This window comes from Mobula hypostoma, chromosome 27 (assembly GCF_963921235.1).
Source record: "Mobula hypostoma chromosome 27, sMobHyp1.1, whole genome shotgun sequence".
Taxonomy (NCBI): domain Eukaryota; kingdom Metazoa; phylum Chordata; class Chondrichthyes; order Myliobatiformes; family Myliobatidae; genus Mobula; species Mobula hypostoma.
In genome coordinates, this window is record NC_086123.1 from 10,235,988 (window position 1) to 10,524,345 (window position 288,358).

At 38.8% G+C, this 288,358-nt stretch overlaps 1 protein-coding gene across 2 annotated transcripts; it reads left to right on the plus strand.

Moving 5' to 3' along the window:
- Positions 1–29,172: 29,172 nt before the first annotated feature.
- On the plus strand, positions 29,173–208,526 carry LOC134338564 (mediator of RNA polymerase II transcription subunit 13-like). Of its 2 annotated transcripts, none has more exons than XM_063034480.1 (31): positions 29,173–29,736; positions 30,777–31,014; positions 122,403–122,487; positions 132,699–132,782; positions 156,073–156,218; positions 157,134–157,325; positions 159,546–159,731; positions 165,159–165,321; positions 167,023–167,124; positions 169,477–170,208; positions 175,025–175,262; positions 176,928–177,030; positions 178,614–178,735; positions 180,234–180,327; positions 180,578–180,798; positions 180,989–181,194; positions 181,770–182,704; positions 188,928–189,104; positions 191,092–191,315; positions 191,510–191,702; positions 191,995–192,454; positions 193,123–193,342; positions 193,571–193,759; positions 194,402–194,625; positions 196,510–196,652; positions 200,348–200,506; positions 200,638–200,805; positions 201,893–202,041; positions 205,867–206,040; positions 207,322–207,428; positions 207,513–208,526. In XM_063034480.1, the coding sequence occupies exons 1-31, from the start codon at positions 29,668–29,670 to the stop codon at positions 207,643–207,645; spliced, it is 6,636 nt and encodes a 2,211-aa protein (XP_062890550.1). In that variant the 5' UTR covers positions 29,173–29,667; the 3' UTR covers positions 207,646–208,526. The 2 variants fall into 2 exon arrangements, with proteins under 2 accessions (XP_062890550.1, XP_062890551.1); XM_063034481.1 differs by having other exon boundaries at positions 165,162–165,321.
- The last annotated feature ends 79,832 nt before the right edge of the window (positions 208,527–288,358 follow it).

Below are 288,358 nucleotides of genomic sequence, written 5' to 3' on the forward strand. Positions count from 1 at the left end.
TCCTCCTGTGCAGAGAGAAGTTCTCCCAGAGGAGGGCAAGTTTGTTCTCTTGGCTAAGGACAGCTGGAACTTGAGCCCATGTGAGCTTTGAAACCTTGTTAAATAATTGGTTCCACCCCAAGACAGATTGCGGACCTATTCTTCAGCTGAACACTGGCAAAATCTATGCAAGTCAAGATAAAATTTCACCAAAGATTTGATAACACCTGTCGAAAAGGTGCAGTTTGACTAGACAGTTTTCGGAAACTGCCTGCATTTGGTGAAATTTTATTTACAGTATTCTTTATATTCATCAAAAAGTGCTGCTTAAAACTCAAAGAGGGTTTTGTTTTATCATGGAAAGGAAACACCGGTGTGTGTATCACAGTTTGAAATCTCAGTTAAGTGGAAGAAAAGGTTTTATTTTAAACTTGACAGCTCGATTGTAAACATGGAATAAATCCACATGACATTCTTCAGTGGCAGCAATAGACAAACTGCTATAAAAACTCTTCTTTGTGGATACCCAAGTCCATGCAGTGATTAATCACACAGTCATGAAGCTAGCCTTACTAATCATGTTGCACTGGTAGCTGTGTAAGATAAAAGAACAATAAAACAGGTAGTCAAGAAGTAATACATATTTTGCTGCTAGATTCATGCATAATACTCTTATGCCTTGAAAGTGATCAGAATCAGAATCAGGTTTATTATTACTGGCATGTGATGTGAAATTTGCTAACTTAGCAGCACCAGTTCAATGCAATACATAAGCTAGAAAAGAAAAAAATAAATAATAATAATAATAAACAAGTAAATCAATTATGGTATACATATACGGCATAGATTTTTAAAAAGTGCAAAAAAACAGAAATACTGTATATTAAAAAAGTGAGGTAGTGTCCAAGGATTCAACGTCCATTTAGGAATCAGATGGCAGAGGGGAAGAAGCTGTTCCTGAATCGCTGAGTGTGTGCCTTCAGGCTTCTGTATCTCCTACCTGCTGGTAACAGTGAGAAAAGGACATGCCCTGGGTGCTGGAGGTCCTTAATAATGGACGCTGCCTTCCTGAGACACCACTCCCTGAAGATGTCCTGGGTACTTTGTAGGCTAGTACCCAAGATGGAGCTGACTAGATTCACAACCTTCTGCAGCTTCTTTCGGTCCTGTGCAGTAGCCTCCCCCCAGTATGAGACAGTGATGCAGCCTGTCAGAATGCTCTCCATGGTACATCTATAGAAGTTTATGAGTGTATTTGTTGACATGCCAAATCTCTTCAAACTCATAATAAAGTATAGCTGCTGTCTTGCCTTCTTTATAACTACATCAATATGTTGGGACCAGGTTAGATCCTCAGAGATCTTGATACCCAGGAACTTGAAACTGCTCACTCTCTCCACTTCTGATCCCTCTATGAGGATTGGTATGTGTTCCTTTGTTTTACCCTCCCTGAAGTCCACATCAGCTATCACCATCTTACTGACGTTGAGTGCCAGGTTGCTGCAGCACCATTCCACTAGTTGGCATATCTCACTCCTGTACGCCCTCCCGTCACCACCTGAGATTCTACCAACAATGGTTGAATCGTCAGCAAACTTATAGATGGTATTTGAGCTGTGCTTAGCCATACAGTCATGTGTACATAGAGAGTAGAGCGGTGGGCTACGCACATGCCCCTGAGGTGCACCAGTGTTGATTGTCAGCGAGGAGGAGATGTTATCACCAATCTGCACAGATCAATTACAGTATAAGTTTTGTGAAATCATCTTCACTAACAGTTTCTGTAAAAATGCACCTCTAGAAATTGGATCATCCTGCACACATATTACAGGCATAGGAGATGTCCAGCATGGTAGATGGCACATAACCAAACATGAACAAGCAGGAGTTGGTTCACAGGTTCATTTTATTATCAAGGTATGCACCCAGAATACAACTCTGAGATTCACCTTCTCCAAGTAGTCACGAAATACAGAAATATCATGGAAGGAGTTGAAAGAAAAGACCGTCCCTTGAACAAAAGCTACCAGATTGCCCACCCAGACATGGCAGCTAAAATATCAAACCCTTAACCCCCAAGCCTCTCCCCTTCCAACTCAGACCACTCAGCTCAGTGATCCTTCTCTGCCTTTCAATAAGTTCAAGGGTGCTCTGACTGTGACCTCAGTAGTGCATTTTGTCTTCGTCCTGCCCTTGTTATCAGCAATAGATTTCCTTCTGCCTGAAGAAAAGTCAAAGGTTCAGCTTGCACACCTCTTCGAGGAAGAGAGTTCCCAAGACTCATCAACTTCTAAAAAAAAATGCTTCACCTCATCTCTGCCTTAAACGGGTGTCTCTTTAGTTTTAAACTGTGATCCCCAATTCAAGGTTCCCCTTTTATAGAAAACATTCCTCTCCACATCCACCTTGCAGAGGCTCCACTGCATCTTATATGCTTCAACTAAACACACACTGGATAGATAGAGTTCCAGTTTGGAAAAGGGATCCACACAGGTGTCCAAGATCCCTGGCATAGAAGGGCCCGCAAACCTGTTTGAGATTTACATTGTAAAATGTATTTTTTGCAACTGTTTACTGGCTGAGATTTGTAGTCTGGTGGTTGGTATTGTTAGGTGCTTGGCAGACAAACTGCTGGTGCTCAAGGCTCCCATCCAAAAGCTCTAATTATTTGAATATGAAGCCAAGTGGAGTTCCTGGCCAAATATCATCCTCATCCTGGTTACCTCCCTTCCCCCAGACTTTCCACACCCATAATAGACCCAAGTCAATGCTTCCCAACACAGGGAAGCTGCTCCTGAGACCACAGCTGACACCTGCAAATTGACAATAACCAATAGACAAGAAAGCCAAATAATTTCCAGCAATACTGTTACAATGCATCAGGCTCTCAACTGGACTTAAGCAATATCCTGATCATAAACCACAGCATACAATGCACAATAGCCTAATAATTACCTTCATGGTTATATTTTCATAGAATCAGAATCAGATTTATTATCACTGGCATGTGACGTGAAATTTGTTAACTTAGCAGCAGCGGTTTAATGCAATACACAGTATAAAAGGAAAAATAATAATAATAATAATAATAAATAATTACGTTTGTAAGTAAATCAATTGCAGTATTTGTATATTGAATAGATTTTAAAAATGTGCAAAAAACAGAAATACTGTATATTAAAAAAAGTGAGGTAGTGTCCAGGGGTTCAATGTCCACTTAGAAATTGGGCAGCAGAGGGCAAGAGTCCTGAGTCACTGAGTGTGTGCCTTCAGGTTTCTGTACCTCCTACCTGATGGTAACAGTGAGAAAAGGGCATGCCCTGGGTGCTGGAGGTCCTTAATAATGGATGCTGCCTTTCTGAGACACCGGTCCCTGTGAAGATGTCCTGGGGACTTTGCAGGCTAGTGCCCAAGATGGAGCTGACTAGATTTACAACTTTCTGCAGCTTCTTTCGGTCCTGTGCAGTAGCCCTTCCGTACCAGGCGGTGATGCAACCTGTCAGAATGCACATCTATAGAAGATTTTGAGTGTATTTGTTGACATGCCAAATCTCTTCAAACTCCTAATGAAGTATAGCCACTGTCTTGCCTTCTTTATAACTGCATCGATATGTTGGGACCAGGTTAGATCCTCAGAGATCTTGACTCACAGGAACTTGAAACTGCTCGCTCTCTCCACTTCTGATCCCTCTATGAGGATTGGTATGTGTTCCTTCGTCTTACCCTTCCTGAAGTCCACAATCAGCTATCACCGTCTTACTGACGTCGAGTGCCAGATTGTTGCTGCAGCACCATTCCACTAGTTGGCATATCTCACTCCTGTACGCCCTCTCGTCACCACCTGAGATTCTACCAACAATGGTTACATCGTCAGCAAATTTGTAGATGGAATTTGAGCTATGCCTAGCCGCACAGTCATGTGTATATAGCACATGGAAAGCATAAATCCATACGTATTTAAAACAAATTGTAATTTATCTTTGTCAAATATTTTAAACCACCGTGCATCTGTTTGAATTTAAATACCTCAGATTTATTTTAAAGTTATGTTCATTTTTCTAGTAATTATATATTATGATGGAGAACAACATGAAGAAAATTAAATACTAAAAGGAAACTGAAATTTAAATTCCTTACTCTGATTATGGTTCAGCTGTAATTTTGTTTAACAAAATTCGAACACTTGGCTCTTGGAGATGTTATTATTTCGAAGAGTTACATTAACAAAGCAAGGAACATTGCTGAACTTGGATAACGACTGCTGAATGACGTTGGTGGTTAAGTCCAAATTTGTATGCTCTAAAAATAGAGAACAACAATTCAAAACTATATCATCTAACATGTCAGGTGACAATGCTTAATCAAAATGAGACTCAAATTTGGAACGACTGAGTTGTGATCTCTTGGATATGTGTTGTGGGAAATGGATCACAGGATCAATGATGTATGGAGGGGAAGATGAAGGCTGATATCAAGCAGTTGGTCCTAGTCCAGAACCAACTTCCTGCTGTAGAAAAAAAAGAGAAAATTAATTAAAGACCTCTCTTGTTCAGTTCCATTTTTATTACTTTTAACCTTGTGAGATAAAAATGGAGGTGGCCTAGAGACTAGAGAGAAAAGTTGATTGCTGGAGTTAGTAACATCTTTTAGAAATTTCCTGGCTCAATGAATTTGAGGAAGCTTACAGCTCAGATCAATGCTGGTCAAAACAGCCCAGATCTCTGCAAATCATGGCCCTTCAAGTGTTGGTCCATGCTGAGGGCTTCTGCCCCACTACCCCTCAGATTGTGATTTCCAAATGTTCACCACACTTTGAATGAAGAAAGTTTTCCACAAATTTCTTTTAATTCTTCTATGATCTACTTTAAATTTATGCTCCATCACCAATTGTCTTACCTGATAAGGCATGTTTCCCTTACCTCCCACCTCTTCATAATTTTTATATTTGAGTTAAATCTCCCCTCAACCTCCAATGTTCCAATGAAAAGAATCCGATTTTATACTGTATCTCCACATCATTATCCAGCCCACTTATAAACCTTGTCAGCATCCTCCCCAGTTATATTACATCCTGTATTTGGTTATCAGAAGTCTACACAATATTGTTATATATATTGTGGTATAAAGTCCTAGCATAACCCCACTGTTGCTATATTCCATGTCTCGATCGCTAAAGTCAAGTACACTAAACACCTTTCATTCACTTTCCTTCTGTGTCCTGCAATTTACAGGGATTTATGTTCATGCACACAAAAAGTCCTTTTAGTTCTTCAATCCTGCTCAGCATTGTGTATAGTCTTACACTTTGGGTAGGAGGGTAGCTTAGCGGTTAGCACAATGCTTCACAGTACAGGCGAATTGGGTTCAATTCCCACCACTGCCTATGAGGAGTTTGTACGTTTCCTCTCACAGTCTGAAGACCAATCGGTTGGAAGGTTAATTGGTCATTGTTAATCTGATTAGGCTCAGATTAAATCAGGGTGGGTAGTGTGGTTTGAAGGGCCGGAGGGGCCTATTTCTTGCTGTATCTCAATAAATAAATAAATAAATAAATATACCAAACTTCACTGAATTTTATTCTACTTTCCATTTCCTGCCACTTAATCAGTCAATTGATATTTTACTACAGTCTGACACTATGTCCTTGACATCAATAATTTATTTTTTAACCAATTTTGGCATCTTTATATGTTTCCCTTGCATGCAGGAGGAAATAGCGGAAGGATTTACAGATTGATTAACTGACGGACGATTATTTTAAGAAGTCCTTATGTGCTGCTGTTATCCTAACATTAATAGTGTGGTTAGTTCTTTAACAGCTGCTACAACAATTTGGATAAAAAATTGGCAGTGGGGGCAGAAGAGCCGACACTACTCCCACTTTCATTCCCGACTCCATTAGCTAGATGTCATTCCCAAATCATAAGCACAAGAGATTCTGCAGATGCTGGAAATCTGGAGTAACACATATAAAGTGCTGGAGGAACTCAGCAGGTCAGGAATGAACAGTCGATGTTTCCGGCCATGACTGGAAAGGAAGGGGGACAAAGCCAGAATAAGAAAATGGAGTTGGGGAAGGAGTACAAGCTAGAAGGTGATAGGTGATGCTCTTCCTACCTATCAATTCCCAGGTTCTCACTTCATCCTCTCTCCCCCATCCACCTGGCTTCACCTCTCATCTTCTAGCCTGTACTCGTTCTCCTCCCCCATCTCCTTACTCTGGCTTCTTCCCCCTTGATTTTCACCCGTGATGAAAAGTCTCCACCCAAAACATCAACTACTTATTTCTTTCTATAGATGCTGCCTGGTCGTAAGGTACATTAGATTATTCAAGTGATCATTTCCTAGCTTATTTGTGACCATGAGGAAATTGGTCTGGACGTGATTCACTTCAGCGCGTCTAATGTTTACTCTTCACCAGACAAGAATCTAATGACTTTGCTCAGTGCATGGCAGCTTTGTCTGGGTTTACCAACAGAAACTGTCTAATAAAGATATAATCCGCACCCTTGTTTTTTCTTAAACACGGTAAAACAAAGAGCAATCTGACAATACAGATATAAACTCAAGCATTGGTGTTTCTCCCACAACCTCTGTCAGACATCGACTGGCTCACATTTATATATCCTGTTTGTTACGTTCTCAAAGAACTGTAGCAAATTTGTCATACATAATTCCTCTTTCATATAAACAGGTGACACTGCAAAATTGTCTTATGATTTGTATGTGTGTCATTCTACTACTGCTTTTCTAATTGATTCTAGTATTTTCTAAATGGCTACCATTAGGCTAACTGACCTACAGCTTCCCCTCTTACTTAAACAATGGCAGTACATTTGCACTTTTTCAATCCTCTGGAACCCTCCTGGATAGAATATAGGAAATTTTGCAGATTACGATCAATGCATCCATTATCTCTTCATTAATCTCTTCACTTTATCTCCTCACTTTAAAACTCTAGGAGGTACCTATGTCTCATGGTCTTATAAGACATAGGAGCAGAATTAGGCCATTTGGCCCACTGAGTCTGCTCCGCCATTCCCTCTCAAACTCATTCTCCTGTCTTCTCCCTCTAACCTTTGATGCTCTAACTAATCAAGAACCTATCAACTTGTGCTGTAAATATGCCCAATGATGTGACATACACAGCTGTCTATGGCAATGAATTCTGCATATTCAACTGCTTCTGGCTAAAGAGATACTTCCTCAACGCTGTTGAAAAAAGACATCCTTGTATTCTGAAGCTGTGCCCTTTGGTTCTAGACTCTCCTACTTTTGGAAACATCCTCTCCACATCCACTCTATCCAGGCCTTTCAGTATCTGGTAAGGTCAATGAGATCCCCCTCATTCTTTTAAACTCCAACGAGTTCAAGCTCAGAGACATCAAACACGTCTCATACATTAACATTCTATTCCCTGGGTCATTCTCATAAACCTCCACTGGACTTTCTCCAGTGCCACCAGATTTTTTTTTTAAGACAGAGGGCCAAAAACTGTTTATAATCAAATGCAGTCCGAACAATGCCTTTTTAAAGCCTCTCAGTATTACATCTTTGCTTTTATATTCTAGTCTTCTGGAAATAAATGCTAACATTGTATTTGCCTTCCTTACTACTGATTCAACTTCCAAGTTAACCTTTAGGGAATCCTCCACTAAGACTCCTGAGTCACTTTTCACATCCATTTTAAAAGTTGGCTCCCCATTTATCCTTTATCTTCTCCCTCTTCATAAATTTTCTAGTTTTCATTTGCTAGTTTCTAAATATTCTTAATCCTCTGGCCTACCACTAATTTTTCTGTACTTTTTCTTTACCATCCTTCGCTTCTTGAGTTGAGCATGAATGGGTTATTCTCAGAGCAGCATCTTTGTTTATCATCAGAATATACACTTCCTGAGCTTAATGAAAATAGCTTTGCTGATATACTGCTTCACCTTATTTTCTTGGTCCACTTTAAGCTAATTCAGTCCTTATACTATTGTTGTGAAGGAGAGAATAAAGGGGAAAGTAGGAAGGATCAGGTCTACATTTAGAGTAGGAGATTGGGCGACATCGGAGAAAGGGCATCCAGTGTCTGGATTTTAAGGGAGGGAAGACAGTGAATTATGACATTGAAGAGTATGGAAATTGGACAAGTGATCAGTTTTTCAGAGGATGAATTTGGAGACACAATTAGCTATTGGGGGAAAGAATGGAGAGATATAATCAGTGGTGCAAGTGGCCTTGGCAGTGACAGTGTGGTGGATTGGTGGGAGCAAATGCCAAAAAATTTTCTTAAGGGACTCTATCACAAAACTCTAATATTTTGACCAACACAAAAGGCACTGGAGGAGCTCATACAGTACTGAAGGAGGGAAGTGGACAGTTGATGTTTCAGGTTGAGAACTTTCATCTGGATATGAAACACTGACTGTCCATTTCCCTCCATAGATGCTGCCTGATCTGCTGGGTTTCCTCCAGTGCCTTTGGTCTTGCTCCAGATTCCAGCATCTGCAAACTTTTGCGTCTCCTAAACCTTGGATCCTGGCCACAAATCCGGTAAAAGTATTTTTTTTTTACTAAAGCAGAAGTGGGTCTCAGACACAACAAATGAATATTTTTCAAGTAGTGTCAACACATGAACTGAAGACGATGTGTGTGGAGGACCAGGAATAAATTTTGGAAAGGACGTGACTCATGAGCAAAGGACCCGATTGCATATAACAGTCAGGCTTTAAATTGAATTCTTTCTCTTTGTGCATTGAAATATTATCCTTTGCATAAAAATTTCTAGCCATTGATATTTTCTTTCCCCTAGCAAGCTTTGGGAACATTATTATCAAAATATACATTTCCCTCCCTTAGATCTTGATTTGAGTGATTATTCACTTATGCACAGACATTTGACTGAAGTTGATCTCATAGCAGCTTCAGAAGTATATTCTGTGCTTTACATACAACTGCTGTCTATATTATTCATTCTTCCAAATATTTGTAGTTACTGTGCAGGCTTTGATGCTTTCCAGCTATGGGTAAAGTTATAATTTTAATGTCACTCACAGGTTGCCTATTGCCTGATATCTTACTGCAGAATAAAAAAAAATGTCTTAAATTGATAGTTTTGTTGCAGTAGTTCTGCATGCTATCTTTTATCTTGATGAAATAGCCCCTATGATCTATAAAATGTAGTCTGGTGAAAGACGCCACAGTTTCTACTATTTCCAAATTTATCGTATCAGCAGCAGAAATCACCAATGCAAATCTACCATGCTGAAGTCATTTAAATACCAGAGAGCACAAGCCATTTTAGACATCAGGAAATCAAACCACATTTCTCAATTAAAATTGTTTATTCTCAGGATAAGTAAAAAGATTTAGATTTGATCTACAACCCTGAAGGGTGATGGTAGGGCATTCTAACAAATGTTTGTTGATTCGTTTTTCTTCCAAAGTGAGAGATTGTGTTATATTCACACAGGCATTAAAGTTCTCTTTTGGAATGAAGTGGTAAATATAAGAATCATCTTCTCTTTGATTTTCACAGGAAGTATGGCTTTCTAGCCGTTACACCATCAACTGCATATTTACAAGAAAATCATGCTTAATGCATACAATCTTTACGCATAATCCACTTTTAAATGCAACTATCAAAGTGAAAGCAAAATATGTATTATATATTCAACTACTATCAAATAGAATAGCTTGTTTTAACTAAGCAGTCAGGCGATATTATGTACCAAGTGAATAACTGGTTAATGGGCATCATCTACATACAAATCTGATCTTATTTTTGGTGTTTAGTTTTGACATACAGTACTGTTGTGCAATCTTAATAAAATGGAAGTATCCTTAGTGAGAATTTAGAAAATGTGCTGACGTTAAGAGTGAATTAAGACTGTAAGAGACTATTGTCATGGCACCATGACAGAATAATATGATGGGTCACACAAGATGGCATTACAGAGGATAGTCAGGAGTAAGAACTAGGTCCATAATTTATCTGAGAATGTCAGATGAAATCAAAAACCACACCCTTTGTTTTGTTTATGGGTATTATCTCCTCTAAGAGATTAAAGTAGATTTAAGTCACATTCAACTAAGCAGACAGAGGGAAACTTCTTTTTTGCAAAAAGCTTGTGGATGATAAATATTGGAAGCTGATTCAATTAATTTTACTGCTGTAATAAAAGAAAGTGCATAGTTTACTTCAGGTACCTGAGAAACAATCGGCCCAATGTAGAAATCGCTGCAGTTCTCCATTTTGTTTCAATGGTTCTCATGCAAAAAAAAAGGTGTTGTGTTCATTATTCCTTCAGACTGTGAGCCTGTAGGCTTGACCTGAAGCTGGCTGCAAGTTGCACAGAAAGGACTGGGATCCTGAGACTGACTGTTTCCTGTAGCTGAACTCAGATGAATGTTTTGAAAGTGCAATTAAGAGAAACAATCTGTGTGCTGACAGGGATTAAGTGCTCTGTGACTGGAGGCATTGGTTTGCATTGATCTGTGAGGAACATTCCAATGCTCTTATGCCTGCACAATGGAAGAATTGATGAGCATTCACTTTTTTCACTATAAGCAGATACTAATTTCGCTATAAGAAGAGAACTGTTCTATTCATTTCATTCAAAATGATTAGAGAAATCTGAAATATTTCACTAATGGCATTTCACCATATTGCATCTCACCATTTTTAGTTACAATGAAAGTGGCAATTCCAGTTAATTGATTCAGTTGCTTCAATTAAGTGATAATTTATCCTTCCAGGTTTTGTCAGTTCAGTGACCATGGTGACATTCTTTGATATACTATGCCTCTGTTTGAGAGCAGAAACACTACTTTTATTAAGCACATTTTACGACAAGTTTAAAGACTTTATTATTTGGGTATTGCTGCAGATCAGATATGAAATAAGGTTTCACCCTCAATATTAAAAGAAAATTAATTATTGAAAATTTACCCACATCTTTTGCTGACACTTTAGGTTTGCACATGAACTGGAACAGAAGTTCTAAGGAGATCTGAACTATAGTAAGTTTAAGGGACATGCTAGTGGATCGTAAACAGGGATTTCAGGATGACCCTGTGCTTTTGAACGTAAGTGGCAAGATCAAAGGTTCAAAGGTGTAACACACCCAAAATAAACTTGAATGTATATTTATTATAACTTGCCTGGAGAAGATTAATCTGACAAACACAGGCAACACTCTAGTTGGCAAGTTTCATGAAATACATTTTCAGCGGTGCATATTAAAACCATTAAAACATTTCCAGAAGGCTGAAATCAAGAAAATAAACTGGACTGTATAATGCAGTTACATTGTTAATATGGCAACAAAACATATTCTTTTACAAATGCTTCTTTTAATATAAACTCACCACATCTCTATTGAAAAATAAGCCAACATTTGAAAATGGCTATAAAATAAGATTAAATCTGGATCTGATATATTTCTCTAGCACGAAGGACAAACTATATAGGATTTTTTCAGCAAACTCAATAGCAAATCAATGCTGCCTTTAGTGAGCTTCTGAAAACGAATAATACTTCGTGCCTTATCTTGCACCTACAAGGTATTTACTTTATCATGGCACTTAAAGACAAACTTGCCCATGTTTTCTAAAGACTCAGAAGATAATTATGAAAAAGGTGGTACTGCAAAATGCTCTCATACAATCTCACCATACAAATGGAGGGAGATCTTCAGTTGAGCTTTGATCTAAACTCAATTTAGATGATCTTGAGTTGAGAGTAGATGGGGGGGCAGCGGGGGAAGAGGGGAAGAAATGGCTACAGTTGGAAGTGGTTCAGATCTGCATTTCAGGCTGATGTAGGTCAGAATTAGAAACAGGTTTATTATCACTAACATATGCTGTGAAACTTGTTGTTTTGTGGAACCAGCGCAGTGCAATGCATTAAACAAATCCTCTAAGTTACAAAAAGGAAAAAAGGCAAAAAGAAAGCAAGCTAGTGAGGAAGTGAAATCTGATGGCAGAGGGGAAGAAGTTATTCCTAAAACTTTGAGTGTGGGTCTTCAGGTTCCTGTACCTCCTTCCTGATGGTAGTAATGAGAAGGGGGTATGGTGAGGGTCCTTCATGATAGATGTCACTTCCTTGAGGCATGCCTTTTGAAGATTTATTTATTTATTAAGATACAACATGGAGTAGGCCCTTCCGGTTCTTTGGGCTGCACTGCCCAGTAATCCCCTGATTTAATCCTAGCTTAATCATGGGACAATTTACAATGGACAATTAACCGACCAACCGGTATGTCTTTAGACTGTGGGAGGGAACTGAAGTGTCTGGAGGAAACCCGTGTGGTCACGGGGAGAACGTACAAACTCTTTACAGTTAGCGGTGGGAATTGAACCCGAGTCGCCTGTTCTGTAAAGCGTTGTGCTAACCACTACACTACCGTGCTGCCCCAAGGTGTCCTCGATGGTGGGGAAGCTGGTGCCCATGGTGGAGCTCGCCGAGTTTACAAACCCTCTGATGCTTTTTCCGATCCTGTGCATTGACACACCCATACCAGGAAGCAATGGTGCTCCCGATGTGGCCTTTTATATATTGGCGAGACCCGACGCAGACTGGGAGATCGTTTCGCTGAACACCTACGCTCTGTCCGCCAGAAAAAGCAGGATCTCCCAGTGGTCACACATTTTAATTCCACATCCCATTCCCATTCTGATATGTCTATCCACGGCCTCCTCTACTGTAAAGATGAAGCCACACTCAGGTTGGAGGAACAACACCTTATATTCCGTCTGGGTAGCCTCCAACCTGATGGTATGAACGCTGACTTCTCAAACTTCCGCTAATGCCCCACCTCCCCCTCATACCCCATCCGTTATTTATTTATATACACACATTCTTTCTCTCGCTCTCCTTTTTCTCCCTCTGTCCCTCTCACTATACCTCTTGCCTATCCTCTGGGTTTTTCCCCCCTCCCCCTTTTCCTTCTCCCTGGGCCTCCTGTCCCATGATCCTCTCATATCCCTTTTGCCAATCACCTGTCCAGTTCTTGGCTCCATCCCTCCCCCTCCTGTCTTCTCCTATCATTTTGGATCTCCCACCCCCCCTCCCACTTTCAAATCTCTTACTAGCTCTTCTTTCAGTTAGTCCTGACAAAGGGTCTCGGCCCAAAACGTCGACTGTCCCTCTTCCTAGAGATGCTGCCTGGCCAGCTGCGTTCACCAGCAACTTTGATGTGTGTAGCAATGTAACCGGTCAGAATGCTCTCCACGGTATATCTGTAGAAATTTGCTAGAGCCTGTAGTGACATACCAAAACCCCTCAAACTCCTAACTCCTACCTGTTAGCAGGGAAGGCTTCTGTACCTGTATACCGTACCTATAAACTAGTCTATATGAGCCAGTATTTGCCTTTCTAGCATATAACGGTAAGTTCAGAGAGTTCCAAGAAATACTACAGGCTGCCTCCGCTTTGCACAGGGTTGTAATTAAACAGCTAAATTAATTTGAATAGGTGATGATTGACAGTTTCATGGAGTAACTTCATGGAACTTTGGTTTAGTACATGTGACCAGCAGGAAGGTTGGGTTCAGCCTCCCAAGTAATGTAGCCGCTACCTTGCCACAACCAAGTGGCATCAGTACCCAGTACTGTATTGCAAAAGTAGGCACAGCTGCAATCGACAGTGATCTACACCATGCACCAACATTGCCAGGGCTAAGAGTAAGTACTGATCCACGGGTAAATGACTGGACATATTTAGGTTGACTGGAAAGCATCTGGGCTGGATTTATGCTTTGAAACAGAATTAATTTAAAGCAGAGTGTGACTTGCAATGAGTGAGTAATCCCACTGCATACACTCTTATTTCTAATATACGTAGATTTGTTTGCCTGATTTATACATGAGAAGGAGAAACTTTCATGGAAATATTGGATGATGTCTCTATTATAACCAAGGGGGAGTAACAATCACCATTGAATAACCTTTCTTCTAGTTCTATTCAGTCTGCTTAGATCAACAGTCCCAAGACAGATTAATGTGCTGATTAAAAACAAAGATGAATTAAAAAGTTTTTGGAAAACAAGTTCTTACATACTTGATTAATACAGTAATAAATATATACAAACAAAATTATACATTTGTTTTCAGAAAGATGTTGAAATATATGCACAAGTCAATATACCACAACTATTTTTGTACAGTTTCAGTGTGGCTGATTCCCATTATATTTTGTCTTTCAATAGTTTTAAAAGTATGGTTAGGTTGTATTGTTCTCCGATCTTGGCAATTTACCTGCAAACATTTTGTCACCACACGAGGAGACGTCAGCCGTGCACTCTTAATTGAGCTGTGTCCTCCGAATGCTAGGCCTTTATATACAGCACTTATCAATCAGCTGATCGGCCGTCAGTTGTGATGTAGGGAGGAATTCTCATCGTTGATTGACCATGTGGTGAACTTTGTGCTTCGTGGTCTGGAGTCCGGAGTTCTGTTCCAGCACTGTCTGTAAAGAGTTTGTACCTCCTCCCCATGGACGTGTGGTATTCCTCCAGATGTTCCGGCTTCCTCACACATTCCAAAGATGTACCACTTTGTAGATGACTTGGTCAATATAAATTGTCCTGTGGTTAGGCAAGGGTTAAATAGATGGGATGCTGGGCGGTGCCATTGGGCCAGAAGCCTCTGTTCCATTCTGTACCTCTAAATAAATAAACAAAGCACTGAGCATTATTTTAGCCACAAAACATCTGAACATTCTTAACTTAAGTATGTGCCCAAGCCATCATAAAACTCCATTCACTTCAGTCTTACTTCTTTCCTTACAACACAGAAAGAGGCCATCAGCCCATTGGGTCTGTGCTGGCTCTTGGACCAATCCCATGCCCACACTTTTCCCTGTAGCCTACTCTTTCTCACAGGCTCAAACTCTATTTTGATTGTTCTACCTCCAAATAAGATTGGGAGTAACAATAAACAATCAACCCACCGTAATGTCTGTGGAATGTGGGAGGAAACCAACGTACCCATGGAACTCCATATAGTTACACAAGAAAATGCAGATTTCACACAGAGAGCACCTGAGACCAGGGTTAATTGAACCACCACCATTATGCAACCATAACCATATCTTCAGCTGAGCCGGATTTGTCAGATCAGTAACTTTCTTAAAACTTTTCCCTTGCAAGTCAATGCCCGAGGGGCTCGGAGGCTGTGGATGTGAAACTGAAGTACTTGAAAGACAAAGTGAGATTTATTTACCTGATTTTATCACTGAAGTTATAAGAAGCAAATATCAATGTCAGAGGTTGAAACTTGCCAAAAATTTGAGCAGATAAGCAAAACTTCCAATTGTTATCAAGAAAGGGACTGAAGGAAGACAGGAAACATAATCTGAAAATAGAAATTTATCTAAAATGAACAAATGGAATTTGCTATAATATTGAACAAATCTGTTTGACTACTTCCATAACAGAATTTGAGCAGATTAATGTCACTAATGATGATAGATGATAGTACTGATTGTAATTACCTTCTGCTACACATGGGTTCTGCTGACATTTCATTACTTCATCTTTCCAAAATTATGATTATATCTCCAAAATATTTATCTGCTGATAAATATTAGAAGTTTTTAAGATGAAACAAATTCATTAGCAGGTAACAATGTGAAAAATACTTTCTAAATTTCCTGCCATTCATTCCAATACCGATGGTGCACATATCAAAGAAACAAAACCACTTGAAAGATTCAGCTGGTCAAGCAGCATCTGTGGAGAAAGAGGCAAAGTTAATGGTTCAAGTCAAAGAATCTTAATCAAAATTGGGAAAGAGGGAAAACCAATTGAAATTCTGCTCTTCTTTTTCAGACCATTGCAAGTGCAGTTATCCAAGTGGGTTCCAAACTGATTGCTGTGTTGGAAGGAGTGCAATCAGAACTGAGTGTATTTAAAGCGGCAAAGAAAAATATCAAGAAGATTAACCTATTTGAAGTATTCAAGATTTTAAAGTACAATATGAAGACAAGAACAGCATCATACATTCAATCCAGCCACAGAATCAACACAAGTTCAGCATTTGGTATGTAGATATAAATCATACACAAAATATATTGGTGTCTTTGTGCATATTTTTAAACTAGTTTGAAATTTTATCTAACAAGTTGCAGAAGAAAAAAAATCCGTGAGCAGAGTATGTAGTAACAGTGCAGTGAACTAATAGGATATTGGGCTGAATAGTGAGAGGATTCACGTAAAAATTTCCAGATGTGATGTTTAATTTTAGCTGCTTGGGTTGTTGGAAGTGATAGCAGAAGCAGACAGTACTTACATTGAAGAAAAGATTTATAACAGATGGTCTTTGTGAAAAATCCAAAATTCTGAAGTGTAGATAAGATAAGCATTGATATGTTTGATAATGTCACATGTGATGAAGTAAGCCTTAGCTTCAAACTTTCATGGAAATTGCCTATGCAGTTTAGATGTAGTGAGTTACTTGATGTGGAAGGTGCTGAACATATAGAATGGATGCCATGACTACTGTGGGGTTCATTAACTAAACAGACAAATTCAAAGTAAGTGGAGAATAACTTCAACCTGGTGCAAGAAATATTATATGATAGGATATTTCCTGGAAACTTGTATCTGAACAATAAATTGGTGTTCTTTTCAAGTCCTGCAAACTATGTTAAATCCTGAAAACGTAAATGATTGTAATTTTACACCCAATCTTCGAAGTGAAAAACTGTTAGCTTCTGACCAATGACCAATGACTCTTGTAAATTTTACATTTTAATTTCTTTTGTTAATTTTAAGGTACATTTGCAGATGTTACGATGAATCAGAGCATAAGAGTTACATGGCTAGTGCACTGCAAAAGACACTCTCTGGATTAAGTAGCTTTTAGTTTAATAGTGGTCAGGGGACGAAAGATTTGATGACGAATCAAGAAGGCTTGCGAACCTGAGATTTTGTGATGGAAGAGCCTTAGTCCTCAGTAGCTGGGGTCATAGTTTTTCCAGAAGCTGTGTCACTAGCCTAGCCAAGTGGCAACTGAGAATTTCTCACTCGAGGATGGAGTCAATGCTTAAGATGCTGGACAGAGTTTCAATTGAGCAGGTTGCTATGTTCCTGATAGTGCTGTGTTTGTTCAGTGTTGATGGAGCTGCCCAGATCCAACCAAATGGAGAATATATCACCACATTCCTGATCTCAACAATGTGATGGTGGAGAGGCATTAGTCTATCAGCTGGGTCTGGTGGAGTTGGTCTTTGCCTGACACTTGTTCTGGCTTGCCAGTTAACAACCCATGAATCAATGCCAGCTAAGAGTTGTTTCTTCACCTTCTGAGAAGTTGTCCGTGGAATGAACAACGAGCAATCACCAACAACCATACCCTACTGTAACCTTGTGATAGAAAAAAACTGGTCATTGGTGAAGCAGGTGAAGAGCTTTGGGTTAAGGAGGTTGCTTCAAAGAACTCCAGGTTAATGTCCGCTGGTTCAGCCAATGGCTCAGGAATTGTGGTCAGTGGTGAGACACACACGTCAACTGTTGAAAACTGCACAAAGTTCAAACTTACCTAATGCAGGTACTTGAAACCTGGAACCTGTTCAAACTCTTATATTAAGTCTTTGTATGTCTATTGGGTTTTTTACATAATAAAGAGATTGCAGGAGGAAGTGGGAGTAACATGCACAATCAGCCTTGGTCAAGAAACATGTAAGAAAATCTTCGAAGGCTAGTTTAACCACATTGCCTTGATTAAATGGATATCAAAACTGTTAAGATCTTAGAATGTCTTTAATACTCCCACATTCATAAACTATTAAAATATTCCAAAGCTAAAACAATCAGAATTATTAACTTATTTTACATTAAACATTTAATTTTAAAAATAAGTTGGAGAAAATTTTAAGATGCTTTGTAAATCTGTCTCATAGCCAGTTCCCTCCAATGAAATCAACACTGGATCCAACTTACTGCACAATGTTCTAATGGGTACACCACCATAAATGTTGGGCGCTTGCTGCAATTTCAGGGTCCGCTTTCTGGATTCCTTTGAATTAAGATCTAACTCCTGATCGAAATAAAACTAGAAAAACTTCTGCAGAAACCCCGAGTCTTTAACTTCAGCTTCTACATAGTTGAAACTGGTTAGCATCGACATTCCAGCTGCACTGTTAATGCATTTGGGAATAGCCTGTACTGCTGAGAGACCTTTTCCATTCGCTTTCCTTCATTAATCTAATTCTTGATAAATAAATGTTAACAGTGGGCCAATATTCCAGGATATGAAAATAAGTCACTACATTATGGTATTTAAAGATCTAATCACTTGAATTTCTACAATTATGTTCTTTTCATTGCAGTCCTGCATTCTCTTAATAAATTATACCAAGCTACAGCCTCAAAATAGTGCTGTGTGGGAGTTTCAAGCCAGATTTGTTCAAAACCAGAAAAAAAACAGTGCATTAGGACAAGGGGTGAAAGTAATTTATATTTCTTACTGATTTGTTGGCATTATTAACATTATTGATTATTGACTGGATTAACCACTTTCTTACTAGTACACCATGCTGTCAACACTGGCACACAAACACCACTGCATGAGGCTCAAGGCTGAGGGATGGGCTGTTAAGAATGGGAGAGAATTAGAATGGATGGAGATAATCAGACCCAAGTGGGCATGGTGTCCGTGGACTGGTCTGTAATAGAATAGGGGCAGAGTTCCTTGACATGTTATCAGCTCAGGCATAAGGGGAAATCAGTCAGAGTGGGAGTTAGGTAGTCATAGAGTTGCCCTACCCAAATCACTCCTGCTCCAAACATACCTCATACAGTTCTGGTTGAGTGCCATCACTGACAGGGATGGTATACCGATAAGTGATTGACTCAATCAGTACAAGCCGGTTAATTCAGCAATGTTAGTGATGGAGTCATAGAGGCATCCAGCATAGAGAAAAGACCTTTTACCCACTGTGATGACCATCAAGCCAACTATCAAGCACCCATTTGTATTAGTTCCATGGACTAGCACATGGTCCATAGACTTCTGTGCATTGGTAATTTAAGTGTCTCCAGCACTCCCTCAGGAGTCGGGAATCCTGATGCCATCAGGAGTTTCTTTACCCCATTGGTGGGGAATCTGTGGAATTCAGTACCACGGATGGCTGTGGGGGCCAAGTCATTGGGTATATTTAAAGCAGAGGTTGATATGTTCTTGATTAGTATGGGCGTGAAAGGTGATGGGGAGAATGGAGTTGAGAGGGATAATAAATCAGCCATGATGGAATGGCGGAGCAGACTTGATGGGCCAAACAGCCTAATTCTGCTCCTATGTCTTATGGTCTTTAGTCTTATGATTGGAAATTAGATGAGAACACCATGAAAAGCACCCAAAGGAAGAACTACCTGGAAGGCAATGTGCCCCCAGGTTGCAGGTCCTTGTTAATATGGGCAAAGCTAGCTTTGGCTCCCTAGTTCATGCCTGCGTTGGTGTGTTTGGCCTGCATCATTTGCAGGCTTTTAAAGAGTTTCATGCAGTGGTCATGGCCAAGAGGCTAAGGTGTTGGACTAGAAATCATTAGGGTTTCCTTGCACAAGTTCAAATCCTGCCAACTACAGAAACAGCAGGTCTGTCAAGATAAGTGGCGTGTGTGTAATTTTGAGGACTATTGGTTGTTGATGGAAGAAAGAAAAATGGAGACATATCAGAGGTCAGTAAGTTGAAGCCCAAAGGCCTACTGTCAATCAGAAGTTCGGAAGTCGAAGCCCAATGGCTGAAGGCTGAAGACTGGAGCATAGTGGGCATGCTCTTTTGGTGACACTTGCTGGCTGTCCCCAGCATATCCTTGGGTATGTTGGCTGCTGATGCAAATGCGTATTTTACTGTATGTATGATGTACTGTACATGTGATAAGTAAATCTGAATCTGAACTTGAATCTGAGTGAGGGAGGGAAGAGTAATATTGACATTGGAGTTGGTTTAAAGGTCGGCACAACATCGTAGGTGAAGGGCCTGTGCTGTTCTAGGTTCTACATTCTAAGCGATGACTAAACATGGCTTGTACACCACTTGAAATTGGTATGCATTCCTGATTATCTCTACATCTGTGCTGCATACACAGAGGGCCCAGAACAAATGTGCAGCCATATTCTACCCATAACCTGAGGACTGAATTATGTTCAGTGGTTGAGATTTTGGTAAACTTTAAGCTTTGTGGCACATAGAGTTGTTGTGCTATTCAACAGAATATCTAGTTCACAACGATTACAATATATACGTTTGCATTTGCGGTGGGTAATACATAACTAGGGCACGAGTTTCCAGTTTTACCACAAAAAAGTTTTAAAAAATCATCAAAGTCTATGTGCACATTGGGCTTTCATTTTTTAAAATCCCACCATTGAAACCTAGTGCCTGCAGTAAAGGTTGACAATACAGAACGTACATTTTCATTCATTTTGCTTCAAGAATATGGTTTGTGGCTTTCAAATCTTCCTACTGAGTATGAACAATCTCATTTGCTTATGGTCAGCAGTGAATAATGCCAAAGAAATAAAACTGTAAGCAGAACAGGGACAACAAGCCTGAAGAAGGGTCATGGCCTGAAACGTCAACTCTTTGCCCATTTCCATAGATGTTACCTAACTGGCTGAATTCCTCCAGCATTTTGTGTGCTCCACAAGCAAAAGGGGTTCACAATTACATGAAAGAGAATGAACATTTTCCCCCCAAAAAATTAAGTTACATTTTGAATGAGTCTGTAATTTTTTACTGGCCCTTTTGATTTTCTTGTGCTTTATGGAGGCTGACAATTGCTGTATCTTTTTATTGAGCATAGTTTTTCAAACCATTCTGGATTTTTCTGAACACTTTCAGAACCCAACAAAACTCCCACAAATGAACTAAGCGTAACATTAAAAAAAAATCAAGTCATTTGATCCGACATAATGTCAACCTTCATTCATAACAGCATCTCGCTATGAAAACATCAGGCAAAGAACAGTTAGCATTGAATCTGTTCCACTCAATCTTGCGTCAAGTATGCAAAGTGAGTCTCAATTCGCCCAAGCTCCCTGCAAACCTATAATTTTCCCATATGGAAGAGCCAACAAAAAATCTTGAAGGATTTTAAAAACAAAATCCTGGAAGTGGTCAAAAAACAGGTTCCAGGAAGTAACAGTGACGATGTAGTACATACCCAATAACTCATCATACTTTTGCTTACACCACTCTGAGCCACTTCTGGCAACTTATACAAACTCCTTTAATGTTTGTAGTGAGCCGCACTTGACGTCTGATCTGACAACGGTTAGTGATTCGTGGTGAAAAGAGAAACCTCTTGACATCTAACCTAGATCCATGCTTCTGTAACTTAAAACATAAATATTGTATTCACACAGCACATCATTTACATTAGATATCTGTAGCATGATGTCTGAATTTGATCAAATCAGAACTACACAAACCACAGAGACTGTAATAAAATGATTGAACTCAAAACCTCATCTTCAGCAAGTGATAATTTTGTAGGCTTTACTATTAGGTTTCCCTGATGAATATATGAAAATTTATGGTTGAAATGACCATACAAAAAGCATCAAAGTTTATCCCACTGGTACTTTACAATCACTCCAATATCATTGTTTCAGCCTTTATTTCCAAAATGATCACCTCTTTTTATCCTCTCCATTTACCACAATAGTCACTCTGGCCTCTCCATCTTTACCCTCCTACACTATTCCAAGGAAGCCGAACAGCACCTTGAGGAAAAGCATTTTACTTTCCAAACAGGCGCACCACAGCCTTCCAGATTTAACACAGAGGTTCAACAATTTCTGATGGTGATCTTGCTGCCCCAGTTTACACATCCCTTGGTTCCAAAGTTTGTCTGTAGACTTGAATCATCATCTCCATCTTCACCATGCATCATCTTCAGTGTAATCATTTAACCTCTACTCTTCCTGTTCACAATCTATAAAATACTAGTCCATTCCAAAAATGCCAATTCTTTTGGAAACTTGGGCGGTCCCAACAATTCTCGCAGAGTACCGAGTATTTAAGTAATTATTTCTGGGTACACCTTTGTTAATTTACTGACTACAATATTCTTCTTCTTTCTCTTGCAACCACACGGTACATGTAAGTTCTAAGGTGACTGACAAGGCAAGGAGTTTTCCACAGATAACACTCGAGGTGTCTGACAGGTGAGCTAGTAGGTACGTTATGAGGAGGTGCCCTCTTTCTGCCACGTTCTTGGGGATTTCTTTATCCTCCCAATGCATGGTCTTGATTCTTCACAACTTTGAGTACTCACGGGTCAGTGATTCCCAGTGTCCCTGAGAATGTTGTTTTTACTCAAGGCATGCACTTGAACCTTAACTCCAACCACCTACAATCTCTTCTGTTATAGATCACTCTCAACAATATTGAAGCTATATACGACATATTCTTTGGCAACACTGCCCCTCATGCCACCCACCGATCCTGCTTAGTAACATTTATCTTAGATAGTAGTGAGGTAATGTCTGGTTTTGGTTTTGGACTGAAGTGAAGGAGGAAGGAGGAGCAACTGCACTTCTCCAAAAGGGGAATTGCACACTCTAATCAGGGACTTTTGAAGTGGTGATCAGCCAGGTAGCTGGGGTGGGGTGGAGTGAGGTCATGAGTGGTGGTGGGGAGAGGGACAAGAATCTGAACGTATTTAAAATAAGGTCAGTTTTCAAGGGTATCAGAATGGTATTTTGAGGGTCATTGGCCCCCTCAAAAGTGCAGGTTAGAGAGTTAGAGATTTGGACAAAATAAATATTTGAGGTCGTTGGAGATTGAGGGATCTGAGTGTTATGCCTCTAGGTGCCTCTAGTCAGTGCATGAGGGGTCTTTGTGGTGGTCAGTCCTGGTAGGTTTTTGGTTCCCGGAGATTAAAAGGTAAGTATATGACTTAGCTCAGTGGCATCCCACTGTAAAGACGTAGCTGTTCCGGTCAGCCAATGATGATCACACTCAGGATAGTTTTGTTCAATTTCTCAGCAGTTCTCCCAAAGGGGAACTGCACAGGTAATGGAAATGGAAACCATATCCATTGTACAAGCATAGCACATGTCAGCAGGTGCTGAATTGAATTTTGGGAGCAACACCAAATGACTGGCAGTAGTCCCTTAATATATTTCACTCGCTGGTAAGTACAGCATCCGTGGTGTGGCTTGGCCGTAAACAGCACTACTCAGTCTCATTTCCAGGCATTCATGTTTTATCTACTTCAGATATCAAACAGCTTACAATTAAACTCATGCTATAAACAGGGTGTGTCTTAGCTTGAATTTTGAACTGAGTTCCAGAGCACCCTAAGTTGAGAAAATTGCTGAATCATCTGACTCAAAGTTAAATATAATGCTGTTTTCTAAGGATATTATAAAATGAAGAAATAGTCAAAAATTCATTCTGCCTTTCCAACCCACTTTGTAATATTCAATACTTGATATATGTGTATGTTCTCTATGCTGATCTTAATTTGATAAATTAACATGGATTTTAAAGACTGAAACAATACCATCCATGTGAAAAAGTTATTAAATTAAAATAGGTTTTGAGGGAGATATGCAAAAGAAATGCCAGAATGGTTTAGCAGATTAGAAGAATGGGATCCTGCTCACTAATGCTGTGGCATGAAGTTCATTCCATCAAACTCAGCAGAAGACCATACAGAAACTTCATGATTTAAAAAAAAATTCATCTTTAGACATTAAGTTACAAATTGATTGCAAATGTTTCCTGTCCTGTGAATCTACCTGCTGACATTTAGCAGAGTTTTAGCTAGTAGATTCTGTCATTTGGAAAGAAAAATCCCTGTACATATCAGATGATCAGGTCAGTGTTCGGTCAGTAAGGTTATCAAAATTGGGAGAAATACGCACTCATGTTATGAAGTGGACATATGTCTCTCATGGGCTTAAAAGGACTTGCTTTTAAGTTTATTAAATTTGTTCTTCGGTCAGTCCAGACTTAGGAGTGTTTTAGATCATGGCAGAATAAGTTCCAGTTCAGGTTTATTGTCATTCAACCATACACATGTATACCGCCAAACGAAACAACATTCCTCTAGACGAAGGTGCATGACACAATAGATATATCTCACATAAAGTAGTATTACCACAAAAATTAACAAATAAAATATATAATAATAATAGATTAATAGATTATTTATATAAATTAGTGTTAAGTCATCACATTTTTAAAATTAGTAACAAAGTTGTATTTCAAACTACAAAGTTTCTGTATAATGAAAATATAAGGAGTCACCAAGACCCTTAAACCCCCTCGTCTCGCCGCTGCTACCAACTCTTACTTTCTAAATGCCTTTATAATTCTGGTCTTTATTATGCTACATTTCAGTTTATTTACATAACCTTACAGTAAAGTTAACTTGCCACAAGGAAGGTGTTTAAGAATGCTATGAATATTTTTACAGGAATAACGCTTCAGTCCACAGCAAAAGAGTTATAATTCTTTTTCTGGAACTTAAATTAAAGTAGTTTTTTTATACTTACATTTGGGATGACTATGATTTCAATTTGATGGGATGAAATATAACTGTTGTAAGTTTCACCAAGTCAAGTCCAACTCCGCCATGTATAGTTCCAAGCCTGGCTGTGAAAGGAAGAGGGTTGGGTATGGGGATAACAACCCCATCCCATAAAAAAACAGCACTGCAGAAACACCAACAGAAGCTCCAAAGACTTCATCCTGGGAAGATCCTTGAAAGAGCGAAAGACTGGGCTGGGGCAGAGGACTCTGGCGAGTTGCTATTGGCAGCCAGTATGGCTGATTGACTGAAGAAAAAGAAGAAGAAGTCAACTATCACCTGGTCAACTGGGGGTATATATTTAGGTTGGAGATGAGGAGAAACTGCTTTTCCCAGACAACAGTGAGTCTGTGGAATTCCCTGCCCAGGGAAGCAGTGGAGCCTGCCTCATTAAATATACTTAAATCACAGTTAGATAGATTTTTGATAATAATGAAATTGAGGGTTCTGGGGAAAAGGCAGGTAGGTGGAGCCAAGTTCATGGACAGATCAGCCATGACCTTATTGAATGGTGGAGCAGGCCCAATGGGCCAGATGGCCTACTCCTGCTCCTATTTCTTATATTCATCAATATCCTTAAAATATTTGCATGCACAGTAAGGTTTGTCTATTATCAGTATCTGAAAACACTTGCATTTAAATCTGGTGTGCCATTGCAAATTGTTTTGAACAGCTACGTAACACTGAAAACAACAAAATATAAATCATTGCATTGTAATTTAATTATAATACCACTGCATATTCAGTGGTTAAAGAGAGTAGTCTATAGCAAAATCAATCAGCAGAAGTTTGAAAACTATCCCATTTAGCTTAATAGTAAGACTTATGTTCCTTTAATTATTAATCATTAAAAAAGTAATTTTGACAATAGCAGTGGAAGATTATACTTATTGTAAGTTTTCCCTGGATGCTGAATGCCCTTCCCTGAAAAATGATTATTAATTTCCAAATGTGATACCCTAATATATGAGCTAAAATGTGTGCATCTACTTTGGTCATGATTCATATTGTAGAGTTTTAGGAATCTGTGTAAGCATTTTCAGTGATTGTTGAATAGATGAGTTGACTTGAAGTGTGTTTACTATGAATGTGATTTGTTGTGTGATTCAATTTGGCTCCATTTGGCTTTGTTTCATGTTGTGTAAAACCATTGAGAAATAGAACTTCTATTATACAATTTAAAGGCATCAATAAAGCAGCATGCAAAGTATGCAAATATTTACAATTAATAAAACACATGACTGCTAGTACTAATAATTTGCAGTGAATGCATTATTGCTCTTTGAGCAGTAGTCCCTCCCAATTTTCATAATATGTATCACATTTATTTTCTTACATATAATATCTGCAAACTTTTGAAATGAATTTTGTCTCAATATCTCAATATTATAAAGCAGCATTCCATAGATCATACAGATTTTTCCTGATTAATCTTTTAAATAAAGATCACCTTATATTATTTATTGTACTGTAAAATACTAATGGACTCCTCAAATTATTAAACTACCATCATTTTTATCTATTGACAGTGATAAAGTGCTAGATATCAATAATGCCAACATTTTCAAAATTAATCTAAAGAACTTTCTGGCAAGGGCATCAGTAGAAATGTAGAACAGAAATATTAATGCAGCAGTCTTAAGACCAGCAAGTGATATGTCTAAAGAAGACAATAATTTAAAATAAGTAATTTTAAAACATAAATTTTATTTTATACTGTAGTTGGGTATGTACTATACAAAAAAGAAGAGACTTTTTGGCACTTATTGGTTAATTATTTGCCTATAGCTATGTTTTATTTAGTGGAATTAAACAACAGCTATTACTATCATTGCACGATGGGTGATTAACCTCAGTTATTTCACATCTAATATAAAAATCTTTATTTTGCAGGGTAAAAAACTGCACAAGCCATAATGAAAAATGTAATTTGTATCCAAATAAAAAAAATAGGATTGAAAATACATGGTTTCATTAAAATTAATTGATTTTAAAAAGCATTTCAACATGCAATTGCTACACTCAGGAAAAATAAAATAAACTGAAAAAAATCTTGTTTTAATATTGTGCTTTTACTGTCAGGTGGTCTGCCTTTAGATTAATTGGCAAATGGCAATAGCATCAGTAACAATTGAAGCAATATGCTGTGACTGATTACTAGTTTTATTATAGCTGTTGTTGGAAATATTTCTGGATGAGCAATCACAAATCCATTTTGAGAGAGTGAGAATATGTTGTTACAGATGTTTCTATTTAGCCTTATCAATATGTGTCACTTAAGAAAACTTGGTTGCAGTGTCATGCCTCAGTTTTAAATAGCACCTGAAGGGAATGGCACAGCCTAAAAAATTAACTTGATAATATTTCCCTGAAATAAATGGCTATAATTTGTCAGAGTCTTGTGTTTATAAACCAAATGAGATCCTTTAATCCAGTTAAGTCCATAGTGGCGTTAAACATCCATTTGGAGATTCAAAGAAAAACGATGAATTGCTTTTATAGATTTGGTTTAAGATTTTATAATATGTAAAATGTGATGAAATGATAGAAACACTTACAATGCCAACATCAGGAATGCTTGTACGAGGGACATGTTAGGTTCAGAGCAGAAATGGGTGGATAATTTTCCATGAATTTACATAATTTGAAACTAAAATAATCTGAAATATCACACAGTGTTTATTTGGCTACGTTTAAGACTTTGATGAGCCCACAACTATTCTTGTAAGTATTTTTTTGCCTGTGTTCATCATTATAAGATTGATATTTTTATTTATGCAGAGTGAATGGAAGGTGCAAAGACGTGTTCCTAGACAGGTGCAATAACTTGATCATTAGCAAGGGCCAAACATCTGAGCTATATAATATTTACAAGCTGAAAAGTAATTCCAAAGACAGCAAAACAAGTAGTTACAGAAATTAGCACAATGGGAAAGTAAAAATTTTGTACAGTACAGGCCACTGATAATCAGGACCACAAACTTATTTTTGTTGCCTTTCCATTTTTGTGCAAGGTGTTCAAAGATTAAACGTAAGTATATTTTCAGATGAGTATATAGGCATCAATATATTATGTTAGCATCTATGCTAGCCCAGAATTTGGCAATAACCTAATCACAAAAAGCAAAGGTGAGCACCATAATTACATAAAGTATGTCCTTCTGAAATTAATTTCTGCTGTAAAGCTTAAAATTATCATCACTTATGGGAACTACTTCAATTTAAAAAATAAATTAAGAGACTTTTTTTCTTTTTAAAGTAACCTTTCATTTTTATAGATCTCCCTGTGCCATACATTATTCCTGTGCTGAGAAATTTGGCAGTTCATCTTCTCCAAGCATCTGCCAGAGCCACTGTGTAAATGTCTGCTAAAAAGTGCATGAAAGGAGGATGGAGAGATTTTCCCTTTGATATTATTCTCCTTGTTGAGGAAAACTGTCCTTGATGCAGTTAGAAATGAAAATAATTTGAAATAAATATTTACAGTTTCAAAATTTCCCTTCTAAAATGACAAATATTTTTGGCTTAGAATAAGAATTGCATGAAAGATTACCTAGGATACTTTTTAGTTTATTTCACTAATTATTTTTAGGAATTATTTGGTTCCAAAAATATAATAGACTAGGTATAACCTCTATAAAAGATGTTTTCCGTATAGGTTGGGGAAGTTTAAACCTATTCCTTTCAGATAATTCAATTTTCTTGTTTGGTTTAAATTGATTGGAATAAATGTTAAGGATAGTACTTAGCTTTTCCCTGGAGTCGTCAAATAGCAGGGAGTGTCCTCGTTAATATTTTGAATGGGAGAGACTCCCCACTGCAGAAGTGTCCCCGCTGACATTTTTTTTGGCTGAGTAGCAGGTTATATAGTTGGCTGTTTATTTATTTAGTTCATTTCCACACTATCATCTGCAATCCCAGATATCATTATTTATGTTCAATTTCAACAAATTGGGCAACATCTTTACTAAGTGATTTATAGAATATAATTAAAGACATAAAATGTATAATTCTGAAAAACGCTGGAGTGTCTCACAGCAATCATTTTGAATGGTTTAAAAAGTGAAATAGAGCAAGATAAATGTGGAGTTAAAAGGAAAGATGACCCTTGTTGACCTTCACATGGGGACTTTCACCAATTTACTGTTTTAATGGATGGCAACCATAATAGTGCAAACAAATAACAGCACATTTAATATTATTTTGGACTGTAATTCAATTTTGAAGGTGGGCACTTCTTAATGAATGGATCAGATTATCACCATGAGTAGATTTAAATTAGTGGCACAATTACTTCTGCCTTTTGGGGGGGAAAAAAAGCAGAGGTGTAAAAGGCTGCCGAGACGATACAAAGTACAGCGCGCAGATCCCCCAGTCTCGGGTGCGATTGGCTCACGGCTGGGACGATCCACGCCAACCAGCGCCACCAACAGGTCGGGGCCGCCGCGGCAGGGAGCGTCCCGGCGGCCGGCTCGTGCCCGACGTGAGGGCACGCCCCCCTTCTCCGCCGTCGGTGCCGAGGGGAGGGGGGCGGGGACGCGCGCCGGGCACGTGACAGGCGGGGAGCCAATCGCCGGCGAGCGCCTCCTCGCTGTCGCCATTACGCTGTTTGTGTGTATGTGTGTGTGTGTATGTGTGTGTCTGACTGACTGAGAGAGAGTGTGAGTGAGAGAGTATGTGAGTGAGTGAGAGAGAGAGAGAGAGAGAGAGAGAGAGAGCAGCAGCCTGCAACGGCGGCAGTGGCACCCAGAGCGGCGGCCGGCACCGAATCCCCCCCCTCTCTCTCTCTTTTTTTTTAACAAACTTGGGTGGTGGACGCAGAAGACAACAACACTCTTGGGGGAAAATTATGATTAAACCTTTTGGGAGCCTGCTGAATTAAAGTGGACAGTCTCTGGGCGGACGTCACTCCTTACATCGCTGTGGAGAATTTTAGTGCTCATTTTTTAAATATTTATTGGTTATTATTTTTGTATGTGTGCGCGCGAGGAGGTGGTGGCGTTGGGGGTCTGATTTTTTTTATAACTTATCCACATTCCCCCCCTCCCCTTCCCCTCTCCTCCACCCTGGATCTGTCTACATATTTATTATTTTTTTGCAAACCAAGACGGAATCTTTAATTCGACCTCCGGAGAGAAAGTCATGCACGGAGCATGACTGCAGCAAACTGGGTGGCCAACGGTGCTAGCTTGGAGGACTGCCATTCGAATTTATTCTCTCTGGTGAGTGAGTGAGAGAGAGAAAGAGGGGCCTTAGGCTGTGTGGGAGCAGCCATTTTCTGCTAATGGTTTAGCATAACCGTTTACATGGCCTTATTTTCCTGTCTGGAGTTTATTCCCCAGCCCCCCTTCCTCCTCTATTTTTGATGCTTACGCCCCTCCTCCTCCTTCCACCCCTTCCCTCTCCCTCCTTCCTAAAATCAACCTCCACTACGTATTGCACATTATTAGTTTCCCTTAACAGAGCTGGAAGCTTTTAATCCACCATCTTGAAGTAGAAAAATGTCTGCATATTTGAAGCTGAATTAAAGCATGCTTTTTTCCTTAACAAAATAGGGCTGGTGGTGGAAGGGGCAGTTTAAATGCAATCTGTTTGCCACTATACTGTTTGGCGTTTACAGGGCAATTATTCTCATTTGTTTTTAAAAATTCTTCTCTGCCCCCTCCCGTCTTTTACATTTTCCGGTGCATATATTTTCTTTTTAATACTCTGTAGTAATAAATCATATATCTTTTCTATAGTTTTAATGTGATACACTTTTTTTGCAGAAGTTATAAGGTTCTTCGATGTATTCTTTAATCCAGAGTTTTTCTAAATTATCTCATCACCTCAATGTTTAAGCCGTTTAAAATATTCACAATACCATCTACTTTACAGATAGTGCTTAACACTAGAAATCTTTCTAAAAGCGTTCATGGTAATGCATTTGCCATTATTTTTTTCCTGCAGAGATTTGTTTTTACATTGTATTGCACTATACGATTCGTATCCGACATGTAAACTATCAATTCCTGATCAAAGTATATTAAGTAGATATTGTGAGTTGCTTGACAATGCCAATGTTTTTCCTGTTTTTCATATGTTGTAATTGATTACGGTTGTAATCATATTGGCATGCAGTCAAGATGATATTGTCCCACTGAATATTGATGCAAAGTTCCAAATATTATAACTGTTTTGAAAAAGCAGAATTAATATTTTATTTCGAAAGATCTATGTGTACACTTCTTAAGACGTTTTTGAAATCTTTCTCAACCAACAGGCTGAATTAACTGGCATCAAATGGCGTAGGTACAGTTTCCAGGGTCTTGGGGGCTGTGGTCCCATCATCTCAGCACCGGCTCAGGATGATCCTATTTTGCAGACCTTTATTAGATGTCTACAGGCCAATCTGTTGTGTGTATGGCGACGAGATGTGAGACCTGAAGCCAAGGAATTGTGGATTTACTGGTGGGGAGAGGAGCCTAATCTGGTTGATATAATTCATCATGAATTACGAGGTGAGTTGCATCATGTTGAATAAACAGCTGGGGTGAAGGAGAAATTTACATGTTTACTGTATTTCAAGCCTGCGCTGATATTTTGAAGGTGGATGTACGATGAATCAATTCAAAGGATTTTTTCCTCCTTGCAAACCTATCTTGAATGGTTTGATTTCAGACTTGTCCCAGACTATGGTTTAATGACCATTAATTGCAATGATGTCTTTATCAGTAATTTAAATAGAAAATTCTTTATGGAATTTCTACTTTGATTTTCCAGAACTGGTAGGGACTTTCAATAAATCTTTTCAGCAACTGTTAATAGTGGTATCAGAAATTGGTTTTGACTGTTCTTCTTGCTTTAAAAAAATAAATAATTGAAAATATTTGTAGAAATCTTTCCCAGTCACCTGCAGAAGCTTATGTTGATTCTAGTGTGAATATTTTGGGTGCTTTGTGTTGGGATAGAGTTGCATTGTTTTAAGTGGCTGGTGTTTTACAGCCTTTGGCCTCTGGAAAGCTCCAGAGGGGCCTTCTGCAAGGTAATTTGACTCTGTCAGCAGGATAGTTGTGTACTATTTACTGAGAGAATTCTTTGAATTCCTAACTATTCTCTTCCACATATCAGATTCTTTCACACTTAAAATACTTATATTAATTGGTCATGCAAATTGTTTACTTTGTTACATATTGTGTAGCATTTGCACACCAGATGTAATAGTATGCTTTGTGAAAAAGTAGTTTCATATTTGCATAGAGAAATGCAAGCAAACTGAATAGGAACTGTGTCTGCACAGTAAAGATTTTACGGATAGTGAATTTAGTAGCCTGGGAACACATTTCAGCTGTCGGGGAGCCCCTTACTTGGAGATCAAACACTTAACAAGAAACTTGTGCAAGATGAGGTGGTCAGCAACAGCTGTGAATTTTCTTGTGTGAGACAAGCTATGGTTGAGGATTTAATACTTGATTTGCACTGTTAATGAAAAACAGTGAAGTGATAACAAACCAAAATATCTTGTTGAATATTCATCAGTGTAATAATTTGGTAAGCTATTCAGCTTTCTATGGCACATGCTGCACAGCCAAATGCCTAAATTTGAGAGCTGGTTAGGAAAAATTATGCACCAAGAACTATAAAGGCAGGTCTGCAAATGAAGAATTTTGCATTATGTCATCTAGTTAATGCATTTTGGTGACTTTGACTTTTGGCTTCTATTACTTTGCCTTTCTGTCATTACCTTATACTTAGTATAACATAACTAAATGATTCTGTGGAGACAAGTTACAGATTTATAGTTTTCAAGAAGTTGGCTTAAATGCAAAAAGTAAATGGCAGCTTCCAGTTATAGTTCTCTGTGGTTAAATCTCTTTCTGGTACTTTCTTCGAAGAATTATAGGTACTGTCCATCAAGTGCTTTCAGTTGGCAGTGAATTGAAACTGAGCTAACAATTGATACATTAATGTCCTTTGTATATCTTGGCTACGTAGTATCTATTGTGAAATTTCAGTAGGAAGGCTAATGAAAGGTTGAAATATTTTGAGACTTGCTGAGCAGGCTTTGCAGTGGTAACATTTACAGTATTCTGCAATTGGAATTAGGTAGAGTAAAAACAAGATTTGTTCTGTCTATGCACGTTTTTTTGTCACTAGGATGACGCTGATGTAAGCATTTTGCAGTTGAGGATTTCTTTTGCTGTCTTCTAATGTAGCTGAGCTAGGCTATATGAACCTGGATATTTTTGAAATATTAATACATTGCATTTTAACACTTTCTTCATTTGTGGTGGTCTGATGCTAGCACAGGTTATGGAAAAATTAATATTTTTAAGCTTTATTAATGAGAAATCAGGTTACATTTTAAAGTGAACGCATACATTTCATTGCTCAACCTGCACTTTGTGTTTTATAACTATGAAAGATTAAATGTCGTTCACGTGTGTTGTACTTGATGAGGGAAACAATTGCCATTTGTTGATTAAATTGAGTTACAATGTCTTGAAATTGGCTGGAAGTATTTTTTGACTAGTTAAATTTAAAAAATATTTTGGAAGGTGTTTATTATTTTAAGCTCTGAATTTTTATTTTGTTATTTGTTGATAAGCTGATTTTCCTGCTTGTTTCTTGGCTAACTTTTTGAAAGCAGTAAAAAGTCATTGCTATTCTGAAAATCAAGAGTGGTTCACAAAATACGTTGACAGTTTTTTTGTGTTTTTGTAAACTTCCAAAACAGTGATATTTTGTTTGTGAATTAATGATTTGTAGCTCTGGTCAGCTGCTATGTGTCAGTTTCCCACGTTGGATAGAGATTTTAAATGGTGTAAAAATGTTTAATGTGCCTGAACTTGGAGCCACTTTCTAGTTGCTTCGAGGAGATGAATTTAAATGCATGGTCGTAATGAGATGCTATTGTAGCTGCTCATTGTGGGTGGAGTTTCAAGGATGCAGAACTGTAAGTGTATTGTCTGAATGTGCAGTCTTTCATTTTCATTCAGACCAAAAGCCATTTCAGAGGTCATAGGCAATCCTGAATTAGGGATAGCTGCAGATATTACACATGGTTATTTACGTGAAATTCCACAGGTTTCATTATAGATAAATGTGCAAATTGAACTGACAGTTTGCATGAACATTGTTTATTGAGTGTGGCTCTTGAGCTTCAAAGGAAAGTTTGAAATTGAACTGAATATATTACAAATAAACTTCAAAATATATTTGAGAGATTTGTCCCACCCACTCTTGCAGTTGAAGAGATGTTCTAAAATGAGTTAAGAATAAAGTTTTTTATTGAAATTAATACAATTTTGTTTGTCTTCATAGTGACTTTCAGCTCTATTTTCACTATGTTGATTGTGTATTTTTTTTTGTTGCCATTTGCATGCTGGGGTGTGGGAGGCAGCCACGAACTGCTGCAGTAGTCTTCATGTCCGAATTTGTTCCTATGCGTCCCCTTTAATCCCTACTTTCTCAGTTTTTCTTATTTTGATGTCCCACTATCCCGTTGCCACTTCAGTTATTGCTGCTTTCAGATAAAGTTGCACAACTTTTTGTGATGAAATTGCAAAACTTTTTTTTTGCCCCGTTGTTACCTACCACAAGGTGTTTTGGTCACCTCATTTGTTAAATATTGATCAAATTATTAAATGCTTTCTACAGATTAATATGTCTTTCAAATTTATGGAACACTTAAGTTGCAACAAATAGGTTATTTGGTAAATGCCTTTTATCCCGTATCTGCTTAAAATATATTCATTTTAAACTTTGCTTTGAAACTTTGGTTAATGATTTCCAAACATTACTTTTTGATATAAGTATTAGATGCTATTTTGTCATTAGACTTACATGATTATGCATACTAGAAATTTTGTTAGATACTTAGATTACATAATTGAAACTTTTCTATAGGATAAGATATGGATATCAAGCTCAGAATTTGGGGAAAAGTTTCAATACAGGCATAAAAATGATGCATTATGTTAGGCAATATCAACTTTATGGATTTTTTGCGGTATTTGTCATTATTTACTAAAGTGTGTGGTTGGTGGGGACAAATGTTGGGAACAAATTGGGTAACAGTGATTTGTGGCAACACTGACGATGAGATTCTTCAATCTGATTTTATGTCTTCACAGTAAGATAGCATCTGTTACCTTTCAAAGTACTTTCATAGTGCCACCTGCAGGAATATAAAGTACTGCAGGTAGCCCTATGAAGTCTCAAACATTGATTTTTATATACAATTTAGTTTGGTTACTATGCACAACTAATTTGCTATATCCATATATTTTGGTAGGCAGAACAGAAAAAATACCAAGGTGTTTTTTTTTAACCTTAACTGTTTAAGACCTGGAATTGGTCTGATGGTTTAATCAAAAAGTTATGTTATAGACTTCTATATACTTTATTTCCAATATATAGATGAATCTAAATTTCAGTGATTATGTAATCAGAAGAGTAATGGTGTCTACTTGTATTGCTGTTACCTCAATAAGTGCAAAACACCATAATTTGTTATAGCATTATGTTCAGTTAAACAAAACTTAATTTTAATACAAACTTGAAAAGGAATCACCTTGAAGTAATAAGCTCATAGAATGTTGGTTAAGATTGAGACTAATAATCTTGCATCTGATTGTTTGGATATCCTGGTAGTCTGACATCTGGTTAAATCATTGGTCTGGAATGTGAGCTAGGAGTTCATAGTCACTGCAGAATAGAAGTAGATCGTTCAGCTCACCATGTCCATGCCAACCATCTGTATTATATTTTCCGGTAAACAAATCTCTTGCCACTTACCTAAAATCTTTCTCCTCCAGTTTTATTCACCTCTGGTAATGGAAAAAGATTCCTGCAGTTTATCATATCTGTCAATAGTTTTATATACCTCAATCATGTCTCCTCTGAACCTCCTCTGCTCCTGAGAAAATGGACCTAACATCTCCAGTCTCCTGAGAACTAACATACAACATCCCGGTGAGTTGCTTCTGCCCCTTTCTAGTGTCATCACATCCTTCCTATACTGTTGTGACCAGGGCTATACCGGTTGAACAATGTTTTCATAAAATTAGATCATAACTTCGTGTATCCCATATGTCTTAATCATATTGTCCACCAGCTCTGTCACCTCATGGATCTTGGCACTTGCACAGTTTTTACTTTTCAATTGAGATAGTAAGGCTCAGATTCTTCCACTGTGGCCAGGCATCCAGTGCATGCTGTAAATAAATTTAAGGTAGTTGTAGTTAATGTACAGAACAGTACTTATCTGTTCATCAACTTAATTAAGAGTTGGTTACCTGACCATTATTGTGGTTCATTTTCTAAGTTAAACTTTTATGCTTAAGTACTCTGGAACATCAAAGGTCCTGAAATATGGTATGAATGCAAGTCGTCTACAAGTGTTGATTCACTTAAAGTTAATCTGAATTGATGTAAAAACAATTGTGCTAGTCTCAAGTTCAGATCTGAACTTGATTTGAAGCTGTTCGATGCAAGGCGCTTGGTTTGGAATTTGTGTAAAGGAAGGTTTTGTCCCTCTAAATCTAAGAAAATTCGGCATAATTGATGAAGTAGCAGTAATTGAAGTATTAACTTAGGTTATGAAGTGAATATTAGAAAGAACATTGATTTAATTTTGACTCTGTTGTGCAAAAAAGCAGTCTGTAATGCTGAATACCATTTGCAGAATGTGCTGAAGCATCTAAATACCTATACCCAAGGAATGTTCTGCTCCCCTTTGTAACCAAACCAGTTTTGCAAAGCATCAAAGGAGCCAATACATGAATGGGTTTTGCAGCTATGAGTCATACACTTGTTACTGTGTGGAATATAATTCCAGTAAACATGAAGCAGTTTAAAATGCTCAAGGTTCTGTTTCATGTGCTTTTGTAACAGTAGATTATTCGGAAAATTTGTGCATAGGCTAGTTTATGCTTGACATTTGTCCTTTGAGCTGCAGGAGCTAGTAGTGAAATTTTTGTTCAACCCTTCCTGTACAAAATAGGGTTTATGGAGCAGGGTCATCTTTTACTGCCTTCCTCACACACTTTCTTGTACTCAATTTCTCTTAAACCAAGGTTTCTTTTAATGCGTTTGCTACTTTTCAACACATTGAGCTTGAAGGATAGGTAGAAAAACATTGCTTTGCTGTGATAACTTTTGAAGGTTTTTATTTTGAGTGTGGTGGAATGGTGGAAGGTTTAATTTAACTTGGCAAGGAGAGAGTGGTCACATTGAAACATTTTTTAAATCGTGGAGTGCTGTGGGGATGCTTTCTTTTGGCTTGGCGTTGACTGGAATGTATCCAGATATAATTTAGATACTCAAATCTCAATACATAAAGCATATATTAATTATCTTGGTATTCATTCTTAATATTGCTGCTTATTCCCAAATATACTGGTACTTCACAGAACACTAATTTATTATGGTGTTCTTGGACTTCCATTTCAAGCTATGCCCTTGTTCTTTATACTTTATTGTTGCCAAACAATTGACACTAGAACGTGCAATCATCACAGCGATATTTGATTCTGCGCTTCGCGCTCCCTGGAGTACAAATCGATAGTAAATATTAAAAATTTAAATTGTAAATCATAAATAGAAAAGGGAAAGTAAGGTCGTGCAAAAAAACTAGGAGGCAGGTCTGAATATTTGGAGGGTATGGCCTAGATCCGGGTCAGGATCTGTTGAGCAGTCTTATCACAGTTGGAAAGAAGCTGTTCCCAAATCTGGCCATACAAGTCTTCAAGCTCCTCAGCCTTCTCCTGGAGGGAGGAGGGATGAAAAGTGTGTTGGCTGGGTGGGTCATGTCCTTGATTATCCTGGCTGCACTGCTTCGACAGCGTGCGGTGTAAAGTGAGTCCATGGATGGAAGATTGGGTTGTGTGATGTGTTGGGCTGTGTTCACGATCTTCTGTAGCTTCTTCTGGTCTTGGACAGGACAACTTCCATACCAGGTTGTGATGCACCCTAGAAGAATGCTTTCTACGGTGCATCTATAAAAATTAGTGAGGGTTTTAGGGGATAGGCCAAATTTCTTTAGCTTTCTCAGGAAGTAAAGGCGCTGGTAGGCCTTCTTGGCAGTGGACTCTGCTTGGTTGGACCAAGCCAGGTCATTTGTGATATTGACCCTGAGGAACTTAAAGCTTTTGACCTGTTCCACTTGCGCACCATCGAGGTAAATGGGGTCATGCGGTCCGCTACTCCTTCTGAAGTCAACAACCAATTAGCTCAGGCTGTATACTGCTATGCTGGGAACGACGCGTGTCCCTGCCCTCCATGAATACTACCTCAGCAATGAATTGGACAGTGGTTCGGCGTGTAAGGCTGCCTGTGCCTTTTGGGATTGGTGTGGGCAAGCTAGATGTGCTCACTCATCACAGAAATCTGGGGCTCAGGGCTCCACACTGGCTGACATAATGAGTGTTGGGCATTAGTAGCACTTAGTTCATGTGTTAAGAGACCAACTCATCATTTCCTATTGGATGTGATGAATTTCCCAGCCTGGTGAGCTTACCACCTGAGCAATTGTTGTAAAATAAGTTCTAATTCCACTTTTAAATTGTTTATTGCATTATGAAACTGATTGTATTTCTACTACTGTTGTTAGATTTCATTTCATGATGTGTGCTGATGTAATTGGGATGTGTTGAAATTGCTCTGTGGATATAATAAAATTGTAATTTGTATTACAGCTTAGTATGTATGCTTTTTCTGGAAATTATTGTTTATAGCTGGTTTAACTTATTTTTATTTTTACATTGTGTTATGCAAGAAATATGCTAGGGAAGGAAGATATTTCAAAATAAGTGTAAGCATCCTCTATCTGGGATAATAGGAATTCCACTAGGATTTTTAATCGATTTGCTGACCTTGTAGTTTTAGACATCTAGATCAGAATATGCTGGAAGCAGTTAAAGGTCAGGCATCATCTCTAGAAAGGGAAACAGTTAACATGTCAGGTTGAAGACCCTTATTGCCATAACTGGAAAACACACAAATAATTGTAAATTGCAGAGTGAGGGAGAGATGGATTTGGGAAAAGGGAGCATCTTTGATGTGTTGAAGCTCAGGTGATCTGTCTCCTGGATTAATGAAGGCAGTTAGAAAATAAAACCTGTGCTATGGAGATCAGAGCTGTTGCTGAAACATGAAACCAAAGAGAGAATGCTAGAAGAGCTCAACAAATAAGGCATGGAAAGAGAAAATGTGAAATATATTAATAATGGTACAAAATGGCCAATTCTGACATTCACAATTTGAATTGTTCATTTCAGTTTGATTCTCAAAGGATGAAATTGTGCTTGCATGAAAGATAGTGTTGCCTCTCTTCAAGCTTGTATTAGGCCCCACTGGGAAAACTGCAGGAGGTTACAGACAAGTGCAGGATTAGGATGAAGAATTAATATAAGGATCTGAAAACTTGTGGTCACCTTTGCAGAGTGAATGGAGATACTTTACAAAGTGGTCATCCAATCTGCGTATGATTTTACTGGTGCAAAGGATTCATGTTGTGAGTTGTTCACTAGATGGGTAGAATGAATCACTGCTTCATCTGGAAGGGATATTTAAAATCTGTAGTGGGAAGAGATGAAGTAAAAAGGCAGGCATTTTTTTTTTACTGTGATTGCATGGGAAACAGCTGTGAGAAGGGGGCATACAGACAACTCCTGCAGAGTAACACTGGGGTGGGGAGGGTGGTGGTTTCCAAGAAAATTGTGTACTGTGATTTCTCCATCACACGACGCTGCATCTGTGCATGCATTAAGAAGCTCATGTTGAAAAATCTGGCATTTATTGTTTTCTCCAGCACTTCCACAAATGAATTTTATTCTGTATCTCAAAGGTTTGAATAGATTGTGAGTTCCGTTCGGTTAAACTTTTGTTACCTAACTTTTGTTAGGTTAAACTTCTGTAGTTGGAGAAGATGGAAAAGTTAATGAGGATGATACAAAAGGAAATTTTGTTTGGATTGGTGAAAGTGGAAGGAAAAACGTGCTGCTGCAAGTAATTTTTCTTTGCATCTGTATATTCATGTACTTGTGCATAAGACTTCATATATATGGTTGGGGAATCTAGTTGGGAGTATTTGAACCTGCAAAAGATGATCCATTGAATTTGGAAGCTGGCGGGGTAATAGTTATGGGTTGCAGATGGAGACAAAACTAAAAAGGAAATGAGACTGAGGTTTTTGCATTGAAAGTGAGAGAACAGGGTAGAAATTGGCAACAATGCAATGAAATATTTGAGTTCTGCATGATTGAAAGAAAAACACTAATATAATAGTTCACTGGAAAAAAGGATTCAGTTTTTGTCATGTCTGCTCCCATGAATAGACTATCTATGTAGATTCTTGCTTTGTTTTTCCTAATCATGAGTACCTCTTTCCCAGGTTTGATAGAGGTTTTTTTGCATCTCACGTATTTCCTGCACTTCTGCTTCTTATTCCTTTCCACCTGATGAAACCAGAGAAAGATTTCTCCCAGTACTATCATTCCACCCAAACAGCCTCTACGTTCAATTGATCATTCTTTGCAATTTCCATCACTTTTAATGAGACTGCACACACTTACCTTCCCTTTCAACTTTCAGAAAAGAGCATTTCCTTCATTTTCTGTCTTCCAGCAGATTGTTAGTTGCTTCAGATTTTAGATATGGTTTTAGATTTCAGCAACAGTTCTGACCTGCATTTCACAGCTTTATTTTATCTCTTGTGTCTCTCAGATGAAAGCTTCAGGTTTTCTCTTGTCATACAGAGCTGAATATACTTGCATTGGTGTATTTTTTACTTCTACTTTTATAGTCTGCTGTGAATGTTACTATTAGAATGATGGTAAACAGATTTTTACAACAATGGTTGAATGTGGACTTTATACACAAACCTGTCCAGGTAGATACTGGGCATTTGCATTGGGGCAGCTGAAAAACTTTTTAAACAGTACTTTGACTCTGAAGAAGTATTTATAAACCCATTTCTAACAGCACATTGCTTAGTTTGGCATGAACTGTATTTGTGGAGCTTTGATATTGTTAGATCTTTAACACAGCTAGTTAGCACACACTATAAAAGACACTTTAAACTGTGGGTTAATGAGCCAAGTGGTAGCAATACAAGAGCTATTTTGTGAGTGATTCTCAATTGCAAAATTGTATAATGGTTACGTATAGAAACTATAGTGTTTTTTTCCCTCAGCATTCCATACTAACAAGCTTAGTAAAGGAAATTTGAAGAGCTGAAAGTAGTCAGCACAGCCAGGGCTTGGAGCTATAAAATTTCATTTGGAAATACTGAAATATAATAGAACATGTCATTGACATTGCACGATTTATAAATCTATCAGTTTATACCATGGAGTGGCTGTCTATTTAAAAATTAAGGTGTTAACAACTTTTAAAAAAAAAATCGTCTTTCACTTTTTTCATTTTGTTTCAAATAATTTGCATTTGAGTTACTGGGTCTTCAGTTGGTAGCATTTTGTGTCAAAAAGCTCTTGCAATTTATAGTTTTGCATACGTGAACCTGTAAAGCCAGTTGTGTGCTGTACTCTTTTCCTACGTTTTCTGTTACAGACAGGTGACTACTGTAATGACTGCTCTGCGTCAATTCATGACACGTGTCAATGATAAAACTGATTCTGATTCAGATTCAATAGCTGAACAGTACCCAAATGACTGACAGAACATTAGAAGGCTATTGAATATGTTACGTTTTGTAAATCCAAAAGTAATCGAAAGAGAAACATGGAGCTGGGAGTAACGTGTCTGTGATTTGTTTTTATTTCAGTGTGGTGCTCACTTGTGACATGGTGGCATGATGATGTATACCACTCATGTACTTTTAAATATCACCTGTAATGTTTTATGTCAACAACAAAGAATGTTACGCAAATATTACTGAAATATTAACTACACAGTGCTCCTCTGTGTTTAGCTATAAAATCCAACTCAATAAACAAATGCGTCTCAACTCTATGCACTTTGTAATAAAGCTACTATATAGACATCCATAGCGTAATAAATTTAAAGCTTTCCCATTCAGGCCTAGAGATCTAATCATTGTGGAGGATTTCTTACTCTTCTGGGATATAGTCTTTCCTGACCTGGCGGTGGGGGGGTGGGGTTATCGTTTGGCAGCTGAGACATGTAGCCTTGAAACAACCTCAGGTTCTGGGCCCTTCTCTGTGGTGGTGGGAGTTGACTCTGGGACTGCAGTAAGTGGTTCTGACAGCTCTGGACACCTTGGATCATCTCTGCCGTAACAGGGAGACTTTCATTTTGCATCAGGAAGAATACATCAAGGAGCGTGTCCTCTTTTGTAAATTTTTCAGGTACTTCTTTTCCAAGGGTAAACGGGACAAACTATCAGCATTTGCTTGATTAGTTGTCCTCTTGAATTCTTGTGTCCTCCAAGAAATAGAGCCAATATCTGCATTTGTGCTGCTGCTGTTAGTGAACACCCCTCTGTGGGTTGAAAGTGGGCAATAATTGCTGATCAGCTATGAGAGTAAACTCTCTTCTATACAAGTACAAGTTGAAATGTTTTGCACCTCAAACCAGATTCAAGACCTCTGTCAATTTGTGCATAATATTTCCTGGCAGCAGTAAGGGTATGTGATGTAATGGCTTTCTTTTCCATCACTTATAACGTGTAACATGACTGCACCTATTCCATAAGGCGAGGCATCACAAGCAAGTTTCACTGGACAATTTGGATCATAATGTGTGAGTACAGTCTCTGAAGTCACCATTATCATTACCTTTTGGAAATTCACCTCGCACTGCTTTGTCTATAGCCATTTTTTCCTGATCTGTAGTAATGAGTTGAAAGAGGGAGCTCAGTAGCCAGGTTTAGCAGGTACCTGTTATAGTAATTGACAAATCCTAACAAAGATCACAATTTTGACACATCCTTCAACCTTGGGGCATCCACCACTGCTTGAATTTTCTGAGCACACTTGTGTAATTCTGTGTTAATGGTGTGACCACAGTAAGTGATGTTTAGTTTAAAAAAATTCACACATGTTGCGATGGCTCTGATTCCATAATCTTCTAACCTTTATAACACTGTCTTGATTTTCCTTGTCATTCTCACTAGTATAAATGATGTCATCCAGGTTAATACTGAGCGCCTGTGGAGTCTTGTATGACCTGATCCATAACATTCTGCCAGAGCGCAGGTGCAGGTTCTATTCCAAAAATAAGCTTATTATAGAAGTAAAGCACTTTGTGGGCATTTATGGTGAGAAATACTTTGGACTCTTCTTGTATCTCCATCTGTAGGGAGGCCTTAGCTAAGTCCACTTTTCTGAAGTGTTTTCCTCCAGAAAGGTTTGCAAAGATATCCTCTATCCTGGGAAGAGTGCATTGATCTACTTTCAGTATTGGGTTGTTGGTGACCTTAAAATCACCACAAATCCTGACAGACCCATTCTTGGTTACTGGGATCAATGGCGTTGCAGATAGGCTCCACACAACCTTGGAAAGAATTCCTTCAGCTTCCATGCAATCTAGCTACCTGGCTATTTTATCATAGATGGTTAAGGAATCTGATGGTCTTTGTAAAACTTGTATGTGGCATTTTCATTTAATACTATTTTATCCTTGATATGTTTGAATCTTTCAGTGTGACCTTTGAGCACTCTTGTGGCATCATCCAGTACCTTTATTAATTTGCTTTCAGTTGACCCAGTTGTAGGGGATGTGGCATGCAGACAGTGGGTGGATCTCCAATCAAGTTGTAGTTAATTCTCATGGCCCTACAATGCTGGCCCTTCTGTTTTTACATACAGCCCAGCGTGGCTTGTTGGTTATCGTATTTCACTGTACAAATGTCATTCGTACAGAAGTTTCTTTTATCCAGTATGTTATTAGTTGGATATCTGCAGGCTTCAATTTAGTATCTTTGAAATGCCGTTCAAACTAATTTTGTGTAGTGTCTGAAACGGCCAAGCCCATGTCCAATTCCATTTTAATTGAGTTGCCATTTAGTAGTGGTTCAAATGGATCCATTTATTAGCAGATAATGTATACAACCTGAAATTCTTACTCTTTGCAGACATCCAAGAGAAACAGAAGAACTCCAAAGAATGAATGACAAAAACATTAGAACCCCAAAGCCCCCTCATTATCCATATTTCTTGTCTGGTGTTAATTTTCACATTGTAAATCTCAAGGCTATCAGTCTTGTGCCACTTTCAGATTAGTGCTCTTTTTGAAACTGCAACTTGAATTTTTATCTATTCTCTTCCTTGAGCAGCCCATTTATTTTTGTCTTCCTGACATGCTGTTTGTATGTGTGCTACATTGTTGCATGATCTGCAAGTTGTACCTTTAAACCTAAGTTACACCTGGTGTATGTGAGCTCCTGTCACAATGGCAACTCAATTTGTTTGGTCAGGCAGGTTTTTGTTTAGATTTTGCTATTTTGTTCACGCTCACTTTCATTCTTGACTGCAACTGTCTGCTGTTTCCATTGATACAGTGATTTCAACTGCTGTTTTAACTAAAAGCTGTGCTTCAGCTGGGAGCTGTTTTTGAATGCTTTCTTGTAAAATTCCACAAACTAAAGTTTCTCGGTGCATCATTAAGCCTGTCACTGAACTGACAATATTCAGACATTGTCTTCAATTCAGCCGTATAAGCTGAAATGGGCTCTCCCTTCCTTTTGCTTCCACTTGTGAAACCTAAAGTATAGTGCAATCGACAATGGTTTTTGGTTTTTGGTTCTAAATGCTCCTGCATTACTTTCATGATATCAGCAAAGCTCATTTCTGCTTTGGTTGGAACAGTCAAACTTCTAAGGAAACTGTGTGCTTTCCCACCTATTACACTCAGTAAAACTGGCACTCATTTCTCATTGGCTATTTCATTTGCTTCAAAATAATGCTCAATCTGTTCATTATACACTTCCTTCTCCTGTCTTCCCCCGCCACCCCTGTTATCTTTTGTGCAATTGAATGTGTCTATCTTTTTGATGCGGCTAGATATTTCTGCTTTTTTAAAAACAATTATCACCTGGTACTTTAGGGGAGGAAAGGAAGGGGAGAAGTCAGAATAAGAAGGTGGGGTGGGGGTAGGGGAGGAGAGGAAGAAGTACAAGGTGGTAGGTGATAGGCAAACTGGGGGAATGGTGAAGTAAAGAGCTGGGAAATTGATTGTGATGGAGATAAAGGGATGGAGAAGGGGGAATCTGATAGGTGAGGACCGAATACTATGGTAGAAGGGGGAAGTGGAGTTGATGGGCAGGTAGGAAGAGAAGGTGTGAGAAGGAATCAGAATAGGGAATGGTGAAGGAGAGGAGCGGGGCATTTATCGGAAGTTTGAGAAATCGATGTTCATGCCATCAGGTTGGAGGCTACCCAGACAGAATATAACATGTTGCTCCTTCAACCTGCGTGTGGCCTCATCAGGGCAGTAGAGGAGACCAAGCACCAACATGTTGGAGTGGGAAGTAGAATTGAAATAGGTGACTACTGGGTGACTTTTTCTGGTGGATAGAGTGAAGGCGCTCAATGAAGCAGTCTCCCAATCTACGTTTGGTCTTACTGAGTTACAGGAGGCCATACTGGGAGCACAGGATGCAGTAGATGACCTCAACGGACTCTGAGGTCAAGTGTCGCCTCACCTGGAGGGACTGTTTGGGATCCTTGTATCTAATATATTTTCAATAATCAAATATTACTGAAATATTTACATACACAAAAGAACGGCTTTATATCAATTAATCACATTTTAAAACAATTTTAAAAATGTAAAACATTTTAAATGAACAAATTTAATCAAAATGTGTGAAACACATCTAACCCTTTTGTTCCTTCAGTAAACAATGTCAGTAGCAATGATTTAATTCAGCATATTCATGTACACCTCTGCAGCTCCAGTCTATATTGTGATGACCTCTTTAAGCTGTTTGGATGTCCTTGACTAATGTTGCCGTTAGTTTGCACGTCTTTCCTGCAAAATGCTGAGCGATAGATGTGTGTTTTCTTGGCAGAAAGTCATTGATTTACCCTGGGGTATAACCATTGGGGTGCCTCACTTCACAACCAAAAGCAATTCTGAAGCAGTTGCTAAGCACAATTTGGTCCATCATTTTGAGCATTGGCTACTGTTAAGCTTGAGGAATTTAGGCTTAGATTGGTTATTGTAAAATATTTACAGTAATGTTGGCTTCTTTTCATACATTGTTAATGTTTTTAAAAGTTATCAGTGTGCTAGCTACTTAGCTGAAATAAAAACCTGAAGTTTTTCTTATTTATTCCTGGTTTTGTTAGCTGGCTTGTCTCATTTAAAATTCCAGGTTATTTAGAATTGTTTTGGAGGGGAAAAAAAACAAAGAAACAAGCTCTTGCAGTTTTGAAATTGTGTAGAACTGTTATTTTTAAGTCTCATCTATTGCTGATTTATTCAATGACAACATTTTAATAGAGGAGGCATCCACTTGGCCTATAATGTTTGCACTATGCATTTGGCTCATCCTGAAAGTCTAGTTCTGCTTACCAAAAATGCGTTTTTAGTACTGGTTGTGTAGCCCTACATACCACAACTCAAGAGCTCTTTCAATTATTTTATAAATACATTGAGGGTTTTCACCTTTCTCATCCTTTCTTGTAGCGAGTTTCAGACTGCTTGTTACTTTGAGTGAAAACATTCTTCCTTATCTCCCCTTTAATCTGCTAACATTGACTTTAAATTACTGCTCCTTGTGGCAAATATAGTCAGCAACTCTTTGAAGCTCAGATTGCGAGAGCTTAATACTAAGATCAAATTGAACCTGAAAGGGCTGAGTCTTGCAACACTCGTTTTGTATTTCTGTTTCCCGTATCAGTATGTGATCCAGTGTGAGCTATTGTGCTTCTGTGCCTAACAGGTTGAAACTGCTGTGTAAAACATCTGTAGCTGAGTAACTGAATTTTCCATCTTGGGCTATGGTCTGGGTACAAATTGTTTTTCTGTTTCCTGCATCAGTTATTATAGTATGTGATCCAGCATGCACTATTATTCTTCTGTGCCAATGGCTAACAGACTTGGGACTGGTGTGTAGAGCATCTGCAGCTGGGTAACTGGGAATTTTCCATTTTCCAAAGATAGGTTTTATTGATTTTGTGAGTCAGAGCTGCATATAAATATATAAAAACATAAAAAATATGTTCATATGTATAATCTGATCTGGACTATAAATTTATACATTGTAATAAGGTTTAGTTAAATAATAGAAAAGCAGATTACAATGTGCACAGCAAAGGTTTTCCTGCCTCCAGTGTAAAATACTTTTTGATGTTATTCAATGCAAGTGCTGATCCAAATTAAACATTAAGCTTAGCAATTATTGGAAATTTTAAACTTCTTTAAAAATTGGAGTATCTTCCAGTTCTGGAAAATGTTGATGTGATTTTTGACATTGAAGTCAAGATTGACTTAATGTATTCCTGTGAAAAATCCATTTGGGTTTTGCCTACTACCTGTTAACAATTGGAATGCTGGTGCAATAATTAAGGCAGGCTCTTAACTTTACTGTGATAAAGTGTGTAGATAGAAACTTTTAGATATTCCTACAGGATTAGTTGTGATGAGTAAACTGGTATGCAGTTTGTGCTGCTACTTTTGTGTGCATCTTAAAACTCCTGTTGTTACTGTGGCTAAAATGGACCTCTTGAACACCTGTAAAAATAATCCAATGTTGATAAATGCCGACAAATGCTTGTACTCTCCCTCTAAGCTTCATTGATTTAATTATTTGCCAGCCAGGAGAAATGGATTGGCATTTGTATTGTTGTAGTTGATCGGCAATGGAAAGAGAACCATGTGTTAAGTTTATCTAAATGGTGAAGGATGGAAATTGGATGTTTCTGGTTTACAAAAACACCTTGTAAACAAATTATTTCCTCCTACATATGGGAATATGCTTGTTGATTATGGGTCCGGTAAATTAGTTTTTCAAGCATAGCCGGGGAATATGATATTTTTTGTATGCAAAATTGTACAAAAAATATTGAGCGTCCTTGTAGATGTTTGCTAGAGTCTTGTGTTCCAATCCAGTCATTGATAGTACTCTGTAATTAAAAATATTTGTTTTCCAAGGAATATTTTTGGGTCTGAAGGTAGCACTGATCATGGATTTTCAAAGTTGTTGCAACTGGAATATGTACTTTAGAACAGGATGGATGGTTTTGGGTTTTTCTTGCTTTTATATGATTTTTGTTTTTGAGAAGTATAGCAGGACTGCAAAGAAGTGCTATAATACCCTGCCACTAATTCTTCCAAGCTGTGGAAGTGTAGTATTAAAATGATTTCTAAACAACCAAAAATAGTGAATTGAATATTTTATGGACTTTTCTCTTAGTTTCCTATTCAGGTTTTCAGTCCCCATTTAAAGCAGCAAGTACTGCATTTAGTGCAAAGTCAGTGCTGGTTCAGACTACTTTTAGGTTTTTCTTCTCTTCTTGAACCTCTTCACTCATTGTAACATGAGCAAACCTCAGCAAGATGTTGTGGATTCCAGGTAGAATCTGGTATAGTGGGATGGACATACAGACAATGGTTTCCAAATCTACTGGTCACCCTTTGTTTGACATAATATGGAATTACTGGGGGTGGGGGATGCTCGTTTATTGAGCTAAATGGCAATCCTAAATCTCAATATATATTCCTGTTTGCTGCAGGCTGGCATAGTTTCATATTAATTGTTAAATATTAATTCTTATTGGTTGGGGCGTGGAATAAAACTTGTATGGTGACTCTCCATTTGTTAACTACTCCAGAGTTAACAAGTAAGGATTCCTGTAATCTGGGTACCAAACAATAAAATCAATGAATTATACTGTCATTATATATGAGTTTCTGGCTTTGCACATTTCACTTGGTAAAGTTTACAAAGTGTGAATTGCATAGTTGTTGAGGAGCTACAAATCCACACTGCAAGTACATGCTCTATTTTAAGTCATTAGGGAAAATTGGATGGATGTAATGACGGAACATTTGTATTAGGGTTAAATTATACTGTACAAAGTTAGTGTGGAACGGAAGCATGGAGTATTAGTAACCTTACTATCTCCAAGGTTATGCAAAGCACAATATTGACAGTGAATTTAGAAAAAGGTGTCACTAGTTACGTTGGTAAATAGAGCAGCCAATTTCTGCACAAGGTCCTTCGAATTGTGAATGTTTAAATAAGTAATTGAAAGCTATCGAGAAGTTAGTTGACCAAAGGTAGCTTTTCAATGAACAAAAATTGATAGATTTTTTTCAGCTTGATTTCTTTTCCTTTTTTTTTGGAGATGCACTGATGTGTTGCACACGAAGGGTGCTTTCATTATCCTTGCTGAATGTCACTACAGAGCACTGAAGCTGCTTTCTATTAATTTATTGCAGCAGTTTTTTTAAATTTAGCAACCCATTTACCAGATTGGAAAGGAAAAATGAAATGGGCCAATAGAAAGAGGGAGGGAACCAAAATCTTGAGAATAGTGAGGTTTAAGGGCTTTCTAAGGGACGAAGTTGTGAAAATCAAAGCAATAGGGGGAGCTTTCAAATGTTCAGTTATCTGGTGGCTTAAATTGTGGTTTAGAAGAGTGGGATTAAGAAACAGGAGATGCACAATAAATTGGCAACAGAAGGTAAAAATGAATCATAGAGATTATCAGATAAAGTGTCATAGTTGAAAAAACTTTAATTCTTTCTACACATCATCCCAAAATCACTGAATGTCAATCACCTATTGGCAATCATTTGTAATGCCAGGTAATTAATTTTGTAATTCTATAGTCAAAGGAGAAGTACTGTTAAAGGTTTAAAGTCTGCTTTGTTAGAAATGCCCATTTTGATTTCTGCTTTAGGAAATTCTAAATCAAAACAAAAGCTGCTATATGTACACCTTTATTGTTGTCTGTAAATTATTAAAGATGTTTTTGAGAGTTGAGGTTGCTGCTATTTCCTGAAAATGCTTACCATACAGATCTTTTGTTACTTTTTTGGTCCTTGGCACTTTGTGCTAGATTTGCTGTATAAGATTTATGTATTCATAGATGGTAGGTCTACTTGCTAGTAATGCCACCCAGTCTCCTCCTGTCCATATTTGCTTCATCCAAAAATGTAGGGCCTTTCTTGGTGCACCAAAACACTCCAGACTCCAGTGAAGTGGGGTTAGTGACAGCAGTGTCTCCAAATGGCTTTGATATATTTGTAAGCTTTGACAGCTACAAAGTCCATCCCAATTTTGTTAGCAGTAAAGGTTGCTTTAGGTCTTTACAACTAGGTGTTCTGAAGTAGCCAAAACATTTAAAATTAAGTAAGAATGTAACATTTTATTTTAAAAATGAATATAAAGTGTGTATCTAGAGTGATGAAAAAGCTGTTTTTCCCTCTGCAGCCTCAACAATTCCCTTCAAATTCAACAAAATCCAGTGAAATCTGAATCTGCTAGAATGTTCAGGATTCCCATGTTGACACTGCATGTCCTGGATGTGGCTCTATTTAAACAATTGAATTGCCAACAATTTTGTTCAAAGCTATTAAATCATTACTATGCAGAAATGAGGCTTGGGGTGTTGAAAGTAATGAAATTTATTGAAACATTTGATTTTTCTAGTTTCTCCTTATTATCCCTACTGTGTCATAATCCAAATTGGCAGTTGAATAATTAAGATCAGTTTGAGTTTTTGTTTTGTCCAGCAGCGATGAGAGCCAATGTAAGTCAGCAAGAAGAGTTGAAATTCTTTCAGACCCCTAAACTTGGCATGATGGCATTTTTTTGCCTGTTTGTGGCTAGAGAAGCTCCTTCAATATTTTTTCGGATCACCTTCCTGCTCTAACGTGGTTATATTTTTGGTAAATCCTTTTTCTCCCCTCCCTCCTGTACTCGGCTTATTTCTCATTACAGGAATTTCATCTGAAAGCAGCCTCTGATTCATAGTCATAGTCATACTTTATTGATCCTGGGGGAAAATTGGTTTTCGTTATAGTTGCACCATAAATAATTACATAGTTATTAATCCATAAATAGTTAAATAGTAATATGTAAATTATGCCAGGAAATAAGTCCAGGACCAGCCTATTGGCTCAGGGTGTCTGACCCTCCAAGGGAGGAGTTGGAAAGTTTGATGGCCCCTAAATGATCTCCTGTGATGCTCTGTGTTGCATCTCGGTGGAATGAGTCTCTGGCTGAATGTACTCCTGTGCCCAACCAGTACATTATGTAGTGGATGGGTGGCATTGTCCAAGATGGCATGCAACTTGGACAGCATCCTCTTTTCAGACACCACCGTGAGAGAGTCCAGTTCCGTCCCCACAACATCACTGGCATTAAGAATGAGTTTGTTGATTCTGTTGGTGTCTGCTACCCTCAGCCTGCTGCCCCAGCACAGAACAGCAAACATGATCGCACTGGCCACCACAGACTCGTAGAACATCTTCAGCATTCTGAAATCATGCTGTATTGTTTCATAACTTCCCCTGATTGCTTCCTGCTTTATCATGCTGCCAGGGTATGTTGAAGGGTCTTGGCCCAAAACGTCGACAGTACTCTTTTCCATAGATGCTCTCTGGCCTGCTGAGTTCCTCCAGCATTTTGTGTTGCTTGGATTTCCAGCATCTGCAGATTTTTTCTTGTTTAGGGTATGTTGACTAGTGATTTAACCATTCAGATGTTGGAAAGACTAAGAGTCACGTAATTATCAAACCATAGACCATCTCAGGTACTTTCTTGATCACCCTGAGCTAAACCGGTCCTAAATCATTTACTGCCATATCTCCTCATCTCCAGGATCACCTGCATCCATCCATCTAGCTATTTTCTATCCTTCCAATGTAAATACTCAACTACTTCAAAACCTTTGAGTGTCTTCCCACCTTCTATTCTCAGTGTTCAAAATTTCCCTTTGTTTGAGCAGGTTCTGTTGAATTACCATCTTTATCCTTCCAGCCTAATAATTGACAGGGTTTAAAATTTCAGCCTTGCTATTATATAGGCATTAAAAATAGCTGGCGTAGGCTGTTTGGTTCTTTGAGCCTGTTTTGCTATTTTGTTCCAGCTTTCCTCCTTTATCCCTTGATCGCTCTGGCACTAAGAATAATGTTCATCTCCTTGACTACGTTATATGACATGACTAACTTCAACTAGTTTCTATGGTAGAAAATTCCACAGACTTAACACTCCTTAGGTGAAGAAATTTCTGTTTGTTTTGTTACATTGTGGTCTCTGGTCCTGGGCTCCCACACTACTGGGAACGTCACCTTTGCATACTCGTGAGTTCCATGGTGCCCTATCACAATTTTGGGCATTTCTGTGAGATCCCCTCACACTATCCTAGACTCAGGTGAAAATAAACCAAATCTCTGTTCATGTTCATCTTCTTGGAATCATTTTGAATAGTTGTTACACACCTCTCCATTTCTGCAGCATTTGAGGGTCATTTTCTTTCAATTCTGATCTCTTGTGCATTCAGTATTTTTTCCATTAGCACTGGCACTCCCTTGAACTTTATTGGTCTTGAGCTATGTGATTTTACTTCTGAATTTTAAGATGTATAATCACAAAGTTTGGAAGCAAATTGAGTCTTTATGTATTTTAAATATTAATTTGAATGAAATATTAGAAAGCATTGAGCTGATACATTTAACAATAATTTAAAAATATTTTGAAATATCCAGTCTTTTGAAATTTATACTGCTTGCTCAAAAGTATCTTCCTAATTTATGAAAATGTTAAATCTTAATAAGAAGTTTTATGCTGCTTAATTATAATAGCACACTGTTCTTTGCCCCACTCTCTCAAAAAATGCACAAGATCTTTATTTGATACACATTTAAATGAACACCATCTTTGGTTCTGTTTTGAAATCTTCTATTAAAGCTAGTTGTGTATAACCTGCTCAGGCAAGCACAGGTTCCTTAATGCTAGGAACAGTAGGTATAATTTTTGACTGAGATTTAATTACCCACCCAGCAACTTTGGGCTGTCATTAGTCTTTGTTCATTTTCTCTCCCTTGGGATATCTCTGATCAAGAATTGAATAGAGTATGGATTGAAATATGCCAGGAATCTGTGAATGAAGTATTTCTGGAGAATTGGGTTCTGAGACATTTGTATGTACTGTTTGAACTCCAATTTTAATATAAAACTGTAAGATGTAGTACAACTCAGGATCAGTATTTAATGAAAAGTTAATTTACATTAAGCCTGTTAGTTCAATTTTCACTTTTGTCATTTTCATTGAATAAACTGTAAAATGTACATGTGCTTTTATTGGTTTATTTTTGCTATTGTATTAGTCTTTTGTAGAATATGTTCTCAGCAATGAGTTTGTTTGAAATATTATTGTTCATTAACTTGGTATAGTCAACAGTATATAAATGAGTTAATCATTCCTTTGCTTGTGTTTTTGCGGATTTGTATTGATTGTGTTAATCTAAAACTTTAAAGCACAATAGTTTTGTAATAGTAAGGTAGAATAGTAAAGTCTCGTGTGCAAAATCAGAAAAAAATGAATCGTTTGTATTGCAGTAGTAGCAATCAAATTGGACGATTTCATGTTTAATCTCTGGAATTGAGGTTGTTTTTCTGGTTTGGTAGCTGGAATGGAGGCCTCTTTCATGATTTAAAATAGAAGCAGCAATGAATACTAAGATTAATGATTTTTTTGACAGATTGGTTTAAAAAATACCTTTTAGAAAAGCAGTTTTTGAAACAAGTTTGAATGTGTTTGTGGCTGTTTCATGTGTCACAAATTTGTTTGAACATTCAGATTGCATTGCCTGCAGCAGTTTTAGTGAGCTTGCTCCCCCGTGATGCATTAATTTGCATATTGTTGGTAATGAGCAAAAGCAACTGTGCATTCATTGTATTTGCCTTGCTCTCTTGCTAAGGAAAAGATTAATGCTATTTTAAATTTCATAATCAAAGCAACATACTTTCTAAAGAGCAAGGCATTTCATCCTCTGGAATGAAAAGATAATTTGAGATGCTATTTACACTGGTTTGGAATAAGAAGAACTCCAAATTGATCAAACTTTTTAGAATTTGTGGATTTACATTGATTCTAAGTTGAATCACATTGTTTGTCCTTTAAACCTCAGTAAATTCTGTGCCTTCATTTGTGTTGGATAGTGGTGTAAGTTTCTCTTTTGTAGATTTAAGATAACTCCATTAATTCCAACACAGTACTTCACTAGTTTTAGTTTAAGTGGGATTACAAACTGTGGAAAATTTTTAAACATGGGAAGTTAAATCAAGTATTTTCTGAAGAGTAATGTGTTACTCTAATTTTCCCATATTCAATCTAAAATGAATGTCAATAGTGTGTAATTATTCCTTTCACAAACGAGAAATTCCTTTGTTCAGTAGTTCAAGATTGTATGATCCTGAAGTTGGTAGAGAGAAAGCTCAATTTGGGTTTTATTTGTCAGTGTCCAAACAGAATTGGTATATTTATTGAGATCTTGAATATCTTTTATAAACTAAATAGTACCGAATATTGTAATTTATTGATGAATGACAAGATATATTTCTCTTTCTGTGATAATGGCTTGCAATAGTAGGTAATTTATTTTCAGTATTGCCACACTTCCAACCGATTTTAGCTTCATGGCAAACTTTGAGAATGCCTTTTTTTAAAGAGTAATTGGCTGTGGCTTTATGCCCTTTTTTTTAGCATAGTAAGCCTTAATTTTTCAAACAAGTTATTTTGTACTTTACAAGTAGATGTCAAGTGTTTCTGTCCTTCAGTAACAATGTCCAGAAGCCGTACTTTTCACATGTACACTGACAACCAGACTAGCACTTTGACTAGCAACCCTGCTTGCCTGATATTCAATCTTAAGAGTAGAAATTTCCACTAATTAAGCTAATGAGACCAAAGCTGCTTATTATAAGCTTGACTAGTCAAAACTTGAATAATTACTCCATTCTTTTGACAGTCATTTCATCCCTCTTTGGTCATGGTCAGAGCTTGAACTGGATAATTTTGGTGGCTTGGCTTTCAAATTGTCCTGCATCCTTCTGTGCATGTATATATTCCATTCTTCAGATTTTCTGTTTCCATTTCTATAACGTTACTCAACCCATTTCTGTCTTGGTTTTACTGCTGCTGGAAGCAATCTCCTTCATAAAATAAAGCTTATCCAATATTATCATTTGTTCCTCTATCAATTAAACTGTTCACTTGCTGTCTCCCTTTCCAGTTCTAGTAGCTGCTCCTATATCTGATGAGGAAAAACGGTGACAATCGTGTTGATAATGGATTGAGTTTTGCAAGATTCTTTTGATCTTGGCAGTGGAATCCAGGGAACTGCATAGAGCATCCTGTTTGTGCTGGTAGCATATTTTTTGTGTTTGTCAGGGACTGTGGTAGAAGTAGCTATACGGTGTTGCAGCCATCATACTAGCCTTCTAGAGGGAGAATTTCTGTTGTAGAGTTCTTACTGGTGTTGGCTCTTTACCCTAAAGCTTTCCTATCCTCGAAGCTTCATTACCATCATGCTCTCATGCCTGACTTGCATATCAGAGAGATGCACAAATGTTTGTGAAACTAAACCTCCTTGTATATCCCTTTTGCTCATCATGCTGTGTTAACTGATCTATGTTAGTCCCTGGATAATCAACATTCCAATTTTAATGCTTCTGTTTTAATCACTGTATTTTGATTTGCAGCTCTGTAAAATGTTTCCTCAGTTCTCTGTGCAGTATTGATTTTAATTGCTGCTTCATTGGCAGCAATGTCTTCGCCTGGTACTGCACCAGTATTAATTTTTCAAAACAATTCAGTACTTAAAGCAGCGAAGAAATTTAATTTCTCCTGTGTAGAGAGCACATTACATTATGGTCATTAGCAGGGTTCTATGAATTTGTTCTTGCATTATACACAGGTCGAATATCCCTTGTCCAAATTTCCAAAATCAGAAAATCTGAAATTTTTAAAAGTGCTGACATGATGTCACAAATGGAAAATTTAACAAGGCACTGGAATGTGCATCACAAACAGTTCTGTGAAGTGACCTCATATAGGTAATGAACAGAAGTTAATGAAAAATAGAAAGACACTGCATAAAGCAAAAAATGAAGATCTCAATCATGTATTGAAAGAATGAATTCATCAGCTTTGGAGTGTACATATGCCGCTTAATGGTATGCTGATCATGAAACAAGCTAAAGTCTATCATGATAAACTGAAAATTGAAGGTAATTGCAAATATTCAGCAGTCTGTTTGCAGAAATTCAAGAGAAGGCACGGCATTAACTTTTAAAAATATTCGTAGTAATGAAGTATCTGCTGATCACAAAGCTGAAGAGAAATTAGTTGACTGTGTCAAGATCATTGATGAAAATCTAACACCAAAACAAGTCTACAATGCTGATTGTTCTTACACCTTACATAAAGACTAAGAAAAAGTAAAACACAAATAGTGTAACCTATTAATCAAAACATGGCATCAAATGTGGAGATGAAAAGCTTGCTGCTGTTCAACAGCTGCTGTGCTGCTTTTGTTATCTTCCACCACCAATTTTAACATATCAATGATATGTAATTTTTTTTACTGGTAATACATGTATGTGATGAACAAGTGTAAGACAAAGTCTGCTTACCAGCAGCACATAAACTCAGTCAGAAAAGATGACAGTCTCAAGCTATTTTATTATCTATATGCTACTAAAACTCTCATGCTCTTTGTCTGTTTGTGACCTCCAATTAGTGCAAACGGTGCATTACAGTGGCACTGTTTTTGGCTACATCAATTAAAATGCGCTAACTTACAGAATGCAGGCAAAGTTCAGGGTTTTATATTCGTATAAAATTGCTCACTCACAAAAATCAACAGGCTGGTTTTCACCCGAGACCCAGTCCGCCATCATGGAAATCGGGACGCAACAGCCCGATGCATGCGCACGGCCAGCCTAAGCAGCAACACCTACCAGAGAAAAAGGGCAGGGCAGCTTTATTTCGAGGGGTCACATTCTGCTAATTACCATCAGCATGTGCAGGTTTCGGACAGATCTAATAAAATAATTAAAGTGCTGACAGAGATAATTAAATCTTATTGTAATGATGTACTTCGAGACACCTATCAAACCCTTTGCTGCAGTCAAAGGACAGCGGTGACTATATCACGTCCATTTAGGAGAGCACCAACTACATCATCAAGAATAATCAGCATCCTTTGGTGTTACTGCTTTATTTCTTCTATCCAGCATTTGGGTAAAAAAAATGGTCAGCCTAATTATGCCGCGTGGAGAAGCGGCAAGGAGAGGGTGAGAACAAGAATCCGATGAAGCCAGGGCCACACGACTCCAGGATCAAAGAGTCAGCACAAAAAAAGATGAGAGAAGAAAAGACAGAGGAGGAGAGGCATGCGTGTCTCCAGGTTCAGAGACAAACGACAAACAGCAGAAGAGATGAAGAGACAAAGGATGAAAGGACTGTACGTCTCCAGAATGAAACAAGAGGCACAAGGGTGGCAGATAAACCAGAAATGATGCCATCAAAAGTGTCCATTAAATGAGGAGGAGCTATATTTGCTTGGCTATGAGGAGTTGTTCTTTAATAAACTGAGGTTTTCTACTTCAGTTTCCAAAGCAAAGCGATACCAATAGCATTCAGGAAAACTTAATGTTCATTCTGGTCACATCAGACTGCACTACCCTTCTCTCAAAGGGTGCCCCAACGGGTTACCCAGTTGTCTACAACTTTGTAGTATATTCTAAAATCCAAAACACTTCTGCTACCAAGGATTTTGGATAAAAAGGTATATCTTGTATAACTTAGTTGCTGTTTAGTGTTGCCATCCTGTAATTTGTGGGCTTGCCAATTTTTCAGCTCAAATAGCATGCATTGATTTTAGTGAAAGTTTCAGTACTTTCTGTTTTTAAAAAAAATGACTCTTCCTGTTAGCAACATAAAGGTTATGTACCAATGAACATGGTATTTTAGGAGAATTCTGTAAATACAACTGGTTTCCAAAAAATACTTGCTAATTGTTCTATGTTAGGGTGTACTTTTTTTTAAAAAAAACTCCAGCGCATTTAGTGTTGGCGAGGAACTTTTTTTGGTTAATTACATTAGTGAACATAATGCTCTAGATTTAAATATTTTTAGAATGTTTCAGCATTATGAAATAACCTCCTGTAGTTGGTGTCTTTAAAGTAGTAGCTATTACTTTAAATGTTAAAACAGCATTGTTTGGGTATACATTGTATAGAATGCCTACTCTACTCCTTTGAAAATGTTGAACAATTGGGTGTAAGATAAATTGCACCAGTTGTGCAAATAAGTGACACTCTGGTACAAATTGACAATTTTCCTTCCATTTCAAGCTGAGAATGTTTTGTTATGCATTGTCAGGCTTTGGTGACCTTAATTTACTGATTGGTGTTGTGAATGATCTGAAGATTTTCAAATGCTTTAAGTATCTCATTTTGGCCAAATATACAAAGTAACCCAACAAACATTCTTTCTAAAACAGTTTAGGATTTTGACAATTTTGGTTTGAGAAGTTAACCAATTGCAAGCACTTAAGCTAATCACTGTAACTGTGTCCTGGACAACTTTTGGGAACTTAATTTCAGAATTGTCAATAGTACTGAAGTTTAGCTTCACTCCACAGGGAATTTGTTAGAGGTGAAACAACAAAAGCGGGGGCAATAATGCAATCTTGCTTGACATTGGCCTTTACTGAGATTTGGTTTGGTCATCCTATAAAGCCTGAGTAGAAACAAACCACCATCTATCAAGTTAGATTTTCTAAAAAAAACCAAAAAGCTAAGAATTGCAAGTTTTTCAGTACTCTGGCAAGCTATAGTACTATGCAAACATCTCATGGAACGTAAAAAAAATGTAAAAGCGAAGAAGCTTTCAAAAATAAAGAAGTGAAAAGTTTCTAAATATCAAGAAAATCACTATAAAGAGCAGTAAACAGTAAAAATAACTAAATCAAATCGATATTTGGTGTGACCATCCTTCCTTTAAAAATGCATCAATTCTTACAGGTACATGGTCGTGTAGTTTTATAAGAAATTCAGTTGGTAGGTTGTTCCAAGCACCACTGCAGACGTTGGCTGTCTTCCTTGCTTCTGACTCTCCAGGTAATCCCAGACAGCCTTGATGATGTTGAGATCAGGGCTGAGGAAGCCATACTATCTGTTGCAAACTTTGTTCTTTTTGCTGAAGATTGTTCTTTTTAACCTTGGTCGTGTGTTTGGGGTCATTGTCCTGCTGCAGAAAGAAATTGGGACTGATGGTATTGTGTGAGGGATGAGAATCTGCTGGTAATTAGCGTTGAGGATTCCTTTAATTCTGACCAGATTACCAACTCCATTTGCAGAAACGCAGCCCCAAACACGCAGGAAACCTCTGCTGTGGTTCATGGTTGGCTGCAGACACTCATCCATGAAGTGTTCTCCAGCTCTTCTATAGACAAACTGCCCCTGTTTGCAGCAAGAATTCTAAATTTTGACTCATCAGTCTTGCTGCCATCGTTCAGCACCCTGGTCCTTGTTTTTCTGTGTGTAGATGAGTCTCTTGGCTTTGTTTTCACTTCTGAGGAATGGCCTTTTGGCCGCAGCTCTTCCATGAAAACCACTTCTGATAAGATTTCTCTGGACTGTAGAGGAGTGTATTTGGCTTCCATGGTTTCTGTGAGTTCAGAGCTGAGAGCAGTGTTGGATTTCTTCGTATTTCGAAGTGTCATTAGTGTGATGTATCTCTTGTCTGCTGCACTCAGTTTTTGTAGCCAACCACTGCATTTCTGGTCCTCAACCTTGTCTGTTTCGTTGTGCTTCTTCAGAAGAAGTTGCTCAGCACATCATAAAACTCTTGTCTGCCATGAAATTTCTGCTTGGGAGAGACCTTGCTGATGCAAGATGACCACCTTGTGTCTTATTGCTTTGCTCACTCTTGCCATGGTGTCAGAATTGATGATTTGAAGGTTAATCTGTCATATCTGCCACTCTCTCATCTTTTAGTTTAATTGTCCTTCACTCCCAGTTTGATTTCTTTTATACCCATTTGTTTCAATTAATCAGTTTAGTTCATTCAACTCATTGTCATTGATCATTAGCACCTGTTTGTTATTTTTGTTTAATCATGCGCTGGGCTACATATGTACAATGTAATAAGGTTTTTATTTTAAAATGGTCTATTACTTAAATGTTACTTTAATGAAATTTAAATATGTTTCTAACAAGTGATTTTTTTTGGAAATTAATATTTGGAAATCTAAAAATTGCTCTTTACTACTGACACTAATGCAGAAGGCAAAAAATAAACATCTGAAACAACTTGTTTAAAAATAATCTATGATGCCCAAGACTTTTTGCACAGTACTGCTTTTTAATCCCAATGTATAGCCATTTTTAATTCTGAGAATCCTTATACTGGTAATGGTGTCTTGAACAATCTGAACTTATTGTAACTTTTGCTTTGGAGAAATAGAACTCAGTAACCACTTTCATCTTGCAGTAGAAGAGTACTTTCATAAAACACACATAAAAGTTGCTAGTGAACGCAGCAGGCCAGGCAGCATCTCTAGGAAGAGGTATAGTCGACATTTCAGGCCGAGACCCTTCGTCAGGACTAACTGAAAGAAGAGCTAGTAAGAGATTTGAGAGGAGGAGGGGGAGACCCGAAAGGATAGGAGAAGACAGGAGGGGGAGGGATGGAGCCAAGAGCTGGGCAGTTGATTGGCAAAAGGGATATGAGAGGATCATGGGACGGGAGGCCTCAACTCTGCTCTCAAACGCATCTCTCCCATTTCACGCACATCTCTCACCCCATCCTCCCGCCACCCCACTAGGAATAGAGTTCCCCTGGTTCTCACCTACCACCCCACCGGCATTCGGGTCCAACATATAATTCTCCGTAACTTCCACCACCTCCAACGGGATCCCACCACTATGCACACCTTTTCCTCCCCCCCCCCGCTTTGCGACTCCTTTGTCCATTCGCCCCCCCCCCCATCCCTCCCCACTGATCTCCCTCCCGGCACTTATCCTTGTAAGCGGAACAAGTGCTACACATGCCCTTAAACTCCTCCCTCACTACCATTCAGGGCCCCAGACAGTCCTTCCAGGTGAGGCAACACTTCACCTGTGAGTTGGCTGGGTGATAGTACTGCGTCCGGTGCTCCCGATGCGGCCTTCTATATATTGGCGAGTCCCGACGCAGACTAGGAGACTGTTTTGCTCTATCTGCCAGAGAAGGCAGGATCTCCCAGTGCCCACTCATTCTAATTCCATGTCCCATTCCCATTCTGATATGTCTATCCACGGCTTGCTCTACTGTCAAGATGAAGCCACACTCAGATTGGAGGAACAACACCTTGTATTCCGTCTGGGTAGCCTCCAACCTGATGGCATGAACATTGACTTCTCTAACTTCCGCTAATACCCCACCTCCCCCTCATACTCCATCTGTTATTTATTTACATACACACATTCTTTCTCTCTCTCTCCTTTTTCTCCCTCTGTCCCTCTCACTCTACCCCTTGCCCATCCTCTGGGTATTTCCCCCCCTCCCCCTTTTCTTTCTCCCTGGGCCTCCCGTCCCATGATCCTCTCATATCCCTTTTGCCAATCACCTGTCCAGCTCTTGGCTCCATCCCTCCCCCTCCTGTCTTCTTCTATCATTTTGGATCTCCCCCTCCCCCTCCCACTTTAAAATCTCTTACTAGCTCTTCTTACAGTTAGTCCTGACGAAGGGTCTCGGCCCAAAACGTCGACTGTATCTCTGCCGAGAGATGCTGCCTGGCCTGCTGCGTTCACCAGCAACTTTTGTGTTGCTTGAAATTCCAGCATCTGCAGATTTCCTCATGTTTGAGTACTTTCATAATATTTTTATTGATTCAAGTTTGACTTGTTTCAGAATAAATTTCAAAAGGTAGTTATTCACAATAATTAAAATGGGATGGAGGGTGGGGTACGGGGAAGAGGAAGAATAGAGTTATTGGTATCCTGTCCCAAGTTCAAAGAAAATTTATTAGCATAGTAGGTATGTTCACTATATATAACTGAGATTCATTTTCTTGTGGGGTTTCACAGCAGATGCAAATAAATAATAGAATCAATGAAAAACTACAGGCAAAGTTGGACACAACCAGTGTGCACAAGACAAACTGTACAATTATAAATACAAATAATAAATATTGAGAATGTGTGTTGTAGAGTCCTTAAAAGTGAGTTGATGGGTTGTGGAATAGTTCATGGCTGAAGTGAAGTTATTCACGCTGGTTCAAGAGCCTGATAGTTGGAGTAACTGTTCCTGGAATTGGTGGTGTGGGACCTAGATCTCCTGAACCTTTCCCCCACGACAACTGTGTAAAGAGAACGTGCCCTGAATGAAGGGGGGTCCTTCATGATGTTGCTTTCTTGTGGCAGCACTCCTGGCTGACTAGCTTAGTGGTGGGGAAGTCATTACCTGTGTTGGACTGGTTTCTGTTCACTACTTTTTGTAGGCTTTTCCATTGATGAGGAATGGGTGTTTCCATACTAGGCTGTGATGCAACCAGCCAGGGTGCTCTCCACTTGGCATCTATAGAAGTTTATTAAAGTTTTAGATGATGTGCCAAATTTGCACATACTTCTAAGGAAATAAAGGCCTCTTCTAATTCATCTTCTAATTAGCTGTTTGCTTTGCTTTATAGTATCTGAGCATTTAATATTTGCCAAACTTGGTAATTTTCATCGCTATTTCAGAATAACACGTTGGTATAGAGTACCTGAAAGACTACTGAAAAAATTGAATTCTTGTCAGCAGTACCTGTGCTTTCCCAGTGTAATTGTAGTGATGGAGACCATTGTTTCAGTGTAGTATAACAAAAGTGGTACAATTGCTTTGAAGTACTTTGCAATTTGTTCAACCTGATACATAGTCCAATTAAGAAATATTATAAATACACCGAGCAAAGCTTAAATGGCAGATTTAATTTCTGACAATTTCTTTCTAGTTTTCTTTTATGGTGCGCTTTTCTGTAGGAAAAGCTGGGCGAAATTGGAGTTAAGAATAATTGTGATTATATAGTTAATCAATTGATTACATGTTTTTTAGGGCCTGGTCCCAGTGGGCAGCTGCTGCTTTGTGATCTGCAATTTCTATCTTTGGATTGCTGTGTTGTTACATTACCCTCCCAATGGAATGGTTGATCATTTGCATTTGTGATCATTTAGGCTGTCTCATAAATAACCTCAGGAATTTTGCAGCTAATTATTTTTATAGGTCAAATATGTGGTTTGCCCAATCTCTAATTGCCGTTGAGGTCAGTGGCTTGTGAAGATGTTTTGGAAAATGTTTGAAAGTGGGACAGATTCAGGTCAAGTATAGATCAGAGCACAGAGTGGATCTTCTTCCTTTAGAGGACATCAGTAAACCAAATGCATTTTAATGAAAAAAAGTTGAAGTTTCATTGTCACCTATTAAGCTTAATAATTTGCTAATTCTCAAATTATTTTAAGTTGCATTTATATAATTGCTGCAATAAAATTATCTGGAGAACTTGACTCGTTTGATAAATTGCTTAAACATATAGTGACTATGCCTCTGTTGCATATTCATTTCTACATTATTTTGAGAGCTCATGTTGTTCCCAGTCTGAGATTTGTTTTATCACTAGATTAATTTCAATTGTGATGCTTCTGTCCTCAAACATAAGCATATTCCAAAATAAATTTGGATGTGAACAAATTCAAATGTTTTTCTTTCAAATTTCTGGCAAAGTGAATGTTTTTCTTACTTCCTGAAGTACCCAGGGATACTGAGTCTAATTGTTATCAGTATAGCTCTGAAAATTTTACCTGTATACAGTACTGTCAAAGATCAGTTTTCACAAAGCTAGATAAATTTGTCAAATTAAGTCATGATATTGATTGAGTTGGTGTTTGTGTAGTGGCAGCTGTTTGGGAGGACTGATGGAAGGGTTAGAATTCATGTTTGAACTTTATCATGAATTATGATGTCCTAATATTTCTTGTATCTCATTCTGATATTTAGTGTGATAAATGCTGATTTCATTTTAAAACTATATTCTTGATAGAGAAAGAATATATATACTGCTTTAAAAAATTTGGGGATTTTCTATTGAACAATTTAATTTGGAAGAATATTTACTGTTTTTTAGCCATCTCAAAGCTGCATCACGTTGTACTGCATTGTTCAGTATGTCCATTAAATCCATGCAAATTCACCATGAAAGCACACTAAAATCATCAGCTACTCTTCATGATGGTTTGGGGGAAGAATATTCACTTGAATAGCTTTGATATTCTTTGGTGGTGTCTCATTTATGTTCCATTTGACAGCTGTGCATGGTAATGAACTTCATTGAGATTGTGCTTATTTCATGGAAAAATGTTTATTCTACAGCTTTCTGGCTTGGTTCCCTTAAATAAGGTAAACTGTTAAAAACTCCTTGCTACACTTTCAAAAGACTTAAAGCAGTAGCAGCTGATTGCACAAATAACAGTTTACTAATAGGTTACTCCTTTTCACTAGTTTAGTTGCCTTTCAGAAAAGTAATTGTATTTCAGAATTTTATTGACTGATTAAGACATTCTGCAATAGGCTATTTTATATTTATGGACTCCAGTTTGTACTGCCCAAACGCCAATATTAATTTTTTACACAGTATCAAGGTCATCCATAACTTTATGGACCTGTATAAAATTAGCCCTTGCTGTTTGCTAGATTACAGAGCACTAACCTGTTCAAACTTTACTGATAGTTACAACTTGAGTTACTGTCCCTCAACTAATGATCATATGCTTCAATTAAAATTTCACCCATTTCCTCTGTGAGCTTAACGTAATATTTGTTCAACATTTTGTTTTTATTCCAGGTCATGTTTTTTTTTGTGTAGCATTTATTGTAGGAAGAAAATAGTGCTTCCATGTTCCTCCTACCAGATGCAGCATCGGTAGAAAAGTGCATTTCCAAATTGCTATAAGCATATTTGAGATAAGAAAGATTTTTGCTTAGTTACTGAATAACAGTTGTGCAATAGTTTGAGCCTTGATTGTCATTGTTTTGAAGAAACAGTAGAAATTTAAATTTGCATGTGTTCAACTTGTCACGAGTCCAAATACTCATCCTTAGATTACTGAGAATTTGAAATTAAATCAGCAGCATAACATTAGCAAATGTAAAAAAAATAATTTTGTAATACAATCTTAAAATAGTTTTGAGTAGATGATAAAGCACCACCAGTTAAAAGAATCAGATCCCAAATAAGTAATTCAATAAGTAAATCTGAGAGTTAGAAATACCCTTCTTGTCACCCTCTACTCAACTGACAAACTATTGATATTTTGGGAAATAACAGCATATTTTCTATTCTTTGTTTCTTGTAAGTGAACTCTAATGATTAGAAGTCCAATATTTATATGGGGAATAATATTGTTCCAGTTTAATTGGAATGATGTGGTAAATGGATTTTTACGTCATAACAGCTTAATTATTTTTCAATTAGCTGCCTTGAGATAAAGTTGATTGTTAAATATTTCATAGTGTTTTGCATCCATTGAGTATTGTCATTTAAATCAGAATTAGTTTCAATATCTCTGGCATATGTCATGAAATTTGTGGTTTTGTGGCAGCAGCACATTGCAGTACATAATTTAAAAAAAACTATAAATACAATACAAAAAATTAAATAAGTGGTGCAAAAAGAGAGCAAACAAAAATAGTGGGATAGTGTTCATTGTCCATTCAAAAATCTGATGGAGGGTAAGAAGCTGTTCCTGAAGCATTGTAGCTTTAGGCTCCTGTAGCACCACCTTGATGGTATCAATAAAAAGAGGGCATGTCCTGTGTGTTGGGGTTCATAAGGATGGATGTTGCCTTTTACAGACATTGCCTTCTGAAGATGTCCCCGATGCTGGGGATGCTAGTGCCCCTGTTGGAGCTGGCTGAGTTTACCACTTCCTGCAGCCATTTCCGATCCTCTGCAGTGGCCTCTCCATACCAGATGGTGATGCAACTAGTTAAAATGCTCTCCACGGTACATCTGTAGAAATTTGTGAGTATCTTTGGTGACATACCAAATCTTCTCCAGCTCCTCGTGACATATACCTGCTGTCATGCCATCTTAGTAATTGCATCAACATGTTGGACCCAGGATAGATTTCAGATGTTGACATCCGGGAACTTGAAACTGCTTACCCTTTATATTGCTGATCCCTCGACTTCCCCTTCCTGTAATCTGCAATGCTCTCTTCTCACTACTACCATCAGGAAGAACTTAAAAAGCCTCGGGACTCTCAGCATCAGGTTCAGGAACAGTTACTTCCCCTCAACCATCAGGCTCTGGAACCAAAGGGGATAACTTCACTCAGCTTCACATAGTTCATCATTGAAATGTTCCTACAACCTACAGACTCACTTCCAAGGACTCTTCATCTCATGTTCTCAATATTTATTGTTATTATTACTTTTTATATTTGTGCAGTTTCTTGTCTGGTTGAATACCCTGTTAGGGTGGTCTTTCAGTGATTTTGTTACAGTTATTATTCTATAGAGTTATTGAGTATGCTCGCAAGAAAATGAATCTCAGGGTTGTATATGATGTCATATATGTACTTTGACAATAAAATTTACTTTGAACGCCTTGGTCTTATTGATGTTGAGTGCAAGACTGTTGTTTCGACACTACTCAGCCAACTGATGTGACTTGCACCGTTTACCACTTCATCACCATCTGAAATTCTGCCAACAATAGTTGTCATTAGCAAATTTATAGATGGCATTTGAGCTGCGTCGTGGGTATGGAGAGTAGAACACTGAGCTAAGCCTGCATCCTTGAGGTGTGCCAGTGTTGATTATCAGTGAGGAGGAGATGTTATTTTCAATCCACACTGACTGTGGACTTCCGATGAAGAACTCTAGGATCCAGTTGCAGTGGGAGGTATAGAAACCCAGGCTTTGGAGCTTGTTGATTATAACTGAGAGTAGATGTTGAGAGGGAATTGCTTCAAGAGGCAATACTTGACAGAACATTCATTGGACAAAATTAGTATTTCTGTAGTAGGTTTACAATGGCATAGGTGCTTGTTTAGTCATGACAAAAGCTGAAATTTGGCACCTGTGGAAAAAAGTAGCTTGATTCTTAAAAGTAAGGTTTTCATTCTGATGCTTTCAGGGTCTTGGTGATTGAGCTGCTTTTATACAAAGAAAGGTGCCCCTTTGTAGGAAGTCATACTTGTGAACAGCAGCGAAAATAGTTTCTAATAAAAAAAATAATTGTATTACATTTACAAAGTTTAGGATGTTTCTTGTCACTGATCTCATTTATAAATTGTACATACAAATAAAATTTATGCTCATAACTAGGGGAATATAATAAAATTAAGAGTACTTGTCTGATTTTAAACAGATATTTCAATGTTTTGTTAAATCATCTTTTTATTCATTGATTTGAAAATGACAGTTCAGCCAAGTACCATGACATCTTGTGTTTTGTTCTTGGCAGAGCATGTGACAGTGTTTTAACACAATATTTTGGACCCTTAAGTTAAAAATACTCTTGTGTGTAGGGATTTCTAAGTGAGCTTGTCTTTGAGTCTGTGGAAAGAAGTATATGAAAATCAAAATGTCATTGCTTCTGCTTCGCAAGGAAGACCAGTACATGAAACTGCAGAATAAATTTAACGGCTGACTTTGGACCAGGATTGGAGTACGTTGCTGTGGTGTGTAATAAGTAGCCATTAAATTACTGGTTTGAGAATGCATTTAAATGTTCGGCATTTAAGTATTTAGTAGACAGTTTTTGTGGTGCTATGTGTAGGCTCCACACGTCCATCAATGGCAGTCATGATGCTAGTCTCAGGATACCTCGGGGACAGCTCTAGGATGCACAGATTATTCAATATGACACTGGAGGCCCATGTAGAGGAGAGATGTTCTGCTCTTGAATGAGCGAAAGAAATCCTGGCCCTCATTTAACTGTTCTTTTGCCACAGCTGTTGTCACTTTGGCCAGCCTTGCATTTTCATCTATTTCTCCCTCACTCCATAGGAGAGCATTAAAAGGATGTCTTTGGTTAAGGGCTTTCTTCTGGTCTGTCAAACTGTTTCATGGCACTTAGTTTAGGCAAAATCTGATTTCCAGAGGAAATTCTGAATGTTGAGGAGAAATGGAAAATTTTGAAAGACTTGGCAGATCCTTAGAATCTGTGGAAAGAAATTGAGTCAAAAGTCCATTCATAGTTAAATATTGAACCTTTTTCCAGCATTTTCTGGTTTTTCAAGTTTCCACTGATTGCAGATTATTTTTATTTCCAGTTGATGGTGTTGAAATCTTAAAGTCTTACAGATTCTTCTTGCTGGAAAGAAATCCCTTTCCAGCAAGAATGGAAAGAAGTCCCTTTCCAGCAAGAATGGAAAGAAGTCCCTTTCCAGCAAGAATGGAAAGAAGTCCCTTTCCAGCAAGAAAATGGCAAGGGAGTTATCTTCAAGCTGCAGTCAACTGTTATTTATTCAGTCAGCTGGTCAGAAGGCATCAGTTCAAATGCCAGCCACTAGAATGCTATATAGTATCATCAATAAACAAGTGCAGGAATCTTAAAAATCAGCTTTTTAATGAGCTTCTGGAAACCGGTTCTGAGTGTGTATTTCAACTCATTGGGCCGAGTGCAAATTGGTATTTTAATCCAGGGTCTTACCTTGGTCATTTAGGGAACCATTTACCATTTAAATAGTTACTGTTACTTAGTTTAGGTTGGAACATGGACTAGGCATTTGCTTTAATTTCTGCTGTAAGTTATTTTACATCTGATACTTTTTTCTTCCCGACCATTCCCATTCCAGTAAAAAAAAATTGCCAGAATTGGTTCTATATTGGAAATATTTTTTTTCATTGTTTCCTTTAAACTGATGAAGATGTCATTAAATCAGGTGTAATCGACTTGCAGTTTGAATTGACTGTGATTGGAAGTATTAGTTTGTGTAATACTGCTGATGAGATGTGGATTTGCGAGCTTCAGTTTAGCCTGTTACTATTATTATCATTTTGCATCACTTGTACCCCTCTCTTGACTGATATACGTTGTCTTCTGTAATCCCTCAATTCTCATCCTGATAATAAAATTTGTCCATGGAATTAGTGTTGCATTGTGTTACTTGCATTGTCTAATGGCAAGAATTCTTAATGTTAATTTGTCTGTCTATTCAAAGTCTGATAAGCTTTTGAGTAACCAGTTTGTTTTACTTGGTGTATATAAGGTCCTTCAGTTGAAAAGTATGCTGGAAGATGTGTGGATGTTTAGATATTTTCTTTCTTTATTAACTGAGGAGTTAAACACCTACTGTAGTAAAAAATAAACAGCTTTTTATAGTAAGTATCAACATAATGAGTAGATTTCATACTCTGCCATAGTTGTTTTGCCAAAAATAACTTCAGTGGTGCAGGAAAATAAATAACTGTGATGTTGTTCAGTCATTAAGAAGCTGAATGATGTTCTGGGATAAATAGGTACCAGATTTTGTATGTAATTAATTGTGTTGTGACCAGAGATGTGAAAAGAAATCTGTTGTCCTTCCATGGGCTAAAACTATTCATGGCAAGTTTTAAACACCTTGCAACTGAGCCTGCAATGACTTTGTACATTTATTTTTGAAATATTGTAAGATTTAGTTTCTATTTTGGCTGCACCTTCACTTTCATTTCTCTTTTCATCATTATGTATGCACATAACTTTCCTTTCCTCCTGATCCTACTTTTCTGGTTCTCAGTTTCACATGTTTTTTTTTCTCCCTTTATGCTCTTTGTGTCTTCCTAATCAGAATCATTGGATGTCTAAATTAAAGATTTCGGCCATGTTAAAAATGTCCTTAAGGGCAGATTAAATTCATGTATACTACCCTTGTTTCTCCTACAGCTGTTGTTGCTGTGAAGTCTGCTGCATGCTTGTCTTTCATGTGATGACTTGCTCTGGCTGATTTAAATTGGCTTCTTTGCTCTTAAAATTTTTCACCCTTGTTTTAAAATTATGTTGTGGAATCATTTCCCCTTCACAATGATCTACTCCAGCCTTAAAATATGTTCCATCCCAGTTTCTACCTTGAATCTAGCCTTTACACTTGCTTTAATAATATCTGTAGATACTAGCACACAGAATTTCTCACTGAAAATGCCAATGATTGCACATCATACTTTATTTTAAAGAAAGCCAACCTTAAAACTTGCATCTTTGCCCAATCCATTGGCAAACTTGCCGCAGGCACAAGACGGCAGGAGGGCTGGGCAGTTGGCACACTTGGAGTTCAAGCTGTGAGGTCTTATCAGCTAGTCTGGGGATCAGTACTGAAGGTGGAAGCCCAAACATGATTAGAAGTCTGGAAGTTGTAGCCTGATAGCTGGAGGCCTTTCCTGCAGTTGGAGGACTGTCTGTGTGGGATGGTGGGACAGAGGAAAGAGACTTGTTTTGTTGCTTGTGTTCCATTTTGTTGCTTGTGTTCCATTTTGTTGTGTTTTGTGTTGTTCTGCCAAGCATTGTGGGTGTGCTATGTTGGTGCTGGAATGTGTGGTGGTACTTGCAGGCCCCCCCCCCCCCAACCCATCCTTGGGTGTTTTGATTGCTAATGCCAACAATGGATTTCATTCATGTTTTGATTTATGTGATAAATCTGAATCTTGGTTGTTTGAGGTTTTATTTTTCCAAAATTAGGTAAATGCAAAAACTCTTAAAGCAATATCAATACAGTCAAACAACAGGAATTCTGCAGATGCTGGAAATTCAAGCAACACACATCAAAGTTGCTGGTGAACGCAGCAGGCCAGGCAGCATCTCTAGGAAGAGGTACAGTCGACGTTTCAGGCTGAGACCCTTCATCAGGACTAACTGAAGGAAGAGTTAGTAAGAGATTTGAAAGGGGGAGGGGGAGATCCAAAATGATAGGAGACTCCTGTCTTCTCCTATCATTTTGGATCTCCCCCTCCCCCTCCCACTTTCAAATCTCTTACTAACTCTTCCTTCAGTTAGTCCTGACGAAGGGTCTCGGCCTGAAATGTTGACTGTATCAATACAGTCACGCTTTTTCCTTGGGGAAGATTTGTTATGCTTGGCAATCTAATCAGAAGCAACCACTACAATCCCACAGATTTTCTATTCTTATTTTCAAAAGAATTTAGATTCTTGTCTTCTCTCTTTTGTGTAGTTAAAGAAAATATGACAGTTATTTTTTTCATGGAGATAGTACAATCCTTTTACTGGTTGTTTACATTTTTCATTTTGCATGCGCACAAACTCCATTATTGTAGTTGACTCACCTTGCCCTTAGTTGCATTTCCTGAAGCATTTTTATAGTGTGATGAATGTTGAAGTTGTTTAAGTCAATGAAGTGTAGTTTGATGATTTGGGTTCAGCGATTGTTTCTTTTCTGGTCCTTTATTTTGAAGGTGCTTCCAAGAATGTGTTCGGTAATTTTTATGTTCTTGTAGATTGAAAACTAAACAAATGTTGACTGCATTTGTGAAAGAGAGAACTACTAACTGGGTTGTAATATTGGTTTGCATTGTTTTTAATATTTCAATTAAATATATTACAAAAATATTTACCATGGAGTTCTTCAGTGAACAATTTTGTCATGTAACAATTTGAAAAGATCATTAGAGTATGTCTAATAAATCAATGTAAATTGCTGCCTCTGGATTTGGGTCCTGTATTGAAGTGCTTTGAAGATTTGTGAAAAATCCTGAATTTCCTATATTTCGGTTCTCTAAATTGCAGTTTTAAGGAAGGGTACTCAAGAAGTTTAATGTCAGACTTTGTCGTGGGTGTACATGATATCACGGATGAAGTAAAATATGTAAATTATAAATGCTCCATTGATTACCTGAACCTTATGGGGAGAAAAACTTTTTCAAAGTTGGCTGTTCAGATGTGTAGCGAGAAGTGTGGAGTAGGAGGTCAAAAAGGGTTGTACTCAGTCTCACACATACAGTAAGTCAACTTTTGGAGTGCTTTCAAATATTGCCAGAAAAGTAAATGCATTGACGAAGGTTCATTGAGAGCAATTGTTACTTCAGTCACTGCTGTGATTAAAGAGACAAGGAATTAATTTGATGCTCAAGATTTGCAGTTTGCAAAAGGGAAGCCCAATGTTAATTGCTAGAGATAAAATCATAGTAAGCACAGTGGGCACATTTGAAGCCAATGAAAGTGAATTCAGTGCAACAGAAATAAATAAATTTGGATAAATACTTTTAAATGGAGAAACAGATGAAGATTATCCAAACTGTATTCATGAGGAGTGGATGTTGGACTGAATTTATGGTTAAAAAAGGATCTAATGCTTTCCCAGCATATATGATGAATAAACTCTTCTCGGGTTTCCAGCCAGGTACAGGTATCGAGTATAACCGATGTTTTGATGACAAACTGTCATCTTCATGGATGATGCCTGGGGTTGTCTAGATTGGTGGTATTTATACACCCATAGTCCATCCCTCCTGATTGGTTAGTCCTCTAGTTTTATTTTCATGCATTCCTTTACTAGGTGATCTCAAAAGCCATTGGCAGGACATAGTAGTTTTGTGCTGTTGAAGTCAATCCTATGGCCATTGTGAATGGTAAAGGAAGCCATTGAAATAAAACGAGAGGAAAAGAATTTTAACAAAGATGAAAGTCTCACTCTAAGTAAGAATTAGCATTCTGTTGTAAGCAAGGTGGGAGAGCAGAAACCTGATTGGTTAGTCCTCATCTAAGCAGGAGGGACGGATTACAGCGGTTTAAATACCACTGGTCTAGAAGTACCCAGGCATCATCCCTAAGGATGATGTCAGAGTTTGTCATCGAAACAACAGTTATAATCGATGCCTGTACCCAGGTAGCAGCCCGAGAAGAGTTTACTCATGAATTTCTGGTTGTTAACATTAGATTATATTCTTGTGCCTTTTTCACATGCCTGAAAGAACAGTTGTTAGTATGTTTTAGCTTAAAGGGAATTAAGACCTTTTTTAGGATTGTTTCTTTTTCCCTAGAACAGTTTTATAGGAAAAACACAAATTCCTGTGAGCTGATTGAAATTAATTTTATGCAGCAGTATTTTCATTTGCCACAAGAGGGAACTGTAATATTATTATAAATACCAGTATTTCCTCCTGTGATAGAAATTTGATGCAGCCATATATCACTGTTTGTTTTGAACCTGACAAATGTTGGTTTACCTTTATTCAAAATTCAGTTTTGATTGTATTTGGAAAAATAGTCAACAGTGAGTTAGAACCAAGTTGTCACTTGGTGTGTTAACAGATGAGAGAAATGCTTTTGGATAATTCAGTCATTTAGTTATCCCTTCCCCTTCTTAAAGCATTGTGATCATTTTTGTTTTTTTTTGCTTTTGGCTTGATGTCCAGTAAATCTTTTGGAACCTAAGGTTAAAGAATTTTTGACTTTAGTTATTCCAGGTTAATTGAAGTTCTTTCCCCCCGTCAACTTAAAGTTAACCACAGAATGTTTTAAATGTTCCTCTCCAATGATAGAATATTTTGCTTTTTGGCTTCTTTGTCCCATGCCTTCCAATGGTCAAGGTTAGAAATGCCCTGTAGAAGTGATGTACTGCAGTTAAATTTTTTTACAAGCCATACAAAGCTGCTGGGGGAATTCATTTGGTTGAGCAGCATCTGGGAGGGGGTGAAGGAATTGTCGAAAATTTGGGCTGGAATCTTATAATGCGAGAACCAGATGGGGTTAGGAGTTGGTGTGTGATAGATGGAAGCAGACAAGGGAAATTGGATAAAGGCAGGTTGGTGGAAGGGAAAATGAGGTTGGAGATAGTGTGATGAACAGGGTTACAAAGTGAGATGGAGGGCAGATGGAATCAGATGGGAGAGGGGATCTGATGGGTGAAGAATGTGAACAGTAGGTGGATTAAAAGAAAATGGGGGAGGAGGGCATGAGAAAGATTGGCATCTGGGGAAGAGGGAAAGGGTGTAAAAAGTAGGAAGGTTGGAATTAGATTAGAAACAGACAGGAACACATGGGGTGAGGGTTACCTGAAATTTGATAATGTTTTAGTATGTTCACTCAGTAATGTTTGTGCTATTGGGTTGTAGACTGTTCAGATGAAATATGAGGTGCTGGCCCTATCCTGACAGTGAAGATCAAAGGTTGATGGGTCAGTATGGGGATAGGAAGGAGAATTGAAATGGCATGTAACCATTACAAACAGAGCACAGGTGCTCTTCAAACCACTCACGTTGTATTGTGCTTGGTCTCACCAATGGAGAGGAAACCGTATGTCTTGTGGTTTCAGCGTTTTTAATAATATGCATGGAATGAGTAGCAAAACTCTCAAATACGGCCAGTGAATTAGAAAATAATTCATGTGCCTGATTCATCATGCCTTAATCCCTGCATCATTACTCCCACTGCCCACCCTCTCTCACCCACAAACCAGCATTACACACACAGATTCATATGTAATGTCTTTGTCTGATACATCCTGCTTTTTCTATTTATAGTTTTTATGTGTGTGGTTTCCAATGTTGAGACAATTATTTTAAATACCAAAATATTTTGAATTTCTATTTCATGCCTTGAAATCCAGTGGGCAAAAATGACAGTAATTCAGGTTTGCTCTAGTTCCTTTACGATTTCTGTATTTTTCATATAATTGTGAAGATCCCTTGTGCCCCATTTCCACCTATTTTTAACTTTATCTTTCTGGCGTTACTGGCAGACAACATACCAGCACATCCAATGTAAAAATGTAATTCAATTGTCAGTATGCTTGTTTTGAACACAAAGTGCAGCACGGTGAAGTTTTTTGTAAGAGTTCTATCAATAGAAAATAAAAATTAAACATTTTTCCCTTGCTGAAAGCCCCCCCCGGTCCATCTTAAGTGAGTCAACATTATTTATTTCCCCCATCTTTTATTGTCTTGGTTAAAATAAAATTGGCTTTTTTTTTGATAACTTTGTTTAACCTTGGATGTAGGACACATTCATTCTTACCAGAATGTTCTGCATTTTTGAACGTTAATGTAAATTTGTAGTTTTAGAAACTGGAAGAAATAATTTATTTTTCCTGTTCACCTGCCTCTATTTTAATGAACAGCAGAACTGTCTACATGTATGCTTTAGTAATATTTATATGATATTTATTGTGACTTTTATGGTGGGGGCATTTATTTCCTTGTTATACTGTGTGGAATGAAATACTATTTCATGTAGGTATTTTGTGTTAACAGTCAACAGTTTTTGCTATTGCCTCTAATTGCATATTAGGATGAGGTACTGCAATACTACACCAAACATACAAATTGTATAAAACAAAATGATTTGCATGCTTTTTGATATACTGCTGCCAGCACCAATAGATTTGTGCCATTGGGGTGGAAGATTTTTTCATTAATTCTTAATGCTTATAATAAGTACATCGGTATCAATGTGATTTCCCTCCTTTGTACACTAATTTATATGAAACATCTGAGCATGCAAGAACTAAAAGCAAGCTGGATTGGGATTTATTACCTGGCAATTATGATTTTAAGAAATAAGTGCCTATTATGTTTAAGGGGCACATTAATAATTGCCTACTGTGTTCATTGAAAATGATTAGTTAATTTTTCCCGAGATGGGTACATGTCCAGGAATTGTGGGGACTGTGAAGTTTGAAAAATGGTTATTTGGTAAATCTAAGACCTCTGTATTTTAATTTGTGATTGACATGTATAGTCAATGTGTGCATTTCTTAGCTTTCGAACAAGTACAGTGGATACTGATTAATTAGGTCATATCAGGACCGTACATTTTGGCCCAATTGTCATGTCTCCCAATTAGCAAAAGTTTTGTGGAACTAGTTAAAGATGTAAGAAAGGCAAGCTACCGTTTGATGGAATACAAATAATACAATAATACAAACTGTATTGATTCCTTGTAGTTATTGAAGGAAGAATTTGCCCAGCATATGTGGCCGTGTTGTTTTGATTGACTAAATGAACAAAATCAGTGCAGACACCGAGTGCAGATAATGGACTGCTCTCATACAATGATTTTGATGATTGTATCCTCCAAATCTTCATTTTCTTTGTAACATTCAAGGTTGTGGATGTGGATACCTTTTAAATGTCTTCGTAGTTCCTCACTCTGGTCCATTTCCTGCAACTCCAAGACTCAATAGTTGAAACTGCAGTGAGCAAAACAGTTCTGAATTGTCTTGCTGCTTATTTCTCATCAACTATCAGTGACAAAAATCACTTTTTTGATTAACATTAGTTCACATGCAACTGATGCTATTTAAAAAAAATTGTGTACTCTTAGCAACATGTAGTGTCTTAACGGCCACATAAGTGCACATAACAGAGGATAGATAGAAACTATTCAGCAATAGTCTCCTGTCCTAATTTAGCAGCATAAATAAACAAGGGAATCCTAGCTATTTTCTCTTTTTTTTTCTTAAGAGTAGTACCAAGTAAACCAATAGCCCAATTAACCGTAATCCACTCTGTCTCTGTGTTTGTGTTCCAAAAAGTTCAGAGATTTCTGAAAGTATTTGGGAAAGCAACTGGTGATCATTTGATTAAACTGTTGACCAACTGTTGACAGTTCGTTAAACTGTTGACTAAAATCTACTAATCTCTGACATGGGTCATGTGTGTCTCAGTGTCACTTTTAGATTTCCTTTGTAGGAGATGAGGTGTGAAGCGACAGTGATATCAAGCAGACTGCATTTGAGTTATAAGGAAGTGTTCTCACTGGCAGTCACAAGAACCACAGTTCTTAAATTTCCACAGTAATTATGAATAGACTATTTCAGATTAATATGTGATGAATATCATTTTGAAGTATCATAAATTATTTCAAGTGTGTCTTTATTGTACTGAAGAAATGGCACATCTCCACACACACATAGCTTTTAAATATCAGAGGTTCTTGGGTTCCAAAAGTGGATTGATACTATTGCTGTCAAATCATGAAACATTTTCTGGATTCTAGATATGGAATGAAAATTATTAATGCATGAAGTTCTCAACAGCTGACTGACTACAGTGGAGAAAAACAAATATATAATCTTTAAAGAAATAAAGCTGAGCATGGTGAAACACTAGCACAGTAAGATTATTTTGAAGTTGATCACTGACAGCTTCATATGGATTTCTGGGAGCCTGCATTGTATAAATTGCTTTACCTTAGTGTAATGAAAATGAATGTTGTTTTGTAACTATGGAACGTAGGTCAAAGTTGTTCTTGTGTAGTGTTGTGCTGTTACATAATATGTACATTAAAGCGCAGACATTCTCAGCTTAGCTTGTTAAACTAAACAGAGAATGTTTAGGTTAATTATATGTTAGGATCATTTGTATTTTGGAAATTTTGTTTTTTAGCCTGATTTATGTAAAAAATTGCTGTGTTAATATCTCTAGTTCTATTCAACTCTGAGCTCATTTTGGAAGATTCCAGCATCTATCTGTTTCGTATTTGCATTGTTTGTCTTTTGCACACTGGTTGGCTGCCCTGTTGGTGCAGTCTTTCATTGATTCTATAAGGGTTATTAGATTTGAATATGTCTGCAAGAAAATGAATGTCAGGGTTCTATATGGTGACATTTATGTACTTGATAATTTTGTTATTTTACTTTGAACTTTGTGGCAAAGTAGGATGAATAAATGTAAGAAAACATTGTATCAGTATGTCATATCAACAAATGTAGAGCACAACAATGGGCTTGAAATTGCTGCAATATGCCAACAGTTACATACTGAACTGGTAGCCTTTCCTTTCTTAACTATCTATAATTCTAGGGCATTGGACTCTCCAAAGAATCTAGTGATAGCAAATAAGTATTTTATAATTATGAGGAATCTTACTGCTCACTGGGCACAGAAATAGTTAAGTGCATTTATTTCAATGAAGAGGAATGGCTATGAAGGGCAATTGAACTATTGGAAAATTTAATGATTTATAATGAGTTAACTTGTAATTGCTCAGGTATAATTATTTTGGAATGTATGAGTGTGTTTGAAGGCCTTTACGGATTTGGTGGTCATCAAAGTCTGACTGTAGTTTAGCTGAATCAATCTTTTCAACTCTCACTTATTTCATGAGTATAGTTCTGGTGCTCCTATGTTGGACAGAGCTTCATTTAGGATTGGAGTGGCTTCAGGCAGCAATCAGATGGTTGCAAATCCAGAAAACGTAACTCTGCACTTACTATAGATGGCTTTCCGATGATAGCATGTTCTTACCCAATGTATTGAAAGTTATTTTATCTTTATGTCAACATTTCAGATTAATGGGTATATTTCATTCATTTACTTTGTGACGGCATGAATTACAAGGAAATGATCAGCGGTTTCATTGTTTAAATTTGCTGCAGTACGTGCTAGATCCCTCTGTAATATGCTTTTGGCAATATGACCTAGTTGTCACCCTGTACAGCATTCTGAAGGGCAGTTTAATTTACTCATGGAGAAGTTCTTTTCATATATTTATTGGTGAAGACATCAGTCATGATGTGGTTATTTGCATTTACACATTGTTTTGAGTTTAGAACTTCCCAAATTGTGTGGTCCTGGGCTGGTTAAGCAAATATTTTATTGTCCACTGCAATATCTGTAAGCTAAATTTCTAGATTTCAATGAAAATGAAAAGTCCTTCAAAAATTCCACAAAAATTCCATCAAACAGTAAAGTATATATTCCTTGGTTGCGTAGGGTTTCTGAGAACTGTTGGTAATTCATTTTCTATAAAATTGGAAATGTTTTTACTGAGATCACCAATGTCTTGATATTGCAAGGTTAATTAGCTACAGAATAGTACAGATCTTAGTTGATTTTAGATTTGTTTAGATCTTAGTTAGGATTAGTTATTTGTAATCGATCTATCCTACAGATTCAAAATATGTCACACCACAAGAGTTGCTGTACCGCAGTACCAGACAAGAGAGCTTCCCATGTTATGTTGTTCATTTTAAGCTGGTATTCAAGCTGATGAAGGAAAATCAAGAAAACTACAGATGCTGGAAATCTGAAACAAAAGCAGAAAAAGCTGGAAAAACTTGGCAAGGCATTGCATGTTCTGTTGAAAAGAAACTGTCAGCATTTTGGGTTTATGATCTTTATCAGAGTAATCATAGAAGTATTTGACATAACTTGTTAATTTCTGCTTTATCATTTGAGGTTCTACTTAATTCATGCAGTCATTTAATTTTTGAAACTACTAGCTATCCCCAGATAATGAATGGGTTCCACTTTTATAGATGTTCATAATTCAATTTTGACGACCAGTTGGAAAATGCACAAAAAATCACTATGGTAACCATACTTCTAGAGTACAGTGGCCCAACTAAGTGGCTGTCTCAATTAGCTGAAGTTTCATGGAAATAGTTAAGATATTAAAGAAGACAAACTACCATTTAACTGAGTAACACATTATGTATTTAAGTGAAAATAGAATAAATTACAACACGTAAGACTACTGCAGTACTATAAAACTATTAGTTCCTAATAGCTATCGATGGAGGAATTGATTCAGTGTACTGTGTACTTTTGATTGACTCTAAATGAGCAAAATCAGCACAGACACCTAATGTAGATAAGTGGGCTGCCTTCAAACAATGCTTTAAATAATTGTATCCTCCAAATCTTCATTTTAATTGTAACGTTCAAGATGATTGTCAATACTTTTAAATTCTTCGTAGTGACTAACTTGCTGAGGTAGTGAAATTGTTTCACTTTCACTCATGGCCATTTCTGGCATCTCCAGACCTGAATGCTTGAAACTTAAGTGAGCAAATTGGTTCTGACTTGCCTTACTGTTTATTATATGCCAACTATCAGTGAGAAAAATTACTATTGAATATAAACACACAGGTGATGCTATTTAAAAACTGTTTGCTCTAAGTACAGTGTAGTGTCTAATAGCCTCTCGATGTGAATGAGACTGATGCTAGTTAAAAAATGTTCAGCAACAGTTGCCTGCCTGAATTAAGATGCATTTTGTCCCACATAAATGAAAGGAATCCTGGCTATTTTCTGTTTGTTTTTATTCTTTAAGAGTTGTCCTAGGTGCTGCCTGCCCAAATTAATCAATGGCCCATTTAAGGGGAATCCACTGTATATTGAAAACATCAAAAGCATATAGGACTGATTAAAGAGTAATTACTTGTAAAGTGGAGAGAGAGAGAGACAGAAAACTAGTTCTTTTATGAACAAATGCATGCATGTACGTTGGACTATTGAATGTAATAAATCTATGTGAACTTAATTGTTATGTTTGGCTGTTGTAACTGGGTCACCTGTTAGGTTCACGATTGATGGAGAAGTTTGAATTAGCAATTTTCCAAGGTTCAGAGTCTGGATTTTTGCTCCATCCATTTTTAACAACCTAAGAAAGTACTTTGCTTATTAGCATAATCTTTAGCTGTTAAAGGTAAATACGTGCCAAAGTTCAGATAACATACATCAAAGTTGCTGGTGAACGCAGCAGGCCAGGCAGCATCTATAGGAAGAGGCGCAGTCGACGTTTCGGGCCAAGACCCTTCGTCAAAGTTCAGATGTTCACTTACTGTAGGTGCTAATAGTTTTACACTAAATGAACCTAGATTGGTATCTGGACTTCACTTTTGCACTTATTTAACAATATAAACCTGTTAACTAATCAGGCTTGTGGATTAAAAGGAGGATAATTTCATAATTATTGCATTTGCAAATGCTTGTTTTAAAAAAAATGCCAAAGAAATATGCAAACTTTGTTGTAAAGAAGCACTGATTCAGAAAATGTTGTTATGGTTTGAGGCATTGTATTCCAGTGCAGATGGCCTGGTTGTATTAATCCAACCATCTAATACAAAGTTTATCTTAGAAGTGAAGGGTGAAACCTTTGTTATTAATTTTATACTGTTATTGTTTTACAAAAGTATTAATTTCCTTTAGGAAGCCTTGACATATTGACAGTTCATAAATTCGAGATCTTTTCGCAAAAAAGCCAAATAACCTGTTTAGGAAGTGTATTTGAATTTTGAAGAACTTAAATTTTATTATTTGTGGCATTTCAGGAAGGATTGCTTTTCTGAGTGCATGCTGTTTTAGAAAATCAAAGTTTTGGGAGCGGCATGCAGAGTCCTTGTATAAAGCAAATGATCGTTTTGCTATAATTGTTTCATCACATCTTTGTATCAGGATAAGGAAATGTCAACTTAAAGTAAAATGTTGCTTATAGTAGTGAGAATGAATTTGCATTTCAAGTTATTTCTAGTAATTTAACGCGTTAATACTGGGAGTACAGCACCTGTTTCTGGGGCCAAGGTGAAAGCTCTTTATTTGTTTCTTTAGCACAATGCAATTGTCAAATCAGTGATTTTCTGTCATAGTTAGAATTTTCTTAAGTACTAAATACAAATGGGATAGTGTTCTTCAGTGATTTTCATTTCCAATTTAAATACAGTGGTTTCCGGTTAATAGAGCTATCATTTAATCAGAGCAGTGGCTTATTTGGGATAACTCTTCAAGAAAAAATTTAATCAAGAAAACAACTGGACTTCCCTTTGTGTATTTGGGACACCACACCACTTAATTGGGACAGGAGACGTTTGCCAAAGTGTCTAACTGGCGTCAATTACGTGCACTTGTGTGGCCCTTAGACACTACATGATGCTTCAAGTGAACAGTTTTTAAATAGCATCAGTTGTGTGTGGTTGTTTTGTTATCCATTTGGACCGATGGATGCCACTTCAAAAATCACTGCTTTTTGATATTTCTGTTTTTATGACTTGAAAAAATTTTTGAGACACTTGCCACGAAAAGATTTGGCACTAGCCGAAAAAAAATTGCCCTACTGGACCAAATTAAATGCCATCTGCTTAACACCATTCATTGTCAGCAGCAATGACTAGATACATCAGCAAGATAAACTGTGAGATGAATGTGCCCGAGGTGTCTGTGCTGATTTTATTCATTTACAGTTAATCAAAAGAATACTGCAGCGTATATTGTACAAATTCCTCCATCAATAAACTTTAGGAACTAATACAGTTTTATAGTACTGTAGTGTTGCTAATATTCTAATTTTTTCTGTATTTCATTTAATACATAATTTGTTACTTAGTTAAACGCTTATTTGTCTTTTTTATACCTTAGCTATTCCTTGAAACTTGGGCAAATTGGAGCAGCGTTTAATTGGGTCAAAATGTACTGGTCCTGATGTGTCCCAATTAACCATAATTCACTATATAAGGTAAACTATACCTTATGCAGGTGTTGTAATGTATCCAGGCAGCAAAGGAACACAGTAAAAAATAACACATTTGTAATATTATTACTGATTTATATTACTATTTTATATCTGAAGCTACAACTGTTATTGAATGTCTTGGCTTCTGAGTCTGTAAAATGTTACCTTCGTCCAAAGATCAGAGAAGGTAAATTGCTTTATTGGTCTCTAGCAAAATGCCATCTTCCAGTTATCAGAAAACAATTATATAAAATACATTTTTGGAATCCTCACAGAATGAATAATGCACTTAGCAAATTGGCTGTAGCTTATTCTTGATAGTGACTGCTGATACCGTAGTCATTTGTTGAACTGGTCAAGATGTTGAATTAAGATGGATCTCTTTTCTACTCCCCCTTCACCCCTGCATTCATCTCAGTGTTCAGGTGTTATAGAATTGTAGATTGTGAATCCTAGGTTATTAGAGATTTGTTGCCTCCGGTTTGGTTGAGTCCTGTCAGTTCTTAATGAAAGAGATCTGATAGAATTATTTAAACAATATCCATTTTTAAGTGTGTGGGCACTAAACAACATTGATGTTAAGAGAAGAAAAATAAAGGCATGATTATTAAACAGTTTATTGGATTTAAATATGTTTTGGACAAGTGGAGCCAAGTCGTGTTGACAATAGGGAGATTGCTGTTAATAGTCAGGTATGGAATATTACACATGCATGAGTGACTACATTCACTGGGATATGGGAATTGTGTGGATGTGGATATAAGGAGCTTGTAATGCATAAATTGTAGGATTTTGCAGCTCAGCTGGAGGGGAGTGGGACTATTGGCAAGGGAATAAGTTTGTCTTATAGCATCTTTGGTAGAAGGAAGTTGAATCTTTATAAAAATTATCTGGTAATGGCAATAGATTGGGCAAGTTCTTTAAAATATTGTTTTCTCAATCACATATACCATTGTGTGTCACATTAAAGGCTGTGTTAGGTAAGCTCCATAAATCCACATCATCTGATTAGAGGTTGGATACCACATGCTAAGTGACTTACTACCTCATTTCCTGAACTCCTTCCACCATCTACAGTGATGTATGTGTGATGGAATGTTTTCTATTTGGTAACCCTTTGAGAGTATAATTCTTGAGTCTATATGAATATAGATAGTATGGTGTGTGTGTGTGTGTAGAGATATATATATATAAATAAAATATGTTCATATGTAAGAATTTGTTTAATTTTTCTTCTTTGGCTGCACATTCCACAGTATGTCTTCATTAGCATGGAGAATGAGAACACTTACCTATAAGCTCTTAGTGTATTTGAAACTGTGCATAACAATGTTATATTGCAGCAATTTAAGTCATCCCATTGCTGATGTCTTGGGCAATTAAGAATAGGTAATAAAAGCTGGCCTTTGCACTGTGTCCCATTGATCAATTATATATATAAAAAAACTGGCATACTTTTACTTTTGAAGCATAGTCCTTTATTTAATGTGCTCATAACAGTTGGAAAGTACCAAAGACACTAAAGTGCTTTCTCATTATTAGTGTCTATCTCTAAACCAATTACTTTCAAAGTGGAGTTATAACCTTTGTGTGGATTGTGGGATGTTAAAAATGGGTTACTAAAATTAATTTTTCTTGCGATTCAACCCCACAGAGTTGAAATATTATGTAACACATAATCTGCTGTCCTTATGGAGAGCAGTCGTTGTTTACAGAGCTACAACTTGTCATGTGAAAATAAATCTCTGCTCTGCTAAGAATCAATGCATTCAACACAAGTAATTTGAAAGCCTATCCCCAATTATATCAATGGTTTGATTAAACATGCTGTTTTAATTAGCTACTTATTACTGAGTTGTACGACCCTTTCTTGTGGGTCAGCTGAGGAAAAACTTAAACAATTGGTTTGGACTATTTGGCTGTATATGCATGAGTAGTTCAAACCATGACTTTTTGGCTTTTGAAATGACTGGGTAACTGGTGAGCCAGAATGCATACATGAAGTAATCAAAACGAGTGTTGTTGAAAAAATTGTGAATGAAGAAGGTTATGAATAAACTGCAATTTAAGCAAGAGATGAGGATATCAAAGTTTTATTTCAGTTAGTGCATTTGAAATCATTGACTTTACCAGAGGTAGACAGATGTAGTGTAATTAGCTAATGTTAAGGTCTTCCTTCCCTACTCCATCCCACCTGTTAAGCATTAATGTATGGTGATGAGGAGGTTAGAAAAACATCGGGAGGTGTGGAATTGGTCGATCTGACTTTCCACAGTTTAAAGGGATGGTTGTGGATATTGTCTGTCAATTTGTACTAGGGTGACATTTGGGGTGAGTGAATTTATGTAATGTGCCATCTGAGTTGACTTTGAGGTCATTGATGAAATTGCTGTCAATAAAGGAATGGTTACTGATGGAGCAAAGGAAGTGGAAGGTTCATGTTTTGGAGATAAAGTTTGAACATCTTGATGGGGTTCAGATATTGAGAACTTAAGTTGAAAGAAATGTATATAAATCTCGGTCAGAGAAAGGTGTGAGATGATGCCTGGGGTGAAGCAAATCCTGGAAGACATAGGTTGGAAGAAAGACTTGCCAGCTGCTAACTATTTTTGTCAGCATCAGGATGTCAACGAGGTTATTCAGAATAAGGAAGTAAATGTCATATTAAGTCTTACTCACGTTTCTGTGTATTTTAATAGAAGCTCTTAGACTTTTCATTTTTAACACGTGTTTATTCCAGTTGTCAAGAATTTGAGGAAAAGTCTTGGGACCAAATTTAAACCCTTTGCTTCAATTTATTTTGTTTTAGTTAGAAAATATAAGTATTTGAGAATTAGTGTTCTGCTGGGTAATTTCCCCATTGGTGATGCACTTATTTTGTTTGGTTCACTGATTTAGTAGCTGAGACTGACTAGGGATGTTGATAGATTTTGCTTCAGTCCTTGAACAAGAGAAATTAGTTGAGTGCTTAATTATTTGCAATGCATTTGCCTCAAATTGTAAATATTTTTCAGTTTCAATTAAGTGAAAATGTTTTCAAACTGCAAAAAGCTGGTTTATCTGCATCCTTGCAAATGAAAGACTGAAGTGTGGTTCAATGAAGAATCCTGGGCTGGAAACGTTAACTGTTTTTTTGTTTGGATGGTTGTAAAGTGTGGTCTAATGTTGTGGAAAAATGCTGCAGCTTAGTCAGAATAAGAGAGAAAGATTTGTATGAATGTTGGTATGATTTGTAGATTCTGTATGGATGTTGGTTTATCATTGTTACATATACCAAGGTACAGACCAGTTCATTATAAAAGTGCACTGGGGTAATACAAGATAAAACAGAGTTCAGAATGAAGTGTTGGAGTTGCAGAGAAAGTGTAGTATAGGTAGACAATTATGTAGAAGAATAAACTCTTCCCTGTTTTCCAGCTGAGTACAGGTATCAATTTTTAACCAACGTTGCGATGACAAGCTCTGCTATTTTCATCAGTGATGATGCCTGGGCATGTCTAGTCTGGTGGTATTTATACCCCCCACCCCCGAAGTCCCTTCTGATTGGTTAATCCTAATCCAATCAGGTTTCTGCTGTCCCACCTTGTTCACAATAGAATTCTAGTTCTTACTTGGAGTGAGACCTTAATCTTTGATAAAATTCTTTTCCTCTAGTTTTATTTCAATGGCCTCCTTCACCAGATGGTCCCAAAAGCCGTGGCACAGTAGTTTTGTGGAAATCACACCAAACCCGGAAACCTGATTGGATGAGGACTAACCAAATCAGGAGGGATGGGTGATGGGGGTATAATCCCTGATTAAGATGGCAGAGTTTGTCATTAAAATGTTAGTCAAAATTGATACCTGTACCTGGCTAGAAGCTCGAAGGGTTTATTTGTCATTTACAGCGGAAAAATGCAAGATCTTTTTTCATTTAGGTAAAAGGTCATACTGAGGTAGAGTGTGGGGTGAGTCCATCTTGTGTCCATCTTTTTGTACTAGTAAACTGTTGAGTCATCTTACAGCAGTGGGATAGAAACTGCCCTCCCTTGAGCCTGATGGTGTGTGCTTTCAACCTTTTGGATCTTCTGCATGATGGGATTGTCTAGGGTGTTTGGGATCTTTGATTCTGCTGGCTGCTTTATCAAGGATTTGAGAAGGGTTGACATGGAGGCTAATTTCTGTGATGTGCTGAGCTGTAGTCATAACTCTCTGCAATTTGTTGCAGTCACATGCGGAGCAGTTGTCATACCAATCTGTTATGCATCCAGAGAAGCGGCTGCCTATGGGGCATTGATTTAAAATTAAGGATCAAACAAGACCCTTAATTCTTCTAGTCTGCTGAGGACATGGAGACACTCTGGCCATGCAGTGTGAATGTATAAGGAGTAAATGGGGGGGGGGGGGTGCTGAGGATCTTGCTTTGTGAGTCACCAGTGTTGAGGGTAATCCTGATGGAGATGTAACTGCTTATCCTTATTGAAGTCTGTTGTTCAGGAAGCCAATAATCAACTTGCAAAGGGATCTCGAGTCCCAGGTCGAGAAGTTTGGAGGTGAGTTTGCTTAAAACTATAGAATTGAAGGCGGAATTGCAGTCAATAAACAATCTAATGTAGGTAGCTTTATTCACCAGATGTTGTAGCGATGAGTGTAGGGTCAGGGAGATGCTATTTCCTGTAGACCAGTAGGTGAATTGCAAGTTTTGAGGTTGCCTGGGAGGTTGGAGTTAATGTGTGGCATGACATTCTCTCAAAGCACTTCATGGTGGTGGATCTCAGAGCCACTGGGCAGTTCTCATTAAAGCATATTACCTTGTTTTTCTTAGTTACAGGGACAATAGTTGTCATCTTAAAGCAGGTGGAAACCTCAGATTGAAGCAAGGAAAGGTTAAAAATGTTTGCGAATATGCATGCTTGCTGATCAGCGCAGGATTTGAGGAGACTGCCAAGGTGACCATCAGGACAAAATGCTGTTCAAAGGTTGCTTTATTGGAAGACTTATCTTTTGTCAGCAATGGTGACCGTAGGTGAAATGGACCGTAGCTATTGGGGTGGGTAGTGATATATCAATATCCTTCTGTTCAAAGCATACTCATCAGGAAGGATGTGCTGTTTTTGGAGATGCTTTGTTTTGTAGCCCATTACAGCATGTAAGCCCTGTCACTGGCTGGTTGGGACTCCATTTTTGACTGGTATTACCTTCTGGGGTTCCTGATAACTTTAGAGAGGTCATAACTTGATTTATTGTAAAGGTTAGGGCCTCTTGATTTGAACACTGTAGTCCTCATTTCAGTAGGGGGTGGATCTCTCAGTTCATCCAGGATTTCCAGTCTGGGGACACTTCAATTGTCCCCTTAGATGCAGAATCCTCAGTGATCTTGCTGATGGTGGTAATATACTGGCTGCTGAGTCTACTGACTCAAATCTATGCAGTAATCTTATTCTAGAAAATGCTTTAAAAAACTGGATTGATAGCACTTTTTCCTTTTTAAGTAAAAACTGCAGGGGTTGGATTATTGGTTAATTACAGAGATGGATGTTTTAATTTTGGTATTGTTCCTTAAAGCATATGAGTCGCTGTGAATGGAACTAAGAGATGCACGAGCTTTGTTTTCCCCTTGGGGAATGATCGTGTGCTCTTTTATTTCACGTTTTACAGGTTTCAAATTAGGCATTTTGAAAATTTAGGCTGATGAGACGTGTTCTGTGGATGAATCAAATTGCATTGGAGTTTAGAAGGAAGTAAATCCACCATTTGCATGTATTAGCTTAGAAAAAGAAAACAGTTTTAGATCTGTAGTCTGACTTTCATTTAAATTCCAAAGATTGCAGATTTTATAAACTCTATGTAGGTTGTATATTTACTGAAAATATAATGGCTGAACATTAGTTACACATACCTAAAACTTGTATTGCAGAATTTACTCCAGAGCATACTTCCTGCCTTTTCGATATATTCTTTATTTTCGAATGTGAATGGTGATGTGATCTCAAGATTTCAGTCAAAGTAAAATTAATAGTGTTCAGTGGAATTTCCTATCTGTTTGCAAGCCACCAATAAATGTCACTGCATTCCTGTTCAAAGCCAAACAAAATAAATAAATCCTCTTGGCTGGAAATGCAAAGTTTATCTAAAATTTTGAAATGCAAAGTAGATTTATTTATGGTTACTATAATGTATTTTTGACAAGTTTTGCAAGCTGAAAGCTTGTAGTTGAAAGTTAACTGTAGATCTTCAAATGGAATGTGTCTCTCACATCAGTTAATCCAAGTCAGATCAATGACTTCAGATTAGTCTTTTAAAAAAAAACTTGGAGCAAGTGAATTGATATTGTGTTGGATTGTGGAGAGAATTGGCAGCCATCGACAGACCAACATATCAGCTCATTTTTGATGTGCAGCATTACACCGGGGCATTAAGATGCAAAACATGCTGGCGATCAGATATTGATGCATTTGATCTCTTGCTCCACTACTGGAATTGCCATTAAGTCCATTGAATTCTTAACTTGGTGAGCCAACGTGTACACTTTGCATTTCGCCTTGGCTTTATGCCAGCCGTTGTTTGGATAGTTAGCATGACCACATTCACTTCAGTTCAGTTGTTAACCCTCACTAAAAAGATAAGTTAAGATAAATTGGATTTATTTTTCTGACTATAGATTCTGTTACTGAGACCTGTTTGTAACCGGAGCTGGTTATAACCTGGAAATGTGGCCATCTGGCAAAATGGTTAAACTAAAAATAAAATTGGGACAACCAAAGGCAAAGTACAATCAAACCAGTGCAATCAACTTGACCATTTAGATTTAGCTGTAAGATGCAATGTTGTTGCCACAAACCAAATTTCCATGTGACAGAAGATGTGTGCAGCCATTGCAAGTATATTCTCCCAGTCTCCCAAACACTGGGTAGGCCATCCACAAATCCAGTGTTGTAAGATGTGGTGGATCTGTATTGTAATTTTTACCTTTTAAATTTTATATCATTTTATTATAGGTTTATGTTTTATCAAGGACATCAGAAAGGGGTTTGGTGTGAAAGCTAGCTATAATCCTAAAGCTTGATCAGGGTAGTAAGTGGGCAAGGCCTTTCTTTTCAATCCTGTGGACCACTGTGAGTTGCAAAAGGTGATGCTGGAAACCACCTCAAATAACAGCATGAGCATAAAGGTTAGGGTAGAAAGTGAGATGTACATCAGGTGTAATATGATGCAGGCCATTATTTACCTGAGAGAATATTAAGAACAATGAAAAGAGATTAAAGAAGCACTGATTGAACAAGTTATTGAATAGTGGTAATAGGTTGGAATTGGGCTCATATACTGCATTATAAATGCATGTTTCAGATCTATTAATCTTGCCTTCATTTCATGTAAATTAGTGCAAGAGTTTATTCTGAATTAATTTGAGGATTATCTGTAATTTACATAGCAATCAATTGGCTGTAAGAGAAAGATTTTTGAAAACTTGATTGTTTGAACTGGACTCTGAGAATCCTTATGGCTTAGTGTACCACATGCTTCCTTAATTCAGTTGAATCTCACAACTGTGCCCCCAAGTACAGATGATTGATCACACTGCAAAATCTGAACTGGCAATTCTAACATCTTCATTTATCCATAAAGTTACCGTAATATTTTCTGTGTGCGGTAAAAATGAATAATTTTCCAATTATCCTGAGGTGTTGTAGAAAACCCTTATTTCTTAACTAACCTAGCCCAGTGGTTTGGTAGGTGATTATTGGCCACTGTGGTTTTGTGATCATTCTCACTTCAAAAGTAAATTACTTGTCTGCGAAGCAGTGTGGACCAACTGAATAATGTGAATGTTGCTGCATTAACGTAGCACATCTTGAAAAACTTTCTAGCATCTCGCCTTTAGTTGCTGTTTCTTCATCGCCCTTTGTTCTTGAGGTTTTTCATTGTGGAAGTCAGGCACTAGGGTGGTTGAGTCGAATTTAAGCAAGTGATTTTTGTTTTTGTTGCATGATGGTTTTTATTTTAACTTGTATATATGTTGTTAATCTTCATTAATAATTTGCACATGGATTGAGCTAGTTAATGTATTTTGGTGGTTGTAGTGAGGTTGTTGTAATCATGCTCTTAGCATGATTTTTTATGTTCAAGGAAAATGGATATCCAGATAAGGCTCCCTGAATACTTTTGAAAGTTAACATAGATTGCATCCAAAACCTTTATTGTAAATAGGCCCTTGCTGCATTCATCATGAATAATTGTGAAATTCAAATACCATTTGCTGGTCTGTGCTTGGTATCAGATGGGCTGTGGATTCCATTTTTGAGTTAAACAGTTTTAGATCATAACCACCCTTTTTCCCCTCTACGCTTCTTCCACACACCCTCTCCACGACAACAACCAACCTAACAACTGATCAGTTTGTTTCCTAGCTTCTTAACAGATTTTTATGCATGTAATACATATGTATTCCAACTTTGCTTGACTTGAAAGGATCTTGTTTTCTTTTGTCACAAAACAAGTAGTTCATATATCCTGCTATTTTGCTCACCATGTTGATTTGTGACCTTGGCCTCAACAATTTCTGAGGCAGCAAAACGAAAATCATTGCAGTGTAAATAAAAGCATCAAATTACAAATACATTAAATGAGAGGGCTGAACTACAAAATGAAATCGTGTGATGTAGGGGACAGGAGAGCTTCGCTTCCAGATGAGTTCAGTGCTTTCTATGCTCGCTTTGACCACCAAAACAGGGAGGGACCATCGCGTACCCCCATACTGCCTGATGATCCTTTGTTCTCAGTATCTGAAGACGAGGCACAGGCGTTCTTCAAGAGTGAATCCAAGGAAAACATCCAGTCCAGGCGGAGTGCCGACCAGCTGGCTGATGTATTCACGGATATCTTCAGCCTCTCGCTCTGGCAATGTGTGATACTCATCTGCTTCAAGCAGGCTTCAATTGTACGAGTGCCCAAGAAGAATGTCGTATCCTGTCTAAATGACTATCACCCAGTGGCACTTACATCCACAGTGATGAAGTGTTCTAAGAGGCTGGTGTTGAAGCATATCAGCTTCTGTCTAAATGGTGTCTTGCATCTGCTCCAATTTGCCTACTGACGCAACAGGTCTACAGCAGATGCTGTCTTGTTGGCTCTTCACAAAACACTGCAACATTTGGACAGCAAAGATGCATACATCAGGATACTCTTTATCGATTCCAATTCTGCATTTAATACTTTATACTTTATTGTCGCCAAATAATTGATACTAGAATGTACAATCATCACAGTGATATTTGATTCTGTGCTTCCCGCTCCCTGGATTACAATTAATACTGTCATTCCCTCAGAAGTAATCGGTAAATCCAAGACCTGGACCTCAATATCCCTGTGTGCAATTGGATCCTGGATTTCCTCACTTGTAGACCCCAGTCTGTTCGGATTGGCAAAAACATCTACACCACGATCTCCATCAGCACAGGAGCACTGCAGGGATGTGTACTTAGCTTCCTGCTCTACTCGCTTTACATCTATGATTGGCTGGCTAAGCACAACTCCAACACCTTATGCAAGTTTGCTGATGACACCAATGTTGTGGGCTGTATCAAAGGGGGTGATGAATCAGCATACAGGAGTGAGACTGAAAATTTGGCTGAGTGGTGTACTAACAACCTTTTACTAAATGTCAACAAGATCAAGGAACTGATCAGGAGAGGGAAACCAAAGTTCTATGAGCTAGTAATCATTGAAAGATCAGAGGTGAAAGAGGGTCAGTAACTTAAAATTCCTGTGTTGTCAGTATCTCAGAGAATCTGTCCTGGACCCAATATATAAATATTGTTGCAAAGAAAGCACAAAAGCTCCTTTACTTCCTCAGGTGTATGTGGAGGTTTGGCATGTCATCAAAAACCTTGGCAAACTTCTGTAGATGTTTGGTGGAAAGTGTGCTGACTGGCTACATTACAGCCTGGTGTGGGAGCACCAATGCCTTTGAGTGGAAAATCCTACAAAAGGTAGTGGATTTGGCCCAGTACTTCACAGGCAAAACCCTCCCAACCATTGAGCACATCTACATGAAATGTTGCTGTTGAAAAGCAGCATCCATCATCAAAGATCCTCACCACCCAGGCCATGCTCTTTTCCTGCTGTTGCCATCAGGTAGGAGATACAGGTGCCTCAGGACTCACATCACCAGGTTCAAGAACAAGTACCTCAACCATCAGGCTCTGGAACAAAAGGGGATAACTCCACTCATTTAAGGACTCTGTTATATTGTTATTTCATGCTCATTTATTGCTACATTAATATCTGCATTTAGTTTGTTTACAGTTAACAGTTCCTGATGTTTACTGTTGAGTTACTGTTCTATAGATTTGCTGTGTTTGGCCCACGGGGTGGGGGGGGGGGTTGTGAGGGAAGCATCTCAGGGTTGTTTGTGGTGACATGTATGTACTCTGATAATGAATTTTACTTTGAACTTTGAGAACTTGCAAATGGATAAGTGAGTTTAAATGGCTAAGCAACTTCTTTTTGTTTGTTTCTGCATTTCAAATGGAAAAGCTGGAAGCAGTGAAGATCTAAGTGAGAGAGTGGTGAGGTTGGCAGTTGAATAGTAGTGTTGTTGATGCAACATTTTTATGAACCAGATAGAGACAATAATCCAAGGGACCAATGAGAATGCTGGCCTTTATATCCATAATGTGATCAACTTTACTACACACCAAATTAAAACTGCCATGACCTTTGAATGAATGCAGTGGAGGTTTACTGAAATGGTAGTGGACACAAAATAGAGACAGCAAAAAAGGCCATTTGGATTTAATTTTCAAGATCTTACGAGGAATCCATATTGAAGATCCTGAAATGAAGGTGCAAAGTAGAGGTATGGCCACTAAGTCATAGGACAGCTCAGATGATGAGGTTTCCAGCTGATTTAGTTCCTGCAGTACCATCTAGTGTGACTGCAGTACATGTATACATTGTGACTAAATAATCCTCTGCTTTATTTCTGATCGGTATGCAAATAATCAATAGTTGAAGCTTTTCAGTGATGGAAGCAAATCGTTCATAAATTAACACAGGCATTGCGTAATACAGCATAGCTTCTTTACGCTAAAATATTGATTTATGTGTATTGTTTTGTTAACTTTATTCAGATTTGGCAATGGAGCTGAAAATGCTTGTCATTGTTTTCCAGTGAAAAGAACCAAATAATTGTTGCTTTCTATGCAGTGTAGTACAATTAAAACACAATATATAAATATATAGATAAATAACAATAGCAAAACGTAGTAAATATAAATATATAATATGGCTTGTATACATAGATTGTATGCCCGTAAAGTGATGCTAGGTGCAGAAGTGTCTGTATATAACATGACTGTCAGGAAATGATTAGATAGTGGTCAGTGCAATACAGGATATCAACTTATCTCTAGTAACTGCGGGTGCGAGCAGACATGAGATTGTGGCTGGTGATTCACTGAAACTGCTGGCAAAAGGCATGTACCTTTTGGCCTAATTGCAGATCCAGCTGTAATTCAATTCTAGAAATCTAATAATGTTGCGTTAGTTGTTCCATCTGAAACGGTGGTTATGCTTTTGGGCTTTACAACAATTTGTAAACTGTTTAGCCATGTCATTTCTCAAAAGCATATTGGAATGTTAATTTCTGAGAGACAATGTGAGGATTCATTTTGTTATGAAACATCTCATATAACTTTGACTTTTCCAAGGCTGGTTTTGTGAATATTTATTTGCAAGTTTGCCTCCTGCAGATTCTGATATGCAAAACAACTGAAATAACCAGATTGTTACATATGATGTTCAGAATGGAAGTAGTACTGTAATCTCTAAACATGGCAACATCCTGAATGATGGCATGCATTTTTGTTTAAATTGGAAAATTAAACTTAATGTGCTCTACCAACATTGATGTTCTTCATCTGTATTTTTTGCCTCTCTTTTATTTTCCCATTTTTTTAATATTTGGAAAATATTTGAGGTGATTTGCTAAATCGAAGATGCGTGAGGAATGATTTGTAACCTTGGGCGTAATATAACGAAGAATGTAACCTGAAGAACTCATAGGTCTGACATTAAGTCTCAGATTATTTGCCCCATCAATGAGCCTGTTGGCCAAATAGCTGCATACTGTCTCACAAAAGCAAAATTCCAAACTGAACACAAAAAATGCTTTGGAAAATCATATTTGTCACAATTCAAATTATATAAGTTAGCTTAAAATGTGCCTTTATTGCCTTTGTCATGTTTATTGAAATTGTACTAGAGGATTTGCCTTTTGCTTTTTTAATATATGGGATTTCCCCCATTCTTTAGTACTTCTGGAGAGTTCTGCTCTGGCTGTATAAGGAACTGCTGTCTTTAAAAGAGGAGTCTTAAATTTTCTGCTCACATTTAGCTCTTGTAGGTCATAATGAAACTAATATTTACCAAATTAATCTATACTGCTCAGACGTACTTCACAAGTTAGATGTGCCCTTAAATGCTGTTCATTTGTTAAATGTTTGTTTTTGAGATGTCTTTTATAATACTAATAGATTCCAAAGCATTTTAAATTGTTGGCAAGTTTTTAAGAAAAGTGATCTGTGATTTTATTCACAGGACACTAATTCCCGGGGGTAAGAATTCAGTCAACAGAGCAAATTAAGAATTATTGCAAGTAACGTTTTGAAATTATTATTGTTTGGAGAAGTTGTTGCCTTAATAAAATATGATGATACCTTTTCCGATTTAAAGTATAATCTCAGATCTGATCTGCTCAGGTATTGCCAGCAAAGACTACTTTCAATGGTTTGCTTTCCTTTTGATTTCAAATAATGTATTTAATTATGTTCAAAGAAAGGTGATCCATTTTGAGGACTACTGATGCTAGGTTATACAGAGTGAATGGGGGCATCCTTGGAAGTACTGAGGTGCAGTGTGTCCTGGGATCCTTGAAAGCAGCAGCAGGAGTAGATAAAGTGGTTAAGAAGACATGGAATACTTTAGCTTTGGCACAATGTAACAGCAGGAAGGTAGTGTAAAACCAAGCAGAATATTAAGTTACACTTAGAGTACTGTGTGCACTTTTGATTTCCACACCATTGGAAGAATTTGATCACGTTAGAGACAATATAGACCAGCATGTGACTATGATAGTGTTTCAGCAGGGGCAAAAGACTGGACAACAGGGTTTGTTTTTCTTGAAGCGGAGACAACTGAAAGGGGACTTAGTTATACAAAGTTACTTTTCCCCTTTAGTACTGGTCTCAGAGCAGAGGATATAAATTTAAAGTAAGAAGTAGGGGCTTGAAGGAACAATTTTCTCATGTAGAGGCACTGAAGAAGTGAAACCGACTGGTACCCTTGCAGCATTTAAGAAACATTTAGATAGGCACTTAAGGCTCGATGGCTTTGAAATCTCTGGGCTGTGTGCTGGTTAACAGGATTGATATAGATTGCAATAGATAGTGAGTTTGTACATGGAGTTAAAGAGCATATTCCATTCTGTATGACTTCCAGAATTTTCGTTGAGAGAATAAATGATCTGGTTATGGGAGTTACGGGTTTATTCTTTTGTAATTCAATATATTATGGAAAACCAGTTTGAGTAAGGTTTGTACTTCACCTATTACTTGAAATTTTGTTATACAGCTTTCCTCTGTTATCCGAATGTAGAGCATACCTATGAAACCGTTCGTAAGCCGAAATGGCGTAAAGCGAAGAAGCAATTACCATTAATTTATATGGGAAAATTTTTTGGGTGTTCCCAGACCCAAAAAATAACCTACCAAATCATACCAAATAGCACATAAAACCTAAAATAACACTAACATATAGTAAAAGCAGGAATTATATGATAAATACACAGCCTATATAAAGTAGAAAAAATGTATGTACAGGGTAGTTTCACTTAACAGAATTGGGAAGTTTGAGCCAAAATCGATTTGTCGGAAAAAATTGGCATGTACACGCATGTCACGCACGCACACGTACATGCATTTGCACGTCACACATGTGCACACACCTGCCCGCGCAAGGCTTCATGGTCGTGGTAGTCTTTCTCAGGGTAAGCACAAGTTTAAAGCGAGCGTTTTTTTCCCGTAAAAGTGAAAATCCTCTTTCGGTTAACAAAAACAGATACTAATGTAGGTCTTTCATAAAAGCGAAATGTCGTAAAGGGAACGTTCGGAAAGCAGGGGGCACCTGTACTTTATCTTTTTGATGCTAATACTATAATTCTAAAGTTAATGAAGCACTCCCTCTGTACAATTTAGCAATTATACCAAACTTTTAAAATAAGATCCTAAACTTACTGAAACAATCATTTGTATGATTTTGTTAAATAGATAAGAGACAAGATCATGCAGCTTTGTACATCCGCCAGTTGTTTCACTTCATTGGGCGAAGTAATTTTTTGATACAGAAATAAGTGGCTTGTTCAGACTGTTTGCAAAGGAGCTAGATTATAAAGTAGAATTTAAGCTTGTTCTCAGACTGATATCTTGGTAATGTCAGAGATGCAAGCCCTTTGCCTGTTTGCACTTGGGAAACTTGGGATGCATTTTTTATTTAAAAAAATTATTTGATGTGTAATGTTTGTCTTTAAACGGATGTACACCTTATCCTCGTTACATGCGTCTTCAGACAATGCGGATTCACAGTTATGAGAGGAACCTATTTCTACCAACGTCTGGTTATATGCGTCCAAAACTCAGTTATGCGAGGAGCACCGCTTTCCCGCCAATACAAGTCAGGTGCGTGCGCCTCACAATCTCTCGCCACTCTCGCATTGGTTTTGGCAAGGTGTGGATGCGCGATCTTAAACTTCTGTTGGTTTTACCTATGGTGCAGTGATTTTGCGCCTGAAATATTTAACTATGCCTCCTGAGCGTCCAATGTCATTTCCTGGGCCGTCAGCCGAGCGGCAGAGAACCGCTTTAACACTTGGGAAAAAAAAGTTGGAAATTATAAACAGCGTGGCATCAGCTGAAGGTAACACAGCTCTGGGATGCTACTGCCGGGAACAGAATCTTGCCTTTAAAGTTCTTTTGTTGCTTGACAATGCGCCAGCCCATCCTAAACATTTGGACAGCATTCATCCTAACAGTGCATTTCCTGCCGCTTAACACAACATCGCTGATTCAACCACTCGACCAAAGTATAATCCATATTCAAGGTGTGCGTGTGTTTTTTTGTACCGCGAAGTATCTCTCAGATGCTGCAAGCAACAGACGATTTTGAAAATCCTGGGAGTTTACCAATGGTGAGGGAATGGTGGAAGTCGGAACACTTGGCACAAATGGCGATGGACATGGACCCACGTTTAGAACGAGTCAGCATTTCAGTCGTTCCCTGCTGTCAACCCTTCTTCCCTACAAGCAGATTTAAAACAAAATGCTGCCAAGCAAGCAACCCTCACCTCTTTATTCAAATCGGTAACACCTTCTGCTGCCGGCAGTTCTAAGAGTTTTGTGAGTCTTCCTTCACCCCTTGCTGTGCTTGATATTGTCCTGACGACCACAACCATCCACCTTATCTATGTAAAGCTGCCCGACACCACAATAACCTCTTATCTCCCGGAGCGAACACATCTGCCACTGTTGGTGAGTACTGTACACCGTCGGATGTTAACTATCTATGATTTATTACATTGAATATTACCTTAAATTGATGAAATATAATACAAATGTTGTCTTGTAGTACTGCTTTTGTGTCGTATTGGTATGAAAATGTGAATAAATTACAGATAAAACATATTTAGGAAGTCCTCTGGAACGCATCCCTATTTTATCCATTTAAATAATTATTCACATTATGCGATTTCATATTATGCGTCAACTTTGAGGAACGTATCCCCCGCATATAATGAGGATAAGGTGTAATGTATCTTTTGTTGCCTGGTGCTATTTTTATGGAAACAAAGGCAGATTGGCTTAGAGTTCCTAACATTTAGCTATGTTTGAAGCTTATTGCCAATAATTCAAAGATGGATTTCAACTAAACTGGATACTCATTAATTTTGAAGGATAAGCTGCTCACAGCCCTAGTCATATTTTCTGAGTATGTTTTGCATTTGTGCTGTATCTATCAGATACAGTTTTTAAATTCCTAGGTGTCTTTTCTGTACTTTACAAAGAATGAATATGTACAAACATGTTTATACAAGACACTGGGTAGTAAATGTAGCTGGTAGCTGCCAGGACATAATTGAAGTTGCTCTATAAACTGAGTCAGTTGGTTAAAAATTCTTTCTCGGTATACTATGACCTGTGAGAATTCTTCTTGGCAGCAATGCACTATTTTTTCCTGAGATTAGTAGCCAGGCACACATCAAGTGTTTAGACAAAGCATTATTGTGAAATGTTTAAATTTTGTTGATTTGCTAAAATAAAATTAATAGATTAAATATTAATATCAATTAAGGAAAAGTTCTAATTACACAAGTGAATAACTTCCCCTTCTGTTTTACTGTTCCATTGGTGCTTTGTGTTCTTGTCACATAAATTGTCAATATTTTTAAGTGGATTAATTTGAACATATAATTCAGGGCCTACCCAATTTAGTTAATCCTTTTATTATCCTTTGGAATACTTATTAATACCTCGTGTCGCAATTCAAGAATTTTCTATTTATATAGTTGGAAAACCCACAATGTGAAAATGCATACCTGGGCATCGCTAATCATCCAGCAATTTTAAATCCTGTTTAACGATTAGAAATAGCCCTTTTTTAACTTTTAAATTGCACATTGGATTTAAAATAAAAGGCTCCAAGAAGAATTTTCTTGTTTTATTTTGGCAGTTTTTTAGTCTTACTACTTTTTGATATGTGCTTCAGTTACCAAGAGCATGTGACCAAAGATAAATGTCTATCTGTAAAAGAAACAAGGTTTGTTGCTTCAGCAGACTGATGTGTGTGACCTCATCACATGGGTCAGGATTGATCTTTGCATTTCAAGCATACTATTTCAAATTTCTGCCATTTCAATTTTTCACTGTTTGCTTTTGAGGAGATTACTTAGTCTCTGTAAGCATTTTTGCCATTTCACAATAATGCTTTGTCTAAACACTTGATGTGTGCCTGGCTACTAATCTCAGGAAAAAATAGTGCATTGAACTATTCTTAACTAACCAGTTTGCAGCTTGGAAGTATAGTCACAACAGAGTGCGCGGGGGGAGAAGATGCCTCCAACCCTACTACAGCTGACAACACTGGTCTCCCGAACACTTGTTTGTGTGTTCACGTTGTACATAAGGTGTGCATTTGTAAGCTGGGGAGGATGTGTTCTTTTCCTGGAATTTTCAGAGAAATAATTAAAGTAATTAATGAAACTACTCCAGGAATATGTGTTTGTTTTTTTTCCAAAGATGAAATTCCACGTTAGATTAAAAACTGAATGTTGGAAATATTCAACAGGTCAGGCAGAATCTCTCAAAAGAGAAACACTGGGTTAGAGACCCTTCATTCTGAAATGGTGATTCTTACTCCTTTTCACTGATGGCACCTTACTATTTAGTGTTTACAGTAACACGTTTTATTTCAGACTTCTGGCATCTGCTGTTTCTTGGTTTTCAATTTCTTGTGAGATGAGTTAAATCAGGAACTTTTAAACAGTGTCAGGAATAACATTGATTGTTGACCACCAGAAACTTAACAGGGTATATATTGATTTGATAGAATTGAATTAATTTCTAAAGAGATCTACTGTGCATAATTATCGCACAATGAATAATTTTGCAGATGAATTGGGGGAGATCTAAGAAAGTAATGGGATTCCTTCTTTGTCTTAGTGGGTGAACATAATGAACAAAACACAAAGAGATTTGAAAGGGATGTGCAAGATCATGGTGGCCTTAAAGAGGAAATTGAAAAAATACTTTCTATTAGTAGGTGGCTCAAAGGCCACTTCATGCCTTTTGTGCCATTCAGTAAGCTTGTGGCTGCTCTTTTATCTTAAAGCTATTTTCCTGTACAAACCTGATATCCCTTAATTTCCTTGTCCATGTGCAAGGTTTTAAAGTGGGCAGAAGAAATGAGATGTGGAAAAAAGACTTAAAAATTTCTTATGGCCTGGACTTAATCGGTTTCTCTTGATGAGAAAATTGACAGTCACATACTGTTATTGCTATCTGCAATAATCATAACATTTATTATCATTGGTTATCAAAATATTGAAATATTTTTATTGATTTTCAAAAAATGGTGCTTTTTAAAGTGAAGGCTGAATTCGTGAAGCACGTGGAGAAAGCTTAATATGAGCACGTTTTTGCTTCAGATATATAGTTTTAAAAGGTGGTTGATTCTATGTATGGAAAAAATAACTTCAAGGTTACTACAGTTAACCTTGAAGTGTATTGGGCAACAAAGTCATAAGCCAGTGTGCTAGGGCAATGAAACTCTGACATAGTGGCATCAGATTTTATAATTTTTATTGACAAGTTAGTGTATTGCACATCTAGAGGAACTGATGGAATTTGTGAAACTGACATTTTTTGTTAACTCTTCAAGGCTGATGATTAGTATGACATGGTTTTCAGGAAAGCCCTGAAGAGTTTTGGCAATATTTTATTTAAAAGTCCCCTTTCGGAAGCAAAGTACAAATGTACACAACTGTAAAACTAAAACAATTAGCAAGAGGAGGGGGCTGCAAAGAAACTTCAAAACTTCATGGGTACTTCAAGTAATTGGTTCTTTGGTATTTTAAGGCCTTCTGAAATTGTGAAACCAGCAATATGAAAACAAGTATTTTCTTGTGCCATATTATTGACCTTGTTTGGAATGTTGTTGCAATTCCATTTATTCACTTGTGCCCTTTATTTTGGTATTTGAGCCTAGATGTGTTTCCAGCTCTCACTGGACAGCAGGAACATTGCAACAACTATATTTAAGTCAGCAATAGTTCATCAGCACATTTTTTGCTGAGTTTAACAAGAGGATTGCTGATTTTTTTATTTCCCTTAGTCCCAGTAATAGTCCTAATTTTTGTTGGTTGACAACACATCTGTAGAAAGTTGGTTTTACAAATGGGTTTGAAGAAGCAGCAGAAAAGCATGCTGAATCATTATGGATACGTGGGGGTGGAGGGGGGGCAAATGTCTTTGTTTCTGTGTTGCTTAATTCTAGTTTGTCTAAGTTAGGTCTGTTCACCATCTTAATTAACAACCTCTATAAATTTAATGTTCTGGTCACTGCTGTCTTTTTATTTCAGGAGTGACTTTGTCAGTTGCAAGAATTGAAAAGAATTGTTTTCAATTTTACCTTGGCTGTCCTCAGTCAAGGTAAAAAAAAAGGATGTAAAAGTATCTTGTACCAACATATGCATTGATTCATACTGCAAAGCTAGTTTGATAAGTCAGAATTTATTGACTGCAGTCTGGCAACATTTTAAAAAGCTTATCAGCTTTCAGATATTAAAATAACCTCTAATAGTCAAGTACCTTCAAATTTTCATAGAATGGAATAATGAAATGAAATTTGAGCTTTTTTGAAACTACTGATTTTCCTTCTGGCATGAAGGCCATTGAATAGTCTTTTAAATTCTCCAGTAATATCAATTATGACAAGTTCCCTGGAGAGCTTCATTGGAAATAGAAAGGAAAGTAATTTGAAACCAGCCTTAAAGGATGATGTAGAGCTATGGGGCCATGGTAAGCTACATATGCATTTGTGGATTTTTGAAGATGTATTGTTCAGGCCCACTATCAGACAACTGATTTCCAGGTCCATCTATCTAATATCAATTTCATTTAGCACAATTTGGTCTACTTTATGCGATGCAGAAGAAGTTATTTTTGCAATTCTGTTATCTGCCTGAATTTTTGGATTGTTGTAATGTAATAATTGTAATCATTTTCACTAAACCAACCCCTGATGGCTACTGGGCTGAGAGAGAAACGCATTATCCAATTATAAATAATTTGTTCAGGCAAGCACTCAATCTGATGATGATGCATATCTCAATTGATTTAACTATTTGGTTTGGGTGTCAGAATTTAATGTTTAGCTGTATATCATCCGTCTGCAATATTGGCTCATTTTCCCCTCTCTCCACTAGCCTGGTCTAATATGCTGGGCATTTCCTACAGCTATGTATTTCACAGCTTTTAACTTCCTTTGATTTGTGATCTCCCATTAACCTATCAACCAAACAACTTGTATAGATCAAACCTTCAGTAAAATATGCTATCATGATGCATCTATTATCTGATGAATAGAATGGAGATATGAAAGGGCCCTTCTGCATGTATTTTCAAATTAGCATTAGACTTCTGGAGGCAGTCTGCTGTAAGTAGTTAGCAGAAATGATTCCCAGTGGTATTGCCTCCAGCTTTATATCAAACTGCTTTTGAAATGTGAGATGATAAGACAATTGTGATACTTAATTGTGCTTTGTCTTTAAATCAGTGTTCAGACATCTAAGGGTGGGCATTGGTATAATGGATGTTATTTGGAAACTATTAATAATCTACCTTGTCATAGTCTTGCACCTTATAGGAGCTGGCCAAAGTTATTGGAATGGGACACGAGTAGGTATGACAGTGGAGTAGCAATGGCTGGAGTTTGAGAGTAATTCAGAAGGTGCAGGATTCAAAGAAGCAGCAGCATTACAAAGGAAGGATAAGGCACCGGTTGCTGAAAAGGGAAGTCGAAGACAGCATAAAAGCAAAAGAGAGGGGGAAAAATATAGCATAAATTAGTGGAGAGCTAGAGAATTGGGAAGCTTTTTAAAAAAAAGGCAATGTAAAAAAGAAAAACAAAAGGCAACTAAAGCATAAGGAGAGAATAGATGAAAAATGAAGGTAAGCTAGCTATTAACATATAGGGATAGCAAAGACTTCAGGTGTATGAAGAGTAAAAGAGGCAGAAGTGGACATTGCACTATTGGAAAATAAGGCTGGAGAGGTAGTAATTGATAACAAAGAAGTGGTGAACGTCATGATTAAGTAATTTGCATTCATATTTACTGTGGAAGACACCATTAACATGCCAGAAATTCAAGGGTGTCAGGGGGTAGAAGTAAGTTAGTTGCTATTACTAAGCAGAAGGTGCTTGGGAAGCAAACAGTCTGAAGGTAGACAAGTCACCAGGATGAAATGGACTTCACCCCCGGGTTCTGAAAGAGGTAGTTGAAGAGATTTGTGGAGGGCATGAGTAATGACCTTTCAAGAATCATTAGATTCTGTAATGATTTTGGATGACCAGAAAATAACAAATGTCATTGCACTCTTCAAGGAGGGAAGGAGGCAGAAGGAAGGAAATTAAAGGCCAGTTAGCCTGACTTCAGTAGTTGGCTAGATAATGTAATAACTTAATTTATAGAGCATTTTTCATAAAGACGATTAAGTTCAAAGTACTTTACAATGAGATAAAATGCAAACATGAAAATAAAAGACAAAAGTATGTTAGCTAAGAGCAAGGTTGCATAAATAAGTTTTGAGCTGGAGTTTAAGTATCAACTGAGTTTGTATCCCTTATAGTTTTGGGTATCGAACTCCACAGTTCAGGAGTGTAGTTTAAAAAAAACGGACCTGCCATTTACTCTGTGAGGGAGATTACTTAAATTTAAGTGACTGATGGAAGTTCTGAGAGCTCGAACAGGGTTATAAAATGAAAGCAATTCTGTGATGTACTGCAGTCCCAGACCATGTAAGGCTTTTAAAACCAAGTAAGAGAACTTTAAAATTCTATTGTATATTTACTATCATGCATCCAATTACTTTATTACTTGGTTATCTTGCATAATCTTAAATGCTTCTGTTATTTGTCTGCACTATATTTTGAGAAAGAGTTTGACATTTGTCCATTCTTGGTGGGTGGTGGTTGGGGTACATTCCTGAATGACTATATAAATGATTATCTTGCACAGTACTGTAATTGTCAATGTGGAGTGGAGAACAAATTTGTAAATATTGTAAAGATGTTAGAGGTCATTATTAAGGATGAGGCTTTGGAGTACTTGGAGGGACGTAATAAAATAGATTAAAGTCAGCTTGGTTTCCTTGAGATGAAACCTTGTCTGACAAGTTTGTTGGAACTCTGAGGAAATAACAGGCAGGATAGATAAGAGTCTGTGAATGTTGTTGACTTCCATTTTCAGAAGGCTTTGGACAAAGTGCTGTACACAAACAAGCCTGCTAAGCAAATATGACCCTATCGTATTGTCGCCTGTTGATTTAATTGGGTGCATGCTTTTTAGCCTAGCTCAGCACTTCCTTCTATGTGGAATTTCCTTTCATTCTAATTGAAAGTAAGCATGAATTTCTAGTCTGTAGAAAATGGTACTGAATGAATTTAAAATTTTACCTTCATTGTCAATGATCAACTTCAATGGATTTTTTTAAATTGCCAATGACATTCTCTTCCTGTCACTTTCTCCCCCCCTCAAAAAAAACAAGTCTTAAGTTTGTGATTGTCATACGTTATTTGGTCACGTGGCAGCTGTATATGTAATTTAGTGATTAATATATCTGACTGCAGTGGATAGTATTTGCATTTGCTGCTGGAATAGGCATTTTGCTGAATAATTCTATAAGTAGCGTTTGTAGTCCATATGACTGCAGGGTTTGGTTTACAAAATCCTATCATGCATCCAATTACTTTATTACTTGGTCATCTTGCATAATCTTAAATGCTTCTGTTATTTGTCTGCACTATATTTTGAGAAAGAGTTTGACATTTGTCCATTCTTGGTGGGTGGTGGTTGGGGTACATTCCTGAATGACTATATAAATGATTATCTTGCACAGTACTGTAATTGTCAATGTGGAGTGGAGAACAAATTTGTAAATATGCCAGGAGCAAGGATGTTGGGAATGGCGAGGGTGGAGGTTGGGAGGGAAGTAGGTGGAAGAGGTGGCAGAAGACTGCTGGATTGGGGGTTGGCACCTGTGCAGACATACCTAGCCCTAAGATACCAGGCAAGTTATTTGATTACAAACAATTGGTTTATTGATCATTGCAAAATGTCTGTGCTTCTGCTCCCTCCCCTCTCACTTCCCCTTTCCAAACCAAAATTCCCATCTCCCTGTCTCCTTCCCACTCTCAGAACATTATAGAGACCCATATCAGAATCGGGTTTATCCTCACTCTTATATGTCATGAAATTTGTTTATTTTTGTGCAGTAGCAGCAGTACAGTAAAATACGTAAAATTACGTATTTTACTGTATGTATTTAAAATGCCTAAGACTTTTGCACATTACTGTATGTCCTTTTATTTTGTTCAAAATTTGATCCTAACAACTGCATCCTTTGACAAATCAGGAACAGGGCAAAAATCATTTTTCAGGTAGGCTGCATCCCATTCAATATATTAATAATAAATTCCATTTAAAATTCATGTTCATTTCAAGTTGCATGTATTGAGAAGACACCTGAGCTTGCAACGAATGCTGGAAAAGCAGTCTAGTTATCTAATTTCAAATCTGAACGAGGAAACATGAAGAATTACAGTATTTTTAAGATGAAAAAGTCACTTCTGCACTTTTCAATTAACAATTATATTATTTATTTGGTCAGTGCTCAATTATGTTTTTATCTAAGTTCTTTGAGATTTACAGGTTGGATTTGGAGGGATTTTTGTGGTTTGTTTCAGTTGTGTGTTTTTTTTTCCTGCTTTGATCATGTTACATTTTTAGATTAGTTGTGTCTGAGGTTTGTTTTTGAAAACTGATCACACTTCTAGGCTTGCCAAATGATTCCTGTTCAAACCTGGTTTGGTCAAATAATGTGTATATGTAGATTGGGTGTCATGGAGTTGTGTATTTGGGAGACCTTTGGAAACTTGCTGGTTTTTCCTTTTGCTTACACCAACGTTAAATGGAAAAGTTGTCTGTATGTATACTGCAGCTGGATAAGCAGTGGATCCTTGTCATGGTAGATGAAATTTAGTGCAGAAAGGTGAAATTATGCACCTTGACAGGAAAAATGAAGGTGAATACATGCTATAGTACAGTTGTGAACCAGTTACAAGAGACCTGCTAAAGTGCAGAATTCTCAGAAGTTAGCAGAACATCATAACAAAAGTTTTGCAAAATCTGAGCATAGTTCAGAAAAATTGGAAAGTTATACTAAATCTGTATTTGGCTCACCTGATGTGTTATGCCCCAAATCTGAGTGCAATATTTTTAGGGAATATGCTGAAAGCTTTAGGAAGGGGATAGAACAAGCTGTCCTCAATGGTCATCAGGTTCAGCATGTAAATGCTTAAGGAAAAGCTGAAGTATTTGCAATCTTGTTCAACTAAAGATGCTGAAATCCCCCAAATCACAAGCCAATCCCCAGCCAATTTGATTAATTCTATCTGATGTCAAGAAACGATTGAGAGTATGGGATGCGTTTGTGACTGATAAAAATCACCAGAGATGAAACTGAAGCTGATGATATAAAAGTCTTTATTCATTACAGCAAACAGGCATTCTTCTGGAGACACACTCGGTAGAGTCTCCCAAACTCACAGTGCATCACGTCTTTGCATTTTTAAGATCAATGGTAATTGTAGGTGATACAATATAGTTTCAGTTGCTACAATGACATTGTTTAGTTTAATACTTTGGGTTGACAATGCTTCCTTTGAATTGCATATCTAGTAGTAACACTCCTGTTGAGACAAACTAATTGACACAGGTATTCCAAAAACTTACGATGCTCAAGATTAATGTCTGTGTAAGCTGACTGAGTACACAATAGATCAGCTATTGATTGCAACTACACCTGTGACCATGCTTGATATACTATGTGACATCGGCCTTGTCGGGTAGTTTGAATTCAAGAAACAATGGTGCAAGTAACTTAGCCATGTACCCTGGTTTGATGCAGGCCAATTATCACAACACCGTTGTCTTAATGTTTGGCTGATGCATATATGAGTCGCCATTTTCCAAACCCCATCTTTGTCTGTGGGTAATCTGTACTTTTAACTTCAATTTACGGCTTGCAATTTATACTAAGAACTGAAGAATGGTTCTTGTTTGAATTAATGTCAGATGTATTCACATCATGGACCACACACACATCAAATGAAGAAATTCTCAGAAGAGCCCAAGCAGTTCGATCACTCATACCAACAATAAGAGAAAGACAGCTCAGATTCCTAGGACACATCATGCGGAAAGATGAACTAGAAAAACTCATACTCTCTGGAAAGATTGACGGGAGTAAACCTAGAGGAAGACCTCAGCTTATGTACATCCAAAAGCATAGCCAGGTGGCTACACATCGAGGAAATGGAAGTCATCCAAAAAACGAGGATAGATCTATGTGGAAAACCATGGTCACCAAAGTCCGCATTGGATATGGTACCTAGACAGACGGACATATTCACATACTCCCAAACAAATAAAGTCTATGAGATTCAACACCAGTCAAGCTATGTTACTGAAGATTTGTTCTCCAGAACTAACGTTTCTTGTCAAACTGTATATTTACAAATCTGGTAACTAGTCAGCAATGTGGAAAACTGTCCACATGTCCTTTCCTTACAAAGATGGATAAGTGGCTTATTTATACCACTCTGCCACCAGTAAGTTGACACTTCTATAAACTGACAGATTCATCAATAACCTGTTTTGTTTTTTATTTTGAGATTGAGTGCTGCGCTGTCTGATTTAATCCAACAAGGAAACACTTGCGGTCATCGGGAGAATGTACAAATTCTTTACAGGCACCTGCAGGAATTCAATCCAGGTCACAGGTCCTGTAAAGCGTTGTGTTAACCACTATGCTATTGTGCCATGTTAACTGATGCTTAGTTGGGCCTTTGCCAGGGTTAGCTGGTCACAGGCCTTGACACAGCTTTGGTGCAAACATGGACAAGAGTGCTAAATTATGGAGATATGGCAAGTAGAATAATTTTTGACTGAATGTGGTGTCAAGATACTCCAATAAAACTGATGTCACTGGAAATGTACTTGAATCGTTGGGAGTGTATCATGCTAAAAGTAAGCTGACTGTGGTTGATGGGAGTCAATCATCCCAGCCTCCGAATGCCATTGCAGATGTTTTTCAGGATGGTGTTTTGTGCCCATCCACTTTTAGCTGCTTCGTCAATGATCTTCCATCTATCATAATTTTATGGTCAGAAGTAGGAATACTTGCTGATGATTGCACAGAGTTCAATTCCGTTCTATTAGATTCTAATGTTTTTGATCCAAGGTTCTTTCAGAGGTCAGGAAAGAAGCACAAAATTTCTTACTTCATGGTTGTTTTATAAAGAGTTATTAGAACAAAGAAAACAGGAACAAGCGGTGGAGGTGTTGTAAGAGTTGAAGAGAGAGGAAAAACTAACATTAAATATACAAGGAAGGTTTAAGATGGCACTGTTTTGTGTTTAGCTATTTTATACCCTTAGAGCCATAGAGAAGGATACTCCTACTCCTACGACGACTCAGGCCTAGGGGGCCGGTGTCAGGCACGATGACAGACTCTCCACTTCTCCCTATCCCCCATCAGTGTGTTCAGTTCATCTACATTAGCTGTGCCGCTGTCTTCTAGAGAAGGAAAACTCCTTTTAAAAATTATAGAGAAGACTAATCATTTGGAAAGCACTTATTGAATATAGCAGTAACAAATTAGCCAATGAAAACACACTTATTCAAATAATGCCGAAGAACAAAATTACTGGAGCTTTCCAGAATTATACTTTATATAGCCACTAGAGACATATTAAGCGGTTATATTCATATAAGAACTACTTAAAATACAAACAGATAATTGTTAAACTGCAAGAAAATAACACTTAAACAGTCTAATCTAAGAATTAAACAGGCAGATCCAGCAATTCTCAAGAAATGAAACAGGCCATGATGCAACAAGAAGACAACATTCAACAGTAAACTTTAGAAGTAACATCTGTGTCACAAAAATGCCAAGTGAAGGCCACCTCCAACATAGTATAGTCATCTATGCTTAACATTGTGAGAACTTATCACGGCCTTCTCCTGAGAATCACCACTGACCAAACATTTAATTGGAGTAGTTAGATTTATATGCCTACAAGGGCATGCCATGGTCTGGGTGAATGAACAATAACTTCTCAGTCTTGCTAAAAAGCATATTATCTAGATTTTTTGGTCTCCATATGTGCTGCATGATCTACTGAGTATTTCTTAGCATTTTCTGTTTTGACTTGGTTCTCTTATGTATTTTGAATAAGGGAGCCATGCTGTGTGATAAAAAAAATCAATCACTTAGCTGAAGAGTTCGTGCTGTTGAGATTGCAAAAAACAAGAGATTCTGCAGATGCTGGCAATCCAGAGCAAGATACAAAATTCTGGAGGAACTAGCAGGTAAGGCAGCATCTGTGAAGAGGAATAAACAGTTGATGTTTTGGGTGGAGACTCTTCATTAGGTTCCAATGAATAGTCTCAGCCTGAAATGTCAACGGTTTTCAATTTCCTTCCATAGATGCTGCCTGACCTGCTGAGTTCCTTCAGTATTTTGTGTGTTACTCATTTTAATGCTTTAATACTCAGCTTTTTCCTTCAGTTGTTTACATTAAGCATGAGGGTTGTTTGGACTTTTGGTAATCCAAGGCTAGGGAATTAGACAGGAACGTAATTGAAGCTAAAGATCAGTTTGGATTTTAGCTTGGAGACTAAGCATGCTCCACAGCCATTATGACCCACTACTGGTCTTATTGTATACACTCATGTAAATGTAAGAAAAAGAAGCATCTGGTGTAAAATAAAATCCAACCAAAGCATTTATGTAAATAGCTAGAAAATCTGTTTGTTGGTGTTGGTCAAAGAATATGACACTGGTAGCAGAAATGTTGCCTTTGTCTTGTGTAATCTCCCGTAGTTCACCTGAGAGGTTACATGTTTTTTGTGTCTTTTGTCTCAGCTGAAAGGTAAAATTGTCAGTATTAAACATAGCAGTTCACCGAAATGGATCCTTAATTAAATGCTGAGATATCTGGAATGGCCACTGAATCCGTGGTCTTCTGATTTATAGATTGGCTAAAGTGGTAATGCGCCTGAGGTGAAATAATTATTTTAGATTCTTGATATTCTGCAATAAATTTACCAGCTCTGAATTTTAATTAAGTAATTCCACATTTAGTTTAAGCAGTTTTGGCATAGTGTTGATTGAATATTGTTTCAATATTGCTTCAGTTGTTTGTGATTGTCACTTGGAATTTAAGCATGGCAGTTAAACTGCAGAGTTAAGGATCAATTGCAACTCCATTGGTAGATCTGCTGTGGTTGAGATTATTGAAAAGATCAATCTCACTATTGATTTTGCACAGCTAGAATTTTTGCTCAGTCAATGTATTTTGGATTTAAGCTATTACTTTCTTATTTTCCTACTGTTTTAAAGTCAAATCCAATTTGAAGAATGTTTTCCATGCACAATTTTCAGAATTGATCATAATTTTTCACTCAAAAGTCATTTCAGCATTTTATGTTCCTTTGCATAATATCTCTCGTATCTCATATTATCTTGTTCTCAGCTTGCATGGTAGGTGTAAGAATTTAGTTTTCTTATAGCAAGTGGTTTGAAACTTCACATTATGTATAACTGTCCCGTTAGACTCATTTTATTCTTTCTCTCACTTTCCATCTTTTTGAAAAAAATCAATATTCTGCTAGCTTTTATTGGCTGAATTCAGCTGCAGAATCTGGGGTTATCTATTTTTCACCATGAGTGTTTCTCTCATTTATAACCTTGCCAAAAATGATGATTAATTCTGCAGTGTATCACCTCAAATTTATGCACGTTAACCTGCATTTACCACCTGCCTAATTTGCTAACCTTATAGTCATCGGAATTTTTTCATTGTCTTGTAAACAACTATTTAAAGGACTTATGACCATCCTGTGAGTATAGGGTAATTCAACTCCTTATCCAATCACAGCAGCACCTTAGCCTTTCTGCTTACAACTTCATTGATTTTATCTGTTGCTTGAAATGTTTCATTTTTGCTAATTTCCTAGGAAATATATCAATATATTTTATCTTCATTTTATATACTTAATTTCTCTTACCTATACAAAGCCTTTAGCTCTCCGAAATGAACAATTATGGAAAATTCTTCTCAAATTTGTCTTTGAAATTTGTTATTGTTTAGGAGTCATTGAATGGTTTGAGAGATGTAGTCTTAACCAATGGGTCCACTGCAGACCAAATCCAATTGCAGACAGTCTATCATTAGACCAATGCTCTTTGAGTTTATTGTTGTAATATTGCACTCACCTTCAGCAAGCAAGCCTTTAAAATACAGTAAATCTTCAGCATTAATACCAAGTTATTTGTCTTTTGTCATCATAACAGAATCGTTCAACCTAATTTTTCAAAGTCAAAAGTGCACATTTTGGAGACCAAGATCACAGTTGATAAATTCACCGGTGTTTAATAAGGCAGCCATTGCACTTAAGTTACTTTACCTCTGATACAATACTGCCTAAACCCAGTTTAAAGAAGGATATTTTAAGATCTTGGACACCACTTATCAGTAAAGAAAAATATTGATTATGGAATTTGTCGTAGCCTTTAGAACATATACACAAGCTTCAGCTGACTGGGAACTGGAGTGATAGGGCTGAGGAAGGGAAAAATGGAAATAAATCAAAGATATGTTACAGGGTAATAGAGGTGTGTAGTTAAAACAGAAAGCAACAAATACTGGCCTAAAATGTTATATTTGAATGCATGCAGCATAAGAAATAAAATGGGTGATCTTGAAATTCAGCTACCGATTGGAAAGTATGACCTTGTGGCTATCTCTGAAACTTGGCCAAAGGATGGCTGTCATTGGGAGCTGAGTATCCAAAGATATACACTATATCGGAAAGTTAGACTAGTAGGCAGAGGGGGTGGTGTGGCCCTGTGTATAAGAAATAATATTAAATCATTAGAAAGGGATGACATAGGATTGTAAGGTGTAGAGTCTCTATGGGTTGAATTAAGAAATGACAAGGGTAAAAGACCCTAATGGCATTTGTATACAGGCCTCCAAACAGCAGCTGGGATGTGGATTACAAATTACAGCAGGAGAGAGAAAAGGCGCGTCAGAGGGGCAATGTCATGATAATCGTTGGGGATTTTAGCATGAAAGTGGATTGGGAAAACCAGGCCAGTGCTGGACCTTGAGAGAGAATTTGTAAAATGTCTAAGGGATGGCTTTTTAGAACAGCTTGTTGTTGAGCCCACTAGGGGATCAGCTGTGATGGATTGGGTGTTGTGCAATGATCTGGAGGTGATAAGAGAGCTGAAGGTTAAGGAACCCTTAGGGAACAATGATCACAATATGATCGAGTTCACTTTGAATTTTGAGAAGGAGAAACTAGATTTCAATGTGTTGGTATTTCAGTGGAATAAAGGAAATTACAATGGCATGAGAGGGGAACTGGCCAAGGTTGATTGGAAAGAGACACGAGCAGGAAGGACAGCAGAGCAACAATGGCTGGAATTTCTGCAAAAAATGAGGGAAGTACAAGATAGATGTATTCCAAATAAGAAATTTTCAAATGGAAGAAGGACACTACCATGGCTGCCAAGTGAAGTCTGAGCCAAAGTAAAAGCAAAAGAGAGGGCATACAAAGAAGCCAAGACTAGTGGGAAGATAGAGGATTGGGAAGTCTTTAAAAACTTGCAGAAGGAAACTAAGAAGGTCATTAGGAAGGAAAAGATGAATTATGAAAGGAAACTGGTGACTAATTTTAAAGAAGATACTAAAAGCTTTTTAAGTATATAAAGGAGTGTTGAGGGTAGGTATAGGACCAATAGAAAATGACGCTGGAGATATTGTAACGAGAGATGCAGAAGTGGCAGAGGAACTGAATGTGTATTTTGCATCAGTCTTCACAGTGGAAAACATCTGCAGTGTACCAGACATTCAGGAGTGTCAGGGAAGTGAAGTATGTACAGTGAAAATTACTACTGAGAAGGTACCCAGGATGCTTAATGGTCTGAGGGTGGATAAATCTCCTGGACTTGATGGAATGTACCCTTGGATTCTGAAGGAAGTAGCTGGAGTTTTTGCAGAAGCATTAATAATGATCTTTCAAGAATCGATAGATTCTGGCATTGTACCGGATGACTGGAAAATTGCAAATGTTACTCCGCTATTTAAGAATGGTGGGAGGCAGCAGAAAGGAAACTATAGATCTGTTAGCCTGACATCAGTGGTTGGGAAGTTGTTGGAATCGATAGTGGATGAGATTACGGAGTACCTGGAAGCACGTGACAAGATAGGCCAAAGCCAGCATGGTGTCAAAGGAAAATCCTGCCTGACTAACCTACTGCAATTTTTTTGAGGAAATTACAAGCAAAGTAGACAAAGGAGATGCAGTAGATGTGGTGTACTTGGATTTTCAGAAGGCCTTTGACAAGGTGCCACACATAAGGCTACCTAGCAAGATAAGATCCCATGGAATTTCAGGGGAGTTACTAGCATGGGTGGAGAATTGGCTGATTGGCAGAAAACAGAGTGAGAATAAAGGGATCCTATTCTGGCTGGCTGCCAGTTTCCAGTAGAGTTCCACAGGGGTCGGTGTTGGGACCACTGCTTTTTACGATGTGTGTCAGTGGTTTGGACTATGTGATTAATGAATTTGTGGCTAAATTTGCCGATGATACAAAGATGGGTGGAGGAGCGGGTGGTGTTGAGGAAGCAGAGCCTGCAGAGAGGCTTAGATAGTTTAGGGCAGGGGTCCCCAAGCTTTTTTGCACTGTGGACCGGTTTAATATTGACAATATTCTTGCAGACCGGCCGACCGGGGGGTGGGGGGTGGGTAGGGTTGCCAACAGACAAGAGCAGCAGTCAAATACGTTGTCTTTACCCCAAGAAAGACTACCATGACCGTGAAGCCTTGCACAGGCACCAGTGCATCCATTTTTTTCTACAAATCGTTTTTGGCGATTCTGTTCGGTGGGGGGGGGGAGGTGTTGTTAGTCACGACTGGATATTCAAGATTCAAAAAACTTTATTATCATTCTAACCATACATCAGCTCTGCAGGACAGAATGAGACAACGTTTCTCAGGAGCAGTGCAATCATAACATAACAAATGCAACACTAAATAATAAACGTAACCATAAATAGTAGAACACAACAGCCACATGTCAGTTAAAATCAAGTTATAAGTGTCCAGTGCAAGTTAAAAGTGTCCAAAGCAGAGTCTGGTAGAGCGGCTATTTAGCAGTCTGACTGCCAGTGGGAGGAAGCTGTTTAGCAGCTTTGTGGTTTTAGTTTTGATGCTCCTGTAACATTTGCCTGATGGCAGAAGAACAAACAATTCATGGAGAGGGTGTGAGGGGTCTTTAATGATGTACCGTGTCTTCTGGAGGCATCGACTCTGAAAGAGGTCTTGGACAGAAGGTAGGGAGACCCCAATAACTTTCTCTGCTCCCCTAACCACCCTCTGCAAGGCATTTTTGTCGACAGCACTGCAGCTGGAATACCAGGTTGTCATAGTCATACTTTATTGATCCCGGGGGAAATTGGTTTTCGTTACAGTTGCACCATAAATAATTAAATAGTAATATGTAAATTATGCCAGGAAATAAGTCCAGGACCAGCCTATTGGCTGATGCTAAAGGTCAGCACACCTCAACCACGCCTCTGTAGAATGTAGTTAAGATGTTAGTGGGGAATGATGCTTGTTTAAGCTTCCTCAGAAAGTGCAATTTCTGCTGGGCCCGTTTCACAATCCCAGTGGTGTTCCTGGACCAGGTGAAATTGTCCGAGATCTGCACCCCAAGGAACTTGATGTTTTCCACTCTCTCCACTGTGGAGCCGTTGATGCTGAGGGGTGTGTGCTCAGGCTGAAACCATCTGAAATCGACGATCATCTCCTTGGTTTTGGTGACATTAAGCATCAAGTTGTTATCACTGCACCAGCTCTCTAGGTGTTTGACCTCCTCCCTGTACATTGTTTCATCATTTTTGCTGATAAGCCCCACCACTGTGGTATCATCAGCAAATTTAATGATCAGATTCTCCTTGAATCTGGCTGCACAGTCATGTGTTAGCAGTGTAAACAGCAATGGGCTAAGCACACAGCCTTGTGGGGATCCAGTGCTCAGTGTGATGGAGTCAGAGATGTTCCTGCCAACACAGACTGACTGTGGTCTCTCTGTTAAGAAATCCAGAATCCAGCGACACATGGCAATGTTAAGGCCAAGCGACAGTTTCTCCACTAGTCTCTGCGGGATGATGGTATTGAACGCTGAACTGAAATCAATGTACAGGATTCTGGCATAAGTGTCTTTGTTGTCCAAGTGAGAGAGAACTGTGTGCTGTGTGGTGGATATTGCATCCTCTGTAGAGCGATTTGGACGATAAGCAAACTGTAGAGGATCCAGCAATGAGGAGAGGCTGGCTGTGATATGAGGCTTGACAAGCCGTTCAAAACATTTCATCACTATGGGGGTCAGGGCAATGGGACGGTAATCATTCAGACAGGCTACAACTGATTTCTTTGCTACAGGGATGATTGTGGAGATTTTGAAGCATCTGGGGACATTGGCTTGTCTAAGGGAGATGTTGAAAATGTCCATCAGGACATTTGCTAATACATCAGCACATTCCTTGAGTACACGTCCAGGGATGTTGTCGGGACCTCCCGCTTTTTGTGGGTTGACCCTGGTAAGGGTCCTCTGTGTTTGTTCTGGATCAAGGATTGGAGCCAGCTGGTCAGATGGTAAAAATATAGGTGATAAGTGGCTAATTCTTGATTACCTGACTGGCAGACCACAGTACATGTGCTTGCAACACTGTGTGTCCGACAGAGTGATCAGCAGCACTGGAGCTCCACAGGGGACTGTCTTGTCTCCCTTTCTCTTCCCCATTTACACCTTGGACTTCAACAGAGTCTTGTCATCTTCAGAAGTTTTTGGATGACTCTGCCATAGTTGGATGCATCAGCAAGGGAGATGAGGCTGAGTACAGGGCTACAGTAGGAAACTTTGTCATATGGTGTGAGCAGAATTATCTGCAGCTTAATGTGAAAAAGTCTAAGGAGCTGGTGGTAGACCTGAGGAGAGCTAAGGTACCGGTGACCCCTGTTTCCATCCAGGGGATCAGTGTGGACATGGTGGAGGATTACAAATACCTGGGGATACGAATTGACAATAAACTGGGCTGGTCAAAGAACACTGAGGCTGTCTACAAGAAGGGACAGAGCTGTCTCTATTTCCTGAGGAGACTGAGGTCCTTTAACATCTGCCGGACGATGCTAGGATGTTCTACGAGTCTGTGGTGGCCAGTGCTATCATGTTTGCTGTTGTGTGCTGGGGCAGCAGGCTGAGGGTAGCAGACACCAACAGAATCAACACACTTATTCGTAAGGCCAGTGACGTTGTGGGGATGGAACTGGACTCTCTCACGGTGGTGTCTGAAAAGAGGATGCTGTCTAAGTTACATGCCATCTTGGTCAATGTCTCCCATCCACTACATAATATACTGGTTGGGCACAGGAGTACATTCAGCCAGAGACTCATTCCACCGAGATGCAACACAGAGCGTCATAGGAAGTCATTCCTGCCTGTGGCCATCAAACTTTACAACGCCTCCCTTGGAGGGTCAGACACCCTGAGCCAATAGGCTGGTCCTGGACTTATTTCATAATTTACTGGCATAATTTACATATTACTATTTAACTATTTATGGTTCTGTTACTATTTATTATTCATGGTGCAACTGTAACGAAAACCAATTTCCCCCGGGATCAATAAAGTATGACTATGACTAATACACTCAATTTTGTTTCTAAAAGGGTTTATCTAACGAACTTAATATTAAACACACAGCGCATATTTTCCTTGCATGAATATAGTGATAAGTCAATTATCAGGGGAGGACAGGGGAGCTTGAAGTAAGTGTTGAATGAACTTTCAGTAGAAATGGTAGAGGCAGGTTCGATATTATCATTTAAAGAAAAATTGGACAGCTATATGAACAGGAAAGGAATGGAGGGTTATGGGCTGAGTGCAGGTGGGTGGGACTAGGTGAGAGTAAGAGTTTGGCACGGACTAGAAGGGCCGAGATGGCCTGTTTCCGTGCTGTAATTGTTATATGGTCATATAAGTAAGTCAATAGTATCATAACATTTTAAGTTACGTTTGGATATTAAACACACAGCGCACATTTTCCCTGTATGAACATATAAAATCATTTCAACACACCAATATCGCTGAATCAGTGGGAGCCCTAAGCTGAATACTTGTTCCCTGCAACAAGACGGTGCCATCGAAGGGTGATGGGAGACAGCGATACTCGAAGGGGGTTCCTTATGTCCAGTCTATTCCGCAATTTAGTTTTCGTTGCATTCATTGAAGAGATATGTTGGAAATGGAAGCAACGTTTCCGGTGCTTTCGTGGCTATCTCAGGATATTCAGCCTTGACTTTAATCCAGAATGCCGGCAGAGATGTTATGTCAAACAGACTTTTCAGCCTGCCGTCATTTGCAAGCTCGAGGAGTTGATCTTCTTCCCTTGCTAACATGGATGACGCGCAGGTAATGACCTCGCGTGCGTACAAGCTCCACAGTGGGCGTGACAGGGAATGAGGAAAGGTGCAGCTGACTCGTATGGCCAAATCATATCGTTTCCTCCCGGCCTGGTAGCACATGCTTTGCGGCCCAGTACCGGTCCACGGCCCGGTGGTTGAGGGCCGCTGGTTTAGGGGAATGGGCAAAGGAAATACAATGTTGGAAAGTGTATGGTCATGCACTTTGGTGAAAGAAATAAATGGGCAGGCTATCATTTAGATGGGGAGAGAATTCAAAATGAGAGTTGCAAAGGGACTTGGGAGTCCTTGTGCAGGATACCTTAAAGGTTAACCTGCAGGTTGAGTGGGTTGTGAAGAAGGCAAACGCAATGTTGGCATTCATTTCTAGAGGTATAGACCATAAGAGCAGGGATGTGATGTTGAGGCTCTATAAGGCACTCGTGAGACCACACTTGGAGTATTGTGTGCAGTTTTGGGCTCCTTATTTAGAAAGGATATACTGACATTGGAGAGGGTTCAGAGAAGATTCATGAGAATGATTCCAGGAATGAAAGGGTTACTGTATGAGAAATGTCTGGCAGCTTTTGGGCTGTATTCCCTGGAGTTCAGGAGAATGAGGGGGATGTCATAGAAACATTCTGAATGTTAAAAGGCCTAAACAGATTAGATATGGCAAAGTTATTTCCCATGGTAGGGGAGTCCAGGCCAAGAGGGTACAACTTCAGGATTGAAGGACGTCCATTTAGTACAGAGTTGTGGAGAAATTACTTTAGTCAGAGGGTGGTAAATCTGTTGAATTTGTTGCCAAGAGTGGCTGTGGAGGCCAAGTCATTGGGTGCATTTAAGGCAGAGATAGGTTCTTGATTTTCCAGGTCATCAAAGGGTATGGGGAGAAGGCAGGGGAGTGGGGATGACTGGAAGAATTGGATCAGCCCATGATTGAACAGCAGAGCAGACGATGGGCTCCTATATCTTGTGGTCTTATGGACTGTGGAACAAAACTTTAGAAAACAAGAGTTTGAAACCTAGTAAAAGCTCTTTGTCTGCCAAACAAGTCAAAAGTCGTGTCATTACTTTTTGTGCAAAGTTCTCCAGTTCATTTGGCAGTAATCTTAATACAAAAAGTAGGTACTATTTTAGTAAATCATTCTCAAGAATTAGTTCCCAATGTTAATGTGAAAACAAATGGGTCAAAAGCAAAGTATTTATGAATGCTAGAAATTTAGAAAGATAGAAAATGATGGTCAGGTACCTTCTGAAGGGAAGCTGCAGCAAATTTCTACAAATGCATTCTAACTGGTTATAATACCGTCTAGTATGGAGGGACCATTGCTGCACAGGATCAGAAAAAACTGCAGTGGGTTTTCAACCCAGCCAGTTCCATTATGGGCACCAATCTCCACAGGATTAGGAATGTGTCCTCAAAAGGAAGGCATCTGTCAGTACATGTCCTCTTCAATACCACAATTAGGGAGGAGGTATACGAGGCTGAAGACAGACTCAAGGTTTTAGGAACAGCTTCTTTCCTTCTGCCATCAGATTTCTGAATGGTCACTACTTCACAATTTGCTCCCTTTTTGCTCTACTACTTATATTTGTTTATGTTTGTACATCTATAAAATAAATTTTCTGCATTTATTACTCAATAATATCTGATCATCTAAGTCACAATAATAGAAAACACAATCTACCACTAATAACACAGAAACAATCGTGGTACTTCTCATCAATACTGAGTACACCACTTGAACATTCACAGTCTGAGTTCAATAAAGTACGAGTGGTGATGGATAAGTTCATGGCCTAAGGTAGGAGTCAATTTTAGAAAACCTAGCACATTTATTTTTCAATATAGTCCCCTCCTACATTTACACACTTAGTCCAGCAGTCGTGGAGCTTACGGATCTTGGACCTCCAGAAAGTGTCCACAGCAGGGGTGATTGATACGTTTGTGGCCTAAGGTAGACCGAGGTGAGTTATACAGCTGTCGTTACATGCACGACAGCTCTTTGATTAAATAACTCATCTCCTTCTATCTTAGGCCACAAACTTATCAATCACCCCTGATGAGTTATTAACTTCAAACTTTCTGTATAGCCACTCAGAGTTGACCTGCATATGCATATAACGACAGCTGTATAACTCACCTCCGTCTACCTTAGGCCACGAACTTATCAATCACCCCTTGTATGTGACCCTCTGAGGTACTGCCTTTTACAAAAGCTATTTTGAATCAGGTGCTCCGATCAATGAGATGAGATTGGAGGTGTGAATTGTAGAGGTGCTGTGCCCTGCCTTACATTTTTTAAAAAAGAGGCACATAATGTCAGGTTACTGACAGAGCCTGCTCTTCTCAAGAAAGAGCTGTTTATGTTCACCATACCATACCTCGATTAAAAACAACTTTCAGAGGATCTTAGAAGAAGAATTGTAGAGATGTGTGAAGCTTGAAAAGGCTACAAAAGCATTTCTAAAGACTTGTGTGATCATCAGTCCACAGTAAGAGATATTGTCTTCAAATGGAGGAAATTCAGTACTGTTGCTACTCTCCATAGGAGTGGGCATCCTGCAAAGCTGACAACAAGAGCACAAGTGCCATGCTGAAGGAGGTGAAAAAAGACCAAAGGGTTAACAGCAGAAGACCTGCAGAAATCTCTTGAATTTGCTAAAGTCTCTTCATGTGTCCACTTTAAGAAGATCACTGAGCAAGATTGGTGTATCTGGAAGGACACCATAGAATAAAACCACTGCTCTTGAACAAGAACATTACTGCATGTCTCAAGTTTGCAAAGACAACCTAGATGTTCTACAGCACTTCTGGGGACAATGTTCTGTGGACAGATGAGACAAAAGTTGAACTTTTTAGCAGAAATACACACCTCTGCATTTTGAGGAAAAAGGGCACTACACATCAACACCAAAACCTCATCCCAATTGTGAAGTGCAGTGGAAGGAGCATCATGGTTTGAGCTTCAGTGCCTGGACAGCTTGCAATTGTTGAGGAAACAATGAATTCAAAATTGTATCAAGACATTTTATAGGAGAATGTCATGGTAGTGGTCCTTTACCTGAAGCTTAATAGAAGTTGGATGATGCAACAAAATAATGATCTGAAACATGAGAAAATCAACAGAATGGTTTAAAACGAAAATTTGTTTTAGAATGGCCAGGTCAGGGCTGTTCATGCAAGATATCCCAGAAATATTGATGAACATTACAGTTTTATATGGAGGAATAGTCTAAAATTCCTACTTGCTGTTGTGCAAGTCTGATCAGCAGCTGCAAGAAATGTTTGGTGGAGATAATTGCTGCTAAAGGAGTTTCTACCAGTTATTAAATACAAGGGTGCACATACTTTTTCCAGCCTGGACTGTGAGTGATTAAACGATGTGTTCAATAAAGACATGAAAATTACGATTGTGTGTTTTTTATTTAAGCAGATTATTTGTGTTTTATTCTGTGTGTGTGTGTGTGTATATGAAGGGATGTGTGTGTGTATATGAAGGGATGTGTGTGTGTATATGAAGGGATGTGTGTGTGTATATGAAGGGATGTGTGTGTGTATATGAAGGGATGTGTGTGTGTATATGAAGGGATGTGTGTGTACATATGTACACATAGTGGATTCCGGTAAAGTGGTACACAATAGGATCAGTACATTTTGGCCGAATTAAGTCACTGTTCCTGTTAGCTGAAGTTTCATGGAAGTAGTTTAAGGGAAAAACAACAGTTTAACTGAATAACGAATTAGAACTCTACCAATATTACTACAGTACCATAAAACTGTATTGGTTCCTAATAGTTATTGATGGAGGAATTCATATAGTGTATACTGCCAGTTCTGTTGATCGACAATAAATGAACATTAATCAATACAGACACCTAGTGCAGGTAATTGCCTACCTTGTTGAATGAAGTAATGTCAAAAATCACTTTTTTTTCAATGTCAGTTGGCCCAAATGAATAGCATAATGCAAGCATATATAACTGACACTATTTAAAAACAATTTCCTCTAAGCATGGTGTTGTTTTTAAACAGCCAGACAAATGCACATGTCTAAAACTAGTTGGAAACTGTTCAGTAGCTGTTTCCTGCCCCAATTAAGTGGCATAGTATCCTAAATAAATGAAAGGAATCCCTTTTTTTGGCTATTTTCTCAATTAGTTTTGTTTTTTAAGAATTGTCCTAGATAAGCTACTGCTCCAATTAACCAGAAGGTTTATAAAATTATGAGGCATAGATGGGTAGATGGTCAAAATCTTTTTTTTTCCCAGGGTAGAAATGTCAAGTACTAAATGATGGGGCATTCAAAGTGGGAAGGGGGAGATGTGCAGGGCAGATTTTTTTTGCATGGAATAGTGGATGGCTAGACCAAGTTGCTGGAAAAGTGGTGGAAGCATAATCAATGGTGACATTTTAAGGGGATTTTAGTTGAACAATGTGCAAAGCTATGGAGGGATTTGAAAATGAGAATTTAAGTTTAGAGCACAGGTGGGGGAGTATGGTTTCCAGATGAAAATGATTTCAAGGTATGATCCATGTAGCTGGATGTAGCTCAATTTTTAACAATTTTAGAATAAGGGTGCTCAGGTGCTGAGTGGAATCCTGAAGTCTTGGTTGGGGATGGGGAGGTGTATAAAGTTGTATAAAGTTCAGCAGTGATCAAAATGAAACTAAGACCCTAGCCTGTGTCATTAATATGTTATGAGAAATGGTTCCGTGGTTGAAAGTATGGGGTTTAAGGATTGTGCAAGTAATTTGCAAAAGAACTAGCAGAATAAAAATCTTATCTTTCAGTCAGGAAGTGAATGAGAAAATATTGCTGGGATATGTAGAATGAGTCAAGGAATTGAACTATAGATGATGAAGATTTGGGCTAGATAGTCATTTCACTTGCAGTATTACTAATTTTGATCATTTCACAATTTATTTGTGGAATCCTTTGTACATTAGTCATCTATTGCATTCAACCTATGATTGTGTGAACTTCAAATGAATTAAAATGCTTTGTGTAGATTTATTTGGCACATTTTTAAACATTTTTTATTCCTGACTTTTGATGAGATAATATGCACTTAGTTGAATGAATGTAATGTATTTTTACCTCAGCTGAGTGTTGTGGCTCAAGGTGGAAAGTGCTGGAACCAGCAGGAACAGAAGTAATATTTTTGGGTTCGGCACCCTTCAGAGCTTTTCTGTTTCCATAGTTGTTTCCTGACATGAATTTCCAGTATTTTCTCATTAGATTTCTGTCATCTGCATATTTTTGATTTTCAATGTCTACAGTACATTTAATTAAAATTTAAGTTGCATTTCATTCTTTCATGACATTTTTTCTTGCATTTCAGTGGTAGATGCGGGTCTCTGGGAAAATGGACTCACATACGAATGCAGAACACTGCTCTTTAAGGCCATTCATAATTTATTAGAAAGGTAAGTCACATGGATGCTTTAAAATTTTATATTTTTAAAAAACATGCATGGTATTGTTTATGATCTATTATATGTGAATTTATATTTAGTTTACAGAATTGTATTCAGAACAATTCAGAGGGATGTTAGGTCTGTTTAGTTTTTAACAACTGCACTTTGTTATACTTTGCAAGGTAAAAAGTTTTTATTAAAACAGCCAGACTACTTGAAAATACTTCTTTTCAAGCCATATGTATATAATTTGGGTTCAGGTAATAAGGTGTAGAATTCTTCCAGCAATTAACAAACTCTTTTAATTCTATCAGTTGATCTTTCTGATATCTTCAACGTCAACAAAATTCAAATCTTGTTCAAGTAGCTATAGGTAGTTTTAAAACATTTTAAGTAATGCTAAACTCTGTCACCAGATTAGTAGGCCTGAATCTCAGCCTGTTACTTTTCTTGCAATGTGAGGGCTTTGACCAGAAATTAGGATGCTGTTGCATTTGTTGGCGCTGGCTATCAGATGCATGTCCTTCATAATAGATCAAGGCCCATTATTAGTCACAGCATAAATTAGATTACTTTCCATTACAGTTCAAAGCTTCCAATCTTGAATTGATTATATTTTAGTAATCTAAATAGTCTGGAATAATGGTGAATGCTTCAATCCTTTGGGGAGAAAAAGCAGTTACAGGACATATTTTAAAACTTTAGAACTTTGTATTTGGCCAGTAGAAGACCTTTTCAGTTGTAGTTATGGATGGTAGGTAAAGAAACTTGTATCCCATCTGTATAATCACTTGAAATTTTTTTGCTTGTATAACTTCGGTTACATATCAGAATTTTTTTCTGCCCTATCCCCAATAATGTTATCTCAGCCAATATTGTAGATAATTGTTCCTTTAAAATAACATTATTACACTTTTGTTAAACAAGTTTGAAACTTGCCAACAGACATGTTTGTATCTTAACGGTTTGGTGTTTGGGATAATGGGAACTTTTAAAGTACAAAATATCCAGAAGTTTTGTGCATTTTTTCCTTAGCTCAGGGTGCCACCTTTTATGTCTGAATCTGTGCATGGTGCTAAGTGGGGCTTTGGTGTGAGCAATAAATCTCATGCAGCAGAAACTGGATCTAGCTGTTTTGGTCTCTCTTGCTATTGGGTCAAGACCAAGCTATATAACATACCAAGTCTGTGGTAGTTATCCAGTGTTAAAAGAAGCAAAAGGCATTTTAACTCCAAATCCAGAACCTAGAACATTGGGTTTCTCGTGGATTGTTTGCTCAGCAACTCTCAAGTGGCCATCTCCTGCCCGTGGTAGCAGTGCCAATGTCAATGTCAGACAAAGTGGTGGCTGCATCTTCTTCAGTGACAAACTGGAAGGGAAATAGAATCTTCACAGTGAACTTTTAATGAATTAATGAAAGCATTTTGTCCCTTAAGTCATCAGTGCACAAATCCGAACCCTGGAACTTAAGGATGTTGCCAAAGAAGATTTGTAATTTGATATTGAAAAAAAAAATCATTGTCTGGTTTCAAAAGGAGGGAAATTAATATCCCAGGTGACTTTAGTACTATTGTAAGGAAAAATGTAACCCTTTGGCAAGGCATCTTTGGCTAAGGATTAGGAAGGATGTGGTCCTCCCCAGTAAAAGGCTTGGAGCGTGATCTTTCTATAACCTACAGACTGCTTTGTAAACATGAGAGATAGCAAATGTTGGAAATCTAGATCAACACACACACAATGCTGGAGGAACTCAATGGGTCAGGCAGCATTGATGGCAGAAAATGAATAGTTGATGTTTCAGGCAGAGAGCCTTGGTCAGGACTGCTGAGGAGTCCTGATCAAAGGTCTTGGTCTGAAATGTTGACTATTCATTTTCCTCCATGGATATTGCCCATCGTGCTGAGTTCCTCCAGCATTTTGTGTGTTCACCATGCTTTGTAAGCAGGATAAGTATGCAAGGGCCTGGCACCGATGAGGCTACAACATTATTAGAACAAGGGAATGCAAAGATGTCCATATCACTTGTGCAGTGATGCGTACCCATAATTGTTGAACTGATCACTGCCAAGTTTGTTCTGTTATCTCAACCAATTAAACCAAACTGTCAGCATTAACTGAAAGTCAATGTTAAAATGTTCAAAGCCTCCAAGGAAGTAGTTCCTCAGTGTCGCGGGCAATCTGTTGCCAAGCCAATTGGATTTAGTGTCCCCAGCATGTGCTTTCCTGAAGTCAGCTATATTAATACCTGTGTAGAAGATTAATGGTTATACAGCATGGAAATGAGTTATTCAACCTGCCAAGTTTGTGTTAAACATCAAGTGCCCACTGACAACTGATCCCATTTTATTCTCCCCACTTTCCTATCAGCCTCTCAATTTCAACCTTTCGTCTATAAAATAAGGACAATTTACAGTGACCATATTACCAATCTCGATATTGTTGGGTTGTGGGAGGAAACCAGAGACCCTTGAGGAATTAATATTTGATATTTAAAATTTTGGTTACGAGATTTGGATGTATCCTTAAACCCTCATTGGGTCAATCTTGAATCTAATTCATTACAAGGGTTTTCCTTGGGTTCGGTTTTAGGAACTTCACTTCCTTTTACTTCTTTTAAATCGTATAAACAAATGAATAACCCAATAGTTAAGCATACTTTAAGCATATGGTTTCAATTCTGAAGATTTTTTGGGTTTAATCCATTTATTCTAGCAAGTCCCATTATATCAAATTTTCTGTTTCAACCTTCCACGATGGATCAAGCTTACTTTGATTGGAAAACCAAAGGTATAATATCTTTTCGTGATTTATTTTTGGATAATTGTTTTATGTCTTTTGATCAACTCTCTAATAAATATAACTTACCCAGATCTCACTTTTTTAGATATCTACAGATTAGAAACTTCTTAATTACTGTCTCCCCTAATTTTCCACACCCATATCCAATGGACACTTTGGAAAAAATTTTAGATTTAAATCTCTCTCAGAAAAGTGTAGTAGCAATTATATATAATATAATTATGAATTTATGTCCTGATGCTTCTAATAAAATTAAAGCTGACTGGGAAAGAGAACTTGAGATCAATATACTGACTGAAAAATGGGAAAAGATTCTTCAGTTGGTGAATTCATCCTCTGTATGTGCTAAACATAGGTTGATACAGTTTAAAGTAGTGCACAGGGCTCACATGTCCAAAGATAAACTATCTCATTATTATTCTTATATTAATCCAATATGTGACAGATGTCACTCCGAGATAGCTTCTTTAACCCACATGTTTTGGTCATGTCCTTTGTTGGAGAAATATTGGAAAGATATTTTTGATATTATTTCAACGGTCCTAAATATAGACTTACAACCTCATCCAATTACTGCTATCTTTGGACTACCAATGATAGATTTAAATAATTTAACCTCTTCATCACGTAGGATTTCTTACTTTAATGGCTAGAAGGTCCATTTTGTTGAATTGGAAAGAGATTAACCCTCCTAATGTATTTCATTAGTTTTCACAAACGATGGTGTGTTTGAATTTGGAGAAAATTAGAAGTGTGGTTTATGACCCTTCCATTAAGTTTGAAAAAACTTGGAGGCCATTCATTCAGCATTTTCATTTGATGTAATTTGATCATTTCCAAACTTGTTTTATCTCTCTGTACTGTTGTTGGAGGGGAATGGAGTCATCGACACTAAGGTTTTCTTCTTTTCCATTTTTAAGTCGTTAGTTTTGCCCAAGTCTTTTAGTTTAGTTGATTAATTCTGCTTTTCTTTGGGGATAGGGTCTGTTTTTTTTTTGTTTTGTTTTTTTTCTTTTTCATGGTTTTTTTTTCCCAGTTTTTTTTTGCTTTGTATTATCCGTTGTTAGTTCTAAATGATTGGGAGCCTTGTTAATTTATACTATTTGGTTTTGTAATTACTTTTTTAAGTGAAACAATATATCTCCTACTATTTGTATTATTGCTATGTTTTGTTTCTATATTTTGAAATTAATAAAAAGATTGAAAAAGAAAGAAAGGAAATGCATGGCCACAAGGAAATATGTAGACCCAATGCAGAGTGCTGAATGTCAAAGTCAAACATGGGACATTGGAGATGTGAGGCAGAAATGCGACTACCTGTGCCACTATGGTGAAGCTTTAAGGTGTTCCTGGGTTTGAGAGCTCATCTATTCCTCAGTCTGATGGCAGAGGTCATCAGAAAATACTTGATGTTACAAACAGATGGAGAGTGGTGGAAAGAACTCAAGGTCCAAAGATCCACTGACAATAATTATTCGTGGAGCTTTCCATGCTGTTAAAGACATCTACAGTCCAAAGACCAAAGTCCTATACCACAGGAAATGCAACCTTGTTGAATTTCTAATGCTTTGTGTCCAAGAGCTTCAGTCATGAATTTGCAAACTCACCTTCCACATCTGGGAAGAAGAGTAGAAATAAATGTATGTCAGGTACAGTAATCGTGCCCATTATCAAAATAGACAACAAATCTGTCTGTGATTTCCCTTCACTGAAGGTTATTGCCATATTATGCTTCTAAACTACCTCTTCCCATTCATCATAAAGCTCCAACTCTAATCAGAACATGGATTCTGTTCAAGAAATACAATGTACATCTTTGTGACATGATAACTCCAGAAGTGCAGGGAGCAGCACAATACATAGCCAATCAGGACTTCAGTAAGCTCTTAACTGTAACTGTGAGGAACTGTAGAACACCCCTCGAATTCAGTCTCCATCCTGTGTTTAGTTTATAATGCTGTACAAGCCATGATCTTAGTCATCGGGTGTATTATAGAGCCAATTATAGTGAAGACAATGCATCATTTTCCTGACACAGTCAACACTGTCAAAACCTCATGTATGCCATGATGTTTACAAACCTTGCACCAGAGTTTTCAAACAGACACTGTGTAGTTTTTTCAGTGGAACAAATTCAAGCATGTTCAGCCTCTGAAAATTTCAGTATGCCCCTGTACTCTGAGCACTGTCAGCCCAATTATTGCTAAAAGTGGAAATGCATTTTGAGTATTTTGAGAATCTTGTGCACACCAAAGTGGTGTAACAGAAAGAGTATGCCACTTTACCAACTACTCACCTGCCCAGTCAGGCACTTGCTGTGGGAAAGTCGGTAGTTCTCATGCTGGCTTCATCAGTCACCTTGGATTCAACAAATCCAGCACGGAAGCAGTGTACCTTTATTTTTGAAGGACTGATGAGGAAATGATAAATGACTGAAGCAAGAAGTTGAGTATTAAAACATTAAAGTGAGTAACACACAAAATGCTGAAGGAACTCAGCAGGTCAGGCAGCATTGATGGAAGGAAATAAAACAGTTGACACTTCGGGCTGAGCCTATTCATTGGGACCAGTCGAAGGGTCTCAGCTCAAAACATCAACTGTTTATTCCTCTTTATAGATTCTGTCTGACCTGTTAAGTTCCTCCAGCATTTTGTGTGTTACTGGATTTCTGGCATCTGCAGAATCTCTTGTTTATAAAGGTGTTGTACTCTAATGTGGCCATATTGATGTATATTTATCGGTGTAGTGCATAAATTATCATCTAGCAGTTACACTGATAGTAAATTTTGGGTCACTTGTACCCTTTGACTCAAAGTTATGTATTTCTTGTCATGCAACCATATTATAGTAATCTGGAGACAGATTATGGATGGTGGAATCTTGATCAAAAACTATCCAACTGCCCATCACCCCACCTCCTTTTTAAAATTTATTTTTATTTAGAGATACAGCGCGGAACAGGCCCAGATGACCCAATGGAACCTGCCGCCCAACAATCCACCTGCTTAACCCTAGAATAATCACAGGACAGTTTACAATGACCAGTTAACCTACTACTATGCCTTTGGACTGTGGGAAGAAACAGCACATGGAAGAAAACTAATTGGTCATGAGGAGAATATCCTGTACAAGCTCATTGCAGATGGAGCTGGAATTAAACTCGAATTCTGGCAGCCCAAGCTGTAATAGTGTTACTTTTGTTCCATGAATCTCCTTTCAACTTTGTACTAGCCTTCCCCTCTCCCCATCTAGCTCCATTTGCTTATTTTTCCCTTTTTTGTTTATATATTTCCACCTATCACCCAGGAGCCTTCATCTCTGAAAGTTTTCTCCTGTCTCTGTCTGCCCATTATCCCCCATATTAATGGTTCCACTTTTAACTGACTAGACTGTGTCACTGCTCCCTGTCACCCCTTGTTTATAGCTATCTGCACTTTGTCATGATGCAGTGTCTTGACCTAAGATATCAACCATCCTTTTACCTTCGTGGATACTGTTGGATCACTTAGTTCCTCAAGCAATTTGTTTTTTTTTATTATTAGTATTTGGGTCTGATTCCAGGAGACATCACAATTTAAACTGACAGATTGTGGGCTGTTTAGTTCTCTTCTTTAGCTGTAGCTTTGCCATTTCTTTAAATGCTGTCACTGCTTAAAAATTTTTGCCATGTATTTTGGTATTGAGTTAAAGGCAGTGGAAAAACGCTCCTGTTGTGTTATAGATAACATGCTGGTGAATTTGCGTGTGAAATGGAATTGATCTAAACCTTTAGTACTGTGACGGTCACATTTTAAGATTCCATTATTCACAAACCACCATGAATGGATAATCACCACTTAAACACATCGTTTTGCCCTTAGAAAATATCAGTCCCTTAGTTGATAAGCTCATTTGAAGTGCAAATTGATGCTGCCTTTTTGTTTCCTTAAGTTTCTGCATGTTTTGGCTGCAGTTTTATTCTGTCCACATTATTATTTGTAGTTTTTAATTTAAATGGTTAAGCTTGTTTCTCTCATTGTTAGTTGGACCAGTTCCGATTGGCCATCTTCTTTCTTCACGTTCAAGGCTTAATCTGCTTTTATTCTCTTGCTATTTTAATTTAGTTTCAAATCTGTGGAACTTTTGGAAATTCATCAGAAAGGGCTGTTTGATACATTTTTCAAAACATTTTCTGATTCTCCAGAGTAAAGCTGCATTTCCTTGTTTCTTTCAAATCAAAAGTGTTGTATGGCCTCCACATGACTTCTAGTCCTAATCACCAGGTGCTGAATGTGAGGGAAAAAAAATAACTGGATTTTTGTGTGCCGCCTTGGTGCTCATCACCAGCTGAGATGGGATGAAAACTGGAGCTCTGCAAGAGTTGCATCTCTATAGTTTGCTCCTGATATTCATATACTTCTATGACAAATTTTTGAACATTGACCCATCACTGCATGTTTCAGGGATCTGATGGAGGGTTTGAAAATTGAGACTTATTTTAAGATGGACATTGAGATGCAGCTTGTGTGTGGATCTAATATTAAGGGATTGTACATGCAGAAAGAGAAAACTGACATTTAACAGTCTTGAGCAGGGGATCCCCACCTGTTTACCGCCATGGACCCCTACTATTAACCAGGCATCGTGGACTGCAGGTTGGGAACACTTGATCAGGGGTGAGCATGGAATTAGTGTTAGGATAGTTAATCAGCCTTCTCTTTTCAATGTTTTCTGTAAGAATTCACTAATCAATTGCATGAAAAGTTGAGAATAAATTTCTTTTATCTCATGGTTAGAAAATGGTCAGTTCAAGTGATCAGTGCAGATAAATAGATTTCAGAGAAAACTGGATAAGTACGTGAAGATAAATAATTTCTAGCACATGTCATTATATTTATAATGATGCAAAAGGGAGCTATTTAACTTACCAGGTCCATCCCAGCTCCTAGTAGAACAATCTCATCAGTCAGATTCTCCATCTCTTTATTTTTCTGTACCTCCAACTCATTTTCTCTCAAACAATAATGATCAGCATCCCTTTTATTCTTTTGTCATTAGGCTGCACCTGGGTCCTAGGTTCAGGCTAACTAGGCAGCAGCAGTAACTGTTGTGCCATCTGTTGGATAAGATGATCTGTTTCTTCACCAAAAATTCTAATTTTAAGTAGTTTTCTTCTCAGTTCAATTTTTTTGAATGAAAAGAAATGTTTTTTAATTTGTTGAAATCTCAAGTTGAAGTTGATGGATCAAAAGCTGTACTGCTTGTCCAATTTTTTTTTAATAAAGGACCTAGCTCTCAATTTGTAACAGTGCCATTTCACGAAATACCTGCATGCTCCAGTTGCCATCTGTTTTTTTTTAATTCACTTGATACAGATTTTCCAGTAATTGGACTAATTCAATGTAACGCAATGAGTTGTATAGCTGTAATTTAAATCTTGTGCTTTTAAAATGAGACTCCTCTGTACTTGTTAATCAAATTATGATATATTTTCACTTGTGCAAATTGGTATTGACTGTAATACTTTTTTTTCTCCATAAGCTGGAATGGTGAGCTCCATTCTAATCAGTGATCGCTGAGTTTCTGGATTTTAAAGTGCACACCCTTTTGCAGGTCTTAACCTGCTGTATTTTCCTTCCCTTGTATCAGCCATTATGTTGCATACAGTAAGACCTTACACACAATTTATGTGCAGCAATTCCCACTACAGGTGAAAAGTACTGAGATTGTATATTGTTTTAGGATATTCATATAATCTGGTAGAGCAAAATATCACTGCAACCCCCATGCATAATGTGATCTACATTGATTTCAAATCACCATATATATACTTGCGACATTTTTAACAATACCTAAGTGCTATTATATTGGTCATAAAGCCCTCTTCAGACCTAATAGGATGTTGTAAGCTTTGTATAAATGCATTTATTTTAATGTTGACTTAAATTTTGCAAGATGGTCTCTGAGCCAGCCAATTACTGGTTCCATTCCTTCCTGAAAGTGTGGCTAAAGTTAACAGGGTTTGGGCAAATCAGCAGTATTTGCCAAGTAGCAACATCTCAATGTCAAAACTGCTACATCATAGCTGACGCAACTGCATTTACTGAGTTTGCGTTTGTAGCCCTTTCCTGCCAAAAAATCTGTCATAGAAACATAGAAACAAAAATCTACACATTACAGGCCCTTCGGCCCACAATGTTATGCCGACCATGTAACCTACTCTAGAAACTGCCTAGAATTTCCCTACCACATAGCCCTCTTTTTCTAAGCTCCATGTACTTAACTAAGAGTCTCTTAGAAGACCCTAATGTATCCGCCTCTACCACCTTCACTAGCAGTGCATTCCATGTACCCACCACTCTGTGTGGAAAAACTTAACCTCTAACAATCCCCCTTGTACCTACTTCCAAGCACCTGAACACTATGCCCCCTTGTGTTAGCCATTTTAGCCCTGGGGGAAAAAACCTCTCACTATCCACACAATCAATGCCTCTCATCATCTTATACACATTATTATATACACCTGGTCATTATTATATTTCTAAAATTGGCTATCTTTTGCACTAAATATAAGTGAACTATATATTTTTCTTTTCTCTCTGACTTAATGTGACGATTCTCCATATGCTTCATCTTGCAATTGCTGTAAATTAAGGATTATGTGGGTTCTAGCTTGAGTCTTGAAGAAGGGTATCAGCCTGAAATGTCAGCTGTTTATTCATTTCCATAGACGCTGCCTGACCTGAGTTTCACCAGCATTTTGTGTTTTGCTTTGGATTTCCAGCATCTGCAGAATTTTTTGTTTATGTGGGTACTGTACTCTGTTCATTAGTAACTTTAGGCAAGTCCCTAACTTTAAGCAGATTTTGGAATCTGTTGTCCCATGTCTGGGTTGTCTTACCAGCATCTTGGTACTTTTTATTATATGGATCTGCAGTTAATGATCCTAAGTTTTGCCTTTACTAATTTGGAGTTCACACATATAGAGTATAATTGGTAAATTCTGTCTTTTCAATATACCACCAGGTGAATTTCGATGTACATTCTCTATTGTCTACATCATGCAATATGGTTTAGTGATTCTTTTTCCTGAATGGAAGGGATTGCAGTTCCTTGATTGGTTCTCTCCTGCAAAGTCTTGAAATGACAGCTTAGATCCAACCTGCTGTATTGATGCGCAGTAACTTCTGATTCAACCTTTCCAGTAGGATAGGCATTGAGCGAGAAAGAATACACTCTTTGAAACTGCCTTTCATAAATATGACATCTTTCACAGTTTCCAAGTACCCTGTAGTGACTGTTAGGGCAACTCTGGTTTTACAATGAAATCTGCTTATGGGATTACATTGTGATCAGTTGAAATCTGGAAAGGTGGTTGGATTTGAAGTACAAGAAAGGGAAGGAAACACAATTAAGTTTTGCATTTTGTACTTTTTTTTTAGGTGCCTGATGGAAAAGAACTTCGTTAGGATTGGAAAGTGGTTTGTCAAACCTTATGAGAAAAATGAGAAGTCTGTTAACAAAAGGTAAGTATTAATTAAAGAGGAATTTCACTTGCTCATTTATTACCTTATGTTCAACTTTTTTGCTGATGTCTTTATTTTATCATACATACTGTTGAAATTTGTCATAAATGACATGTTTCCTAAAGAATCCAGGCTATTTCTTCAAATAATTCTTTAATGTTTATTTTGAAAACACCTCCATACAAATCAGCACTTGCTTTGTTTCACAAATATCAATTGTTTGGCTAATTTTATTCAGGTGTTCAAGTAATTAATTAAGTCTCTTTTAATGAATTCAACTTAATTTTTGATAAATAATTTTCTCGGCTTTGTATCAATTCCATTGTTGGCAAATGTGGACTTATTCTGATCAATATGTCAATACCTTTTGTGGTGGTACTTTGGAGAGTGTCTGTAGGTATTTGCTAGATTAGCTACAGTACAACATGCTGAAGACGTTTATTTAAATCAGGATTACAGGTGGAATATCTACTCTTGTGATGTATGGTAGAGAGCAGAAGTAGAGGTTGTGCTTGTATGAGAATCTGTTGGATAAGGTATTAAATGCAGAGCCTAGAATTTTTTTATTGGAGATTCTATCATGTAGATGTTCCATATTACCTGTTGAAGTTATTCTGTAATTTCAATGAGGTTTTTTGGTAATTTGCCATGTGGTATCTTTTGTTGCCGTGTTGTGTTGGAAATACGGCAAATGTGGGAGATGTTACAGTGTAACTAAACGCAATCTTGATGTTCCGCGTGTTTATTTGTCTGGTGCATCAGTTTAGCAGTTTGAGTACTTATAAATGCAAATATCATTACATCTGAATCTTTTGAATAATTCAGAAATACGTTTATATTTTCTGTGTCATTTATGATTCTCAGGTGCAGCTTGAAATTTTAGTTCTGATCAGAGAAAATGGTGTATATGGTTTTGTGTTGAAACTCATTTTAGCTCAGGATTTCTTAGAAATCAAAACTTGATGAAGCCTTTCATTGCCACTTCTAGGGGCTAACATTACGTTCCAATAATATTATACTAACACATTTTGGCACTCTGTAATTCAGTGTGTGCAAAGAAATTTGGAATTGTGCTTTGGAGGGAAAATCACAAAGCAAAATGTAATGTTTATACAATAATAAAATTTGGACATTAAATGAGCGAAGCCTTTATTTGCCCTACTGTTTATAAATCATTACTGTGTGATGTTTTATCACAACTTGAAATGCATGGTGTTGAACGGATACTTCTGGAAAAGTGAAGATTCAAAAACATAGTTATATTTTGTATAATGAAGTAAAGTAGAAGCATAAATTTGTTTCTTTAGAGGCGGTTTCAATCACTACGTCTTGTACAGCAGTCAACACGAGTTTATAAACGAGACATTAGTTTTAAAAACATGCAGAGTAAAAACTAACTCGAAGCGAGGAAACCCAAAATTAATTAGGAATGACTGTTCATTCAGGGAAAGTTAGCAGTGAAAATTGTTACTAGGTAGCTAATTGTAATCTGCAGGAAAAAGTACCCAGTGGTTAAAAATTACTCTTTCACTCCAGTGAAAATGTCAACAAGATTCTAATTTTGCTTTATTCCAAGTCAGCTGTATATGTTTTTTTTAATGTTCCTACTTTTGTAGGCTCTGAATGGCACAACTTTAGACAGAAGGCAATACATGCAGAGCTGCCTAATAGGGGAGGTAATAGAAATAGATACGATAGTAACTAAACTGACAAATGAACAGTCAGGGAACAGAATGATCAAGGCCATGTGCAGTTAGTTAGACCAGCATCATGAATGTTAGACATAGTGGGCAGAATGGCCTCATCCTATTCTGTTCTGTTCTTGTCCAGCAGCCAAGTGCATTAAAATTGTCATGGAATACTGGAAACAGGAATAATCTTCAATATTTTAAATATTAAGCAGACTCCAAAAAATAGTATTTGATTATGACAAATGTTGAAACCTGAAACATTCATTGCAGTGTGGTGAGAAGCCATTTGATCTATTATATTGGCTTATTTTAAGAACAGGCTATGCAGCTAATCAACTGGCTGTTCCCTTAAACACTGTCTTAATCAAACTTCTTTGAAAAACCCAATGGAATGTGCTTCCATTGCCCATAAAAGTTGTAAATTTCAACTATGTTTTTAAATTTCATGAGATCTTCATATTTTGTTTGATTTCTTTGTCACTCATCTTAAATGTCCTACCTGATTTTTGACCCACTTACCAGTGAAAGCTATTTCTGATGTGGTTTGCCTAGGCTTCTTATGACATTGAATACTTTAATCCATCTCTCAATCTTCTGTTTTCAGGAGGGTGTCAAAGCCCTGGGGCATTTAGAATAAATCTTAATTGGTATACTTTCTAAGGTCTTCAGATTCGTAAGTGTGATGTCCAAATTTAGATGTGCATCTGCAGTTATGGCTCATACAGTGATTTATAGAAGTTCAACATAGCCTTCTATATATGTATCTCTGCACCTACTTCAAACGTGTCCTTCTGTTCTTGGCAAAATAGATCATTTTGAACGGTCTAAATTTCATTTATTATGTTTGCCCCATTCCATATGCTCTTTCCCTTTACGAAGTCATCATCCTTACTATTAACTACCTGAAAACTTCGAAATTGTGTCTTATGCACTCAATTACACTTGAATTTGTCTCCTTTATAGTCATAGTCATACAGCACTGAAACATTACAACTTCTCATCAATACACACAAAATACTGGAGGAACTGTGTATGTTGTGTAGATTTCCAGCATTTGCAGATTTTCTCTTGTTTGTGATTGGACAGCCTCTCATCACATCGTTCTTTTACCAGATGGTGAACAATGAGTTTGAGGATGTATAACCTGAAGCTTGAAGTTTTGTATTTTGGTTGGGATTTGACTTTTTGAATGGTTGATCAGGCGTTGCTATGTATTTAGACCAAATAAAAGTGACGTTGCCGAGGTCTTAGGTGTTCTTTGCAGCAATTACTGACAGCTTCGGTTTCTGATAAGTGCTTGGCTTATTGGGAGTGGGGCATTGGGTGTTTGTCCCCGAGCTGGCCTTAACCCTGCTGGAAATCTGTTTCTTGGGTGGGCACGAAATGCACTTTCTACTGCCATCGATTGGAATAGATTTTCTGCTGGACATTGAAATTACCATCCTGAAGCAAAGTGCCTTTAGGGCGAGCTCTTTCATCTTCATTTAGGAACGCTGATTATTTTGATCTTTGATCTAGTTCTGCCCCAACTGGTTTCATGGGAATAAGTCGGCAGTATTCACAGATCCCAATTGTGGTGGATTTGAAAGCAGATTAAGCCATTTTTGCTCATTGCAGTATCTGAGGATGCTGATTTCCGCCCCCCCCCCCTTTTTTGGGATCAGATTGGAGATAACACAGTTGAGGTAATGAAAAGTCGACTAGACATTGATACTTATCATGGCACAGATAATATGGGCAAAGGTATAACTAGTGCCTGGGCTCAGACTGTTGCCATGAGAATTTGTATTTGCCTCTCTTGACAAATCTAGATGTAGTTTCTGACAAGGCTGTTCTTAGTTGGAGTTAGCCTTTCATGTGCTTTACCTGAGTATTACATCTTTTCATATACTGGCATTGAAGTTGGCAAGAAAGATGTGTTTGTCCCTCTTGTGATAGAAGCCACAACTTTTTCCAGAACTGGTGTAGAAGTCTTCCTTGGACTCAGCACAAGCTTCTGGGTGAGAAAGTATGCCAAAATAATTAGCCTGATGGCTCAGTGACATTGAGGCATACCCTAATGCTACATATTATAAGATAGGCCAGGGCATTCTCGATTGCAAAAGTCATTCTTTGTGCACAACATTGCTCTTCCATGTTGCCCCTTCAGTGTTGGCTTCTTCCTGCAAATTATGTAAATGTCCAACTATTTGAGTTCTTGTGCCATAATCAAAGAGCACAATCAGTTCTGTCACAGTTGGGATATTCCTGAGAGGATTGGGGAAAAGGACAATTGTTCACTGTGTACCTTGTTTCTTACTCCCTCACCCACATCTGCAATTCCGGTTGTCAGCTCCTCTGGGGCTAAGGTGCAAAACACAGTACTAACAGTCATACACATATCACATATAATTATGATAGCAGTAAAACATGGTTACAAGAAGTATTTAAAAAATAATATGTCCCAAGTCCCAGAGTGTCATGGCCTGTAGATTGGTGGTGCATAGATGTTGGCCTGGAGGCATGTTTTGCAAGAACAGACACACAGCAGTTCCTCATCATACAGTCTAGTTTGTCTTCCAAGAGCAAACAGTGGATGACAGCATTAGTGGGAGGAGCCAGCCCCCAACCCAGTACAGAATCCAGTGGTACGCAGCCAGCTCCGGCATCTCCTTCCCTTGATGGCTGCAGCAGGTGACGCCAAGGCACCAGGGCCTGGTCTGTGCCATAACCGAGGCTACACGGCTTCCCCACCATCAGTCTCATAATATGCTACATTACCAATGTCCAACAGGGTCAGCTTTTGTTCAGTTTTCAGCATTTGCGATCGATCTCTTATGTCTCAACATTACCATGAGAGTTTGCATCTTTCTGCATACAGAGAGAAGATTATATACTCATTGAAAGAATTACTGAGATCAGTGTAAAATTATGGTACAGTATTGATTGCAACTGCTTCTTCCTATAGATGCTGCCTGGCCTGCTGCGTTCACCAGCAACTTTGATGTATGTTGCTTGAATTTCCAGCATCTGCAGAATTCCTGTTGTTTAGGCTAGACTTTCCCTTATTTTGTTTTGAAATGTTTAAAACTACATAATTATTTAACCTTTTTTTGTCTTAACTATTTTCATTAGTAAAAAATAAATGACAGAACGTGGAGTGGTCATGTTTTGAAAATACCTTGTTACTTTCTCTGTATTTGAAAAGTTATACAGTTTAACACTGAAGTAAACACCCAGCTTCATTCCACTCTACAGTTCTTTGTCAGTGTAAAACCTCATGGGACCTATTCGTAGTTCCTTCCCATCATAAAAATTTGTGTGCCGTCTTTGGCTAGCTTTCTGGATCTACAAATGTAGTAGTGTAAGGTTGTCTGAAGAGGAATCCAATATCCAACTAGATCTACATTGAAATAAAATGAAAATTAGAAATAATTATATAAGACCTCATCCATGCAGAGCAAAACAAGATTGCTTTGGGTCAAGAACCCATTGAATCAAGAGTCAGGTTTTTTTTTATCACTATGACAATGTGAAACCTTCATTATCATCATTCGGGGAGATAGTGTGTGTGTATGTATACACACGTGTACACATGTACATCTACCCCTTATAAAAAGTATTCATCCCCCTTGGAAGTTTTCATGTTTTATTGTTTTACAGCATTGAATCACAGTGGATTTAATTTGTTTTTTTTGACACTGATCAACAGTAAAAGACTTTCAGAATGAAAACAGATCTCTGCAAATTGATCTAAATTGATTACAAATATCAAGCACAAAATAATTGATTGGATAAGTATTCACCTCTTTTAATATGGCACACCAAATCATCACTTGTGCAGCCAATTGGTTTTAGAAGTCACATAATTAGTTAAATGGTGATTACTGTGTACAGTGAAGGTGTTTCAATTGATTGTGGTAAAAATACACCTGTATCTGGACGATCCAATTGCTGACAAAAACTACATCATAAAGACAAAAGAACACTGCAATCTCTGCAAAAAAGTTTTGAAAAGCACAGGCCAGGAGACTGATATAAGAAATTTTCTAAGTCACTGAATATCCCTTGGAGTACAGTTAAGTCAATCATCAAGAAATAGAAAGAATATGGCACAGCTGCAAATCTGCCTAGAGCAGGCCGTCCTTAAACTGAGTGTGCAAGAAGGGGACTAGTGAGGGAGGCCACCAAGAGACCAATGACAACTCTGGAGGAGTTACAAGCTTCAGTGGCTGAGATGGGAGGAAGTTCTCATACAATTATTGCCTGGATGATTCAATGGTCACAGCTTTATGGTAGAGCGACTAAGAGAAAGCCACTGTTGGGGAAAAGAAGCCTCACATAAAATCTTGGCTAGAGTTTCCCAGAAAGCATGTCGGAGACTTTGAAGTCAGCTGGAAGAAAGTTCTATGCTTAGGCAAGACAATGACCTCAAACATAAAGCCAAAACTACACAGGAATGACTTAAAGAAACAAGGAAGTTAATGTCCTGGAGTGGCCAAGTCTGAGTCCGGATCTCAATCCAATTGAGAATTTGTGGCTGGACTTGAAGGAGGATGTTCGCTTATGATCCACATGCAATCTTACGGAGCTTGAGCAGTTTTGTAAAGAAGAATGGGGAAAAATTGCGATGTCTAGATTGGCAAAACTGATGCTGCTAAAGGTGCATCTACTAAATACTGACGACTTGAAGGGGGTGATTACTTATGCAACCAATTATTTTGTGTTTTTTTTTGTAATTAATTGAGATCACTTTGTAGAGATCTGTTTTCACTTTGACATAAGTCTCTTAATATTGATCAGTGTCAAGAAAAAGCTAAATTAAATCTTACATACACACCATCTTCCCTGATGGTAACAATGAAGAGTACATGCCACGAATGGTGAGGGTCCTTAATGATGATTATTAAGGTTATTTTCTTGAGAAATGAAATTTTTTTCTCTTTAGCTGTGTCTGTACTACTTTAGATTTCCTGCACCGTCCATATTTTGCTTACGGATTGTTATTTTAAATTGAAATGAATATCAAAAACAAATATCTACTTAATTTTTAATGCTCTCTCTAGGTTGACAGAACACTTGTATATTGAATATTTTCAGTATGCAGCCTCCTTCTCTAATTTTATTCCAATTATTTGGCATGTTGTGCAACTTCAGCCCATTTCATTTTAAATAGTTCAAGTTTGAGCCAGACTTTTATATGTAAAGGGATGAGTTATGTGTATATCTCATTATAGAATCTGTTCCCTTGACTGATTATTGAGTGGCCTGGAGTTTTGTGGATTAGCATGGTGTTAGGCAGGGCTTTCACCAGTTGAACGATATGAACGATTGAAAATCTGCTGAATGTTGTAGGTACTACTTGGGCATTTGCTAACACTCAGCAAATGTCATAAGGATTTGTAGATGTCTGGACCTTGTGTGATGGTCTTAGAAACTCAATTGTGCATGCTGCTCAATGATAGATGTACACTTAGTGTTTTTTCATCAGGGTTATTAACTTGTTATTGCTTGCAGAATTCACTTCCCAGTTTGAATCCACGTCAAACAGATGTTATTTTGTAGGCTTAATGGAGTTTTTGATTGAATGCTGTCACATCTGGGGAAAAAAAACACAAAGGTTGCTTTTGGATGAAGAATCTGAATTTGTTAATTGCTGACTTTTATAGCCTTTTTACAAATTCAGGTTTTAATGAAGCTATGTTAAATCATTTATACCAACAGTTCTACATTTTTTGCTGCTGCATAACTTAAATACTGAAGGTCATATGCTAGTGTTCATGAACAATTTTACATAGCTAGGAGGTAGCATTGAAATTGGTATCTTAATGCAGATCAGAACTTCTGGAGGGTACCATTGAAACTTTTAATGATAAATGATGTCCATGCTTCTAAACTTTCAGAAGTGCACACACATTTTTGTTCTTTAACCTGCCTTTTCTTTTTTTCTATCCGGAGCAGAGATGTTGATGGCAAAGCAAGCACATTCCCCTGTCTATATAGCCTGAGTGCTATTTAGCTCTGCTGTTAGATCTATCCTTGAAAATCCTGACATTCCATGTCCTGGATATGATGTTGAGGAGTGGGGGATTTCTGTGTGATTATACTGCAGGGTAATCATCGAACACTAGTTTCCACATCGACTTGATAGTCTAGTCTTGATCCAAGAGCAAGGGAACATGGTGACAGAAGTCCAGATTCTTGCAAGAATATTAAAGCTCATATGTACATGGGAGCTCAGTGTTCACCATACAGGTTTAAATGTGTCCCTGCCCTCTAATACTGCTCCCCTTTCAGTCCCCTACCCATACATACATCCTTACCTTGAACCCATCTCAATTTTTTTTAGTCTCTGAATTTTCAACTATCCCCCAGACTCTTCCCACCATCTTTCATCCCTTGCAACCCCCTTCCCTGAGAGTATACCTTTCTGCTCCGTTAGTCAAATTCCAGCTCCTTTACCTGCCTCACTTCTGGCTTCAACTAAATGTGCTGTGCTACACCTTGCCCTCTTACTGATTGGAGCTAATCTGCAGAACCAGTGGGGAACTGTTCATCTATTTTTTTTTCCATACTGAAATGTTAAAATGTATGAGAACCTAGTCTTTACACTCAGTAGCCACAAAGGTCTACTAACCTACCCCTCTACAGCTCTTCCAATTGACAATTAGAATTTGCCTCAAGACTCGAGGAAAGATGTGGACTTACCTCCTAGATGTCAATACTCACTCCTTAATAAATGTAGGCATCAGTGATGATGGCCAAAGGCAACTGGTGACAAAAGGTGATGATGCATTTCATTAATTATATGTGCTAAGCAGGTGCCTATTACTGAGGCTGTTTACAGTGACCAGGAAATTCTGTTTTATTTTTGGGTGTTTCTGATGGAACAGAAAGACTTTCCACATTACTGTATTTTGGCTAAAGATTAAAGAAGATATTTAACTGTCCTGGAACAACGAACAGTCTGGTGGAGGAACTCAGCAACAAGGATGGGAAGAAATGAATTGTCGATGTTTCAGCCATCAGGAAAGAGGAGAGGCAATGGCCAGCATAAAGAGGAGATTGGGAGTGGCAAGAAAAGATTCTGAAGTGATTGAGGGGAGGTGGTGGAGTTGGAAAGCTATGGCAGTTGTATGATTGACAGAGGCAGACAGGGAAAAGGGAAAAGCAGAAGTAAGGTGGGTATGGAGAGTGCGAAGATGGAAGACAGCTGCTAGAAGGAGATAAGGAGGATCACAGTGCTATTGAAGCTAGATAAGGGTAAGTAAAAGAGGTGAGAGCAGAAATGGTTAGAGGAGAAGGGAGATGTGAATGACTTGGAACAAAATGGGGTAGGAGGTGGTGGAGGAGGAAATGTGTGAAGTCACTGGTTGGAGCCAGGAGAGGTAAAAAGGCAAAGATCATTGAGGTGGCAGCCGGGTTGAGTGGGAACGACGATTAAACCATTTGAGGGGGGAGCAGGTGAAAGAAGGGGATACGTTTTTTTTAAGATGTGATTATGTAAAATTTGTAAACACCATATTCATTCTATCGGGGTGTAGACTACCCAGGCAGAATACAGGATGTTCCTTCTCCAGTTTGCTTTAGGCTTCATCCTGGCAGTAGAGAATGCTGAGGATGGACAGGGCAGTGTGAAATATTCTGCAACTGGGAGCTCAGAATAACGATTGCGGCTGAGTACAGGTGTTCTGCAAAGCGATAGCAGAGTCTATGCTTTGGTCTCACTGACGTAATGGAGGCCACAGCAGGAGCACCAAATGTGAGGGCAGGGAAATGTTCCTGGGGTAAAGGAGAGATGGGTGGGAATTGGCTGGGTCAGTGTGTCACAGAGGGAGTGTTCCCTGCAAAAGGGGACAACATAATTGTCCTATGGTATCATCAAGCATTACTTGAAGACTTTTAATGGGGGAAAACTACACATTGAGCTTTTAAACTTCCTTTAAATTTGAAAAATGTAGAAATTCCAACATGAAACATTGGGGAACTACAAAGGAAAATTTCTAAAAGACTGCAAACTTATTGTCTGGAATAAACGTGCGCTGGCTCGCAAAGCAACTATTCAAGTAATAAATCAAGATTAACGGGAAATGTTATTTTAGTGTTAGCTGGAGATTTTCATCAAATACTACCAGTGATTCTGTAAGAACAATTGAAAGCCTGGATTTAAGCATTCATATATTTGGGGAAAATGTTAAACGGTAACACTTGAAAACCAATATGAAGGTGCATTTGATAGGCAATCTATCTGTAGGAGAGTTTGCTTCAAATTTCCTTAAATTAGGAAGTGAAGAAATTATGCATGAAAACTTAACAGGGATGATTTTGATAAACAAAAATTGAACCAAATTTGAATTGTTACGTTAGTTGATGATTTATTGCACACTGCTTTCCTGAATGCTGTTTCAATGCTATTTGAAGTACAAGTGGTTGAGTGAAAGCAATTTCAGCACCAAATTTGTTCTTCAAGTTGTGTATTATTTCATTTACAAGGAGTGTTATAAAGCCCAGTTGCATGGAAATAAATGTAAACATTATGATTGCCAGCATAATAACCTCAGCAAAATTGGATATATAATATTGAATATGTATAAATAAATTTGTTATAAACAGCTGTAACAAACTTTGCAAGAGTGAACTGCAAGTAAAATGGGAAATCTGTAGTACTAATGGAGAAGACTGTAAAAACACTTGTGAACCTTTCACAGAAATAATTCTCCTGTATTTCATAATCTCTTCTGATAGCTTTCAAGATTAAATTGCTGCTTCTGAAAAACTTTCCAGTTAGGAGACAAACTATACACATGCTAGATTTTTGTTGTTGTTGTGAGTAGAAGTATTGTTGGGCCATTCAGTGTTGAAGTTAATAGAGTAGAATCAACTTGTGAATGACATTGCCACTGCCTGAAGCTGCGTTTCCCTATCCATCCTTTGCAGTATAATGCAGCATGTAGAAAGAGTAAAAGTGTAGGCTTTTTATATTCTGTGTTTTGTGCACTTTTAAAGTAAAAATGCAATAGGAGTAGCAGGGGCCATCAAGCAAGCAACCCTGCCATTCAATATGATCATGGCTGTATTATGCTGCTCTCAGTTTCTCTTCTATGCCAGTTCCCTTGGATCCTTCTGTTCTTTAATTTTTCTTGTTTTTATTCATCTTAACCTGAGATATCTAATGCCCTGGCCTCCAACATTCTCTGGTGTCAAAGAATTCCAGGGATGAATTGTCCTCTGAATATCTTTATAAAGTGAAGGTTAAATTTTAACAGATGACTAACTTTGCAATAAACAGTCATAGAATACAGTCTTTTTAGTTTCGCATTTGTTTGTGGTACAATGGACTTCTGGAACACGTCTGAAGGAACACAGGCCAAAAACAATAGTGGACCATCCAGCCTCAGATCTGCTCTGCTCTCACCAAAATTATGGCTGACCATATCGCAAACTCCTTCCTGCCCCAAAGCCCATATTCCTTGGTTCCCTCAATTTCCAATCTTCTGATCTCCTTTCTCAGGATACTTTTTTGGTCAGGAATGAGAAAGATTTATAACCCATGTAAGCCGCCTTAATCTGACTTAAATGCTTAACTCATTCTGATTTTGTGCTGCCTAGTTCAAAATTCATAAAGCTGGAAAAAATGGACTTTCAGCTTCGGTTATGAATCTCTTGTAGAGTCATAAATGTTTTAAGATCACTTCAATTCTAATCTTAAGAATGGCCGATGGCACTCTAATCTGTACTTGTAAGCCAAATTCCTCATCCCAAGAATCAATCAAGTGAATCTGTACTGCTTTACCTTCAAAAGCTAGTTATGATTTTTGGATTTGGAAATACAAATTGCACATTGCACTCAATGATTTAAGTCTTTGTGAACTTAGTTTTGCTGCTCTTTTCATCTTGTTAAAGGTTATTTGAGGTCCTGAAGCTTTTTGATTAGTTTTGAGGGGATGTTGGTATTGAATGCCAAGCTGTAGTTGATAAAGAGCATCCTGATTGGGATTGACCTTTGCTGATCAGATGTTCCAGGATTGAATGAAGAGCCAATTAAATGGCATCTACTGTGGACTTGTTGTGCCAATAGGCAAATTGGAGTAGATCCCAGTTGTTTCTCAGGCAGCAGTTGATATGTTTCATCACCAATCTCTCAAAACACTTCATCACAATGGATGTAAGTGCTGCTGGATGATAGTCATTGAGGCAGATTACAATGTTCTTCTTGATACCGGTATAATTGAAGCCTGCTTGAAGCAGGTGGGTACCTCAGATTGCTGAAGCGAGAGTTTAAAGATCTCAATGAACACTCCATCCACTTGATCAGCACAGGTCTTTAGTACTTGGCCAGTATCCCAACTGGGTCTGATGCTTTCCATGGGCTTATCCTCCTGAAGCGTACTCTCACATCGCTTCAGAAACATAGATCACAGGATCTTCAGAGTTTGTGGGAATTTCTGAAGGTTCCTCCATGTTTTGACGGTCAAAGCAAGCATAGAAGGCATTGAGCTCATCTGGGAGCAAAGCTTGGTTTCACTTGTAAGAGGCATTAACATTCAAGCCGTGCCACAGCAGTCGAGTGTCACCCAAATTTGATCTGGTATTGCCACCTCGCATGTGAGAGGGCTTTCCAGAGATAGTACCTGGACCTCTTGTATCGTACTTGGTTGCCAGACTTGAATGCCACTACTCTGACCCTCAACAGATTGTGAATCTTATGGTTCATCGAGGGCTTCTGGGAATGATCTTGTATGGATAATTGTCCACAACTATTTTAATGAAGTCCGTGAATACTGTGGTGTGTTGATTTACATCCTCTGAACTCAGCCCAGTCCACCAATTTGAAACGATCCCGTAACAACTTGTCTGCTTCACCTGACCACATCTTTTCCTTTTCTCTAGAGCACAGTCTCCTCAGTTAATGGTAGGGATCCATGGTATTACAGAAGAAGTTATAAACCCCTGCTCTAGAGCCTTACTCTTTAGCTTCTGCTTGTATGCGGGGAGAAGGACAGCCAGGTGATCAGCTTTCCCAAAATGCGGTCCAGGCATGGAACAGTAGCCATTCCTAATCATAGTACGGCAGTAGTAGAGTGTGTTGGAACCCCTCGTGCTGCAGGCTATGTGCTGATGATAATTGGGCAGAATTTTCTTTGAGCAAGCCTGATTGAAGTCCCCAACTATAATTTGGAATGCATCGGGGTGGCAGTTTATTGCTTAGCAATGGCAACATTCAGTCTCTCAAATATCTCATTAACGTTGGCTTTTGGTAGTATGTAAGCTGCGGTTAAGATTACGGAGAAGAATCTTTTTGATTCTGAGGAGTCAGCATTTAATCATTGGATGCTCTAGGTTGAGAGAATGCGACAAGATGAAGACCACTGCATCTGAGCACCCCAGTATTTATCAAGAAACACAGACCCTCCGCCGTCTCCAAACCAGCAGTTAAGTCCATTCTGTTTATCGAGAAGCCCTTGAGTCTGATGGCGGAATCCAGCATGTTCAGATTTAGCCTCATCCCCGTGAAACACAGTATACAGCAATTCCTCATTTCCCTCCGATACAACAATCTTGTTCTCCAATGACTGCATGTACATTGGCTAACAAGTTGCTGGGTAGAGGAACTTTTATTTCTTGCTGTTTCAGTCTGGCTTGGAGTCTTCACCTCCTCTCTTGCTTCAGCTATGGCGATATATCTTCATTCACTTAAAGGTGCCATACCTGCGTGCTTGAGAGTTAAATCTGCTGAGTCCTCAGAACGTTGTGAAATTGCGAGTTCATTAAGATGGTTCAAAAGTGCGTTGTTTATAGGTTGCAGATTGCAGTGAGTGTAACACAGAAGAAGTATATTTATAAATTTTGTATGTGGCCCGCAACATGTCACTGCAGTTCACCGGAGTTTCATTCTTGGATATTTATTGCTTATTTATTGATTTTATTACTTTTTTTCGTATTTTCACAACTTGGCCTTTGTACATGATTGCTTGTCTATCCTGTTGAGTCCTTCTGTCTTTCACCAATCAACTTCCCAGCTCTTTATTTCATCCCTCCTCCTCCAGGTTTCACCTATCACCTGGTGCTTCTCTCTCCCCTCCTCCCAGCTTTTTAAATATACACAGCTTTTTTACCTCCAGTCCTGCCGAAGGGTTTCAACCTGAAATGTCAACTGTACTTTTTTCCATAGATGCTGCCTGGCCTGCTGAGTTCCTCCAGCATTTTGTGTGTGTTGATCGGATTTCCAGAATCTGTAGATTTTCTCTTGTTTATTTCATTGATCTTATTGTGTTTCTCGGTATTTTCTGTGTGTGCCTGCACGAAAATGAATCTCAGAGTTGTATATGGTGACATTCATATACTTTGGTAATACATTTACTTGATTTCTTGTTCTCCAGCTCTTTTGCAATAAAAACCAGGGTACTTAATTGATTTATTTGTCACTTTGTTTCTTGAAACAACGAAGATATTCTTCCTATTTTTATCTATGTTATAAGTGAACAAAAAATAAAATGTATTCTGTTCACTCATGTCTCACTTGCATGCTAGACCGGCAGTTTGGATAAAGAAAATAGTGATGTATCCAACTCATTTGTGTGGTTTGTCTGTAGCTGAGGACCCAGTACAGATCCTTGCAGCATTCCATTCGTTAAATCTTTCAACCTGAAAATGACCCTTTTATTCCCATTGTTTTCTGCCCTGAACCATTTGTGTATCATTGCTAATATTTTGCCTATATCTTTGTCTGCCCTTAATGGAACACATTGTTTATCTAATTTAGCAATTATATCTTTACATTAAAAAATATAATTAATACTGAATATGGCTGGTTTATTCCTTTATCTGTCTATTTTTTCCTTTTATACTTGAATGTATATGGATGTGTGTAGTGGCACGGAGGCAAAATAGTCCTTTGAGTTCTAATCCATCTGGCACCTTGCACGCTCTCCATCCGTGCCGTGTTGAGTGTCCAGCGAGCAACTTGGTTTCGGGGAGTGGGTGGGGGGGGGAAGAAGTCGTATGCTATGGAAATAGTAGAAATGCCACTTGATCCACCACAAGGTGTGAAAAAGAAATTATATTGATTTATATATTTTTTAATATATTTAGTTGTGGTTTGAAAGGTGTATGAGTGTGTGAGAAAAATAAAATATACACACACAGTCCTACACGTTTCCAGCCCTGTGCAGTGGCCCCTCTGTACCAGGCAGTGATGCAACCAGTTAGAATACTCTCCACGGTGCATATGTAGAAATTTGTAAGTGTCTTTAGTGACATAGCAATTCACCTCAAACTCCTAATGAAGTGTAGCCTCTGTCGTGCCGCCTTTGTAAATGCATCAGTATGTTGGGCTTACGATAGATCCTCAGAGATGTTGAAACCCAAAAACTTGAAACTGTTTACACTTCCCACTTCTGCTCCCTCATATGAGGACTGGTGTGTGTTCCCTTGACTTCCCCGATCTTATTGACATTGAGTGCAAGATTGTTGTTACAACACCACTTAACCAGCTGATCTATCTTGCTCCGTTACCTTGCCTCATCATCGTCTGAAATTCTACCAAAAATCGTTCTGTTGGCAAATTTATAGATGGTGTTTGAGCTCTGCCTAGCCACACAGTCATGGGTGTAGAGAGAGCAGAGTAGTGGACTGAACACACATCCTTTAACAGTAATATCTCATTACTCTGAGCTTTCATTCCTTCTGATCCATCTACATGGTTTGTTTCTTCAGGAAGGCTAATGGTATAATCAAGGATGCCTTCACCCTGACCATTCCCTCTCTTCTTTCCAACCTTCTGTGAGAAGATAAAGAAGTATGAAGGCTGGGATACCCAGACTTGGAACGTCATCTTCACTACTGCTATCAGACTTCTAGACAAATCACCTCTGACATCCACTTCCCAGCCATTATTCTGTTATTGTCACTTTTAGTTTTTTCACTACTTCAAATTGCACAACAATCTTTGCATTGTTATGCTATTTTACTCCTAGTGTATTCGTTGGTGTATTTTTCATTGCTTGGACTTTCATATAAGGAAGGAATTTCATTGCCCCCTAGTGTAAATGTCAGAAAACTAAACTAGCCAAGTAGGAGGAGGGGTTTTTTTAATAGGATGAAAGGCATGAGAGGTTAAGTGACAAAGGGGTGGTGAAAAGTGTAGGGTGAAAGATGATGGTAATGAGTAGAGGTACTTCTGTTAGGCAGAGCTTTATCATGGGTAGCTGTCTGACTTACACAGTCTATGAGTCTTGTCAGCGCTATCGATATTCTTATAACAGGGTTGTGCTTTGTAATCTACTTTTGCTCATCACTGCAGTTGTAAGTTTAGTTTATGAAGCAGAGCACATAAAACTTGCTCAGCTTTGTTGTCAGTTCTAGCTGGGCATTTTCTGTTTATCATATAAACCTACAGCAAAGCCAAAGCAACCCTTATGCAGACTTATAAATTTATTGCAACTGACACATGAATATGGTTGAAAATAGTTAATTTTTTTGGGTTCACAACAGCAGATAAAAGATTATTTTTCCTTGTTTCTAGAAGCATTTCTGGTTATTTGGTTGCACTAATTAATAAATAGTGTAGGCAATCCCAGTTACAAAGAAAGAAGTTGTGTGCCTAGTTAATGGGCCTTATTGTGACTTTTCTTAAATAGTGTGCAGCTGGATGTACATTCCATCTATATTATAGAGTCCTCAAGTGAGTTTGTGTTTATGGAATCAGTTTAGAGTTCAGGTGAGTGAAGTTAACCCTGGCAGTTCAGGAACTTGGTAAATACAAAGGTAATACAATAGGTTGTAGGGTGGTGAACTTCTTAGAGGTTTGTGTTCATCAGCTTGCTTTGAATGACACACAAGAGTTAGTAGGCCTCTATCAGATTGTAGAAGTTAAACTAATTTTTGATCACGTTAATGTAAATTTCTGTAAGAAAGAATATTTGAAAATGCTTGACACCAGCATACTTGTGTGTAGTATATGTACACCTCAAGTGCTGTTTTGATAGCATCCTCTCTTGCATAATCTTGTCTGCGTTTTAGTACGTTGATCAATTTTGTTTCATTATATTTGTCAAGGAACCTAGAAGTGTTCACTCTAAATTGAACAATCAATATGAACTATTGAAACATTTTTCATTCCAGCTTATAATTGCCAAGCCATGAATGTTTTGTTTGATGGTAAGCTTGCAAACATTGGTGCTTACAAATGTATTTATTATTTTGATGAAAATTAAATGAGATTTACAGATTCCACAATTTTTTAATGATTTTTTCCAAGGAGCCTAAAATACACTTGTCACAAATGTAGTTTGTCTCAAATCTGATATGTCAGTTTAGACTTTACCCAGTCTTGTTTGATACACTTATTTTCCCCTATAAGCAATGCATAACACAAATTTAAATATCTTGTAATAAAGTTGAATTAAAAACAATCACATTTTGTAAATTTGAACAGTGTCAACAACCATTTACATACATTTTTAGTAGAGGTTATACAAAGTGATTTACAGAGACTACATTAAAAATAGATACTAAATCGCTGGGAATATAATGAAGGATCAGCTAATCTTATTTAAACTCCCAAGTTGTGTTTAAGGAGGGGAGGAGGGAAAGGAAAGTTGGATGAATTAAACAAGTACCTTGTTAATTGAGAGGATAGCCATAGAATATAGGGGGACATGATCAATTCAGGGGTCAGAGCAGTAGCAGATGAAATTTAAAACTGATAAGCATTTGATGAACACATTAAGAGGACTAATTATGTCACAGTTAGCACACATTTTTGTATTCTGATCAACACACTGTGATCATCAGCATAAGAAAATCTGCAGATCCAAAACAATGCCCACAAAAGGGACTCACCAGGCCAGGCAGCATTTATGGAAAAGAATAGACAGCTGGCATTTTGGGCCAAGACCCTTCTTCAGGACTGTGAAGAACACCCCGTGATGTTGAGGTGACAGTGCTGAGGATGTTCACTAGGATATTGATTGGGATGGAGCACTTCAGTTACAATGGATAGTTTGGTAGTTTTCCCTGGAGGAGAGAATACTGAAAGAGATGTACAACCTTGTGGGGCATAGGTAAGTTGGATAGTTGGAAACCATTCACTATCGTGGAGACCTCAAACTGTAGAGCATACTTTAGTTGCAAGGAATCCCAGATTATTGTTATTGCATATCAATATTAAATCGATAAGAGGTAGGTTGCAGCTAATCAGGGACAAACAAGGTGCCAGGCTTGGAGATGTATAGATGAATACTCATTAGTTATAAAGGGGAAAAATGCTTTCAAAATACAAGTTGACATAGTGAATGAGATGTAAATTGATAGGTTGGATGTATTGGAAGAGGTTTTGTGTAAGTAGTTTGGCCTAAATGGTGCATTTTCCAGTTTGTGAATGGAAATTATATGTAGGTTAGTAGAAGGGTTTCAATGCTGATCTGTTTAATTTTGGTGTTAAGGATTTTAGAAAGAATCTTTGGGGTGGGGGATTCTTTTGGGGAGGAATTGCTGTGCATGAGGTGCAGTTGGATGTAATTAAATTTTGCCTGTGTAGATTAGGGAAATGCACACCATGTTTGATTTCATTGAATTTTTTGATTAAGTTCTGGAAGTCATTGATGAGAGGGATATGGTGGATGTTGCGCATAAGGATTTTAAGAGTTGAGTTGAGTATCAGTGACAGTGAAGGGCAGTTCACAGGCTTCTGTCTGAGTGAATGATGTTGAGTTTGGGAGCTTCAAGTTCTTCGGTGTGAATATCACCAATAGCTTTTTTAAGGACCTACCACATTGCCGTCGCATCCAAGAATACTAACCAACGCCTCTACCTCCTCAGGTGGCTGGTATTATCTGAGCTGACCATCTTGACAATTTAAGATATCGCATCTGCTTCTGCAAAGTCCATAGCCTTCTCATGTTAGAGAAGTTTCTAGAGAGATGCATTGATATCTTCTACCACTTCCTTAGCAATGAGGTACCGACTACCCTCTGCCTCAAGCTTGCCTCGTAAACCTCCTTGTGACCTTGTACTTGTATTCTCCCTGGTATTTGACATTCTCATCCTGGGAAAATAGCCGTCTACCTTGCCTATGCTCCAGCCCGCTCTTCCTGCAAATTATATACTTCTATTGATCATCCTTCAGTCTCCTATGGCCCAACAAAAATGATGCAAATTTGTGTAGTCTCAGTCTAGGGAACATCCTGGTGAATTTCTGCACTCTCTGAAGTGGGCTGCTTGTAATGCAGCAATCAGAACTGCATGCATTACACCAACTGTGGCTTTTGAACAGCATTTACCATCTATCCACTTTTGTTGACACTTTCAGGGAGCTATGGACTTGCATGCCAAGATCCCCAATTACATCTTTCCCCTCAGTGTGCCACCATTTACTGTATAGCATCCATTTTCTAAGTCTTGCAATTTACCATATGTCAAGTTTTAAATCTCAAATATTCTACCCAGTTTGTGTCACCACATGGAGAGGTAATTTAACTGTTTTAAAAATGATTTGGGTAAAAATTTTGTTTGGTTAAAAACTGCAGTTGGTAGGTGGGGGGTTGGGTCAGCAGTCTGGGTGCAAGATTAAGACAGGTATAGTTCAGATAAGACAGAAATTTTCATTTGCTGATGGTAAAGGTAAGGTTTTTCGGAAGTGGTACAGGATGAACACAAGGACAGACTTTTCATCAAGGAAAATGATTGTGACCTGGAATTTAAAACCAGTGTGTGTGGTGGAACTGTAAACATGAAAATTGGAAAATGAAATTACATAGATGCATGAGGGAAATATACTGTGCTGTGGGAATAGTGGGGATTGAAACCCTGAATTGCTCCACAGATAGCTGGCATCAACTTGATGGGCCAAATGATTGCTTCCTATGCTATAAAGAATCTGACACCACATTTTTGACTAAATCTTGCTGTATGACTTGAGGATGGCTCAAGAATAGAAAGCTAAACATGGATAAGATAGTACTTTTGCATTGTGATCTGGGTAATAGATTGGGCGATTCTACTTCTGACCTCTTTGTTTCCATCTGTGATTTAGATGTGGGGAGAAAAGTATTGATATTCAAGGTTGCTGATATCATTGAGGAGGAGAAATTGAGAAGGATTAATGGAGTTCATGGGTTAGTAGGCAATGCAGATGTAGTTTAAGGCTGAGAAATAAATTAATACTTCCTGAGGAAGGGGTGGGGAATCCTGCATTGTAAATGCTTTTGAAGTGGAGTAAGTGTTACCTGTGGCTAAATGCACATTGACCTTTTGGGATGTTATTACCAGTACAAAAGACACATTGAATTCTTGTTAAGTGAACATAAAAAGATAAGTGATGGAAATTGTTTGCACACACACTGTGAATTGACTATAAGCAGGTTGTCAACTGCAGAATCCAAGAGAAATTAGAGGAGCATTTTTGACATTTACTTAAGCTTATTAGCACCTGGAGCTCTGGCCTATAAAACCTGCATCCTTTTTACCTAATATAAGGTATTCAGCCTGCTTGATTCTTATTCATTGTAAATTTAAAAAAATAGCCTGGCTAGTTTGTGTGATCATCGTATAATTGATAACTAATGTTGTAGTACTTGCAAAATGCAAGAAGTGAATGTTTACTGTGAATTAGATATGATGTTATTATCTCTTCATATTACTGGTTTTAATTCCTTGCTCGGAATATCTTAAATAGGTGCATGTCAATTATTAGTTTCACATGTCTGATAATTTCAGAAATCCTGAATAAATTTTGAAGGCCTACCTTTTAAGGCAATGTTGTTTATTCAGATTACATTTTTCCTCTCTTTCCCTTGGCATGGCAACAAGATGGAATTACTGTATATTATTAAAGTAACCAGTTTAAGAAAAAGGGCTATTGACTTTTGTTTTGGAAAATTACTAATATATTTCAAAAATGTTTTAAGTTCAATAAAATAGTTAAACAGTTAATATTAATGTTCCCTTCTCTTTGCTAAATTACATATTGAATTGATCTTTAAGATAAGTTAGATTAGATGTATTAGAAAAGGCAGTGGTTGATCAATTTTAGCATTAATGGATTAAATTAGTTCTTTCGTTTTCCTACCATCAGTGATTTTACAGGAGTAATAATATATTTTCATGAGAGATTTGACATTGTTTATTGAATGTCTATTACTGCAGGTGGCACTCCACATGAGTCTTATTCCAAAATAACAAACCCTTCAAATTACTTGTCACAATATATACCCCGTATATTCTGAACTCATCTTCATTCAGCTTTACTAGTTTTTGTGGGTTTACAAAAAATGAATATAATTCTTGCATTGATGGGAGTGGAGAGCGAGCCCTCTTGAAGTTTTGGCATAAGTATCTGTTAGAATATGGTAGATTCTGCACATTTTAAAACTTTCTTTGGAAAGAGTAAAATGTGCTCATAGTGAAAATTTAATCATTCAGTCATTGATCTTTAATCCTGAACTAAAATCTAGATCAAAGATTTGTTTGTACATTATTCCTTCAGGCTAATGAAATGAACGCATTCATTCTCCATTACTGGTCTATTGCTTTTTATCCCTACCTTGAAAGAAGTTTGAGCCAGTTTACATTTATTTAAATAAAGTGGAATTTTACCTTTTGAGTAATCATTTTGTTGTTCTCTTCCTGTTTCATTGATTCTGTCGTTCTCTGGTTTTAATGTAACTTTGCAATTAAATAAAAATAGAAGCTGTAAATACTACTTTTTCAAATTGTCCATTGAATTTATTTCTTAATTCCATTCACTTTCAACAATAACATTATTAAAAAGGTGTTCATTGCTCTTTAAACCTAGATTCTCCGCAGAATAGTGAAATTAAACACAATTCTGAACCAAAGGTAGCATAAGCAATTGGTAATGAAAGGGGTGGGTTAGTGTTTGGTAAGAAATTAAAGGAACTCCATGTTCATCCTTCCGAAGAAACCCCTCAAGTTTTGGTTTTATTTGTGCACTGCACTGGGAAAGATCATGCCAGCCATTGTCGTTGCCTTCAAATGTTGAAACTTTAAACTTTTACAACACAGTTCTGCTACAGAACTCCTTGTGGCGAAATTTGTTTTTACCTCTATTATTTTGGGCTTTATTATTCCAAGTTCTATTTTTAATTCAAGTTACGCCAGCATGAATATATGAACATAGCAACAGTTGCTTATAACAGGCAAAACATTGACATTCAAATCCATTAAGGACTAGTAAATCCATCACTTGAACTGGACAAATTAGCAGCTGTTAAAAATATTTTTGTGTAGTTCAGGTTTGAATTTTTGCCAGATTTAATAAACAAGAGCTTTTCAAACTTAGAATTTGAGTAGCAGACACAGCTGTAAAATAACTGCTCTTGAGATTTAAAAAGTGTACCATGTTGCACTCTGTTAGATCCAAGTAATTTAGCAGAAAGCCAGAATCAGCTATAAAGACCAGTGGTGCCCTTCAACAACTTATTTTGGCACTCAAATTTGTTCTTTTCTCAGTTCATGATTTAACAAGTAAATTTGCTGGTTTTTAAAAATCACTAAATAGTGTGCTTCATCATAGAGCTGATTCTTGCAGCCATAAAATAAATCTGATATGGTGTTGGGCAAAAGTTGTGCATATGGCTTTTATTGCCTTTTCTTAAAGAGTAGCTACCATCTGTAAATGTGTTACTTCTAGCTCCAGCATTCCAATATTTGCAATGAATTTTCAAACATGGCAGTGTTCTTGCAAAAACTTTGTGAATAATGATTGTAGTTATTTAGGTTTTCACGATTAAGGTTTCTATTCATTCAAATCTATGCACTTTGATACATTCCATGAATAACAAAAATAAATCTGTTCTTAGAGTGCTGTGCTGTAAGAATCTTTCAGCTTTTCAGGCTTTGAAATAACAAATGAATAAAAGCCCAAAAATACTCAATATATTACTTACATGGGAAATTTGATTTGTAGAAAGGATATGAAGTTTAAGATGTTAAATTTATTTTCTAGTAACTGACCTTTGGCATTATCCTTGGCGTGCTATTAGAATGCAGATGAATTGTTAACTTCTTGAAATTGAATTCTGATAAGATGCCATAATTTATCTTTCAGCTATTTGGGAAAATAGACTAGAGTTGATGATAATCAGTTTCTCCATTATGTGAAAACATTTGTTACTGTTTTTTGCTAACACTTCTATTGCTCAAAATTCAGAGCATTAATTTTGCGGATCTTAATATCCCTTTCATAATATCTAAAGAAGCAGCTTCGATTGTAAAAAGGATTATTTTAGAGAAGGTCAGAAGTTCAATTCTTCTATGAGGGAAGACTATTTTAAGCCAACCATGCAGAAGCATCACAAAATTGAAGCAACTTTTTGATTTTATACAAGGGTGTTTAAATGTTGTTTTCAATACAAGCACAGGTGCATCTTCACAATTATTCTTGTTCTACAGGCCATAAACATTGTTTTCTGCTTTTGAAATATACCCAACTCATTTTTCAAAGGAAAGCTGTAGTTCAACCTCATTATTCCTTCCATTTTATTTTCCGATAAAGCATGCATTGCTTTATCAGAAAATAAAGTTTCTTTGATTGTATATACAATTCTGAAAGTGAATGTTTTAGCAAAAAAATTGCAATATTTTCTGTTCTTTTATAGTGAGCACCTTTCCTGTTCCTTCACCTTCTTTCTGCATGGAGAGAGCAATGTCTGTACAAGTGTTGAGATTGCTCAACACCAACCTGTGTACCACATCACTGAAGAGCACATCAATCTAGCACTATCATCAGCCATGCCTTGTCAAGGTAAGTTACTAAATTAGTTTTCTAAATGTAGTTAACCTGATTTGTGCACTACAGAGCGCTGTTAATAATGATTTTGGAGTTGTCAAATGATAATTTTGGATTGGTGAATGTGAAATCAGACACTGGTGAGGTTATCTGCTAAACTCAGCAATTGCATTCTTAATTTTTAATGGCCAAATTATCTTAGAAGCAGTTTATTGGAATTGTAATGCATGAAGTAGAACGTTTTTTAAACTAAAAGTAACCCTAAAGAATTAAAACGGAACACCAGGCCAAGAGAGAGACAATGAGCATGGTGAGTTAGAGGCAAGGGGTCAGGTGAAATACCCATTCGGCCAATTCAGGGAAAGAAAATTTGGGGAAGGCAAAAGAAAGTTTGGTTGAAGTGAGAAAGGAATTTACCTGCAAGTCTTCTGATCCAGAAACCAATGAGCAGTGATGAATAAGCAGAACTAGTTGTGGGCTGTATTGCAAATGGAAAAATTTAAATTTACTCATTTTCTGTGTATGTGAGTAGAGGCTGGATGAGGCCTTCAGCAATGTTAAAATAAAAAATAGGTGGCATTGAGGTTAAAAAGATATTTGGAAGCCATTCAGAGTAGGTTAGGAAGGTAGGGTTATGAACTGGTCATCCTTAAATAGGATAGGATGGAATTGCTTGAAAAGTGACTGGAATTTGTTGGTTTGAAGTGAAGTGTTAGTAGGATATTAAAACATGTATTTCATGTTGATACAAAATTTACGCTTAGTTATCTCAGAAGCCTGTTTTTTTTCCAACTGTGTTATCATATGCTTTGTCCACATTTTTAAAACAGCTTTCTAATTCCAGTTATATTTCTGTGTTCATATTCTTAAATTATTTGCCACATCAATCATCAGTACTATAAAAATTATTATTCACTTTTTTTTTTACAGTCATTATTAGTCCATTTGGACTAAATGGCACACTTACAGGCCAGACATACAAGATGTCAGATCCAGCTACAAGGAAATTGATAGAAGAATGGCAATACTTCTACCCAATGGTATTAAAGAAAAAAGAAATAAAGGAGGAAGAAGAGATGGATTGTGATGATGACTTCCCTGTTGCAGTTGAGGTTATTGTTGGTAAGTATAGAGTGCAACTGACAGAAATAATGCACCTATAAGACCAATTTAAAATGTTCTGAGTATACGAACATCAGCATTGGTTTAAATTACAGGAACATTAGCCTTTAATCATTTTCAATTTGAGATCATTCTAAAAATTCAGATTGTACTATTGCATGGCTGATTGCTCTCTTTGCAAGCCCTTTTCTGTTGTTATGCTTTAGTTAATGAACTGATCGTGACTTGGACCATAGTCTCCAATCTTGCAGACCTTGGCTGTGCAGTAGATGTAATGCAGCTTAATGACTGATGTTGGGCTAAACTTGATCCTGGGACTGAACAGTTTGTTAGAGATGAAGTTCAGCATTGATACCTGTCTGCATTGATTTCAACAGAACAGTCCATTGAAGACACTTTGATTAACAGCTTTTATGCTCATATAAATTAGAAGATGTAAAATCACACCTGGTTCTCTCAACCCTGCTCTGCCTTTTGGTGAACTCATGACAAATCTGTAACTTCATTCATGCTTACCTCCAGTAACCTTTCAGCCCCTTGCTAATGAGCAATTTGTCTCTGTTTTAAAATATTTAAAGACTCTGCTTCCTTTGTTGGGGGGGGGGTGTGGAATCACTGAATTTCTGCCTTAAGTGTGCAAATGTTACTTTTAAAAGTAACCTCTAGCCCAGATACTTCCAGAAGTGGAAGCATCTGTCTTCAGAAGACTTTAGGTTTTTGCATCAGGTTTGCTCTTGATCTTCTGAATTTCAAAGCATAGAAGCCTAGCCTTTTTAGTCTTTTTTAATAAGACTACCTACCCATTCCAGTTGTCAGCCTAGTGAACCTCAGAACTGGTTTCTAATGTACTGTACATAGTGCTGCATGTGATCTAACGTTTTAATTAACTGAATTATAACACGGCTAGTTTTATGTTCATTTCCTATTACAATTGAATGACAACATTCCATTATCTTTCCTAATCGCTTGGTGTGCCTATATTCCATTGCAGCATTTTATCTCCTAGCAATTTACTGAGACTGCCTGGTCTGTTAAGTTCCTGCAACATTTTATGGCACTTTTCTAGTTGATTTTGTGTCACCAGAAAATTTAGCAACAGATTAAGTATGTTTTTTCTTTCATAGAACCATGTTGACTTTGCTTGATTATTTCACGAAAAAGGGACAGTCAGCATCCAGTAGCAAGAGTAACTTGAGAGACACTTCAAGTGTAACTGTCTCCTTAATACAAGTCCATCCCACAACAAGCTATTCTGTGCAGCTTTGCCACCTAATTGTTAAAAGCAACTAAGTCAGGTGACCTTGGGGACAATTAGCACCTGTGTTGGGATTCCAAAACTTGGCATAGGGAGAATGTCAGTCACTAATTCAACATACGCAAAGAGAGCATGCTAGGGAATGAGATGACATGCTCATGACAAATTATTTAAGAAATCAGTCAAATCCAAATGCTGTAACTACAGACAGAGGGAGGGAGTGAAGTAGGGAGAGAAGGAGACTGTGGAAGCTGGATTCTGGAGCAACAAACAAACTGTTGGAGGGATCAGTGGATTGAGCGACATCTATCGGGGAGGGGAGAAGGGAATTGATGATGTTCTGGGTGGAAACTCTGCAACGGGCCATGATACATGGGCTTGACTTGAAATGCCAAGCATTTTCTCAAGTGGATGATTCCTTTGGGTGGAGGTAGCATATTCTGCTCATTCCTCCCCAATTGTGCTTTTTTGGATTATTGTGTGTAAACCTGATCTTCCTGGGTGATTTCAATGGCGAGATGGGGAAATCTTCAATCATAAGCTGCTACTAAATTCGGATATCAGTTTTTCAAAGTATTCTGAGATATTTAATTTATTCTTTTAGTAGCGGAAAAACTTCTTCTTATATTATCTTTGTTGTTATGTGAAAAAGTGTCTTGAAAATTAATTTAGTGATGACTTTGAAGCCTGAGTAGAGTGCATTTTGTTTAATAGCCAGTGATACACATTTAGAATTTTGTGTGACTAGTTGCTAAGGAACATGAAAAAATTAGAATAAATCTATAATGTATTGCCTGAAATGATAAAGATGACATCTAAGTATTAATATAGCTTGATCACCAGCAAAGGACAAGATTTAAACTTATTACATTATGTTTGTTGGAGTTGAAATTGACATATGGTGCCTCGTATACATTCTAATACTTCCATGTGTTTTGAAATAATTATGTTCTATATTTTTGCAGGTGGTGTAAGAATGGTATACCCGTCAGCTTTTGTGCTGATTCCTCAGGGGGATATCCCTATAATTTCAAATGCTGCTACTGCAGGAGGTCATACCAATCCGACGCAAGGGCCAGGAAGTGTGAAAGACACCAATAGCTGTGGATTGCCACTTACACCACCCACCTCTCCTGAACAGACCATAATAGGTAATTTCCCATATGTTGTTATGTAACTTTACAGCCTTTGTATCTAGGAGTAAATATAAATATTAAGAACGGCATTCGACAGCTTGGCAGCCATTTAGTAAGAATATGGCTGGATTTGATTGTGTTCTTCTTTACCCATAGTAACTTTTCAACATCTCACTACATTCCTCCTTCCACCCACCTGGCTCCACCTATCACCTCCTTCCTCTCCTCTACCAGCTTATTTTGGCATCTTTCTCCTTCCTTTCCAGTCCTGATGAAGGGACTCAGCATGAAAGGTTGACTGTTTATTCATTTTCATAGATGCTGCATTTATTATAATGCCTGTACTGTTTTGTGCACTTTATGCAGTCCTGGGTAGGTCTGTAGTCTAGTGTAGTTTTTGTATTGTTTCATATAGCACCATGGTCCTGAAAAACATTGTCTCGTTTTTCCTGTGTACTGTACCAGCATTTATGGTTGAAATGACAATAAAGGGTGACTTGACTTGATCTACAGAGTTCCTCCAGCATTTTCTGTGTGTTGTTCTAGATTTTCAGCGTCTGCAGAATCTCTAGTGTTTACAGCTTTTTCATCTCTGCTTTTCATAGGTTTACTACCTCAAACATGTTAAACTCATGATTCCATTAGGTTGCCCCTGAACCTCCAATACTCTGCTGAAAATAATCTGTTTGTGAAATCTCCTTGTAGCTAATATTTTCCAATCCAGGCAATATGCTGGTGAACCACTTTTGCATCCTTTCCCAGGCCTCCACTTATTTTCTGTGGTGTGGCAACCACAACTGCACAAAATATGACATGTGGCCTAAGTATTATACAGCTGCAGTATGTCTTCCTAATGGTCATACGGCAAGTCCTGACCAATCAAGGTAAACATGCCATTAGCTGCATTAACCATCTTATCCACCTGTGTTGCCACTTCCAGAAAATTGTACTGGTGGGGAAGTGTGTTTCACTGTCATCACAATTATTTGTCTTACTGAAATATGGATGTTGTAAGCAGATATTTACATTGACAGATTAGACAGGCAAGATTTCCCCTCAAGGAAACCTGACTTTGGCCTGTTTTATCATGTTCCTCCAAGAACCCCAAAGTTCCTTAATAAGGGACTCCCAACACCTTCCCAACCACTGTAGTCAGCCATAATTTCTTTTCTTTTGCCTCTCTGCCTCTCTTAGAGTGGAGGGACATATGTGATTTTCCAGTGCTCAGAACCATTCCAAAATCTCGTGAATTTTTGAAAGTAAAAAATGTGCATAAAAATCTGTTTCAGATTCCTTTTAGACTTAAACATTTAAATTAATCAGCAGAATTGAGATGGACTTGAATTTCAGATTTTATTGAAAGGTAGACATTAATGTTATTATTAAAGTACAGATGCTTGAAACTTATGAATATTTGATCTGGCTTATTTTTTAGAGTCAACAGAATTTTTAAATGTTGACCTTAATTTAAATATGCCTAGTTTATTTCAGTCAGTTTACTCTATATGGCTATGCTGTATAAAATAAGATAAATTTCCTGTATCCTCATTTTTAAAAATCATACACTTGTGAATTGTAAGTTTAATTTTTAGAGATATTTTACATATTCATTTGTTTTTGGCATGTGACTAAATAATGTAAATGAAATACCACAAATTCTACAAGTTTGAAAAATTTTCCATAATTTTTTATTGAGCATTTATTCAAATTATTTATAAACTTTTAGCTCCCCCTAATGATGCGATTTAGCAATATCATATTTTTCAGTTTATTCAATTTCTGCTCATTTTAAGTGGTTCGATGAAATTGACTTTGCTTCATATTTTAAGCTGAATCTTAACAAGTATAAAGAATAGTAATTATACTGTTTGATTTTGGACATACAGGATAAATTTCTAGGCTATGGTCATGGCTGTAATAAACTTAGCAATTTCAATAATGATTGCACAAGGTGAAAGGTCGAAATGTGTACTTCCCTTTTCAAAATTAGAAGTTAATTATTATTTTTGTTTATAATGCACCATTCATGTATCTGGCTCTAATGTTAAAGCAGTCATGTTGTGGAATTTTTTTGTCCTTTTATTATGCTCCCTTAAATTATGTATCATTTGCCAAATGTAGACTGAAGCTACCTTTGCTTAGCTTTTGCAATGTAGTTTACCAGTTAGGCATCTTAATTTATCCAGTATGATTTGATTAGATTAACTTTGTCACATGTCCATTGAAACTTCAAAACATACAGTGAAACGTGTCATTTGTGTCGATGACCAACGTAGTCTGAAGATGTACTGGAACAGCTGATAAATGTCACCATGCTTCCGGCGCAAAAATAGCATGCCACTTTTTACTAATCCTAACCTGTACAGCTTTGGAATGTGGGAAGAAACCAGAGCACTCAGAGGAAACCCATGAAGTGAGAGCATACAAGCTTTTTAATTGACAAAATAATAATTGAAGGGTATTTAAAACTTTACATTTAGCTGATGTATGATAAACCCTTATCTTGCATCAGATATGTGAAGAGTGAATTGAATCTTGATGGTTGGTACTGTAAAGGGGCATTGGGGATAAGCTCTTCTCGAGCTTCTGGTCGGGTACAGGTATTGATTTTAACTGACATTTCGATTAACTGATGGCAGAGTTTGTCACTGAGATGTTGGTTAAAATCAATACCTGTACCCGGCTGGAAGCCCAAGAAGATGTCATTTGTCACATATGCCGGGAAAACACTAGATCCTTTTTCTGTAAAGCATTTTGCTAATTGCTAAGCTACCCTGCTGCCCTGAATTTTCCACATTTACTTTGGCATTTCATATAACCTCTGAGATTAAGTGAGCTTTGGCAATTCTTTGGTAAGAAACAATTTCCACTAAGTGCTAAATTTATCTCAATGAAAATATCTAAAGATAGTGGAAACTGGGAAAACCTGCCCAATTATGCTAATCTTGGTTCAAAACCAAGTGCTAAAGATTGTCCTTGTTAATTGAATGTTTAACCAGGAGGTCTTAATGTTTCTTTTTTATAAATAAGAAAAAAATAACAGTTATTTTACCAAGTTTTTTTTTCTAGTTCATTTCATTTGTTTTATTGTATTTTTGAATAGTTTCCAGTAGTTAAAATTTAGTTCAAGAATACTTGGTCAAGATCAATGTAATTCTTTAAATATTGACTTATTTAACCAAACATGCATTCATTTTGGCAATGAAATTAAGTGATGATAACTATTCAGTGTATCGCTTCATAGAAAATATCCCTGTTTGTCTGATCGATTTTTTTTTGAAGAAGTGAAATTCAGGTGACCTGATGGAACACTTGAACTACTTGAAGAAGCTTATTAGTGGGGAAGCAAAATTTGTTTTGAGAAGGAAATTGTTGGCACAATTGTAGTAAAGGATTGTTAGTAGTCAAAATGTTTTGACAGAGATCTAAAATTCTTGGCTGTCATTTTATGCCAGAAAGCTATTTACACACAACTTTGAAAGCTACTAGTTTGATTTACTGATAACCTGATGGAAGAATCAGATATTTCTCATTTTAATTTCAAAATGTACTGTAATTGTAAGGAGTTGCATGGCCATTTATTCTGACTTCCCAGAGCAAGCATCTTAAACAAACCTTTCAACCACTGTATTTCAAAGTGACCTCACATTGTAATAGATACTAGGTTCTATTTTCAAAGTAATAGTTGAAAGATATTTAAAACCTTACAATGACCAGAACATGATCTGTGTTTGGAAAATCAGCCTGTATTGCCTCTCATTTTGCAATGCAGAAATACTGTTCAAAGATCGAAATTTTTTTTTGAGCAAGGTTTGCAGGTTCAATCAGCACCAATATTATACACAGAACCTAGAATTGTGTTTCAAGTACAGGCTGAAAAGGTACTTGTATGGCCTCTAGTGGCAGAAATCAGATATGTCACTCTGTTTGTTCCACAATGGTAAAGATGAGTTTTTTTGACATGAGTACATCAAACCACGCAGTGAAATGCGTCATTTGTGTCAACAGCCAACACAGTCTAAATATGTGCTAGGGGCATCCTGCAAGTGTCGCCATGCTTCCGGCACCAACATAACAAGCAAACAACTTATTTACGCCCAACTCTAAGCTGTTCATCTTTGAATTTTGGGAGATAACCAGAACATATGGAACATACGGAAGTCACAGGGAGAATCAAAAAACACTTTACAGGCAGTGGCAGGAATTGTACCCTGATTGCTAATCACTGACATTTTAATGGCATTATGCTTAATGTTAAGCTATCATGTTGCCGATCATGATCACTAATGATCGTGTGGAATTTTCAAGTCCTGATATAGGTTCTTGAACTAAAACTTTGACTATCTCTTCCTTTGCCTCTACAGATGCTGCTTTGCCTGTTGTGTTCTTCCAGCAATTTGATTTTTTTTTCTCTCTTCAGTTATACTTGTTTGAGGTTTGATACAGTCTAAAATATTAGAGTATATTAAAACAAACTTAAGTTAAGGAATTAGAAGTCATTCCCAGATTACAGTATGGATCCATTTTGGTGAATAATTGTAACCCAAGTAGTTCACATTCAGAAATGCAAGCACAAACTGAGTTCCTGGATAGCAGAAGATGTCTGCAGCCACATAGCAAATGGCAAATCCCACTCGTTCATATGCAGATGTTGTACATACACTGACTGTTCGTAAGTTGGAAGGACCTACAAGTAAAGTTGTCAATAGCTAGATGCTCTAAAAAATGGCAGGGTAACAGTATCCTATGAATGCTACAATAAGGTGGTGATATATTGAGTGATATATAAAGAAACATTGCAGAAATGTTGGAACCCTTTAAAAGTACATGATCAATGTATTAGGCATAATTTCTGGAAAACTCAGCAACATTGAACACCCTGCAATCATTTGGTTTTCAAGAAAATTCCAATCTATTCCTTAATATCAACAAAATTAAAATTTCCAAATAATTCTTTTGCACTTAATTTAGTTTTCATTTTGCTGTTCATGTTTGATGGCATTTTATATGCTTCCGAGGGAAAGTTCAAATATTAAACATGTAAAAACGCTCCATAGATATTTTGCTGAATGGAATTATTATAAGTCTTTGAGAGTTTCTTCACAATTCCTGAATCTTACTGGTTTGATTGACCAGCAGAACTGATCCAGGTTTCAATATTAGTGATGTTTTATCAAGAAAAATAAACAGTCCCTTCAAGGAAGATTCCAACCAAATCCTTCAGTTTAGTAATCTGAGTAAAGTTCCAGTTGATTTAAAAACCTGCTGAGTTGCAGGTAAATCATACGTTTCCATTAAGGTTGACAAGTTATGCATGTGATTTTCTTTTTGGTTAATTTAGAGAAGTTGTGATATGTTATGTGCTCGAGGAATCTTGTAGTCTATTGCAAAGATAGTTGATTGTAATATACTTAATACACTTTCCTTTTTTTTGTTGTAAAGCAGGTGATGGGATTTTGCATGCTGTTGTCAGTCATGTGAGTGGGCAAGAAGGAGCTGTAAATTCTACAAGCCCGAAGCATTCTGGTAAAGTTCCTCCAAAAGTAACAAATGAGATGGTTCAGAAAGTCTGGAAGGAGTGCAATTTGAACAAGGCACAACTAAAGTAAGCTTAAATGACTAAGGCATAGAACTGTTAAGTGCTTATACTAGTAATACCATCCATAACCTTGGAATTTCCTGCAGTTTGGTATCAAGATATACTGGTAATAAATACAAATCAACAGTCTGAATGAGAAAAATAATTTGAAGTATTCATGTGCTACTGCACCAAATCTATTTTTATCAATCTAAAGCATATTTTAATGCCCCTTTGCATGCAGTAATAGATTCCCACTCAGGGCTTCTCTTCAAGTTGACCAGATTCTCATATACTTCAAGATGCAGATAACTAGTGTGACTTATACTTACCTTAACAAATAATAGGGTGGCCCTGGCAAGACAAGCAGTGGAAATTTTACTTTTATTTTGCTCTGTATGTAATACAGTTTAGTAGTTTTACACTTCATTTGTCCTCGACATTCAGAAATATTAAATAGGCTCCTCTTTATCTGCGTCATTATGTTCCTTTAGCAAAAGTTGTGTGCCAGTTTCTCTTCATTCTCACCTCAAATTGCTAATCCTTAGTTATTCTAGAACTTGTCTTTTTTTTTGTTACAGTGCCAACATTTTCCTTTTCTACAATCATCCTGACTGCTGAAGAATTTACTACTATTTAATTGATCTATTTGTTTTCCCACTAAAAATTAGATCTTTTAACTTGGCATGTAGCCATTGTGTTTGATGCAGAATCCCCGCCTGTTTTAGTAATTCTGTGCTATTTACTTTTTGCTACCTTCCTGTGTTGACTAGTGAAGAATTAAAATCTTATAGATTCATCTATTTCATCCCTCCGCCTTTCCACACATGGTATATTGAACTTTCATCCCTGTTCTCTTTTCTGTTGCCTTTTGAGATAGTTGATTCCAATGTGCTGCTTTTTTTTTGTCTATTTAGCTCACAGCTACTTCCTCAGTGCTGTAAAAACTACATTTGCTGGTATTTTTCACATGGCACCTTTAAAATATGTGTGTATAAATTAAGCTATAAATGTTGAAAACACTGGAAATGCTCAGCAGGTTAGACCAAAATAGAGCAAAACAGAGCTACCTTTTGTTTGCATTTAAAGTAGAGATTTGATGTTTGTTACTTAAGCTTAAGTCAATCAACTTGGCACAACAAATGATAAACATGTTAGCTTTTAATAATTCAGTACCTTGTATCTTTATCATTCATACACTTTAAGGGACTGTTGGGCACTCAGGACAATGTCCTTTTTGATCTTCCTCCTTTTAAATACAATGTTCAGAAACAATATTTTGACATGGGATATATTAGTAGTTTTTTAGTAATAAACCTACCCAATTGGGAATTTATACTTGTACAGACTGGCTTATTTGGGCAGTTTCATTTAAGATGATTGGAACGGTATTCCAATGCAATCCAAAAATCAAAATTTTTTGTCTTGTTTGGCAAAGTTGATTTTTAATAGAAGGCACTCTGAATCTCACTACTTTTCCATAAAGGAATGTCCTGTTATTACACTAGATTTTTCTAGTTAGTAAAGAAATAAGCAATATTTCTAACAATTGTAAATACATACACTGTACAGCAAAACTGGTATTAATAGTATTGAAATGTTATTTATGTACTGTAATTCAACTGCCATTAATCTTCAGCAAAGCCATTGATTTGTGTAGTTGAACATTTGAAGAAGAATGGATAAGATAACTAACTTGCTTTTTTTTTTGAAACTGGTGCATAAAAGAAGACATTCAACTAGTGAAAATTCTGAGGAAGAGGTGGCCAACAATTCTGCGGCTTGGGATTTTACAGAACCTAGCCAAAGAGCCAATTGTTCTTGTTCAAGGTAGGATATTTCTACTCATTTCCTCTGCTCATGAATGATCTAACATTTTTCTATTTGGGTATTGGTTTCCAGTAAGCACATAAGTATTCTTTTCTTCTGTATCCCCTTCTCCTCACTCAAATCCAAGCACAAAATAAAAACTTCAAGTTAGGTTGGTGAGGGTGGCCTATCTAGCTGATATTCCTAACTATCTAAACTCCTCTTTCCATCTCAGATATATCATTTGATTGTTACTTGATGATGATAGAATATAAGTTATGCAAAGAAAGCTATTCAAGGAGACCTTCCTTCTCTCTTCATCTCCCTTTCTCTTACTAAACATTTTAGAAAAGGAACATAATGGAAAGTCGTCATCTCAAGTCAATCAGTTTAGGCCTTGGACAAGCATGGAGTTCAAGATTTTCCACTTGATTTTGAAGATAAATGCTGAACTTTTTAAAAACAAATCTATTAAATGTAATCTTCAACAGTCAAGTGTTGCATAATTTGTGCATAGTACATATTGGGAACAGTGGATATGTGCATTCTATTGTGTAGTTTATTTTTGGTCTGCCTGGATTAACCAAACTTTACTGAAAAAGCAATGAGTTACTTATTCAGCATTCATAATCAGCTGCTTAACTGGTTTGTAAGTTTGTCAGTGTAACTGACTAGTAAAAATGCTGAAGTTATGAAATTGTAGAAGGTAGATGTTATGAGCAGTGACACATTTGTACCATCAACTTTCTTGCTCTTTTCTTGCCAGAAGAGTAGTCATTTTATTTTTGTGGATCATATTTTGTCCAGTAATCGAGGCAGTGAGAATGCAGTTAACTTTTTCCAATGCTGACAGCCAAGAATACTGTCTGTGTATTTGTGAAAATTTCTCATCCCCTTTTCACTGACTCTCAAATGGCATGAAACCATGGAGTTCTGCAATTCTTTCTGGAAATGCCTTGCCAAATATTACTTGCTCATTTTACTGTTCTTCCTCTAGTCCGTTTTTGGCATGCATCATTTAACAATCCATCGAGGTCTAATGTGTACTGGTAGTTCAAAGACGGCATTAGAGTTCATTCTCACAATCTGTTTGCTAGGGGTCTTTAATCATGGAGTGTTCTTCATTTAAATTTCTTCTGACGAAATGTATAAACGCTGCATCTTAATTCCAAGTCAAAATTGTGCAAAGGCACTGAGTTGTTCTGATCTTAACTTTTTATCTGATTTTTGAAAAAACTAGATTGAATGGAATAATTAAATTGTTGTTCTCGATCTGAAGTAATCCTTTTGATCTGACAGTTAATTCCCTTTGGATTTTATTCTTTTACTAATTAAATATGCAGATTTCTGATCTATAGTTCCCCATAATATTTTACGCTATATCTCCCAGCCCAGCATCAGATGGAATTTAACCAGTTTTCATATCTTGCATGGGCTTAAAATAGCAGCAACATCTTCCATTTTTCTGCATGTTGCTTTGTGCTCATGCTATGAGCTCTGCTTCCAGTGGAGCAGTACAAACCTCTGGAGTCTCCCATCTGTCAGATTGGGAAACCAGCCTGTTGAAGCAGTTCCTCCAATTCAGAGGAACAGACTTGTCAATGGCTGGAAGAATGGCAAGTGTTTATTTTAATTTGTCAAGTCTTAATTTATTTGCATCCACTTTTTGGCACTTAATAAAAATTCTTGACCATGGATTTAGTTTTTAAACAGATCTCCCGTGTTGAATATTTGAAAATATCAATGACATTCAACCAACATTCAATAACATTGACAACATGGACAGATGATGAGTCTCTGAGTGGGTTTCACCAGCCCTTTCCTGAATGTAGCAGGTTGTCTGAGCCCCCATGCTACCAGTACAAGACAAGACTGGTGCATACTTAACGAAGCAACGTGGTTCAAGGGCAAGCTGCCATTGGACAACAGATCTGTCCCAATGTATTATAAGTTTTTAATTTGGCATAAATGCACAGCATGTTTTTTGGAATGTTACTGCAATATTCTGTAATCTACCAGTTCTCAGCAACTATGTTAGCACTGCTGATCTCACAACTAATTTGAAATAAAGATCTTCAACATTTTGCTCGTAGTTTATTAATGCTGTGTTGATGTCTTTTTATTTGGGTGGTTACTTAATTGAAAATGTTAAATACATCCTGCAGGTAAGCCATGTAGCTTGAAAAAGTATTGATATCCAATATATATTTTTAATAGTTCCCATGATTTCATTTCTGAGAACTACTGTTATCACATTCATTGTTATTTTTGACTTTTTTGTTCTGGCCTTGTGCTGTTTGAAAATATTCTTTAAACAAAATGCGTGATTATTGCTGAATTGGCCCTCAACACACTTTTACTTTTCATTTGCAGGCAGAAGCTTCTAAAACAGCGAAACGCAACAGGCACAAACCGACCACCATCCATTTCTCAGCCTGGCTTCAATACTGGGCTTCCTTGTGCTTCCCTGCCATCATCTGCCTCCTCTAAGCACAAGACAAATGAGAAGCAGGAAAAAGGAGATAAGCAGCAGAAACGGCCAATGACTCCATTTCATCATCGACTGTCATTAACAGATGAGCTTTGTATGGAACAGGATCCTACAGGACAGAAGCTTGGATTAGTTGGTATTGATGTCCCCTTGGAAATGCAAAACAATAGGAAATATGGCAAGCCAGCATCTGGGCCTCCAGGAAACCAGAGCAAGCCACTTAATTTGAATCCTATGGATTCACCACATTCTCCTATCTCTCCTCTTCCGCCAACTCTTAGCCCCCAGCCAAGGGGTCCAGAAGCAGAAGGTTTGGAAGGAGCTCCTGTGCCCATCAATCCATTGCTGTACAGTAATGGCCTGGAACTTCAGGCAATTCCCAGCCTTGATGATAAGACTGGGCTTTTATCACAAAGACTACCACCTGTGCCAGAAGTCAGCGAGACAACTTTATATAACGGTATCACTGCACAAAATTTGGAGTCTTCAGGCAAAATCTCATGGCAGTGTTACAAAACTCTTTCCTGGGCAGAAAGAGAGTTCAGACCACCAGAACTGCACTGTGACAGATGTGATAGCAAGTTGGATAATCCAGATGGTTCAGCACTAAGACGGTAATGTTTGTATTTCAAAATTATTTGTCTTCTATTTGAATTACATTCAAAACTTTGACGTGGTGCTTTGAATTGGATTTGATTTGGATTTTTAAAATAGAAATCATCACTGATGGCTTTTAAAATATTGGTACATCATATGTTGCTCCATTAATAGGCTTTGTAATTAGCTGTGTCTGGGCAATAATTAGTGAATGATAAAATGAACAAACAAAAAACTTAATTGAAATGGTTAATATACTTGGGTTGAAAGTTGTAAAGCAAAATTATTGTTGTATAAATTATATTTAATTTATTATTTAATAATTACATTTAATAATATATTTATGTTTAATAGTTAGAGGCCTTTCACATGTTCCAAATGTCTGAATTAATGGATAATCCACATATATGAATGAGTGTTTGTGAGATCAGTGAGGTGGGTAGGGGCAGATTTGCAGTGTTGTGGCACTGCAAGTATCTTCTGCCTGGTGGAAATGACATTTCTATGTGCCTTCTTTCCCCACTTCCCTTGAGCCACAACAGTTGGGAGCCAGGTTGAGCCAAGCAAGCGGAGCTCAGAGCATTGAACAGACTCGCTTAGTCAGTGAGATTGGCTGACTGTCTCTCTTCCCACCTGCTTATTCTCCTGCCCATTGTTCATTTCCTATTTATGAACAGTTCTGAGAAACGAGATCCTGTTACAATGGTATGCAAAAGTTTGGGCACCCCTGGTCAAAATTTCTGTTACTGTGAATAGCTAAGCGAGTAAAAGATGAACTGATTTCCAAAAGGCATAATGTTAAAGATGACATATTTCTTTAATATTTTAAGCAAAAAATACCTTTTTTATTTCCATTTTTTACAATTTCAAAATAACAAAAAAGGAAAAGGGCCAGAAAGCAAAAGTTTGGGCACCCTGCATGGCAGTACTTACTTACACCACCTTTAGCAAGTATCACAGATTCGAAACGCTTTTTGTAGCCAGCTGAGAGTCTTTCAATTCTTGTTTGGGGGAGTTTCGCCTATCCTTCCTTGCAATAGGCTTCTAATTCTGTGAGATTCATGTGAGTTCTATTTTAATTTAATCAGTCAACAGGACTTGTTTCCAAAATGCATTAGGCTTGTTTAGATGTTCCTTTGAACCTTTTGAATAGAACTTTTTGGCAGCAATAAGCAAAGGTATGTTTGGAGAAAAAAGGGTGCAGAATTTCATGAAAAGAACCCCTCTCCAACTGTTAAGCACGGCGGGGGGGGAATCGATCATGCTTTGGGCTTGTGTTGCAGCCAGTGGCACGGGGAACATTTACTGGTAGAGGGAAGAATGAATTCAATTAAATACCAGCAAATTCTAAAAGCAAACATCACACGGTCTGTAAAAAAAAATGCCAAAGATGAAAAGAGGATGGCTTCTACAGCAGGATAATGAACTTAAGCACACCTCAGAATCCACAATGGACTACCTCAAGAGGCGCAAGCTGAAGGTTTTGCCATGGTCCTCACAGTCCCCTGACCTAAACATCATCGAGAATCTGTGGATAGACCTCAAAAGAGGCCCTAGAATCTCTCAGAACTAGAAGCCTTTTGCAAGGAAGAATGAGCGAAAATCCCCCAAACAAGAATTAAAAGACACTCAGCTGGCTACAAAAAGCATTTCCAAGCTGTGATACTTGCCAAAGGGGGTGTTAGTAAGTACTGCCATGCAGGGTGCCCAAACTTTTGCTTCGGGCCCTATTTTCCTTTTTTGTTATTTTGAAACTGTAAAAGATGGAAATAAAAAAAAGTTTTCTCGCTTAAAATATTAAAGAAATGTGTGATCTTTAACTTTATGCCTTTTGGAAATCAGTTCATCTTTTACTCGCTTAGCTAGTCACAGCAACAGAAATTTTGACCAGGGGTGCCCAAACTTTTGTATGCCACTGTATAACCTGCAGACTGCCTATATGATCTTCCACATGTCTTACTAGGTGTAAATTTGTATTTTATTTAAAGTATTTTTTTTTAACTGAATTCCAAAAATGACGCTATTGCAGACATTTTTTGGCTTACAAAAGTGCATATGCATTTCCCACTTCATAAAAAGCAAATCCTAGTTTATTTCATTTTGCATAGTATATATTATTTGCCTTAGTATGTAAAACAAAATTGATAAGCAATGCCTGAAAAATTTAAGTTTAATTGCCATCCACAAATTCATTTTGTCAAATGATTCTACGGTAATACCAGTATCAAATTGTGCAAAGGTAATTAGACTGTCTTTTGAGAACTAATGAGAAAACATTATGTTCTGATTTCAACTACCTGTATTTGTTTTCAAATGTATGTGTTGTGGGGAAATCCCTTCAGGTTATTAATTGTTTAAACAGCAACTCCTAGCTTTTGAGAAAACAAGAAAGTCAAGAAAAACTTTGCACAAAACTGAATTGATCTTTTACTTTATTGATGTCCACGTGAGTAATGAAGTAAACTGAGGGAATTGAAGCAAGCACAATATTTCTTCTGTTGATTTTCCTCACAGTTCTGAGTTATATCTCATGGTTTTTTAAGAGCCCAAAACTCACCCAGATCAGGCAGTAAGTATTAAAGTTGCCATTTAAGAATCCAGGTTTGGGACTGAGTTGGACTTGATGGTTGAAGAACAATATTTAGACCCAGAAATCAGCAGAAGGAATAGAAGTAATTTGAAGTTGGACTGAATCAATGAATTCTCGTGTTAGTGGACGAATATATGTTGGGTCAGGGTTTGATTGTCCTTCTATTTGTTGCTAATACGTGTTGATTATCTGGCAACCTAATATCTTAACTATTTCCTTTGTTAGAATTTTGTTTTCACATTCCCGATTTTTATAGTAAACCAGAAAGTAGCTTGTGTGAGTGATCTAGGAGCAGGTCCTTCCTTTATCCTTTGGAGAAGCAGTTGCTTCTTTGTTGACTACCATAATATTTGAGATCAGGAACTACATGAAAATTTGTGAAGACAGATTTTACCGTGCCATAATTTCATATACTACACTGCTCTGAAGATGTAATAGTTTAAATCTTCATTTTATTTATTATTTTCATTTCATTTAATACATTAATGAATTTTTGATTTATTTAATATATACTTATGTCCTTGGTTTTTGGATGTCACTGTCTGCTAATAGTTGCCATAGTATGTCATACCAATTTGAAGCAACTGACTAGCATGCAAGATCATTTGACGGGTAGTTTAGAATCACCGCACTGGAGTCAGTTATTGGTTTAAACAAGCTGCCAGAAAAGACTGTTTGGAGTCCTTTCCAAGTGGTCAATGGAGGATCATTTGAGTTTTTAAAAAGAAATTTAAAGTTGTCATTGCTGGGATTTTAAAACATTCTCTGGAAACATAACAATTACATTTCCCCACTGATATTTTTGTTCCATTTTGATATGGAAGAGACCCATGTATTCCAAATTAAATATCATTTGATGTGTCCTCATCCATTCACTTTAAGAACTTGCTGGCATTCTCTTCACAACTTGCACTGTGACCCAGCTTTGTATCATCAGCAAACTTGGATCTGTATCAAATGGCTTATTTGATGGAGGTTGTGAACAGCTGAAGCCTCGGCACAGAAACGCGTAGCATCCCAGTAGTACCAGCTTCCCAACATGATAAATACCATTTTGATTTCTGCTGTTTCTTATTGTTAACCAATCCTTGAATCTCGTGCACTAATTTTAATAATGCCTTGTATGCCATTTTATCAAAGGTTTTTATGAAAGTTCATTTGCACCTCATCTACTGGTTTTCCCCTTAATCTTGTACAAACACAAAATGCAAGTAAATCCAGATGTCATTCTCTTTCATGCATCCATGCCAACTGTGCCCAATCCTATCAGTGTTTCTAAATATACTGTTATCTCTGGCTTCATAATAAATTCTGACATTTTCCATGCTACAAATGAAAGGCTAACTAGTCTGTCGTTTCCCTGTTTTCTCTCTCCCTCCTTTCTTAAATAGTGGGTTACAATTACCGAACAGTTCTAGAACCTAGAGTTTTGGAAGAGGTCTACCAGTGCATCCACCAACTCCATAGCCACCTCCAGCAAAACATTGATATCCAGGTTATCGGTTCCTGAATGTTTACTGGCTTATAGTCCCAATAATTTCTCTAATATTTTCTTCACTGTTTATTCTCCACTATTGTCATTAGTTTTCTTTCATCTTTTTCTTTGAAAGACAAAATTTTAATGTTTCTTTGGCCTTTATTATTACCTGTATAATATAACCTGTCTCTAACTGTATGGGATTAACTTCTGCTAATCTTTCCCTTTTCACTTAACTGCGGTAGCTTTTACAGCGTGATTATTTACATATTCTACTTTTCTTATCAATTTCTTTGATTTGGTCTGCTGAATTTTGAACTGTTTTCATACTTCAGGCTTGTTCCTCTTTTACCAGCATTATAAACCTTTTTCTTGTTCTACTAATTTCAATTTGTCATTGTTAGTCCATTTTTCCTATTATGTATTTGTTATGAACTATGTATTATTACTTAAATGTTAGGTTTTTAAAAAATCTTAATCATTGTAATGTTTCATTTGATTGCTGTTATGGATCTTTCTTTTTAGCCTTTTTAGAACTGAGACTATTTTAGAGTCCCTGACATTTTTAAGATGACTTTTAATGTTTCTCAATGGCCAACCTAATTGATTTTTTTATTATCATTGTGCATAGATGCTGTACTATTTTATGGTTCGGCATTTGCATTTCATAATTCCACTTTGCCTATCTGTTTTAAAAGCATTTTACCTGATGTGAACTGTTTGATTTCTGTCCCTCTATATATGCTGTCTTCTTTTTCATTTTTAGACTTCTAGCACAACCTCATAAACGGTTCAAGGTTTCTGAAGAAAGGAGACAGGTACACATTCAGGAAATCAATTACCTGGACCCAACTAGACTAATGCAGCAGCATGGTGAAGGTCCAGGGGAACTTAATGACCCTTATACTTTTGTGGATGGTGACATTGAATACAGCTTTACTTCCATTAAAAAGTTTAAACTGGGTTCCGAAAAAGATGCAACCAAGAAATCGCAACAGAATAAGGTAACATTTCAAGTGGTTCACTGAAGTTTTATATTTGCAACCAGATTGTAGAAGGACGCAAAGAATTACATTGCCTGTTGCTGACTTGTTGTATTCTCGTTGTGATTAGTCTTTAACTTTCAAGTAAGACATGAAATCCTCTTCCTGTTTTTACTTCACAGTTTACTTTGTGTTTAACACACTGGTAATGGCTTGTGCCAGGGAAACAGATCTTATCCAAGAAAATTCATCATTTTCTTACGAATATACTTAGTTATTTTTATGTTCCTGATTTGTCCATACTACTTCCATGGTCTGGTTACTTATGCAAAGGTAGAAAAGTAAGGATAGTACAAAAAAATCTATTTGTTTGGAAAATGAACTTTAAATGTTTCAACTGTTGATTTACCTTAATAACACCCGCCTTTTATTTTGGTCACACTGATAAACTAAAATATTTTTGCACAATTTAATGGACTACAATGAGGATAACTTGGAGCAAAAAAAAATTAACTTTTGGCTTGGGCTCAAGATCCAGATACAAATATGAATGGAGAAGGGACCAATAATTATTTTTATCATTCTATTTTGGCTTTCACTGCTGCAGATTTCAATATGATGATAAAGTCATATTTTAATTGGTATTGAGCGTGTAACCATGTTTATGCCTAATACCGATTCTTCAAAAATCGCTTTTTTTCCCAGATGTCTTTTCTCAAGATATAGTGAAGAAAATAGTTTCATGTTTTTCCAAAGATCAAATATTCTGGAAGGTTTTCTTCAACATATACTTAAAGTCAATAGGATATGCTTCTACAGATTAGTTGAATTTTTTTGGCAAATAAATATACTTATTTTTAAAGCGTATTTTCTAAAGTTCCAGATGAATATTCTACAGAACTGAGATTGTTGGAAAATTTTAGTTGCAAGCACCTGAAGGGTCTTTTACTCTATGCTTGTAACATGAAAGGGGGTAAACTACAAATATAAATGATTAATGATTGTACATCTGAAGCATTAATATGAATAGGCTAAGAAATCACAAAGATTTTGAATGTAGTTGATCAGTTTCACACTGGAATTTGGATATCTGCAGAATAATGGGGGATGTCCAATGGGAATTTATAATTATTATATTTTGATACAGGTGTCACTGTAGGTTATTCATATGTGTCAATGGACTCTGGAGTGATTGGGAAAAGTAAAAATGAAATTTCTCACTATTATAAATCATAGCTGTATATGGGACAGTCTGGTAGTCCTGTTTTGAATCTCTTCCATGTATGCAAGTTTATAAATAATGTGCCAAGTGGAACAGAATTTTTGACTGCCACTGGCATATTTAAATTCGGCTATGAGCACAAAAGTATAATATGTTCCGAATAAGTCTTATTGTATCTTGCAGAAATATTGCACTGTGTCAATTTAGTAAGCAAAATATTGTATTGATTCCAAAATATAAATACTGCAGGAAAGTATGAAAAAATTTAGAAAACTTAACTTGTTCCTGAAGTCCATGTAATAACACCTGCAGAAATAAAAAGGCTTGGAAAATAAAATGTATTGCAAAGTTTGTCTTGACAAAGTGGGATAAAAATTTACACTGATCTATTTGTGTCAGTGCTTAATTTATATATCTTGTAGACCAGTCTAAGATATTTCAGGATTCACTGTTTTTGTTTTCAGCTAGAAGATGGATTTGGTACTAGGGAAGCTGCGCCTACTCATGCCACACAGTTGCCGGATGGAAAAGATGCCATGTCTATTTTTAGCACTGCTCCAAAATCAGGTATCCTCCAATCCTGGTGTCACTGTTGAGAAAAACAAGATACAGAAATACACAGACATAGACAGAGACACGCACGCACACACACAAACAGACGGACAAGTGTGCTACTATAAAGTTCTGAGAGCTGGTATACACTCACACTTCTGGCATTTTGAGAGATACTTTCTGCACTACCAAGCTCAAAAGCTACGTTACGCTAATGTAAGTAGCCACCCTCAGTTGTAAGTGCCCACCAGTTGACTATGCATGATCCACACCCTCCCCTCACGTCCGAAACAGTAAATAACTAGGTATCATAACAGATTATCTTATCTTACTAAATTATCTAGTGCTTTCTGGTAGCTGATCCTTTTGAGATGCAACTTAGCTTACCCCTCCAGCTCACTGCCATGTTCTTGGTTATTTGTCGAACTTGTGGTCATTGGCACAAGCAGATTTAAATATGAAATACTAAACTTAAAAAAAAAAAAAATGCTTACTTGCACTGCTGTGGTCACTGGTTACATAGTGGGTCACAAACATATGTGGGATAAGCCCTCATCTGTTGTGACTGGAAAGATGGTATGTGCAAAAGGTCATTATTCATCACAACAAGCATTCATTCTCTTGGAGACCTTCTCGGTAGAATTTCTGTAAACTCAAAATGCACCTTTTTTATTGAAGTACAATTCACCATTGAAGATGGGAGTACAGTGGGAGTACACTAAGTGACAAGACGTCTCTGAATGTTCAGATACCTTTGTTGGGACAAAGTAATTCCCACTGGGTTCTAAAAGCTTCTGTAAGCAAAGAATCCAGATAGCCAAAGTTAGTGTTGTGAGGGATGACTGCCAGGTTACACAGAAATAGCGATTGTTGCTGGACAGCATATATGACTATGACACGGTGTGATGTGCTAAATGACAAAATATGTCTGGCCTGGAAGCTTCCTTGATCTCAGTCAAAATGCTACAGAATAAGTGTTTGATGGTTGGTTTGAATGAAGGCTAATTAACATTCCTATTGTCTTACAATTGGTTGGTGAAAATGAGAACTTCCTTATGGTCATGTCAGTTTGCAAACCATTTCTCCTGATTGGTCTCCTGCCATGGACCAGTAGCCTGTGCCTTACAGACATTACTGTTTGTTTACAATGATATCATTTTAATTTCAATTTGTAATTTGTATTTGAACTGTTTTTCTTTGATGACATACTGCACATGCTGGAACTTGGAGCAATAAAATGCTGAAGGAACTCAGTGAGTGAGGTGGTATGTATGGAGGGAAATAAACAGTCAACACTTTTAGTCAGGACCTTCATCTGGCCTTGTATGAAGGATCTGAACCCAAACATCAGCTTTCTCAACACCTCCATGGATGTTGCCTTTCCTCCAGCAGCTTTGTTTATTTGAATACTGATACTCATTTGTGTTACTGCCTCCTATCAGCATTATACCATAAACTCATGAATAATCCCTAACAGAATGCATTTATTCTCATATCACTCTTGAAAAGCACTCGATAGTTTTTTTTCTTTAAAACTCGACATAATGACTTATTTAGCAAGGAAAATAATTCTAGTATATGGATTGTTTGTTCTTTAGAAACTCGGCAATCTCCAACCGGGCGGACGGTAACTGCAAGCCTCACTCGGGAAACTGATCTGGTGGTGTCTTTGAATGACCTGGACAATCTTTTTGACAACTCTGATGATGAGGAGAATGGAGTAAGCGAATTTACACTTAAAACGTGAAACAAGTTTTCAGCAATTGGATATTTGTGATAATTTTAAGTTGCTCTTGTTTATGATGTTGGTCTTTTTAAGGGGACTTGGACCTTAATAAATTTGTAGGTATATGACAGAATTGTGTGTTAGTTGCAGATACTAATTAACCCACTAATTAGAGTTATCGAAACTTGCTATGACCACCCACAAAAAAAAGTAGTTGCAAGGCTTTGCATTGCAGCTTTCAAGTTAAGCACTTGGTTGTGTTCATGATTAGCTTGATTCCATTATTATAATGGAATTGAATTTAAATTTTATTTATCTCCTTCAATTTAAACTGTTACAAGCATAATATTTTATTGCTCATAGTGCTTTATTTTAATTGTTTTTCCAAGCAATAAATTGTTTTGATCAAAACATTAAATAGGCTATTAAAATTTGATCAGGGCTGCATCCAGCAGTGTTATTACATTTTTCAGAGGATTTTTAAAAAAATTGTTTTATTGAAATGTTTACATTTTTTATGATTGTGGCTTTACACTTATTTATTGCTATTTTTTATACCAGAAAATCCCCAGTCATTGGAATTGGAATTTTTCTTGCTTTATATTGACACTGTTTTTAATTAGAGAATAATAAATCTCTGGACATAACCTGCATAAAATTTGTCAAGTAGAAGAAAATAATGGAAGCACTCAGCAAGCTTTCTCTTGCAAAGAACACCAATTTACCTAAATTGTGTAGCTGTTCTTCCTCTCTGAGAAGATCTTTATCCTAGTTATTAATTACAGCTTGTTTTCATTCTGTCAGAACTTGAGGAAACAAGGCAGCACTTTGGTGGATTTTCTGATATAAGTGGGTATATTACTGCCGGGTTTTATTAGTTTGTTATCATCCCACGTTATAGGTACAGTGGAGCTTTTGCATGCATCCATACAGGCCATTTCATCAGTGCATTGAAGTAATACAAGGGAAGACAACAGAATGCAGAATAAAGTGCTGCAATTATAGAGAAAGCATAGTGCTAGGTAACAGTAAGGTACAGACAAATAATGAAGTACATTGTGAGGACAGGAGTCTTTTCCTAATGGATTTCTGCCATTACAATTAACATGGGTTTCCATCTAATCCATGTTTTCCAAATTGTCCTGTTCGTTTCATAGCTCTAAATGTTTATCTACTTTGAGGCAACCTTGAAAAGAACTGCATTTCAAAACCAGATAGTTCAATATTGAGAGTGAAAAATTAAATAAATTCTCAAAAATAATTATTTTAAAATTTGATTACTTAGGCATAGGGCCTCAGACTAAATAAAATTGTGTATGTTTGGGATAGTTAGAAGAGATGGAGGAAGGTGGAAGAAATTTTTCTGAAATTCACCCAACTTTAACTTATTCAGCAATTGACTGGTTTTCTTGTTTACTTGGTAAAAATTCAAATTGATTTTAAAAAGTAAGTTTTAAATTTATAATTTATCTACTTTCTCTGATATTTGCAGACGGCTTCTCCGACACGATCTAAACCAGCAAATGCAGGGTCAGAAGATCGGGCAGTTGGCAAAGACGTGAAGACTACAGGGCCTTACCCTCCAAGTATGCATTTAAGCAGACTGTCAATATTTTTGATGTTCTGGTCCTGCGAATATTGCAGATTTATTGAAGGGAGGATCGGGCTATATTAGTTAACACAATTACAAAAATTCATTATTTACTAATAATTACAATATTTAGAAGACCCAATAGTTACAAAACTTTATGTAATTTGGATGGTGAGGAGAAAGAAATGGTTAATAATTTAGAGTGTGCATAAAAGTGGACTTTATCTAGTGTTTTTTTTTTCCAGCTGTTGCTGACCTGCAAAGAATGTTTCCAACCCCTCCATCTCTGGAACAACATCCAGCATTCTCTCCAGTAATGAACTACAAAGACGGTGTTAATTCTGAGATGGTTGCAGGGATTAACAGTGTGGAAAATCCAGTGAGCAGTGTAACTACAGCCCAGTTCACTGAATTCAAAATGGAGGTGGAAGATGGACTGGGCAGCCCTAAGCCTGAAGAATTAACAGTTAGTAAAAACGAAAGATGCTTTTCTAAAATAAAGTTTCTATTGAAATTGTTGGTGTTTTATCTTTTAAAGCACATTTCATTTTTTTGTATCAGTACTTCAATAAATATTTAAATAGTAAGTTACTTTGTTCTTTTGGTTACAAGAAATGGATTTCGAAAGTATTGGCTTATTTGATGCTCTATTTCAGGATTTCTCTTTTGTACACAAACCCCCAAAGGCAAAAGCTTTTGTTGGGTCTTCAATGTTCGCACCACTGAAGGCAGTACCCAGTCAATGCCTTGCCCCTCTGAAAATACCAGATGCCTGCATATACAGACCATCATGGGCTGTTCCTCCTAAAATTGAACAATTGCCTGTACCATCATCTGCTTCATTAATTCGAGATGGATATGTGTAAGTCCCGAGAAAGCATGTTGCTTCAATTATACCTGTTGGAATCATGCATTATCAAAAACATCTCTCTGCAATCGTGCATGCTATAAAAGTACTTGTTACATGTTAAGTTAACAAAATATTTTTAACTTTAGAAGCTCAAGTTTGAAATGATTGTCTGAAGTACTGTACAAATAAAAGTACAGTTTTGTATTTCAAGTTGTCCTAAATTAATTTTTAGTAGTGGATGGAGTTGTATTCAAATATCTACCTTTATTGGCCTATCTTAACAAATTAGATGTGACAATATTCAATTGTCTCTTTAATAGTTATTTCCCTACATGGTTCTTTTTTGTGAGCATATTTGCACTTCACATCCTTAAAAATTAATCATTGAAAATGTATTTCCACCATTGTTGCTTATTATATTGTAAGATATTTTAGAAATTTAAATTTACAATGGAGTGAGTTCAAAAATTAATAATTGGAGATAGAGTTATAATATTCATCACTGTCAGAAAAGTCTTTTTTTAATACTTTAACGATGTGGTTGTTTTTTCTCATACATGTTTTGAGACCAACTGTTTATCTTACAGCAACGTGCCTAGTGTTGGGAGTCTGACAGAAGATTATATACAGATGAGCACTCCTCAGATGAGCACACCATTGGCAGTAAGCAGTACTGCACCTGCAAGTAACAGCGGTGCTGGTATATTGCCATCTCCAGCAACCCCACGCTTTTCTGTCCCTACACCTCGTACACCAAGAACACCAAGGACTCCTCGTGGTGCTGGGACTGCCAGTGGGCAGGGCTCGGTAAAATACGACAGTGCTGATCTCTGCTCTCCTGCCTCAACACCCTCAACAACGCGGCCATTGAACTCAGTAGAACCAGCTACCATACAGTCAATTCCAGAAGCGCACAGCTTGTATGTTACACTAATCTTATCAGATTCAGTGATGAATTTCTTCAAGGATCGCAACTTCGATAGCTGCTGTATCTGCGTTTGTGATACCAAAGGGGCAGATGTTGATTTATACATCCCAGATCCAACCAACGAAGCTCAGAATTCGTGCACCTGTGGATTTAGTGCTGTGGTAAATCGCAGGCTTGGATATAATGCAGGTCTTTTTCTTGAGGATGAATTTGATATTTTTGGAAGGACCTCTGAAATTGGTCAAGCTGCAGAAAGGCGATTGATACTGTGTAGGAATTCTATAGAACCACAAGGGTTTGATGGGTCTAAGAGGCCACATGACCCAACATCAAGCTTAATTTTTCTCATACAGGACCAATGTACAAGACCTTTCACTTCTCTAAGTTCTTTGGATTACATTTCCTTGGATAGATCAGCACTTCAATCAGCAAACTGGAACTATGACAAGCTGAGAGCCGATAGCAGCGATTCTTGCACAGAGTGTTTCAATGCCCTGGAGCAGGGTCGGCAGTATGTGGATAATCCTTCAGGTGGAAGATTAGATGAAACACTAATTAGAAGCGGAAGTTTACACCCATGGCCCAATAGTAATGGTAAGTCTTTTGCAATAAAGTTACAATTTGGTAAATGTGCATTATTTTGTCAGAAATTGCTGTTAACCATCTTCCCCACTTGAGTCAACAAGATGGTTATGGAATTTTTGTGCTTCCTTTGCTAATTATTAAAATTGCCTCTTTTCCCAAGAAATGGAAGCATTGCCTCTATGAGAAGGAACTGCCTCAATACATCATGTTGGAAACATTTGAATAATTGTTTTTATTTTAATCTTTTTGGATATAATTTGTCAGATCAAATCTGAAGTACTATATATATGGATTTCCTCTCATTTGAAGAGTGAAGCAGGTGCATTGAAGGCAGTTCAGTAAGGGCACAGTAGATTGTTTCCTGGGATGAAGCAGTTTTCTTTTTGAGTAATGTCTTAGTTCCCTGCTCTTCGGAGTTTAGACCAATGGGAAATGATTTCCTGGAAGTGTGAAGAAATGTTGAGGGCTTGATGAGAATAGGTACATATTCTTTGTGTAAGTGATGCGAGCAGGCATGCTTTCAGAATAAAGGATCCCCTGTTTAAGGCAGATGAGGAATAACCTCTAAAGACTCATGAATCTTTAGAATTCTGTAATGCTGAGAGCTGTTGACATTGAACGCATTTAATAACAGAACATAAGAGCTAGAATAGACCATTTGCTCCCTCGTGCATACTGTTCAATTAGGTTACAACTGACCTTTTGTCTCAGTGCCACTTTCCGGCTCTATCTCAGGTTCCTTTAATATCAAGAACTGCAATGCTTCTTTTGAATTTACTTGGTACCTGATCATCCACAGCCTCCTTAGGTAGGGAATTCCAAAAATTCACAACTTTGAATGTTTCTTTCCATCTTAGTTCTGAGTAGCCAGACTTTTATTTGAAGACTATGACTTCGGATTCCAGATACAGAAGTCTGGAGAAACCTTTTCCCTGATTTGCCTTCTGAAGGCTCTATAAGAATGTTGTGCTTCATTGAGATCTCCTCTCTTAATCAGAAACAAGTTTATTATCACTGACATATATTGTGAAATGTTTTGCTGCAGCAGGACAGTGACCTACATAAAAAATTACTGTAGTTATAAATATAAAATAAGTATGTAGCGTTGTGTGAATGAAGTCACCAGAGAAAATTACTGGTAGATACAGAGCAGCTTCTTTATTTGACAAAACGAGGTACAGCAGGCATCATATGGAGATGCTTTCAGTCCAAAGGTCTGCTGGCCCAACGTGGGGCTCGATTATTTTCTGTGCCAAGCGTCAAAGGGCAACTCCATATTTACATGCTTGGATAGTGCATTCTTTGAAACTACATACAACCTTCACACCTCCTGATTCACATCCATACCACAGACATCCAAATAAATTTTAATTGGCAATGTGACTGGTAGCCAAAGTCAGTTGCTAAATGTATATGTCCTAAACCCAAAAATCACTCTAAAACATGGTACGAAAAGAGAGCAAAATAATGTGGTCATGTTCATGTATTCATGGACCATTCAGAAATCTGAGAGGAAGATTGAAACGTTAAATGTGCGTCTTCAATCTCCTGAACCACCACCTTGATGGTAGTACATATTAAGCAGTGGTCCCCAACTTCCAGGCCGCGGACCGATACCGGGCTGCGAAGAATGCAGTGGTGCAACGGTAGTTGGAACCCACCCAGCACATCTTCAAGGAAAAAGCCGAAATAAACAAGCTAATTAATTAGGTGCAGCCCGACACTTAAATGTCAGCCCAGATCAGAGGTGGCGAACAGAGGGAGATTAGTGGGGTAGGATAAGTGGACAAAGGAGTTGTGTAGAGATCTCCGGCGAATGGGGAGGGGGTGTGGAGGAAGGGAGGAGAGAGGTGCTTTGTGGTAGGATCCCCGTGTAGATGGCGGAAGTTGCAGAAGTTACATGTGCTGGATATGGAAGTTCATGGGTTGGTAGGTAAGAACAAGGGGAACTCTATCCCTGTTGATCTTAGTTTTTACATCTATTAGAAAATTTGTTTTCAACAAGTGGAAGTTTATTTAAACTTATGAAACTTTCCACCAACTTGTATGTTGAAATCAAAAATTGATTTTGTGTTGAACATGAAAAGAAACAAGAGTATTGTTTATTTCATCTATGTTTCTTGTCTAATTATCTCTTGGGTCTTAGGATGTATCCTGTTAAACTCTAATGCATTTTGATGATTTCTGAATGATATTGTAATTCCTTGATACTTTGCACATTTGCTGGGTCTGATCAGAAGTATGAATTTTAGTTGGGATTTGGTGAGTGTTAAGTTTATAACTAAGTCACTTGGCAGTTAATTGGGACTGAGTTACTGATCAGTCGTAATCTCATTCAGTGGTAAAATTCAAAGGTAGATTGAATGACCACCGGACAATGCAGATGCAGGATTCTGAAGCGACGAACAATCTTACAGAGGAACTCACAGTTCGATGAAATGAGTCCTGATATTTCTGATGTCCTGATGCAGAGTTTCATCCTAAAACATTGACAGTTCCTTTCCCCTCACAGGTGCTGCTTGTCCTGCTAAGTTCTACCAGTAGCTTCTTTAGTGGATTACTTTTTCCAAGTCTTGCAGCACTCTTTTAAAACATGCCTGGTACAGTACATAATGTTGCAACATGGAAGCAGCTCTATCAGTTTACCTGGCTGTGTACCTGCAATGAAATGAGCTTTGTGCTATTTAGCCACACAAGCCCCATGTCCTTTTTGCCTCTTCACTGTCATTTCTATCCATTGAAATAATGTGCTTTAGCTGGTTATATTAGAAGTACTGTAGTTCTGTATGTGCAGTGTTAAATGCAGGTTTGCTTCCAACAACAATGTGATCTTTAATTATAGGGTTGTACATCTTGGAAACAAGCCCTTTGGCCCATGCATCTATGCTCATCGTCATGCCTTTCTACACTAATCTACACTAATCCCCCTTCAGTATCCCATTATGCCTAGCTCATTCAGGCACCTATAAAGTTGACTCTTAAATGTTGTCCAATAGAAATCATCTGTTTCTAGACTTGTGTAATCCTTCCATAATTTTAAACACTTAAACTCTTCATTACTACTTGGCTCTTATACCCATTGCTACTTCTGGGTGGGGCAGGGGAGTATATTGACTCTGTCTTCACCTTATCACAACATATTTCCTTTGAGCCTTTGATATTTTGTGAATCTTTATTTTGAAATCCTTGGCACCAAGTTTACTTACACTCTTCATTTTTTCCCATCCTGTTTGGTTTCTGCTCCCTCGATATTCTAACTAATCTGCTCTGTACTCCAACTATATATTCTTCACTTAACCATGTTGCTTGTCTCAAGGAAACAAGTTTAAACATCATAATTGCCAATCGATATTTTTGCCTTCACTTCATTTACGTATTATCATCCTTGTAAGTCTAGGATACAAGGGGTTAATCTGTGTTTGTGTAAAAGATGCCTTTTTCATTTCTTTGTTTTGTTTAATTATATATTTAAGACATACTTCTGTTCTTTGATTATAGAGCATATATTTCCTGGAACTTTTAATTCTGATTTGCTTATTGTATTAAATCTTCCAATTGTAACTTATTTTACCTCATACTTGCATCATACTTTATTTAAATATTAGCATTTTTATTTTGTTAATAATTCTCTTTATAAGCTTGGAAAATTGGTGCTATTCTGGCAGTTTTTCCAGACTCGCGGATGTTATTCCAGTTCATATCCAACACACCTATAATTCGCCGTTTTAGATTTTGAACAACACTACAATATAATAAATTATCACTGGAGGCTAGTAGTTTTAAGGGTTCATGGGAACCATCGAGCAATTGGATAGCAGACTATCAGAGCTATTTTTGTGACTTGTATCAGTTTTTTAAACAAGTGCATCATAAAACTAGATGCTTTATCAATGGATTAAAATTGTTCTGTACCTGTACCTTTTTTTCTTAAAAAGGTTTTGTCCACAGTCTCCCCTTATCCATTCTGATGTATTAGCTTGGTAGTTTCAACCCAGTTCCAGTAGCTAACCCTAGGTGCAAAACTGCTAACTGCATGTCAACAGTTTAAATTTTACACAAACAATAGAAAAAAGAGCTGTGATCTCCTTTTGAAATTTCAGCGTCGACAGAGAAATGGTTGATTCAGAAATGGTACAGCAGAACAAAGCTAAAGTTTCAATCTGATAATTATTGAATGCTTGCCAAAAAGCCAAAGAAATTTTTTTTTCCCCTTCTGATTTCATTCTCACTGCAACAGTGATTCCTTACTGCAACATTTTATTTAATTTATTCCTTCCTTCAACAGAAGTGTGTGCTACTAGGAAATTTAATATTCTTCCTCAAGTGCAGGATAGTTTTTTTTAATGAAAATTTTTTTAAAAATCTAAAAGACTTACAGAAGCTGGAAATCTGAAATTAAGAATTCATCAAGTTAGGCATCAACAATGGAAAGACAGTCTGTGTTTGAGTCTGTACCAAAAGAGGCCATTATAAAAGGTTGCAGACCTGAATCATTGACTATTTCTCTGTCCACAGTTGCCTGACCGACTGCATGTTCTGTTTAGGATTGTAATGCCATGTACACTCATGCACACCTATGTGTCACATGGCGGATAATAGTGAAGGTCATGATCATCCAAGAAAATAAAGTACTTTTGTAAAATAAATAATGCTGTTTATAATATTAAACTGTCATTTATTTGTAATCGCACTTGTCTCATTGAACTCCCTGGAGTCCAGTGAGAATTCGGGCAACAAATCCAAAGACTTCAAAATGGCAGACGGCCAGGGCCAGCATAGAATATGTATTTACCCAAATTTAAAATGGTTCCTCTGTCTTCTGTCCATCAAGAGAAGTTAAAGTTGCCCTGTTAACTTTCAGAGCCCACACACTTCAAATGTGAGACTATTTACAATCAACTGTCCTGTTTTTGTCTGTATTCCACTTCATGGATTCCAAGTGGCTTCTTGCTAACTGTGTGGGGGAAATAGTTCCAGGTGCCGCAACATGTTCCCCAAATAATGGATGCAATTGATCAGTTCAGAATGGTGAAACAAGAATTAGAAACACAAACAGTTGGGTCAGGCAGCATCTGTAGAAAGCAAAAATGTTTGAACTAAAACTATAACCACCTTTTATCAGATCAGGAAATATAAATGAGAAATTACACAGAAATAGTAAAAGTAGAAGAGAAAATAAAGCTGGATCTCCAATGGGGTAGAGACCAGGAGCAATTCAATGGCATATGGTAACATAAAAGCTACTAGTTGGGTTGTAAATATGAGGAATTGAATGAAATCTGGATTTGCCAGAAAGAGGAAAGGTGGGTGAGGAAGGGGGAAGAATTTTTGGGAATCAGAGCTTTATGGCTGAAATGCTGATTTTCTGAAATTGTCAAATTCATTGCCAAGTCTGAAAGGCTATAATCTGCCTCATTGAAATATAAGGTGTGCTATTTCTTAACCTTGCATTAAGCTTCATTAGAGCTGCATTGGAAATCAAATACACAGATAAGAATAGGATGGGCAATTAAAATGGCAGATAACCAGAAAGTGTTTCATCTTTTCCTTTGTCAATATACACTTCCATTCTCATGAACCTACCTATTCCACTGTAAGAGATGCTAAATCTTTCATGCTGCCTTTTCTTACCATGTCAGCCCATCCAGAAATCTGAACACACTCCATGCAAAAACATCTTCGTGCTTCTGGCAAATGAGTCTAAAAAAATATGTAGTGTTTGAGTCTGAGATGGAAATGTTGCAGGTCAGAATTATACCGTTCATCCATTTAGAGTCTTGGACCAGTTTGGTCAAAATTGGAAGAACTAATCTGTTGAAGAGTATTTTAAAGCAGGAGTCTTAAGATAATAAAAGTATGTATGAAAATTTCAATGGATGAATCCAACTGAAATTCCTTTAATTCTGCTCATCCAGAACATGAGATGTTGTAAGAGGCTGTATCAGAGTTTTCTGACTTGGTATCATTTCATTCAAAACCACAGTGTGAGAAACCCTGATGGAAACTATTTTTGAGTACTTATTGCATTTAAGAACTGAAAAGGAAAATATTTTGGAAATTTGGGTAGGCATTTTCTAAAACTGAAGGAATCAGAAGAGGCATGTTTATTCTGAGGAATGGAAAGTGGTAACTTTGCTTCACCCTTCCAGTGAAAACACATTACTTCATTTCCAATTACTGACAGCTGATAGGATCTTTAATTTATTGCATTAACACAGTTTCTTATCTCCAGTTCTGGATGTAAGCATCCTTTCATCCCAAGACGTGGTCCGTATGCTGCTATCACTGCAGCCTTTTCTACAAGATGCCATCCAGAAGAAACGGACAGGAAGGACATGGGAAAACATCCAACATGTGCAAGGACCTCTCACCTGGCAACAGTTCCACAAGATAGGCAGAGGATCCTATGGTAAACCCCTATTCTGACATTGTCCTGAAATTAATTTTCAGCTCTTTTATTTCTTCAGTTACTTAGCTAACATCAACATGATGTGCACTGCTCAACTGTTCAAATATTATAGTACTTGTTTACCAATAGGATGGGATGTATTGTCTCATAGATCACCAAATTTATGGTGCTGTTGTCATTATCTTGTGCATTTTTAAGGCAAGCGTAGGTAGAATTACATTGCTGTACCCAAATTAAGATAAAGATGATAAGACTTGACATGATTAAAGTTGTGAAGGAAGGGATTCATTCCATTTTATGGAAAATTGGCATTGATACGGAGGTAGAAATATTGAATGTGAGGGTAGCTGCATTGGACTCTGAGGGTAAAGCATAACCACATCTGTAAATAAAATTCAAATGATTAATATTGGAGGAAGCAGGTTCTAGAAATTACAGAAGTAGAACAAGAAAACTTATTCAGGAAAGGATTATTAAGCAAAAAATTACAATGCAAGATGGGAAAGTTATAATGACAAGATTTTACAAATTGAAGTACTCATTAAAATAAATAACAGAATAATAGAAATATATGATACAGGGTTCCAGTGGATTGAATTAAAAAGTAAAAGCTAGTTTTCTTTCACCATACAGTTCAATTAAATGATATGTTAAAAGATAGCTTACAAGGATGCAATAGAGGAATGGCAGTTTAATTTGTTAGTTCAATGAATTGAGCAGAAGGCATGGAATAATCATGGGAGATTTCAACAACTTTTTCCCCAATTCCACCATAATGGAATCATAAAAAGCAAGAAAAACAATATGCATGTTTTTTTTCACACTTCATGTCTAAGATGCATGGGGCAAAAAATAATTGATACTGAACCAGAACAAAAAAGATATGTAAAAGAACCATTTATAACACCAGAAGGTTCAATACAGGTATCAGGAAAGATGTGACAACAAAGATTAAAGTACTATAATGTAAAAAGAGAAAATTGAAGAATGGGAGTGGAAGTAAAAATGAAGTGGAAAATCATGAACAAAATAAATGACAACTGTTTGAAAAGGTATTCAATGTTCAAAGAAAATTGCACCGTAAAATCCACTAATTAAGTTGATTATGCAGCATTATATATGAATTTTGAAAGAGGAAATTGAATCCAAAAAGGCATCGAAGTAGCACTGGATGAAAAACAATAGAAAAAGAAAGACCAATTATATTTATAAAATGAGAATTAATTATTAAAACATTTATAGACACATTAAAAGGAAAGCTGAAGAATAGATTAAAAGAATGAATCTCATAAACTTATTTCCCATGTTCTGAAAGGAAAGACAGCCATCAAAATCTGCAATTTTCTCCCTTGCCAATACTTTGTAATCTAACTTGCTTTCTGCTTCCTCAATATCACAACCCTTAATTTTCTCCAATGAGGAAGAGCAACTTTTCATTGCTTTACCTTTTGCGCAATATACCAACTATATATTCTCCGGTCAACTCTGTTATTTCCTCAAGGAATTTTGAAGTATAAACATAATTGTCTTTGGAGAGAAAAAGTAGAAAATCACCCTCCACATAAAAAAAAATGTGGGTTGGATGAACTCAGATATTAATTGTGTCATTAATGACACCACTATTGGCAACAAAGCAGGAATTTTAAGTGCAGCTGTTGTGATAGACTTGCTCTAGTATTGTTATTCTACAGTAACTATTGTCCATGGTTTGATGCTGATCTCCATGTAACAAAAAAGTTCAGTGCCAGAACTGAGTTATTTTGGAATATTAAATAGTTTATGGAGTTTTTGTAATATTCAACAGCTCCAATTAGTCATGTGACAACCAGCCACATTACTTAATAGCTTACCTGAGTTGAGTAAAAGTGTTTCTAATGGCGGTTCTGTGCTTTTTCTAATGCACAAAGTCCAGAAGTATGAAAGTTTGTATTTGTATCGTTCTTGTATTATCTCAACGGTTTAACGTGCAGCACAATCTTTTGTTTAGGTTCAGAAGAATCACCAGAGCCTCTTCCTATCCCTACACTGCTGCTGGGTTATGATAAAGACTTCCTGATGATCTCCCCTTTTGCACTGCCCTTTTGGGAGAAGCTGCTTCTGGAACCATATGGTTCTCAGCGTGACGTAGCCTACATTGTGGTTTGTCCAGAAAATGAGGCCTTGCTCACTGGAGCCAAAAATTTCTTCAGGGATCTTAGTGCAGTATACGAGGTTAGAATAAATGCTTACCAATATAAAATATTATACATGAATACAAAATAAATATTAAGTTGCAAGTTTAATTATTACTAGTCAGTTAATTACATAACACCTGTAACGTCAAGAATATATATAAATTACAGCCTAGTGATTGAAATTATAATCAACGTTTGCTGATCAACTTGAGTACATTTTTATTTTAACAGACCTGCAGACTTGGTGAGCATAGACCCATCTGCAAAGTATTGAGAGACGGAATCATGCGGGTTGGTAAGAGTTCTGCAAAAAAGCTGGCAGATGAATCAGTTGATGATTGGTTCTCTCAAACTTGGGTTAATGATGAGAGTGACAATCTTGCCAAGTTGAAGCTCTATGCTCAAGTTTGCCGCCACCACTTGGGTAAGTTTTAAAATTAAAATAACATTTTTCTGGGAAAGCTGGACAGTGAGTTCCTTAAAGAATGCCGATTTCAGCATTTGTAATTCATTGATTTCAATTGCATTTATCTGATGGAATGTTAATTGAATTGTATTGAATCTGTTGAAATGAATTATAAAGATGCTTTCCAAGTAATATGCTTCTGTTTAAAATCCAGAATTGGTACAAGTGTGTTTGTACAAGTAATGAAATGCTGAGAGGTAGTTATTCAGATTCACTTAATTAAATATTTCATTTACTCCCAAATATCTAGCACCTTACCTGGCTACACTTCAGCTGGATAACAGCTTGCTGATTCCACCAAAGCACCAGCCAACTGCATCATCTGGCACCCAGGGACAGACAACAACTGGAGCTAGCGGCCCATCATCAGGAACCGGGGGTACTTCTGCACCAGTGACAACTGGTACGACAGTTACTTCCACAATCAGCACTGGCAGTAACACTGCAACAACTGGCAGCTCTGGTGTAGGAAGTGGGTCAACAGGGACCTGCTGCACTTCTACCTCCACCACCATCACCACAACCACGACCACTACCCCCGTTTTGCATCAGACAGGAACAACCTCATCCACTTCAGGATTTAGTGGTACTACTTCAGTTCCAAGTGGTAGTTCAGGCACTAATGCAGAGAGACCTCAAGGGAGTACGCCTGGTGCAAGTGGAGATTCAGATGCCCAAAATCCAGCGCAGCAGCAGGAAGTGCAAGACAGGTATGTATGAGGTAAAATTGACATTAAAGAAGGTTACATTTCATTATCGTGAGATTTTTCTTCTTTAAAAAGCCTAAATAATTATTGTTATTTTTGCATAGTGGCATGTGAAAATAAACATTGCTTGGACTTTTGCAGTTGCAACTCTCTTAATCAACATAGTTGGTACTTTTTACTAAATAAATATCACATGAAAATGGTGGAAAATTTTTTTTAGGCAAGTGATGCGTTCACAAATTCTAACTGCACTCTGAAAGTTACTGGCCACTTTGACTATTAGAGGTAACCTGTTTAAACTGTTAGAAATACTTAATGAAATTATACAATATCAAATTGATTTTGGAATTCCAATGATGGCCTCCGTTAATCCTTAAGTTAGGCACATTATCAGATCCTCCAGTCTGAAAACAAGTGTCGAGCAGACTGAGATAGTAACTGACTCCTTGCAAACTGGAGAGATGGAGAAGGATGAGGACAGAACAAATCTGGGCAAAGTAGTAAAGTTTTATCTGCTGTTTGGCTATGGTTGTGTTCTGGATGAAGTGTTGATAGCAAAAGTTTTTCATGTGACGTGTGCATAAAATGCTTGGGGTAAAATGTGTTGAAAAGTGCACATAAAATAATTGATTAGTGATTATATTTCACATCAGTATGTTTCTATATTACAGTACTACAGAAAGAGACCGGATAGGAATTCCAACAGAGCCCGAGTCAGCTGACAGCAATGCATATCCCCCAGCTGTCGTCATTTATCTTGTTGACCCTTTTACCTATTCCGTAGACGAAGAGTCATCTTTTACAAGTGGATCATTGCTAGGTCTGTTACGGTGCTACCTGGCGATGCTGGATAATCTGCCAGAGCATATGAGGAATGCATTCACTGTCCAGGTAAATCAAAGTAAAATTGTGCTTTAATTTGAAATTAAGTGTTTCAGAGCACCTCAATTATTGTTTTATTCTGAAACTTATTTTACATTCTTCATTCTGTGTAGAATTTTCTTCCTATTTTATAATAGTCATGCTTAATTGACATGTATCTGCTTTAAAAAAAAATTGCATTGAAGCTGTTACTCACAATGTGATGCATAGAAGGGTGAAACCTTTGTTTTGTTGCAGATTGTGCCTTGCCAGTATCTACTACAACCAGTGAAAGATGATCACAGTTTCTATATACAGCACTTAAAATCACTGGCATTTTCAGTTTACACTCAATGCAGACGGCCACTTCCCACACAGATCCACATTAAATCACTAACTGGCTTTGGTCCTGCTTCCACAATAGAAATGACCCTTAGGCATTCAGAGGTGCGTATTAGTTTGTAATTTTCATTGGTAGTTATTGGTTTGCACTAAGTTTTGCACATCTATCCTCGTGTAGTGCATTATATGCAGTTTAAATAGTCTTTGTGGCAAAGTCACATCATTTTAAATAATTATTGTTCTAATCTTTTCATGAGCTTTGGAATTCACTTTCTTTAACTTGTGTTTAGTGCCTTCTTGCATTTTGCACTTAAAGCTCTTCAGGTCATTTTGTGTGCTCCTTTGTCTCAAGTACTTTAGTGTTCTGTTTACTTCATAAGTAAATATCTACTGTTTCTAAAAAAAAGTGATTGAAGATTTTACTTTTCTGATTTCCCATTCTTTCCCGATTTATTTTCTTTTAATTATAGTGTTGTGGACTTTTGATATTCATAGTTTAATTGCATTCATTTGCTGTAGCACAAGGGAATGTATTCATCAATTGCTTTATAATCAATTCATCAGATTATGATTGTTTATCAAATTGTTTCATGCTCTCATTCATTGTTTGCTTAAATATCCACAGTAAAATGGCTCATATTCTCATTAGCTTGCTTTTTTTTAATAAAGAGTCTAATCTCCTTCAATTTTTTGGCTTTTACAGAATTTTTCTCATGTCAAATTGTAAGTTTGTTTTTCTTTTTCCAGCGCCCCCATCCTATCCAAGTATACTCACCTCCTTATATCTTGGCACCGATCAAGGACAAGCAAACAGAGCTAGGTGAAACATTTGGAGAGGCAAGTCAGAAGTACAATGTGCTTTTCGTGGGATATTGTTTATCTCATGATCAGAGGTGGCTATTGGCATCCTGTACAGATCTTCATGGGGAATTACTGGAGACATGCATCTTGAACATTGATGTACCTAACAGGTAAGAATTTAAGTTCAAAGTGATTATTACCCTGAGAATTTCTTGCCGACACATCCCATGCACCATCAGAACTTGATTTTTGTTTAGGCTGAAAGTAACCTTGACAAAAATGGACAAGAGATTGGCTTTTTTTTTTCTTTGAAAGAATGTTATAAAGTAGAAATCTTTTCAACTAAACTTTATAAAGTAATTGTAATTCAATGCTGAATATACACTACCTGTAATTTGAGATATGAACTGTTACGATGGCAATGATGAGATGGCCTACAGAGAGGAGGTGTATGAGTTTGAGGCTTTGTCAGGCAGATAACCTTTTCCTCAATGTTAACAAGACAAAGGAGATGGTTATGGTCTTCAGGAGAACTTGCAGCACTCGCAGTCTTTGCATTGGCAGCATAGCAGTGGAAACTATGTGCAGTTTTATACTCCTGGAATTCTACAGCTCACACAGCCTCTCATGGTCCCAGAACACTTTCTACACAATCAGGAAAGCTCGCTGAAGAGAGCTGGAAAATGCACCTCTACTGTACACTCATGTTATTCTACAGATGTGCAGTAGTGAGCATTCTAAACAAGCTGCATGGTATGGAAACTGTACTGCAGGGACAGGAAGGCTCCACATCAGGTAGTCAAAGCTACCCAACGAATCACCGGCACCAGTTTACGCACCATCAAGGTCAGATATACAGAAAGGGCCAATAACGTCACGAGGATCCCACCCACCCTGCTCGCGCACTGTTTGGATTACTCCTGTTGTGGAAGAGTCTATGTAGCATCCACACCAGGACCACCAGACTCATAAACAGCTACTTTGCCCAAGCAGCAAGGCTGATCAATATCTCTAGCCACTAACCCACCCCTCCACACCCTCAACCACCACTACTTAATCATTTCCTCTCAGTCACCTTGTGTATAGATACTCCTGTGCCTAGTGCCATTTTTTGAACATGCAGTCAATCTATGTATATGAACTATCTGATGTATTTATATTTATTATGTTTGTTTATTATTATTCTTTATCTTGTATTGTTTTTTGTGCTGCATCAGATCCTTTACACTTGTGGACTGGAAATTACAGTAAACAATCTTGGATCTTCACTCTGAGAACAATATTCTTATTTACCTACGCAAACTTCTATCTCTGAGTTTTGATCACGATAATCCATTTTCATAGTTCTTTTATTGAAATATTTTAAGTCTAATATTAGGAAATGACAAAATCATATTGCCAGCCTCTGTTTCTACATCTATGCAAAATGTACAGTGCAGGTGTAGGCTCTTTGGCCCTCCAGGTTTGTGCTGATGATATAGATCTAATTAAATTTCATGTCTAAATATAGTTTTTCAGGGCTAGAGATTACACATTGTTTTGTCTTGCTTACTGTAATAAGAATCCTACTATTTGCTTAAGATCAATTTAACTGCATTCTGGAAAAAAAAAGTTATTAACAGTCAAAAACCTAGCTACTTGTATGTTTAAAATTGTATGATTTGGCGAAAAAGGATGGCCTTTCTAAATTGCTCTATTGAGAGACCACTTGGTTACAGATATTGACAGTTATACACCTGTTCAAAAATTTTAAAATCCAATTAATATTTATTCTTGATGGGAATGATGGACATTGATGACAGTTTGAGCTTTATTTGTATTTAATGAATAGATAGCTACTGTGAAGGTGGCAAGATATTAGCAAATATGACTGTTATTAATTCCAATTACTGCTGTTTTGAATTTAGTTATTTAAGCTACATTCTAAGTATTGATGAGAAATGAGACAAGTATGTGCAATACCATATTTCAAAGTTTCCTCTGTCTGAAAAATGGAACATAATACAGAAAGCATCTTTATTTGTCCAAGAGTTAAGAGCATGAATTTTTTTCAGGTCAAGAAGAAGTAAAGTGCCTGTCCGCAAAATGAGTTTGCAGAAGCTCTGGGAGTGGTGTGTTGGAATAATGCAAATGACATCAGTGCCGTGGAGAATTGTGATGGGAAGACTTGGAAGAGTGGGACACGGAGAGCTCAAAGGTTGACATCTTTTGAATTAAAATAACTATTCATACAAAAGTACTGTAAAACTTAGAAATATTCCATACTGTCAGACATCTTATTTCTTGATGTACAGTCATATGACATGTTTTGCAAAGTGAACAAAAGCTTTGTTCAACTCATAGCTTCAAAGCACTTTTCTATTCTGTTACTTTACCCAAGTCTAAGTGAAAGATTGTCATTTATTGAAATATCTTATATTTAAATTAATGGAGAATACATGACAATAGCTAGTTTAGTGAGCATTTTGAGCAAAGTTACCTTAAACTGAACTATTTTATTAAAACATATGATATAATGTATTAAAGGTCTATGAATAACTGATTAGAAAGGCATTCTAAGAACCCAACCCCGGGTGCTGTTGCAGAATACAGATACTTGTGATATACTCCATAGAAATTCCCTGATCTTATCACATTGCGTTAGAATGCATGTAGTCAGAGAGAAAAAGAGCATGTAAACAAGGATATTGTGGTTAGAGAGTATCATTATAACCGACTCAACATCACATTTCTTAACTGTTTCAGGAAATAGTTTATGCGAATATATGAAAAGTGGGGAGAGTATGTCATGTAAAGCAATTGTTTACATTGGAGCTAATGCTTCAGAATGGGGTTTCTAGTACATAGTAATTAGTCTCATTCCGTATCAGGGTATGCCTTTCATATCTGGGAACTAAGAGAACATTCTTTTAAGGTATTGTTTTAAACAAAACATGTAGAACATAGAACAAACTGTACAGCACAGGAAAAGGCCTTCTGGCTCAGTGTTGTACCAAACTAGTTTAAATTTCTAATCAAATGCCCAGCTAAACTAATCCCTTCTGCCTACATAATGTCGAGATCCATCCATTTCTTGCACATTCATGTATCTAAGAATTTGTTGAATACCTGTATTATATTTGCTTTCACCACATCCAACCAGTGCACTCCAGGTATCTACCACTTTCTCTGTTTAAAGGAAAACAAAACTTATCCTGCACATTTCATTAGAACTGCTTTCTCACTTCAAATGCATGCCCTCTGGTATTAGACATTTTGTTCTTGGTGGGCGGGGGGGGGGGAGAGATACCAGCTGTCCACTCTATCTATGCTTCTCATCTTTCAAAACTCTATCAGATCTTTCCTTGGCCTCCATTGCTCCAGAGAGGACAACCCAAGTTTGTTCAACCTCTCCTAATCCAGGAGGCATCCTGGTAGGCATCTTTCAAAGCCTCCACATCCTTCCTACAACGGGGCAAAGAGAACTGATGCAATACTCCAGATGTGGTCTAACTAGAATTTTATAAAACTGCAACATAATTTTTTGACTCTTCAGCTCAGTTCCTCAACACATAAAGGCAAGCTTGCTATAAACCTTACCACTAGCCCCCTTCGGGAAACCACGGACTTGGACACCAAGTTACTTCTGCATATTAACACTATTAAGGGTTAAAAAAAAAGCCAAATTAAATCCAGTGTAATTCAATGTTCTAAAACAATAAAACATGAAAACTTCCAAGGGGTTGAATGCTTTTTATAGGCACTGTTTATATTTGTAAGGGAATTGAAAGTTGTTGAGATCGAGAGCATGTGAAGTGTTGCGGATGTAGGTGGGAAGGGACTGAACAAAGGGGATAGAATAGAGTTCCAGTATGCACACATGGGTTTAGTGGGACAGGAGCAGGCAGAGATAGTGGGCCTACCCGGATAGTCGGGTTTGTGGATCTTGGGTAGGAGATGGAAACAAGCAGGGTAAGGGAACTATGAGTTTGGCAGAGAATGAAGTTAGTGATGATGTGGAAAGCAATTTTTTGATGGTCCGAAGCGGTGACCTTATCAAGGGGTCAATAAGAGAAGGTATCTGAAAGTTGCTGCCTGGCCTCAGTAAGATAAATGCCATCTGCTGCAACAGCAGGTTGTCTGCAGGTTTGATTGTGAGGTTGGGATTGGTGCAGAGAGAGTGGGGCCTGGTGCATTCCAAGGGATTATGGTTCGAGGAAGAGGGAGAAGTGCTGAAGTTGAGCTGGTTGATGTCTCGTTGGCAATTGGAGATTACGAGCAGATCACGAGCAGGCAGATAACCAGAGCGGGATGTCCAAGAAAAGGAGACGGGTTGGAGATGGGAGAAGGGATAATTGGTGCGTAGCAGGAAATTCTTGCCAAAGAAGTGAGCTCAGAGGCGGAAGCAACAAAAGAGGTGCTTGTTGCAGGTGAAGGGCAACAAAGAAAAGGCCCTTGATAAAGACGGAACTTTCCATCTCAGAGAGGGGATGGTCGGAAGGATAGGTGAAGACATGGCAAGGATTAGACCTGGGATCAGAGTGAGGAGGAGAGTTGGTGGTGTCAGTGGATGGGAGAGTGTTGTGATGTTCAGGGAAGTTAGGGTGAGGAAGAAAATGGACGCTCTGAGGACCCAAGAGGTGACAGGGGAACCTGAGAGACCCGTGGTTGGAGAGAGGTGTCTGGGGAAGGATAGCAGTCGTGAGGAAGGTCTCAGTCTGGAGGTGGTAGCAGCCAATGTGCAGGTTGGAACCAGAACTAGAGGCCATGTAATTCATGGTCTGCAGGTGTCCGATGTCAGTGGAACCAGCAGTGACTGCAGTGAGATCCATGATCTGGTGCTGCCCAATAGATAAATAGAGATAACCAAAGTAAGTCCCATCCGCCACTACGCTGTCTTACATGGGCATGCCAATTCTGAATTCAAATGACCAATTCACTGTGGATCCAAGGCTTCTTAATCTTCTGGATGAGCCTCTCATAAGGGACCTTCTCAACCATCCTACTGAAATCCACAGACAGCACCCACAGCTCTACCTTCAGCAATCACCTTTGTCATCACCTCAAAGTTAAACCAAGTTAGTAAGACACAAGTTATTTATTTAGATATGCAGCCCCCTCTGGCCTAATGAGCTGGGCCTCGCAGCAACCCACCTTTAACCCTAGCATAATCACTGTGAAATTACAATGACCAATTTTAACCTACTAACCAGTACATCTTTGGACTGTGAAAGGAAGCCCACATGTTCACGGGAAGAACTTACAACAACTCGCCCCACACGGTCAAGTTGACTGGCCCTAAATAGGCTGTAGTTGTCCACTTGCTTATAAATTCTATCCCCAAGAATCTTCATTGATCAAGAGGACATTACCTCCTACTTTATCTTGAAATGCCCCAGCAAATTAGCAGAGCTTCACATTGATCTCCTCGTTCCCCACATCCTCCTCCTCTGTAAATGCGAAGTACACATTTAGGATTTTGCCTACATCATCCACCTCTAAACGCATTCCCTCCTTTATACTTGAGAAGCCTACTCGCTTCCTCACGATTTATGTATAAATGTCTTGGTATTCTCTTTAATCCTCCTTGCCAAAGACTTTTCATGGTCCTTCCTGCCTTTTCTAATACTGTCTTGAGTTCTTTTCTGACCTCTATAATCCTTGAGGCCTGTATTTCATTTCAGCTTTACCTTACATATTTCCTTTTTCTTCTTGACTAAGTTCACCACCTCTCTCAACATCCAAGGTTCTCTTACCTTGCTATCCTTGTACTACTTCCCTTACTGGAATCTATCTGTCCTGTACTGTATGTAGTAACTGGCAATTTAGACCATTTAATTTTTTTTCAACAAAGCCCACCCACCCTGATAGGAGCTTCTCTTCATTAAAACATAAATCACATCTTTTCCTCAGATTGGAGTATCCTTATTGGACGGCGCTCACTGCAATCTACGAGTAAACAGTTGAAGGAGACGTGTGCAATGTGTGGTATATCTGCTGCAGACTCTCCCACAATTCTCAGTGCCTGCTTGGTTGCCCTGGAGCCCCAGGGTTCATTTGTTGTAATGCCAGGTAATAACTTTTTTTAGAAATTTTTAAAAAATATTTTATGAATGTATACTTAGTTGTTTACCTTCAATATAATCAACTTTTATCCCCAAGTTAAAACTCTGACAGTTGTTTGGTTTCTGGATCTCTTTAAGATGCTGTCACAATGGGTTCTGTATTTGGACGTGGCACAGCTCTCAATCTGCAAACATCTCAGCTAAACACCCCACAAGATGCATCCTGTACTCACATTCTGGTTTTCCCAACATCTGCTGCTACAGTTGTCGCCAATACTGAAGCTTTGGAAGGCCTTGGTAACCAAGGTGAGCATTTCACGATTTTTATTCATTCTTTTTCTAAGCACAGACATACTTAGATTGAGAAATTAAAAGCAATGTTTATCTAGTTTAATGTGAGGAAATAAAGTGCTGTGTTTATAGCTGCTCCTTAATCAGTGGGTGGGAATTGCCTTCTTCACATATCCGTAGATGCGTTTTCTTCAGACTGTCTAAAATATCACTTGAGCTCTACTAGCTGATCTCAGGAAAATGGATTTTATTAAAACCAGAGAGTAGAAACAAAATTTGAGAATATTTTATCAGTTTACCAGCTTGGCAAATATATCAAGACAGTTTGGCAAGCAAGCGATGTTATTTATGTTTGTTGAGCTCATAAGAGCACATTACCTCACTGATGCTTGGCCTATAGTTAATAGTAGCCCCTTTTAGAGCTGATTGAATTAATACTCCTGTTCCTGAGAGTACATTGAAATATCAGTGTGTTCTTTGCAATGGGAGTGAAGAGGTTCATGAACTGAGCTATAGAATGTAAAAGCAGAAAGCTTTTTGATTCTTGATTAACCGTTGGTTCCACCTTGTCTTACAAAGAATAAACAGACCTTTAAAAGTGCAGAAATAGTTTACCAGGTTTTCAAGGATTTACAAAAGATAAGAAAATTCAATGTAGTTTCTGTTGCGCTAGTGAATATTGAACTCTCATGTCATTATCAAAACACCTGAGGTTTGACAGAGCATTTCTCTTCTCTAAATAAATGACTAACCTGTTTAAATCATTTGTAGAATTCCTCAAAGATAACGGGACTTTTTTTCCCCCACTGAGTTGGAAGGATCAGGATCACTTTACATGAAAAGTTTGTGAAAGTTGGTTTTAGAAGAAAACTTTAAAAGGATTAGATCAGCTGATTGAGGCTAAGAATATACATCAGGAATATGGAAGTTAAAGTCATTAATGCACATATTGCATGAAATATGTGAAAACAGAAAGAATCAACCTTCCACAAGAGAAGTTGAACATGGAGCAGCTATGTTTAGAACAGTTGATCTCTTGGCTATTTTACATTTGCTCTGTACAATAAATGTTTATGTCAAAAATTTTTTTTTGCTGAAACAGATGGTATAGGAATATTGGACGAGGATATTTTTGCTGAAGACTTTGATAATGATATCCGGATACTAATAACTGGTAATCTCACCTCTCCTGATTCACCAACTGGCATCGGTACAAGTTCACATTTTCAGCACAGCAGTGAAGCTGGCAGGGTAAGGTGGAAATATCAAATTATACGTAAAACTTCAGAGGTTGGAAGGAGAAATACTAATTGGTAGTATCTACTGGTTACAAAATTGATACACTAAATGACCAGGAAAGGTGGCTATAAATGGATAGTGTTGAGATTATGTTTAGTTCAATATAGCAGAAGGATTGGCAAAATTGGGTAGGCCAGATTGTGGCCTATCAGCAACCATTGCCCATGTTCAGCTTTCTCCTGACCTGATGAGCCATATGCAGAGAGATTATTATGCTTTTCCTCTGCAAAAAAGGGTCAACAACATCGTTTATTAGCAAGTAATTCTCGACAACTACTAAAGCTGAGACTAGAACTCTACTGAGTGTAAAGGCTTGAAATGAAACTGATTTCAGAGACATTTTAAAGTATGAAAATTTAAGTGAACAATTTTTATAAAGTTATTAAAAGCACAATAATGTTTTAAAATTGAAGCAAAAATACGGATGTTGCTTTCTCATGCTTAAACCCCAAATCTACATTGAAATCAGAGGGGTTTCGGATCTTGTGTCAAGTCTGATCTGACAAGATCTAAGCAGCGGTTCCGCAAGGAATCACTGTATCAGAATGAACTGAAAGATTTATTACAACAGTAAATCTCAAAATCATGGCTATTTATACCTTTGACAGACTATAAAGCAACCTGGCCCATAGTTTGAGAAGCTTTGGAAATGTTATTACATAGAGAGATCTGGGAATGTTGGTACTTAAAATGCAGGTGTAATGCTGCAATTGTTTATGCCTTTAAGATTTTATCAGCGTAGGTTTCATTCCTTAACTATAGAAAGGCAAAGGGCAGACAGTCGACGTTTTGAGCCAAGACCATTCTTCAGGATTTCAAGTCTTCAAGGAGGGTCTTGATGCTGCCTGGGCCTGCTGTGTGTGTTGCTTTGGATTTCCAGCATCAGCAGATTTTCTTGTATTTGTCTCCAAGGCAAACTTTGCCTTTCTACAGTGAATTTACTAGAATAGAATTTTAGAAAGAAGGACTTGAAGTCATAGGGTAATTCAGCACAGTAACAGGCCCTTCAGTGCAACTGATCCCTGCTGACCAGAGCATCCAGTTTGCTTGTCCCATTACCCTCTGAGCCCTTCCCCTATATGTATTTGTCCAAATGTTTAAATGTTTCAATTGTATCTGTCTCAACCACGTCCTCTGGCAGTTTATTCCAGGTACTCACTACCCTCCCTATAAAGAAGTTATAATCAGGTCTTTTTTAAATTCCTCCCTCCTTATCCTGTATCTGTGCCCTTTAGTTTTGGAGTCCCAGCCCTTGGGAAAAAGACTGTGATAGACCATCCTTCCTGAGTAGGTTCCTCATAACAATCCATGAGGAAACTGTTCAGGACGCACTGCACATGTTCTGTCCCATCTGGACCCTTGGCACTTTGGATTGCCCAGTCGACACCTGAAAAATTGAAATGTCCCACTAGCACTATTGTACTGTTCTCATAACTTCATGCAATTTCTCGACACATCTGTTCTTTAAGTTTCTACTGACATTTGGAAGGTCCATAATATAGTCCTAGCAAGGTAACAATCTCTTATCTTATTTTTAAGTTCTACTCAAATCCCCTTGTTAAATGATTCCTAAGAACATCCACTTTAATCACTGCTGTAATGCCCTCCCTTATTAAAAAGACAGCACCCCCCCTCTTCACTTTTAACTGTTGCCCTGAAGCACTAGTATCCCAGAACATTGAACCGCCAGTTCTGTCTTTCTCTCAACCACATTTCTGTTATGGCCACAATATCCCAGTCTCAAAAGGTGATACGTTCCCATAGTTCACCTGTTTTATCTGTTAATCTACATGTATTGAAATTGATGTAATTTTTATGCAGTGGACCTCTCTGCCCTTTAACTATAATCATGGCTATCCTTGCTTTACTAGAAATATAGAAAATAGGTGCAGGAGTAGGCCATTCGGCCCTTCAAGCCTGCACCACCATTCAGTATGATCATAGCTGATCATCCAACTCAGAACCCCGTACCAGCCTTCCCTTCATACCCCTGATCCCTTTAGCCTCAAGGGCCATATCTAACTCCCTCTTAAATATAGCCATTGAACTGGCCTCAACTGTTTCCTGTGGCAGAGAATTCCACAGATTCACCACTCACTGTGTGAAGAAGTTTTTCCTAATCTCGGTCCTAAAAGGCTTCCCCTTTATCCTCAAACTGTGACCACTCGTTCTGGACTTCCCCAACATGGGGAACAATCTTCCTGCATCTAGCCTGTCCAATCCCTTTAGGATTTTATACGTTTCAATAAGATCCCCCCTCAATCTTCTAAATTCCCACTAGGTTTACACTTTTTGATTGCTGCACATATGCCTGTCTTCTTGCTGACTTTGCTTTCTTGAGTCCCACCTCCCAGATGGCAAAAGCAAATTTCCCCAGAAGGATACTGGACTCCTCTGGTTTGTCCAACCTGCCCCTCTTGTACAGGTTATCTGTACTGCAGAAGAAATCCCAATTGTTCAAGAATTGAACCCCTGCACCAGCTCTTCAGCCTCACATTCATCTGCCCTATCTTTCTATTCCTGGACTCACTAGCACTTGGCAGTAGGAGTAACCCAGAGATCACTACCCTCAAGGTCATGTATTTTAATTTGTTACCAAACTCCCAAAGCTCATTCTGCAGGACCTCTGCCTGTTCACCCTTCCCCTTGAGAATTTTCTGCAGCTACTCAGAGATGTCCTCGCTGTTGAGTCTGCTATCACTGTTGCTCCCGCTGATCCTCAGTGCCAGAGTCCCAGTGATTTGACTACTGCTAAAGGAACATTCCCCTGAACATTCCCTAGCGAGGGGAATGGCAGCGGAAGTCAGATTTTACCCCCCAATTTTTGCATGTTCAAGTGTTACTCATCTTTAATTTACTCCTCTTGCAGATATAATTTGAATTAGTTCCCTTTATCATGTTCTTTCAAACAGTCCATCTACTAATTTTGCCAATCAGCCATTCATCAATGATCTTATCAGAGACCTGGCTTTTGATTCTGTCCTCCCTTGTTGTATTGCTTGTGGTATTAAAACATTACAGATGTTGAAAATTTTGGAAAAAATGCATAAAATGCTGGACATAATCAGGTCATGCTGCATCTGTTGGGAGAGAAAATGAATTAACATTTCAGCTCAAACATTCGTCACAACTGGGAAGTTTGGTGAACTTAACCCATGTCTTACTTTTCCCCAGTTCTGAAGAAAGGTCATCAACCTGAACACAAATGTTTTTTTTTCTACAGATGCTGCCTGTGTATTTCCAGTATTTTCCGTTTCAAATTATTTCATACTCCAGGCATTTTAACTCCAACTATCCATACACACAAAAGAAAACTGTTTTTACTTTATATCACATGTATGATATAGTTAATGTTCAGTTATTATTTAGGATATAAGTGTATGGAAGTTGGTCATTCAGTTGTCATTTCAGAATGTTAATATACAGTAGTGTTCCGGTGAAGTGAAGACTATATGATTGTACATGATATAATGATGAACTGTCTTTATAAATGGTTAACTCAGATATTCGGGGAGGGGTGAATGAACATAATTGTTTAGTAATCCTTCAGTACGAATTGCATGCCTACCAAATCACATCTTATGTTAATATCTGGGAGGAGATTTGCACTTGTGACGAAGCACCATTTACATTGCTTCATTGCATTTGGGTAAAAGATTAATTTTGTTGTGCAATTCCTTTATAATCTAAAATCCAATTAGTGAATCATAGGATAATGCTGTATTTGACACACAAAGCATTTTGGCGGCTGCAAATGTATGTTTGGTCTTATTATAGGGTCAAGGTGGTGAGCGGCTACTCTCTACTGAAGCTCATGAGGAAGTTGCAAATGTACTCCAGCAACCACTTGCTCTTGGATATTTTGTATCAACTGCTAAAGCTGAGAATCTTCCTCAGTGGTTTTGGTCTGCCTGCCCTCATGCTCAAAATCAATGTCCTTTGTTTTTAAAGGCAAGTTCCATTTCAATTACTGTTCTATCTATCAGTCCATCATTGTAGATAAGACTATTGTGAATATGCAATAGGGGTAGAAGGGCAAATTCAGGCTATCATAATGTTAGAGCATTAATTGGCACCTAGCTGGGGCATTTCCACATGTGGGTACTCTGATTTTCTTGATGCTTACCTAATTCCATAATTTTTCCATTTTGTCATGTAAAGATAGTTTCCTTTAATGGTTTCCATTGAGGAGCTGGGTGTGCATGAGGGTCATTTTGTAACTTTTAGTGTCCTCCCAAGAATCCACTGTTGCCGTTGTGTTGTCCCTCATCACATGACTTAAAAGCATTCTTGTGAACTTCCCATCATTTCCAGATCACCTGTACACTGTCTCTAAAATTATCGGACTGTTCGTTCAGCAATCAATATTGAATGAATCAAAGTTTTGTTGGGCTTCAGTCCCCATCAGAAACCCTATATCCACCATCCCTCTGCCTATTGCTGTGTGGTGATGCAATTTAAAAAATATTCACATTTTAAATTTCACTAGTTTTAAAACTTTAATGTTGCCTCACTCAATCCTGCTCTTACCTGCAAAGTCCTCCACTCCTGTAATGTTATGCAAATTTGGAACACATCTAGTTGAGCAATCATTATCCACATTTAATCCCACCACCATTTTGCAGCTCTGTTCTTCGCTGGCAAGGCCTTGTCCTTTGAAATCTTGAAACCTTTCTGCCTCTACCTTTTCTCTTAAGGCATTCCTCAAATTTGACCTCTTTGATCAGCTCTTGGGCACATGATCGTGTATCCTCAAATATGGCTTAATCTTAAGTTTTGTTAATGTTGCTTTAAAGTGCCCTGTGGGAGATTTTGCTTTAAGTGTTATATAAATAAATTGATGACTTGAGGTGCCAGGCATTCACTGACAGATTTCTGTGTAACAACCACAAAATTAAATGCATTTACAGTCCATGGAAGCAATATATGCATTTCGTTAGAAGAAATGTACGTGAGAGTTTGGGAACTGGCTTTCTGTGTGTGTTTCTTGGATTTCTTGCACATGCTGCTGTACTAAATACTGAGATGACTTGCAACGGAATATAAACAAAACTTGAATGCAGTTGGGGAATTTTGTTACATCGGGTCCAAAGCTACCATTTGTTGAAGAAGTACTCAGAACAATGCACAATCTATTGGAAATTGAATTGGAAATAAAATTAAACGTGTTTTTCAATGTATTTACAGTCTTTGACCTGACCTTGTTAAAATGTTGCTTATTATTTGCAATAGGCCTCTTTGCATCACCATGTCTCCCTGGCACAATCTGATGAACTACTTCCTGGCAAGCACACTCATCCTCACCCTCTGGATTCCAATCGAACTTCAGATGTCTTGAGGTTTATGTCAACATGCTATTACTTTTTGATGTTACCATTTAATTAAAATTGAAAGGGATGCTGACTTTTCTTTTTCTCCTTTAGGTTTGTGCTGGAACAGTATAATGCCTTATCATGGCTCAACTGTAACCCTGCCACACAAGATCGCCAGTCCTGTCTACCAGTCCACTTTGTGGTGCTTACTCAAATGTACAATGCCATTATGAATTTACTTTGAAACCACAGATTGTGTTATACATAGACCCACTCACTTTCTTGATGAAGGACGCGATGCATCATCAGCTATTTATCAGTGATCTGAAGATCTTGTAAGGAAAAATATCAAACTTCCATTTCAAGACAATTAAATTCATTCCACGTCCAATTCTTTACAATGTGTGAGCATTAACATGCAGGGCACTTTTCTTTGATACTGCTGCATCAATGGTCTACATTATACAGCTCTTCCACATTAGTAACTGTTTTGGAAATTTTATGTTACAGCTTCAAAAACTATACTTGTCATCATTGCTAAAACAGAATTTATTTTTCATGATAAATTGTACATTCTTAAAAACACAGTATTGTGAAATCGGGGAAATATAGTGGGGAATATCAACTAGCTAGTGCTTGTAAATGATATTTTATTGTGCATTTGAGTCGCCTTTGGTGACTTTCTTTGTATTGTAGATATAAACCAGATATATCAAAACAGTTTGTATCTATTGTGTACAGTGTAAAATTGACAAATTGCAGTACTATTTTTTCTTAATCAGAAAAATTTCACAAGGCCTTTTGAAGAGGAAAATCAAGATTGTAAAATTGTATAAAAGTTAACTTGGTGAAAATTGTAAGTAGAAGTTTGTAATTTTTTCCATTTTATTGTCATTCTCCCTCCCAGAATTCATCAGACTGTAGATGAAAATGGGTGTTTCAATTTAAAGGCCATTTTTATCTAAGACTTTACTGATGAAGATAAATGCTCGTCTTCATATTTTTGGAGGTGCAAATTCAGCCCTCTGACATTTTATTTAAGTTTTAAGTTAAAAGATTCTGGTGAAGTAATATTTATAGGTTTTTGTGCAAAAAATTAAATAAATGGCAATAGATAAAATCCTATATTATGTACTTCAATGTGAGAAAGTTGTATGTATATTTCCCGTGGATATGCATATTTTAGTTGTGGATTTTTAAAAGTTTGAGCATACAAGCCCCAGTTGAACATCAGAATCTATTTACAGAAGATTTTCATTTTTCTTCTGTTGGAAAGCATTCAAGGATCAGAAATGGCATACCAAAAAGTTTGTCTACTGATAACCTGGGTTTGCTAGCATGCTTGTATGTATATTTCAGAACATTTTTAAATGTAACAGCTGTACATTTCACGCCAATATGAAGTTTTTTCTTCTGAGCATTTTGCTGTGGGCTTCTTTTATATAAAATAAAATAAGTGAAGTTCATTTTAATTCTGTATTGCTGAAACAAATACACTAAAAGCGAGTTTGATAAAACTGCAGGCATTTTAATGTCATTCATATATCTTGTGGATGAGAGCTATACTTTTACACACTTTTTTAGATTAATAAATTATTAAATTATCGAAATGCAATCTCTGGGTACATTTCCTTATGGTAAATTTTGAAAGAATGTACAACTCAAGGAAGAGATTGGAAACTTCATATTGTTTAATACAATAACATTGTGGCTGGAACCGTCAAAGAAAAGACTGTGTTACTATTGCAATCAAGTCTGCTCCTTTCACAGGATGTCGTTAGTATCCTTCAGCTCTTCAGAGAAATGCTTTGTCTTCTGTTATGCCATCTCTATTCAAAATCGGTAGGGAAATTAAGAGTCTATTTTGAGCTAGTTTCTTTGAACCTTTTTTGCAAAGTGTATCAATGTTAAGAAAAGTATAAAATAGAAGGAAATTAAATTGCTTTTTGGCAATTATCCATCTTCCTTCTTCATAGTACTGATTCCCTCCCACATACTTGGGTACAGGTTCAGTTGTGCTTCAGTGGAATGACTAAAAGGGTTGTTGCATTTTTTATCAACTAAACATTTTGTGACTTCATATCAGTAGAAAATGGCAGAAGGTAAATTTCACAGATGAAGAATTTTATCTTTCTTCAGTAGTTCTCACTTGGTTTCTTCTTATCGATATTTGTGGTTATACCGCATGGTTATTTAATTGCTTTAAAGAAAAGAACATCTTCCATCAATATAAAGATATGATCTTCTGGTTAAGATAAATAGAATACACACCTTTTGATTTTCCAGTTTCTATTTTGAGCCAATAAGTTTGTTGCAAGTAGATTCTACAGTCACCTGGAAAAAGATTTAAGAAATTGTGGTAACAAGCTAGCACAATAAGTTGGAAATTCAGCTGGAAGATGAATGCCATCTGTGTGCAAAGTGTATCTGCGTTTAAGTGATAAAATGGTGAAGCCTTGAAACAGAGTTGGCTATAGTGAGAGTTAAATATGCAGTTAAATATAGTTTGTAAGTTGTAACAGAATTTGAAAATTGAATTGAAAATGCTTCAAGAGACTATCAAAGAAACGGCTCTCAACGCTATTACTGGAAATGATGACATCTTGGTGAATTTATCAAAGGAGGATTCTGTTTGGTTGGCACTCCACAAAAGTGAAGTGTTTGTTCATCACAATTGAAAACCTGTCCGCTCTCTAGCCCAAGTATTTATAGAATATGGAATGTTGCAACATAGAAGCAAGCCCTTTTATCCATTGTTACCTGTGCCGACTATGATGCCAATCTAAGCCCATCTGCCTGCAGATGTCTATTCCTCTTTCATGTCTGTTCGCACGTCTGTCTAAATTCCCTCTTAAATGTTGTTATGGTATCTGCCTCTACCATCTACCCAGCAATGAGTTTCCGGGTACCTATCACTAGATGTGTAGGGAACAATGCCTTGTAAATATCAAATTCAAGTTTAATTGTCATTCAAGCATACAGGAATATCCATGAATACAGCCAAATGAAACAACATTCCTCCTGGCACATATAGTACATACAAGACAGCAAGTAAACAGTCACACCAAAAAATATATATAGCCCAAGTCCCTGAGTGATCTGTTCTATAAATTGAAATCTCTTAAGAAATTTTGCTTTCTCACCTTAAACCCATGCCTTCCTGTACTTGACATTTCCATCCTGGGAAAGGCTGACAATCTTATCCCAATAATGCCTCTCATTATTTTATATACTGCCGGAATCCAGATCTCCCAAGAATATAATCCAAGTTTGTCAGATCTTTTGTTTTAGCTGACACTGCACATTAGCACGGTTTATCTAGTGGGTTTCCGATTATTTGCTTCTATATCCTTGCCCTTCTGCTGAAATGACCTGTAGCTTCAGTCCTTCTTTTTCTGATTTCTGGGAAAGGTCTTTGCCCTTAACTAAATCACATTATATTTTCCTTTTTTTAATTCTTTTAGAATGTTCACTTGTAACAAAGCAGTTTCATACTATCCACACATGTTGTGTGGCATGGAAAATGTTCCCAGGAATATATGTTCATTTATATAACCCAGCCTTGATCTCGATTTTCAAGCACACAGAAGGAATGTATACTTTTAGGAGGTAATAAATGTAACGGATGATATGATTGGTGAGTTTAATCATCACAATGCTAGATTGTTTTGGTTAATTACTTTGAAGAATATTGATGTCTTGCGTTGCCTTCTAAATTTCCATCAATTTTTTTCATATACAAATACTTTGTACTTGACTGTGCAACGTGCAAAGAAATTTATCCATTACATATTGCATTTGATGGGTAAATTGACCAAAGCCCCTCAGAATTGTAAATTTATAAATTAATAATAGTACTGTGTTAATAGGTGCTGTAGTCTTGTTCCCTTTCAAAAGGGATTAATTTGCAGCAGGTTAATGATCCGTTTAAGTGTAAAGCATGCCATTTACTTGTTTTTAATGCAATCTCTAAAAGATGAGTGAGGTGTTTGCCTTAGAGGCAAGTGTTGGGGATTGTTGTGCAAATTAAAGCTGGTGACTTTATTGCAAACACTCTGCAGAGCACATAAATATAATGAGATCATTAGCGTCCTTCAGGTGTTTTAAGGTTATTTTTGGCTAAAACCGCTGGTTGAAGTGATTGTATGACAATAAAATGCTTTGCAAAATTCCAAACTCTCCTTAAATGATGCGAATTGTTGTGATTAAAACAGGAAATAATCTGTTTAAAAGTTTTTGTAAAACAAGTAATTAGTTTGACCTTTGGGAGCTAAGTGCTAATTGAAAATATATGGAGTGTCTTTTTTACTGCAAGTTGTTTCATCATACATAGAAAAGACATTATTGCATTTTAACATTTGGAATGACAGTGGACTACAATGGCAGATGTTTTTTCCACACATGCCAGTTTTATTGGTCAATGAGGTATCCAGTCCACTTCGTACATTTGGTAGTGAGTTGAGAAATGATTTGAGATCATAATCCCACATGGCAGTTATTACTTCCTGACGTATTAATACAGATCGCAATTACTTTGACAGCCAGTAATCAGCATCTGTGCTGCAGGCCTCCTTGTATCTTTACCTCCAAAAATCCTACCAACCCCACCCCCTGAAGAAATGACAGACTTGCTCCAAAACCGCTCCTCAAATTCAGCAAAACTTTGATATATTGAGCATGAAGACCCAACATATTATTTATAACATAAATAACATCTTTATAACATGAAGATCCAAAAAGGATTGAGTGCCTTGCTGGCGCATATGATGAGTAAACTTCTCTTGAGTTTCCAGCAGGTCCAGGTATCAATTATAACCAATGTTTTGATGATGAGCTCCGTCATCGTCAGGGGTGATGCCTGGGCATGTCTAGTCTCCACCACTGGACTAAACATACCCAGGCGTCAACCCTGAAGATACTGGAGTTTGTCATCGAAACATTGGTTAAAATTGATGCCTGTACCTGACTGGAAACCTGAGAAGTGTTTTTACGTCATATACGCTGGAAAAGCACGAGATCCTGTTTTATCTAACTATTTCTATGTTGACTTGGAACTGTAATCACAGTTCCCATTTGTTTTTGTTTGGGAGATAGTAGATATCAAAAGCCCTTTTCAAGATGCTTCTTTCAACAACATTCCTATTTCTGCATTAATAAATTTTTGAATTGAAGCAAAAATATTAGATGAGTGGGTCTTGGTTATTAAACAACCCTCTTCTTTCCTGAAATACTCTGTCAAAAACCATTCTGATTCTTTTCCAGGTACAACCCAAGAATTCCTGAAGGTTAGATGCTGGTACTGTAGTTTTGGAAAGCATGTTGTTAAAGATGGTTTTTTTGTCCTGTCCTTTTTTTTCTCCTGTTTATGAATTTTTAATCTTTACCAATTCAGTTCAGCGCCTTTGTATTTCATGTCATAATGTGTGCAGTGTTTGAAAGGGAAAGGTCATGCAGGTAATTTTAATGTTTGCATCATAATACATGTGATATGAAAATATTTTCATATCACATGTATTATGGTTGAACGAGGAAAGTATTACGATGGATATATTTTTCTAAACAGCTTTTTAAAGTGGACATAGAGTGTCTCAAGTAAAAAAAGGTCTCATTTAGTTTTATTTGCAAACAGTGTGGATGATATTTGAATTTCACATACTTTAGAGGGCCATTTAGGAGTTGACATGTAGCAGATATGCAATATCTTTTCTCATAATCCTGTGTTTCCCAGCTTCTGTAGCATTAGTTCTTGATCTAATATTTCTCTTGGTTATCCAACACTTTCAGCAAGAAAATTGGGGGGGGGGGAGTGTTGGATAAACTAGAACAGGGAAAAGTAGAAAGGAAGAAGGGAATGAGAATGGGAAGGATAAAAGAATCAGGAGCCTGGAGAGGGTGATAGATGGATGATCAGGAGGATAGAATGATGGAATAGTGGACAGGTAAGAGGCTCATGGAATTGCAGGATGAGAGAAACAAGGGAAATAGCAGAGATTACCACCATGCTGAAGTTTACAAGAACAGCTTGGCCATCAGAATTGTCTAACGGTTTAAATTTTCTTTTCTATGACAAATTCAGTTGCACTTACCAAATAAAACATGCAGAAACAGAAATAGTGGAATTATTTGACGGGGTAATAGGCAGGATAGACAAAGGAAAGTCAGTGGATGTTTAATAGGGTTTATGAAGGCCTTAGACAAGGTGGCTGAACAAGATGAGAGCCCATGGTATTACAGGAAAGATACACACGTCTTAGAAGATTGGTTGGCGGGCAGAAAGTATACAGTGGGAATGAAGGGGGTCTTTTCTGACTGGCTGCCAGTGACTAGTGGTGTTCCATAGAGGTGGGTGATAGATCTGCTTTCACATTATATATATTGATGTGGACGATTGGAACTGATGAATTTGTGGCCAAGTTTGTGGATGATACAAAGATGAGCAGGGAGTATGCTGAAGAGCTTGGACATTTTGAGAGAATAGGCAAAGAAATGGCAAAAGGAATACAGTGCAGTGGAGGGTATTGTCATGCACTTTGGTAGAAGGAATGAAGGTATAGGCTATTTTCTAAATGTAGTGAATTCAGAAATCAGAGGTGTAACGGAATTTGAGAGTCCTCATGCAGGATTCCCTAAAGGTTAACTTGAGGTTGAATTGGTAGTAAGGAAAGCAAATACAATGTAAGCATTCATTTCGAAAAGACAAGGATGTGATGCTGTGACATTGGTCAGACCACGCTTGGAGTATTGTGAGCAGCTTTGAGCCCCTTCCCTAAGGAAAGATTTACTGATATTTGACAGGGTCCAGTAGAGGTTTACAAGAATGATCCAGGGAATGAGTGGGCGTTTGATGTCTTTGCATCTGTTTTCACTCCTGTTTAAAAGAATGAGGGAGGATCTAATCGAAATTTACTGCACATTGAAAGGCCTTCATCGAGTGGACATGGAGAGAATACTTTCAATAATGGGAGAATCTAGGCCTATTACACCCTTAGAATTGAAGGACATCGCTTTGGAACTGAGATGATGGATTTCCTTAGTCATAATGTGAAATCTGTAATTCATAACTACAGATGGCTGTGTAAGTTAAGTGGTTGGATATATTTAACATGGAGGTTGATAGGTTCTTGATTAGTAATGGTGTCGCATGTTATTGGGAGAAGGCAGGAGAATTGGGTTGATAATGAAAATAAATCTGCCATGATTGAATGTGGAAGACTCAATGGACTGAATGGCTTAATTCTGTTTCTTTGTCTCATGGTCTTAGGTAGCATCTTTGGAAAGAGAAGCCACTCAACACTTCAAGAATGGGGTGGAGGGAGAGGGTGGTAGAAGAATAACTTCTATTTTACACAAGGTTTTAGTGGAGGACATTAAAGGGAGTGCGGATTGAGAATTAAAGTATAGATATGCCTGATTATTGTTTATAATTCTCAGTATTATTTTGTGAAGCTGTTAAGTGTTAACTCAGTTTAACCCTGCTCCTACTGAAGCCTTTTTCAGAGTTATTTCTATTGGGTGCAAAACAATCTTTATGAACTTGCTTTCTTCAAAGTTATTTCAAATCAATCTCAAAAATGATGTCTCTTTAACTAAGTAAAAATGGCATTATCTATTTGAATTCAATTATCAACTCAGCTGAACCTTGAATACTGAAAATGCTGTTCCAAGTTGGGGATGGAATTTCATTCTATGCTGTATTATTACTCGGAGAATATAAGTAAAATTTTCTGTGATTGAAATGTATTTGCTTGTGAATAATTGTTGGAAATGAATGGGTACCACTCATGGGTAATTTAATTAATACATTCTGAAATTGAACTGTTTGAGTATGGCAGGAGCATTCATCTGTATTTTCTCCACTCCAGATTGTGAAATAGAAATTTGAAAATTACTTGCATTGTCATATACGATTGTACTTTAGAGCCCATGTTTGATTTTTTTAAACAGTAGCCCACTTGCAGAAAAATATTATCTCCATCTATTTATTGAACTTGAAGAGCATAAGTCAAAGATTGGCTGGTTTTGTAGTCCAGAATCAGATTTAATATCACAGGAATATGTTGTGATATTTGTTTTGCGGCAGCAGTACATTGCAATACATAATTTTACAAACATTAATTACAATAAGTACATATAAAAACATTAAATAATTAATGCAAAAGAAGAAAGGAAAGTAGTGAGGTAGTGTTCCTGAAATGTGTGTTTCTTCAGGCTCCTGTACCACCACATTGGTAGCAATGAGAAGAGGGCATGTCCTGGGGTGATGAGTCCTTAATGATGGATGCTGCCTTTTTGTGATATCACGCCTTGAAGATGTCCTGAATGCTGGGGAGGCTAGTGCCCATGATGGAGCTGACCGAGTTCACAACTTTCTGCAGCTTATTTCGATCTCTTCAGACTCCGAATAAAATAAGCTGCTGTAGTGCATTCTTTGTAACTGCATCAATATATTGGGCCCAGGATAGATCCTCAGAGATATTGACACCCAGAAATTTGAAATTGCTCATCCATTTCTGATCCCTTAATGAGGACTGCTGTGTGTGTTCCCTCAACTTCCCCTTCCTGAAGTCCACAATCAGTTCATTGGTCTTACTGATACTGAGTACAACGTGGTTGTTGTGACATGACTCAAACAGCTCATCTATCTTGCTCCTGTATGCCCCCTCTTCACCATCATCACTATAAATTACTGACGATGAATAGGATACCATGCTCTTGTGCTTGATACGTTTGCACCCTGTAAATTGTGAATGATTTTGTTGGTTGGCATAGCATTTCAATTGCCAGTGTGTAGTGTTGCACTTAAGGGTATTGATTTCAGGCCAAAGTTTCACTGGTGATTAAAGGGAGATGAAAGAAAATTATTTGCATCTGGCCAGCAGATGGCAGAATGGTACCATGCATGTGCAGTGGTAGTTCTCCCAGACCTTTGCACAAATGTTGACACCATGTACAACAATGTCCCTTTAAACAAATTTAGTTTTTCAGATAAGACTATTCATTATTTTAAAGTGATTACCTTCACTGAAAATATGTTAATTATTTGAAAGGCAGAACTGCATAATGTTGGTATTTTTAACCATGTACTACAAGCTTGTAAAATTCTTTACTCTTGTTGATGGAGTGGTGAGGAACAAGATCGGCTGAGGGGAAGTCATGGGCTTAGTGACAGAAGGATGCCCAGAGCCTCATCAAGGCACTTGGGGATGAAGATAAAGGCCAAGGCAACCCATGCACCTTCTTTGTCCATTCAAGAAAAAGAATAAAAAATGGAAATGCCCCAAAGCACAGGATTTTATTTATAGTGTAGTAGTCATTATAGTCTACTTTCCACAAAACACCAAATCAGGTGAAGTGATAGAAAGTGATCAGGTATGCTGTTGGAAATTCCTGGAAAATGGCTACCTGTCCCCCTTCTAATCACAAAGAGATTTGGGTGGGGGGTGGAGATGAGCAACGTGATGTAAGGCAACTGTTTTTGAAAAATAACAGACTTTGTGAGGAACAGATATGTTCTTGTCACATTGGTAAGGTAGTTTATCAGCAAAACTTCAATATGGAAAGGATTTTAATAATGTACAGATGGTACAACAGCTGAATACATTTTTAAAAAAATTCCCACCCTGTCTGTAAAGTCTGCACTGCTTTCATTGGAGGTCAACTGGTGTTCTAGGTTTGAGTGGTACATTCTGAATATTTTATCACTTAAACATGCCTACATCACTATCTTCCCTTAAATGGAACTTTATTGGTATGTTCCTCAAACCTAACAATAGTGCTGAGATCTTGAAATCTGCTTATTCATTCTTGCAGTACAAGCCCCTGATTCTTTTATTGCAAAAAATGCTTGGAGTATCAGAAGTGCCTTAAATAATTTTCTTATCCCAAGGTTCAGAACTCCATCTGGTGGTCCAGTCAAGGACTGGAGATATTAGGTGGTCAAGAAGGGTAAGATATTTGAATGGCCATTCACTTGAATTGGAGTCCCACTGTATTTCTACTGCTAACGCTGTTCTCTTTTGCGCTGGCATGATCCACCTATTGAGAGGACAAGTTATTGGCTATAAATGTCTGCTTCTAATTTCACTTGCAAGGAATTATGCAGTTACTGCCTGGAGTAATTTCTTTACCTCGCCTTCCTCTTGTCTTTCTTTATGGTATTCTTCGGCTCTATTCCCCAATACCAAAGCCAAACTGCGTCATCAGAACGTAAAGCATCACAATTGTGTATTTGTTGCTCAATGTGCCATTTTTCAGCCCACTTCCTTAGCATGCCACCTAACTTAGCACCCCTTCAATCAAACAGCAATTTAAAAAGAATGCCTACAGGGCACAACAGGCTGCACTGCTCACTTCCAACCATTAGTGTTTGAGCATAACTATTGATACAGAGTAAATGTAGCATGACTGTAGCTGGCTAGATTACATCTCGGACACAGTGAATCACTGCTTGCAGGAAGGAAATTCCTGTGATCTCAGGGGAACAACTGACAAAAGGGTTAATGTACTATATCACCTCTATATAATAAAGGATTTTTCCATTTTATTTTAAGGGGCGCTGGTGCTTGTTTACATAACAGTTTGACCACACACTTTCGACAGAATTTCTAAAAACATAGAGTTGTAATTTAGAATCAAATCCCTTGATCTGATCTTTGTAAGAAGTGTTGAGCTTTTATAATTTCTTTTTGCAGATTTTGTACAAAATAAGTGTGCAATGGATTTTGGGTACAGTATATTAAACAGTGGTGTTCAGTAGATTGATTATTAGCTAGTGTTTACAACATTTAGATAACAAGACAGCAGGAATACTATAAGTGATCAGGAAATGGAGTTTGCAGTGCATATCAGCATAGTCTCTGAGTTTTACTTCATTCCTTTCCAAAGCTCAGTTGCCTCTGGATTATTCATAATGCCATATCATCAGCACCCTATCAATCAGGGCACTGTTTCTGTATTCATAATTTGTAAAATGCCCCAGTGGGTTTGATTAATGGAGCAAAAAGATATTTCTCTTGTGGATACATCTGGTAACCATATTTGCTTCATTGGTTGCTCATATTCCCTGTATTTTTTTACATTTTCATACTAACACTATTCAAGCGAGTCATCATTTCAGCTAATTTCATTTTAATGGGTGATGAAATTGGTCTTGAACAGAGCAGCTAATTTTACTGACAATATCAATCTGATAAAGAATATATAACATCATACAAAGAGGTAAACAAAATCAAACATGGCGGCAAGTTTTGTTGACATTCGGTGCTGGATTCATGGTTTTATTTAATAATTCCCTCAACAGAAAGCAAAGCATGAGTATGAAAGTTTGATGAAGTTGAGGCTCTTCACAATTCCAGCCTATGTATCATCACAAGCTTGCTGTAAGGAGCTGATACTCTTGTTCTGGATTTACAACAGAATTATTGGATTCTGGTGGTGAGTCATGCAATGGCTAATCATGAGTTTATTGGCTTGGAAGTTGATTATTAAAGGAATAGAAATATAATCCTGATCCTTAAATATTTGCTCCTGTTCCTGATGTCAAAAGGGGAAATGTATCCACGCGGATTATCATGGAAGAATTTTGGTTTAACTGGTAGGAAATGCACAGACAGGCATGAAGACAACCCAAGCTTATGAAGGAACATCTCCATGAAAGAGGCCAGAAACTTTCATTTGCTTACTTCAAGTGGGGAACGAAGGGGACAAAGGCCAAGCCAATCTGCACACCTTAAAGAATAATGAATTGCACTGTCCCAAAGCGCAGTAGTAGTTCCTATAAACTACTTACCACAAAACACCAAATCAGGTAAAGTAATAGAAACCTGCAAGTTTTTATGTACTGCGTTGCATATTGTCAGAATATTATGGATGAACTATTATTGCCGTAGTGCATCAATTAAAGTTTTCATTCAAAAATAATCCTCTGCAAATTAAGTAAATATTAGTATATGTATGGAGGTGAGCTTGCTAATAATTGAGACCAAACTGATAGTTTGAAATAGACCATGAATACATTCTTAGAATGAAAGATTCAAGAAAAGTTTTAAAATTATATGAAAAGGCAGAGAGCAAGTCATTTTTCTTTTAGAATAGACTGGAGAAATGTCATGAATGACTGGTATTCCATAATTTATTGTTAATGCTAAGTGATTCACTAAAATTCTTTTAACAACAGTTTGTCAAATGAAATATTTTTTTCCAGCAACTTGACCCTCATTCTCAGGAAATACGTGAAACTGGAACATACAATCATACCAGAACCTCATCTTTCACTGTCTGACTTAAAGCTGCATTGAAAAGAATTTGAAGTTTTGAATCCAGGGTCTTAAATCATGCTTTATTTTTATTAAGGTGCAAAGTGTTTTTTTCCCCTTAGTCTTGGCTAGTGAGCCAAGTAGTAGTTATTGGAATAACCTGCTGCCAGGCAATATGTTAAGGCTTCTGTGAGGAACGTGAACAATTTTTGATTGACATTCCCACAGCAGCAGGTTGTGAATTTGGCCAAATGGGGATTGAACCAGTCTTTACACTTTGTGGTGGCCTGCTTAGGTGAGTCAATGTATTGTACTTGTATTCATATAGGGGGGGGGGGGGGGAAGCCTCTAGATTCTTAATAGAACCACTTGGAAAGATTGGCAGGGTCATCAGAAAACTTTTCCCATATGGTACAGGGTTCTGAGTTGGATGATCAACCATGATCATACTGAATGGCGGTGCAGGCTCGAAGGGCTGAATGGCCTACTCCTGCACCTATTTTCTATGTTTCTATATATGTTTCTATGGTGGGTGGATTTTAACTTTTGAGATGAAAGTCTGGAGACAAAAGTGCATATGGCTGTGTGCATGGCCAGTGACAGTAAAACAAGTGTGGAGATACACAAAATACTAAAGCAGGAGAAAGATGCAATTCTTGCCAGCAATAATAATATTAGCAATATTGACAATGGCTCAGACTTGCTCTCCCTTGGTCCCAAATCAGCAAAGAATGAGATCAGGTTTAGAAATTTGAAGAAAAGGACAGATATTAATGAGAAATAGTTGCAAAGGAGCTATGAATATACAGCCATGGTTTTTTTTAATTAAACTTGGAAGTTTGCTAATTATTGGAGTGTAAAATAGCATGGCCAAGAGTAAAAATAAATGCTGACATTGTTGTAATAAACCTTCCCATCTCTTTCCTTGAAAGAAAGACTAATGCTATATTCTAGTTCCCGACAGCTGACAACGTCAGATTCCTTGGTCACATTCCTTTAATTTATCTATAATGAAGACAGACTATATCCAAACTTGAACAAGAGGAATTCTGCAGATGCTGGAAACTCAAGCAACACACATCAAAGTTGCTGGTGAACGCAGCAGGCCAGGCAGCATCTCTTGGAAGAGGTACAGTCGATATTTCAGGCCAAGACCCTTCAGGCAGCTTTGATATCCAAACTTGAATTCACTTTGGAGAACTGGTCACTAGATAGAGGGCCAGAAGCTATTTATATCCATTCTTTTCTTGCTAAAGTCATACCAAAATCAATTGTGTTCTGCACGATTGACAAGATTCTTTCTTGGCTTAGGCTATGGATTGGTCTGAGTATTTTTTTTTAGTCAGCATGATGCACTTAACTATTACCTTGTAAGAAATATTGCAATATGATAACAGAGATTCTGATTTCAGTCCCGTTAATAAACTAAGGTGAGTTCAATATGAGTAACACAGAGGATAGACACCTTGTAAAATGAAAAATACAGGCTTGTATTTGATAGATGCCTACTATTGTTAGCTATTGTTATCAGCACACAGGTGAAAGTCTGCACTGTCTGAATATCAAAAGAAAACTCCAGATGCTGGAAGTTGTAAAACAAACAAAATTTTCAGCAGGTCAGGCTACTGTATGGGAAGAAGCAGCATTAACAGTTCAGCTTAGAGACTTTTCATCAGAACTCACTTTGGCCCATTCTAACAAAGGGTCTCTGACCCGAATCGTTGACTGTTTGTCTGCCCTGATCAGCTGAGCACTTCCAGCATTTTCTGTGTTTGCATCATCGGTTGTGTCATTTTGTTACTTTACCATTCAGTTCCCTGTTTACCTGTCAATCTGTAGGACGAGTGTGTATTTGTTTCTAGAACTGCTGCATAACAGATGTAGAGTTTTAGATGTTGGTGTAACATTGCTGAAAGTCTTTGTCTGAAAATTTGAGAATGGGAGCCATTAATTGCGTGCCAACAATCAACAGAGCCATTTGCAGCAGAAAAACATTGTGACCTTTGGTCTTTTATGCTTGCTGTCAAATCTTTGTTTTATAATACATCGTTTGTAAATTTAGTTGTACTTTTCATTTTATTTTTACATTCTGTTCTATCAGAGACAGCAGGGCGAAGTTGCAAAAGCATTCCTGTTCAAAAAGTCATAATTTTGGCCAAACATAATTTTTCAAGACTTAAGAGGGGCCCTCAATGTAAAATTTTCCTTCTAGTTGTCCATTGAGAAATAATAAGTTAGTGTGAAAAATTACTTGAGTTGCTGATTGTCAAGATACAAAGTCCCAGTGAATGCTGGAACATGCTGCTAACACTTTTCAGACAAGGTGTTTGGGAAAATTCTGTCAGCACAAAGTACAAAGGTTACAGATGTCAGTTGCAGTGTAACCAAAGTATCCCCTCACAATATTTGAATGTAAAATATATTAAGACAGCTATAAGCAGTATAAATCTGTATTTCTCCACCATTGCAAATTCAAGTTGCTTAGCACTGAATTGATGTTCAGCTGATGCTTGGGTCTTCAATCATAGCTGTGGAGGAGTGCGGTGCAGACAGTAGTTGTCAGTTGTGTTCATTTACACCAGTATTATTGGCATTCATTATGCTCTTTTGTAATGAGTCCACAGTAATAGCTATGTTAAAATGTTTACTTCTACTTATTTAGAGATGCAGCATAGTAAAAAAAGAAGTACTTCTGACCAAACAAGCCCCTCACTGCCCAAGTACACCTTTGTGACCAATTAACCTACTAACCTGTACGTCTGTGGAATGTGGGAGGAAACTGGAACAAACCCACATGTTCAGGGGGAAAACGTACAAGTTCCTTACAGATAATGATGGAAATGAAGTCAAGTCACTGGCACTGTAATAGCATAATGCTAACCGCCACACTACCATGCCACCCACATATTCTTATCTTGCTGTACAGTTGCTTTCTTCATCTTTTAATACCTGTGAAAAATTTCTACAATTTGAATACGGGTAATTGTTTTCTCTGTTTTAATGTAAACAGGTTCTCAGCCTATAGAACTTGTAAAATTGAGCTTTTCACATGTTTGCTTACGGTATTTCTTTGAACAGAAATAGTAGTAGTCATACTTTATTGATCCCAGGGGAAATTGGTTTTTGTTACAGTTGCACCATAAATAAATAGTAATAAAACCATAAATAGTTAAATAGTAATATGTAAACTATGCCAGGAAATAAGTCCAGGACCAGCCTATTGGCTCAGGGTTTCTGACCCTCCAAGGGAGGAGTTGTAAAGTTTGATGGCCACAGGCAGGAATGACTTCCTATGACGCTCTGTGTTGCATCTCGGTGGAATGTACTCTTGTGCCCAAACAGTACATTATGTAGTGGATGGGAGACATTGTCCAAGATGGCATGCAACTTGGACAGCATCCTCTTTTCAGACACCAGCGTCAGAGAGTCCAGTTCCATCCCCACAACATCACTGGCCTTACGAATGAGTTTGTTGATTCTGTTGGTGTCTGCTACCCTCAGCCTACTGCCCCAGCACACAACAGCAAACATGATCGCACTGGCCACCACAGACTTGTAGAACATCCTCAGCATCGTCTGGCAGATGTTAAAGGACCTCAGTCTCCTCAGGAAATAGAGACGGCTCTGACCCTTCTTGTAAACAGCCTCAGTGTTCTTTGACCAGTCCAGTTTATTGTCAATTCATATCCCCAGGTATTTGTAATCCTCCACCATGTCCACACTGACCCCCGGATGGAAACAGGGGTCACCGGTACCTCAGCTCTCCTCGGGTCTACCACCAGCTCCTTAGTCTTTTTCACATTAAGCTGCAGATAATTCTGCTCACACCATATGACAAAGTTTCCTACCGTAGCCCTGTACTCAGCCTCATCTTCCTTGCTGATGCATCCAACTATGGCAGGGTCATCAGAAAACTTCTGAAGATGACAAGACTCTGTGCAGTAATTGAAATACATGGAGACAATAGTCATTCTACAGACAGTTCATGCTGCTATTAGGCAGGAGGTACAGAATCCTGAAGTCTCTCACTATCTAAAGGAACAGCAGTTATAATGGGTGACTTCAATCTACATGTAGATTGGGTGAACCAAATTGGTAAGGGTGCTGAGGAAGAGGATTTCTTGGAATGTATGCGGGATGGTTTTTTGAACCAACATGTCGAGGAACCAACGAGAGCAGGCTATTCTAGACTGGGTATTGAGCAATGAGGAAGGGTTAATTAGCAATCTTGTCGTGAGAGGCCCCTTGGGTAAGAGTGACCATAATATAGTGGAATTCTTCATTAAGATGGAGAGTGACATAGTTAATTCAGAAACAAAGGTTCTGAACTGAAAGAAGGGTAACTTTGAAGGTTTGAGATGTGAATTAGCTAAGATAGACTGGCAAATGACACTTAAAGGGTTGACGGTGGATATGCAATGGCAAGCATTTAAAGATCGCATGGATGAACTACAACAATTGTTCATCCCAGTTTGGCAAAAGAATAAATCAAGGAAGGTAGTGCACCCGTGGCTGACAAGGGAAATTAGGGATAGTATCAATTCCAAAGAAGAAACATACAAATTAGCCAGAAAAAGTGGCTCACCTGAGGACTGGGAGAAATTCAGAGTTCAGCAGAGGAGGACAAAGGGCTTAATTAGGAAGGGGAAAAAAGATTATGAGAGAAAACTGGCAGGGAACATAAAAACTGTCTGTAAAAGCTTCAATAGATATGTGAAAAGAAAAAGACTGGTTAAGACAAATGTAGGTCCCCTACAGACAGAAACAGGTGAATTGATTATGGGGAGCAAGGACATGGCAGACCAATTGAATAATTACTTTGTTTCTGTCTTCACTAAGGAGGACATAAATAATCTTCCAGAAATAGTAGGGGACAGAGGGCCCAGTGAGATGGAGGAACTGAGGGAAATCCATGTTAGTAGGGAAGTGGTGTTAGGTAAATTGAAGGGATTAAAGGCAGATAAATCCCTAGGGCCAGATGGTCTGCATCCCAGAGTGCTTAAGGAAGTAGCCCAAGAAATAGTGGATGCATTAGTGATAATTTTTCAAAACTCTTTAGATTCTGGACTAGTTCCTGAGGATTGGAGGGTGGCTAATGTAACCCCACTTTTTAAAAAAGGAGGGAGAGAGAAACCAGGGAATTATAGACCGGTTAGCCAAACATCGGTGGTGGGGAAACTGCTGGAGTCAGATATCAAAGATGTGATAACAGCACATTTGGAAAGCGGTGAAATCATTGGACAAAGTCAGCATGGATTTGCGAAAGGAAAATCATGTATGACGAATCTCATAGAATGTTTTGAGAATGTAACTAGTAGAGTGGATAGGGGAGAACCAGTGGATGTGGTATATTTGGATTTTCAAAAGGTTTTTGACAAGGTCCCACACAGGAGATTAGTGTGCAAACTTAAAGCACGGTATTGGGGGTAAGTATTGATGTGGATAGGGAATTGGTTGGCAGACAGGAAGCAAAGAGTGGGAATAAACGGGACCTTTTCAGAATGGCAGACAGTGACTAGTGGGGTACCGCAAGGCTCAGTGCTAGGACCCCAGTTGTTTACAATATATATTAATGACTTGGATGAGGGAATTAAATGCAGCATCTCCAAGTTTGCGGATGACACGAAGCTGGGCGGCACTGTTAGCTGTGAGGAGGATGCTAAGAGGATGCAGGGTGACATGGATAGGTTAGGTGAGTGGGCAAATTCATGGCAGATGCAATTTAATGTGGATAAATGTGAAGTTATCCACTTTGGTGGCAAAAACAGGAAAACAGATTATCTGAATGGTGGCCGATTAGGAAAAGGGGAGGTGCAACGAGACCTGGGTGTCATTATACACCAGTCATTGAAAGTGGGCATGCAGGTACAGCAGGCGGTGAAAAAGGCGAATGGTATGCTGGCATTTATAGCAAGAGGATTCGAGTACAGGAGCAGGGAGGTACTACTGCAGTTGTACAAGGCCTTGGTGAGACCACACCTGGAGTATTGTGTGCAGTTTTGGTCCCCTAATCTGAGGAAAGACATCCTTGCTATAGAAGGAGTACAAAGAAGGTTCACCAGATTGATTCCTGGGATGGCAGGACTTTCATATGATGAAAGACTGGATGAGCTAGGCTTATACTCATTGGAATTTAGAAGATTGAGGGGGGATCTTATTGAAACGTATAAAATCCTAAAGGGATTGGACGGGCTAGATGCAGGAAGATTGTTCCCGATGTTGGGGAAGTCCAGAATGAGGGTCACAGTTTGAGAATAAAGGGGAAGCCTTTTAGGACCGAGATTAGGAAAAACTTCTTCACGCAGAGAGTGGTGAATCTGTGGAATTCTCTGCCATAGGAAACAGTTGCGGCCAGTTCATTGGCTATATTTAAGAGGGAGTTAGATATGGCCCTTGTGGCTAAAGGGATCAGGGGGTATGGAGGGAAGGCTGGTGCAGGGTTCTGAGTTGGATGATCAGCCATGATCATACTGAATGGCGGTGCAGGCTCGAAGGGCCGAATGGCCCTACTCCTGCACCTATTTTCTATCTGGTTTAAGAACCGCTACTTCCTTTCAACCATTAGGTTGTTAAACCAGTCTGCCCAACTCTTAATGCTACATCAGTATAGCAACACCATGATCACTTTGTTGGCAAAAAGTGATGGACCTTTGTTGTTTTAACTTTGTTCTTTTATTTTGTATAACTTATTTTTCTTGTGAATCGTGCGTCTCTAATGCACCTGTAAAGCCGGTGCAAGTAAAGTTTTCTTTGCACACATGCTGAAGTGTACTTGTGAATATGACAATAAACTGGATGTGACTTGGTGTCATAAAACAGCAACTCATGGGGCCAACCACTACTTGGCACCAAAGTAGCCCGTACTTACTGAGTTCCCAACAAGCAAGGTTTATTGTCTTTTCCTTCAGACTATCCACTGGTTGGCAATAAAAAAAACAATTAGTTCAGCCTCAGTTGAGAAACCTGCAAAAACTGACCAAAATGTTGTTTGAGGGAGAAAGAGTAAACTGGAAAGAACTTAGGAGGGGACAATGGCGCCTAACAGCAGCTCCTCTGCTTGCATCTTCGGAACCAGCTCTATTTCCATCTTTAATATCTCTATTTTTCTCTTTCAGGGTTCTTTTGACCCTGACCTGGAGTTATACGCTGACTTTGGTTCTTTGTGGGAATGGGACCTGCTCTCGGGGATTCACGACTAGCCATTTTTCGATATGCCAAAGATGCGGCCTAAGAGATTAGCTCACCCTTGGAGTTCTGGGATCTCGTGGCTCTGGAGACGGGCGGACCAAAGATTGGTGTCCTGGCAGGAAATCGGTGTGTCAGGAAGACGGAAGATCTCTGGCTGTGTGCCCAGAGACCCGAGATCTTTGGGCACAGAGCTCGGAAAAAATGACACAATGGATTTTAACATTGTAAATCAGCGAGTTGTTTGTTATGCCTCCCCTGTCGCTGCGAAATGGAGACACCTCTTTCTCCCTTACTAGGGGGAGAGAGAGAGAGAGCCTGTGGTATGTTGAATACCGGGTGAACGAGTAGTCTTTGGGGTACTGCAAGTCTGTGTCTTTGTTGTTGCTTTGCTTCACATTTGAATGCTCAGATGGGGGTGCCTAGCTTTTTTTTTTGCTGGTTGGGAGAGTGGGGGGATCGTTGCTTTGCTGCTGCTTACACATTGGGGGGGAGCTGAGGGGGCTGTGGGACTCGAACATTTAACTGTCATTCATTCTTTGGGGGCACTCCTCTGTTTTCTTAGATGGCTGCGAAGAAAAAGCATTACAGGATGTATATTGTATATATTTCTCTGATGTTAAATAAATCTTTGAAATTATAATGAATTTATACAAGCTTTACAGGTACAGTGCTTTGAAAAGGTATCCAGACCCAACACTTTGTTCACATAAATGAGTATTACAACCAGAGATTTTAATTTAACTGAGAATTTTTATTTGTGAATCACATGCTCCTTGTTCACAGTAGAGCACAAAACCCAGGGAAAATTGTAAAGCATGAAAAACTAAAAATTCAAAGCTTTTGAATTCAAAAGTATTCACCCCCCTTTGCTCAGTAATTAGTTGAACCACCTGTCACAGCTATTACAACCAGTAATCTTTTAGGATGGGTCTCTACTGGCTTTGCACAATGTGATGGGGCAAGGTTCGCCCTGTTCCTCCTTGCAAAGTTGCTCAAGCTGTGCCAGGCGCATTGGAGAGCAGCAGTGATCAGAAATTTTGAGGCATCGCCAGAGATGTTCAATTGGGTTATGGTGAGGACTCTGACTAGGTCACTCAAAAACATCAATTTTCTTCATTTGAAGCCACTCCATGCTTGCCCTGGCAGTGTGATTTGGGTCTTTGTCCTGCTGAAAGATGAACTTCCTCTCCAGTGTAAACTTATCAGCAGAGGCTAGCAGGTTTTTTTTATCTAGGATCTCTCTGTATTTAACACATTCATCTTTCCATCAATCCCAACCAGATTGCCAGTCCCTACTGAAAAGTATCCCCATAATATGATGCAACCTACACCATACTTTACAGCAGGGATGGTGTTACCTGGCCAATACGTGGTGTTAGATTCATGCCACATGTATGGCATCTGTTAATCTCGCGAGACCATGGATCTGCGCCTGGAAAGTTTTCTCCGGGGCGCTGGCCTGGGCGAAGTTGTATGGAAGACCGCCTGTTGCCCATGCAGCAACTCTCCCCTCTCCACAACACCGATGTTGTCCAAGGGAAGGGCAAGGGCCGATACAGCTTGGCAGCAGTGTCGTCGCAGGAGTTGCCGGAAGGAGGTTGCAGGCAACGTCAGACTGCCTCAGGGACTCCAGCTCCGGATTTGTCCTCAGGGTTTACTCCCGAAGCCTTTCCCATGAGTGTGTATGTCCGCAAGGCAGTGGAGGTTTGAAATCAGAGTTTTCCCTCTCTTAGATGGACTGCCTTCCCAGGGTGATGAGCTCCATCTACCCAAAGCACTGGTTTTAAGGCACCAGGACCCGCCTTCGCCTCTTCTCCTGTCAGTAGAAACAGTTCCGCCGGGCTTAGAGGCTGTGCCACAGGAGAAGGCCAGGAGTTGGACTTGGTTGTCAGAGGCTATTTGAGGCGCGTGCCATGAGGAGCACTTTTAGGTAGTGGGAGCTTGTCTCCATGACCACCCCTCGGCTTGACAACCTTAGGAACCAATGCCACATGTATCACTTTAAAAAAAAACACATACTTGCCCATAAGGACTTTGAAAGTGTCACATAGAAAATACTGTAAAGATGTAGAAGAAGGTCTTGTGGTCGGATGAGACGAGGAACATTTTCACCTCAACACAAGGTGGTACATATGGCATAAATCTAATTCTGCGCATCAGCCAGGTAACACCATCTCTCTATCCGAGAGTGGAAAAGCTGGAGAAAGGAAAGACGGAGGGCAGCAGAGGGAGTTGATAGGCAGGTGAGGAGAAGAGGAGGGGGAAGAGGGGAGTCAGAACAGGGAATGGAAACAGAGAAAAGGGTGAGGGGGTGAAATTACCGGAAGTTTGGACTGCCTGATGAAGGGTCTTGGCCTGAAGTGTCGATTGTTATTCATTTCCATAGGCACTACCTGACCTGATGAAGTCCTCCAGCATTTAGTGTGTTGTTACGGTTTTTTTTAACAAGAAAACCTGAAGAAAATCCCGGAGCAGGAGCAAATAACAGCGTATCTTCTGAAACTTTGGATTATTCTTTGTTCTCCACAGGAGGCAGAAAGGATTAGATTAGTATTGTGATCTTCTAAAACTTCCTCAGTTCATTTATACTTCTTGTTAGCTGAAACTGGCTTCCTGTATCCATTTCAATATCATCTCTATATTTAGTCAAAAGTAACGTTTGAACTTGGAAGTTCCAACAGAATTAGACCAGTGACCAAGCCCTAATAACTGATTAACAAAAGCACTAAACACCTTTTGTAGTTCTCTCACAAATATTGTAAAATACTAGATTCTAAAATAAAAAAGTATTTATGATATTTCACCTTAATAACGTTCTGAAATATTGCTGGCAATCTAATACCAAATTTGTGTGCAGACTATGTAGAAAAAGTGTTTGGTGAGGACAGTTAATAAAATGATTACAGGTCAACAATTCCTGTTGCCTGGTTGTCAATGCATCAGACTGAATAACAGCCTCTGGGATATAAATGAGTCACATTGTCTAGTGATGGCCCTATAACAACCAGCACTGTGATATCTGCTTATCTCTGCTTTTGTATGTGACCAATGACTGATTAACTTACTTATGTTCAGGAGTTGCTTTCTCATGAAGATTTTCAATGTTTAATATTGTTGAGTTGAGAGCTTTTGGAACTACCTGGTTATCCAACCTCACTACCCAGTTGCTGTCAGGCACTCCAGAGCAGCGTAACACTCCTGTGGACAGCTACGTAACAGAGTGCCTGAATTCTTGGTAAAAGTGACTCTTGCTCAACTGAGCATTCTAATGATTTCAGCCTCTCTGTCCCGAGAGCTAAACAAAGAGATTAATGACTGCAGAGTCGCTGTACAAAAACTCAGCCTTGGCCGTGCTCTGCATTCGCGTCCTCTGCTGTTTGTCAGCACGGATGCTTGTGGTGTTATTGATCAATCATGAGCCGGGAGATCCATTTCCTGTATGTTGACATTCTGTCCTCTGGCACTGGGGAGTAATGCACTTGCATCAACTATAAATCTCCCCATTCAGCACGCACTTGCCAGAGTGCTACTGACTCACTGGAGCAAAGTAGGTTTATCAGGGCAAGTCTGACAAAAATGTACAGTTCAAAGAGGCCAAATTCGGGCGGCACATTCCCATTCAGCTTGGCATCTGTGATTCAGGTTTCTTTGTGGAAGTCTGGCAACAAAAACCTTTTGAATTTGGGTTTTACATATTCACAAATCTGTCAGAATATTAAAACCCCTGTTAAGTTGCCCCTCAACAGAACTGGTGGAAATTAGAGGAGGAAGAGGCAACACTATAGTCCCAGACTACCATTGACAATTGAGCTGTAATGTGGAGTGCCGATTACTCTGCTCATTTCACACAATTTATTTAACAAATTCATAAGTTACCATCATTAGTTTTATGAATCATTGTAACTTATATTCAGGGTATTTTATATTTACTTTGGATTACCACAGCAGAATTTATTCCTTGGGTTTTTGCTGTTAACTTTTTGGGATTTCAAAGACCTTTCAAATCTTGGGACTGGACTTCATGTAAAATATATGCATGCCGAGGTAGAAATAAAGGTGTAATTATTGGTCAATGACAACAGTTACTATATAATATAGTAGGGGAAAATGTGACCTTGGCACCAGATACCAAACTGAGCGGTATTCAACTTGCTGCCTTCCTCTCTTACCTGAGACAGACAGAGAGAGGGCCATTTGGGTTAATTTAATGCTTTGCACCCAGGAGACACAAGGCAGGATGTAATGGGGCTTCAGTAGAGGTTTTGGTTGGTGCACTGTTAGAAATAGAACATCACAGCATAGTACAGGCCCTTCAGCCCACAATTTTGTGCTGTCCTTTTAACCTGCTCTAAGATTAATGTAAACCTTCTGTCCTACATAGCACTTGCATTCAGATAGTTTTTGAAAGCTGCTACGGTCCATATAAATGATTTTTGAAGCTCTCTGGGCATCGAAAATGCTTTCCCAGTTCATACTTCTACAATCACTTCAAGTTTAATTGTTATTCATCCATATGCATGAATACAGACAAATGAAACTGCAAAACACAGAACCAACAGTCACACACAGCATATATAGTTATAATAGCAGAAAAAACATACGGTTACAAAATAAATAATAAGAAAGAAATAATGAAGCCCAAGTCCCTGAGTGTCATGGTCTGTAGATTGATGGTGCATGGAATGTTGTCCTGGAGCCATGTTTCTGCAAGGGCAGCCCACAGCACTTTCTGATATCACCCAGATGAAGGCAATCCAGCTTGTCTTTCACTGAGTGAACACTGAAAAGCAGCACCGATGCAAGGGACCAATCTCCAACGCAGAATCCGACAGCACAGGCAGCAACAGGTGACCCCGAGACATGAATGAAGATTTGGTCTGCACCACATCTGAGACCGCGCAGCTCCCTCCACAGTTGGGCTTTCCAATTAGCCAGTACATTGGACTCTCAGGGTTCTAAGTTACCAATGCCCAACAGGGTCTTGTGACCACAACAGAAACATCCTGCACCACTCATTGGATTGTGTACCACCTCCGCACGCCACCACTGATTCCTTCTTCCCTGGGTGGCTGAAGCAGGCCGCGACACAATGCGCCACAAGTCCAGCTCCACCTCTCTCCAGCAGCTCGCTAGTGGGGCAGAGCTGCGGTATTTGGTGTTCTCAATATCCAGCAGTGTCTCGCAATCATGAAAAAGATGTAAAGGATGAGCAGTTGCACCTTTACTTGGACCCAGAGAGGCCACTATGTCCAAGCATGCTGCCATCTTACCAGAATCATTTGCATTACACAAGACTTCATGACCATAAAAAATCGTTCTTTTTTCTGGGAACAACGTAAATTCACAAAGCTTTAGCTATGCAAAACAAACTGTATACTGTACTGAAAATATAAATGTTTGCATATGTGCTGATATAACATGTTCAATAACTCATGGTAGACCTTGGCAGGGGTGCTATATTCTTGAATCTTACATCTTAATCAATTGGAATTGTTTTATTAGTATCACGGGTACTGAAAGTTTATACGTGCCTCACCTTCTCCTTGGAGAGGACTCTGGGTCAGAAGATGATCATGGGCAAAGAGTCAGACTTGCTGGCTCTTCATCACTTGGATTTCCTCCTCCACGTCAACCCCACTTGCTACAGCACAGGCAGATTCTGCAATATATCTGGAGTAGCTGTGTCCCTTTCTGGCTCCCTTGTGCTTTCTGAGTGTCCTTGAAGGTGAAATCCTGTTGATGCTCACTTTGACTGTTTTGCAACCAAACGTTAGGAAACTGGGGTAGGAATTCACAGTTCTCCTACCTGAATGATGCTTTAAATTCCTTGGGTGCCAGCAATTTTGCATTTGACCTGTGTATCAGCATGCCATGCTTCTGGTCCTTTGGAAGCTGATAATTAGTCGGCAAGAGGCCGTGGGCAGGTGAGGACCCTTGTGTGATGATGCTGGTGGATCCAATTGGGGGTGTTTGCACTATAAAAGAGTCCAACCAGGACCCAACTTCTCTCAACCGGCTTGACATGCTTTGCATGCAGGCTTTTGGCAGATGTCACTGAGCTTGGCATCACTTCCAGCTTCTGCCAGGAATCTGGAGGTGACAAAGAAACTGTTGATGTCTCTGATGGATTGCCCAGCCCCATCAGTGTTGCAGTTGGAGTCATGGGCCAGGACATCCACGCCTGCTTTTTTCCCTTCCCTGATCCTTCAGCCACCACTGATTAAAGAGTATGTTTGTTATGGTTACTTAAGTACCATCATACAATCAATCATGAGATCCTCATACATCTGCAAATGAACCCTTAAAAGTTAACCATCTTTAAAGATCATCTTTATTTGTCACAGGTACATTGGAACATACAGTGTGTGCCGTTTGCATCAAATCCAATCAGCAAGGATTGTGCTGGGCAGCTTGCAATTATCGAAATGCTTCTGGTGCCAATATGTCAAACCCCACAACTCTCTAATCCTAAGCATACATCTTTAGAATGTGAGGAGATTTGAAGACTGGTGGCTGAAGTTATTTGCTAGATGTGCTCAACCCAAAGCTCGCTCTGAGAGTCCCCCCTCTTGACCCTCCTGGACAAAAATAAACCTGTACCAGGAAAGGCCAACCTTGAAGAGGATCTACTCAAATAAGGCAGAAAAAATGCCCTGCCTTGGAATTCCCACCCAGCCCCCAATTATTTCATGTGCATCTACCCCATAACTCCTTTCCCTCTCTTTCCATGGGCAACTGCAAGGAAGGTGCATCAGGCCCCCACGGGTCCTCTCATTGATCTACTGGAAGGTGTTGGGGTGGTCCCAATTTGAATGTCCACAAGGACCTCTCCCTGGTGTCACCCCCCCCCCCTCAAAACTATCCAATCGACCGCTGGCCCAACTGCTGAAAGGGGCTAGCTCATTTGTATTTATTCCCCATTTAGGCTGGGAGTGTCTGCTCTCAGATGCCATGTGCAATCTTTCTCAGTCTGCCAAGCCATCGACGTTGTAGAACCTGATGTCTCTGATTTAACTTAAATCCCTGCCCATCTATTTTCCCCAATACCCTCCCTATTTTATGCTATTCAAAAAATCATCTACCTTCAGCAACCAGCATTCAGTACAGAGTACCGTCACCACCACACTTAAGCATGCTATTCATGGGTTCCTGTCAAGCTCTGCGTCCGCATTTGCTGTGGTCAGGTCTGGTGTGACCGGCTGGCGTTCATCTCTTAGTTTCTCTGCAATTACACAGTAGATGAGTACAATTGATCTCCCTTTCTGTCTGTGGGGGCAACAAGAAGGTGAATCATACAGTTTAACCTGAGTCCAGTGTTTCCACTGGCTGCCTCGCCAAGTCTGCACGCAGACACATGCCACTTGTACCATTTGTGGTCCTACCCATCTGGAAAGAAACCCTGCCCTTTCAGGCACCATGACTTGGTTCCCAGCTGTGAGAGGTCTATCTCCTTTCCCTCCAGCTCTTTCTGATCGGCAATGTGCTGATGTTGTTTTGCTCTGTTCTTCAACACTAAGTTGGTTACAAAGGTCTTTCTCATACTGTGTCAGTCCATCCCTGTAAGCCCCAGACTTCCCACAAGGAGTTGCACTGCTCGCACCATCAATAATTAGTGGGGCCGACACTCAGCATGTGGTTTGCGGTTGCTCAAAATTTCGTCAGGATTCCTGGTAATACCTCAACCCATGTCTTTCCCATCTCACCTATAAGGCGTTCTTGATTGTTCGGTTGATCCTTTCTACCGTTCCTGAACTCTTGGGGGGGGGGGGTGGTGGTGGTAGGGTACGTGGGACCGTTGTCGAATCCCTAACAGTCGGCACATTTCCGTAATCCCTTTCCCTGTCAAATGTGCTTCCTTATCCGAGTCCACCTGAACTGGGGTTCCCCACCTTGGGAGGATTTCCTGAACTAGAATCCATGCAGTGGTGCTGCTCCTGGAGTCCCACTGGCTAAAGTGATCCGTAACCACAAGATAGTCCCTTTCCCCGTGCTTTTTGCAGGGGCCCCGTGATGTTTGTCTGGATGGTTTCCTTCAGTCCCCTTGGCTGTGGCTGATTTGCCAGCTATAGCTTTACGCCCTTACCAGGGTTATGTTGGGCACAGATGATACAATGATAGCATAGCTTCTCAATATCTCCGCCCATCCTTGGCCACCATTAAGCTGCCAGAGGGATCGTGCTTTGCCTGCCCTGATGCATTACCCGTGATGTAACTTCAGTAGTATCTGCCTAATACACGGTGGGGCCACCGTGACCCCCTCCTCCCCGTGGGTCCAGCTCCCACCTGCTCCCTCCTTTCATCCCTTTCTCCTTTCTTCTATCTCCACCTCTTCATATAATTTCACTAAACTGACTTTAGTCGTTTTTTTTTCCTGCCCCCCGCACACTTGCAATTTCAGTTGCCTCTTGTTCCTCAGCTGTCTTCTGGGCACTGATGTCTGCCCACTCATTTCCTCTCTGCTCCTTACTCTCCCCCTTCAGCTGAGCTTTTACTTTAATTACTGCCGCCTCTGTTGGCAGACTCTCCTCGTTGTCCTCGGAGCAGATGCTGAAGTTGCAAATCTTAGTCGTGATGTTGCTCTCAGATTATCATGCACCACGCTGAAGGCATATTGGCTGTCTGTATGTATATTTACTCGTCTGCCTTTACTGTAGCGCAGTTCTTCTATCAGGGCCACCAGTTCCACCACCTGAGCTGAACAACCCCCTGCCAGTGCTCCTGAAGCTAATTCTTCACCCGTTTCCTTCACGGCACACCCAGTCCGTGGTTTCCCGTCTACGTAACTCTGAGAGCCATCTATAAAAGTTTCCTCTGCTTCCACTCCAGAGGTGTTTCATTCACACTGATATCTTCTTCCTGCTCTATTTCCATTTGATACTTGTGTGCCTCCCCCTCTGTTAGGATGGTTCTTGCGGGATTCATTCCAGTGTCCCTGACTGCCGTTACCAGCTTGTAAACAGCAGTCAGTGCATCACTTTTATAGGATAATGCTTCTGGGGTTTATGCAGACCCCCCTCTATTTTAACTCATCTTTACTCGACCACAGTCTTGCTTGTCCCCAGGCCACACTGCTGACAAAGTCACCCATGGATACCATCCTGGCTCCAGTCCCTGGTGACTGGGGCACCTGCGGTTTTGCTCTCTAGGTTGTGCATTCTATTGGTTGTATGTGTTCACTGCCCCCTGATGTCAATATTATTTCACTCTTTCCTGAATCGATAGTCTCCCCTGCTTCCTTTAGGATGTCTATTCCAAGGATAGTAGCCTCATTCTTTGGACTGACCCAGAAATACACTGGAAGCTGCATTCTGCTGAGTTTGAGTACATTCAACTCACTTCTTTCTGCTTTCACTGTTTTCCCTCTTACACCCTTAATACAAATAGCCTCTCCAGTCCTTGGCAAGGGTAGGTCAGTTATCAATACCAATGCCCCCGTGTCAACTAACATATTACATTGTTGGCCCCCTAACAATGCTGTTGTGTACACCCGCTGGTCATCAGCACTGGCAGTGGGGGCCACTGCCACATCTTTTTTCTTTGACCGTGAACCTGCCTTCACCAGCTCTATGATCTGATCAGCAGTCAGACTCGACAGACTGGGCACTGATGGGGTGAATGATGGCGTGTCTGCTGTGACTTTCACCTGTTTTTCTCCCTCTGCTTTTTGGACATGGCCTCCAACCATGTCCCGATAGGCCACAGCTGTAGCATATCAACTCCTTTACCCTCCCACATCTAATCCAGCAGTTCCTTGCTTCGTGCCCCGGCTGCTGGTACACAAAGCAAGCCCTCTGTGATTTAACAGCAGCTGCATCCACTATAGTCACTTTACGATTTTTCTTGCACTTTCATTGGTCTGTCTTGCTGGCCCATAAAACAATCACTGAGTTGGTTGACCCTAATGCCATCCCTAAATCTAAAACCTCCTGGTGAGCTGAACTCAGGCCTTCCTTCATCATTTTCAGGAAGACTGGGTCAACCCTTCCTGGATTATCCATCACTGAATACTCCCCATATGTTTAATATTTACATTCTGCACAATCCATGGCTGTCTCATCAGCTCTTTGAATCAGTGCCATTATCGTTCCCCAGGTACTCTCACCTCCCCCCAGTCGCTGTCTCACTTCCCCTTTAAAAGAGCAATATCTTTCTTCATTGCTGGCATTCCCAATAGTTGCTCATGTACCATCCCGCACCCCTTGGGCCAGACTGTCCCACATATCCCTTGGGCACTTCACTTTTACCAACATACATACATCTTTGAATTTCAACCCTTTCCTTGAGCTTGCACCAGAATTCTGAATTCCCACATGTGACTGTAAGTGAGGGCAACTCTGACAAAAGGCACGGTTTCTCCCGGGGGGGGGGGGTGAAGGATTTATGAATAGTCGTAATCAGAGTTTTGGGCTGGCTCGGATCATCAGGGTTCTTGGCCTGACGTTGCCTGGCCTCAATAGGTGCCATCCTGACAGATATACCTGGGTAAAACATCTCTCTGAAATATCTCCACACTAATTTCCACACTATGCAAAATATAATTGATGGGTGCCAGTTAAACAGCACCTACTTAGAACCATAGACTATGTACTCCACAATCTGCAACTTTTGTGCACTGAACTCATGATGCCAGCTGTATTCCCTTGCATCAATCTGTTACACTTTGGGGCACAAACACTTACAAAATGCTTATGCTAAAATGCAGCCCCTGGAACGAATATGCATGCCTCCACTGGCATCATCAACCTTCAAGAACTACTCTTTGCAACTGGTGGCTCCGTCTCACCAAATAAACACACAAAGTTTCGTCTCTTATATAAACACACATGCACGCACATGAACACTTTTATAGCTACCAGTTCAGCTCTCTGTGTTCGTGATACCTCACATTCCTGTGTACTATTCCCAAACAGATCCAAATGTGAGTGCTAATTTTAAAAATAGTTGCCCACTTAGACTGCTAAGATTGCTGGCCACATGATGGGTCGCACAAAGGTATCCCACTTCTGACGCCAAATATTGTGTGCATGAGGTCACCGGAGAAAGGTACTGGTAGATATGAAGCAGACTCTTTATTCAACAAAACAAGATACAGCAGGCATCATATTGAGACGCTTTTGGTGGAAATGTTTGGCTGGGCCATGATACCGAGTATTTTGTGTGCTAAATATCAAAAGACAATTCCATATTTATGATTCATCCACAATGCTTTCTTTGAAGCTACATGCAAACTACACACCTCCCAATTCACACCTACATCACAGGCATCTAAATGAATTTTAATTAGCATTCTGATCAGTGATTCAAGGCTTTTAGAAACCTATTGTTCAGCGCTGCATTTTAAATTTACAATCTATATTCAGATTTGAAGATTGATGGTTGCTAGATGTTTTAGATTCAAAAATTGCTCTAACACCATTATCAATACTCTTCAGCGACTGTCTGCCTGGCATCAGTGGTCGCATAACCAGGACTTGCAATGTGCACCAGCTGCTCATTCGACCATCCACCAGCTGGTCCCATGGCTTCACGTGATCCTGATCAGGCTGCGGGTGGTCTAAGCAGGTACTAGACCTTGCCGAAGGGTGATCTTCAGGCTGGTAGAGGGAAAGAGCACCTCGCATCTCCTTTGGTGGAGATGTATCTCCACCCCACCACCCACTGAGAGATGTTCTTTTTTTCGATAAGGATGATTTGGTTATGTGGGTGGCACAGGGAGTCCAGATGGCTGACATATTGATTCATTAATGCTGCACCACAGTCTAGCAGGGCTGACAGAAACAGCCCCATGGGTGATACCCTGATCACCACAAGGGTAGTCCTCAAAGTTGTTTCATTCATGCTTTAGTCTGGAGAATTTTGCTGCAGTTCCATCCTGTGGAATGACATGAGGAACTTGCAATTCTTGCCTTCATTACTACCTTTTGTTCCCAATGCTTTCCTCCTGGTATTTTCAACCACATGTATCGTGCAACTGTGCTGTAACATTAGATGCTCTGCGGAAGTAGTTTATGCCACACTTGAGAACTGGTATTGTGTTAACTTTGATGTTTAGTACATTTTTAATGTTTTCCTGGTTTATCTATAGTTGAACAATTTGCATCAAATGAAAATAGGATTTCAAAACCAATGAGAGGTCTACTTTTCTAGAGGTGGGGGTGCGGGGGAAACTTAATCACATAAGAGCATTGTTGAATGAGTTAACAAAGGCAATTCTGCCCAGGCCTATGCAGGCTTTAGGGAAGGCCATTTCCTGCTTTCAAAGCTTGCCGCTGCCTAGCTCTTTTTGAAAGTTGGCAGTGAAACTGCTTTCACCCTCTTGTTTTCACTCATTTGTTTGAAGGGTGGAGACATCACTGTTTTCCGCCCCCCCCCCATTCTTTATTCTCCCTGGACCAAGGAGAGATGAAGAATCTGGTGCTGGGTCTGGAGAGTCACGTTAAGATCATCCAGGATAAGGATGGTATATGTTTCCTTTGTTTAAGGACAGATAAAGTTTATCAAGTTCTATAAAATATACAGTCATAACTTCATACAGCATAGAAACAAGCTCTGAGACTCAAATTGTCCCTGCTGACCAAGATTCCCATCTAAGCCCATGTTTGGCCCATATCCTGCTAAATCTTTCCTGTTGAAGCACCTATACAAGTGACTTGTAAATGTTGTTAATGTACCTGCCTGAATCGCTTTATCTGGCTGCTCATTCCCTTTGCTGTGTGAAAAGGTTGCCCCTCACGTTCCAGTAACTATCTTCCCTCTTCACCTTAAACAAGTTCATGATTTCCTAATCTTCAGAAAAGTCTGCATTGACCTGGTCTATGCCTCTCATGATTATATGTAGCTTCATAAGATCACCTGCCATTATCCTACATTTCAATGACTGAAGTTCCAAATTTAGTCAATCACTGGTCTTGACAACATCCTTGTAAATCTCCTCAGCAGTCTTACCTAATTAATTTTATTCCAGATTTATGTGATTTTGGTTTTAAATTTGCCAGCTGCCATGGTGGCTTCTGGTCCTGTCTCTGGACCAATGGTCCAGCCATCTAGGATACACATCCAATTATCCACTGAGTAACCATCACTCATTGTGTTCTGCAATGCAGTCCAAATCAAAACAGACACAGAGTAATTCCTAATTTCTTCACACTGTCTGTGACCTGGGTCCGATGGTGATAAACTACTTGCTGCAGAGAAATTCTTGGATGTGATTCCATCACTTCCATACCTTGGATGGGTTGTTGGGGACTGCTGCAATGGACAGAAGCAAAATGTTGAGGTGCTCAGTGGGTCGGGCAGCATAATTTGCAAAAGGAACAGAGCTGACATTGTGGATTAAGGGTCTTTAACTGAGCTGGGAGGGAAGGGGTGGAATTTCATTGGAGTTGAAAATTATGGAGGATGATTGGTTCACTATGGAAACTAGTGGGGTGGAACAAGGTCAGTGACTGGCAGAGAAACTTCCTTGACACTTTTCACCCTAGCAACATCTACTTTGATTGGATCATTCTTCTGCTTGTTAGGCGGGAGGGAGAGATGTGGTTGTGGTAAAGACAAAAGGAGTAGAAGGAAAAAATACAGGAGGAGAAATAAAAGTTGGAGCTAAGTGTGGCAATAATTAGGAAACATAGAAACTTCCTGATGCTTCACAATGTCCCACAATCAGTGATGTCACCGTGACATCTAATTTACTTTGAGGTATTGTTTGAGGGATAATGGTCAGTCAGAAGACTCAAGGTAATTGATTCTCCGAAACGGTGACACAAGAGACTGCAGATGTTGGAATCTAGAATTCGTGTGAAGGGCCTCAATCCAAAACATCGACGGATCATTTCTCTCCGTAGTTTCTGCCAGCAGTTTCTCCAGGATGATTACATTTCTACATAAAATAGTGTTCTACAATCGCTTATTTCTATGTACAAGGGTACATCGGGCTGCTACTTAACATCTTAATTAAAGGTTGGACCACCTTGACAATAGCAAGTTCAGACGGTTTGATTTCATGGGTCTGGGTCTCTGAGTGGGATTTTGAAGCATCCAAATCTATGCGGTCTCTGAGTGAGGACTGGCATGTGGTGAGTCTGGTGGAACACAACTGGAACCTCAATTTATATCAACTTTATAACAATTCTCAATTATTTGGATAAAGGAATAGAACAGACACAATATGACAGTGTTGTATAGTGGCTAGCACAATGCTTTACTGTACATGCGATCCAGGTTCAGTTCCTGCTGCTGCCCATAAGGAGTTTGTACTTTCTCCCCGTGACCGCGTGGGTTTCCTCCGGGTGCTCCAGTTACCTCCCACAGTCCAAAGGAGGTACTGGTTCGCAGGTTAACTGGTCATTGTAGATTGTCCCATGATTAGGCTAGGATTAAATCATAGTATTGCTGGGCAGCGTAGCTTGAAGGGCTGGAAGGGTCTATTCTGTACTGTATGGCGATAAATAAAAAGTACAATGTCAGGAGCTGTGTGGATGGAGGCATAATATTATGTATTGTACTTTCTCCAAATAAATGAGAATGGAGACAGCACTCAATGGAAAGCAATGAAGCCTTTTCTTTGGATGGAAGATGGCAAGATAAAAATATTGTTACATCCTTTCAGACTCATAACTGAAGAGGGCATAGACCATTAAAATATAGCACACGGATATAAGAAGTAATGTGAAGTACCAGTGGAAAAATTCATCTGTCTCCAGAGAGCTAGAATACAAAGGGGAAGAAGCTTCAGTTGGATTACTGCTTTGAGCTCTGAGCATTGCAGCTTCCGAAGGAAATTTTTTTTTTTTTTTTGTTACAGATGTAGTGTGGTTTACTGAAATGACACAAAGCAAAGCACAACAATGATAAATGCAGGATAGAAGAGCAGATGGAAATCTCTATACCATTGTGAGCTCTTTTAAAAAAAAGACAGAAAATCACAGAGAATCAGCAATAAAAGGGAAGGTTTGGACAGGCTCCACAGCTGCATCAGGCTAATGGGCAGTACGCTTTGGAGAAATGCGCTCCTGTCAAAACACAATATTGAAGAGCAGAGCAAACAAGTCAGGTATTGACATAGACCCATGCTGTGCATGGCAAAGTAAAGAACAAATGAAGTTGGAGAATCACCAGGAGCAAGAAACAGGCCTGTAGAAAATATTTTTTAAAAAAAAAAGAAGTGGAGGCAGAATAATGGATAGAATGAATGCAGCTGTTTGCCAGAAAAAAATGGGCTTCCAAGATTTGCCCAAATGACTGGACTCGTGTATTTACGACAATCCCAAAAAGAGGTAATTTCGGTCAACCCCATCTTTTCTCTGAGCCAAAGTGTTGTCCTAAATTAAGCAGAGCTGATTTATGGAGGTTGACATTCTGGAAGATGAGAAGGATTTGGAATGAAAAGAAATACGATTAGCATCTGAGTCATTATCAGAAACAGATACAACTCCACTTCAGTAAGGCATTATACAATATGGCAGGATGGGCTGTGGTAAATCAGGAAGGCCTATAACACAATAGAGAAATTGTGAAAATAATTAACTCTGTAACTGGCACAGCGTTTGTGAATGGAGTAATCAGTAGCTTCTTTCCAATGACAATAATCATCTGCAGACTGTTTCCCTTGTTTTGTTCAACATTTTCCTTGGCAGAACATAAAAAGTTGTGAGAATTTCACATGAACTACATTCAGTGGCTGCTTTGTTAACTACACCAAAACACCTTGTTAATGTACATATCTAATCAGCCAATCATGTGGCAGCAATTCAATGCATAAAAGTATGTAGACATGGTCAAGAGGTTCAGTTGTTCAGACCAAGTAAGTGACTTTGACCATGAATGATTGTTGGTGCCAGATAGGGTAGCTTTAGTAGAAAACTACTAAGTATCTTATTAAGCAACACACATCAAAGTTGCTGGTGAACGCAGCAGGCCAGGCAGCATCTGTAGGAAGAGGTGCAGTCGACGTTTCAGACCAAGACCCTTCGTCAGGACTAACTGAAGGAAGAGTGAGTAAGGGATTTGAGAGGGGGAGGGGGAGATCCAAAATGATAGGAGAAGACAGGAGGGGGAGGGATGGAGCCAAGAGCTGGACAGGTGATTGGCAAAAGGGATATGAGAGGATCATGGGACAGGAGGCCCAGGGAGAAGGAAAAGGTGGGGGGGGACCCAGAGGATGGGAAAGAGGTATATTCAGAGGGACAGAGGGAGAAAAAGGAGAGTGAGAGAAAGAATCTTTGCTGAACATCTACGCTCTGTCCGCCAGAGAAAGCAGGATCTCCCAGTGGCCACACATTTTAATTCCACATCCCATTCCCATTCTGACATGTCTATCCACGGCCTCCTCTACTGTAAAGATGAAGCCACACTCAGGTTGGAGGAACAACACCTTATATTCCGTCTGGGTAGCCTCCAACCTGATGGCATGAACATCGACTTCTCTAACTTCCGCTAAGGCCCCACCTCCCCCTCGTACCCATCTGTTACTTATTTTTATGCACACATTCTTTCTCTCACTCTCCTTTTTCTCCCTCTGTCCCTCTGAATATACCTCTTGCCCATCCTCTGAGTCCCCCCCCCTTGTCTTTCTTCCCGGACCTCCTGTCCCATGATCCTCTCGTATCCCCTTTTGCCTATCAACTGTCCAGCTCTCGGCTCTATCCCTCCCCCTCCTGTCTTCTCCTATCATTTTGGATCTCCCCCTCCCCCTCCAGCTTTCAAATCCCTTACTCACTCTTCCTTCAGTTAGTTCTGACGAAGGGTCTCGGCCTGAAACGTTGACTGCACCTCTTCCTATAGATGCTGCCTGGCCTGCTGCGTTCACCAGCAACTTTGAAGTGTGTTGCTTGAATTTCCAGCATCTGCAGAATTCCTGTTGTTTGCGTTTAAGTATCTTATTAATTACACTTTATTAATAACAATCAATACTAACAATGCAGAGTAGAGCAGAGGCAGAGGGTAAGTGGAGGCATGGTCGAGGCAGAGTTGAGGAAGAGTAGTGGCATCCCCGAGAGTGAGGAAAGTTCTGATGTTTGGACAATTTAAGCGCCGGGGAAGACTGTTGGGACCAGTTCTGCATGCTACTCTGCGACGATTATTTAGCTGTGCGACGATTATTCAGCTCTGCCTGAACTGAGGTTATAGCCTGCTACGGCTGCAGTGATGTCTGGCTTCATATCTTTCATGAAACTACACTTCTGAAGCTACTTGCTTACTTTTATGTTTGCACAATTTATTTTTTTCCTCCCTTTCTGAACATTGGGTGTTTGACAGTTTTTAATGTTTTTTTTTGAGGTTTCTTTGTTTTGTGGCTGCCCGTAAGGAGACAAATCTCAAGGTTGTATAATGTTTACATACTTTGATAAATAAACGTGTTTTGAACTTTGGTTATCTCAGAAACTGCTGATCTCTTGGGATCTGCATGCAGAACAGTCTCTGGAGTTTACAGAGAGTGCCATGGAAAACAAAACAAAACATCCAGCGAGCAGCAGTTCTATGGTGAAAATGTCTTATTAATGAAAGAGGTCAAAGGAGAAATGGCCAGACTGGTTCAAGCTGACAGGAGGGTGACAGTAGCTCAAATAACGACACATTACAACAGGGGTGTGCAGGAACACACAACACATTGAACCTTGAAGTGGACGGGCTACAGCAGCAGAAGACCATGAACATACACTCAGTGGCCAGTTTATTGGGTACAGGGGGGGTGAGGTACCTAACAAAGTGGCCACTGTATGCATGTCTCGAGAAGTTAGAATTGTTACCAACTTGAGTTTTGCTGATGGCATTAACTGAATGATCGATGATGAAGGTAAATTGAGGAATCTAACAAGGTGGCTTATAAAACAGCTGGATGCACGTAGATTGTAGATGAGCAAAAAGAGCAATGCATGACCTCATCAGGAATGCAGGTATGATAATAAGTGATCAGAAACTGGAAGTAAGTAACTGGGCTCCACCAGCCTCAGCAGTGAAAGACATGGTGGGATTCAGAGACTGCAGCCAACAAAATGGAAGCTATATCCAAACTGACAGCAATATAGAAAAGTAAGGCCACTGGTGTTGTCATCAGAACCAGATACATAGTACCATTTTTTATCTTCTGTCAAGTATGACAGGGAATCTGAAAATCTCAAAAGCGAAAATCTATAGTATGGTAATGCATTAACCTGTTTTGTGCAGATTGCTATATGAAGAACATTAAAGGGCTCTAAAAGGGGTGACTGATTTATCCAAGGTTGCTCTAAAGCACAGGGGTTGCAACGACACGATGGTGCAGGTGGTCGGACCGCTGCCTCACAGCAGTAGATATCCGGGTTCAGTCGTGACTCCTGGTGCTGTCTGTATGGAGTTTTACCTTCTCCCTGTGCTGCATGGTTCCCTGGCCCAACGTCCCTGTGTCCTCCCATGTCAAAGGCGTAAGGGTTGGTTGGTTAATTGGCCAATGCAAGTTGCCTGTAGTGTGCAGAAAGTGGGGCAAGTTGATGAAAATATGAGAGACATCAAAAAATGGGATGAGTGTAAAATTAATGTTAGTGGTAAGCTGGAAGGTCTATTTCAATGCTGTATCTGTTTATGACTCTGACTAATTATGTACCCAGAAATAACTGACCATGTAAAGCAGTCTACTATCTATCTTGCAGGGAAATACGAACTGCTCCTACTACCATTCAAAGAAGGAGCCCATAGTGGTTTATCAAAGTCAAGGAAAGAAGCTAACTTCTAAAAACAACACTTCAAGGAGAGGTTAAAGGAAAAAGAAAGGAAGGACAATAAGAGAAGACCTGATTAGAAAAGATCAAGTGGTGAACTGGAGCTACGCACGCTGAATTTTTGCACAACCTCTCCCTCAATATCACAAAAACAAAGGAGCTGGTTGTGGACTGCAGGAGCAATAGAGACAGGCTCAACCCTATTGACATCAATGGTTCTGGGGTTGAGAGGGTGAGCACCTTAAAGTTCCTCAATATATGTGCACTCTACTGAGGACCTCACTTGGTCTGTACATACCGGCTGTGTTGTGAAAGAAGCACAACAGCGCCTCTTTCACCTCAGAAGGTTGAAGAAGTTCGGCATGAGTCCCCAAATCCTAAGGACCTTCTACAGGGCCACAATTGAGAGCATCCTGACCAGTTGCATCACTGCCTGGTATGGGAACTCTGCAGAGAGTGGTGTGGACAGCCCAGTGCATTTGTGGATGTGACCTTTCCACTATTCAGGACATTTACAGTGACAGGTGTTTCAAAAGGACCCGAAGCATCATTGGGGACCCAAGTCACCCCAACCACAAACTGTTCCAGCTGCTCCCATCCAGGAAATGGTACCGCAGGACCAACGGGCTCTGGGACAGCATCTTCCACCAGGCCATCAGACTGATTAATTCACACTGACACAATTGTATATCTAAGCTATATTGACTGTTCTGTTGTCTATCTTACTGTACAGACTATTTATTACAAATTACTATAATTTGCACATTGCACATTCAGACGGAGACATAATGTAAAGATTTTTACCCCACGTGTGTGAAGGACGTAAGAAAAAATGTCAATTCAATTCAAGTGCCAGGGCCACACATGTTGAGGACTGCAGAGGGATCTATGAAGGCAGCTCTGTGATCATTGCATCAGTCATGGGAACGGGAGTAATAGCAGGCTGTTTTCTGTAGCTGTAATGTAGGTATTATTTCTGATCCATAAAGATGCCACGAGCTGTTCATGGGTCAACAACTATTTAAATAATTATTGAAATTGACTGAGGTTACTTTATTCCCAGTGTCCTGAAGGTACTGTGTTGGTGGCTGGATTGCACTAGCCTGCTGTAAGCTTTTGAATGTTTTTTTCACTGTAAAATACACAGTAAAATATCAGCAAGTAATTAAGAGCAACAACAAGTAATCACGAGCCAGTGTTTCACTTGGAATTTCTGTTGTTACTTAGTTCCATTCAATTAATGAAACACAAGTCGTGAACACCCACCCATTCATCATCCGTTGAGACCCAACAGCCAGTGCCATGGAATGTCTCAATGAGAATCTCCATAGAAAGGATTTTGAAGTATTTTTTATACCACAGATCTCCCTAGATCATAGCATTCTTTGTTATAGTTCATCGACTTTCTACACTGATTTTTATTATCTTAAGGAAGTAGAAATCTACTTTGTAATTTGATTAGCTGTTAAAACAGCTTATATTAGCACAGAATAGTTCTGGGTAGTAAGGTAGTTAGAGAAACAGGTAGAGGTTCATACTTGGCTGATAACTGAAAGTCTTCTATGAATAATGGTATTGATTATCCTTTCCATGAAAGGAATATGGACCAACCCTCATAATCTGCGATAAGTTTTGGTGCTTGGATCATTTGGCATTTTTATACCATGTTGCGTAAGTATATTAAAAAAAGAGCTGCAGTACTATCAATATTTTATTGGACAGGAACTGTGTGATAGTATCAAGATAACATGCCTACCTCATTTGGAGTAATTGTACAGGGGCAAAGATTACAAGAAAGTGATAGTCCAGAGCAGTTGGCTTAGTCATAATAACATTTCCTGTTTTTCTCTGATTCACTTAATTACTGATGGAAATGTATGCATTTTCTACTTTTGGTTGAATTCCCACTTCTGCTGGGCTTTGTGTTATCCTTCAATTCAAGTTTACTTTTTCTACTACATTTTGCAAACTTGACCAAATTCCTTTTCCCATTTTGTTAGGCTGTATGACAGTCAGTCCACATCCACGTGAAACTGGAAAAGTTAGTGAAGGTTTAGTTTTATACTCAGAGTATTTAACTGTTTAGCTAGCTCTGTGCTGGAAAGCAGGTGCAAACTAATGCAAATGGAAATTGTTTTCAAGCAAAGCAGGGAATGAATGCACATTAGCTTAGGACTTGCAGCTAGAAATTTATCAACAATAGCATTGCCAAAGGCTGCCCTTGGCTATTTATTTCAAACTAATTTTGCGATTATGGTAATGAAGAGAAATGGGATTAATTGTTCACTAATCCAAGTTTCTTAATCTTAGTTCAAATGCTTCAATGGGACCGGATTTATAAAACTGTGAATTTGTCGAGGTCTGAAACTCCCTTGGAAAATGTTCTGCTGAATGGTACCAGTGGCTCATTCCAACTGCACTTTCCCTATGAGTGCCTGGGTTTTTTCATTGAATCTAGCTTAGGTCGGAAGACCATGTCAGAGTGGTACCATTCTCAGGGCATCTGAGCATGTGGGGTAATAAGAATAAGTAGCATCCTATTTAATTATCGATCGGACTGAAGAATCCTTACTGATGTAAGCAGAGTGTAAACCAAAAGATCAATTAATTCAATGTTCAATTATATGCAGAGAGTAAAACGTAGAGAAAAATGTTTAACATGTTAAGAAACAATGTTTTTTTAAGAAGTCTGTACCATTATAGATCTAAAGTAATAGGACTCCCACAGATGAGTTTCAGGGTGGTTGTTCACCAGTAATCATTTTAATGATCTTAATGATCATTATTTTCATGTTTAGGGAAAGGTCTGGAAAAAACTTAACCTTACCAAAATCCAGCCCATAATGTTTCGGGTAATATGTCTGCAGGAACAATCCACTTACAGTGTCTGTGTACATTGGCAATTGATTTCAGTCTCCTAAGATTTGAAAAGTCATCCATTTGACATAAGTATGCAAATATCATAAGAGCCTATTATTGCTCCATTTAAATAGTGAATATTATAGGGTATAATTGGAAGGCAAATATTTTCCTGATGATAATTGTTTTCTAAAGTGAGCTCAAAAGCAAACAATGGTCTTCCAGTGCAGCCAAACAAAACTCGAGTCATTAAATTGTTTGAGCAGTCAGATTAATAGTGCACATGGCACAAAAGCAGCATATGGGAGCATAGTGTGTATCTCCACCACATTTATCGTGAATGATCAGATGCCTGCAGAGACAAAGCAGCACGTGGTCCTGGAATATATGTTGTGCAGAAAACCATCCCCGCTGATATTTGAGATTCCCTGGCCCATAACCCCTCAAAAAGGTAGAAGGATCTTTTGGGATGGAAATGATGAAGTCAAGGCTATGCATCAGAAGCATCCATCAGAAGGCAAAGGAAGTTGGGAATGGCGAGGGTGGAACATTGCGAGTGGGACAGGTGGCGGAGAAAGAGTGCCCAGGCGGGAGTGGCACGGGTGCAGACAAACCCAGTCCTGAGACACCATGCAAGATCATTTGATTCCAAACAATTGGTTTATTGATCTTTACAGAATGTCTCTCTGGTGCATCCCACTCCCTCCTTCTCCCTTCACCTTTTCTCAATCATGATACCCCTCTCCCTGCTCCCTTCCCACTCTCAGTCTGCAGTAGAGACCCATATCAGAATCAGGTTTATTATCACTCACATACATCCTGAAATCTGATTTTTTTTTTGCAACAACAATACAGTGCAATACATAAACTTAGTACTGTGCAAGAATCTTAGGTATGTGCTTAACACTTTTGCATAGTACTGTGTGTGTGTGTGTGTGTGTATATATATATATATATTGCATCCGTTAGTCTTACGAGACCATGGATCTGCGCCTGGAAAGTCTTCACTCTCCAGGGCGCAGGCCTGGGCAAGGTTGTATGGAAGACCAGCAGTTGCCCATGCTGCAAGTCTCCCCTCTTCACGACACCGATGTTATCCAAGGGAAGGGCACTAGGGCCGATACAGCTTGGCACCGGGGTCGTCGCAGAGCAATGTGCGATTAAGTACCTTGCTGAAGAACACGCTGCCTTGGCTGGGGCTCAAACTCACGACCTTCAGGTTGCTAGTCCAATGCCTTAACCACTTGGCCACGTGCCCACACTCTGTGTGTGAGTGTGTGTGTGTGTGTGTGTATATATACACACACACACACACACACACACAATACACTCTCTCACACTCACTCACACTCACTCACTCTGTATGGTATATATTATATACTGCACTGTATTGCTGCTGCAGAACAAATTTCATAACATATGCCCATGATAATAAATCTGATTTTGATTCAACTCTATCAGTGACTTAGGAACCCACCAACCTGGAGTGGAGTACCATAAGAAAAGGGTGATATTAGACATGCATTTTCTAATTTCTGCCAGTATAAAACGTACTACATGTTAGGGAGTATTCTGGAGTTATGTGAGTATAACTGATATTAATTCCAACAAGAACCAGTCTTCAGTTTTGAATGTGGGTGATAAATTGCAAGCAGTAAGTTGACGTTAAAAGAAGGCCTTTTCATTCTCTGTGGCACATAGGCTGGCCAAGGACTAAGGGGTATGGTTTGCAAGATGGTGGCTATGAGACATCAGCCAAACATTTAGACAATGGGGTTGTGTTAACTGGCCTGCATCGAGCCAGACAACACTGGCTAAGTTACTTGCACCTTTGTGACTTAATTCAAGTTGGCAGGCCAGATAGGTGTTGCCACTTAGGACATCAAAGATAGTTACAGATGTAGGCAATCAGTATTTGCTTGTATGCTCAGTGACAGCCCTGACACATTAATTTCGGGTGTCAGGGATTTCTGTCCCCAGAAACTTTTAGACTATTTGTGTGAATTACTTTGTGACAAAGGTGTTTGAACATTCAGGGAAGTCTCCCACTGTAGATATGTAATCAGGGAAAGTACTGTCAACCCAAAATAATTTCCGAATCAGAATCATGTTTAATATCACCGGCATATGTTGTGAAGTTTGTTAACTTTATGGTAGCAGAACAACGCAATACATGATAAATATAGAAAAAGACTGAATTTCAGGAATTATATACGTATATTGAATAGTTAAAATAAGAAGTGCAAAAGCAGAAAATAAAAAACGCAGTGAGGTAAAGTTCATGGGTCCAATGTCCATTTAGAAATCAGTCGGCAGAGGGGAAGAAGGTGTTCCTGAATCGCTGAGTGTGTGCCTTCAGGCTTCTGTACCTCCTACCTGATGGTGACAATGAGAAGAGGGCATGTCCTGTATGGTGGGGATTCTGAATGATGGACGCTGACTTTCTGAAGCACCAGTCATTAAAGATGTTTTGGATACTATGAAGGCTAGGGTCCATGATGTAGCTGACTAATTTTACAACTTCCTGTAATTTGATCCTGTGCAGTAGTCCCCCACCCCACCCCATGCCAGAAGGTGAGGCAGCTAGTCAGAATGCTCTCTGTAGAAGTTTTTGAGTGTTTTAGGTGATAAACAAAATCCCCTCAAGTTCCTAATGAAATATAGCTGCATCAATATGTTGGGACAGGTTAGGTTCTCAGAGATATTGGCACCCAGGAACTTGAAATTGCTCAGTCTCTCCACTTCTGATTCCTCTATGAGGAATGGTGTGTGTTCCCTCATCTTACTCTTTCTGAAGTTCACAGACAGCTCTTTGGTCTTACAGATGTTGAGTGTAAGGTTGTTGCTACGACACCACTGAATCAGCTGTTATACTGTACAGTATCTGGCTCCTGTACTCCTCCTCATCACCAGCTGAGGTTCTGCCAACAATGGTTGTATCTTCAGCAAATTTATAGATGGCATTTGAACTACGTCTAGCCATACAGTCATGGGTGTAGAGAGAGTAGAACAGTTGGCGAAGCACAGATTCCTGAGGTGTGCCAGTGAGGTGGAGAAGTTATTACCAATTCGCAGATTGTGGTCTTCCAGTTAGGAAGTCATGGATCCAGTTGAAGAGGGAGGTACAGAGGTCCAGATTCTGTGGCTTTTCAGTCAGAACTATAGGAATTATGGTGTTAAATGCTGAGCTATAGTCACTAAACAGCATCCTGATGCAGGTATTTGTGTTGTCCAGGTGACCCAAGGCCTCATGGAGAACCATTGAGATTACACCCACCTATTCTGGCGAGAGGGAAATTGCGGTGTCCTTGCTGAGGCGGGAGTTGATTCTAGCCATGACCAGCCTCTCAAAGCATTTCAACACCGTAGATGAGAGTGCTACTGAACCATAGTCATTAAGGCAGCTCACACTGCTCTTCTTGGGCTTGAAGTAAACCATGTTGTTATAACTATTGAAATTATATTGAATCACCTGCTGTTACCTTTGATCTTAAGAGTATAAAATGCAATGTACTTTTGGGTTTGTGAAGTGCTAGCATGATCTGTCCAGAAGAATGCCTGCTTGCTGTGTTGAATGAAGACTTGTAAGTCACCAGCTTCAGTGTCTCTCTGGTGACTTTCATTACAGTCATAACACCATATAAACTGATATAGAGCATTCCAGCAGGTTAACGTGACAGTGTTACCTATTGTGCAGATTTAATCACTCGGTTTTAACTGATGTCACGTTGATTTTCATTGGTTAATGTTCTGCCAGATGATGCTCTGAATGTGGATGATGTTATGTTGAAAATAATTAGGTCATAATACATCACCTCCTTTTGAGGTAGAAGGTTAATTTAGCATTTGCTTTAGAACCAATTGAATTAACTGAGACTTCAGAAACTATTTTCGAGTGAGTCAACGCCCCTTCAAGGTAATTGTGCAAATAATTGGTGGAATTTTGAGGTGAGACATCAGTCACAAATTTCTTTTCGACATAGATTGAACTAGTAAGGATATGGGGAAGTGAACTTTAAAAACCCGCTGAGTAATCTTCATTCCACCATGAAGAGTAGCCTGATTGTAAGAATCACTGATCCAGGACTAATTCTGTCATGAGGTTCCAGGGACATGAAACTTGGACTCAGATTTAACACAGGTTGTGCATGTTTGTGGAAAATGGTCATAAAGGAATGAGAAAGGAACAATTATGATTTGGATTTAGGTTATGAGAACACTGTCCTCTTTTATTGTCATTTAGAAATGCATACATGCATTAAGAAATGATACAACGTTTCTCCGGAGTGTTATCACAGAAAACAAGACAGACCAAAGACTACCACTGACAAAACCACATAATTATAACATATAGTTACAGCAGTGCAAAGCAATACCATAATTTGATAAAGAACAGTCCATAGGCACAGTAAAAAAAAGTCTCAAAGTCCCGAGTCGATCGACACCCGAGTCCCCGATAGCAGGCGGCAAAAGGGAGAAACTCCCTGCCATAAACCTCCAGGCACCGTCAACTTGCCAATACCTTGGAAGCAGCCAGCTCCAGCCGACCCTGAGTCCATCCGTCCGAAAACTCCGAGCTTCCGAGCAGCCTCTCCGATACAGCCTCCTGAGCGCCATCCTCTGTCAAGCGCCTTCAACCTCTCCCCAGCCGCTGAATCATGCAAAGCCGAGGATTTCGAGGCCTTCAGCTCCAGAGATTCTGGTTACCACGCAGTAGCAGCGGTAGCAAAGCAGACATTTCAGAAGTTTTCCAGATGTTCCGCTGTGCTCTCACGTCTGTCTCCATCAAATCACGATTGTGCACGATCCCCAACTTGACAAATAACAGATATTCATCACTGAAGTGGCCGCGCATGCTGTCGTCGTGCCGCCATCTTCCCCCGCCCCTCCCGGGAGGATTTCAAGCATCTGCGGATTTTCTCACGTTTGAAATATATTTGAAGGTTACTGGCTGATTTTTCAAGGCAATTGTTGGTTCTCCACTGAAGCACAGTGTTCGAAATGTAATTGGTTAAAAGTCACACTCATGGGCAATGTGTGAAGTTTAGCGCACAACTGTTGCATATCTACATAGTGATGATATGCTTAATGACTGAATGCCTTGTGGCTTATTGATCAAAGAAGATGCTGGCATCTTTTTAAATAGACTTCTAAGCAAATTGCTATCTTTTTTAAGGACGTGGGCAATTATTTGTCATGATATTGCCGCTCTGCCTTTTTTTTCCCCTCTGATGTCACTCCCATTGAGACATGCAAATATAAGAAAGGCAGAATTAGCTCATATCCCTGCTCGGCTTTTCAATATCTTCCATTACTTTCCTGAGGTTCATGTGTCTTAATTCCCTTAGTGTCCAAAGATCTGTATCTGTGTAATGAATGAACTCTGCATTTGAGCAGTAGAACAAGGTGGCTATCATAATTTTTTTAGGCATTTCCTTGGAATTAAAGATAATCTGGTTTTGTGGATTCGAAAGTAACTCATGCTGAAACTGCCCTGTCCATGGAAGAGTCTGCAGAAGACTCAGGACAGAGAGGATGAGTAGTTTGTGAGGCAGTACACCTCTTTCTCCATATCCTCTAGGTTTCTGTGTGCTGCTGTTGCTTAGACCTGCGAGTGCCGATACCATCCTGAATGCTTCCTCTCTGCATGGAACAGATGTCAGTGGGGATGTTGACTATTAAGACGTTGAGCACCATCTTTTTGCTCTGCCGACCTGGTAACCTCTTTTCATGGGTAGAACTTGGAATAGAGTATCTGCTTTGGGAATCTGGTGTCAGGCATGTAAATGACAAATCCTGTTCCAACCAAAATGACTTCAAGCAGCTTAGGCCTAAATACTGGGGACTTTAGACAGGGAAAGGGCAACAATGTGGGTTCACTTACCCTTCAAGAAAACTTTGAGAAGATATAATTGGTATCTTACCAGTGCAAACCCTTGAGTGTCTTTTGTTCTCCTCCCAGTTTAAACCTGAGCTCATTTCCAGGAACTTTATTTATGGAGCCAATGTGTTCCATCTGAATGTGGACAGTCAGACTACTTGATCACAGGTGGGTTGCAAATGTCTGGAATTTTCTATATTGGAAGACTGTGGATGCTCCATTTTGGGGAGTTTTTAAAGAGGAAATCATTTTTTGAAAGATCAAAGAATTGAAGGCTGTGGGAACGGTGTCAGAGGAGTAAACCAGGCCTGGGGCAGATCAGCCATGATCAGACTTAACGGTGGGCCAATTAGTGGTGAGGAGTGACGTCAGCTTGTCCTACTTACCTCTGCTGTTATGCACCTGATTCCATAATCACCAAGTCTCAACACTTCCCAGGTAAACCAATTGATCTCCTTAAATGACTATATCACACTGACACACGAGGAATTCTGCAGATGCTGGAAATTCAAGCAACACACATCAAAGTTGCTGGTGAACGCAGCAGGCCAGGCAGCATCTCTAGGAAGAGGTACAGTCGACGTTTCGGGCCGAGACCCTTCGTCAGGACTCTCTGACTTGAGGACTGTCGAAGGGGTGTTTCTGGCAAGGACACTCCTCATCTCTGGCAGCATGCTAGGGTTTGAGGACATTTAAAATGTCATGGATTTGAATCCAAACATAAATGTTAGGAGCGGGAGTAGGCCTTTGAGTCCATCCATTCTATTATTTGGAGAGATCAATGCAGATCTGATTATAACAACTTTATTCCTGACTAGCTGCAGTCTTTTGTCCCTTGCCTGGAGAGATTCTGCCCTGAGAAGATTTAGCTTCCACCATTTTTCCAGAAGAGAGCTCCAAAGACCCTTAACCCCTTGGAGAGAAATCCTTCACCCTGCCCACAAAACCTCTTTGGAAACCACTAATGGGCAAAGCATTGACTCAAGCTTTGCTCCGTCGAAGCTGGCAGGGGATTTTCAATGCTATTGAACGTCCGTGATACCCAAACATGTTAAAAAAAAATTTAAAAATTAAATAAGAAGCATGTTCTGAACAATTTTGGCAGTATTTTTAAAAACACTCAATTTAAGTAATTAAAAGCATTAAAACAATAGTAATTAGAAAAAAATTACGTAGTTGTTTTTTTAAAAACATTTTCCTGGGCCCCACAAGTAGCTTTGAAGATGTCAGTAGAATAAAACAGGCCAGAGTAGGATTAGTGTAAAAACTGGTGCAGACTTTATGGCCCATTTCTGAGCTTTATCTCTCTAAGCACAGGGTAGAAATTAATTGGTCATTAAAATTATTTAACTTCGTTACATAACCAAAAAATAATTAGAACATTAGTAAGCATTGAAATAATGAAACAATAAATCCGAGGCTGAACTTCCCTTTTAATGATGGGTACCTCTTCCATTCAAGGTTCAAGGTCATTGTGGAAATTACAAAATCCCCTCTAGCCCATTGTATCCATTCCATGTTGTTGCGACTGTGGATAAAGTCACTGAAGCCGGTGATAGAGAAGTCTTTATTTGGCACATAAGGAACCAACATACTGGAGACACACTTGGAAAAAGAGGCCTCTTGACCCAATTTTACATAATATGTAATGTGTTAAAGAACAAAAATAACAGGTATAGTTACAATGTCTTCATAATGCTTCTTTTGATTAGCATGTAGTTTTTCAAAGAGCTGGATCTTCCTACTAACATGCCCAAAATTTGTGTTAATTACTGTTGTCTGTGAGTTGCATTCATGCATATGCAGACATTTCAGTAACTGGATGCTTCCTGGTTTGCAATCAACCCCAGTCTGCAGCTCCAGGAAAGCTATTGTTTTGGCTGCATTTTAAATTCAATCTACGATCCACACTCAGATCTGATGACTGGTTGCTGTCGGTATTAATATTTGCTATACACCATAACTCCAGAATACGCCCTAACAATATCATGTTAGGAAATGCTGGAACAATCATGTGGACCTCTTGCTCATCCTGAGCTGGGACAGACTGTGAGAGATGGGCAACATCAATAAACTCCTTTCCCCACAGTCGGACTGGATGTGGAGCCCGGCTTGCAGCTTTAGGACTTCCAGTTTTATGTGCTGATGCACCAAATACCATGAGACAGCCATTAAAATATAGCTAACGTGACAGTGCTACTCCCACTTATAATGTATCTCCACACGTGTTTAGTGAAATAACTCTATACACTGTTTATGAATGAAAAAAATTAATTATTGGTCCCAAAGCACGTTGAAAACTGAAACGAAATATTCCTTGTTGGTTCCACTGCACCCTGGGCTTAACAGCTGGAGTCCTGCTGCCGTTTGCAGTGACTTCTGGGAAAATGTTCACCTTTTCATACATTGTGCATTATTTATGGGCAATGATCAAAAGAAGGAGGATATCTTTTCTCTGCAATTAGGTAATCGTGCATTGATGAACAAAATGCTGAATAAGTAGAAGTTTACAGTTTTTTCCATAAACACTGTCATAAAAAATAAAGGCAGTTCCTGTCTGGCTGCTTAAATCAGCCCTTCACTGTTTGGCTGTTACAGTGAGTGATCGGTATTGCAAAGCATCACCATTGTATGCAATTAAATTGAGCAGGAGATTTATCACTGCTGACAGTAAAGTCATGATGTTCCACACTGAAGGATCCATAACTCTGTCTCACTGTCAGATGAAGGATGCTTGTCATATATTAATATGAAATAGAGCCTATTACATGGGTATGGATTTCAAAGAGTGCCTGGCAATAAAAGCAGCAAAGTTTAGAAATGTATGGCCGATCTGTCAAAATAAAGATGAATAAAATCTGCATCTTAAAGATTAGCTTTATTTGTTACACGTACATTGAAACATACGGTGAACGTGTCGTTTGCGTCAATGCCCAACACCATCTGACGCTGTTCTGGGGACTGCCTACAGGTGTTGGCATGCTGCTGGCACTGACCTAGCCTGCCCACAACTTACCAACCCTAACCCGTGTGGTTGGCTTTGAGATTTGGGGTGAAAGCGGAACCCTCTGTGGAAACCCACGTAGTCACGGGGAGGATATGCAAACTCCTTACAGACGGTGGCAGGAACTGAACCTGTATCATGGGCATTGTAAAGCGTTCTGACATGTCAGTCCACGGCCATCTCTACTGCCCAGGTGAGACCACACTCTGCTTGCAGGAGCAACACCTTATATTACATCTCGGTAGCCTGAAACTTCGGGTAATTGCCCCCCCTTTCACCTTTCCCCATTCCTGTTTCCCCCTCACACCTTCTCTTGCCCCATCACCACCTCCTATTGCTCCTCCCCTTTCCCTTTCTTCAATGGTCTTCTGTCCTCTCCTGTCAGATTCCCCCTCCTCCAGCCCTTTATCTCTTTCACCAATAAACTTATCTCCTTCAATCAACTTCCCAGCTCTTTACTTCACCCCTTCCCCACTCCTGTTTTCACCTATCACCTGCCACCTTGTAATTGACCCGGATCTGGGCCGTACCCTCCAAATATCCGGACCTGCCTCTCAGTTTTTTTTTGCACTACCTTACTTTCCATTTTTCTATTTTCTATTTATGATTTATAATTTAAAATGTTAACATTTACTATTTTTAATATTTATAATATTTAATATTTGTAATCCAGGGAGCGGGAAGCGCAGAATCAAATATCGCTGTGATAATTGTACGTTCTAGTATCAATTGTTTGGCAACAATGAAGTATAAAGTATAGTTCTTCCTCGTCTCCCCCACCTTCTTATTTTGAATTCTCCCCTTCCTTACCAGTCCTGATGAAGGGTCTCAGCCCGAAATGTCGAATGTTTACTCTTTCCCATGGATGCTGTCTGGCCTGCGGAGTTCCTCCTGCAATTTGTGTGTGTTACTGGGAAGTGTTATGCTAAGTGATACACAACTGTGCTGCCTGAGAGGATTCCCACTGAAAACTGACGTCATTTTCTCTGTTATATATGTGGGTGCGCAGCTCTGCGTGTTTAGCATTTCCTACCTATATTCAATCTTTTACATCCATTCTTTCACTCACTGATAACTTTTCAGCTCTTGGGCAGGCTCTTAGCTTGAGCACTTCAAAACTCAGTAGGACAATCTGCATCTGTGGAGGGAAAAAAAAATGTACGTTGATATTATGTGTCAAGAACCTGCATCAACACTAAGAGGGTGCAGGAAAGATTATGTGGCAGTACCTAGGGGATGGGATAGAGGCTGCTGCATGAAAGACAGAGTCAGACGTGGGTGCTGGAGGGGACGCAGGCAAACCAGATGGGGCGGGTGGTGAAGGGGGGAGAGGATGGAAAAAGTGAACAAAGGGAGAAGACAACTAGGTGGGTGTGTGTGCGTGAGGTAAAAAATCCAAGAGTATGAGACACCAGACCTTAGGATGTTCAGCATTTGTAGCATTAGGTTGTAAGCTCTTTGAGGAGTAGGAGATCCTGCTCTTCCAACTTGCATTTGGCCTCTCTGTAGCAATGGAGAGATGTGGCTGTGTGGGAGTGTGAAGAAGGGCTAAAATGACAAAGAATCTCTACAACGCTGTCACCTAGTCTGCAACTGGTTTCGCCAGTGCAGAAGTCACGTCATGAGCATCAAAGACATTGCAGCAAGTTTTTACCATGTGCAAAAGATCGGTGAGGGATTGTGCGTAAACTTCAGCAAGACTGCAGGTGGAGCATCGAGACAGTGTGGTTTCAAGGTTCTGTCTGAGGTCGTCAGCTGAGTCAAGTCTCTCCTGAGCTTAATGATTCATCTGGACCAGACATACATTGTACCCAGCAGGAAGTTCTCTGACAGCCTTGCACAGCTCAGGGACTTGATCACTTACAACCTGGACCTGGAACGGAAATCGAAACCTTATTGATTTCAATGGGAATTGTAAGACAAAGATTTAAATGAAGAGAAAAGTAAGTTGCTTCTTAAAATTATTTTGTATTAGTTAAATGTTTATATTAAATTGTTTGTTAACATAGGTATTTTATTAGCAGTTTACTGCCGAATTTGTAATATTAAATTGGCTCTGAATGCTGATGCCATTTAGAAGCTGTTAATAATCGCTTACAATTTTTATCCATTCCGAAGCTTTCAGGGCTATTTATGAGATAATATTTTTTTCAGTGGAGGCACCAACACAATTCATGTAAGTCTGCTAACTGTGGACCAGTCATATGGAAGCGGTGGCTATACTTTCTGTATTCTGGTTATCGAATGTTGAAAGGCCTTGATAGAGTGGATGTGGAGAGGATGTTTCCACAGGCAGCTGTGGAGGCCAAGTCTTCACGTATGTTTAAGGCGAAGGTTGATAGATTCTTGATTGGTCAGGGCAAAATGGGATACGGGGAGAAGGCAGGAGATCGGGGCTGAGAGGAAAAATAGATCAGCTGTGATGAAATGTTGGAACAGACCCAATGGGCCAAATGGCCTAATTCTGCTCCCTTGTCTTATGATATCATGGCAAACCAATGGCTGTCTGTTGCAGTCAGGGGCCTTCCTCCTTACTCCAAGCGTAAAACTCTCTTTAAAAGGTGAGACCTGTTGGGAGATCTCCATTGTGCTGGTAAAGCCGAGGTCTTGATGGCTGGATCTGACTAAAGTGTTCTTCACCATAATGCAAACTTTCACTGTCACTCTGCAACTGCTTACTGCATCCTTCACAGCATGATTATATTATGGACTTGTGGGTAAATGCTCAGAGAATGTGGAAGAACTTGCAGAGGCAGGAATGGGAGTGGGGATTGAGTGGGTACAGAGACAGGAAGGGGAGTGGGGATCGAGTGGTTACAGAGGCAGGAAGGGGAGTGGGGATCGAGTGGTTACAGAGGCAGGAAGGGGAGTGGGGATCGAGTGGGTACAGAGACAGGAAGGGGAGTGGGGATCGAGTGGGTACAGAGACAGGAAGGGGAGTGGGGATCGAGTGGGTACAGAGACAGGAATGGGAGTGGGGATCGAGTGGGTACAGAGACAGGAAGGGGAGTGGGGATCGAGTGGTTACAGAGACAAGAAGGGGAATGGGGATTGAGTGGGTACAGAAACAGGAATGGGAGTGGGGATCGAGTGGTTCCAGAGGCAGGAAGGGGAGTGGGGATTGAGTGGGTACAGAGACAGGAATGGGAGTGGGGATCGAGTGGTTACAGAGACAGGAAGGGGAGTGGGGATCGAGTGGTTACAGAGACAGGAAGGGGAGTGGGGATCGAGTGGTTACAGAGGCAGGAATGGGAGTGGGGATTGAGTGGGTACAGAGACAGGAAGGGGAGTGGGGATTGAGTGGTTACAGAGACTGGAAGGGGAGTGGTTACAGAGACAGGAAGGGGAGTGGGGATTGAGTGGGTACAGAGACTGGAAGGGGAGTGGTTACAGAGACAGGAAGGGGAGTGGGGATCGAGTGGGTACAGAGACAGGAAGGGGAGTGGGGATTGAGTGGGTACAGAGACTGGAAGGGGAGTGGTTACAGAGACAGGAAGGGGAGTGGGGATTGAGTGGGTACAGAGACTGGAAGGGGAGTGGTTACAGAGACAGGAAGGGGAGTGGGGATCGAGTGGTTACAGAGACAGGAAGGTGAGTGGGGATCGAGTGGTTACAGAGGCAGGAATGGGAGTGGGGATTGAGTGGGTACAGAGACAGGAAGGGGAGTGGGGATCGAGTGGTTACAGAGACAGGAAGGGGAGTGGGTACAGAGACAGGAAGGGGAGTGGGGATCCAGTGGTTCATGGACCAGAGTTCTGAGGGTCAGGATAGCAGCCCTGAAGTTGCCACAAGGCGGCTGAACTGAATCACTATTTAGTATCACCTCAAGCATAATTGCTCTTCAGAGTAACATTTTAAAGGAAATTCTTCAATTTCTTTCAATGCTTCATAATCCATTAAAACTGACAGATTTTTTTATTGGAAAAGTCAGTTGAAATTTTGTGTGTGAAAACTGCTCTTCAAGGTCAAATATCATTTAAAATGCATTTTCTTTTCATTTGCCACCATTTCATCTTGAATTTCCTTGGCGATAATTGTATCTCAAAGGCAGTGAGCATACAGCTAAAATACTCAGATACGAGTAGGGGCCAGGTGTTTTGAATAGAACTGCTGCTGCTGCTCAAATGTGTGGGAACATCTGTGGTCCTGTGTATTAGCTGGAAGTTTTTTCTCCATGATCTTGCCTTGTGATGCAGACTTTGTAAACAGCAGAAGCCTGGAGACAGGCAAAATGAGCCCATATAAGAAAAAAAACTGACACTCACAGCAGTGACTAAATTGATATAGCATTCTAGACTTGAGAAAGGAGCTTGCACAGAGAGATGGAGGGTCATTAACTGCAAAGCTCAACTCCCTTTCAGCCATCTCCAAATTATTAAATGGCTATAATTGAAAGAAAGCTCTGCCAAGCCCTAATGGAGCTGTTGTTTTGATAATCTGGAGTTCTGAACAATGTGGGCTGTTCGCCATTATCGAAAGAGCCCCTCAGCTTGTCTGCGAAAGAGCTGCAATTTGGTTTTGTTGCACAGTGATGTATTTTGAAGTGGCAAGCCCTTGACTTCACCTCAAAAGTGGCATAGAAAATCTTTGGCTATTACTGTGGCTTAGAATCCAGTTCTTAAGTTTGCCTTTTAGCTGAAAATGTTTTCCTTTCAGAGTTTTGTTTGTCAGGTTTGTAGTGTACTGTGCTGCTGCTGTAAAAAGTTAACTTCTGTGGCATTTATACGGTGCATATGTATTTCTATGACGACAATAAATTTCAACTTAAATGCATATTTAATTTTTTTATGGGGGGTCAAAATATCTTTGATCAGCACTGAGGAGCCTGGTGAATTTATTGATGGTAATAATAAAGCCATAAGATATAAGAGCAGAATTAGGCCATTCGGCCCATCGCATCTGCTCTGTCATTCCATCACGGCTGATTTATTATCCCTCTCAACTCCATTCTCCTGTTTCCTCCCTGTAACTTTCAATAGCCTGACTAATCAAGAACCTATCAACGTCCACTTTAAATATGCCCAATGACTTGGCCTCCACAGCCGCCCGTGGCAATGAATTCCACAGTTTCACTACCCTCTGGCTACAGAAATTCCTCCACATTTCCATTCTAAATGATATACAATTAGGATGTGCAGTAGAAATCTTACAACAGAAATGCCACTGGGATTTCCACTGAGTTTCTGTTTCTGCTGTTTGACAAATTTGGCCTAGTCAGACTATCAAGTCTTTAAATCTCAGTTGATTTCAGTCACTGAGAATGCCAGTAACTTTGATCAGTCACAAATCCAGGGGCAGTTGGTGATTGATAAGGTTTAATTATAATATTCTGTCAGAATATGGTAGCATAGTGGTTACACAGATTAGTACAGCACACTCTGTGTTGATCATGATGCCAATCCAAACTAATGCCATCTACCTCAACAAGATTTGCAGTCCTCCATCCTCTGTCATGAAAGAGGACATGAATATCTCTGCCAAGGCCCTAGCACTCTTCTTTCTTCTCTCATCCTAGAATATAATCCCATCTGACCATGGGGACTTTTATTCAACTTAATATTCTTCAAGAACCCCAACACCACCATCCCTTTGAAATCAATGTGCCTTCAAATGTAAACATCCTTGATCTTGCTGAGCACCACATCCTTCTCTGCCACCCATTTTCTTTTGACTTCCCCTTCTCACTCTGAGAAGGGTGGAGGAACAAACATCTCATATTCTGTCTGGGTAGACTACAACTTGATAGCATGAACATCAATTTCTCTAACTTGAGGTAGCCACTCCCATCTGTTTCTCCCCATCCCCCCAATCCTTTTTTGTTTTTCCTCCTGTTATGGTGGCCCTCTCATGCCTTTCTGTTTACTTCCCCTACCCTCATGATCTGCCCATCACCTCCCTCTGATTCCCCTCTCCTTCCCTTTATTCCATGGTCCACTTCCTCTCCTATCAGATCCCTTCTTCTTCAGCCTCTTCCACCTATCACCACCCAGCTTCTCCCTCACCTGGTTCCACCTATTACCTGGCAGCTTGTACTCCATCCCCTCTCTCCAACTTTTTATCCTGGCTCTCCCCCCCACCCCCCCACCACCACTTCCTTTCCAATTCTGATGAAGAGTCTCAGCTTGAAATGTCAACTGTTTATTTCCTTTCATAGATGCTGCCAGACCTAATGTACTCCTCCAGCATTTTGTGTGTATTGTTCAAGAATTCCAGCAACGGCAGAAACTTATCTGTTTATGAAAATCTCTTCCAGGTACCAACAATTTTGTTCTTGCTTCCTACAATGTTATAGGATTCATTTGGCTAGGCCCCAGGGATTCATCCACCTTTATGTGCCTAAAGACCGCCAATACATCCTGCTTCATTACATTGAGTTATTTCAGAACATTACAGTTCTCTTCCCTCAGTATCTGAGCTTCAATAACCTTCTCCAGACTGAACACTTCAAACTTAATTCTTAAATCTGCAAACTTAATTCCTTCAATTCTGGATAAATTTTAATAAATCTCATTCTTCATACCTTTCTTTATAGTCTTGCTTTATGCCCCCTAGGCCTGAGTCGACATAGTAGTAATAGTTATAGTCCCTTATTAGATTTGACTAAATTGGGTGAAAATATTTATTTTCAACCATTTGGCAGAATGTCTACAAAAAATGAAACACTTAAAAAAACAAATCTCAAGCTGATTCTTTTGTTCAAGTCATTGGGTATATTTAAAGTGGAGATTGATAGATTCTTGATTAGGAAGGACATCAAAGTTTATGGGGAGAAGGCAGGAGAATGGGGTTGAGAGGGATATTATATCACCCATAATTGAATGGTGGAACAGACCCAATGGGCTGAATGGCCTAATTCTGCACCTATATTCTTATGGCTTTTTTTTAAAAAAAGGATCTTATATAATGTCTGTTGATATGCCTCACTGGTGGTCTTATACTAAATGTCATCAAAATATAACATGAATTGTCATAAACATTTATCAGAATTTAACAAACTATCGTCTGATATTGAAGAACAATAGTTGAAAGAATTGAATAAAGTCTTAAGTGGGCCAGTGTTAGTGGATTTAAGTTCTGTTGATGACGAGCATGTATCATGAGCTGATCAAAGAATTACGAAGGGAACAAGTTAACTGAGGTAATTGATATCAGATTTAATACATCTGAATCTGTGGAGTAAAAAAGAAAATGGAACTTAAAGATTTGCAACAAAGATTAGACCAACAAACCTATTTTGCAGCGATTTCTGTGCCGACTTTCTTCTCTATTTTGCTGTTGCCATGGTGAACGCTTTAGTTGATAGATAGCTGGTAACTATATATACAGTACATGACCTTTGGCAGCACTCTCTGTTGATTAGATAGTTTGTGTCTGAAGTATCGAATTGTAAAATTATATGACGATTTGGTCATCGTTTCATTACTTATCCCCTGGCTGGAATATGAAAATGAAGGAAAATGGTTAGATTGAACTTATTGCTGGTGAGATCCTGTCAGAGATGAAAAGTATGGAATAAAAAGAAAATTAGTTTAGCTAAAATTAGTTTTTAAAAAACCAATTAAGGTAGCAAAATTTACTTGACCTCCTCCAACGACTGAAACATCAGATGCATTTGATATCTAGCATGATGGATAGAGAAGCAGTAATATCTGACCAAATGCCATTCAACATACGTTTTAAGGAAAAATGTGCAGGTCGTTTTAGTGATAGTGTACATAGGACGTAGTAGTACTTTATGTAATTCAAAGCTCACATCAAGATCAAATTTGACACCAAGATTACACTCATCTGTTCGAATTCAGACAGTTGTCAGATCCTATGATTATTGAACCAATCTAGAGCACTGATTTAAGCATTGCAAACTTTTTATCCCCAGGTTCAGATTTAAAGGCAAGTCCACTGTTCCTTTGCTTTCTTGCAGGGCACATAGAAAGGGGATGGGGTGGGGGTCGTTGCCTAGCTGCTGCTTGTGTGTGGGAGCATGTGTTTGGGGGGCTTTGGGGTTCTAACATTTTAACTGCCATTCGTTCTTTGGGGCACTCCTGTTTTCGTGGATGTCTGTGAAGAAAAAGAATTTCAGGATGTATATTGTATACATTTCTCTGACATACGTATCTATTGATAAACACACAAGCTCATTCTCTTTTCTCACTTGGCCACTGAGAAAATAAGTGCAATAATTTATATTGCTCAAAATAATCTTCCTTGCTGAGTTTACAGTATGGAAATATTCAGAGTCCATAAGATTTCTTAAATTTAGTAACTAGGTACATTGAATTGTCTCCCCATACTACACAGAAACTGGTAATTAGGTTTATTGAATCACCTCCCTTCATTCAGAGCAGGGGTTCCAAACCTGGGGTCCATGGAATGGTATTGGTATATGCTTAATGGTATTGGACCATGGCATAAAAAGGGTTGGGAACCCATGGTTTCGAGAGTCATACAGCACAGAAACTAGCCCGTTGGTCAACATGTGCACGTCCTTCTGCACTAATCCCATTTGCCTGCGAGGTGGCAGATCCTTTTTTTTCCTTGCCTATTCAAGTGACTGTCTGCAAAAAAGAGTGTTTGTACCTGATTCCACCACCACCGACTTTAGCAGCAAGTTCCCGATATCAAATAGGTCCTAGTTAAAACTCCTTGCTCTCACCTTAAACTGATGCCTTCTTGTTTTTGTTACACCTACCTTGGAAAAGATTCTGACTATCATCTCTCTTTATGCTGCTCATAATTTTAAATACATACTTCTCTTAGGTCATTCCTAAGTTTCCTTTGCTCCAGGGAAAACAAGCCCAGCCTATCCAATCTCTACTCCATAACTAAAACACTATAGTTCCGCCAACAACCTCTCCTCTATGGTATCTCTATAGATAACTCTCCTCTATCCTCTCTCCAGCTCTACCATATCCTTCCTACCATGTGGAAACTAGAACTGCACACGCTGCTCCACGCACAGTCTAACCAATGTTTTGTATAGTTGCAGCCTAATGTCCAAACTTTTACATGGCACATAGTGATGATGATGTACCTTTGAAGGCAAGCATGCCATATGCCTTTATCACCAACTTATTGACCTGTGTTACCACTTTCAGAGAACTATAGGCTTGAATCTCTAGATGCCTCTGTTCATTAACACTCCTCAGTACCCCACCATTTACAGACCTGATTTCACCTCACACTTGACAGGATTAAACTGCATCTGCCAATGCTCCGCCCAGCTCTCTATTTGATTGATATCCTGCTGAGGCTTTCCTCACCATCCACGATGTCACCAGTTTTAGTGCTGCCCACTGACTTACAGATCATACCTCTTACATTTACATGCAAGTCATTAATAAATATCACAAACATCGGGGTTAATACATTGAACTCCACTCGCTAATCAGATGCCACCCTATTAAGAGTGGATCAAGTCTCCTCCCTCATCAGTGATCACTGAGTACACCCACATCTCGCTCACCTCTCACCAATGAGTGCCAGTCATCTCTTGTTGCTTCTTTGCAGCTAATCATCTGCATTCCCCTTTTCTTCCTTTTTGTTTTATTTGTCCATGTCAGACTAGTACCAGGACTTCAAATATAACTAATTACTTCTCAAGTATCTGAGGCTAAAGTATGATCTATATTATATCTCAATATAGGTTTAATCAATGCATTTTGTGGATTGGATGCTGCAGTTCGTGTTATGATGTGTTTCTGGTCTCTGGTCATTCCTTTTTCTGTTGCTATTTTGGCCTACAGATAACAAACACTGAACTGAACTGAGTATGCCTGGACTCCTTTGAGATTGAGTTTTATTTTCTGTGTTTATCACTCAATTTTTTTTTGTTACTGTTTGCATGATTTGTTTTTTTTGTGTCTGGGGAGGTTTCATGTTTTTCTTTGAACGGGTTAAATGGTTCTCCTTTGTTTCGTGGCTGTCTGTGGGAAGATGAATCTCAGGGTTGTATACTGCATGCATACTTTGATAATAAACATGCTTTGAATCTTAATGAGCAAATCAGAAAGACAAGTAACAAAATCTCACCCCTTTTTATATGGAGATTATTGTAAACATTTTAATTATTGTGCTGGATCACGTGGAATACAATATATGACATGAAACACGTTGCTTGGGTTATCACGCAAACAACAAGAATTCTGCAGATGCTGGAAATTCAAGCAACACACATCAAAGTTGCTGGTGAACACAGCAGGCCAGGCAGCATCTCTGGGAAGAGGTACAGTGGACGATTCAGGCTGAGACCCTTCATCAGGACTAACAAAGGGTCTCGGCCTGAAATATCGACTGTACCTCTTCCCAGAGATGCTGCTTGACCTGCTGCGTTCACCAGCAACTTTGATGTGTGTTGCTTGGGTTATTAGTCCATTCTGCTGTTTGTGCTCCATTGAGTCCTCCCTTAATTTCTTCACCTACATCAGGGATTACCAACTTTTTTTGTGCCATGGGCCCCTACCATTAACCCCTGATCTCAATCCATCTATTATCCCCTGTTCCTTTCTCCCTTGTGCTTAGTACCATCAAGGTGCACCATCAAAACCCTCCAGACCCCTCATGTCCATGTACTTATCCTAATTTCAACATAACATCCTAACTCCTGTACCCAGTACTTTGATTTATGAAAACCAATGTGTCTAAAGCTACCTTCATGCCCCTGTCTACCTTTGACACCACTTTCAAGAAATTATGGATCTAAACTCCCAGACCCCTCTGCTTTACCACATTCCTCAGTGACCTACCATTGACTGTGTAAGTCCTACCCTTGTCTGTCTGCCCAGAGTGCAACACCTCACACTTATCCACATTAAATTCCATCTGCCACTTTTCAGATCACACTGGAAGCTTTGGTAGCCATCCTTGCTGTCCGCTACACGCCTCCATCCCCAATCTTGATGCTATCTGCCTGAAATTCCTGTTCGGCACATCTATAATATTCACTTCAGTCACTCCCTGTTATAGCGAGTTCTGCATTCTTTGCACTCTGTGGGTGAACAAGTTTTTTTTCTGAATTTGCTATAGTTTTTCTTGCACCTACCTCATGTTGATGGTCTCTAGTTCATCGTCGTCATCGTGGCTATCCCTCGAGGTCGAGGATGATGGTCTTCGTTCTGAAGAAGTGGCCCACAGAGTGAAAACGCCTGTGCGTGTATTTGTTTAACGTGTACTTGATGTTGCACTCCAAGAAGCACACGATACTTCACAAATCAACCAACTGATTCCAATGGTACGGAAACCACGACAACTGGAGTTGATGGATTTGTTGCAGCCTTCATCCGCCTTCACAGCCGTTGAGTTCGAAGTAACTTCGCCCGCCTGTTCCACCGTTGAGGTCTTGGTTGGATTATTCTTTGTCAGGGACCTCACCCTCGACCTTACCGCCATGGGTGACCCTACCAGGAGCATAGCTCCAGCCAGCATCGCTGTCAGGATCACAGGACCACACAAGCTTCTCCACCACGACAAGGTGACAATCCACGGAGAAGGGTCCCTAGTTATGCACATCCTCACATGTCTAAACATTATTACCCAGTTTATTCTTATTAACGCTCTATGTAATTTTTTAAAACTCGGCTAGTCTTCTGTAGCCTTTTCAAGAGAAAGGAGACCAAGTCTGTTTTATAAATCAAAAATTAAAATGTATTCATAAAAAATACACTAAATACAACCAACACGATCCATCCTGCCATCAATTTAATAGATTTTGTTTAAAATAGATTGGCACCATTCATGTTTCCTCCTTAAACAAAGCAACTATTAGGTATTTGAGAAGCTGTAAGATGGACTTAGCTTTTCAGTGTCCAGTGGCAGAAAGACAGTGGTCCCACCCAGCAATGCCTTTATGGTGGTTATACTGAGTTTCTTTGTCTCTCAGAATGTAGATCTACTGGGGATGTGCCAGCCGACAATGTTGACTTCCAAACACCTCCTTACACTGGAATCTGGTAAGTTTCGGGCACACCAAATGGTGCCTTTCGCTGAGCTGCTGATCTTCCAGCAGCCCTTGTTTTATGTCCATGCACGTATTCCTGGCAACAGCCCGTAGATCACAGAATTCGATTGTGGAGCTTCATGAGCAGAAACTCAACAAGTGTCAGTGAGTGTGGAGGATCAGCAAGATCCTGGGGTCCGTGTCGATAGGACACTCAGAGCTGCTGCGTGGGTTGACAGTGTTGTTAAGAAGGTGTATGGTGTGTTGTCCCTCATCAACAGTGGGACTGAGTTCAAGAGTTGTGAGGTAATGTCACAGCTGTATAAGACCTTAGTTAGACCCCACTTAGAGTAGTGTGTTCAGTTCTGGTCACCTCATTACAGGAAGGATGTGGATACTATAGAGAGAGTGCAGAGGAGATTTACAAGTATGTTACCTGGATTGGAGAGCATGCCTTATGAGAATAGGTTGAGTGAACTTGACCTTTTTTCTTTGGTGAGATGGTGGATGAGAGGTGACCTGATAGAGATGTATAAAATGATGGGAGGCATTGATCGTGTGGATAGCCAGAGACTTTTTCCCAGGGCTGAAATGGCTAACAAGAGGAGGCATAGTTTTAAGGTGCTTGGAAATAGGTACAAGGGGGATGTCAGGGGTAAGTCTTTCACTCAGAGATTGGTGGATGCGTGGAATGCACTGACAGAGAAGATGGTAGAGGTGGATACAATAGGGTCCTTTAAGAGACTCTTAGATAGGTACTTGGAGCTTAGAAAAATAGAGGGCTATGCAGTAGGGAAATTCTAGGCAGTTTCTAGAGTAGGTTACATGGTCGGCACAACATTGTGGGTCAAAGGGCCTGTAATGTGCTGTAGATTTCTATGTAAGTGTCTTTGCATCTCTTTCCAGACTCTTCCAGTGTGTGAAGAGTTGGATGGTAATCTCATCTACACTGCAGCTACCTCAGTGCTACGGTGTGCAACGGGATTGAGACTTTGGCCAAGACCTGGCCTCTTTACATTTTTCTCATGTACCCTCACATTTGCGGTATCACCTTCTGCAAACCTTCTCTACTCTCTTTCAATGCCTCTAGTCATAGTCATACTTTATTGATCCCAGGGGAAATTGGTTTTCGTTACAGTTGCACCATAAATAATTAAATAGTAATATGTAAATTATGCCAGGAAATAAGTCCAGGACCAGCCTATTGGCTCAGGGTGTCTGACCCTCCAAGGGAGGAGTTGTAAAGTTTGATGGCCACAGGCAGGAATGACTTCTATGACGCTCTGTGTTGCATCTCGGTGGAATGAGTCTCTGGCTGAACGTACTCCTCTGCCCAACCAGTACATTATGTAGTGGATGGGAGACATTGTCCAAGATGGCATGCAACTTGGACAGCATCCTCTTTTCAGACACCACCATCAGAGAGTCCAGTTCTATCCCCACAACATCATTGGTCTTACGAATGAGTTTGTTGATTCTGTTGGTGTCTGCTACCCTCAGCCTGCAGCCCCAGCATACAACAGCAAACATGATCGCACTGGCCACCACAGACTCGTAGAACATCCTCAGCATCGTCCGACAGATGTTAAAGGACCTCAGTCTCCTCAGGAAACAGAGACGGCTCTGACCTTTCTTGTAGACAGCCTCAGTGTTCCTTGACCAGTCCAGTTTATTGTCAATTCGTATCCCCAGGTATTTGTAATCCTCCACCAAGTCCACATTGACCCCCTGGATGGAAACAGGGGTCACCGGTGCCTTAGCTCTCCTCAGGTCTACCACCAGCTCCTTAGTCTTTTTCACATTAAGCTGCAGATAATTCTGCTCACACCATGTGACAAAGTTTCCTACCGTAGCCCTGTACTCAGCTTCATCTCCCTTGCTGATGCATCCAACTATGGCAGAGTCATCAGAAAGCTTATATATCTTTTAATCTCAAAGTCAGTTCTGGTAGATTGGGCAAATGAGATCTAACAGCTAGGAAAGTGGTTCTGCCACACTTTTTGGAGAGCAAAGGGCATGATAAGGAGCAGAAGTCGTCATGGTCATCCACTGCAGCCAAGGCAGACTCCAGTCGTGATGACTACCTGGACCCGGATTTCTGAGGTTGAAAGAATGAAACTCCCCCAGTGTAACAGCTTTTTCACTTTAAAAACTCTCCCGCATAGGTTTCTTTGTGCGGTTTCGCACAACAGAAAAACTGCACAAATCTGTCATAATCAGAAATGACAGACAACCTACCAATCATTTATCTATTATAATGCAAACAGAACTGTGTTCTGTATTCTAAGTATGGCCTCACTAAGGTCTGACACATGTTTAGCATTGACTGTTTTAATTTTCAGTTTGATTGGATTTGATTGTTTGGTACTTCACATTAAGTTTTTAATTTTGTAAGACTCTGTTACAAATGCAACAAATATTAAAATAAGAATGGGGTAAAACCTTTCCAGAATCATAAAAGCCATAAGAGCATAAGGTTCTTTTCTTTCCCAGCTTTGATTTTCCTTAAATTATTACGCATTACTGCTATATATTTTTTTCTGCAAAAATAAAATTAGTCGGACTGATGGTAATGAGTTTCAATTTTTCAGTGCATTTTTGACATAAACTCCTCGGGCTTAGAGCCTTATGAGCGTTTGGAATAACATTTCTCCACTTGAAGTTTTAATGTAGTGTAACTTCACTTCAGCATTGACTGAAATTGGACGGTGATACATTGACGTGTCATGAGTAGATGTCCATAACCCAATTGAAGTAATGTTGTTTCACCAGTGAAGGAAGAAGAGCATTCAACCTGTTGCTGAACCTAATATGTGCCACAAAGTTGTATCTACAAATATTAGTTCTTAGGTTTGAAGAGTTATACTAATAGCGGAGTAGTTTTGTTTAAGTCACTTAATGTGCAGTCGGCCCATGCTTAATCACTTTTATATTGGCATTCTCAGAAAGCAAATGATGTAATGACATTTTCTGTGAAATACTGATGCCCAGTACGTTTATGTATTTAAAATCAGATTCTTTCCAGTTCAACATTTATCATTGCATGTGCAGCAATTTGGACAGTTAATTTTAATGCTTGCTATATTTCTGTACCAGTGCCTACCTTTTCCCCAGATGCTTCTTCTTCGTCTGGTTGCTTGGATGAGAAAGCAAACAATTCAAGTTTGTTGTTTTTTGTAAATCCTGTAACAGTGTCTCTGGTAAACTAATGCTCGATATCACTGACAGAGTGACTACATCCGCTGTTGCACTTGTGATAAGAATCTGCTAAATTATAAATGCTTGACTTGTAAAGCCTGCTCCTTTGAGATGCTTATGAGCAAGATAACATCCGCACTTTCACTCGTGTATATCACTGATGTTAGTTCTTAAGAAAGGGAATTTAATTAGTTCTTAAGCATTTATTTCGTTTTGTGGTGGGTTGGCATCCAAAACAGTGGCTGCTAGTTGTTGGATGAGAACAGCAGATAAAAGACCATTGATGCAGATTATAAATGTGGCAAAAATGACCTCCATAAGAAATGGCAACTAAATGAAGAACACGGAGGAAGGAGAAAGTGGATGGAAGGAAACTCCAGTGTAGAAACAAGAATTAAATGCGAGGCATAAGCATCATTTGGATGTATATCTTCCGTGAAGCAGCTGTAACAAATGGTCGTTAACTAACAGCTAATAACAAACAACAGGAATTCTGCAGATGCTGGAAATTCAAGCAGCACACATCAAAGTTGCTGGTGAACGCAGCAGGCCAGGCAGCATCTCTTGGAAGAGGTACAGTCGACGTTTCAGGCTGAGACCCTTCGTCAGGACTAACTGAAGGAAGAGTTAGTAAGAGATTTGAAAGTGGGAGGGGGAGGGGGAGATCCAAAATGATAGAAGACAGGAGGGGGAGGGATGGAGCCAAGAGCTGGACAGGTGATAGGCAAAGGGGATATGAGAGGATCATGGGACAGGAGGCCCGGGGAGAAAGCAGGATCTCCCAGTAGCCACACATTTTAATTCCACATCCCATTCCCATTCTGACATGTCTATCCACGGCCTCCTCTACTGCAAAGATGAAGCCACACTCAGGTTGGAGGAACAACACCTTATATTCCGTCTGGGTAGCCTCCAACCTGATGGCATGAACATTGACTTCTCTAACTTCCGCTAATGCCCCACCTCCCCCTCGTACCCCATCTGTTATTTATTTTTATACACACATTCTTTCTCTCATTCTCCTTTTTCTCCCTCTGTCCCTCTGTCTATACCCCTTGCCCATCATTTGGGTTCCCCCCCCTTGTCTTTCTCCCCGGGCCTTCTGTCCCATGATCCTCTCATATCCTCTTTGCCTATCACCTGTCCAGCTCTTGGCTCCATCCCTCCCCCTCCTGTCTTCTCCTATCATTTTGGATCTCCCCCTCCCCCTCCCACTTTCAAATCTCTTACTAACTCTTCCTTCAGTTAGTCCTGACGAAGGGTCTCGGCCTGAAACGTCGACTGCACCTCTTCCTAGAGATGCTGCCCGGCCTGCAGCGTTCACCAGCAACTTTGATGTGTGTTGCTTAACTAACAGCTATGCTGTTCTGGTTCTACAAGTTTGCGAACTTTAAGGCCACTGACCTGATGCTGACTGAACCTGATTTATTCTCCTGTCCTCCATGTTATAAACAATGCATCGTGTTACTTCACACAATCCTAGATAGCAGATTGTATTAGACTACATGAATCTTTGCGCCCTTCAATTAATCAGAATCAGGTTTAATATCATTGGCATATGTCGTGGAAGTTGTTAACTTATCAGCAGCAGTACAATGCAATGCATGATAATGTAGAAAAATAAGTAAATGAATTACATTAAGTATATATATGAAGATTAAATAGTTAAATTAAAAATAGTGCAGAAACAGAAATAATATTTAAAAAGTGAGGTAGTATTCATGGGTTCAATAAAGCACAGTCTTCAGCAATTAATCTTTATATGTAATTTCTACTCTGATCTGCTGTGTATCAGTGTGGCTGTTTCCTTCTCCTTGAATATCAGTTTGGAAATGTGCTAAGTTTAAACCCTTGGTGTAATTTTCCCTTGAGAGACACTAACAGGACTGACACACTCCTTTATCATGATGTGTGATTCAGCTCTGAGCATTGTCAGTTTGTTTATATAAATTGGGTTTAAATGTCATTTTATATTTCTTGCTCTCAGGAGCCCTCCATCATTGAATTGTTAGCATGATTTCATAAGACAGTAACACGTTCAATGTCTGGTAGCAAGAGTTTACTTTACCAGCTGCTGCCTTCACTTTGGAACAGTGGCGTGAACATTTTTCTCGCCCTTTATATCCCAATGAAAATACTTCCTTGCATATTGATCACAGATTTTATCTTTTACCTTGGTGCATGTGACAATAGTAAACCAATGTCAATTGTAAGGACTGAGAAGGCAGTCACTATAAGAGTATTGTCTGCTTTTCAGCAATAAGACTTGACAGGACAAGATGCTGTAGTTTTATAGCCAAGTTACTTTATATTTTCCACATAATGTGTAAAAGGCAATGGGAATAGTCAGAACTTTTTCAACTGCACAGGAGCGTAGTGGTTAGCACAAGGCTTTACAGTACCAGTGATCCAGGTTAATTCCCGCTGCTGCCTGTTCTCCCTGTGACTGCATGGGTTTCCTCTGGGTGCTCTGGTTCCCTCCTGAAGTCCGAAGAAGTACCGTTGGTAGGTTAATTGGCCATTGTAAATTGTCCTGCGAATAGGCTCGGATTAAAATTGGGGATTGCTGGGCGGAGGGGCTTGTAGGGCCAGAAGGGCCTATTCTGCACTGTGTATGAACAAATAAATACACTGAAGGAAAGCCACATATATTTTTCATGAACTATATTTTGTGGATCCTATAATATAACATCCAGAAAGCCAGCAGACTGGTTCCAAACTGTTGCTGCTTTCTGCGTGATGACGCCAATAACAGCATTCTAGTTTGTATGTTGACAGGAAATACGAGTTGCACAGTTAGCTGATGAGACTATCAACCACTAAGAGGTGGACAGCTGGAAACTGAGGATATCAAGTGCACTCTGCTTTCTTAGAAGTTTGTGCACATTCGGCGTGGAATCTAAAACCTTGATAAACTTCTATGGATGCACAGTGGAGGGTATCCTGACTGATTGCATCATGGCCTGGTATGGAAACACCAATATTCAACAACGTAAAAGCTTGCAAGAAGTCATGGGTACAGACCAGTCCGTTATAGGAAAAGTCCTCCCCACCATTATGCATATTTACAAGGAGCACTAAGCCGGCTGGTGGCGTAGTGGCATCAGCGCCAGACTTCGGAGCGAAGGCTCCCCAGTTCGAACCCAGCCAGCTCCCCAGGCACGCTTTCCATCCGTGCTGGGTTGAGCGTCGAGCTAGCAACTCGACCTCGTAAAAAAGAAATTGCCTGCTATAGAAGCATCAACAGCAAAAAGTTGATGGCCTATGCCCTCCTGTGAGTTTAAAAGGCAATTTCCTTTCCACAAGGAGCGCTGTCACAGGGAAGGAGTATTCATCACCAAGGACTCCCACCATCCAGGTTCTCTTCTTGCTGCTGCCATTGGGAAGGAAGTACAAGAGCACATCACCATGTTCACTTCACCCTTCAACTATGAATCAGCATGCTTGACTTCACTCACCTCAACACTGAACGGATTTCACAAACTATGGACATACTTTCGAGGACTCTACACCTCAGTATTATTTACTTAGTTAGTTAGTATTTACACATTTTGTCATCGTTTGCAAATTGGATGTTTGTCAGTCTCTATTTTTGTGTAGTTTTTCATTGATTCTGTTGTAGTTCTTCTACTGTGAATGCCTGCAAGAAAATGAAACTCAAGGTAGTATATGGTGGCATTGAGTTCTTCGGTAATAAATTCCCTTTGAACTTTGAACTTTTGTTTTCTTTATTAATCTTTTTATTGATTTAAAAGGAACATAAATACAAACAAGAGGAGAATTATCTCAAATATATATATCAATAACAATACAAACAGAGATTAAGATAGACATTATCAAAATCATACATATTGTTAAGCTAGTATAAAATGTATAATAACTAAAAAAGAAAACAGCAATTCTCCTCTTACCAGTTCATGAAGAGGAAAGATAAAACATTGAATTTTAAATGAAGAAAAACAAAACCACTGCACTATTTGAAAAAAAAAGGACTGGGCAGTCCATTCTGAGGTTACGACCAAAAAAAAAGAAAGACTTTCTGATCAAATCTAAAACTTTGGGGGAAAAAGATTGGAAGAGCAATAAATCAAATTAAATGAAAATATTGAATAAAAGGTCGCCATATTTGCTCAAATTTAAAGCATGTATCAGATGTCCGACTTCTTATTTTCTCAAAACTTAAACAGGACATAATGGAGGAAAGCCAATAAAAGGCAGTAGGTGGATTAGAATCCTTCCACTTCGATTGACCTTCTGTTTTTCGGATGGTCAGTGATGATGTTTTGAAAGAAATTCAGTTGATGTCCTCCAAGAGGACCACAACCTGGTCGTAGGGTTTGGGGGCTTGCGTGCCTCAATGACCCAGAGAGCTATGTTGGCTATTGTCTGGGCCTTGTGCTTTTATTCTTGGTAGGGTCACCCGTGCCGAATAGGTCAAAGGGCAGAAGCCACCCTAAGAGTAGTCCACTGGTCCTCCAGGTTTGGGGGTTCAGCTTAGGGCTAACACACCTGACTGGTAAAAAAAATTGTTACAGAAGCAGCAATGAAGAATCCTTCTATATCGGTGTGCAACGGTATTCCTGACACAGTAGTGAAAACTGAGAGGAAGTTACTGGCACAATGAACACCAACAGACATGGAGGATATTCATTGCTGTCTTGGATTGGGGCAACAGAGCGGTATGGGAGCTGAATTCTGAAGGAAGGCAGTTTTTTTAAAAACTTCTTCGAGTGCAAGAAGGACGAGACTGCACAGGCGCATGACATAACAGGACAGCGCGGAGAGTTTAAAAAAGATTACTTCCAATGGCTCTCTTTTGGATCGGGACAACAGAGCGGTGTGGGAGCTGAATTCTGAAGGAAGGCAGTTTTTTAAAAAACTTCTTTGAGTGCAAGAAGGACAAGACTGCGCAGGTGCGTGATGTAACAGGACAGTGCATAGAGTTTAAAAAGGAGACCACCCTATACAGCAGGCAGCTGTCAGAGCGGGCAGCGGAGTGAGTGGTAGCAGAGTGTAGGGCTTTGGCTTCAACGGGCTTCGGCGGTAACAGGAAGAGGTGAGAGCGAAGCACCAACTCTTTTTTCCCCCCTTGGTGAATCGGCCCGGACAGACAGGAACAGCAGGGCTCACGCAGCTAATGGTTTGAGCTAACGGTTTAAAAAGTTCGTCTGTTTGGCGAGGTAAGTGGGTGAGTAGACTTACTTTTCCTGTTTCATTCCTGTAGAATTAGATAGCATGCCTGCAGGGTTAGTGCTTTGTTCAGGGTGTCAGATGTGGGAATCCTGGGAGACCTCCAGCCTCCCTGATGGCCACATCTGCGCCAGGTGCACCGAGATGCAGCTCCTCAGAGACCGTGTTAGGGATCTGGAGCTGCAGCTTGATGACCTATTGCTTATTAGGGAAAGTGAAGAGGTGATAGACAGGAGCTACAGGTAGGTAGTCATCCCTAGGCTACAGGGGTCAGAAAATTGGGTGACGGTCAGGAGAGGGAAGGAAAATGCCTGGATAATGGAGAGTACACCTGTGGCTGTCCCCCTCAGAAGCAAGTATCTTGTTCTGGATGCTACTGAGCGGGATGACCTGACAGGGGACGGCCACGGTGTCCGGTTCTCTGGCACTGAGCCTGGCGCTGTTGTGCAGGAGGGAAGGAGGGAGAAGAGGAATGCGGTAGTCATAGGGCATTCCATAGTCAGGGGAACAGACAGAAGATTCTGTGAGCCTGATAGAGATACCCGCATGGTGTGTTGCCTCCCAGGTGCCAGGTTACGGGATGTCTCGGATCGGGTCCAGAATATTCTGAAGGGAGAGGGCGAGCAGCCAGTTGTCTTGGTACATGTTGGTACCAATGACATAGATAGGACAAGGGAGGAGGTCATGAAGAGAGATTTCTGGGAGTTAGGAAGGAAGCTGAGAAGCATGACCTCCAGGGTAGTAATCTCGGGATTGCTACCTGTGCCACGTACTAGTGAGGGCAAGAATAGTAGGATCAGGCAGATGAATGCGTGGCTGAGAGACTGGTGTAGGGGGCAGGGCTTCAGATTCTTGGATCATTGGGATCTCTTCTGGGGGAAGTATGACCTGTTCAAAATGGACAGGTTACACCTGAACCCGAAGGTGACCAATATCCTGGCGGGAAAGTTTAATAGAGCTGTTAGGGTTTAAACTAATTTGGCAGGGGGATGGGAACCGGAATGATAGAGTGGAGGAAGGGGAAAACAGAAATAAATCTAAGATAGTGAGCAGTAAAGATGTCAGGAAAGACAGGCAGGTGATGGGGCAAATTTGTAGCCATTGGGATAAGTTGCAGTGCAATAAAGTCGCAGTGAAATCAAAGCAAAAAGTACCAAATACTGGTCTTAAGTTGTTATACTTAAATGCACGCAGCATAAAGAATAAGGTGGATGATCTTGTCGTACAGCTACAGATTGGCAGGCATGATATTGTGGCCATCACTGAGACGTGGCTAAAGGATGCATTTCTCTGGGAGCTGAACGTCCAAGGATACATGGTGTGTCGGAAAGATAGGAAGGTAGGCAGTGGGGAGACATGGCTTTATTGGTAAGAAATGATATTAAATCATTAGAAAGAGGAGATATAGGATTGGAACGTGCAGAATCTTTATGGGTTGAACTATGAAATCGCAGGGGTAAAAGGACCCTGATGGCAGTTATTTATAGGCCTCCAAACAGCTGCAGGGATGTGGACTACGAATTGCAACAGGAAATAGAAAAGGCTTGTCAGAAGGGCAGTGTTATGATAATTGTGGGGGATTTTAACATGCGAGTGGATTGGAAAAATCAGGCCGGCACTGGATCTCAAGAGAATTTGTAGAATGTCTGCGAGATGGCTTTTTAGAACAGCTTGTTGTTGAGCTTACTAGGGGATCGGCTGTACTGGATTGGGTATTGTGTAATGAACCGGAGGTGATTAGAGAGATTGAGGTGAAGGAACCCTTAGGAGGCAGTGATCATAACATGATTGAGTTCACTGTGAAATTAGAAAACGAGAAGCCGAAATCTGATGTGTCGGTATTTCAGTGGAGTAAAGGAAATTATAGTGGCATGAGAGAGGAACTGGCCAAATCTGACTGGAAAGGGACAATGGCGGGAAGGACGGCAGAACAGCAGTGGCTGGAGTTTATGCGAGAAGTGAGGAAAGTGCAAGACAGGTATCTTCCAAAAAAGAAGAAATTTTCGAATGGAAAAAGGATGCAATCATGGCTGACAAGAGAAGTTAAAGCAAAAGAGAGGGCATACAAGGAAGCAAAAATTAGTGGGAAGACAGAGGATTAGGAAGTTTTTAAAAGCTTACCAAAGGAAACTAAGAAGGTCATTAAGAGGGAAAAGATTAACTATGAAAGGAAGTTAGTAAATAATATCAAAGAGGATACTAAAAGCTTTTTCAAGTACATAAAGAGTAAAAGACAGGTGAGAGTAGATATAAGACCAATAGAAAATGATGCTGGAGAAATTGTAATGGGAGATAAGGAGATGGCGGAGGAACTGAACGAGTATTTTGCATGTCTTCACTGAGGAAGGCATCAGCAGTATACCGAACACTCAAGGGTGGCAGGGAAGAGAAGTGTGCACAGTCACAATTACAACAGAGAAAGTACTCAGGAAGCTGAATAGTCTAAAGGTAGATAAATCTCCTGGACCAGATGGAATGCACCCTCGTGTTCTGAAGGAAGTAGCTGTGGAGATTACGGAGGCATTAGCGATGATCTTTCAAAAGTCGATAGATTCTGGCATGGTTCCGGAGGACTGGAAGATTGCAAATGCAACTCCACTATTTAAGGAGGAAGCAAAAAGGAAATTATAGACCTGTTAGCTTGACATCGGTGGTTGGGAATTTGTTGGAGTCGATTGTCAAGGATGAGGTTACGGAGTACCTGGAGGCATATGACAAGATAGGCAGAACTCAGCATGAATTCCTTTAAGGAAAATCCTGCCTGACAAACCTATTACAATTTTTTGAAGAAATTACAAGTAGGCTAGACAAGGGAGATGCAGTGGATGTTGTACATTCAGATTTTCAGAAGGCCTTTGACAAGGTACTACACAAGAGGCTACTTAACAAGATGAGAGCCCGTGGAATTACGGGAAAGTTACATACATGGATAGAGCGTTGGCTGATTGGCAGGAAACGGAGAGTGGGAATAAAGGGATCCTATTCTGGTTGGCTGCCGGTTACCAGTTGTGTTCCACAGGGGTCCGTGTTGGGACCGCTTCTTTTTACATTGTACATCAATGACTTGGATTATGGAATAGATGGCTTTGTGGCTAAGTTTGCTGACGATACGAAGATAGGTGGAGGGGCCGGTAGTGCTGAGGAAACAGAGAGTCTGCAGAGAGACTTGGATAGATTGGAAGAATGAGCAAAGAAGTGGCAAATGAAGTACAATGTTGGAAAGTGTATGGTTATACACTTTGGCAGAAGAAATAAACGGGCAGACTATTATTTAAATGGGGAGGGAATTCAAAGTTCTGAGATGCAACGGGACTTAGGAGTCCTCATACAGGATACCCTTAAGGTTAACCTCTAGGTTGGGTCAGTAGTGAAGAAGGCAAATGCAATGTTGGCATTCATTTCTAGAGGAATAGAGTATAGGAGCAGGGATGTGATGTTGAGGCTCTATAAAGTGCTGGTGAGACCTCACTTGGAGTACTGTGGGCAGTTTTGGTCTCCTTATTTAAGAAAGGATGTGCTGACGTTGGAGAGGGTACAGAGAAGATTCACTAGAATGATTCCGGGAATGAGAGGGTTAACATATGAGGAACGTTTGTCCGCTCTTGGACTGTATTCCTTGGAGTTTAGAAGAATGAGGGGAGACCTCATAGAAACATTTCGAATGTTGAAAGGCATGGACAGAGTGGATGTGGCAAAGTTGTTTCTCATGGTGGGGGAGTCTAGTACGAGAGGGCATGACTTAAGGACTGAAGGGCGCCCATTCAGAACAGATATGCGAAGAAACTTTTTTAGTCAGAGGGTGGTGAATCTATGGAATTTGTTGCCACGGGCGGCAGCGGGGGCCAAGTCATTGGGTGTATTTAAGGCAGAGATTGATAGGTATCTGAGTAGCCAGGGCATCAAAGGTTATGGTGAGAAGGCGGGGGAGTGGGACTAAATGGGAGAATGGATCAGCTCATGATAAAATGGCGGAGCAGACTCGATGGGCCGAATGGCCGACTTCTGCTCCTTTGTTTATGGTCTTAAACACCAGTGATGTAGTGGGTAGTAAGTAATTAACACACACGAACAAGGAAAATCTGCAGATGCTGGAAACCAAAGTAATACACACAAAATGCTGGAGGAACTCAGCAGATCAGGCCGCATCTAGGGAAAAGAGAAAACAGTTGACTTTTCAGGCTGAGACCCTTCATCACGACTGGAAAAAAGAGTTTAGAAGTCAGAGTAAGAAGGTGGGGAGAGAAGAGGAAGAAGTACAAGGTGGTAGGTGATAGGTGAATCCGGGAGGGGGGAGAGGTAAAGTAAAGAACTGGGAATTTGATTGATGAAATAGATAAAGGGCCGGAGATGGGGGAATCTGATAGGAGAGGACAGAAGGCAATGGAAGAAAGGGAAGGGGGATGAGCACCAGAGGGAGGTGATGGGCAGAGGAGATAAAGTGAGAGAGGGGAATGGGAATGGTGAAGGAGAAGTGGGGGGGGAGGGAAATTACCAGAAGTTTGAGAAATTGATGTTCATGCCATCAAGTTGGAGGCCACCCAGACGGAATCTAAGGTGTTGCTCCTCCAACCTGTAAGTTAGTTCAGCTGATGTAGCAGCTTTTGCATCTACAGTGCAATGTATATGGGAGCAAGGGTAACCGTGAAAACTAATTATATCATGTGATATGGTAAATGATACACTGTACTATACACTGCTCAGAAATGAAATTCTATTGCCTTCAATAAATGATGTTCTCTTGATAGCTCTGCCTCTGTTAACTGCTTTTAACTGCATCATCAGATGATCTGCAGATGCATCTTGGTGTCTCACAGTGTCTCACAGTCTTCCACAGTGTGTTCAATGTGGTGCTTTAGGTGGATATTACAACCCATTAATGGGCAATTAATGAATTGTGACATCTGTCTATGGCACATTTTTATTGGTGATGATAGCTGAGGAATAAAGGTTGGGTCAAACTAGCCTTTGTTCATTCTTTGCTTTGAATGATGCCATGGAATCTTTTACATCTGCCTGAGATGGTACTAAATGTCTCAATACCGGCATATCTGAAAGTCAGCCATTGTGGTGGGGTAGGAGCTTTTCAGAAGAAATGTGAACTTAAGTAGATCTCTGAACTGACAATTCACTGGAACTCTAACTCAGAGTGATATTGCTATGCTGATGTCCGGCACTCAAACAGGTGATGAAACCTGAATAACTAGACAAAATTTGCTTAGCAATCTTTAAAGGAATAAGGATCTTTGTTTTCAATATACCAATAATAAACACATATTTGGGGAGGAGAAGATGGCAGCACAACGCAGCGTGGGGCGGCCGCTCCGAAATAATATCGTATTTGCTAAGTAGGTACCATGCACAATCTGATTTGATGGAGACAGCCGTGAGAAGCACAGAGGAGCATCCGGAGAAACTTCTGAAATGCCTGCTTCGCTGCTGCTGCTACTGTGTGATCCAGAATCTCCGGTGCGGAAGGCCCCAAATCCTCGGCTTTGCCTATTGCTTGTTGCCGGGGCCGTGGTCGAAGCGCTCGGCAGAGATGGTGCTCAGTGTCGGAGGGCCGGTTGGAGGCTCGAAGTTTTCAGACGGACTCAAGAGTCAGCTGTGGTTGGGTGCTTCCAGGGTGCTGCATCGGCAAGTTTGTGGTGCTGGAGGTTCATGGCAGGAAGAGAGTTTCTCTTCCTTCTACCATCTGCGTGAGATGATGGGACTTTCAAGAGACTTTGAGACTCTTTTTTTTTACTGTGCCCATGGTCTGTTCTTCATCAAATCACGGTATTGCTTTGCACTGTTGTAACTACAGTATATGTTATAATTATGCAGTTTTTGTCAGTTTTTTTGGTCTTGGTTTGTCTTGTGTTTCTGTGATATCATTCTGGAGGAACATTGTATCATTTCTTAATGCATACATTACTATATGACAATAATAGAGGACTGCGTGTCCTCATAATCTAATTTAAATATTTAATTTGTTAGTGTAATTACATGGAGTCATAGCAAAGTACAGCACAGAAACAGGCCTTTCAGCCCATCTAGTCTTGCCAAAACATTTAACCTGTGTACTCCTATCACCACACCCAGACTATAGCCCTCCAAAAACCATCCATGTACCTATCCAAAATTCTCTTAAACGTTGAAATCGAGCTCACATGCACCACTTGCACTGACTGCTCGTTCCACACTCTTACAACCCTCTGAGTAAAGACGGTTCCTCACATGTTCCCCTTAAATATCTCACCTTTCACCTTTACCAGATGACCTCTCATTGTAGTCCCAAAGCATGCTTGCATTTACCCTATCTATACCCTCATAATTTTGCATTCCTCTAATAAAACTCCCCTCAGTCTTCTACGTTCCAAGGAATTAAGCCCTAACCTATTCAATCTTTCCTTATAACTCAGGTCCTCCAGTCCCGGCAACATCCTTGTATTATTTCTGTACTCTTTCAACATCATTTACAATGTTCCTGAACGTAGGTGACCATTGTTGTTGTTGTTTTTGTTCCTAATATTAGTTATGCTATGTTTCACTTACTATCAATTGTTTACTGTTACTAAAATTGAAATTAAAATTAAAAACCTTTATATGGCGCAGGTCAAATTTTCAATGTCATTTTCATCATTCTCAGTTCAAGTACATCTTGTGCAACAAATTTCATGGCTAGATCTTTGCTATTTGTAGGAACAGAAGCACCTTGGTGCACATACAAGTTAATCTCTGAATTTGACCTCCCAAAGTGTACTATCTTACGCTTGTCTAGATTAAACTGCATCTCATAAACACGAGAAGGTCTGCAGATCCTGGAATTCCAAAGCAACGCACACAAAATGCGAGAGGAACTCAGCAGGTCAGGCAGCATCTATGGAAATGAATAACGTTTTGGGCCGAGACCCTTCTTCAAGACTGGAAAAGAAGGAGGAAGACAACAAAATAAAAGGTGGGGAGAGGGGAAGGAGGGTAGCTGGAAGGTGATAGGTGAAACCAGGTGGGTAGGAATAGTAAAGGTCTGCGTGCGTTGCTCCATTCCATGCCAAAGTGGTGCATTGAGCAGCAACCTTGCCATTTCCTCAACATTTTGTCTGTTTTTTATGAGTCCGAGTAGCTCGCTCAACACTCAAACCGGCACGGATGGAAAGTATGCAAGGAGAGGGCTGGATTTGAACCCGGGGCCACTCACCGAGAAGTCCAGTGCGGATGCCACGACACCACTGGCCGGCTTAGTAAAGAACTGGAGAGGAGAGCGGACTATAGGAGAAAGGGAAGGAGAAGGGTATGATAGGCAGGCAAGAAGAGGTAAAAGGTTAGAGTGGGGAAAAGAAGAGGGGAGAGGGAGGGAATTTTTTTAACTGGAAGGAGAAATCGATAATCATGCCATCACATTGGAAGCTGAGTGTGTCGACATCTTGGCCACTACTACACCTAACTTTCCTGCTGACTTATCTCTTGTTGTAGCTTTACACATTCTCCTTTGCTATTCGTGACTCCATCAATCCAGAAGAAGGACTGGTAAAGTCTAAAGATGGGAGAGGCTTAATAAAATTAATAATCACATGAATAAATGAAATTGATTTCTGCTAGCTTGGGACTTAGCGATGTTGAGTCAGTTTCAGGGAACAAAAATGATGCAGAGAAATGAGGACTGAATGAGGCTCAATTTGCAAGGGCCCAGTCCAAACTGAACTTGAACTGTGGTGTCCGGTCCATAAATGAGCAGCATTGCTCTGGAACACGGGAAAGAAATGATAGAAAACACTGTTCACTTAGACTGTTGTACCATCTCTGTATGCTAAGTATAGTTTTAGAATATCATTCATTAAGCAGGCAGCAAAGAAATTACTCAAGCATTTTATACTGCTCTCCATTCTTCCCCCAAAAAGATTGTTTCAATTGCACTGTAATAAGTATATCATGAAAATTACACTAGAAATCGTAGCATACTCAGGATTCTGGTGGAGCTGGGCAATTGGATGTCATTCTTTTAGTATTGCAGCGCAGATTTAATTCACTTTTTATGTAAAATTACAGAGCTGAATAACAAATTTTTCAACAAGCCCAATCAGTCTAAAGAGAGTATGAGAAGTAAGTCTTTGGTAAGTTTCATGGGACCATGAGCAATCGAACAAGGTGAGATTCCACACGGAGCTCTATGGAGTATGAGAAAGGGGGACCCCAAAGTTTGGGGATTATCACCTGGTGAGACCAATCGCAAATCATAGAGATGTTCAAATTGATGGATGGCAGGTAGTGGCAATGTGAGCAATCTCTCTTTATTGATTTAATTGCTTTTGACCGTGAAAGTGTTAGTTGTAGTATCTGAAGGGTACAAGGGAGAATTTGCTCTGCTACCTGCTCTCGCTTGGTCTTGGCTGCAACACATTCATTGGCACCAAAGGATGAATGTGACATTAGGCTTGCTGGGAATTGCAATCCATGGATGTCAGTGGTCACAGTCATGGTCAACAAAGAGGACTGAGATGCCACTGTGTGGATAGAAGACTTTGCTAACTTGCAGCACTGAAGGGTTAGCATTGCTCCAGTCCTTCATTTTCGATTCAGTCTCTGCTTTGCTTATTGCTGGCCTTAAAAAAAAAGTATTTTCCTTCCAGATTTTTATAAATGTTTCTGCCAAAGATAAAAGAATTATCTGACTCATACAAAACTTCACATTATTAGTGGTTTTTACAAGAGCTTTTATAATGCAATGGTATTTCCCAACAGAGGCTCTTAATTTATTATAAATTTACAAATCCTTTGTGTCTCATTCCATCAATCTAACTCAAGCACAGATACTGCATCAACAAATGAGATTTCATATATAAGGTCAGATAAATCCAATTGTGTAATTAAAGATTTATTATAAAGTGGAATATAATTTGTAATTGCTTCCATTAGAGTGTGCAGCTTTAATAAACAATTTAGTGCCCCATTTAAGAAATAGCAAACTTGATATGAGATAAATGCCATGCCATCTGTTTTTCTGTTTCAATGCAATATATTTTAAAGCATAAACTTGTTTGATACACAGGCCAATTTGATTACAACTTGACTGTGTATTAATAACATTGTACTGAGCAGCACATCTATCATTTGCCTTCAGTGAGGAGAGCAGCACTAATAATTGATCATATCAACGATCTCATCTCCTCGAATATTTATACAGAGCTTTTCCTAAACCACAGTTTCCTTCAGGGAACATCTCCAGATACCAAAAATGTAAGGGAAGCATGAAAATAAAAAAAAACTATAAAGAAATGTTCAAGAGGGCAAGATTGATTGCTTAATGGAACTGGAAGTGTTTGTGTGTCGATTGTATTTCATATACGTGGTTGCTGTTGACAATTAAATTCCAGAAACTGGTGAAAAGATTCCCAATCAGTTTAATGAGGGAGAACTTCTGAAGAACATTAACGTAGCTGTCATGAGCCAATATTCTACGAAAGCATGGCATAAAGGTAAATTGCAGAATTGTATCATTTGAATTTGTTCGCTCTGTGGATGTTAATGAGGCACAAACTAATCTGCATCAACACAAGAGTTCTGCAGATGCTGGAAATTCAGCGTAACACACACAAATTGCTGGAGGAACTCAGCAGATCTAGCAGCATCTACAGAGAGGAATTAACAGTCAACACTTCAGGCTGAGACCCTTCATCAGGACAAATTGCGTCAATTTTGGTTTCATTTATTACGAAATATAAGACAAATTTACAGGTGTTCTTGCATGTAAAATTATTGCAGGTGAATAATAATTTCTAGAAAATGCAAGAAAATATTTGTCCTTCCGAATGCTCCAATGTTAACTTCAGCATTATCATTTTTAAGTTGTCTCCGGTTTGCAATGGACCATTGACTTCACTGGGATGTTTTACAAAATATATTGAAGCATCAAACCATTAAGCTGTGATAATCTCATGGCTTGCATCCAAAGCATGACACCAGTTGCGTGCTCTTTAGGTGGATCTCAACAGCTAAGTCTTATCAGCACATTGCTGGCTGACATCCACATTGAAATTTAAGGAGAATGTGAGTGATGAGCACCCTAGCTGTGATGTTCTCTGTGCAGGCAGCAGGGAGAGACCCCACTGGAGTTATTACAATTGGTTGTGTCACCTTTTTTAAAAACGGTCACACTGAGGTCCCCTGGAAAATCTTCGTCCTCCCAAATGTGAACAATTGAGATTGTGGCTCTTAAGATCATCACCACTGAGGTTCACAACTTCAGAGACAACCTTCGTGACTCTAGATTTAATGCAAACACGAGGAAATCTGCAGATGCTGGAATTTCAAGCAACACACATAAAAGTTGCTGGTGAAGGCAGCAGGCCAGGCAGCATTTATAGGAAGAGGTACAGTCGACGTTTCGGGCTGAGATCCTTCATTAGGACTAACTGAGAGAAGAGCTAGTAAGAGATTTGAAAGTAAGATAGTAAGAATGTAAGAGTAGCCTCCCATCCCATGATCCTCTCATATCCCTTTTCCCAATCAACTGTCCAGCTCTTGGCTCCATCCCTCCCCCTCCTGTCTTCTCCTATCATTTTGGATCTCCCCCTCCCCCTCCCACTTTCAAATCTCTTACTAGCTCTTCTTTCAGCTAGTCCTGACGAAGGGTCTCGGCCCAAAACATCGACTGTACCTCTTCCTAGAGATGCTGCCTGGCCTGCTGCATTCACCAGCAACTTTCATGTGTGTTGCTCTAGATTTAATGGGAAGTTTTCTGTTTCTTGCCTATTGATTTGAACTGCAGTGCTAATATCTGTGT

Bases quoted from the DNA above. Each gene is read 5' to 3' on its own strand.
- LOC134338564 (XM_063034480.1), top strand. From the start codon at position 29,668: ATGACTGCAGCAAACTGGGTGGCCAACGGTGCTAGCTTGGAGGACTGC. The intron at 31,015-122,402 runs GTGAGTTGCATC...CTTGCATTTCAG, and splicing joins AATTCATCATGAATTACGAG to TGGTAGATGCGGGTCTCTGG. The intron at 181,195-181,769 runs GTAAGTCCCGAG...TTTATCTTACAG, and splicing joins TTAATTCGAGATGGATATGT to CAACGTGCCTAGTGTTGGGA.